This window comes from Diadema antillarum, unplaced genomic scaffold (assembly GCF_040938485.1).
Source record: "Diadema antillarum isolate AM-2024a unplaced genomic scaffold, OU_Dant_1.0 scf00000205, whole genome shotgun sequence".
Classification (NCBI taxonomy): Eukaryota; Metazoa; Echinodermata; class Echinoidea; order Diadematoida; family Diadematidae; genus Diadema; species Diadema antillarum.
This window is the reverse complement of record NW_027271094.1, coordinates 1-275758: the sequence shown is the minus strand read 5'-3', so window position 1 is coordinate 275758 and position 275758 is coordinate 1. Positions and strand designations below refer to the sequence as shown.

Below are 275758 nucleotides of genomic sequence, written 5' to 3'. Positions count from 1 at the left end.
AATGTCAGTGTTGAGCCCTGATATTATTCCCTGAAGAGTCTTGGGAATGAGTCTTGTGCTTAGTTTTAGGGACCAAGTGTAGAATTCACATCAGTGATGACTCACCGGTATAAGTTGGAATACATGTACTATTTCTGGCATACGTTGTATAAACATGTGTTGATTGAGTCACAGCCCCACTCTGATGGCCTCTATACACCTGTCACAAACATGTCTATTCTCATTCATGTGCTTGCCATGCAGGCTTGGTCTGCAACAACAGCTAATCTACAAGGCCAACCATCTCATGGTTCAATGTGTCTGATGAGGCCACCATTTCACTTGGTACAAATAATCTCTACAGACAGTACTGGTACTCATCAGCATGTGTAACACAAATGTCTGGGGAATATTGAGCAAAGTCATTGGATAAATTCCGATCAGCCACACACTTGCAAAAAAAAACAAAAAAAACAAAAAAAACAAAAAAAAAAACACCAACAAATAACCATCATAATAATAACAAACAAAGTGAATAATAAATTGTGAGAGGACAAAAGGAGCTCTCTAAAGTCATTTCCATCAATGGTAAGATGATTATTTCAGAAATGTAAGAAAATAGAGGTTTATTCAAAGGCACGGCGTGATTCCATCATCAGCCATATTTCAGAAAAATGCATGACATATACAACTAACGGGCAAAGAGTAAATGACACTATAAAAGGAATGAAGAAATGAGGGGCTTGTTTACCTGAAACACTCTGTACACAGACAGCATGCTGACTGAACTGACAGAGATAGTCTTTCTCATTTGGGCAGAAGACAAGAATTTTGAATTCAAGGACATGACACTGGAAGAACTTGAATTCACATTTATCTTTCACACTTGATGTGATATTCTATATTTACAGGTTTGATTTTTACTGGTGGCTTTCTTTGACAGAATGTCGGTCCAGTGTAGTCATCCCTATGACTATAATAGCACTCATAGAACATTGTCCAAGTAATGCAATTGTAGGAGGAGAGCATTTCAGAAGATGGCACAAGCACTGAAACAAAAAATAAATGATGAATGTTACATGGGTGATACATCACCTCTTTGTTATATATGGAAGTTTGTCTGTTTGAGCATGTTTTGTGGTGTGACATGTTTCATCTGACGCAGCAGGTGAAAAGCTTTGCTACAATTCTGAGCAATGTTATTACAATTCTGTACAATGCCACTTGAAAATCTGGGTTGCTCATTAAATGAAAAAAAACCCCAAAAACACACCAGGCTCATGAGCACTTTTTGTAAAGAAGGTCACAACTATTCACAAAAGAGTGAATGACAGATATGGCAGTTCAAGAATTAAAACTGTGCACATATGCAACGCAGCACACAGGTAAAAGCACATGAAAATATCACAGCAGTCATGCTAATAAATGCAGGTGTACCATAGAAAACATGCTATTATAGTCAATGGTGCTGGAATGGGTATGTGGAATGCATATACAAATATTTAAAGTCTTTGTATACAAAATAGATTGTCACAAATCAAATCATATTGGAGTGGATTGTCAGAAATAAAAATACTGCAGGGTTATAGGAATATTTTTATACACAAATCTCTTACACTTACATAAGTGAAAAAGTTCAGCCTGTTGATGCATTCTTTAAAATCAGTCTTTTGTCTTTCAGTCAGTTATTCACTTATTTAATTCATTATCTTCCTTATTCAGCCAAATCAAATTAGTTGGGAGTCTACTCAGCTTTAATGTCTGTGGCTTCCTCAGAGAAACGTATTAACAGATCACAAATATCCTGCTTATCATTACTACTGCATGAACAAATTAATATGAATCATTCATATCATAAAGATAACAACACTCTATACAAAAAACCCTTCAATTTTTTGTGCTACATTTTATACATAGGGTTTCTACTTGTACGGTGCAACAAACCATATTTTCTTTACACTAATCTAATTCTATTTACATTTCAATGATGATATGCAAATGAGGCATTACCAATCAAGAGAGTATGACATGATCTATGGCAGATAAAAACTACAACAAATGCATTAAAATGTCCACTGACCACTCCAACAAAGGCATTAAAATGTCCACTGACCACTACAACAAATGCATTAAAATGTCCACTGATCACTCCAGCAAATGAATATGCCACAGAAACGAGGTTGTAGAATTTACAAAGATCAAAACCTAACTCTTTATAGCATATGATCATAAAAGACATGAATGAAGCAATTCACACAAGGAAGACCATTCAGACAAGACTTGGATGTAAAGGTAAAAATTACAATTCCAACTTACGTATAGGATCATTAAAAACCTGTTAATGGAAAAACAATGTAACTTGGAATAGTGTGTGAACTCGCTATTATTGCCCCAAACCTAAACTGCCCGTATACAGTTTGGATGCTTTTACTATCAGTCAATTTGACAACAGGTAGGTTTGACTGTACAGTAAATCTTTTCAATCTGCCTCTACTCGCGTAGATCCTTTCAAGCTACTGTGTCTATTCTTATCAAATATCTTATCAAAGAAACCATTCCTCTCACACTGATCATCCTTCTGGCCACGCCCGCTCATCAATCCCGGAGGACTCTGTCCAGGAGGGCGGGGTCCTTCACTTCATGGGGGATGGTCACCTTCAGGTTTGGGTCCTCCTCCATGGCCCGACAGATGGTCTCTTTGGCCTTGGAGTTCCCTGCCCAGCTTCTGCGACTCACCTGGGGTTTAAAAAAAATAATCCAAAAATAAACAGTAACACCCACAATCGTGGTTTCTGCTTCTGGTAATATTGCCAGCCTTATGCCAGAAGGGCCTTAAAGAACTTCCCCTGCTATGCCAATGTTATAGTGTTAAGGGCCTTTTGGCATAACAATGGAAGAGGTTTAAGGCAATATAATTTTAAACAAACAAACAAACAAACAAACAGAATGAATCAACAAGAAGCTCTAATTGGGTAATAAGATCAGGGCACTGTTCATAATCATTCCCTCTTGCTCTATCTACAGTGAGCCATACAGAGGCATTATCAAAATCTTGTGACTTTTAAAACAGAGTGATGTTGACCACATCTATGCTTGCCTATAATCTAGGCGGAGGATGCAGCTATTGTCTTTGCTGTAACACTAAACGGCTGATGTGGAGAGACTATTGTCTTTGCTATGTGATACACCTGATGCGGCAAGACGACGAACAGGGGATGCATGTCAAGCGTCCACCACCTATATATACTCATCTTGCTGTAGTAGTTGTTTTCTTATCAACTCTGAATCTGTAGCAGATTGTCATATAAAAATTGCCACAGATTCAGAATCGATAATAACAAAACAACGAAAGCAAGACCATTGAATATAGGCAAGGGATGCTTCCACTGTTTGTAGTCCTGCCACATCAGACATATCGCTCAGCAAAGACAACAGCTGCATCTGTGCCAGAAGGTATCACTGGTATCAAAGGCTCCAATGGCAGTATGATATCCTATACATTCACTGCCACACTCATCTCCACTGATGTGCTTTCCCATGGCAAGGCAAACCTTCCCTGGGGACCAAAGTGTGTGGTAGTACACAGAGTTGTTGTATCCACTTTGTCGCTAAAAATCTCGACTGGATAATACCACACGTTTTCTGCGAGTGCAAAACATCATACTACTAATGCTATTTATTCACATTATCTAATTACAACATGGGTGAGTGACACTTTGCAGATACACTGTCTTGTAGCTACTGACACCTCTCAAACAGTATAGTGAGATCTATATAGATGAAAAGTTGCACCAAGAAATGGACTGATCTTCGAGCCACTCACAAACTTGCTAGACTCACCCCATTGGACACGTCCCAGGCCAGCATTTTCTTAGCCCTCTGGTCAGCCTCGTTGGTGCCGTCCAGCACCATACCAAAGCCCCCATTGATGACCTCGCCCCATCCGACCCCGCCCCCGTTGTGAATCGCGACCCAGGTGGCTCCCCGGAAGGAGTCCCCGATCACATTCTGGATGGCCATGTCTGGGGGAGGGGACACGGAAAAGAATGATGACATCAGGATTAGATGTGGAAGATGGAGGGGTACGGAGTGGGGAGCACAAGTTTATAAACTAAATATTGAATACACATAATTACGTATCTTTACATTTCAAGTGAATTAGAATATCCCACTAGTGAGGAGCATTCTCTGCATGAATAATACTGATGATTTTTTTCCTACAATTAACAAGTCCTTGACGATTATACTGCAAAGCATTACTGCTTAATAGCAACAATGCGTAATGCCATGCCTTGTGTCATCTGTCACACATTTTACAGAAAAAAAAAATCAGATGATATGAGCAAAGAAAGAAAGATAGCAAGGATATATCATACCATGACCTACTGAAAAATTTGCCATACAATCACACAGAATACACACAAAGCAAGCAAAAAAAAAACCCCAAAAAACAACCAAGAAATAAAACAAGCCATGTAATACAATTAAAATAGAGGCATGAATTCCCCTCACTCCTGTAGTGGGCTCTTGTGTGATTTCTATGATCATTGTTGTCCCACACAACACCCTGACAGTAAACTCACCTGCACAAAATGCCGATCCGTCGTAAATGTTGGACGTCTCGCGGTACGGACTGTCCGTCCCACTCACGTCATGGTGGTCACGGCTGATGATGACCGGTCCGCGCAGCTTGCCCTCACGCACAGCTTCATTGAATGCCAGTGCGATAGCAATACGTCCTCTCTGGTCAGAGTACAGTATGCGGGCCTGAGAGCCGACCACCTTGCAAAACAGAGGTGTTTAAAGTTTTGAGTGCAATATCAGCAAAGTGAAGAGTCACCTCACACATCCTCACACATCCCACTGGGCAATGCCAATAAGCCATGCATTTCTAAGACATAGAGACGTTCAAATCATCAAGTTTTATATATTTTGCATTTTAAAATCAGCATTAGATTGGTCCTCTTTATGTACCTCTGGACTAGAGGCTACTGTAAACGTCAATATTTTTGCGTGATTAATTTTTCGTGTTGAGCGGCTCAAAAACATATTTGCGGGTTCTTGAATTCGCACAGCACAATTGTCAACTCATTCAAAATTGGCAGAGAAAATTGTGAAGATGTTTTCGCGGGTTTTAAAATTTGCGCTAGCCAAAAGTAGCGTGAAATGCGCGAAAATTAATGTATCGCAAAAATGTGTGAGTTTAACACGTGTCGCTAGCTTCCTTCATCATGACAGACATTCCAATGCTACATTGAGAATCTCTAAACTTTGGTCATCAGTGTGCCACTTATGCCTACTGAGCAATGCTGTCACATGTTCCAACCTCCACCAAGAATGTATATTCTTAATGTGTTAACAGAACTCTTGAGCTACATGTTTTGACACCAGGTTTAACCCCTTGAGAGCTGGTTGACAGCAAGCCTACATCTGAACAAGTTTGAGATCTACAAATCACACTAGTGTCGGCAGTTGTTTGGCCCATTGTGGCATTTATAAATTTGAGAAATGTAAAACCCCTTTCCCTTTACCTGTTGGGCTCCTTGGCCACTACCTCCAACCCTTCCTTTACGTTTTCTTTGTTCTGTGTCCCCAGCCCTCCCATGACTGTTCTTGTTGTGTGTAGTCCTCATACATTATTTGTGATTGCTTTCTCTGCCTGTTTGTCAGTTTGCTTCTGACAAAGATTCTGCTAGGATCGAAAGCTCAGGCCCCTTTTGACTTCAAATGGAAAACTCTTCACAATGCTCAAACTGTGAAGTGACTCCAATACGGAAGTGACCTACCAATTTGTGGTTTCCTGCCTCCTTGATCCAGCGAATGTTGTCTTCATACTGCAGTTCTGTTGACTCCGGCACTGAAACATTGCAAAACCAAAGCCAGAAATGTCATCTAACAGCAAGAAGTGTCGTAAACACATAGTTCACGTTTTAAGAAATGGAAAAATCTGACACCATTTATGCGCACACTAGGAACCTTTCATTGTGTAACATACAGAAAAGCCCGACTGCACCATCATGTGTCAGTTCTAAAGTTAATTCCACACAATGCGGGTGAAAGAAAGTGAAAAGGAAGATGATTTACTAGAACTGCTTAGAAATGCTGGGTTCTAGATAATATACTAGTAGCCAAGATGAGGGAGCTGGAAAATAATGACACTCCAAAGTTGTCAACCTATAACCACCCTCAAAGTTGCACTAAATCTTGTGCGCATTGAGCTTCGGTCCCACTTTTACGTGTATGGCTATATTTGAATGCAGAGTATGTTCACACTGTTTCAACTTGTGTGTGGCAGAAAAATACAATAAACACATAAAATCCCATATCATTGTCATTGCTATCACTATCACAGAGGAGAACATATCATCACCTCCCGCATTGATGAAATCCTCAAGGACATTGGTAGCAATCTCGTCTGTCATGGAGAGGTCATTTGGGTCTCCGGAGGCACACACCCAGCGGAACGGACCAAAGCCAAGAGAGAAAATGTCCCTGGAAAAAAAAAAGAAAGTACAGAAAGGAACAATAATGATGGAAGATACATGTACCTAGGCTCCTGTGATGAAACCCTGCCTCGCTATGGCTGGCAAATCTTTAATCTTTACTATGTGCTTTCTTCACTGCTTGGCACACAAGCTGAAGTTCTTCCTTTGCACATTGGCTCAGGTGTCTGGAAACTAATTTTCAAAGAGTAGATATAACTTTATTTCCCAAATCCTTATTGTGTCACCGTGGCCTTCTTGTTGGACTGTGTTACAGTGCTACCTCTGAGTAGGCTTGCTGTCTTAGGACTAGGTCAAGTTTAGTGTGATTAAATGCAGATTTAAAAGCTTGGCAAGGGAAGCTATTATGTGCCTGAACACATAAAGGGATAAAGCATGGCATAGGCAACATGGGAAATATTGTTCGTGTCCCGTAATATCAACCACGGACTGATATTTGAAAAGGAATGCTTTGTCAATGTGAACTGGCTCGCGCTTGTTTGTTTACGTTTGGATCTCATGGGATCGCAGCATTTTTTAATTTGGCGTTCTACCTGGGCTTTCTCTCCCTGTGTTCGCAGGTGTGAAATCAACGACAAATTTCAACATACATCTCTTCAGTCTGTTCGTTCTTCTTTTTGCGTCATATTTTGCCTTCCTACTGTTGTAGTAATGTTGTTCATCTTTCGCTCGTATTTACCAATCACCGACCGTGCACTGTTAACAGAGGGTATAAAAACAAAATGCCGGTCGGGACGAGTTCTCGTATTAACCGTGGCTGCCGGATCAACATAGCCCGAACTGCTACGTGTAGTGGGAGAAGACGGACGAGGTAGACAAAATCGAAGCAGATTTTCACGACTGAGAAGATGAAGATGTAGATATGGAGAGTGTTGATGATGAGGATAAGGAGGATGAGGAGGACGAGTTCAAACAGCTGGAGAACATGAGCGAGAAAATTGAGAGAGACATTCATAAGGAGTATGACAGTGAGGATCTGGAGAAGGAGCGGAGCACTGTGAGGGAGTTCAGATGCAACCGAAAGCACAACTGCATGATGGACCACCTGGACTAGCAGGATGTTATGGAGTACAGGTACTCCATATTCGAACTTTCCCCGGATAGAGGACATAGTCATACTTGCACAACTGAAGATGGTGACAACATTGGGGGAAAAAACGAACTGTTCAAAGCGCAAGGAGCAAAAGGATCGCCAGCATGACAGATCATCTTACACCTACAATGGGCAGAGGATTTGCACCGACATGTTCCGATTTTTGAATTTGTACGTACATTGTATGTTAGATCTAGAGCAAAAAGATACAATCAAATAATAGACCACAATATGCATTAGAACCTGGTAGGCCTAAATCGTATGCACTGTATCACAGCCTTGCTATTTGTCAGGAGAGAAATTTATCTTTGATTTTTGGCCAGTGAAGTAAAATCGAATTTGTTTGAATTTGCAAAGATTTAGAGCTTTAAAGCTGTCCTAGAAAGCCACTAGGTCAAACTGCAAGAAACTGACTGTCTGGAAATTCATATTAAATGAGACAAAGTAAAAGTTAAAGAATAAACTGGCATAGCAACAGCATGTCTAGATCAGTTAAATTCAGACACGGCATTCGCATGAAATGAGACAAAGCGAAAGTTAAAGAAATAGCATGGCAACAGCATGCCTGGTTTGCAGTATTGTGTATTTACTCGGACTATAGAAATTGAGTCAATAGAGGTGTTATGTAATAGCTCCCATCCAGGTGGTGGCGAGGAATGCTATCTAGCTCAGTCAAGACTCAGCTAGGTCAGTGTCACTAGGGTGCTGGTTGTAGTTTATTGTCCATAAGTTCATGAGTAGAGATGTTATGTAACAGCAGTCTAGACGATGGCTAGACGTATTGTGTAGAGTTTCAATAGGGCTATATTTAAGCATGCTGATTGGATGACTTCTTTAGTGTAGGAAAGGCATGAAAAAGCAAGTGTATGGGAGGGTAAGGGACTTTAGTGTAAATGTCTATGGCTAGGGAAGCTAATAAAAAGCTGATGAATGTAGAGGATCGGGGAGAAACACTTTAATCAGACATCCAGCATAGATCTCCACTTAGGCAGCAGTCGTTCTTCTGGGGGTTTTCCACGTCGGTGAGATGCGAGCTCCAGCTGCTGATATAAACTGAACTTTGACAATTATTATCCGAACTTTGGTACGGAGCTCAATCTCCATTTGCCTGCTCGCCGTCGCTTGAGCTCGGGTCAAGGCAGGAGTCTGCGTGGTAGCAGGGACTAGTGAAGGCCGAGGAGCTGAGAGAACCGCCGATAGGGTAGCGTCTAGCTGAGTGGCCAAGTCAAGGGGTGCTTCCAAGAGACAAGCCAAGCGACTGTGCCGAGGTCGACGACGAGGGTATTGGGCATCGATGACGACTGAGCCAAGCTGAGGGGATCACCAGTTCAAGTCATCCAAGATAACCCAGTTATGTATTTGTAATTTGTTTCCGACTATCTTTTTATGCTCAATGTATTGTTATATGCTGTGAACGAGAAAGCTACAAAGATTAAACTCGAATATAACAGCATGCAAACAGTTTGAATTTCCATTCTTTCGGTGTCAGAGTAGCAGAGATAGAAAAAAAAGTCACTCACGTGACACCATTTGTTGTTGCTCTAAGAGCACTACAGTTCAGCAGTTCAGAATTCATGTGATCAGATTTCTTAGGATTAAAGATTGCTGTAATGTTGATTTCAAATTTTTATTTCATGCAATGCAATGTCTAAACGTACTGACCTAATTACATAATGTGTAACTCAGCACATTATGTTGCTGTGCAAGAGGCATGTGTTTAAGTGCTATTATTATGATTTTCTTTTATAATTATTATTTTTGGTTGGTGCATGCCACTCTCCACAATGTACAGCTGTACTTGGGCCCTATAGGATTTCTAAAAATAAGCTCAGTAAATTTTACTGACATACTGTTCTGTCAGATCAAAGCAGACCAGAGTTGATGCACTAAAGTGGCTCATAACACTGAATACTTTTGGTTGAGACGTTTGCTGTAATGTTGATTGGAAAATGCAAAATGTATGAATTTTTGATTTTTTTTTTTTTTTAGCAGTGTGTTTACAAGTTACTTAACATAGCACATTAATACTGTGAAAATATGAAGTTTAATTATCATATTAATTTATGTGTGAATGTCTGTCTCTCTCTATCTCTCTTTACTATTAGCATTTCCAAGGATAAGTTGACAAGGCCAAAGAAATGGCTTCGCCAACACGGAGTATGCTCTGTGACCCACAAGGCAGGAGGGAAGTGATTCAACACAAGGAGCTACTCGGCAGAAAACGTATAGGCTGTCGTCAGGTTCTTGATCAACTTCACAGAGGAAAATGCAGTGTTCCTGCCAGGACGAATTCCAGGTTACAAAAGTCTGGATGTTAAACTGCTGCCTTCATCCTTATCCCAGGCCAAGGTGTGGGGGGTGTACACTGGCATCATGGAGAAACGAGGTATGTTCATCACACAATTTTGCTGCTTGTTGTAATGATGGGCTTTATGTCATTTTTTATTTCAAAATTTGGATACAATTTGAATTCAATGAGACTGAAACATTGTAAAGCTGAATATGAATGATAAAAGTAGAATGAATCAAAAACTATTACATTCTTAATGCACCTGTGTTTTTAAGATTTTATTTTTTTTATGATCTATCTTTTAAGCAATCTTATATGTATCAACAAAAACTGGTTTCTTAAAAATCAGGACAAAACATGAAAGTGTCAAGATATGCATGTATTGTGAAGTATACTGGAAGAGTGTTTATAAAATTAAAACGCTAGTCCGAACCATAAGTCACACTACATGTATAAGACTATCTAAAATATTCATTGAACTTTGTGTGTTTGTCTTTTTTTATTAACAACTTTCTCTCCAGGGAAAAGAGTTCCTAAAGATGTGGAAACAGTTCACCCCCCCCCCCCCCCCCCCCCCCATCATCATCTGCCGCCCATGAGCGACTGTATGCTGGCAGTGCCATAAAAACAACCTGGCAGTGTACCAAATGCAAAGGGCCAACCTGACAGAGGAGGAAAAAGAGGCCCGGGCCAGGGAGCACCTGAATCACCTCAACTCTGCAAAACAGCAACGAGAGGTGCTACAATGGATGGTGGAGGCGAACCGCAGCAACGACGACCCCGCATCAAGGAAACGTGACCTGATATCCCCCCCCCCCCGATTGATTATGCACATACAGCAGGTTCACTTTCCATCCAACCCTTTACAGCCTGGCCCGATGTACTTTCTGACCCCCCGGAAGTGGTGTGGTGTGTTTGGAGGAAGCTGCAAAGGTGTTGGCCAGGTGAGATGTTAAGATTATCATAGCTCAAAATTACCGTAATAACCTCTCAGTGCAAAGATTGTAATACTCATGCTTTTGCTATCTTTATATTTTGTTATATTTTTTGTTCTTAGGTGAACTTCCTGATTGACAAGGCGATGTGTCTGTCCAAGGGATCGATCTCGGTCATTTCTTACCTGCATTTCTTCTTTTGGAAGTACGGCCTCAGAGAACATCACCTTGACCTGCACTGTGATAACTGTGCAGGTCAGAATAAGAACAAGTTCTTGCTATGGTACTTGTGTTGGCATACCATGAAAGGACTTCATCACACCATCACTCTCAACTTCCTCTTGGCTGGCCACACAAAGTTCTCACCCAACCTTGGCTTCAGCCTGTTCAAGAAGTACAGTAGGACAGCTGTCTCAACTCTTGATGACATCACCAACCATGTCCGCTGCAGCTCTAGCCCGGCCAAACTTCTCGAGGTGCTAGAAGAGTGGACTGCAGAGATAAATAACAGTCACTGTATTTACTGTATCTATTTAGACTACAGGAAAGCATTTGAAACTGTGTCCAACAAATGCCTGCTTTGCAAGATACAAGCCAATGGAATAACTGGTCATGTTCTCCACTGGATAGAGGCCTACTTGACGGGAAAGTCACAGAGAGTCATTGTGAATGGTAAACTGTCATCTCCACATTCAGTATCCAGTGGGATCCCTCAGGGCAGCGTGTTGGGACCAGTGCTCTTTCTCTGCTTCATTAACGATCTGCCGGAAGAGGTGACATCTGAAATTAAATTGTTTGCCGATGATACCAAGTTATACCATGTTGTTGAAAATCAAAGCGAAGCAGAACATTTGTAAAAAGGACATTCATGCTGTCTCAGCCTGGGCCGACAAATGGAAGTTGCAATTCAACATCACAAAATGCAAGGTTGTTAACTACGGGAAACAGAACCAGAAGAACGACTACACAATAACAACAACTAGTAGCCAAAGAAAGATCCCTGTGGCTGAACATGAGAAAGACCTTGGAGTGACCTTTGACTCTGCACTTTTGTTCTCTGAGCAAGTACGGGTTGTAGCTGAGATAACCAAAAGAGCCAATACCAAGCTTGGCATTCTGAATAGATCCTTTTTCTAGCCTGAATGAAAGAGGATGGCTTAAGCTCTACAAGTCTTATCGTCAGACCCACACAAGAATATCGCAACTCGGTATGGTGTCCTATGCTAAAAAAAGATGAGGATTTGTTAGAGAAAGTGCAGCAAAGAGCCACATGTCAACTTCCACATCTTTGCCACCTGGAATATCCAGACAGACTGAAAGCCCTGGGTTTGGAGACTCTTGCATACAGGAGACAAAGAGCAGAGGTTCTACAAATATATAAGATCATGAACGGGATTGACCACCTTGTGTACACAAATTTTTCAAATCGGTAGATAGCTCAAGAACCAGAGGCCACTGCATGAAAGTCAGAAAACCCAGATCCAAACATATGCTGCACCACAAGACCTTCTCTGTTCGCAGTTGTAACAACTGGAACTCCTTGGCAGACGCAGCTGTCAGAGCAACAAGTGTCAATCAATTTAAAACTATCCTTGAGAAACACTGGAACAGCCATCCCCTAAAGTACAGCCCATATCAGAGGGATAGCGAAACCTGGAGGGGCAAATCCAAGTAAACTCCAAGTAAAGTAAGTAAACACAACGTACCCCAACTTGTTGGCGACAATGCTGGAAACCAAATGGTTCCAGTCTACCACACAATGCGGTGTCTAGATACAATGTATGACCTAGACATTGCATTGCTATCAACATTGATATGATATGACATGTGATATGCATCCAGGGGGCATTTCATCAAGTGTTTTGCCAGTGAATTAGGAATTTCCCCTCAGCCAATCAGATGTGAGGATTTCAGTAGCATTAAACAGTTGTCAGTGACTAACAAGCTTCATGAAACACTGCCCTGTTGGCCCAATTCCCTTCAACTTACCCCATGATATCCTGGACGTAGGATGGATACTTGAAACGGTTTCCTGCACTGGCCCCGTCCGTCTCTGCTTGGATGTTGGCTCCTAGAAAGACGGAAAATGGGTACACACATCTTATATCTAGCTTCTTGTATCTTTTATTGTTACTATAATGTATCATCAGCACAGATGGTACACACAGAATCAAAGAGAAAAGCAACCTTACTTATTCCACTTAGGTGTTTCATCATCTCAGTGGCTTTTGCCTTGAGTAAAAAAAGAGGAAGAAGAAGAAAATAAGACTCTTCCTGTTGCAAATTATAGCAATTACATTTTTATCTTGAGCCAGATACATATAACATCTGTTATGCAGAAAGTGAAAATCTTGTCTTGAAAGAATTACTAGAAATGAACATGAGAATGAGAGCAGGCCTTGAAATAGGATTTTGGAGGGGCAAGGCCATTTAGAAAAGGGCACTTTTTCCAAGAGGCCAGCCATTAAAGGGCACTTAGGTCAGTCAGAGGGGCACCAAGGCCACATTGGAAAGGGCATGTTGGGTGTTTATATGTGATGTGAATGCCCCATAGAGCTGTATGCTATTGACCGTGCTGCTACACTCTAGCAGCGCACGCACGCATAAGATCTCTCCGCAGCAGACGACGTTAGGCAGTAGGCCATTCGCAATACAATGTAGGTTCTGTAATACAGTACGTTCTCAACGCATACGCCGGGCTCGCTTTGGAGCACTTGCGGCGCCATTTTGCTTTGAATGCAGAGCGAGAGAGATGGCAATGCTCGCAGCCGTCCGACAGGCCTGGCATTTTTTAGCATGGCTTGCGACCACTTGCTCCAGCCCGCCGCTGCCTAGCTAGTAACTCTATGGCCGCTGCGCTGCGGAGGCAGTCGGGACGGTAAAAGCCGGTCGGGCGTACATGTACGTACACGTCGTCTCGTATCTCGGAAAGATACTTTGAGTTTGAATCAGATATATTGGGACGCGAGTGAACTGAAGGTATGATATTTGAGATCAGGAAAGTTGTTCAAGCTTATTTAAGTGTAGACTTTGAGAAAGGGCATATTATACATCATAAATAATAACTTTCATTCTAAAAGGGCACCACGGCACGGCCACAAGAAAAAGGGCACATTTAAAAAAGGCATTGCGGCCAACGAAAGGGGCACCGACTGCCATGGCCGTCGGTGGCCGTCGGATAATTCGAGGCCTGGAGAACATTTTGTTTTCCTGCAATCTTGGAGGTAAAGTTTCTTAACACTGACCTGCTCGGCTAGCCTCCAGAAGGAAGGCGTTGCCGTAGTCAAAGAAGTAAATGCCCAGTGACGACAGTCTGTCGATTGCTGCAATCTGCCTCCGCAAGCTAGAGCAGACGGAGAGAAAGACAGATGAACACACAGTAGAGGGCAATCACATATAGATGACACTACAGCCAACCTTGCCTAAGATGAATCTATTTGAATCTATTTGGACTGAAGAAATGCTTCAACTTCGAGAAAATTTGAGTAATGAGAGAGTACAAGTAAAAGAATATAAAGAGAAGAGGACTTTAAAAGACCTTATACTTAGGCAATTATTTTACTTACGCGAGGTCGACTAAAGCAAGGTTGACTACAGATCCAACAATTATCTGTATATACATGGACAGACTTTTCCGGCAATATCACAATACTGACAAAACAGCTAGACTCAGACATGGTGTATTCTACCATACCTATGCTTTAAATTTAGACCATCAGTACTAACCAGCATGCACATACACCACATTACTCTCAGACCAAATCAACTTTCTTTGCATTATACACTAAAAACATTCACATGCTATTCACTGCCTGGTGCATATGAAAATGAAAATTCTATGTCCCATATTAGTTCGAGGAACACATACAGAGACCAATATACACAAATCCTAAATATATCCCCCCTCCCCTCAAAAAAAAAGAAGAAGAAAAAAAAAAAGAAGCAAAATGTCTTGACTAAACAACTTTCAATATGGGTTGACTAGCAAGTAGAAATCCACACCTCTCCTGCACCAGGTTCTTGAAACGCACAGGGTCAGTGACCATCATGTCATTGGCCTGGTCAAAGGTCAGCTGGACTGGGTAGTAGCCTCCGTTGAATGGGTTGTGGCAGGAGGTCTGGTCTGAGCCCAGATCTACCAGTAGCTCTCCAGTGGCCTCATACACAGACACAAGCTGTTCCCTGGAGGAAGACGCCAAGGATGTGGAGAAAGTTTAGACATACAATCGAACCTGCCTTAGCGGCCACCTGTCTATAACGGCCACTGAAAAATCCCCCCGAGAGAAAAGCCCTGTTTAAGACCCTGTGTATAGCGGCCACCTGTCTAACGCGGCCAGCGGCCACAACTTTTGTTTCCCGTGGGAGCTTTCAACCTGCCTATAGCGGCCAAAGAACCGATGGAGCCGTAGCCGAGTAGATAATTCAGCGTGTTTTGCTGCTTTGTAGTCCTGCCACTTATTCCTGGGCAACGTTCAGTGATCACCACCGCTTCAGTCATCACTCATTCAGTCATAGCAATGCACTAGTGTTAAGCTTTCTTCAGAATTATACACATGCTACTGTGCAACAATTTCATAATCACCATGCATTGTTCAATGCATGAAACACACGAGTGCATACATACACACATGCATGTACAATGTGCATGTACATGATTAGGCTATATGTACTTGGATAACCCAATTATAGCGGCCACCTGTCTATAACGGCCATTTTTTTTTCGTCTCCCTTGGGTGGCTATAGACAGGTTTGACTGTACTTCATTCACATACTTGTTTCATACACCAATCTAGACCCGGAATGTCACTCGTATCTTATGTCTGTAAAAGAAATATCAACAGTCACACCAAATACAGTACGCATTTAAGACATGCACGTAAATCATAATCCTCATGGTTATCAGATAGATAGGAAAAGTCACAGACATCTCTGAATAGAGCAGACTAATCATAAACATGATCATATTCAATAATGCTATATATCAACTAGAAAACGGACTCACCATACAGTCACCACGTTGCCATGGTAACCAATGCTGACAGCTTCTCTTGCCTGTCTTGCTTGTCTGCCGAATACAATGACAAGAAAAGGAATCAGGAGGGTAAAATAATTTATATTATCCTCAGGCATCACATCAGTCTTAATAAAATCCGACAGTGTAGATGATGCAGTGAGTTTAAAGCACTCATACCAAGGTAAATGAGTAAAGCATAGCAGAAATATATGACTGTCTTACCTGATTCTTTGTATGAGTGCATCTACATCATCTATGACCTCCATGACCCATCTGTGTGGATAATAGAGGACAATTCACATCAACAAATGACATAATGAATATTATCACGTTTTGTTTGAGAAGGAGCAAAGATTGTTTAACCAGCACAAGGGAAAAGTATTTCAAAAGTACCAAAATCCTGTTCTACTTTGAATAGACAGAAATATAAGAAAACTTGGGTTTTGAAGAATAAGGCATTGGTACAAATTTAATTTGGGTTTATTTTTCACGGCCATTATGGAAGCGCTGCAATGTCTACGAGCAAAATTACCTCTGGACCAACAGCTCTAAAGTTCTCTTTGAAGAACTAAGCAATGAGGATAAAGTGCCCTGCCTAATGGCACGACTGCTACAGCAAGGGGACTTGAACCAGGGAGCTCATGCTCGAGAGTCTAGATCCTACAAGTTGAGCTATAATGGCATATCCCAGGAGATCTCAACTGCCTTAGAAGATTGAGAGGTGTCATAACACTTGGAGGTAATAGTCAACATACATGCAGTGGATTAACCAAGATTCTTCCTAAAATTGCATCTTTGGTGTATAAATGTGCATCACTTGTATCACATCCACAAGATAATGGTAGGAAAGCGTGAAGGTGTTCAGCCATCTGAAGGTCACTACTAAAGTTTCTTTGCATTTAAAAGAGAGGAAACTAATATTTACACTTTTTTTTTTTAAAACCCAAACTGAAGTTTCTCCTGAAAGACAAGATTTTGCAACAAAAAGGACAAGAAAAAAGGAAGAGAAAAGGGAAACTGGAGACCTGCTGTGTGCAGCATCAGTTGCAAGAGGAGGAATGTACAGAGGGAATAGGGAAGAGGGAAGAAGAAGAGGGCTGGAAGGGTCAAGAGTCAAGGGTCAAGGGTCAATGGAATCCTCACCCCTGCTTGTGTCTCTTCATCAGTGCCTCCTTGCTGACCTCAGCCACCACACCCACACACCCACAGATCGCCGCTGCCTTGGCCTGGGCACCACTCATGCCCCCAAGGCCTGAGGTCAAAAAGACACGCCCCCTCAGGTCGCTGGTGCCAAGGTGGTTACGCCCCGCGTTGAGGACTGTCAGCTGCAAAAGGAAGTAAAAGGTCAGCACTAGCCCAGTTTCTTCAATAGTGCATTGATTAACATTATTTCACACTGGCAACATTGAAAACAAATCTTGAAGAGTTTGAAATACAATATTGTACTTCAGAGCAATAATTTACCCACTATACTATATTTGTACATAGTGAATGCAATCCAGCAAGGGATGATCTGAACACTTCAGTATAGGTTTTTAGCATTTGTGCATCAAATACCTATCTGCAGACTACATAATAAGAGCACAAAACCACTTATATCCTTTCATTACTTTAAAATGGCATCATAAAACATTGCTGTAATTGAACTAATTCAAGTTCCTGTAAAGGTAGGTTATAAAGGTTGAAGCTATTACAGAAAATCTTCATACATTGAATCAAGACATGAGTACCACTGCACTGAAGGCCAAAAAGATGGACATCACAGCACTTCCTGTCTGTAGCAGGATGCTGGCTACATATCTTACCGTTGTCCCATGAACGATCCCCTGGGGTCCAATATAACAATAGCTTCCTGCTGTCATCTGCCCATACCTTCACACAGTAGAGCAAAAGTAATGCAGAGAAGCATAATATTGTCAATACAATTGACAAATGACTGAGATTTCCAGAAAAATATAAATCTAAAAGTTGTTCAAAATAACAGCAGTTACACAAATCAATAGAATTATGACAATCTCCATAACATTAAGGAGATGATAAGTTATAACCTTCGAAATCAGAATATTATATTCCATTGAATTTCTTGCCTATTGTTTGTGAAGCCAATATGTACCTGGGTTAGTAAAACTGAAATGCTTGCGGTCAATTAATTGTCTCACTTAAATTTCATCATGTATACATCTATCAGTACCTTGTGGTTCAGCAAGATGAATGATTCAATAAATCTTAGCTGACGTGTACCAGGAAAAGAAAAAGCCTAATCACTTCGTGATAGACTTTAATATTTAATCAAATCACTTTCTTCTCTTATAATCATAGTAGCTAAACTCTTTTAATCAGTATCAGAACATTCACATCAACTTGAGTACAATCGACAGTTAATTTACTAACATGGAGACCCCCATGGCAAAGAGACGGTTGTAGTTTTCTCTTGTTGAGTAGTTTGGAACCATCTGTGAACATAGACACAAAAAACAACATCATTACTAGTTTGTTGCAGTATCTTTCAATCATCAATCAATTTTGGCTAAAATAGTTAGCTAAGTATTACACTAGCCTAAAACATAATCAATATCACATACCAATGGCACACAAATTACAAACTCAATTGCATTTTACAAAATATAACATGTAAAGTACTTTTATTCTTCCTATACCATAAGTATTTCAGAACAAAGGGTAATAATGATGACAATAATAATAATAATAATAATAATAATAATAATAATAATAATAATATTAACAATGATAATAATAATAGAGAGTATTTGTAATGCCCTTAACCACTCAGTCTGAGTGCTCACAGGGCATTAACAATCTCTCATACAGCATAAAAGAGAGGAAGAAATAGAGAAAAGAAAGAAAGAAGAAATTAAAGTCATTGACTAATCATAATATGCTATATGAAATAGATATTTCCAATTATTGCATACACAATGTAAGGATTAAAGACAAGCTAAAAACCTTTCTACAACATTGGCTAGAGTAATAAAGCAGCAGTTGCCTACAGAAATCAATACAAGAAAATCATCATGATGCCTGTCTGTACAATACCTACACCAGCCCACCCAAATCAAACACTTGGCAGAGCAAGAGGGCAACAGTATGATGTTACGAGAAAAGTGTCACACAAGTTTATAAACAAGAGGAGAGAGAGGGTTAATTAAGTCACTGGGTACCATGCCATTGGTGACGACCACACGGGGAGCCTCCCTGTGACTGGGGAAGAGGCCAGATGGATGACCAGAGTACATCACCAAGGTCTGTTCCTCACTCATCTGGGCCAGGTAGTACATCACAAGCCAGAACTATTCCAATCAAAGAAAGAGATAGGCTTTAAAGGCCATACTTTCTTATACTGTAAAAGTGGAAATTTTCGCGGTGTTTAATTTTCGCGCATTTCGCGCAACCAAAAACTAGCGCAAAAATAAAAGCACGCGAATATTTTTGCTTGCCATATGTTCCTGTGCGTGATGTCTTGATTCCGCGGAATTAAAAACACGTGAAACTCTTCTTACTGGGCCAAGCGCGAAAAATTAGTCGCGCGAAAATATCCACTTTTACAGTAGTATGTGCTGGAGAGAAACCTGTTGCATCAAACTGCAAAGAAAGTTTTTCCTAATACCCCGTTCCACGGAAATGTTTTTCTCACCAGTCATTCATTGGAAACAAAGTTTGTTGCTTTGGGCCACCAACTGAAGTGTTAGACACGTCGGGCGTGATCCAATGAGGCAAGACCATCCAATGAGGGTCGAGCACGACATGTCTGACACTGCCCTGATAGTCGACCAACACAAGCTGGATTCATCAGACTGCGATCCAATCCGCTTCAGTTGGTGGTCAGGAGCAACAAATTTTGCTTCCAATGAGTAAATGATGAGGGAAAAAAAAACTCTGCAGAATGGGGGTAAAATATAAAGTACTGTATGCCACCATGAATAGGACATCTGAACATTGTATGATCATCACACAGACAAGAGAACTTCTCTACAACTTGCACAGCAATAACAATTCAAATGCAAACATGCATACTTCTCTAAAATGTATAATACATTTATTTTCATCAAGAAAACATGTCAATATTTCACCTTGACTTTACATTCTATATACTTTGTTAGTGAGATGACTTTTGTGTTCATATTATTGAGAAGGCAACCATCTAGCTCAGTGTCACCAAGGCACAAAGTAAAAAAAGCAGGCCAAATGTAGGATTAAAGCACCACCTTTACCAGTTTCATATTTTGAGACAAAGTTTCAAATGTGAACATGTACTGCTCTCACAAAATTCTATTCCTGTGAAGCTCAACTTTTATTCCAGCTTTTTTTTTTTTTTTTTTTTTTTTGGGGGGGGGGGGGGGGTTGTCTTCTTAATTTTGCCTGTTCTATGATATCATCATTACGACCACTCACCTGGGCCCAGTTAGAGAAGACTTGTCCATTTCCGCCATAGGTGACAAGCTCATGGGGAAACTAGAAAGCATTTTTTAAAAAATTGCCATTATGATGATAACTAACAACTCTGTTTAGAAAATGACATACAGGTACACAACACAGTTTTCCCAAGCACATCAAACTACAGTATGTACTTTCAGTGTATTTCCTTTTGAAGAAATTAATGTAAATGTATACAACTGTACATGGTAAATGCATTGGAGGTACACGTACCGCTTTTCTGTTTCACCTTTTCAGGGAACAATACCATGATTACATCAAACATGATTTAAATCCATGAACATACAGTGTGTACACCAATTGCACAAGAGACTGTATTCAAGATCCTACTTGGCCACCAGTTCAGTATTCTACCAATGTCATTGCTTTGTTTCATGTGCAGGTATGGATTCACGTTCATCCTTCAGTGTCAGTCAGTGTACATATCCACGATCTCCTCTTTTACATAGAGCCAAAACATAAATACACTCACATATATTATAAGATGAGGCATTATTTTCTCATGCACATACAGACCATAAAATGTGGCCTGTGTCAATATTACTAAACAAATATGTGAACACAACCCATCAAATGCTGATAACAAATGTTTTTACAGTGTATATTGCTTTATATCTTAACTTAATTCCAGCACATGTACATGTAGGGCTCTGTGTAATTTTTTCACAAAGTGCCACTACATACAGTAGTACATGAATATACAACGAACAGATTGATTTGATTTAAACAACAATGAAGTTAACGCTAATGCTGAGTGTAAGTGCAGTGTGTCCAAAATAATGGAAGGCTGCCTGAAAGGGAATGACTATGAAGAGACATTATTAACCTGTGCCACACGAGGGTCCAGATTGTTCATGATCATGAGCATAATGGCTGCAGCCTGCCTGGAGTTGGCTGGGTATTCATCAATGGGATAGGCCCTGAAGGATGGAAATTGAAAGTGATATTAGATGCATATATGGTTAAGTTTGTGCCTGTATGGTTACAACAACATAATATCAATAATGATAATAATGAAGAAAATGACAGTGATGATGATAAGGATTTCAACATCATTATTACAATTATGTCATTATGATTATGATTATAATTATTACAATTATTACAATTTTCATCATTATCTTTTATCCTGTTAATAATAACAATGAAAATATAAATAATTATAATAAGAATAGTGAGAAGAATGAAATAATTGTGAGGCAGAGTGGTTTGTCTTTTTTTTAAACACACAAATGATACAGATTGCAATGACAATAATGATAACAACAATATCAATAATGATAGCAATAAATATTGTAGCACATACTGACTGAATTTGTGCCAATCTGCACACAACCTCAATCTTGTAGTACAACTTCAAATCACCTGATCAGATGTTTACAGCCTAAACCATGGGAGCTGAAAAGAGCTGATATATGTAGTTCAGTCTCTCAATAACAAAAGGTCAGGACTCTTTTAATAGGCAAACTATGTTTCAAAGTATTTTTGTGCTTCACTTTTTTTCACTTTCCATAATAAAATCAGATGAAAATACATCTTTCTTTTTCCTGCTAGTTTTCTTTTTCTGTACTTGATATAGTGTCACTGCAGCTTCCAGTACAATCTAAAATGGTTCGAGATTGTTGCCATTTACTACCATGCTCCATATTCTGTGTTTAATTTTTGTTGTGTACGAATTGCCATTGACATATTCTATAACTTTGGGCACTTACCGCATCTCCATCTGGGGTCTAAACCTGTACATGTAGACGTGACCATAGTTCCGAAGCTCTTCCGCAAACTCTGGTGCCAACTCCTCATGAAGGCTGGATGGGAAGTAGCGCAGGGCATTTTGTAGAGCCAGCTGCCGTAACAAGTTACAGAAAGAAAACATCTTTGGTGCACCTCACCTTGTATGCGAGTGTGTTACCACTTGACTTGTAACAGTAGGCAGGTTGTTAGATAATGGCATCTTTTCTAAGTTTCCTATGACTTCATTACTCGTACAATTTATTTAGTAATGAAGATGTGTACCATGTACTGAAATTGGTGAAAAGCTTTGCTTTGATTGATATTCTGTACTGGGCAGGTAGGCCTAACTGTTTACAGTTTCACCAGTGACAGCATTTTCGTGTTATTCATACATAATATGTAATTCAGTACATTGTATTTCCAAAGGCATTTGCATGATATTTCTTTTGAAATTTGCAAAAAGCAATAACTATCACACCACGCAAATTCATGTACATGTATATTAGTACTCTGCAGCTAACCATGGCACTAAGTCCATTATGTACACATTATGTTATACCAGTAAACATTATCAATTTTGCAGGATATCAGATCAAAGTCAACGGAGCAGTTGAGTAAAGCTCCCCCGCCCAGAAGACTGGATACTGTACATGTAAGATTTCCACATCTCAGTACCAAGCTTCAGGAATATAAATTTTGATATGAAATGATATGAATATCCTGAACTGTCTTTTCTGAATAGGACTATAGGTCCAATATTATGACATATCATCTAGTGAGGGTGGCACAATAAACGGACTGGCCAATATTCCTCATTATATAGGGCCTACTCGTTTCACTGAATTTCTGCACTCACTAAACCCATGCCATATATGCTATTGAATATATGGAATACTGTGCAAGTCTAAGTGGTGCCCTATAGTGCCCTGCCACACAATTTTGCCACTTTACATGCAGTGACCTACCAAGTCTCGTGCACAGGGCATGACACTCCTGCCTCAGAGGTTACATGTAGCTTACACGCATCTGATAAGCTTTTTTCACGCCATTTAAAAAAAAAACAAAAAACAAGAGAAATCAAACATGGACTACCACCAGTTCACCACCTTACATAGTAAAAAGTCACATCTTGAGTATAGAGACAATATTCAACAATCCAGAGGTTAATATTAGAGGCTGAATGCAGTTATGATCCGCATTTTTTTTTTATCTTTAAGTTTCCCCATCAATATGATAGGCTGCTTCTGAATGCAACATTACATGGGGTAGAATTTTACAATGCCTAGACAGAACTAGAAATTAGAATGCCTCTCTCAGTATTGTACGAGCAGAGTCTACAACAAAAGCTAGATACAGTTTACAATCGTGCAACTTGCAAAGAGTCTGAGGGTTAAAGTTAAAGACTACGCCTACACATTTAGCTGCATGGATGGCCAGGCATGTAATCACTTTTATTCCTCCAGGCTTTTTGACTGAATGAGTGCCGTAAGCGTGTAAGCGATTGTATGACTGCTATTGTAGGAATCATGACTGTTAAAAACTTAACTGGAAATCGAAGAATTTGCTCCTCTTTGGTCTACAGATAACTATGTATTTCACTTGTACAAAGTACCTCACTAGAATAAAGTAGACTCTAGGCCTGTTCATATTTGCCACGTACACGTGTTTCGGCTGGAGATAGGTCCGTGTTGCGCACTGGAGCATGGGCTACGCTTTCGTCACGGGGGCGCGGCCGGGGGAGTGGATCGAGGGGCAGCCCATCACAGAGCTCCTTCAAACTTCCCATTGTTTACTACACTGCTACGTAGTCGTATGCAGTGAAGGTCGACTCAGTCAGTAGTACGGCAGGCGAAGCGCGGCGACGAAAATGACTCGTGTATCAAGTGACTGGTTTCGCTCAGACGAGATTCGGCATTCGCATTCGGCATTCGTTCCGAAATCTGAGACTTCTGAAACTATTGTCTCTTGAGTTTCAAGTGTCGTTAACTTAGTCGCTCTTTACCGAAATCCACGCAAGCAGGCACGACCGACTTTACGTGTGGGACGTGAGTGCTATAAAGGTACTAGGTAACATGTTACAGGTTCGCAGGCAGGTAGCGCGCGCTATTATGTGCATAGTGGCCTCCGTATTTGCCGGGCACCAATCACCGAGCGCACCAAATCATCAACAATGGACCTTGAGCTGATCGATTTCGCGTGCTGGGGCACAGGGGTGCTGCAGCACCCCTGACGTTTGGGAGGGGACATAGACCCCTGTGAAAAATAAAATTGTTAAAGTGTAATGCAGTTTAAGTTGCATCATGTTTTGTTTTTGTTTCTGTGAAAGTGAATTCTGTGATATGAAATTGAACGAAATTCGAATGAAGAATAAAAAAAAAAAAATGTGCGTGTTTATGTGAGTGCAGTTTTATTGCGTGCACATTATTCCTGGTTTGCCTATAGTGTTATACCATGACTGGAGGTACAAAGGTCTTTGTACCCCCATGGTTATATTGGAGCAAGCCCTGGTTGGCCTTACATCCTACAGGCCCTTTATGCCTAATTCCAGCTGAAAGGAAAGTGAGACCTCACTTCCCTGCTAATTCCTAGCTATTTCAGAGAAAAAGTGTGCACTAGATCGCTGGATTTCAATTTCAGAAATGCAACAGTTCCCTCGGGGGGAGGGGGGGGGGGGGTTTACTCCCTCCCACATCCCCCAACACAAGGAATAGACATGCACAGAAAAGAGTTCAGATTCAAGTTTTCAACATATTCCACCTAAAGTATGCACTAGATCGTTGAATTTCTAATGTAAAAAGACAAAAGCTTCCTCTGTAGAAGGGAGTGGGGCACCCCATGTGTGTTTGTTTTTTTAATTCAAAATTTTCTAAATGTGCCTGCTAAAATGTGAACTCTATAGATCGCTGGATTTCAGTTCTAAAAATGCAAAAGTTCACTCGTGTCACTCGTGTCTGCGTGTGGGATAGGGATATCCCCTCTGGGACAACACCCTCCCCGTTCGGTACACCTTCATGGACTTAATTATTGCACAGTGAAAGACGCACTGAGAGATCAAGCAGTTACAGATTTAGCTATTAACGTTGTCCCGGGATCATTTTTATACTTTTGATGTGTCCAAAATTTCCAAAAGCAGTGTGCACCCCAGATCGTGAAACGTCACTAAAAAGGCTAGAAATATTCCCTCGTGTGCCGACTCAGGGGGCTTCCTCGCTTGACGGTATCACCCCGCCCCCCCCCCCCCCTGTTTATTGTCCGACAGCTTGAAAGATATTCCTTTGGAAGCAGAAAGCTTGTTGTGAACCTCTATCCGTGCTCACACTATTTGATGACTGCTATTATTCCAACTGGTTTCAACATAACTATGAGACCAAAATGCACAAGAGTTAAGGTACTGAACAAGACATATTTACATGAGTTCTGTTAGTTCACTCGCACCACCTCAAAAAAAGCATCCATAATTTTGAACACATCAGGATCACAAGATTCAAGATTCAAATTTATTTTCATTTCCATCAGATAAACAGAGATACAACGTGTAAGCAGAAGATATTTGCAGTAATTGCAAAAAGCGTCATTTAACAAACTAAATGTGAAAATGAGTAGGGCCTAACGAATGAAGAAAACACAATTGCATTTTCAATATATTATACACATGCATATGGTATTAAGGATGGGGATGGAAATGGAGGGTCCTACTAAGAAGCAAATTAGGTTGTACGATATGGGGACCCTCAGAAAATACATAAGACAGCGAATAATGAATTAAAATACAAACCGATGTAAAACAAAATAAAACGAACCAATGTCAACTGACGTGAAATCAAATTGGGAAGGAAAAAAAATCACGAATGTCTTCATTTAATTTACAAACGCAGTGGTTATGCGAGGTGGTTGGATATTATCATTATGCTAGTGAAGAAAAAACAAGCACCTTCATAACCAGAGCGACAATCAAATCTAATGGCTTCTACCACACATCGGTAATCGTGCTGTGAACGTTGGTTACAATTTGTAATTTCAAAAAGTCGTTATTCCGAGAGAGATTTAAGGTTTGTAACTCCGAAGGGTCATTGGTAACTACCTTTTTTTCCGTTTTCGGATTAACGAATCTTCAGAATAACGCAACTTAATGTTCAGATTAACGAACCATTTTTCATATTTTGCACCAACGAACATCTAGTTACAGGATATATGCGTGTTTCGGAATAACAAAGCTTCGGAATAATCAAACCTTATTTCATTTTCGGGTCAACGAACCTTCAGAATAATGAAAAACACCCTATAACATGTACGTTTGGTAATTCACTGGAGTATAAAACAAGACAAATAACAAACACTTCGAAATTTTAAAATGGGGACGCAGCAGGAAAGCCCTATAGCGAGGCATGAGGCATATACAATTTCTAGACCCTCATAGCATGTCGACGAGTGAATAAATGACATTGAAGTCAGACATTTTCACCCGCTGACACAGAATTACCGCAAAATACATTAAGTTTTCGTGAAGTCAGCCCATCATGATGTAGAAATTATTATGTCATTAAGATCGGGAGTTTTAATAACCGTGGCTCAAAGGACAAATCATATCCAGAGACAAAACAACACGATATGAATCTGTCGTGGATTATATTATCTATAAACGTTAATTCAATGCAACACTAAGGAAACGGCAAGTGGTATGAGGCATGGTATATAATAATAGTTATGATTAACGTTTGATAAGAGCACAGCGCATTTTCCACTTATTACATGGTTGAACGTTGGAGTCAATACAATATTGTATAAACCACCAGGCAGTGACTATATGTTAGTCCAATAAGTGAAAGGGCTTTAATTCAGATAGATAATCATGTCTTCCAATTGTGTTTGAATTGTTCGACTGATGGTGAAGATTTCAGATAACGTATTAAAAATAAATCAGAACATAACTATAAACAGCGTAGTGTATTAAAAAATCGTTTTTCAACTGATGGAACACTATTATTCTTTAAGGCATCTTGACAAACTGGAAGCAATTTTTTGAGGCGCAAATAAGTTTACACGAATACAAGGCAAAGCTACCATCTTGCAAATAAAGAATACGCACCCCAATAGCAAAAGACACCGACATTATTTTAAAACGAATAAGTAATCTTAAGAGAACGCGTTGACATCTGAATCCGTCCAGAGTTGTGTGTGTGCGGGTGTTGTTCAAGCAGTTGATATGCTGGCGATTGTTGAGAAGGAGCAGTCAGTGGTATTGAAAGTGTTGGACGTTGGAGAGGGGACCTCAATATCTTTGGACATCTTCGATTCGTAGTTTTCGATGAACGGTATGACAGTTTCCCATACCTGTCACAGGGAAAGTTAACACCTTTTAAAAAGATCTCATCAATCGTTTTCGCCTCCAGAAACACGTTAAAACAGAGAATAACAATAAGATCACAGTTAAAATCAAATATATTGTCCCTGATGTTCTTTGCAGGACAAGTGTGGCTATAAGCTCGCGCTTTTATACATCGTCATAACGCTGTGTTGCGATATGCAGTTTTAATTATCATTTGGCAATTCAGTCCCTTGTAATTGTTTTAAAATGATGCGAAATGTTTGTTTGTTTGTTTGTTTGTTTGTTTTTTATCAAAGGTGATTATTACTTACTTTGTTTTCCGTCAAAAGCTTGTTGATTACTTCAATATCTGGGGCGAGATTTCTGTCTCGCTCTAGAGAGCTGAGGAAAGAAAGGGGAAATTTAGGGAGCAATCGATATATCATGTATAATTATTCGTAGTGTTTGTAAGCAATCTTCAGTTGCAATGAACAACATCTGTGAAAACGATTTGGGACAATCATGTATTGTTTAATTCTGCTTTGTGTTGTCTTTTTTTTTAAGCAGAAAGCCCTTGCTTTGTGCATTAATACATTTATTGTTTATAATTGCTTATAATTGTTTTTGATAAAGAATGCTGCAACAAAGATATTGATTACAAATTGTTAACATATGATTAATCAAGGATACCTTGTCCGTTGGATTGAAACTAAACACGATAATAATTGAACTGAACTGAACTAAACTGAACTGATTGGTATAGAGCATGGCAGATAGATTAAAAACGTAAGTATATACATGTTCCGGGGTAGGGTGCAATTCGTCTGAACTTTTAACATGAGTTTTTAATACGACATAATTATTGTCTTTGCTGATGATTTTGATTTATCACGTACAATATTGACATACATTCTCCTATCATTTGCTCCCAGGACTCACCGCAATGGATCTTGGGATGTCTTTCTCTGAATTCACTCATCTCTCTTCGATATGTAATGCTGCATTAGTTACTAAATAAACAACTTGTATGTGAGGGGGGGGGGAGACAAAGAGAGAGAGAGAGAGAGAGAGAGAGAGAGAGAGAGAGGAGGGGACGGAGAGAGATTCAGAGGATGACACTTCTGTCAAAACTATTTCTTAACCACACTCTTTGCCAGTTGGTGGGGTAGTCAGCTATGCAGACGGACAATGTATACGCCAGATGTCGCTTTTTGCGTCCAGTCCAAGACGCCAAAACGGCATTTGGCGCACACCAAGTGGATAGGTTTTTTTTTTTATTCCTTACATCTCGGCTCAAGTTCTTTTCTATCTCCCTACATGTACCTCTGTTTGGTAAAAATAGACGTAAATATTCGTGTGTGTGTGTGTGTGTGTGTGTGTATGTATGTATGAGAAAGAAAAAAAAAGGACCAGGTGAGTGGAAGGCGTTGCTTTTCATGACTTACCCAACCACATTCCTGACCAGCTTGTGGACAGCTTCGAGAGGAGGGGTGCTGGTCAGAGGTCTAAGTAAGTCGATACCTTGACAAGCACACATCAGCTCAATGGCGAGTACTAATTAAAAGAAAGAACAAAGAGGAAGCTATAAGCTTAAATCCTGAGGAGATTCAACACGGATTGTAACGGCAATCAATAATAATTTATTAACAAAAAATGCCCATAAAGCTCGTGTTGATTTATCACACGAACTGCAATACTGTCATGTAACACTTCTGAGTTGGCTGTATCTGCAATGCCTAACGTTGGAATCAGTATGTGTGTGTGTGTGTGTGTGAGTGTGTATGTCGCGTGCAATTGTCCATAATATGTGTATGTGTGTATGTATGTCGATACTGTATAAAGTGTGCGAGCATGGTGTGATGTTTACCTTTTTTACAACATACCACATTTATTTTGATGCATCTTAGTGTGTGACTTTGTTTGTGTGTTATTGTGCATGTATATACGTGTGTTTGTGTGTATGTATGTTCATGGATGTTTTCATATCAGTAGACCTACCTTGCTCCACATGCTCTACCACTTCCAGACACTTCCTGGCGCTGAAGCCCCCCATGGAGACATGGTCCTCCTGGGCAGCACTGGTCGACAGAGAGTCCACAGAGCTGGGGTGGGTCAGTACCTTGTTCTCGGACACTGGTGGGAAGGGGGTGAGAGATGGACGAGGAAAGGAATTAACTAATTAATACGAAGAATTATGATAAACATCGTACGATGTTTTAATAGGAAAGGTTGAAATAGGCAGTGTAAAATTACAAGAAGATGTGTAAACGGTTCCCATTTCGTTCACATTGTCCAATATCGTCAGAGGAACAATGATTTAAATTTACTGACGCTTCATTTTTTTTTGCTCCTTAGCATTTTGTCCTCTCCCAGATATACACCTATCATTGTAATGTGATAGTACTATAGGTAATTCTCGTAAAAACGCTTACACGTATATGATTATTCCTTTCCCAGACACCTAGAATTACAAAGCATGTTAAGTGTGCTTTTTCTTTTATTCTCTTTACGTATTATTCAATGTACAAGTTATATGGCCAGATGGCAAACTTAATCGTCTAAAGAAATATAGAATATCGAAGACAACGACACCAGTATTTTCAAAATAAACATTAAATATTTCCAGACTGCTTCCGGTAACCACCTGGTTGAAAACTTTAGAAGATTACACACTGCAGAGTGATAAGTTACTAATAAAGTAGTTATTGAGTCAAAACATTTTAAGTCCAAGATGGTTCTCGTTTTTTTGTTTATGTTTTTTTTTTCTCGCTCTGACGTGCTTTGATTCTTATCATCCTCACCGAACTGGCATGATGTAAAATTAATCAGTATACATTGTAATATTCAATGGTGAAGACTGGTCGTCATTGCAATATACTTACCAAGAGCAGCGGCGGTACAGTGTGCGAGCATGAAACCCGAATTGAGACCTGGCTCTCTTGTGAGGAAAGCAGGAAGCTCACTCAATTCTGCCATGAAAACATAGGACAGATTTATTTGCTTTATCTGATCATTACAATGTCATGTAGATGCGAAATCTACAAGGACCATAAACAACGCATTCGCTGTAATAGCTTCCGATCACATACTCGTAATCAACAAATTGAGCCATACACCAGTCCCCCGCATAAAGGCTACAACTATAGTTAGAGCATGCACAAGTGCGATGATATCTTTATTTTTGTGCGTAAACATTATGGTACTACAATGTACACAAAATATTCAACGCTGTAACACAGAAATGAATAACAGAATGAAATGAAAAGAAACTAAACTAAATCGATTAAATAAAACAGTGCGTAAGATTTAATTGCTGCAAACAAGTTTCAAGTATATCTGTATATAGCACGGAAGTCTTTGTCTTACGGGGGTTGTTCAGTCGTTCAATGCGACGCTCGCTGATGTTTGCCAGCTCATGGATTCCGATCGCAAGATAATCTAATGCCTGGAAGAAATTCACACACAATGCGATCTTTTACATCAGAACTGTTATCCATTGTCAACGCCTGTTCACGAAATATATAATTCATGCTTATGACAAAGTCTGCGGTCTTGAAAGCGTACAATATATCTAAAAGGAAAAAATAGATATTCAGTACATGGGCAATGGGACCAGTTGTTTTGGATCTTAATTCAGGTTTGGTGGTTTTTATTATTATACTGTGTACAGTGTTGGTGACCTATAGCCACGGATGGAGTGTGATGCAAAGCACATGATGTTTACGTCTGTGAGAATGGTAAAAATGAGTAACTTTAAGGTATTTTGAAGGCATTGTATATTAATCAGATTTGAAGACTGCGTCATCATCTACATGTTTCAAGAAGTACTTCCCGGGTGATATCAGGAATAAAGGTATCATTGCACATAGCATAATCAGAATAAGTATAACATCCATTTTGTTTCAATTTCAATGTAGGTGTAAGCGTTTCGGCTAAGGTGTTGGCTTTGCAGTTACAGATACAAGGTGGGTTTTGTAGTAGTAGTTATTATTATTATTATTATTATTATTATTATTATTATTATTATTATTTATTCGACCAGGTAAAGAATATAGGATACATATCATAGACATTACAAACATACAAACATAGTAGTAGTTGTTGTTGTTAAAATAACGATTACCTCATGACAGAATTGTGATTGAACTCGATACAGCCACATACAGATGGCACATCAGGCCACGAAAAGATACTTTACCTTAGCCGGATATTCGCCATGGAAATTTCCAGCAGATTTGATCTCTCCCAGATCGGGGAAAACAAGCTGTAAAATGTCTGGCATTAAGGAAAGATTTCACTCTTTCAAATTAAAAAGTCCAGAGCCATACGTGTTTTTCATCTCTCTCTGTTTCTCAGTCTGCTTTATAAGTTCGTCGTTATTTTCAACTTTGATTCTTGCTTTTTCCTACCTTTTACTTAGGAACAGATCTAGCTATTCATATTCAATTCAATTCAATTCAATAGTTTATTTATTTCCATCATCAAAAAGAAAAGAAAAGAAAAAGTTGACATAATCCAAAGTGATACCATTTTTTTTCATTTCTCTTACACTCGTCTGATAAAGGATTTTTTAAAATACAATATAAAGTATATACACGAATGATGTCGTAAAAAAGAAACAATGCACTTTGCCATGGCAACCAAAATAGTAAATAATCACAATGATGGAAAACAGTTTTTCATAAATGACATTTTCGTTGTTTTGGACCATTGTTAGCCAGAGTGATTGAAATGAATAGAATAAGCCCAGATCAACTGTATATATGTATTATAAAGATACAATCCATGTTCATAACATTGACGTTGCATGATGAAAGGGACTCGATCGACAGAAAGTAATGTATTATGAAATTCCAAATAACCGGAAATGACGGAGAGCTTTTTACATCTTCTCACGCCTTCAGATCTGAAAAAAGGCCCTTGTATAAAGTTCTAATAAATCATAGGGGGCGTAGATGACTTTAGAAAGATAAACTTCCCTGCCATGATGTTGATGATTGATCTCAAACAAAAGGATACAGGGTTGTCCGTAGCACTGTTCATCTCGGTATACAGGATGCCGTGGACAAAGTCAATCGTATCCCATGCGACTCCATGGACCTAAACACCGCGAAATAATTGATCAGGAAATATTCTCTCATGTTCTTAAAGTTCTTTCAACACAATGCATAGATCAATGGAAAGTAAGTTATAGTGAATTGGATTATTACCCAAGCTGACCTATTTACTTCTCAGTAATAAACGTTCGACATGAGGCACCTTGCTCGACCAACACGGTTTCGGTTACAGTTCGTTATTCCGAAGATGAAGAATCCAAAAAATGAAATGCGTTTCGTTATTCCGAAGGTTCGTTCACCCCCGCCCACCCCCCCCCCCCAAAAAAAAAACAAAACCAAAACAAAACAAAACAAAACACCAAACAAACAAAACGAGGTTAGCTGTTAGCTATTCCGAAGGTTTGTAAGGGCACCTTCTTTTCGTTTTCGGATTAACAATCCTTCGGAAAAACGAACCTTTTCATTTCGGATAAATGAACCTTTAGAATGCGTGTGAAATAACTTTGTTTCATTTGCGTATGAAATAACAAACCTCATTTCATTTTCTGATCAACGAACCTTTGGAATAACAAACCTTATTCTATTTTCGGATCAATGAAGCTTTGGAATAAAGAATATCACGCGTTTTTTAGTAGATGGCGAAAACTTCATTATAATAATCATATGACTTTTATATCAGCCGACATGCGATTAAAGTTGCAATGTTACTGCTCATCACATCGCACAATGTGAAGCCAAATCAAAGTAACCATGCAGACAAACTACCCGGCCAAGCGGTGAGAGGTTTAAATTATGAAATTATGAAATTATGTAATAATTTTACCTGTGGACAGCACCTGAGTGTGTAGGAGTCCTGCACGCGGTCACAGAAGCGATGGCTGACTGAGATTTCAGAAGGATGGATCTCGGAGTGGAGAAGTGACTTGAAGCGTCTAGCCACGATTCCTTGACCCTTGTGGGGCCGAGTGCGATGGATACCTTAAGGTTAGATGAAGAAACTTATGAAATGCATGTTATCCAATACTCAAATTAATTCAAGATAAAGAGTAGTATCACAACGGAGTGTAATTTCTTGCATTTTTTTGAAATGTATGTTAGCCAAATTTGACAATAATTCAAGATAAACAGTGATAAAGAGTAGTATCACGGTGGAGTGTAATTTCTTACATAACAATCATGAATAGACGCTTGACAGGGTAAAAAGATACTAAGATGTTCTGTTCAGTTTCAAATAAGAAGTGATTTGCCCGTAATGTATAATGTATAATTTCATCCTCTCTTTTATCATCGTGATACGATTATGATTGTTCCACAAAATACCTTAAGTGATAGTCTCAACGCAGTGTATAATGATAAGGTGCTGCTAACACCAAACACACGACGACGCACAGCCAGTTTACATCATTGCTGTAAGTTGCCAAAGTCGGTTTTAAAGTTACACACAGTAAATTTGATTTCAATGTAACTGAATTAACATGTATATATATATATATATATATATATATATATATATATATTATATTGAGTAAGTTGTCCACGTGTTGGCGTGATAATATCATCAAAAACAAAACTGAAACAAAAATTCATACTGTATTCACCAACAGTTTATTTCGGCACACAAATTTTCGAGCGAAAGAAAGAGCGAATCGCTCGAAAATGTGTGTGCCGAAATAAACTGTTGGTGAATACTGAATGAACTTTCATTTTGTTGTTGATGATATTATATATATATATATATATATATATATATATATATATATCATCAACATATATAGTGTGGGTGTGTGTGTGTGTGTGAGTGTGAGTGAGTGTGTGTAAAAATGTCTTACAGCTGTCAAAAGCAGTCGTTGTTCCTTTCAGCACTTCCAGGGTGAGGGCGGCGACAACGTCTGCCTGGCGAGCGATATTGTATGCTCTCGTCACAGCTTGAGAAACAAAAAGCATAATTTAAAATGATTATTATACCACGTGAACGAATGATTACCACAAAATATCTGAAGTACATGTAATAGTATAAAGAATACGAGATTCAGCTAATGCTCTGACTGTTACTTTTCTTATTTTTTTAACATGAAGCCTATTATTGCCATTTGGCGGAATACGTTATAGTGACCTTCCTCTCTGTGTGTGTGTGTGTGTGTGTGTGTGCGTGTGTGTGTTTGTGAGAGCTCTCAACATTCTATCTAAAAAGAGTTGAGGGGGTGGTTAAGCGCCTTGTGTCATGTTTTTTTTTTCTTGACGCTTACCGGATTCAAACAAATTCTATACTAAAGCTGAAAAGAAGTAATTTGCTCTTTTTGTGCATTTTGTTATTGTTGCTATCATTTTATCTTTTTTATGGGATCATACCTTCTGCCCCAAGGGATGTGATCATCTGAGTACCGTTGATTAAAGCAACGCCCTGAGCAAAACAAAAACAAACAAAAAATGGTTGGCAATATTTCAGTTATAATCATCGACAAAACCCTAGAAAAAAAACCCCAGACAGCCTAATAATGTCAACAAGGCCAATCTATTTGTACGTATATGTTTAAAATAAAGAACCACGTGAATCCCCACATGAACCCCAGACTGCTCACCCAAGACAACACCACTTTAACACAAATCAGTAGGCCTAGGCTACTCGTTGATAACAACACCAAATAATGTTTTATGATTACCGATTAGTATACTGGCCCGAATATCTTGTCTATATGATTATGGTGGTACACATTTCCACCTCATATATTGACAATTTCATTGCAATAGCCCTGATTATTGATTGCGTGAGGTCAGTAAGGAAAGATTGCAAGCTAATCATTCGGATTGCTAAGTCCCTAACTTTCTTGATCCATCATAACACTCGATTATACATCAACTTTCAATGCGTAATTTGTTTCATATTTTCTTTAAATATAAAGACCTGAGCTGTCCTTGTGATGTAATCTAAAATTTCTCTGTTAAAATGGGAATTTCGCTTACTTCTTTAGGCCCAAGTTCAATCGCCGTCAGTCCATGAGCTTCAAGGACCTACGTAATTTATAATAGCAACGTACAAAGAGGAAATGGTTACATAGTTTAGATTATCATAATTTACAGAGTGAGTCCATAACTTGAATAAGTTTCTGTGTTATTTAAGTGGTTGGGTTTTTTTTTTCGAAAGGAAGAGAACAGAGCGCCCTGAGAAGAGAATTAAATATTTTCATCGCTAAATTAGCTAAACATAATTTTCAAACATTAAAGAACTACACACCCAGTCCTTCGTCAGATAGAACAAAGTAAAACATTTCTTTAACAATACCTTATTATTATACCTTTAACATAACAAGGAATGTTCTTGAAATTATGATGAAACAAAACCCACATATTCATTTTTGTTTGGTATTATTTTTCTCTGTTTTTTGGCAGCTTTAATCGCAAATAATAACCTCAACTTTAAAGGGACTGTACAGTACTGGTTATGGTGAGGATTCATGTTTTGAACATTCCTAAGTGAGATAATGAGAAAGCTCTTATGAAATATGAAAGAGCATGTAATTTTAAGAAGGATTCAACGTTTATTTGATGAAAATTGGTTTTCAAATGACTGAGATATCCAAAAAAAAAAGTGCTAATAATAAAAGGCGACATGCCACAACTTTATTAGGATCTCTTTGTTTTACCTTGTTTTTGGATATCTCAGCCATTTCAAAACCGATTTTCATCAAATAAACTTTTGATACCCCTTAGAACTACATGCTCTTTGACATCTCATAGAATGGTTTCTGAATATCTCGCAAAACTTTAAAAGCTAAATCCTCACCTCGACCAGAACTGTACACACCCTTTAAACATGGTTAGAGTTACGTCGTTTTGAGGTAAAACTCTTCAGTAGTTCTGAGAGATCCAGTTCGTTTCGGTATGCTCAACGCAACACACATCAACTCACATCTTTAGCCTCAGCGTATCCGCTCTTAGGACTCCACATTTTGCCTTCTCCCATGAGGCCGAGGGCGAGGTGCGACAAAGGAGCCAAGTCTCCGCTGGCCCCAACAGTTCCCTTACAAGGGATGACAGACAGACAGGAAGCTGGGGGGGGGGGGGGGGAGGGAGGGGGCAGATAAACAAACAAATAAATTGTAGAATTTCATTAGCCATCCACATCTCTCTTTTTCTCTTTCTCTGATTTCAGGCGAATAAACCATGGAGCTATACAGCACTGTAAGTCTATGTGTTAAGGGCCTTTTGGCATAAGACCGACGTGTTATTGTGTTGCAGCTCCATTAAAAGACCACTTCAGCGGCTTTAGAAGAGCTCTTACGGAGCAATTAATTCTGGAAATTCAACTGCACGTAGACTATAGACATTCATAACCGACAAATCACGTGATAGAGGAAAAAGTTCAGAAAAAAGCCAGTTATTTCACATGGGTGTGAGTGCGTCGACATAAATGGTGAAGAGCGATATCATGACAATATGGCAATGTTAATACCTCTGATAACAGCAACATAGATGATATACCAGTATACTTATAGGGCAATTACTTAAAATAATATTGGTAAATATACAGGCCTATAACTTTCAGCACAGGACTATAGTATTAAACAGGTTACTCAGCTGACGAGAACCTCGCAACCACATTCCTATCAGCAAGATCAGGAAGTTATACTCGAGAACTGAATCGCATCGCCATTCGTTCTTTCCGAGAACTGTAAGGAACTGGAATTCTCTGTCGTAAGAAATTGTTTCAGCGCCATCTGTGGGATCATTCCGAAACCGACTAACGGTTGATCACAGTGGCTAGTTATTTTCTTCAAATTTTCTATGCGCTTGTAAATATCTGTAAATAAACTGTATTATGATGTAAATAGCACAGTCTGCAAGAATCTTCAGCCTATTGAAGGAGGCAGACTTGATCAGAAGAAGAAGAAGAAGAAGAACTTACCAGGATCCTGATACAAAGAAAATAATTATGCATTACTGGGTATAAGATGGAATGGAATGAAAGTTACATAGCTAACCTTTCAAGTTAGAGTGTGTGAATTGACAGGTAATCTACCATTACTATAAGTCTGTTCCAGATTGTTGGGATATATGACAGTAACTGGAGCCCATATTCACTAACATGTATTGAAATGACAATTCACTCTATGCAAGCTACCGTGTCTTTGATAAACAGAGTAAAATAAAATCAGGCAATCGCCAATGAAAATGCTGTGAAATTCTTAATGTTTTTCACATTTGTCCGTTTGTTTTTTGTTTTTTGTTTTTTTTTCCCTGGAACAGCGGTACCATCAGTCACAGGCACAGACGTGTATTACATGACGTATAGGCCACTATAGATGTCGTGACAATGCACACAAATCTTCTGCAACGTTTCTAGTTTGCTTTTAACATGAAATCGAGAAGAAAAAATGACTATAGTCGTCACATGACATTTTTCTATAGTTTTTAACAACTAACCAATGATGACTCTATAAAGGGGGATGTTTATTGGTCCATAGTTTTTAACAGATGATATAAACTGGGCCTATATCATCTATCTCCAAACCTTTGACAAAATGTAATGTTTGAGAGGCTCGGGACGCTATATGACGTCATCGCCTTTATCGTTTTTATTCATCATCAACTGACTGTGACCAATAGATCTTTTGCACAAAACACGGTAATTACTTTAACACTGCATGGCATTTTGAATTAACATGTGATGAAAGACCTTGTTTGTTTGAGTTTATTCAATTAATGGAAGTGAACATGACTGTGAACATGTTGATTGTGAACATGAAGTGAAGTTCCCACTTGACACGAGACAGGGAGTGATGTATTCTCAGATGTACGATGGTTTGTATTCAGTCATAACACTCTACGACGCACGGTGTGTATAGTAATATTCGCAATAAACTTCTAGACTTTCACCATGCAATAACAATCCGTGGGGTAACGGAGGAGCATGTTTCCGCCACTGATTCAATGAACAAACGAGTTGTACGGTTGTGAACACGCAGAATTCTAGCTATGGCAACCCATAATAACCCTCATCAAAACAGGTTTGATGGACCAAAACGTAATACTCGAGTTGAAAAGGGAATTTTTGAACCTTTCACATAGCCTGAAGGACAGACATTTTCATTCACTGAAGAAGATGATAACTGAATGAGTGCATCATTTGAATAGAAATGAAATGAATTGAATTGAATCAAAATAGGATGGTGCCTAAACTCTGCACACAAACGAACATGCTCCCACATTGGCAGCTTACCGTTAAAATCAGTGTTGGACCTGAATAGTCACTTGCAAATAAAATGTCGCATTATTTTTAGTGTTCATCATTAGACTGGTAACCAGCCTGTTACAAACAAAATACTTTAAAAGTGGAAAATCTTCGCAGTGCTGAAGTTTTTGCCCATTTCGCGTAACCAGAAACCAGTGCGAAAAAAGCACACGATTTTTTTATTTCTTGCTATATGTTCCTGTTGTTCATGTCTTGATTCAGCGGAGTCAAAAACAAATGCCACACTCATCTTACCTTGCCAAGCGCGAAAAATTACTCACGTGAAAATATCCACTTTTACAGTAGTCAAAACAGCTCTCAAGCCTCAGAACACAGCTGTGTTACGTCATAAAATCAATACTTATTGGCAGTATAGATGTTTAAGGGTAGTAATGGCAAATTTAGTAGATGAAAGTCAGTATGAAGCAAATTAAGTCCAATTCAATGTAAATTCAATTTCAATGTATTTCATACTTCTCATATATCAATATTACAATATCAAAAGGTATAGTACAAGTTCTTTTACCTTTAAACTAGATATATCGCTACGGCTACTGATATGCCTCCGCCATAATGCATGGTTCTCCTAATAGGTCTATAGTACAATGTCTTGACAATGTGTGATGACAGTTTCACACAATTGGCAAAATATTAAAATGACAGGTTTGACACAAATGTGCTGAATGTTCACTTTCCTAGAACTAGGTTCAATTGGATGAATGATTAAAATGTCAGAGTGCAGGTATTTGGGGAACTGATGATTTTTACTTGACTTTTGACCCTTTTATAAGTTTATGCATTGAGTAATTTTCAAGGTATTGAGAAAAAGTATAATTTCAGTATCAAATGGGAAAATAGCATTATCTAAACCTGGCCTTTGACCTTTGACCTCACAGTTCCAAAGAGAATCACTGTTAGGTTGAACATGCATAAATATGTAAGTTTCATGATGATACCTTGAGTTACTTTCGAGATATGGAGGAAAAAGTGCAATTTAGCACTTTCACTTGACCTTTTACCGTTTGACCTTTGACCTTTTGGCAAGAGACTTCCCCAAAAATATATATAGGGTAATACATGCCATACATCAAGTTAAAAAAAAAAAAACCTTCAGGCATATTGCATTTTAAGGAAAGTAGTGATATTTTGAGGAGTTGACCTTGACCTTTGACCCCCTGACCTTTGACCCATGACCCCCAACTTCCCTAGATAATCACTGCCCATCGGTACAAGCATATATACTTGAAGATACCTTGAACCATTTGCGACATATGGAGAAAAACATGAAATTTCAAATTTTTTTTCAAAAAATAACCTGTGACCTTTGACCTTTGACCTTTGACCCTGTGACCCTAAAATCCACACAAAGTATTATCCCCCAAGGATATACCCTCATACCAAGTTTGATGTAAAACCACCACACGGTTCTTGAGATATCGACAAAAACAAAACGGGACGGACGGACGTACGGACGGACGGACGGACGTACGGACGGACGGACGGACGGACGGACGGACGACCCGAAAACATAATGCCTCCGGCCACTTCTTTGCGGAGGCATAAAAATGTATACATACATGATAATAACACAATAATTATTTTGGAAACAGAAATATGCCACAAACTAAATATTCCCTGCTTTAGAAATCAGTCTTGTAAGCGGATTCCCATATTCTGACTGAAAAGAAGGCATACAGGGATATTACTGATTCACAAGGCCGTTTTGTTAGATTTTTTCCCCCAAGCATTTGAAGAAGTTTTGCTTCCCCCTCCTTACCGTTAAAGGCATCGATCATTCGACGCAGGACTCGTAGAGAGATGCCGCTGTGACCCTTGGCCAAGACGTTGATCCGAAGAGCCAGGAGCGTTCGGGTGTGCTCGGGGGAGAGGGGCTGACCGACACCAGTACAGTGGGACCTTACAATATTCTCTTGTAGCTCTCTATGGAGAACAACCCAAGCAGTCATTAAACATGAGACAGGGTACGTTTGGATGATATCTATTATTCCAAAGATTCATTGTTCCGACGGTTCGTGATTCGGATAATGAAATAATGTCCGTTATTTCGAAGCTTCGTTAATCCAAAAATGAAATAAGGTTCGTTTTCAGATATAATGTTTCTTAAGGTGCTTAAAATAACTAAAATTCGGAAATACGAACTTCATTTCGTTTTTGGATAGACAAAACTTCGGAGTAACGGACCTTTTTTTTCTTTCTTTTTCGGATTAACAAATCTTCAGAATAACAAACCTTATTTCGTCTTCGGCTGAACAAACTTTCGGACTTCCAAACCACATTTCATTTTCGGAATTACGACCCTTGAATTCGGAATAACGAATGGTACTACGGCATAATATACCCTCACCCTCCAATGCTTAAATGCTCTCTAGTTATAATGTTAAATTGATCTGGATACAACTCATTGATACATTTGAAAACGATTCTGGCCATCAAATAAGTTTTGATGCACCGCCTTGGGCTTGGGGAGTGTTCCTGTAAGTATAGGCTGAAGCAATTTCTGTTTAAATTCTTGACTAGTCCCAACGCATTTCGTTCACAACTTGAAACAAATTTTCATGATATAAATTACACAAACTATATAGTTAACATGATGTATGGAAGATCTGAACATAATGTACATATTGTAGTTGTTATTTGATTTATTACCGTATTTAGTAAAAACTGAAGTTGAAATTCACTTTTGCGTCAGCCTGTTTGTGTGCATTTCTTTCTTTCTTTCTTTCTTTTGAAATAAGCATTTTCCCCACAGACTTACTTCAGTTGCTCTGGGGCGATCTTTACCCTTGCAAACTTGCCTATTCCTGTGTTGATGCCATAGCAAACTGCAGATAGTAACAGCAGAGAGAGAGAGAGGAAAAAAAAAGAAAGAGGGGGGAAGGAGAGAGGGAAAGAGAGGGAGAGATTGTGTGGAAAATTAAATCAAGCATTACACATTTCTATGTGTGTCACTGCACCACCTACATCATTATGCATTTGGCAACACGAGGCATTAGACACCAGTAGAGCGTGTATATTATAATGTATAACGTGTTTCTCATCAACTCTTTGCCCATGCAGTTCGCGCATTCAACTGATCAGTCAATATCATTACATATCAAAATAACTGGTCAGGTACTAGTAATAACAGTTAAAAAGATATGTGAGAATACATGGCAAGAGATACATCTCTCTTGTTGAAGTTCGATCAGCTATAATGTACACACACAGCGCTGTTGTTATACGGGAAAGATGATGAAAAGAACAGGCATCAGAACTACCGGCATTATTTTCGCTGGTGCACGATACAACGTATCTCACTTTACCGGGTTGTGATAAGTCGGAAATATTCTCCGGTGCAAAGTGTGTCGCAGACAAAACAACGCATTCTGATTTCCCCTGTCTTAAAGCCATTTTTTTTTTGCCATTTTCAGATAAAAAAACAAACACCAATGTAATAATAATAATAATGATAATGATAATAATAATAATAATAATAATAATGATAATAGAATATTAATGATAGTGATAATAATGATAATGATAATGATAATGAGCAATAATCAATATCAAGTATTCTGAAATACCGGTATAAAACATGTGAACAATAGTTTTACCAAAATTGTTTTAACAATAAACCGCCTACTTTTATGGTTTATTGAGAAATTTAGTGATATCTCCTCATATTTGTTGCTTTTGGGGGATTTTTTTTATACGGTAGGATACTTTGTGATACAACTGAGATATAAACATGTATCAAATGTGATAACTCGAAAATTTTTTATCACTGCTACCCATGGTAAAGCCCAAGGGGGGGGGGAGCACAATGCACCCCTTCCATATTTTTATTTGCCACTCCTACGGTCTTAATCAAATTTCAACCAAATTTGGTGACTTTACATCAAGTTTTATTGCGAACATTTTGATTATTTCTTTAAGCCATGTCCAACACTGCTGGTTGCCATGGCAACCATAAACTGACAAACACATTAGTGAGATTTTCGGGCATGTTTAAAAAATATATTTGAGTCAGGTCCCGGCCATAGCATCCCGGTTGCGCCGGCCCAGAACAGATTAATGTTGCATGTAGAGTACACCTCAAAGACCGTTGCGGCGTGTAGAGTTATCATTGCATGGGCGGAGACCATAACATTGCAGGTGTAGATTCAAGTATATGGAGTACGATAATGTTATTTACGAGTAAAACTTGCAGCTCATTCTGGATCAGTGAATCGGCATTGTGATCTGCACTAAAATGTATTCTGACAAAGAATTCCAAACATAATACCGAGAGAAAGATAGTCAGCAGAGGAACAAGTAACAGAAGAACAATATCTTTATAGGAGTGAAATCTGCAATGAATACCATAATGCCTAATAAGTTGAATATGATCAGTTATGAACCGAAAGAGCATAGATAGATATCCTCACCAACAGACACACACACACACACACGACAAATTCTGCATTAGGCATTACTCAGTTCACATCAGAAGACCTCTGTAGTGTGAATCTTCTTTGACGTCAATCCATTTGCCATCGTTGAGTACAGTTGAGGAAAAAAAAAGTGGTGGTTTCTACAACCACAATATCCCCCAAAATAAGCATAAAATTAAAAACGAAATAACGCCAGTAGTAGATTCAGCGTCTCTATTTAGCTTAGTGACATTCGGTGTGACGAGAAAAAAAAAAACGTTGGTGGTAGATTACATGATCCTTAATCCAGTCGTCGGTAGTCTAGATTGGCATGTTACAATTCCTGGCAGTGATGAAGTGATATATAATATGATTCCTGAGAATCTCAGGTTTTTTGCCGTACTTCTGTCGTTTGTTTGTTTTTAACTGGAAGCCTATATCTAACTTGAAATATTATACATTTCTGCATAATTATGTTTAACAACTATCCATCTAGTATTAACTCAGCAGTAATCATCAGATGTAAAGTGCAACACATGTGTACATGCATGGTTTGCATCTTTTGGGAAAGAAATTCACTGCCAAATTAGGCGAACCTATACCTTCTTGCTATAAAAAAAGGTGTATGTTTGCTTTTTTGCAATGTAATTGCAAAATTACATGATGTACATTGTACATGGGGTATTATGCTAATTCCTGCATAAGTGCATAATTATGTTGACGCTTTGTGTAACTCGCAACAATTTAAATTTATCTATCTTTATCTATTTAGGCACCTATCTATTTATCTATTTACCTATCTGTCTATCTATCTATCTATCTATCTATTTACCCATCTATCTATCTATCTATCCACGAATTCTATAACCGACAAACGATTGTTGTTGTTGTTGTTGTGTGTGTGTGTTTTTTTTTTTTTTTTTTTGGACAAAGAGAGCCAAACTATGATTATGCTAATCTTCTCACAATATCTACAGCATGCCGTTACCTTTGTTTTCACTCAGGATTCGATCAACCATGTCTCGAGCTTTTGCAACATTCTTCCATGCTGCTGGAGTCAGCTATGGTGTAAGAAAACGAAGACGTTACATTTCTTTTCGATACGGAAGGCCAACATGCTTACAGTTTTATAATAACAATACATGTCTAAATCTACTTAAATGTGCGCGGAGGAAGTGACATCTACTTGAACTAAATTCAAACGATAAATTGTTACAGACAGATAAAGATTTGAGAGGCACTTCTGTTATTGCCTTATCTAAATTATTATGTGCGTCTTTTTTATTTCTTTGTCATTCAAAGGTCATGATATTCATCATGCATAATTATAAATACACCAACCGCACTATCACGCATCCCAGGAAAATTGACTGCGATTTCCTGCGTACATGAAAGCACGCCTTTACCTGAAATCATTTAGATTTTAGCAGTTATATCACAAACCAGGAGGATGCCTAACAACATGAACAAAGTACACAAAGGTTGATGTCACAATGGGCCTAGCTGATTGAAAGGACGTTTAATACACTTAGTATATCAACGGTAGTCGGTGTATGAGCTATCCAATATCAGTATTGAATACCAGGCAAGAATTAAAGAGATTGACTTCAACTATGCCATGTATCTCGCTCATCATGTAATACAATTTTATTTTTTCTTCAGATTTGTAAGAAACAAAGCGAATGTTTGGCCCATACTTATACTCCACTGATGAGATGTATATAGGATTATGACTTACCTCAATGGTATGACCTCCACGACCCAGACGAACAAGCTCCTCTGGTTTGAGGCTGCAGCCATCCAGGTAAATAGTCTTGAATTATAATAGCACATACAAATAATCACACACATTTATATATGAAGAGTTTGTTTGCAAAAACCAATAAGTCCATTTTTTCAAGATTTTGAAGTACGGTCTCTGTCATAAAGTATAAAATAACACATTCTAAATGATATATTGGTCACTACATGTAAAGGTACATTTTTGAAGTTATGGTCAAAAGAAGCAAATATTTTCAAATTATTCTCTTTATTTTTCTTGGCCTTAATCGCAAATATCTCCATTTGGCAAATATGGACTTATCGGTTTTTGCGAACAAACTCTTCATTAGACTGCGAGAAGGGGTCTCGACCATTTATAGCACCAATAAACACGCACGTTGACCCTAGCTACGTCCACGATTGCTCTTCTTCTCGCACTATATATCATAATATAAAGGACTGTTGAATCGTTATATATGGATCTTTGTGTATAGGCCCCTATGTTCTTAATTCTTGTAAAAAATGTGGACCATTCTTTTGAAAATAGTGTACGTTGCGAAACATAAATTTTGTTAAAAAATATAACTACCTCCATTAACAATGGCGTTTATGTCCAAATCATTTACAGATTCTATATGTTACTGTCACATGAATCGATATAGATTTAGTTCATGAGAGAACTCATATAGTATTGACTATAGGATTACAGTACATTATCCTCAAACATTAATATCATCAATAAGTCATGCTCATGCCTTTCCGTTTTGAATTGAAAATTACACAAACAGTCAAACATTTTTAATATCACCAGTATTATACCGTTTACCTAGATGACGAGGGAACAATGATGATTGAGTCTTATACGGGATTTTTTACCGGTACACGTGTTTGAATATGATATCATGATGTGTTATTATAACATAATAATGATATAATGAGTATACTTTACTATACTATAATAGTAATATGATAGAATATCATTTTCATACCATATACGAAATATTTCCGTTGCCAGTATAAGTTTTGGCAGACGTAATAGAACATGAATGTGTGAGTAAAATTTGGCGAGGTTCGAGGCATGTATTGTGTAAGAAGCATGCATGCAATAATAATGACGTGTGACACTGTGGAATGACTGTGGAACAAAGACAAAGCAGAAATCACAAACTTACCGGCTTACTGCATACTCCATTTTCAAGCAATCTGGTAAAAATTGGTAAACATTATTAAGGTTTGAATTCTAATTCCACTGGTGTGCTGCAGACAGTTGTAGGAACGATACTTGTATTTATTTTAAGTGGCATCACGGGAATAAATAGTGTCCGATATTTTCAACGACGACAACAAAGAAATTAAATCCTATAACAATGAAGACTTATTCAATTATTCATTTTTTCCTGTGGACATTCAGAACTATTCAATTTACCTGCTATAAATAGAAGAAAGTGAATGCTTCAGTTTCTGCAAGGCGCTCTACAGTTAACAAACAAACAAACAAACAAAAAACAGGAGACATGAAATCTAGGACTTGTTTATGTATCAAGATCAAGGATACATAGCTTCTGTAATAGCAGAAGTGTAGTCAGCACCGAGACAATCCGACAATCCGACATCCAAACTCGTCTTATCAGTCTTCAGTACTGCAAGACAGAGTTATATACACACAGCACAGGTATAAAAGCAGTACAGAGACAATAATAGTTGCAGTGTAACCCATACAATGCTCTGTGTTGCACTTTTGAACACCATGGTGTGTGCAGTTTAAAAGGAATACATCATTGTGAATGAAATGTAGCTTTAATTGAAAGGTTATTTCCGTAGAAACATTATTCTAATCTTGCCGTTCCTGATATCTTTATCATGAATTATGTCATGACATAATTTATAATAAATGACTTGTATGACAGTATGATATAAATCTACTTATTGTATGTGTATGCAGATCATATTCAAATCTATAATCTTTATCTATCTATCTATCTAGCTATCTATGGATCTATGTATCTATATGAATGAAATTATTCACTCTTGAGCTAAGAGCTGCTTGGTTTGAATTCTGGTTGCATGAGATATCCTACCAGCACTACCACTCTTGATATAAGTCTGTTATACTGACATGGTTCCGTCAGTGCTGGGAGATAGCACCGTCATCTGCTTTTGCGAACACTGACACTGTAGCTACCCCTGATCGTTGTCTATGGTCATTATCATTCCTATTAACATGCAATGTCATTTTCATTATCATTAAAGTTATTGGTGTTCATTTTGCTCCTTTGCTTTGCTTATCATTACGATCGTTTATCGTCACACGTATTGTGGGAGCAGTCCATAATTATCGTGATTTAATTCTATCTGAGAGAATTTCAAACTAGAGCGAAACTTATTCTTACCAATGTGAACAAAGTCGATCTCTTCCAGGACGTCGGTCAGAAAGTCGTTGGCATACAGTAGGGATCTACATTGGGCCTTCCTGACTTCGACTACCTCATCCTCCACGACATAGTTCTTCATCGTACGGTACCGCGAAAGACTTTCCTTCCCCAACCAGTCCACCGTATTTTTGTTGCTCTTGCACGGGATAAGGATCCATTCTCCACGCAGTCTCGCTCTGACTTTCATAGCTGGTTGCCAAACGTTTATGGTATGTATAGCAGCTCAAGATCAAAGGTATCGTGGTTATGGGCCTTAATAATCTCGATGAACTGAACTTTTGTACTGCGCTCACTCCAAGAGATCACGCATCACTGTTGTCTGAGCTACAATAGGCGTATTGGACGGGACTGAACACATGCGTCCTCGCATTTACGGCTCAAATCACGGGTTTAGAAACGAATAAATGAATACGGTTAAAAAGCATTATGAAAAGGTCAGAATATGGATGACTGACCGTCACTCTCTACGCTAAACCAGAAAGACCTTTTCGAACTATAGATTGTTTCGTACGAATCAAGCACCGACTCACTGAAGGACTTAGGCAAAAAAAGGGGGGAGGGATATCATGCAAAAAGCATGATCACATTGCAACTCTTCCACGCTTGAACTTCCTCAAATTTGAGTAATATTCTCGATTTTTTTTTATTTGATTGCCTATCATTCTCACCGAAACTTATATCTCAGGACCGCACCCATAGCATTTTTACCCCATGATTGCACCGTTCGGTAGACCTATCCATCATGCACACTTGGAATGAGTGTTCCTGCATGGTTGACAAATATTAAAGGCAAGAGTGCGTTCATCATCAGGAATTCATTATCGCGTACCAGCGGGTGAAAAGAGATCTTTCCACCTCGCTACTGAGTGCGTAGGGCCTACGCACAAGGTTATTTGTATAGACTGGAATTTTTTAATATGAAATCTGTCTCTTGTTGCATTTGGAGATTAGGGACGAAGTTACGCCTTAATTTCTTACTCTTTTTTCAGGGGCGGGGTGGGGAGGAGGTTGTTCGCGAACCCCCTGAACACCCCCCCTCCTTTACCGGTCTGCCTACCACACTTTTCCTTTCCCACTTAAAAAAAGAAAAGAAAGGAAAGTCAATGAAGTTTTGTGTGAAGGTAATCAGGCCCTAACTTTGTTTGCTCATTGTGTACCTGATGCAGACTTACAGGTTGTTGTGTCTCTGTTCTTGCATTATTTCCTCATCTTGCTTACATGCTTTTTTTTTTCGGGGGGGGGGATTTTGAAAATGTCGTTGTAAAAAGTGACGTCATATTTCCAAATTGTATAGGACCTATCATGGATCAGAGTGTCAATTCATGCCAACAAAGTGAAATAGTCGAAGTTATATTTTGGATGAAAAAATTATTTTATTAGTGGATCTAGGGCAATTACCCCCTGGACAATTGCCTCGGACCCTTCCCCTGACAATAATCCTAATCCTAATCCTAATCCTGAACCTATATTATTATTATGTCGTTATCACAAAACAGTATGTAGCCGGGGTAATTGTTCGGGGTGGGGGTGATTACCCTGATACTCCTTTAGTAATTGGTTGAAAGAGCTTCATTTGATTATACAGAGATATTATATCAACTATTTCAGAATGTTGTCCTGTTTTACACCCCATAGTTTACTATTTGTGAAATCACAACGCAATGGTACATTTTACTTACAAATTGATTGTGACACCATATCGCACGCTGCTTTACGGCCACTTTATGAAATGGCACATAAAGGCAAATAATCGCGCCCTGCTTTGTAAGGTCACTCTGATTTCTTAATGCATCCACCACACGACTTCTTGCCTCATCTATTCCTTGTTTAGATTTTTGATCTCAAACTTCAAACAAATATAGGGGCCTACTCTGCCTAATTTCGAGTGTCTGGCAAAAACTTTTAGTTATAATCACGTGAAGCTCTTTCAACCAATCACGATTGATTTTTTCTAAACAGATTAATTATTTAACAAAAATAACGACAATAACAGGAAGCCCAAGACACCACGATGAAAATCGCAAGGTGTGTGTAGAGTTCTGTGGCGTGGGTGTACCGGGTAGTGCGTTTGTTTGTAGCGAGCGCCAACTTGCGATTGCTACATAGAGATTAGTATACATCTCTATGGATTGCTAGCATAGAAGAGCACGGAGTCGATGGAGCAGACGCCGCGCGCAACCCCGGCTGGCCATGCGCCACACGGGCCGCCGCGCCGGCGCCGTGGAAGCTTGCTTGCGGCCATTCCGCAGCTTGTGGGTATTCCGCAGCTTGTGGGTACCTGAGCGATGATTACTGACTTGGCTAGCAGCTTGGCACGATAATTTTAGATGCATAGTCTATAGATCAAAGTGAGCGACGAATGTTTGTTGAATGCACAGGCTTATGATGGATGAATGTGAAGACGACGTGTTATTGGAGGTGGGTAGAAACCAATCTTTAAATCATGAAGGAACTAGATCTATTACTCCTTTGATGGTAGTCCCATATGTGGTATACCGTGTATGGTGCATGCGTAATCGTGCTTGGTAATAGTATATAAAATATGAGTATGATCAACTGCATGGGCGCGCAAGATTAGACCAGCCAGGCCTACAGGCAAAGGTTACTAGTTTAGATAGAAACTGCTGTTAGATCAGAATATAGTAGCAACGTTACACTGAATGAGACAACAATATTTCAGTCACAGATAATGCACAGGTGTCAAAGTTGTGATGATATCAGGGGTCACACTGAACTTTTTTTTTTTAACTAGCCAGGTGGACTACAATAGTACAAAGGATCAATTTTGACACTGAAGCAATATTTTGGCTAGCCAGACGGACTAGTAACTTCAGAATTTTACGATTTTTAGCTAGTCCGACGTGATTTCGGGTGGCCATAATGGCCAGCGGACCATCGCCAATTTCGAACCCTGGATATACAGTATATGGGCTTATGGCTGTACAGTAATTACAGAATATCTTGGGGGTCGAACATCATTCAACATTCTTCTTCTTCTTCTTCTTCCTGGTGAGTGACCGCAATCAACATGCTGATTATTCTGTCACTTTGTCAGGTAGGCCGGTATTGCACGGTGCAGTAGATTTTGAGTTTAACAACAACATAATTAGATACGTTCGTTGAATAATAGATAATCCCAAGAAGTAAGAAAAGTTCATAATAAAGAATAGTAAGTAATAGTATACAGTAGTAAACATAAGTAATAGTAAACATTCAAACTTTTTTCCTTTTAGTTTATTATTAAAATCAAAAGCCATTTCAATTCATCACTTGCACTGTTACAGTTTGGAAAATTTGTAATGCATAGGTACTGTAACTCTTCAGGTAACAATACTAACATGTGGTTGTGCACCGATATGTCATTTACATGAGAGCAATAATAAAGAAGTGATTCCGTTTGATTTAATTTCCGTTTTTTCATACAGGGATCCCCTCTCTATCATTATTTACAAGAATCATGCCCAGACGAGGACTTTGATAGCTTTCAACCTGCAACCACTGCCTCTGATGCAGCGTCGGATAAAGCAAGTCAAGAAAAGCTCAGTGTTAAATCTGTAAAAGCCGTCAACAGGGTTTTGCACTCACTACAGGTATCAAAACACAGATCTCAATATATTTGATTGCATATTCTCAAGTTTTCTTTTCATGTAAAAAGTGTATTGTCAGCTTAGTTATGACTATCAACTTCTATGCTTGTGTGTGTGTGTGTCTTTCAATCTTTCGAGGGATGTCTGTATGGAACGATGGTTTATTTGTGTCAATTTGTAATCATTTTCATCACGATTGGACAGAATTTCACTTTTAGTGGCATTGCACTTTTTGTCACCATGTAGTAAAAATGAATTTGAGGAAAAAATCATGAGTCATATTAGTGTAGGTAGTTCAGTAGAGTGAAATATTGGTAGAATTAAAGGCTGCTGTGAATACCAAGTCATTTCTACATTTCATCTGTAGGTTGCTGATGGAAATGTGAGGTGGCCAAATACTGTTAGCAACTTGTGTTGTTTTTTTTTTAATTTGACTGAGAAAAAAAGGAGAAAATGTGATCTAGAGCAAATTTTTCTTTCGTACCGTGAAGCATTTCTACTTTTAAAAAAGCACACACACACACACACACAAAAAAAAAACTTGGACAGTGATTAAAATAACTTTTGTGGTTGTGTCAAAATATCCTCTTTCATGTAAAGTGCTTTTGAAATCATACCGTGTATACATAAGTCTGTAGCATCTCTCCATCTAATCAATCATGATGTTCTTTTCAGTGTGCCGGTAAACATGCGCTACTTGAGGTACTCCAGAATTTCTCACTACCAGTGGATCCTACCGATTTTGTTTCCTTCTTGGTGAGTCATCATCCATAATACTAAATTAGATGACACTACATCCAGTGGTCAAGAAAATCAATATTGTAGCCACTGTTATCTTATTTCTTTCCTTGTGTGACATACAATATGTAGGTTAATCACATAGAATGGTCCACACTCCCATGCGAGCAAATTATCTGTCCTTTTTATGCACTCGATGTAATCTTGCACATTGTTCTCAGAAGTTAAAACAAATTGTGAGCATTTGTTTGAAGTTACTCTTTTGCAAGATTGTAACTTATACCATCAAATAACATGACTTTGTAAACTGAAGTGTAACTTAGCAACATTCTTTACCCAATTTCTGTAGCTTTTCAAAGACTTTGCCACTCTTTAAAATCTCAAGGTTAAAAAATGGTTGCAGCTGTAAACCCTCTGCTCCAGTGAATGTAAAATGTGTATGTCATATTTTCAGAATAACAGAGTGCTTCCAAGGTGTCATTCTCTGGCCGTTGAGAGCAAGTGTTTGAATTCTGAGGATGCAGAAGTCTTGTCCTCGTACAACACAACATCTCCAGTCCATCCTCGGCTTTCGCGATTGAGGATCGTCACTGGGATCGTGATGTGAGTTTTCCTAGAATTGCCCAAATTTTGCTTGAGTATTGCTTAGTCAGTGTGGCCAAGTATAGGTAAGAATGTTTTGTCAACCATGGTGTTTGCAATGGACTAGTGAGACATTTCAATGCAAATTCCAAGGATCCTCAGTATTCACTGTTCATGAAATACAGCAAGTCTAAAATTAGCCTTTATTTCATGATTTCTCTGGTTCTATCTTATTATATACCTGGTGTCCAATTTAAAGGGACTGTACAGTACTGGTTGAGGTGAGGATTCAGGTTTATAACATTCCTAAGTGAGATAATGAGAAACTTCTTATGAAATGTTAAAAAACACGTAATTTTAAAAGGATTCAACGTTTATTTGATGAAAATTGGTTTTCAAATGGCTGAGATATCCAAAAAAGTAATAATAATAAAAGGCGACAGGCCATGCCTTTTATTAGGATCTCTTTGTTTCGCCTTGTTTTTGGATATCTCAGCCATTTCAAAACCGATTTTCATCAAATAAACTTATGATTCCCCTTAGAATTGCATGCTCTTTGACATCTCATTGAGTGGCTTCTGAATATCTCGCAAAATGTTAAAAGCTAAATCCTCACCTCAACCAGAATTGTACAGTCTCTCTAAGGGAGGAGAAAGAATTTACCATATATTACCATTCATTTGTCAAGTCACTAATACAGTGCTAACCACATAAATAATCAATTCCTTGATACAATCTTGTTGTGAGAAGTGTAAACACAACAACAAATCAACTTGCCTAAGGTGAGACTTTTGCTGTCATTATACTGTAGATCCTGTCCTCTGAAAATATTAGATTTGACTTTCATGACATCAAGCATTAAAGAAAGCAGTATTACAGAACTACTTGTAATCGGAGATGGGAACTGTAAATGTCAATACTTTCACAAAATTGATTTTTCGTGCTAAGTGGCTAAAAAAAAAACATTGTGGGTTCTGTTATTTACACTGCTCAATTGTCATCCCATTTAAAATATGCAGAGAAAATGATGTTTTTTGGGGGGTTTCAGAATTCACGCTAAACCAAAGTAGCCTCAAATATGCAAAAATTAATGTAATGCAAAATTGTCTGCATTTACAGTATCGGTATGTTGGATCATTATGAATGAGCTAATTGAACTCATTCTAGTTGGCTATTAAAAATAAGCGATTTTTTTTTGTATTCATAATACCTCTTTATGACACCTAGACGGACATACACACACACAAATAGAAAGGTATGGGAGACTTCTCTAAATGGTCTTTTTCTCTATTAAAACTGCATGATCATTCTCAGAAGGTTTGAGTGTTTTTATTTTACTTCAAGTCATACAGTATATTGTGTACATCTGTAGTATGTTCATTATCTAATTAAATGTTAGATACCACTCTGTGTAGAAATAGTAAAACACACTGATAAATTGTTTTACTTTGAGAAATCCCATATGTATAATACATAGCTATTTTCCTTTCCTCTCTCTCTCTTCTTTGTAGCTTTTTCTTCCTGATGTGCTTTCATTGCACCATCATTTACACAATTTGTCAGTCTGCAGTGCTTGCCAGTGTACTAAAAGGAGGTTGGAATTTCCACTGCTCACTTTACTGCAGTGTGCTAACTCTGTGTCTCTTGGCTCTTATATGGCAATGCAGTGTAACCTTTAAGGTAAGTTTGTTGAATTATTATTTCTGTTAAATCCATGTGATTCTTTTTAGAGCTGTGATTTAGACGCCTGTAAAGAATGGGTGGGTCTTTGGTGTCAAATAAGTGCTTGTAATGCAGAGAGGGGCAATTCCACGGTATATAGGACACAGGTGCCAAAAATTCCAAATGCTATTTGTTTCAAACACCATACATTTTCAGACAATACTTGAGTTGAAGTTTTAAGAATCATTATGTTTTTCAATAAAAGTGGCCATTTTGATTTTCAAAATGGCTGCCAAAATATGCCTATAACTCAATGGTGAAAAGAGTGGATTGTGGCATAACTTACTCTCTGTATATCCACTTTATTAGTACTCTAAACAACAATCTTTTATATGTATGCAGTTACCAGAGAAGTCTTTTACCACACGATAGCAAAAAAAGCTGGTTGCTTTAAAGAATTTGATAAAAACTTTTGATTACTTTGACAATGATGGATGTAACGTCAGTTACCAAAAACAAGGAATTTTTAACTTTATTCATCAAAGAAAGTGAGCTTTATGATGTAACTTGGGATTTCTAATGTATGCCCATATGCCTTCATTTCAATACCAGAAATAAGGATACTTGGCATACTGGAGAGTCAAAATGATCACTACAAAATGTGTAACGTCAGTTACCGAAACGTCATACACGAGTATGTAACGTCAGTTACCATGACAGTGATTATAACTGAGGCAAAATTTTTGACTCTTGGCCATTTCAATACATCTGGGAAGTCAACTATCAAACAAAGAGCAGCAATCCCTTTCATAGGGAATGATGTCATTACCATGGTATGTCCATGAATATATTCTTTTTCATTTTATTTTATTTCTAAATTTATTTATTCATTCATTTACCATGATTATCTTTTTTTTTTTGGGGGGGGGGGGGGGGCTTGAGCTTTCGATTTTTGATTCAGCACAAGTTTAAGGCTAAATCATCTGGAAGTTTAGTTTGCCACATGCAGTATATGCACTCAAATTAGTACATTCCCAGTCCTATGGGATGATAAAGCTACCAAAGTTTGTAGGCCCATTCAGTGACATGATTGTTTTTTATAGAAAAGGTGGTTAACATGCAAACTTGTGCACAGCTTTATACCAACAGCTACAATCTTCACCAATGTTTGCTTTTGCCAGCATTTTTCTTCTTTTTTTTTTCTGGAAACTTAGTGAAGTTTCTACCTTAAGGCAAATGCACAAACAGATATTTCTTCTCTTGCACTTAAATGTGTGGTGTAGTTAACATGGCGCATCTTGTATTATGGTTCGTAAGGCATGTACTCATTACTGTTTGAAACTTAACACTGATGTTGCTCAAAGTGAGAGGGGATTCTAGGGTTAAAAAAAATTGTTCATACATTGTGTTTTTGTTGATTACTTTATTCTATTCATGCAGGGACATTTTGTAATACAATGGTACATGATAATTATGAACAGGAAGATTTTTTTTTTAATATTGATCTTTATTTTCTTTCGTTGCAAAGTCCGATTTCTTGGTATCTGGAATGTATTTGCAAGCCGTGATATATCAGTGTAAAGGAAAAGAAAAACAGTTAAATTACTTCAAGCAAGGAATAAACCAATAATGCTCTTTTGACCAAGAAGCATTTATTTTTCTTCTTCACAGAGAAATATTAATAGTGCTACACTTTTCATTTAAATTGATTGATGATGGAGACCTTTTTTTTTATTCATGGCCCTAACAATGCCTTGGAGAAGGAGTAAAATAAAGAAAAGGAGAAGAAATATATCACAATGGATTTCATACATATTTATGCATATTTATGAGTTGATAAGTGTGTTTTCCCCATGACCTGAAATATATTTTGATATTTTGATTTTTTTTTTCAAGCAAAAAAATATCCATGTTTTGTGTAAAGGTATTATGGGTGGAGCACTCTAGATATAGAAACTTTCCTGTTCATTAAATAAAACAAACAAACAAACAAAACCCTTAGTCATGTCAATTATGCATGTATTTATACTTGGAACTGCTTAATCTATTAATGGCTCTGTGTAATCATAAATGTTGAATTAGAATTCAATCTTAAGACAAATGTCAAGAAATATCCTCTTGTGCATTTACTTTATTTTTGCCCATCTGTACTATGGCATGGGGGGGGGGGGGGGGTGGTTGCCCCCTAAGGACCCAACCCATTCGTGTCTTTAGATTTTGTTTTAATTTGTTGCTAAGTAGTTGCGTGGGATTGTTACTGGTACAAGTGTATATTGCAGCAGTATAATAACCTGTTAAATAAATTAGTTCTCTGTAAACCCCATGGCAAAGTATATGTAACGTCAGTTACGTAACGTCAGTTACTGACATGTTTACCTTTAAGTTTTCATAGAACACAAAGAAAATGGACTAATGTTTCATCTCATTTGTGTATTTATGACTGATGAACCAAGGTATGACTCCATATCAAACAAATCATTCTGAATGGTCAGAATTATGAAAAATCACAAAGCTATTCCCAATCATGATTTTGCATGTGTAAACCCTATGGCAAATGTAAGCGTAACGTCAGTTACCGTCATGCCTTCACTGAAACTGGCATGGTGCTAAAAGGAGACAACTAAAGTGCACATTATTTTGCACACCTGTTCCTAAGAACCTAAGTGTATTGCCATATTAAACACATAAAGGTTAAAAGTCAGGGACATGAGATATTTCCATTTAAATCTACACCATAATTTCCCATGTCCTTTTTCCGTAACGTCAGTTACCGACACATTTTCACTTGCTATGTGATAAGAAATGCAGTTTGAGAGAAAAACTTTCCACCTATTTCTTCATTCTCATGAACTTATTCATCAATGCTAATTGGAAGCCCCAGGTGCTTTCATTCACAAAACTACAAGGTAAACAATTTCATGAAAATCCTTACGCGTAACGTCAGTTACCGTGGAATTGCCCAGAGGAATTTTGAAGTAACTGTCAATGCTGTTGAAATACGTGGCAGAATGGTCATTCTTTGCTCTCTTTTTATATCTTCTGGTGTTTATTTTTGGCATGAGATTTTCTTTGTCATTTTGTGTAACTAATGTAACATGGCAAGGAACATGAATAAAACTTTCAGTTGCCTGAGGATTTTATTTAAACTTTTATACAAAGTATAAAACATGTCCTTTTATATAAATATATTTCTCAGATGGACAGTGCTAGAAGTTGACTCTATTCTACTCATGGAGGATCAGTCCCATTATATTTTCACAGTGTACACATGCTTTGATTTTAACTATATAATTTAGTCAGTGGAGCATACATGAATGTGAAGCAGACATACTTTCAAAGCATATTTGCACGGAACCATCACTTTAGATGAATTGTATCAAATTAGTGTGATTAGATTGAATAAGTGACGGAGATAGTATCTTGTGAGATGTTAGATTGTGAAGTCGGCAAGAATCTGAGCATGTTCTCACATGTATTCTCTTTTAACTTTTTTTGTAGATTGTTAACTTTAATTTTGTTCTGTGTTACAGCCTCGTTTATCTGTGTTTTCTTATATTTAGTATGCAAAGCTGTGGAGACAGTACAGATTAATGGGGGAGAGTTTCTCTCAGTTCATCGCTGTTCACACAGTGTTTGGGGATGTACTCAAGAAGGCCATTCTCTACATCCAGGAAGTAGAGGTCATTTCTAGGGGTTACACTATGTAAGTGCTTGAAAAGTTTAGCTCTATGGTAGCTCCAAGAAGATAACTTTTTTTAAAATTTTACGATTGCCTATTTCATGTAATCTGTTTTGAAAAACACTCATTGTGATGTCATGAAATATAGACATTAATGTTGGGTCATGCTCATTGCTATTTTTAAAGGGGAAGGCTAGTAACTGATCAGTGGGAATCAGTGGAAATGCTTGGAGATGATTGTTCCAATCCTTGTGGGATTCATTCAAGAGTTCATTGTATATCTATTGTTGTGTGAAAATGATTTGCTTCAGAACGATCTCATATTCAAGTAATGTGCAGATTAATGCTCCGTCACTGACCAGGGACGCTAACCTGGAAGCATTGAACTGCACATTACTTGAATATGAGACCATTCTGAAGCAAATCATTTTCACACCACAATAGATATACAATGAACTCTTGAATGAATCCCATAAGGATTGGAACAATCATCTCTCAGCATTTCCACTGATTCCCACTGATCAGTTACTGGCCTTCCCCTTTAAGGCTTTGTGATATTGCTGTACATGTCAATGCCTGGCTAACTCCTCGTGTGCCACGTTTGCATTAGGGACTCAATCGACGGCTTCCCATCTTTGCATATTTTGCTCAAATGTTCAACCATGTACAAACCGATTGCTATTAAATTGCAATACACCACAGTGCATCGGAAGTGTCTTATCCATAGCTTTATCATAAAATTCACATTACAGCAAAGCTTGCAATTTTCTCTTCAACATTGTTGTACAACATTTCAAGCATAAACTCTTGTATAGAGCATGACATGGCTATGAAAAACAGAATGTTTTTCAAAAGTGCTCATGTGTGGCAGGCTCAGAATAATGCGGCACACATAGGATTTACACTGTGGCATACAAAGAATTTTCAGATAAAACAACCTTGCTGCTGCTGCAGAGGATTTTTCAGTGTTGATTTCGACAAAAGATTAATAATAGGTGTAATTTTTGTTGATTGATGTCAAATTATTGTCCCCGCCGAACGAGTTCGAGCAGGGGACTATGAAACGGGCTCCGTACGTGTGTGTGTCCGTGTGTCCGTCCGTCCGTCCGTCCGTCCGTCCGTGTGTCCGTGTGTCCGTGTGTGCGTCCGTGTGTGATCAAAATCTTCAATTTGCTACTTCTCTGTCATTTATGAGCCAATTTTGATTCTGTTTGCTTTATATGATAGCACTACATGGGAGCTTTGAAACTTCTACACAGAATTTCAGTCGTGACCTTTGACCTTGACCTTTGACCTATATTGTACATTTTGCTACAAAATGCTACTCCTTCGCCATTTCTAACCCGATTTCGATTCCGTTTGCTTTATATGATGGCACTAGGTGAGGGCTTCAAAACTTCTACACAGAATTTTGACCTTTGACTTCTTTGACCTTTGACCTTGATTTTTTACCTATATTGTACATTTTGCTACAAAATGCTACTCCTTCGCCATTTCTAACCCGATTTCGATTCCGTTTGCTTTATGTGATGGCACTAGGTGAGGGCTTCAAAACTTCTACACAGAATTTTGACCTTTGCCTTCTTTGACCTTTGACCTTGATTTTTGACCTATATTGTACATTTCGCTACAAAATGCTACTCCTTCGCCATTTCTAACCCGATTTCGATTCCGTTTGCTTTATGTGATGGCACTAGGTGAGGGCTTCAAAACTTCTACACAGAATTTTGACCTTTGCCTTCTTTGACCTTTGACCTTGATTTTTGACCTATATTGTACATTTTGCTACAAAATGCTACTCCTTCGCCATTTCTAACTCGATTTCGATTCCGTTTGCTTTATGTGATGGCACTAGGTGAGGGCTTCAAAACTTCTACACAGAATTTTGACCTTTGCCTTCTTTGACCTTTGACCTTGATTTTGACCTGTATTGTACATTGGCTACAAAATGCTACTCCTTCACCATTTCTAACCCGATTTCGATTCCGTTTGCTTTATGTGATGGCACTAGGTGAGGGCTTCAAAACTTTACACAGAATTTTGACCTTTGACTTTTTTGACCTTTGACCTTGATTTTTGACCTGTATTGTACACTTGTACATTGGCTATAAAATGCTACTCCTTCACCATTTCTAACCCGATTTCGATTCCGTTTGCTTTATGTGATGGCACTAGGTGAGGGCTTCAAAACTTTTACACAGAATTTTGACCTTTGACTTCTTTGACCTTTGACCTTGATTTTTTACCTATATTGCACATTTTGCTACAAAATGCTACTTCCGGCGGGGACATATATTACGCACCGCGTAATTTCTACTTTTCCTTGTTTATGTAATATCTATCACAAGGTGGGCTTTTGTCGTTGAAATGGGAATTTCTCGTTCAATTCTTCTTTTGTTCTCCCTTTGTCCCTCCAGGATGACACCGTACACCCCCATATCCCACTTGGAAAGGTCTGGCCACACCCAGTTACAGTGCCCCGCCCTAAGGCAAGCAGTCTTCCAGTCAGCCAGGAAGCAGTTTCTCTCTCTCCGACGGGCAATGCTGGCTACTCTTGCCCACTGCCCACTCAGGGAGGAGGGAGGTCCTCGGGACGTGGATGAACTCTACCTAGCCACTACTGACCTGGCCATTCTAGATGGACAGTCGTCCATTCTTACAGCTGTGAGTCTGAACATCGTGTGATCAAATCATAAGTTTATCAATACAGCACCTTTGAATATTGATTTTCTGTGCCGTTTGCATGAAGGCTACGTACCTGTTTAACCATAAAAATGCATTCAATACACTTGTGATAGCCTTTGATGGATGCCTCTTCTGTAAAATGTGGTCTCTGCCACAAAGTGGCTTATTAGTGAGAAAAAATATATATCTTTATTAATATCATGTTTGTAACAGTGATCATATTGTTATGTAGTAAATTCATGGTAAGATTTCAAATGTTTCTGTAATTAATTGGGATACAAGTCCATGAAAACTAATTCGTGTTTTCAAGCTCTAAACATAATGATGATCTGTGACCGATATTATCAGCTTTATATCAATTTGTTATTATACATTCCTAGCTCTTGTAGTTTGGTGATTTGTAGGAGAGAAAAAGAAAAGACAGAGGGGATGTGGAAATTATGCTTGAGGGAAAACAATCTTTGATACCTTTTCTGCTCATCTTTTTTTATTTTTTGGTCAATTTTATGCTTTCAAAGAAGAGTTCAAGTTTCTAATAAAGAGAAGATGAGGCAATTTAATTCTTGTACGAGTGGAACAGCAGTAGCTACTCTGATTCCATGGATGAATAACAATATCCCATCCAGTGTGCAAAGCAGTAAGACCTACAACAATTACTTACTTACTTGATACACAGGAATCGTGTGGACCATGCCAGACCTCTCAACTCAAGGTAAATGATTTGTTTTGTTTAGTTCCACATTGCCCTCGATAGATCCACTGTAGATACAGCATCAAGTTTTCATGTACTGCCGAGAAAATAGGTTTTTTCAGAGCTTCAAATATGTCAGTAGTGCTGTCAAGATCATCAGTAAAAACATAGGACCTGCCTAACATATCTTCCTTTCTCATCATTACTTGGAAGATGATTAATACTTTTGTCATAGCTATTATGGAAGTATCAAAATGGTATGATCTCAGTATCTGAACTAGAAAATTGTGTCCATTGTCATCATAAGCTGAGTATTCAAGTATATATTTTTTTTCACAGTTTTTGTCCATGCAACATGATCTTAAAGGATTCCTGCGAAAAACTAACAGTGACAGTAAAAATTTAAGCAAATACTTATTGATTCATAAACATGAAACATAAGAGCATTTTATTAGGCAATAGTCTGCGACAATTTGTTACATAAACAGTCTAGCAATATATTATCCTACGGAACAAGCAGACATATGTCACATTTGCAGTTTGGGGAATGTGTTTGTAGCAGTAGATCTTGGAGTCATTGCTGACAGTGGCAGCGGTAGAACCATAAACGTACAACATAACTTGAAATAGAAACACAACTATGGGAACAGCATGTAGAAGACTTGCAAGCTGATTGACTGTTGCTATGGCAACACTGCCCACTGGCACTGGTCTGATGGTCCCTGGCCAGTAATAATCACTGTCTGTCGGGCCAGTAACTTTTAGGAGTAGACCAATAAAGAACGGAAAAACTGGGTACATACTGGTCTGAGAGACAGGTTGGACCAGTAGAAAAAATGGGTTAGTGTTCAGCCCTGGCTATGGAATCTTGCCATGTTGAAACTAATGTGCTTTGTTGGTGGGGTCTCATACTTGCAGGCCCTTACCAACCTGTACAGTGACCAGCTGTCTGAGTTCATCAGGAGACACCTCATGGGCCGATGGCCTGACCTTGTAGCAGATCCTTCCAGACATGCAGGTGTGTATTCTGTCTTTATTATCTTCATTTGATTGATTTGATTTGTTTTGCTTTTGAAGTAAATCATGTAAGATATCAAATATGACATAGTCACACACACACACACACACACACACACACACACACACACACACACACACACACAAATAACTGATAGCAAGGATCGAGAAAAGAACAAGGCAAGACTCCATATGAAATGCTGTAGCAGGAATTGTTGATTGCAGATATTGACATGTACTCTTTTCCAGTCCACTAATTCTACTTTAGATGCTTATCTCAATGCAAGCTCCAATTATCCTCATCATTAGATTTTCACATTCTTGTTTGTTCCCTGTAATCTGCTTCTGGTTTGCAATGTAGTGTGAAAGGCATAGATATCTATTTCATGTAATCTACCAACACTGGAGTCATAGATCCTTGGTCAATGATTCACATTCATTGAGATTAATCAAAAAGAGTCATCTTCAGGTGTCTGAAAGATGTACCAATTTAACCTTGGAGCTCTAGTTAGAATTTCCTTTTGCAATTGATGAAACCAAGAAAGAGATGCAACCTATGAGTAAATGCAAATATGGTTGAGGGTTACTTCTTGTGAATGTTTGATACGAGACCAGAAATCTAAATAGAATAAATCAACTCTTATTGTACACACCTTCTGTCACTTTGTCACTCTTGTCAAACCACAGAAGAACCATCAGAATGGTACATCATCCTGGATGAAGCCAGCCAATCTGCAAAGAGGGAGCTCAGCTACCTCAACAGTTCCTTGAAACTCCACCAACCTACGCTGACCCCGTGCAGCAGTGATGAGCCAGCTGAAGAGGTCAGGGAAATCTGGGGTCCGAACGATGTCCTTCCTTCGGCAAGCAGAGCTCTGATTCTTCATCTCAATATTGCTGTCAATAGGTTTGTATTTGTTTATTTAGAAAGAAGTGACATGCACCCTTTTGCATCTGAGCCATCTGTGGTTGCCCCTTCTTGAACGAATCATTGCCTTCAGTGAATGCTGAAAAAATAGTAAAACGTGTTGTCTAGAGAGAGTTTGAAAACAAAAAAAGAGTTTGACTTTGGTTAATTCCATGTGCTGCCCCCACTACATAAACCCATTGAGGAAGGACTGATTTTGCTACAACACGCATTTCTCATAGACACCTGCCCGAGTATACTGGGGACTCGTCCTCAACGGGTTAAGCTCTACAACTGTGTGTGATGTCAAACCAGGACAAGAGTATTGAGAGTAAACCTGGCTGTGGCAGAATGCATGAAGAAAAATTACCACGGTAGCCTCAACAATTCTTGGTCACCAGTCAAGAAAAATGTGTACTTTTTATGAAAAGTTTACTTGTAGAATGTACATTTAGAGTGGGCAGCATGTGGGATTTTTCAAAATGTTTAAAAAGAATCAAAACTCTTGAATGGGTTGTCCACTGTACTTAAAGGGATGGTGCAGTATTGGTGGAGATGAGAATTGGGCTTTTAACTTTTTGCGAGATACCAAGAAAACACTTATGAAATAGTACAGACCATAACATTTTAAGAGGAATTCAAAGTTTATTTGATGAAAATTGGATTTGAAATGACTGAAACATCCAAAAACAAAGTAAAACAAAGCGATCGTAATAAAAGATGGGTCCCACACTTTATTAGAATCGCTCTGTTTTGGATATCTCAGCCATTTCAAAACCAATTTTCATCAAATAAACGTTGAATTCCTCATGGAATTACATGCTCTTTCATATTTCATAAGAGGTTTCTCATTATCTCACCAAAAAATGTTGGAAACCTGAAATTAGATCTCAACCAAAACTATACGATCCCTTTAAATTTTCACAGATGTGTTTCTCTGTTCATTTTGAATTCTCTGAACTTGCACTGATGTCTTTGGAAAAATTATCCTTCAATTATGTGAGATTCAAACCCCTATCCTAAACTCAAAGTATGAGGTTTTTGTATGTCATCTGACATTGAGGATCACTCATCACCATTTTGATATTTCTTGCCGTTTTGCCAAGGTAGAATCGAATGTACTGTGGAGTAACCTTAACCCGTTGAAGACGAGTCCCAAGAATACTCAGGCAGGTGTCTATGGGAAATTCGTGTTGTAGCAAAATCAGCAAGTCCTCACTGGGTTAATAACACAAATGTGATATTGACTGTTGTCTTTGAAATCACAGTGCCCAGAAACTCGTCAAATCTTCCAAGATAGAATGCAACAATGGCAAGCTTGTTGAAAGCGAGGTTGCTGAACTTGAGGAGCTTCTTGCAGAGGTCAAAGGTCACCTGGATGCATGCCAAACTTGCCTGAGGGAAGCTGGAGTTTCTGTGGCTAAACTGTCTGGCCACAAAGAACATCCAAAAAGCCTTCACCCTGGTAAGATCATTATATTCCTTGCTGTAGATTTTTACCATAATACTTCAAACTAGAGACATTCTCCACTTTCTTCATTGCAATACTTTATATCATACCGGTAATTCAGTTCTTTGATGTTGATACTGTTACTGTATAAGGTGAATACACTGCATGTTGCATGTAATCTTGGGAGCAGATAGTATTTGAAGTCCTCAAGTTGACAAGTTATTCAGCATATAATGTGGGTCTCAAAATCTCTGTAATCTGATTGACAATTAAAATTACCATGTAAGAGTGTATTTCGTAACTAGGTGCCCAGATTCCATCAACTTTGCAACATGGCTGCACTTTGTAGGTTTAAAATATTAAGTACAAGGTTAACTTGTGCATCATATGGGTATAACTCCCCTACTCTTGCCCTTGGGTAATGTCTTTGGTCATGTGTTCTTTAACATTTGCAGTGTCTCCGAATGAAGACAGTGCCTCCAAACCAACTGAACCGTCCCCAGAACCAATCAATCTTATGGACCTTGAGGAACCTGAGATTGATTTCATTGAGGAGGAGGTAAAAACTTGACTCTTTCTATCTCTTCTCTCTTTTTTATTTTACACTAGACTGGTTGTTTAAAAGCGTTATTTACCATTTGCAGATGAAACAAAACCCAGCTTCAATGCTTCAAAATAGTTCTAAAATGTGAGTCAGGGATAGAAACAACCAATGTAGAAATGTTAGTCAGTATATATGAAGGTTAAGTATTGTTTAATATAGAAAATGTGAAAAACAGTTATGATAAAATTGTTTCTTGAATAAACCATCTACATTTATGATTTATTGAGAAAAATAGTGATATCTCCTTATATTTTAGGCTGTATTGCACATTTTTTTGTGTGGTAGGATGTTTTGTGATACAGCTGACCTACACATATGCATCAAATGTGATATCTCAAAAAAATTTTAAACCACTGCTCCCAATGGTAAAGAATAGCTTTAAAACGTATAACAATGAAGCACTATACAGGCAGCTTTTGTTATAGCAAAGTCCTCCGGACCTGACGTTTTCTTTCGTGATATTAAAATTTTATCGTAGTGGAACAATGAAGTATGTAAAGATATAGAGATGATAATCTTGGAACTGGAATATTTGCTTTGCTGTAACAAGATTTTTATTCTAACCATGTCCATTATTAGAGAAATGCAGTGTAGACATATTTTCTACAAGTACTAGAAATATGAGCAAACAAAAAGAATATGTGTCAGGAGACACATTGGACTGAAGGACACTACCACGAGAGAATCGTTCAAACATAGAGCCTGATATTTCAGATAGATAGTCATTTGATGAAGCTGAGCCCAAAAGTATAGGGTATAAGGTTCAAGTGCATGACAAATGTTATGTAACTCATGACAACATCATAGACTCTGATAGTGAAATGTATTTTTAAAGCATTCCATGTCTTATTCTAAAAAGAAAAACCTATAAGCATTTGCAGAATAGGAACCAAAGAATACTGAATTGCTAATGTGTTTGTTCTATCCAGAGTAGACTCACCTTTGACAGCTTTGATTTCCCTGAAATTTAGTTTGGTTTCTGTTTTAATCAAAAATCTTCTCCTTTTTTTTTTCCTTTTTTTTTCTATACGTTTGTTACATTGTTTTCATCACAGGTGTTTGAAGCCTATATTGATGCTGAGAAAGATGACACCATACCTGACTATGATATGGTAGATTTTATTGCTGAAAAGGTACTGATTGTGTGCAAGTTTGTGAAAGTGCCATTCACACCCTATCTCCATTATGCTAAAAAATGTCCATGCCGTCCCTGTAGGTGATTTAAGGCAAATTTACCTAAACAGGTATGTGTATCCCGTTAAAAAATGATGAAATTTCTCAAATTTTTGTTAAATCCTAGTGCCCTCGTACTGGATAAGTTGGCAATAACAGTATTATGATATCACAGTAGTGGAACAATTCTAAGAGAAAATTCTCAAGTTTTGAATGGACTTTCTGTTTTTCGTCGTACTTAAAATGATGTGTAATGATATTTCTGCTTTCACTGAATATACTATGTTTTGGATAAGTCTAGCCATGAATACCTAAATACTGTAAGACCAGAAACTTTCACATGCATAAAACTTTCATGAAGTTCACGAGGAGCTAAGATTTGTAAAACTAAAATGCATGCCAAAGATTTGTCTACACAATGCATTGAATGCCAGTGGCAATTCGCAAAAGTTTCAGGGCGTGATAAAGGCCGTTGGCTCCAATTCACAAAAGTTACACACTGCAAATGTGTCTGGTTTTGCAGTATGGCAGTAAGTGTTTGACACCCATGGCTATGTGTAAACTACCCGATATGAGTGCATGTGCGTGCGTGTGTGTGTGTGTGTTTGCATGTGTGCCTGATTTATATTCTGTTATGTATATTTGAATTCAAAGAAAGCCCATATACTTTTGTCTAATTGTGCACTGTAAGTTGGATGAAATATAACAAAAATAATTTGAAAATTTAAAAAGTGTGTGTGTGTGTGTGTGTGTGTGTTTGTGTGTGTGAGATATCTGAGTGTATGTGCAGGTCTCTTCTCATGCAGCTTCTGTGTGTTTGAGCCATGGTGACAAATAATGTGAATTAATGGCAATCCACAATGCCCGGGGCAAGCCAAAGTTGATACTTCCGGGGAGTTATGACTTGGAATTAGATGGATTGATGCGAGGATATACTGTATTTGACACAGTCCCTTTAATGAATTAGGAGACTGATGCCTTAGACGATTCCATGATATTTGCTCCTGTGACAATTGCTCCCACAAAAATTCTGCACACTAAGCCAAACATAGATTCTACCCACAAACATAACCTTAACTCTAATTCCTAATCCTCACATCAAACTGGATCTAAAACCCTAAACACAACCCTAACCCTAAGTCCTTGGAGAAAATAAGACCGGAGCAGTTGTCGCAGGAGCAAATTTTGTGTCACCTAATAGACATAATTGTGCACACACACTGTCAATCTAACATTCCCCCCCCCCCCCCCCCCCCCCCCCGTTTTCTACCTCCAGAAGAGGCGTAAGCAAGAATCCGAGGATGCCAAGCACCTTCTCTTAGAACTTCACACTGTGCTCTCGAAGAGAGAGGAGGAAAAGCAGAGAATGCGAGAGGAAAGGAAACGACTGAAGGAGGGCGGAGAATGTGGACTCCTGGAAGAGGGCGATACCACCACAGGTACGGACTCAATGAGGACAGTGTCTGGACAGAGGACTGGTGATGCTGTTCAAAGCAGCCAGGAGGATGGAGGATTGGATGAATGCAATCATAAATGTGTTACAGGTGGTGGTAGTGATGCCACTGGGATGAGAACCAGTATGTGGAAAGTGTGCAATTTGGAAGATGAATTGGCAACAGAATCAGGAGAAATGCCAAGACCTACAAGATGTGATGTGCAATACCCTAATCCTGGTGGCGTGAGTAACTCTTCACATGTCATTCGGTCGGGAGAGGATGGGGAAGGAAGCCCAGCTGACGACCCGACGATTTGCAACAAATTGGGAGTCGGGGAAAACATTGCCACTCGCATTCAAAAGCCTATCCCAAAACCCAGGAGAAACATACCACTTAGATATGCTGACAGCAGTTCTTCCAGTTCAATCGAGCGAGGTACACTACTGCCATCAGAAGTGGAGACAAGATGTAGCAAATCTTCAGATCAAGCAGCAAAAGAGATGATGATTGATAGAGACTTGCAACATGAAAGATTTCTGATGGACACTAATTTGGAGACTCACAGACAAGGAGACTCCTGCGTCATGGACAGTGTCGTCATGGCAACCCTTGGCCAGCAACACATGGCCATCCCATTCATGCAGGGCCTGGCAGCCGAGGCGGTCAAGATGTCCCGAGAGAGACATTTGGCCGAGGAGACCTTTGGAGCGGAAGAGGATTCAAACAGCAATGAGGAAATATGAATATCGCCTTCGAGTCGAAGTGCATGGGCGTCGTGTTTCATGTCACCATGGATGTGAATAGCATGCCAGTGTAATTCAGTGAAAGTAGACAAATGTCCCTTTTAGATTTCAGTACTGTACATTTTTGCGGAAGATATTGATGTGGTCATGGCATATTGTTGTTAACATGCTTCCCTGCATGTGGCAGATTGTCGCTATTTTGTGGAAATGTGCATAGGGGTGAACATTCTGCCATGCTCAGGGAAGCAGGTCAACAACATTCTGCCATACGCATGATGATATAGGGTCTGACTTTTTGCCCCCCCCCCCCCCCCCCCACTTTTTTGCAGAAAAAGTCTGGTCTTACTTTTTTGGGAATTGCCGGGAAAGACTATGAAGACTTTTATTTTTTTCTTTGTCAGCCGATTTTTTTAGACAAAATGAGAATGAATCAACATCCCCCTCAGCCCCCTCACTTTGAAATTGTAGCGCCACCCATGATTATTGACACTTTCTCCAAATCCGAGTAACAGTCCACATCAAAGTCTGATTTTCATCCCAAATAAGGGTAGAACAATATCGTGCAAAAAATAAGAAATATATCCAAAGCTAGGCTTAGAATTTTTGTAAACATCACTCATGCTTACTGTCAATGGTAACTGCGATATATCAATTCATCTTGATAAATGAGGAAGTGAGGGAAAAAAATAAGAATGCTGGAAATCTGATATTTATCATATCTACGTTTGGAGATGGATCATAATAGTGACCGCTCAGCTCAAAACCCACAAAAAGTCACAGATTATGATTCTCTGTAAATGGACCAAAATAGTTATGTAGGTTGACTAACTCAAATTTTTAAAGTTTGTCTTCCCTGGGAGAGTAATCTTTTTTCTACCTACTGACAAAATTTAAACAGCTTAAAGCAAAACTAAAATTGAGATATTAGCAGTTTTGTTTTTGTGGGTTTTTTTTTTATGCCTCCGCAACGAAGTGGCCGGAGGCATTATTTTTTCGGGTCGTCCGTCCGTCCGTCCGTCCGTCCGTACGTCCGTACGTCCGTACGTCCGTACGTCTGTACGTCCGTCCGTCCCGTTTTGTTTTTGTCGATATCTCAAGAACCGTGTGGTGGTTTTACATCAAACTTGGTATGAGGGTATATCCTTGGGGGATAATACTTTGTGTGGATTTTAGGGTCACAGGGTCAAAGGTCAAAGGTCACAGGTTATTTTGTGAAAAAAAAATTGAAATTTCATGTTTTTCTCTGATATCTCGCAAATGGTTCAAGGTATCTTCATGGAACTTAGTATATATGCTTGTACCGATGGGCAGTGATTATCTAGGGAAGTTGGGGGTCATGGGTCAAGGGGTCAAAGGTCAAGGTCAACTCCTCAAAATATCACTACTTTCCTTATATTTATGCAATGAATGAAGGTTGTTTTTTTTTTTAACTTGATGTATACATGTATTACCCAATATATATTCTGTGGGAAGTTTCTTGCCAAAAGGTCAAAGGTCAAGTGAAAGTGCTGAATTGCACTTTTTCCTCCATATCTCAAAAGTAACTCAAGGTATCGTCATGAAACGTACATATTTATGCATGTTCAACCTAACAGTGATTCTCTTTGGAACTGTGAGGTCAAAGGTCAAAGGCCAGGTTTAGATAATGCTACTTTCCCATTTGATTCTGAAATTATACTTTTTCTCAATACCTTGAAAAATTACTCAATGCATAAACTTATAAAAGGGTCAAAAGTCAAATAAAAATCATCAGTTCCCCAAATACCTGCACTCTGACATTTTAATCATTCATCCAATTGAACCTAGTTCTAGGAAAGTGAACATTCAGCACATTTGTGTCAAACCTGTCATTTTAATATTTTGCCAATTGTGTGAAACTGTCATCACACATTGTCAAGACATTGTACTATAGACCTATTAGGAGAACCATGCATTATGGCGGAGGCATATCAGTCGCCGTAGCGATATATCTAGTTTTAACCATACATTTTTAGACTGGTGCTGCTTTTACAAGGAAATGAAACTTGTTTTCATTGATATTTTACCACAGCATGATTGAATGACCCCAATCTTGAAATCCTAATTTCTCCCTTTTCTATGGAACTGAACCTCTTAACTGTCTCTTATTTCATTCACTTTTTGAATGGGTTAGGATGGTCCAATTGTAACCATATATATATTTCACTGGAGTAAGCTTTAAGCTTTAAAATTATATCGATTTAAAGCTTAGAGCTTACTCTTTTGAACTACTGTATGCAGAAAAGTGGAAATTCATTTTGGCCTTAAGGAATTAGGGAGAATGGAAAAAAAAAACCCTGAAAAAAAACAAAAAAACAAAGGCATGATCTCCAGATAAAGGACAGAACTGACTCTGAATTACAACATATGGTAGGTGTTTTGAAATGCATTGCATGTACAGTGTAGTGCATGAAATATGTCTGTTCAATAGTATGTTTATTGATGTATGTAATGAATCGAGGTTAGACAAAGGCCAAAAGCTGCAAAAGGAGAGAGAGAGAGAGAGAGCGCACAAAGCAAAGGCCGTGACTCTCTTATCCTTGCCTGTGTAACAATCTGTAATGTGAGATTGTAGCCACAGAGTTGCAGGCACCAGGATTAGCAGTGTCTTCTTGTAATGTACAGTGCAGTCACCTTATGGACATTTCTCAAAAGTGCTGTTACTGTTAAAGGGACTGTACAGTACTGGTTGAGGTGAGGATTTAGCTTTTAATGTTTTGCGAGATATTGAGAAACCACTCTGTGAGATGCCAAAGAGCATGCAATTCTAAGGGGTATCAAAAGTTTATTTGATGAAAATCGGTTTTGAAATGACTGAGATATATCTAAAAACAAGGTGAAACAAAGAGATCCTAACAAAAGTCATGGCCTGTCACATTTTATTATTATCCCCTTTTGGATATCTATTTGAAAACCAATTTCATCAAATGTTGAATCCTACTTGAAATTACATGCTCTTTCATATTTCATAAGAGGTTTCTCATATTATCTCTCCAAAAAATTTTATAAACCTGAATCCTCACCTCAACCAGTACTGTAAATAAGCACATCAATGCAATAATGTCTGTTTACACACTAATTTTTTCTTGTGATTTGGTGCTACATTATTGATATTATTATTATTATTATTATTATTATTATTAATTATTATTATTATTGTATTATTAAGTGTTATTATCATAATATATGCTCTTTATTGTAATTGAATCTTTCATAACATTTTGAGCCTCTTGTTTGCGTGTATATCTTTGTTTTGGTTTGATGAATATTCAGTAGCTTCTGAATATGCTGAGTTTATGATTATTTCTGAAATTGGCATATTTATGTGTGTGAATGAATTTAGCCAGTCCCATCAAATCTTTCACCAATAAATGAAATGGAGTGAAATTCAGAGTTGCTAATTAAAAAATTACAAAAATGGTTATATCTGCAGAAAAAAAAAATGACTTGACAGGTTAAAAGGATGGTATAGTTTTGGTTGAGATGAGTTTTCAGCTCTCAACTTTTTGCAAGATAATTTCATAATCTCATATGAAATATTAAAGATCATACAATTATAAGAGGAATTCAAAGTTTATTTGATGAAAATCTGTTTTGAAGTGTCTGAGATGTCAAAAGAGAAAAAAAGCTAAAGAAAAACAAAGCAATCCTAATAAAAGGTGGCTCCTACCTTTTAATAGAATTGCTTTGTTTTGTATATCTCAGCCATTTCAAAACCAATTTTCATCGAATAGACTTTGAATCCCTCTTAGAATTGTATATGCTCTTTCATATGCATTAATAGATGTTTCTCCTCATCTCACAAAAAAAAGTTGGAAACCTAGCGCTGGCCATCCCAACCAAAACTATACCATCCCTTTAAAGGAGAGAGTTCACTGGAGTGGCTAATGGCATTAAATCCTTTGAATATCATTGATTGTTATCTATACTTTTCACATGACTCATTTTCTCCGGTAGCAGATTGAAGGAAAAGAAAAGAAAAGAAGAAAATCTTGTGCCATAAACAAATGCTTCTGTATGTGCCATGGAAGAATGTTTGCAAACCTGCAAGCACGGCATGCAGTCATTTTTACCTCTCTCTCTTACATTTACATTTTACCTCTTCTCTTTTTGTTTAGCTCTTCCCTTTCAAACTTTGCAAAATCTCAATAAATATAAAGCTGCCATGATTATGTTGATATATAAATTTTGTTAACAAATCAACAAGAGGGATGCAACTACCAAAGCACACAAATGAAAATGTGTAGCCTATACATCTGATGTGTTGTAAAGTGCGAGCATGTTTTTGTGTGTCTGTCAAATTCTTGCCCAAAATTACGCTTTAGCTGAATAGTAGCACATTTCGGAAAGGATGTAGTCTCGATTTTCACATTGTCATGGAGTCAGTACCATTCAGTTCTTGGTTACATGTTTTGGTACACATGTACATGTACATACTTTTTGTAAATTGCATATTATGAAAAGTGACCCCAATAAATTATTCAGTCATACAAAATACGAAATGATACTGCTTACAACTTTTCTTGAGTTAAATATTATTATTGAATCACAATTACAAGACAGAATTAAAATTGATCGGATGTAAGTTTGCATATACATATATATATATATGTATATATATATATATATATATATATATATATATATATATATGTATATATATATATATATATATGTATATATATATATATATATGTGTATATATATATATATATATATATATATATATATATATACACACATACATGTATGTTCGTGTAAGTGCATGTGTGTGTGTGTGTGTGGATGTGTGTCACCTAATAAACTTGACCTGGGGTCTGTTTCATGAAAGCCCGATGAAAGACTTTCCGCTCATAAGACACATTTAATCCGAGACTTTATGAAATGGATATTACTTCACAGAAGATCTCTCACTACGTAATCTTTGAGCAGCTTTGGCCATTCTGAGATATATGTAAAGACTTTTATGTGATGACTTCACGAAACGGACTCCTGGCTGGAGAAATTCACTAGCTCCCAGAATTATGGAAAATTCAATCTTACACGTGTAGGTCTATTACTATCATACATGCTATAGATGCAAGTAGACATGTGTAAGCATTTCCATTATAGCTCGTTGTTATACTTTTTAAAGTGTATTTGACAATTTTGGGATATTTTCACGTCTTTACGCATATACAGACGCACCAAAAAAACAAAAACAAAAACAAAAACAAAACTAAGAGCAATCGAAAAAAAAAAACCAAGACCAAATATCGACAGTGTCACTATAAGTTATTTAAAAATATGTATATATCATGCTCTCTTCATCATGAAGAAAAGAAATATTTGATGTTTATCGGTACGTCGAATGGCAATTCGTGTAGGCTTACACACCATTCCCCCCCCCCCCCCCCCTTTTTTTTTCCCCGGAAGTGAAAGCATTATGAACACGAAAGCCTTTATTTGGCTTTAATAAGCCACGGCCGGATTGGCCCCAGATCCTAAGAGTGTATTTTTCCAAGCGACATGTTCTCAATGAGCACATAGTATTATAAAAAAAGTGGGGGGGGGGGGGGGATGGGGTGGGGGTGAACAGAAGAAACTTTTGAAATTATTTGAGAAAGAGCAAATTTGTGGTTTACAGTCGTCATTGTTGAAATGATTGGCTAAACATTACATTCGTCTGAGGCGCCTCGTATATTTGACGGATATCTCGTGGGACAGTTTTCAGTCGTCGGAGTCGGCCCTTCATATTTGCACGTCTTAAAAGTCGGCCACAGCGCGAGACCTCTCACACTGTGAGCAATAAAAGAAGTATAGAGTTGTTTTTCCTTGTCCTTCTTATGACCGGTAGAAAAACTTTACCCACGTAAATACCACTCCTGATCAGGGCTCGACAATCGACATTAGCGGTGGCCCGATAGCTCGGGGCAAGGAAAAGTTGACGACGGGCCACAAAATTTCAACGAAGTTATCAACTTTAAATGGTGGCCCGATCGGACAATTAGAATTCTAAATGGATTGTTAGGCTATGTCTTCTTTTACTTTTGGCTACCAAAATGCAAAATTTTAGGATTTTAGTCGCCCGAACGTTCCACAGTACCAGAAAGAAAAGTACATGTCGAACCTTTTCTGTACCCTAAGTTTAATAGTCGTATCTACCACCGGAGTTGCTCGATTCCTCCATATATAGATAAATAAATAAATAAATGCAAAATGAAAATTTATATTCAAAAAAGCTTCCCTAAATCTATGTGGATATATACCCTGTTTACGCAAATTAATTTTTTGTTTGAACATGAATTTCATAAAGTATCACTTTGGGCAAGCTTGATGCATATCATTATGTCGCAAAACGAATGAAGTGCTTAACAAACTGACTATCCAAGAGGAAGGCCGTTGGTGCAAATCTGCACAAAAGAGCTAATTACGACCTGGCTTATTGGTTGTGGTGTTGCCACCAAACGCTTGTAGCAAAAGTTTGTCACTCAGACATGCGTAAGTAACAAATTTGAACAGAACCCCCAAACACCTTGCCTCTCTCCGGTTTTTGCCTCTAGCTGGTACCTGACTTAATGAGTCGGCGTGTAACAACTCTCTAGGCATACAGTGTAAACTTGTGCTCCTTGCAATAACACCAGCGGAACCAGCGAGGCCTCACCAGGAGACCTCAGCCAAAGCTAGCCAAGGTACAGTGCGAGTGTTTAAGGGCTTTTTACACTTGCAAATTTTTGCTTAGTCCCGTACCAACGGTGGGGCTAAGAGGGGGGGGGGGGGGGGGGGGCCTTGGGGCCTTAGCCTCACCGTTGGTACCGGACTTTCCTTAGCCCACTTTCTGTTTACACTTGTTTTTGCCAAAGTGGGCTAGCCCACCGATAGTCCCGTACTATCTGGCCCTGCAAAATAGCAGGGTTGGCACCGCAATTGCGGTGCCAAGCAAGCGAGTGTAAACAGAACGAAAAAATAATCCGGGGCTAAGTAACGGGACGAAGTCCGACCTCCCACTGACCAATCAGAAACGAGGTAATCAAGTGCTGCCGGTGCGTGCGTGTATATATGTGTACAGTGCACAGCGTAATCATGAATATTTATGTGGTTTGGAAAGTACGGGGCTAAGAAATACGAGTGTAAAAAGGTCAATTTTTTCCTTAGCCCCGGACAAGAGCTTAGTACGGGACTTATTGGCGAGTGTAAAAAGCTGAAAAAATTGGTACGGGACTAACGATAGTCCTGGGTCAGAGAAAGTCCGGGGTTAAGAAACACAAGTGTAAAAAGGGTTAGGTCCAACTGGCTCTTCCCGTCTCACCTCGAATAAGTCACCTCGTTATGAATGAATCACCAAATAACATGCCATTATGATTGACATTTGTTAACCTTTAAAGCCTATATACCTTTAGGCGTTCTTTTCACCAGCAAGAACTTGAAAGGGTCACGATATGCACTCTACTGAACAATTGCTGGATCCTGCACAGGTCAACAAACTCACAATATGCTCACGTCGTTACTGTAAACATGGAGCTACTAGCTTAATGCTATTATGAAAATGTATTTGCGTGAAAACGTACAATTTGTAAGAAATGTTCAGACTTTCCGTCTCCGCCTCTGATAGTCCTGTTAAAAAACGAGTTTCTTGAGTTCATCTGTTGTGGATGGTAATAAACCTGAGAGTGCAATTCCACACCAATTTTAAATTGACTGTAACGTGTATGATAATATCAGAAGGACAAAATTAGAATTCATCAAATTAAGAATAAAACATAAGGGAGACAGGAAAGTTTCACACATATTCATCGCAGAGTGTGTGTGTGCGCAGCAGCATATACTAGAGTGGAGGAGACGATGTCATTACCTTACGACTCTCCCTCTTGAACAAAAACAAAACAATGTTTTCAGTTCATGTTTTAATGACTGCTGACACTTTAAATATCAAAGCTTTCCCCTGCAATCGTGATTGTGACTTATATCATTGTTTCGATAAATCTTGCGGAATCTTGAAATTCCTTCACTTTTTTTGTGTACACAATGCCATTTAATTCAATTTGAATGAAACCTTTTCGATTCTGTTTCTCGCACTTCTCCTTAGCATGGTCTAAAAGCCAACTTGAAAATGGTCTGAATTTTCAATGAACTATCATAGTTTTCTGTTTCGTTTGTTCAGTGTTTTGTATACGTACATGATTGCAATACAGAATCCACATGTAAAATATATTTATATAAGAATGTTTGTGTGTGGATGTATGCAGTCTATGTATCGTAATCCTCAACATACAGCAGCCATGATGAGGCGAAAGATGTAACACCTTTGTTTCACCTTAATGAGCCGCTGACCCGAATTTTGCTTTTTTATACATATCAGTAAGTTATGGTAGTTATACCTCACACACACACACACACACGCACACACACGCATCATGTACAGACAGACACACAAATTTTCATTATCATGTATATTCATAATCAGATTTGCTTATAAACAATTTATGCAAACATGTAATTCCTAAAGTGCAACATTGTAGGTAACCCAGCCCAACAGCGTGGAGAGTTGTTTAAAAAATATGTTTATTAAATCCGTAATAATCGTATTGTTCATGTTTCCTTGATTGACAAAGTTTTTACTGATTCCAGTTGAAATTGAGGATACAAGTTGTTCTCGTAGAGAAAATGAAATGAATTTCTATGTTTGCTTGGTTTAATAGACCTAAGATATTAAAATTTGTAACAACTATAAACCCGGTTTTGGTTACCAATTTTTGTATTGTATTGTGTGAATAGTCTTTTTTTTTTACAGTTTGTAACTTTTTCTTCTTGGTTACCCAACAACAACCTCACAAAAAAACATATTTATACAAATCACCACTGTGTAATAGATACAAACCTTTGGAAATCTCGTCTTCTTGTGCTTTACAGCAAGCAATAACGTACAGATTCACAATTTACTATAATAAAAGAAAGAAAAAAAATTGAGCTTCTCTTACAGCGATGAATATAAAAGCGAGTACACAAAAAGAAAGCAAAAGTTATACAAAGATAGTTATGATGGTTTTTGCTACACCCAAGTAATCTTTGGAAAGATGACAATATACTCGTCTCTTAAGTTTTGTGCTCAAATACTATACTAAACATTTTTTTTCACAAAGCGATAATAACTGCACACTCAACAGCAAAACGTTAACAACAAAAATGTTCAATGAAATTCCTTGCTACTGCCATTTTAAATTGGTTAAATTGTCATATCATAGGCTTATATCTATATTGCTTTAATTTCTTTAACTCACATGCCCCAACGGAGCGATATTCTGTTAATGACTTTAAAACCGACACGTAACTTGAAATCTCAGACACAGAGGTCTTTGGTTATAACGAGGCGCTTTAGTGTGAGCAAAATATTTTTGCTAAGTGGGGCAAATACAGAGTGAGTCAGAAAAATAACGCTCCATTATTTTGAAGTTGTCTTGTTTGATGTGTGAACATTTCAATCGTGGGTTTCACGTTATGATTTGGTGGGGTTATTCTACCAGCATTTTGGGTACCCTTTTCATTTGGATTTTTGCATGCACGACTGAATAACAGACAATCGTTATTAGAAGACGCATTACTCAGCAGGTCGGGCGCCTGCTCTGTCTTTGCATGGCATAGAACAGGGACCACGCGGGGTAAAGCCCCCGTTCCACTTTCACGATCTGGACCCCGATCTGTCCCGATCTAGCAGATCGGGAGAGAGCGGCAAAAGCGTTCGGGGATCTGAAGCATCGTAGCAGCAGCGTGTGGAGGTCGGGGTTGGAGCAGACATTTTTTTCAGAGCGGAAAGAAATTTTGAACCTGTTCAAAAAATTTTCCCGATTTCCCCGATGAAAATTGACCTATTTTTAATCGTACGGCAAGCGGGGAGAGCGTAGTGACAGCGTAAACGCAGCGGGATGAGCGTAACAAGGTCTTTCTGAGCGTAGTAACATCGGCACAAGAACGGGAAGAAAACTTACACAAAAATGTCTGCCAGAAGAAGATCAAGGAGATCGAGAGGCAGAACTGTTGAGGAGGAGGAGGGCATTGTCGCTACACCTGTCAGGGCAGAACATGAAGAAGAAGGAGCTCAAATTTCCGAAGGAGAAGAGAATGGATGAAGAAAAAGAAGAGAAGAAAGCAGCAAAGCAGCTACCCAAAAGGCGAAGAAAGAGAGACTGCACGTGACAAAAGAGGAGGAAGAGGACATAGCAGAATTTTGAAGAATATGAAATCATCTACAACTGGAGGAAGACGGACTATAAAAGCAAGGACATCAAAAAAAAAAGCTTTGGAAAAATCAGCACGTCTTTGTTTATAACGATGCATTGCTGCAAAAGAACTGTGCGTTGAGGAGCCTCTTCGAGGTTCACAGTATATTTCTTCGTCGGTTCTGCATGCTAATAAGTTGACTGACTGCAGATCGACAGTCGAATCGGGCCCACATCGGGGCACATCGGGCACTTTTCAGCTCTCTGAACGGGGTGGCAGCGTGATAAGATCGTATAGATCGCATTGTGCATCGATCGGATAACATCGGCAACATCGAAATGACAGCGTAGCTACATCGTTCTCAAGCGTAGCTGCAGCGGCAGAGATCGTAATGCCTCATTCCCGATCATCAGAGTAAGAGCGTAGCAAGCACGTGGTAGTCGTAACTAAATGACCTATTACCCCATGGGTAATAGGTCATTTTCATTTTCCTTCTCGTATGGGGGTAGTCTTTGCTTTATTAAAAAAAAAAGATAGTTAACACATTACCAATCCACCCAACTCCCACACCCCTCCCCCCACATCACAGCGCATATTGTTGTAGAGAAAGTCACCACTTCGAAAAAAAAAAACCAGATAAAGGACCATAAGTATAGTAACGCCCGTGTAATCGAAAAACAGAGATCTCACTTTCGTCGTTTACTATTAATGTACAAAATGTCTCACAGTCAACTGAACCAGTCTTCAAATTCGTGAATGAGATCAACCCTGAATCTTTGTCAGGCCATGGATGGAGCATGGAGGTACATTTTACCTCCATGGATGGAGCCACTAAACAGCACAGTGTGGTATAGCACGCTTGGATTGTCACAAGAATGTACTAGTACCCGGCTTCAGAGGCGCACATAGACACCCACATATACATTTTGTAATGGTATAGGCACCGGCGCGGTGAATAGAGGGGCTTACACTATATCACACACAGCTCTACCGGGCAGCTACACTACCAGCTCTGAACTGTATCACTTGCACTCAATGGGCCCTAATGCACGTACTTCCTAATTTCTACATCTAGAAAGTGAACATGGCAGATGATACAAGCTTCAAATTTTCGAGACTCGATGGAGGTGGCGATCACGGAGGTGATCACGGAGGGAGTCGTGAGGCTTTTGCAAACGACCCCGAGATCCAGACGACAGACATTGTAGTGACGAGCGGTGATGGTCGCGTCCGCGGGAACGTCGGGGAGAGGGGGGCTGATCGAGTTCGGCAGACGACCCTGCTGCTCATGGCGCTCGTTGGAGTGATATGCCTCTTATCCATCGTGGTTTCTGCCCTAGCATTATCGAGAGTGATGTCTCTAGCACCAGAAGGTAAGCCGCCGTAGCAGTAACAGAAGAATTGGTAAGGGCCCATGATGATCTCATATTATTTTCATGTTTGAGGTACAGCCCTTTCGTTTCTTGATGGGGGAAACAAAACCAGATCTGTTGTTTACACACACGGGTAACTTCCATTGACGTCATGGTTCAATTCTCACAATCAATAACCCGCGGAGTCATTGCACCTGCTTCCAGCCAGTGACGGTTTTTTTTTTTTTTTTAAATCTATCTATTTTTATTTTACCAGCGAGCTCTGTAGTGGCATTGTGTTACTGACTGCTGGAAGTGATGATGAACTGATGATTAGTATGCTTTCTGCATTATATAGGAAGGAACAACCAATACAAGAATATTAAAAGTTTTATATTAGGTGTCACATATCTTCTTTAATTATCCTCGAGCGATTCTGATTGATGACATAGTGGGCAATTGCCTTCAATAGTTCTTAGTACTGAACTGCGCCATGCAACAAAACCGTCCTCTTTAGGATTGTATGGGTTTGTAACATGTATTGCAAGCACTAGTTAATTAGTGTCTTCTACAGAGCGAGCCAAGACCCTTTTGCAATGCTATCGCAATGCAACACGTCTATGAAAGATACATTTTATGTGGCAGTTCAGACCATACAATTTATTTGTAATAATATAATATGATATAGCTATAATACTTATAATACAATATAATTTGATATGACACATTTATATGAATTGGCACGGAAGATCGCGATCGATTTTTTAAAAGTTACTTTCTATTTGGTATTAATAGGCTTATATGAAACCGATGTGGACTGCTTATATATTATTTTAGGGCATTGTTGCTATTGCTCAGGCCGCGAATCTGATCAACTCCATGCTACGATACATTCGGGACCAGCTCCTCCAGTTGTTGTTGCATTTAGTTGAGGTACTCTTTGGCAATAATTATGATATCAATAATATCAAAGACAGACCTACCTACAGGCCTAATTCGAAGTGCGACTTTATTACGTCGCGTTAGAGCTCTGATACAGTGAAGTAATCACGGTCAACCTCCCACATCATAACGACATAGCGACGATACTCGTCATTTAAGAATTATCGCTCTTCCATGCTACAACACAGGATACATGTATTATGAAAGTAAACCTGCAAGAGAGGGAGAGACCAAAAAAAAAAAAAAAAAAACCCCGAGAAAAACGACGAAGGATCGGGGGAATACCACCTTCTCTAGATCTGTTAGTCTTGGTGTTAAATTGCCGTATTACTGATTATTTCCGCGTTGTATTCTATTCATAAAAGAATCATGTGCAGCCAAATTCATGATGCAAACTTACAGACCCCTATAGCTTGTTAAGTGTCAATTATCATGTATCTAATTACTGCAGTCACTGTCGTAACCAACACAGTTAATATTATGGTATCAATAGCAACGTTATACATATACAACCGAGAGACGGGCATTGAGGGTCGTATAATGAGAAGAGGCCCAAAAGAGGTATCTCATATAATGTTAAATAGAAATAGTGACTGGTATACATCCTCTATGTTGATACAGTTATTCTCCTTACCTCTGTATTACAAACATGTATTATCCCGATAGTTCTACATAGGCCCTAAATTTTGCCAATATGTGAGACGAGACTGGTTAACATTACTGGCAAATAATCACTAAATATTATTATAAAAATATTTCATTATTATACACGTCAATTTACAAGACAATACTTTCAGCTATACTTTCAAAATATGGAAAAGAAAATTGTGAAATTTTTAGCATTTGTATTTAATACTTAATCTTTGCCTTTATGGTGCAATCGTTTCCTTCACAATTATTGTCCACACAGTAATGCATAGGGCCTACGCTACGTTAACGTACATATTAATGTATGTAAGTGTGATTAAGTGTATACTTTGAGTCGTTTGCAAGATAATGGTATGATTTAACCAGTCTTAACCTCATGACCCACAACTTCCCTAGAGAATTATCGCCAGGAAATAGGAGAAAACAAAAGGAAAAAACCCTCGAGCCATTTTCGGGATAAGGAGAAATGAAATCTTAGCATTTTCACTTGACCGTTGACCTTCGACCCCATGACTTCATAACCTCAAAATTTATTCTTATCTTGCAGCACATGGAAACTCTGAGTAAGAAAACAACTGCAGGTATTGCCGAGATATTGGAGAAAGTGTAATGGCTGGATGTGACCTTGACATGACTGTGACCTTTGACCTTGAGTGTGTGCCCTCACAAGTTAAAAGGCGCAGCGTGGTTTCTAATTATCTCACACAAAAAAAAAAAGTTAAAACCTGAATTCCCTCATCTAAGGCAAATCAGATCTATGCCATCCCTTTAAGCACGTTGGTGAAAGTACAATTCGCTTATACTCGAGAAAATGAGTTTGCCAGTCCATTTCGATCACGTGTCATGGGATTCGCCAGAAAAAGTCCACATAACAGTATATCCCGCGCTACATACTTCTGTTTCGCGTATGTTTTCCTTGCTTATGTGTTTGTTTTCATAGCAAATTATACGAGTGGAAATCACGGTCACTCCTTGTAGTATTGACTGGAGTTGCTTTGCAAACGCCGGGCGTACCATGCGTCCACGCCATTTCTCTCCCTTTTTTTGTGTTATAAGCCTCTTGTTTAGTTTCATTAATTTAGCGTTTATTTCGCTTTCGAGAAATTATTGGTCGTACAATAGTGAACATCAAAGTCAATGTAACTGAAAGATTATTGGCCACTTTGGCTCAAGACTTAGCATGGTAGTATAGTTATGTGACTAAAGGGTGAAACGACGACCTTTGATAAATTTGTTTGTAGTGTAAAATGTACTTGACATGAAGCGGACCCATAGCTGTCCATACAGTGCTTAACATAAAGAATAAGATCTGCATTTCTCCTTGTCCGGTCGCCTCTCATTACATGTAGAAAGCGAAGAGATGAAATGTGATTTGTCTTGTCGTGTTAGTACTGGTACATTGGGCTTGTAATGACGCGCAAGAAAGCATAGAGTCGTATATCATTTTGTGTCATTCTTGGCTTCAAAAGCGAGGGATGATACCAGATCTGCTCTCTTTAACGGATTTATAGAAGCGGAGTTGATATTGCTGTCAAACATTGGTGTGTGTGTGTGTGTGTGTGTGTATGTGATATCTACCACACTGCTCGGGTATTCTTGCGGTCGGCTACACGTCACTTCCGGTCGACTGGAGTGAAAACAAACAGCTTGCAAGCGCTAAGCCTGCATAATGCGCATACTGCATGCTGTGCATGTGCGACGCGTATAATCTATGTGCAACTCTACGCAGCTCAGACATGGGGACTGTTTTTCATTATTCATTTTGTCATTTGTGCCATCATTCATGAATTATACATGAATCATGTCTTGCCAGCAACATTCTAAAAATCTGGATCCTGTCGATCGATCGGTCCCGGTATTTTGCGAAGTTTAAGGCGGCCGGACTGGACCTGTGCCCGTATGAAATCGCGGCAGGACTCTGGATCAACGACCCGACAAAATGGCCAGATGTGCAATAGAACCTCTTTGAGTAGGCCCTACCCCGATATCTACGCTTACTTATACCTCATGGAATCTGTACTTCAGGTAGGTCTAACGTTAGTACTGTAGTACTTAGGGTAGGGCTTAATTTAGAGTAGGCCTAGGGCCTAATCCTGCCGCCCGCACAGCTACAGTACCAGCTTGCCTTAGCGCTATGCTCGCGGGGCGCCCCGGCAGAAAACACGTACAGCGTTCACTCCAGGCTCACGCGAGTGGTTTGTTTTCACTCCAACGCTATCCATGATGACCCCGTGACACGCAAAATACCCGGATGTCCGACCATGAGAATAGTAATAATTATGACAGGTCCCCTAGAGAAGGCCATCTTGGGTAAATTCGACCATAATTTTATCATAAAATGTCATATCATGTACATCATAACCTAAAGCCCCCGTTCCACTATGCCGTTCTCGCTACGATTTGACAATTTTCTCAGGTCGGGAAGGATCGGGTAAAACCTGAGCCGATCTGGACACAGTACGATGTTAGAACGCTCTAAGTACGCTGCAGTTACGACTACCAAGTGCTTGCTACGCTCTTACTACGATGATCGGGAATTAGACATTGCGATCTCTGCCGCTGCCGGTACGTTTTAGAACGATGTAGCTACGCTGTTAGTGCGATGTTGCCGATGTAATCCGATCAATGCACGCTGTATCTACGCTCTGAACGATCTATACGATCTTATCACGCTGTTACCCCGTTCCGAGAGCTGAAAAGTGCCCGATGTGCCCCGATGTATACCCCGATTCGACTGTGGGTCAGCAGTGAGTCAACTTATTAGCATGCAGAAACGAAGAAATATACTGTGGACCTCGAAGATTCATTCTTCTTTTTTTACTTTTGATTTTCAAAGTTGTTGTTGCTTCGTTATTCTCACTACTCTTTCTTCATCAGCGAGCCCGTGCTTCTGTGCCTCCAGTGCCCTGGTTATTACCCACCATTTCCCTCTCCTCTCCCCTCCTCCCCCCCCCCCCCCCCGGTCCACCTCGGACTTACTACCTTCTTCACTACTATATCCTTCTATCCTCTCATCAATTTTTTCCTTACAAGAGAGCCGCCATGTGTTTAATGTGCGTCCGTATGTGTGCATGTATGTGTGTATTACTCTGTCTGTCTTTTTTTTTTGCTACCGCTTAGGGAAATTTGTTGTTGTTGTTTTTTGCAATTATATATTTTTCTCTATGAGGGGACTGCATTCTAATACTACAAGCTCTGCTTGTTAGCAGTCCCCTCCATTTCCAGCAATATTTTGTATGCGTTTACCACAGTGACGTAACTGTTAATTGTATCTCTGTTGATAATTTGCCTGCATCTCTTTTACAATGTTGTTCTGTTCATCGCATTGTGGTAGGCCTACTGATTTCATGACGTCTGTGTATATGAGCGTTTCTTTGTATTTTTGTATTATTTGTTTATTGGAAGTGAAATAAATCAACTTGAACTTGAACTTTAAGAGCCTCCTCAACTCACGGTTCTTTTGCAGCAATGCATTGTATAAACAAAGACGGGCTGATTTTTCAAAGGATTTTTCTTGATGTCCTTGCTTTTATAGTCCGTCTTCCTCCAGTTGTAGATGATTTCATATTCTTCAAAATTCTGCTGTGTCCTCTTCCTCCTCTTTCAGCATCACGTGCAGTCTCTCTTTCTTCGCCTTTTGGGTGGCTGCTTTGCTGCTTTCTTCTCTTCTTTTTCTTCATCTTCTTCTTCTTCGAAAATTACAGCTAAAATTACTTCCCGTTCTTGTGCCGATGTTACTACGCTCAGAAAGACCTTGTTACGCTCATCCCGCTGCGTTTACGCCGTCATTACGCTCTCCCCGCTGCGTTTCTATTACGCTGTCACTACGCTCTCCCCGCTTGCCGTACGATTAAAAATATGTCAATTTTGATCGGGGAGATCGGGAAGAAATTTTGAACCGGTTCAAAATTTCTTCCCGATCTGAAAAACTGCCCGCTCCAACCCCGACCTCCACACGCTGCTGCTACGATGCTTCCGATCCCCGTACGCTTTTGCCGCTCTATCCCGATCTGCTAGATCGGGACAGATCGGGGTCCAAATCGTGATAGTGGAACGGGGGCTTTACGTATCAAACCTATCAAACCCGTTTGCTTTCGAAACAGAATGCAAACAAGACTAAATTTCCTTGCACAAGATTAAGGTAGAAAGGGATTGCTATTTATGATTTATTGTGAAATGACTCGTGTTTATTACTACTCGAGTCTTATACTTTCACTTCGATTGAGAATGTTTCCGCCTTTCTCTTTTCGTATTCCTACAGAGAAAGTGTGGACATTTGCTGTTGGCAGTACGTATCTGAATTTTCACTATATGTAAGTATCATCAAGGACCAACAGACGTTCTCTTTATGCTGAGAAATGCGTAAATGAATTCAATATCCGGCAGTCGGGTACTGATGCTTCATTTACATGCATTAGATGCTATAGAATTGTCCGAGATGAAGAGTGGGAAATAAGTTTGTTTATATTTATAGCGGAATGTATCAAAAACAGTTATAAAAAAGGATTAGCCTTTGGTCAATGGCTTTTACTAATAACAATGATAATTAAAAAAAAGGACATTTATTTTTGCTAATCATAATAATACTAATAATAATCAAGGTCATAATCCACACATCTGCTTTTTTGTGTTGTCAGACGAGATATCATTTAACCTTATTTCCATGTATTTTTTGTGTATATGCTTCACATTGTGTTTTAGATATGTTTTTGACGTCAGTATAATATGTGATCTATAATGCTGTATATTTTTGTTTATGCTGTATTTTTTTTTTTTACAGATGTGTAATAAATTTAAATTGACTTGAATTGAATCAGTGGTTAATTCTCGTGTAATGCCAACCCGTTTATGTCTTTATTTTCTCGCAGCGATGATATTTGGGATGATGAAGTGAGTGGCTTTGACGTAGACATGGTCAAAACAAGTAAGTGAGTTCTTGCAAAGTGATATTTGTATATTAGTCTCGATTGTTTAAGATAAGATTAGATTCTATATCAAAAGTCAGATCCTTTGAATCTTTTATTTAAATGTAGGTACTTCTTGTCTGTGTCACATGTCAAATATACTTCAGTCACTTAGGGAAAGACAAAACTCCATGAGTTCATGTACTCTATACTGTATAGAAGTACATTTATGAATATGATTATTATCATTATCATTATTATGTTTTATTTATACAGCATATTTATCTGCAAACAGATCAAACGAAACGAAACCAAAGCATCTACTTATTTCAAGAAAAAAAGATCCCGTATTATACCTGAACTTTACTTAAATAAAGTCGAGTAAATCAAGTTTAATCAATCAACGTTTGAGTAAATCAAACAGAATGATCAAATTTCAAATATAATGTACGAAGTAGGATAAGAAAGGTTATAGTTTATATGATGTTTTTATCACCAACGTAGCACTAACCATTTGCTGCAACCACATAGTCCAATCAAATGAGAGGTTGATTTTCATCAACTCCTTACTTTTCAATCATGCAGTGTCTGTGTTGAAAAAAATCCAAGGATCTTGTTTTTCGTTGAAGCTACAAGCTCTTTCCCCCGAAATCGAAAGTTATCTTTGTTAGGTATTGCAACGTCACACGTGACAAAAAGTTGACGCCAAGAATACTATTGCTTTGATACTGTGTCAAAAAAGCGATATTTTGTTCCAATCGATTGTATACAGGGATATGAAATGCTATAATAATAATCATGTGAGACCGTGACATCATCACTCTCGTGATGTATCGCTCTACTAGTATCGCTGTTTTCTGAAAACATGCAATTTGAAATTCTATGGACTTCAGTGGCCATTAAAGCTCCAATTCTTAAAAAAAACAACTACCATTCTGTTTGCTTAATTTACCCTTTATTTGTCAAATTGAACTTAAGTTGAGCGGCTGATAAATCGAGCTACTGCATGGAGAACTTTCTGGGCTCAGTTGTGTGGATTCTTGTGAGTGAAACATTGATTTTAAAAAAAAGAAGAAGATAGATCTGTATTATGATTTCGATGATCTCTTATTTATAGTGAAGGATTGCTTCTACTGTAATCTGTGTAGAAATTGCCTGTGAATTGCCGTTTACATCCAAATGCCTCAATGTTCGACTCCACCACCTAGTGTATCGTCTGTTCTCTTCGTAGTGTGCAGTATCGCGAATAAGAAGTGTCGGATCGTGATGGACGTGGACTCTAACTGCTGGCTGTCCCAGAAGGGCGAAGAGGCGCGCGGCGGTAACGGACTGATGGGGGGCTGGTATGACGCATGCGTGGGTTAGTTGAGAATGTAGGCTGTGGACGACTGTAATTGAGACTACGTATAAACATGCTTAAAAAAGACTAAAAGTTAACTAAATTTTCATCAGTCGACCTTTTGTTAGGGAAAGACTTGCCATGGAAGCATTAGATTAACTGTATCGATGATTCCATAGATGAGAATATTATTTAATATTTGTGTATAGTTTCTGTGTGGCAAGTGTACAGTAGTAGCCAGATTGCCTGCGATATCATGAAAATATGCTTGTGAAATATATTCTTAAAATTATACCTTCCGAAAATCTTGTATCTGCGGATCTTGTGAAAAGCTGTTTCATTCATGCATCTGCACGTATTTTATCCATTTCCATTCTTGGAATTAACTCCTATCATCTGTCGTCTTCTCAACAATATTGATGTGAATTAATCTTTTGCTTGTTATTTTTCGTAAGTATTGTTAAAAAAAATACATGTCTTTCTAACCGAAATGGTTTTAGGATGGGCACAAACACACGAACGAAGGAGAACATTCGCATTTACAGAGCCCTATACGAAGCCGATTCCCAGTGTTTTCTTCGTCAACACCGCGCAGAAGAATTCTTTTGATCCACAAGATATGGCGGGAAAACGCATCGGCTTTTTAGAAGGTTACGCAGACGACGAGCATTGCCTCAACAGGCAATCTTCTGCCGACATCCGGGTATGAGGTGTTTTGCTGATCTCACACAATGTATTAAAAACTTTGACAGCGGTTGTTTCGTTCAAATAGTTTGGATGTGCTATTATAATAATGGTGTCTGATAAGAGCTGCATTAGTTTTTTTTTCCCTGTGAGTTTTCGAGATGAAAGAAGGAAAGCTTTAAACGCTTGTAGGACAAAAGCTGCTTCTAGGCGGCAGGTAAATTTTTAAGGAATGGAACAGACTTCAACCGCGCCGTTCAAGACAGACCATGTCAGAGGAACACTTCATGAAGTGCTTTGTCAGATACACACACACACACACACACACACACACACACATATATATATATATATATATATATATACATATATATATATATATATATATATACACACACACACATATATATATATATATATATATATATATATATATATATACATATATATGTTTGTATGTATTCTTTTTTTGACAAATCAGATGCCAGCCAGTCCGATGCAAGCATTTTTTTTTTGTAGCTTACAACAGTTTGTCAGAAAAAAAAATCGGACAAAACATTTCATGAAATGCCCCCCTGACCTGCTGGATTTTCCCAGTGCATATATTTGAAATGTTTCATCTTTAAAGATACCCATTTATTTTTGCCAACAGCGCAGAAAATATTGATTGCTCTGTTACCCGTATGTTAAATATACATAGGCTATGCATTAGGATTGTTCATCCAGACAACAAAAAATGATGCATACGCGGATGTGATCGGGCAAGAAACATCGGTGATGAAGTGGCACTGTATCCCCGGTATAGGATTACAAAGTCAGTGTTTCGTAAATTCTCAAAGCTCCAAAGAAGCTGTTATACACCCATTTCATTTTGATTTCATTTTGATGGCACTTCGAGATCGTACACTGTCCACATCACAATAATGTAGAGCAGTCATAAGTGGTATCGTGTGTAAGTGAAATCAAATCACAACTACTTTATGCATAATTCATTTGTCGACTCCTAATGAGACTCCGATAATGTCTTCTTAACGTGCTGATAGCCGTATACATTCAGTATACATGTTTGTGAGCTCGGAGACAAAAGCCTTATGAATATTTCAACATGGCGCATGGGAATGCTAATTGCAGATTGATTCTGGTGATATCTGTAAGAAGAGGAATGCACGTTTATGAGTGTTCTCTGTCGCCTCACTGATAAGCTGTTGCTATAATAATAATATGATACTATACAAGTGATGTGGATTTTATTTTAATGCAGAATCTGCCTCTAAAGTTGGCTCAGATCAGCCATTTCTCCTCGCTCGATGATGCTGCAGCGGCACTGAAAAATAATACGGTATACAGAATCATCCAATTTTTATATCCAATTTTTTTATGATGTAAATATTCTTGCGATATTTTGACTTTCATCAACCCCCTTGAACTGAAACATTTATTTCACGAGGTATGTAACATTTATGTGACGTCACACCTGTAAAATAATATTACCTTCTGAAAAAAAATGAATATAATGGTAAGATTACAATTTTTGTGAAAAACAGGAATATTAATTAGTATCTCTCCCTCTTGATAACTTGTCACTAGTTTCTTTCATTGATGCAAGAGAATTCCCCAACCCCGTTTTTGTTTTTCAATGAGAAGTACGCGTTCTTTCCATTTATGTTACTCGCATGCGTAAAAAAAAATATATATTATTCCCCTTACCTTGAGAAAGAGGCTGTTTTCCTACTATGTATGACATCACGAATGTACGTAGTCTTCGTATCCAGCGATGTCAGCTTAAGAATTCAACCAAAGCTTTTAAATTTCACATGTTTTGCTAGGATTGGCGTATTTCCCTCAAACCTGATTGTCATAATTAATACTGCAGGTTTGTGCTGGTGTCATTTGTCTCCATTCACGGATTTTACTATTGGTATACTGGCGGTAAATTTGTTCGTTTTTTAGCCATTGATGGAGCTACCCTACTTAAACAAAACCAATATCATGTAATGTGTAGCAGTTTTTGTTGGAATTCATCGGAAGAGTGGTGAGATTCATTTTTCAGGAGGGTACAGTTAAGCACTTCCAAAACATACAGGTGTGATTCACACTTTTATGCATGTTTCTGGTTGACTTTTGTTTTGTATGTTTGATATCAGTATATAAGTGAAATTTCAATTTATATAACGAACAAAAAAAGAAAAAGAAAAAGCAAGATATACCCAACATCATAGGGATGCAATCGGGAGGATCCACCTGACTTTGCATCATTAATACGAGGCACTCTAGTTAGCAGTACAAGAAGTTCACCTGAAGCAAGCAGCACTATGTATACAGTTGTACTGTAATTGCATCTTACTGTATGCACCGAGAGGCTATTTGCGCTCATAGTTAATTTGATCGAATCAAACCCGATCATCACAGGCACAAAATATTACTGCACTTGTGGAATTTTCTGTGTATCTCTAACAGTTTGAATTATCATCAGCTGATTATAGCCAGTTGGACCTCCGGCTTTTGCACCTCCTTGGTCGGAACAGAAATGGAAGTGTTTTGATTGATTTCAGTGCTTATTCTTTTATTACATGTTACCCATGTATTTGTTCTTGAAAGGACGTGTAAGTTGACCACTTCATTCAAAATCTTTGTAACCATCGTAAGATATGAATATGTCTAGCTAGTTGACGTGAAGTATGATGCGTGTTTTATTTTCATCGTCTCCGAAATTCAAGGTTGATGCCATATATACCACTCAGTACACCGTCGTTTCGGACGGCGTTGTCGAGGCGGCAAGCTCAGGGTCTTACAACTGCTCCACACGTGGTCGGTCAGTGATGACCAGAAAGGACTCAGGGCTGGAGGAATGGTGGAACGAAGCGTGGACACACACATGGGAGACCAAGTACTACAACCTCATGTGCCAGTCGCTACGAATTAGACATGGTCAGTTCTTCGACTGAAATCATGGATTCCTCAGTTTCGTATCCGTGGTTTTATATTCTCGTCATAATACAATCGTTGAGGGCGGTATAACCACTTCTGTAAGGGAGAGCCGGATCCAAAATGAGCGACAGATTTTAAGAGCAGCGCCTTGGCTTTGAAACTATGGAAAAGTGTAACTGTATTCAGTGTAATGCATATATATATATATATATATATATATATATATATATATATATGTATGTATATATATATATATATGTATATATTAGATAATGTATATACCTTACGATCCTCATTGTTTTTTTCAGTCTTGTTCATTCTAGAGTTAGTGGGGGTGAACGAATCTGTTGGAAGGTAGGCCTCGGGACGTGTTAATGTGGCAAGATATTATTATCGTTATGTAACAAACTACACACCAAACACACTCTCATCATACAGCCATATTCCAACGTCTTGAGTTATGACTCCACTCGACTTACCAAATTACTTACTAGCCTAATTGTAATAACGGGCGTTGACAACAATATTTAAGGTTCAATAGTATACACGCTTTATTGTCGTGTACATCATTATATCACACGCAGGTGATAATTACAGGGTATTTCCCCCAGAATTATGAATTGATCAGTGTATTGGTTATACGACTCTCCATGAGCAATCACACCAAATTATATTTGGTCAAAACGTTTAAAAGGAGGTCTTAAAATTGAGGGGACATAATACATGTGGTTATATTAGGAGCGGTAATACAAATAAAAGGGTGCATAAGGTACGAACCACCGCGACAGTCCGAACAGAGTCCCTAGTCGCTTCCAGGGTGAAATAGTGGCCACGTCACTCTCCAAGGGGACCTCGATCGCGATCGCGAACTGCAGTGCGCACTGCCACGATGAGCTCCGGGTCGACATGCTGACGTGTACACGCACTGTCTGGAACGGGACCGGTGTTCGCCGCCTCGTCGTCGCCCGGCACTCACATCAATAGCGTTGACATCGATTGTTAAGGATGCGATCCCAACTTGGAGATTCACAATAAATTTACGCTAATTCGTCGTGAGCTGGAAATGGATGAAGTTCATCCTCAGTCATTGACGACGGGGTTGACGATGAGAGGAGATGCGAGATGATGAGCTCTGATGCAAGCCTCATGCAGCGTCCGCAAATATGACAGGAAGGCAACTCCTCTTCCGTAATAATTGTTCCACAACTATTTAGAATTAATGTTGCTGGAAACATGCACCTCACCGATGTGGTGTAAAAGAGACATGTATGAACTCCAAGAATTATAGTACAATGTAAAACCGCCTCAATAAGGAATGGACTTGACTCTGGAAAGTAATATTGCATCTCCCTTTTGTATTGGACGCAGGAGAGCGATGGTCTATGTCCATCTCCTTTGGAGGTTGAGGAGCCAGAGTGAGAGCAAAAGCTATGTCCACGGTTAATGTTAGGGAAAGGGGGCTACGTGGCAAGTATTATGGGATAAGCCTACGTGTACATTTTTACATAACCGTGGTCAAAGGACTGGTCAGCAAAAATTAGTTCTTTTGTTTCTTTTTGCCATCGGGGAGCGTCCGGAGAGAGTAACATGATTATACCGATAAAAATAGCTCCCTCTCTCGGCCGGTGACTTATTGTCAAACTAACGGGGTACGTGCTGCTACAAATCTTTTGTTGAAATATGAATGTTGGCGTCTTGATCTTTCAACCTCGTAAATCATTCCGTCCTTTTTTTTCTAATGTGCTAATCCTCATACATCAATGAACATGAATACCATTGATATTGACGTTCAGTTGTTCAAGTGGAGTTGTTACAAATTACATTGTATACCCAGTTAATGTGATTCTTTTTTAAGCAGTTTTCTTCTCCCAAGCAAATGTTACTGTTCTGTTTGTTTATGTTTTTTTAAACTCTCTTCCTGTTTTTATCTCTTCCCAGGAGGTGTGGATGGGCTGCCTCCTGACAAAGTATGTCTTCACATGTGAGCCAAGGTGATCGTAATCCTATGCAGTGCCTCATCAATAGCCTTACTTCAGTAGAATTGTCCTTTCGTATGCATTTCATATGCATACATGCATACAGACATACAAGGTACATACACGCAAGTGCACACACACACATTCACACTTGCACTCATAGGCGACACGTTTGATGGTATGTATGTGCGTCTGTAAGTGGAATGGGGGGGGGGTGGTAAGGGGTCAAGGGGTAATTGGAAGAATCATGGGGGGACCTGCGGGAAGTTATAGCGTTTTTCTTTTCTTCATTTTCTTCGATACTAGACTGTAGTGTTTAAATCTGCAAAGTCTTCCAACTCGAAATGATATTTATAGTGTTCACAAGGTTCTCGATCTGGTCCATTTTCACTGTTGCACGCAAATTTAATGATTTTTGTCTCATAGTATTCATGACGTCATGTCGCTTCTGGATGACCACACTTTGGCTGCCTCATATAGGAAAATGAATTATTTTGACACCTAACCCCAACATACTAATATTGACTGAGATAGAACTACAAATTACTTTGCCTTTAATGAAAGATTCTAAAATAAGTGTTCTTCTTTCTTGATATGCCAAAGTCAAACTTGGTCAACTTAGGTTATATCAGTAAAAAGCACAATTTTAAACTGATAATGATCAGATGTATTTATTCATTTTGAGACACTTTTTTCCCTTTGCTCTCGTGCATGCTTCATAATAACCTAGACATGGTGCCATATCAATATTTTGTCTTGATTTCTTGGTAATTCAACAATTCTTACAGATAATGTTTTCACAGCAAATAGCGCTTTACATTGATGTAAATACGATATTTTATCGTATTCAAGTATTCGGTAGATATTAGTGATCCCATCTCCGGTATAATTTGACGGCAGGGTGCATTATGCCTTTCGTTTCACGTCTAATGCAATACATGTATTTGCTGAAGTATCCATGTATTTCAGGGGTGACAATTATTACTGGATAAATGAATACAATCGATGCCTTAATAGGGGACTGTTTAGTTAGTTTCATGTAACCACTGTATTTGCTACATACACATTCGGGTGTGTTTGCATGTTTGTGTTGGTGAGTAATTGAGAAATTCATTTATTTCATCCAGTCACTTGGATATTCTTTGACCTGCACATTACAAGCACTGCTTTTCAGTGGCCCCCTCCATTTTTCGCTGAACATGTTTTAAACTTACTATTTATTACAATGGCAAGCATTTTTTTTTTCAAAAGAGTGATAATATATTGTCATCTCATCTGCATACCTTGTGAATTTGTATTCTTCAAAATGTGAAATTGATATTGAATTGAAAGTATGAGGTGATGTCATGTAGGAGCTTTTGATTTTTTAAATATTTTTATGTGGATAAAGAAACTCACCTCCGGGTCAGAAGATTACTATTTTGTAGAGTTCTCTTTTCTCTCATTTTGTACAGTATGTCCCAAAAAAAAAAATTACAACGGGGCCCTCCGCAATGATTTTTTGAAAATAGTGAATCAATCTAAATACAAATTCAGGGTATGAAACTACAACTCATTGCCCACATCTTACAGAAAACCCCATTCGATTTGCTTCAGTGGTCAAAGAGAAATAAGGAATTTTGTAGAGGATGTCGGGAATCTCTTCTGTCCAAGTTCTGTCTATTATTCACACACAAGAGCATTGAATTGCTAAATTTGGAAGAATAAGACTCATGACATGCTTTACAACAATCCACATTTCTCTGTGACCGCTTAACCAAATTGAATGGGATTTTCTGCAAAATAGAGCTAAGATGTTATATCTTAAGACCCCGAAGTAGCACTTAGACAGGTTGATCATATGGGGTGCTATCAATTCGAAAATCTGATTGTAATTTTGAGGGCGACTTACTGCAGTATGTCCCCCTAAAAATTACAATCAGATTTTCGCATTGATAACGCCCGATATGATTAAATTTCTTAAATGCTACTTCAGGGTCTTAAAAAATAACATTTTAGCTCTACTTTAGAGAAAACTCCATTCAATTTGGTTAAGCGGTCACAGAGCAATGTGGATTGTTGTAAAGCATGTCATGAATTGGATTCTTCCGAGTTTAGCATTTCGATGATCTTGTGTGTGAATAATAGACAGAACTTGGACAGAAGAGATTCCCGACATCCTCTACAAAATTCCGTATTTCTCTTTAACCACTGAAGCAAACCGAGTAGAGTTTTCTGTAAGATGTGGGCAATGAGTTTTAGTTTCATACCCTGAATTTTAGATTGATTCACTATTTTTAAAGATATCATTGCGGAGGGCCCCGTTGTAATTTTTTTTGGGGGGGACATACTGTATTGCGTATTTCTGTACATGTTTTGTGTTTGGTTTGTGATTGAGAAATACACCTCGTGTATACACATATACAGGGATATTAACGTTCAACGTATATTATATCTTCTTTTTTTTTCACATGACATGGGATTTGAATTTTCTTTTCGTACGTACGTACGTGTTCTGTATGATTTCACTTTCCTATAATAGCATTACCTAGGATTAATGGGAATCAGTAATTGCAGACTCTTCTTAATCCTGTGGGCATACTTGTGAGAATTAATGTGTAATTTTGGGTTTTGGACTGAGAGTCCCTATGTTTAATCATATAGTAAATGTGTAATTATGCAAACCCATACGCTTACATTCTGAGTACAACGCAGCGCTTCTCTGTCTTAACGCTGCTCAGTCTAAACGTGTTTATATATATATATATATATATATATATATATATATATATATGTGTGTGTGTGTGTGTCTGAAAGGAAATTCTTCAGTCGCGAGCTTGTGGGTTCACACTGAGTTAACATCAATTATAGCAGAACTAAAATTAATGAAGTTGAATTATCAGTTAATCATGTCTTATGGTAATTGGTATTTACAGTATTGTTCGAAATTTCATAGAGATTTTACGTATACACCGAGACTTGTTTATGATTTCGTCAAGAAAAACAGCGTGAATAATATTTGTTCAGAATATCAAGGTGACATGATTTCCGACTGTCATGTGTTATGGAATATTGTGCATACGAATTGGACTATATTATTTATGAAATAATTGCTCAGAAGAAAATGACTAAGTGAGGCTTTGTCAATAAGAAAGTGTTGTGTTCAGGTGTGTTGACGCGTTTTCACTTTGATCCGTTCCCTCGAGCCGTTTTTAGCTAGGTTTCACAGCGTTATAGATACAGTTTAGTTATTATTATGTTTGGGGGATTTAAGTAAATATTGTATACCAGGCTTCTTGGCAGTACTATTCAAGTCTGTGGAAATGAAGTTTGTGCGTGTGTATTTAATTAGTACCGTGTAATAATAAACTGGAAATGAAGAGTTTGTTCGCAAAAACCGATAAGTCCATTTTTGAAGATTTTGAAATAAGGTCTCTGTCATAAAGTACCTTTTAAATGATATATTGGTCACTACATAATATAAAGGTACATTTTTGAAGTTATGGTCAAAAGAAGCAAAAATTTTCTTATTATTTTCTTTATTTTTCTTGAACTTTAATCACAAATATCTCCATTTGGCAAATATGGACTTATTGGTTTTTGCGAACAAACTCTTCAAATATTTCCTCCCATTTGAAAACAAAAAGAAAGATTGGTAATACTTACTTCATGATTATAATATGCGTGTGTTACTGTTGTATTGTGTTTGGTTTGAAACCAAGCGGTAGCTGCTTTTCTCTTTACTGCACACAAGCGAATGTCTTGATACATAATATAGTTTTATACATACAATGATTTTTATCTCAAATTTATTGGAATGTCATTTGATCCCAATTCTTAACATAGTGTAACAATAATCTTTTTTTTAGACTTATATGTTACAACACTGTAATGCCTACTCACATAGAGGGCTCACTCTATGGAATAAATACTCTCCACACTTCATGATAAACAGCCAGTGTCGTGTCCACTCTGTTGTGTAATGTCAGACCCCAAATAGTAGGATAAAGGCTTTTTACATAGTGGCAGCGACGTACGGGTATTTACATTATACATACATGCAACGTTTCAACTATTCATACTAAAAACTATATCATTCTTATGAGCGTACGATAATCATGTTTATTTCATTTTTGTAAAATCTAATTGATATTCGACATAGTGCTCAAGTTCGTGTGTACGTAGAGTAAATTACTAGCACGCACACCGCGACATGAAGATGAACATTAAAATTATGAAAGTTACACATAAGTGTGCAGCCCGATTACACAGAATGTTGTTAATATTCATCAATATAGAATAATTTGGAGTAGCGTCGATAAGATAATCAGTCAACACTCGTTTATACTTTAGTTTGAGTTTCCCTTTTTCTTATGAAGTGTCTGTAGCTCGAGTATAGCTCATAATACAGCATCCTAACGTGAATGAGATCATTTACGTCACACACATACACACACACACACACACATATATGTGTGTGTGTGTGTGTGTAAGCTTCCTGAAAGAGCGTAAATCTTATTGCAATGGCTCTCCAGCTTGTGACGAGTTCTACGTCCATCTGACTCCTCACACTAATTTTGTCCCGGTGCTCTAAAACTCATGAAGATTACTTAATTTTCATCGATATCGACAAACTTGATAGGCCTATAAGAGATGATCTGAGGTGATACTAAGTGTGAATGCATACATTAAATGTATCCGTTAGTTATTTCTCTTCACATTGGTCGTACAGACGAAATGTTTTCTTTACTAGGTGGTGGTTATTTCATGTGTTTGAGCCTTACAAATCCAATGCTCTGCAGTTTTGTCTAAATTCCTATAGGCTCTGAACAAGTCAAGCATTATGACCATTATATCCAGTTTCTCCTTTATACGTAATTGCCCATATTTTGATCTTTGTTTCTCTCTCCTTTTGTTAATGTTGATTATACTCCTCTCCCCTTCCCTCCCTTCTCTATATAGATATATATTATATAACTCTGTGTCCAATTTTATAGAGAGAGACATTTCATTTCAATTTATTTATATATTTTTTTATTCATGTTCCATATTCCACATTTCATACAAGTTTTATATTTCATTTGATTTTGAAAAAGAAATGTTTTTAACACAATGGTCCGTTTGAACCAAAATTGCACAAATGTATAAGGACGTATAATTGACGTGTAATATGAGGAACCCACTAAAAAGCAAAGCTTGTAGGATGTGGGTTCCAAAAATATAATATAGGCTTTTAGTACAGTACATGTATATCAATGTCAAAAGTGACGTAACATGCAAAAATACAAGATATCGAGAATATTACAAAGTTTACGTATGTACGAAGTATTGTATGATGTTTATGTTTTATGTTTATATTTCTCACATATATCACAATACAGTATATACATGCGAAATTATACAGGACATAATTTAAAATGGAACTTTACCGGAATGTTCAAAAGTTTGTCTTGGTATAAACACAAGGTCTGTATATACAGTACATGCGGGTTAAGGTCATGATGCGAAAAAATATGATGAGCCTGCGTAAAAGCAAGCTTGTAGATCCGCCCGTGATAAATCAGATTAGGGGAAGTAGTGTATACAGATATATATTTTTAGACCATACTATAACTGGGGGTACCGATAAAAAATGGGGAACAAGAGTCAAATCAAATAAGTGTTACTAAACAAAATACATCACGTAGGTAAAAAGCAACGTTAGCAGTAAAGTATTCTATTGAACGGGGTATGATAGTTGAAACGTTAAGACACACATTGTGTCTCTATAGTGGTATTCATAAAGTAATTAATGGCGTGATGACTTCTTAATGTTGTTGGATCCATTGTTGTTTATTGATATATGTGTATTATAGGCCTATATATACATATATATATATATATATATATATATATATATAGCGAAAACTTTGAGCAAAGAAAATGGGTTTTCATCGGGATTCGAACCCGAGACCTCCGGATTACTAGACCGGTGCTCTACCGACTGAGCTATTGAAAGCCCTAGATCGGTGTTCGTCCCAAACCCTTAACTCTCTTTGCTCGTGTGGTCAGAAGCTATAGTGTGTGTATGTGTGACACACACACACACACACACACATTAACCTGACATAGACCCAAAGGACGTAAATCAACTTTGGAATAAATGCGAGGGATCACCGAAGCGATGCAGCTTTTTATTTTTTTGTAATATATATTGAAACAAGAAAGGGAAAACTGACCAGAAACAAATAATAAATGGCGAAAACTTCTTTGCTCAAAGTTTTCGCCATTTATTATTTGTTTCTGGTCAGTTTTCCCTTTCTTGTTTCAATATATATATATATATATATATATATATATATATATATATATATATATATATATATACATATACATATATATATATATATATATATATCATGAACTCTAGAAAATGAAATGGTAAATCACCATTTTAAATGTTGTCATGCCTCAAACATTTTGAGTGTTAGATTTAACATTTAGGCTCCATAAAAGTTGCAGGAGTGACAACATTTCTTGACTGACCATTTCATATTATTCAGTTTATTCCATGTTGATCACACAAGCCATGAAACAGCCATACCCCATCACGGGTTCGCGTTTGGTAACCAATAAATGGCGCCCTCACTACAGTTTCCCCGTCCTTCTCCGTCATGTATGGAAGAGATTCCCCGTGACGAAACATGCTAAGCTGTCCCGTATCCAGGGTTACGCGATATCGTCTGAAGCTGTTGACGCTCAGAAACTCCCCATCCTTTTTGTAAAATGTTTCGCAAGTGGGATCGCATCGGCGGAAAGCTGTTTGCGTATCACCGTGACCTCCGATAACTGGCATGCATACAACGCCCGAAACGGAGAGGAAAGCAAGAGGGAAAAATTACCGACAATCTGTAACGCAGCGTAGCATCAATTGTTTTGTGCTGCAGTGTATAGCTGAGAAGGAAAGGCATCAACAAAATTAGATCCCGTAAGTGCTCTTGAGTGATTAAAAAGCGCATCACAGATTGATTGATAGGAATGATCCTTGAAAGCAGAGGGATGGAAAGCTCTTGCAGTCGAGTCAAGTGAACTATTGAACGCACCACTTACATGGTAGGCTATACTATGGCAGTGTCAGCCAAAATATAAGATGATACAAAATGGAGCTCGGAAGATGAGCTAGAGCTTTCGGTTTTGGGAACCACATGTCATAGCAATCTGCTTTCGTATCGGTATGTATGAGGCAAAAAATATTTTGGGAATCAAAGAAGAAGCATTTCTGTTTTTAAAGTGACACAATTATTTTTGTGTCGAGACTTCATCTTAATGTTATTCCCTTTATGTCTTGCGCTTGATCAGAAAATCTCCCGACCTTGGAATGTTCACAGCTGCCACTCACCCTAACTTGAACACAGTTGCATCAATACTGAAAGAAAATTAAAGGATGTCTGATAGAACGAAATGCCTCATGTTAAACACAATTTCCCTGGTCTTTGAAATCGACCAAATATCTTTATGCATGTTGTAGATGCAGAAGTAACGCAAGATCCCTGTCAGAATTCAAATAAGAGTCTCTGGTTCGAAAGACCTCTTTACACCGGTTCTCCGTCTATACTGAGGAGACAGGAGAGGTTAAGAATTTTCCTCTTACCTATTTCATATACGACGTTACCTGGAGGTCCCTGTATCGTCGAAAGAACAATGACTGCCGCTGCTTTCACCTTGACGGAAAAGTCAACATTAGTGATGTTGTTATTTCCGAATGGTGGAAGACCCCATGAATAATTCGCGCCAGTCAAAGTGTGAAGTTCCGTGCAGTTATTGTCCTGAGGAAGTGTGCCTGAAAACAATAACATACGAAATAGAATAAAAGACAAAGGAATGTGATATAATTGTGAGTCTACGCTGATTTATACAATTTCAATAGAAACAAAATGCAATAAACTGAGATGAGCTATATATAGAATCGTTATTCCGATTCAAAGGGTTCAAAACGAATTATTAAATCAGCTACAGTCAAATACAAAACAACGGTTCGAAGCGTGCATTCGAATTGGCTCGAAGAGTTTCTAGTAAGATTGACTTTAGCCTTTGTCCGTCTCCTCTTTTTATTTCAAAGATACTGATTCCAAAAAGTAATTGCATGCACACAGTCTATATACTCAGTATTTAGCTACATCAAGCCCGTTTCTTCTTGGCAATTTGGCGATGTGGACATGAATACTACAAAATGGAAGGCGCAATCGCAAATGACAGCCACTCACCGGCATCGCCGACAGTTGGAACAGTGACGCTGATGTGTTGACATTCGCAACGGAACCCGTCTGGAGTTTCATGGCACGCACATCCAGGTTTACATGGGTTAGAATAGCAAGCTGAGAAGGTGAAATCAAATATCAAGATTTTTTTTTTCATCAAACATATATTGCATACACATACAAGCATATATGTATATATATCATGGCTATATTACATTATGATTATAAAAAATTACGCACACACATATTATCATATTATGTGTGTGTGCATAAATCTTTTATATTGTAATATAGTCATGATAGTAGTAATAGTAAAGATGTCAACTGGTTTCAGCTTTGTATAGGCCTACTAGAAGATTACCTGGTTGATTGTCACACACGAACACACACACACACACACACACACACACACACACACACACACACACACACACTTTATAAATCATACAAACCAGTACACACAATGTAGTTGTAGAGTGTAATTCACAATACAATGTGGCAGGATTTAGCTCTGTGTTATAACGTGAGTACCACGGCGAAGAAATGAACATTAATATCAGGATCGTTTGCTTCTTCTTCATCTTCTTTGCTGTCAAATCAAAAAGATGCATAAATTTGATATTCCTCGCGACAGTCATGTCTAATAGATTTGATAAATAAGGTATACAATTTCAAACAAAATAAATATAGTCTTCTACCTAGTCTCTCTCCGCTCCTCCTCTTCTGCCAGACCCCTCCGTTCATCTTCCTCTCTCCAATTACTTCATGGCCCACGTACAAAAACCCGTTATGGTGACCGAGCCTTCTCTTCCATTGCTCCCACTCTTTGGAATAAACTCCCTCTGTATATTCAGAATGCCTCATCTGTCGAATCATTTAAAATTCTTCTTAAAACTCACCTGTTTAATCAGTTGTAATTTTTTTTTCTCCTGGAGGCGCACACAGTTATCAATTATTGTACCATTGTATCACATGTATTTTTCTTTTCTTTTCTTTTCTTTCTTCTTCTTTTGGACTGTTAATGCTGATTTTGTTAATGTTATTGTGTTTTCTAACCTATTTGTATGAGTAGCAAAGTGCGCTTAGAAACGTCAGTATGAAGCGCCATATAAATGCAATTATTATTATTATATTCAAGATATATATACATATAAGTATTATACATTGAGATCTTTGAGCACAGAAAACGGGCTTCCATCGGTTTCGTTTTCTTTTCTCATTTTCTTTGCTCAAAGTTTTCACTATTTATCAATTGTTTCTGGTCAGTTTTACCTTTCTTTGTTTCAATATATATATATATATATATATATATATATATATATACATGCTTAAATACGGCCACCATCCTATTCCAAGGTGCCGAATCAGGGTGCAATGGCAAAGAGGGTAATAAACACGCCTAATCTTATTTTGTCTTCGTTTTTCCTTCTGACGAGATAGCTGGATAGCCGGTATGCAATTAGCTGGTCAGTTGTATGTACTTGGGGTGGACCACTTTACCGGTTTGTGCACCTTGAGTTTTCCGAAAGTGGAATGCCGATTCGGGATCTTTTCATGTGTCTGGGTTTGTGATTCTTTCACACAAGGGGCTTCCACTTGATTTGCAAAGTGTTGTGCCTCTACTTGAGGGGACGGTATGACAACACACACACCATTGCTCAGCTAGACCCGAGATAAGTGAGATTCGAACCCGCGCCGGAACACAAGTCTTTAGACCGCAAGCCATACGCTACCGACTTAGCCACCTCGTCACCTTTCATCGTCAATTATATAACTTTTCAGCTGGCAGGCGATATGATTCTCCGCCTACTGAAATTGGTGTATGCCTGCTCTCCCTTGACAAGACAGCGTCTGCTTCTTCAGTGAAGGAAGCAATGGCCGAAGCTTCCAGGGATGGTGATGGCACCACTCAAATCTCAAATTATGATTGGGGGAGCGTAGCGGCTTCCTGAAAATTTAGATTGAAAAACAAAGAACTGCCCTCATTTATCAGCGCACAGATATCAAAAAATAAATGGGTCTGACAACTCATCCTGAGCATCTGATTCGAGACGGAAATATCCAACAGGAATTGTGATCGCACAACCTTTCAGCTTTCCAACAACTTAGATGCGAACTACGCAAAGATATCCTTACGAAGGATGACACAATGTTTTCTGAAAGCATTTTCTGAAAACAGTATACAATCGCACGGATGAGCATAACATCAAATTTTCGGTAGTGTGCTTTTTTTGATCCCTTTGATCTGAGGGAGTTACGGGTGGGTCGTGGTGTTGAAAAGATAAAGGCCTTTTCAGCTCTTTCCTGTACAGCATACCTCTCTTCCAGAGCCCAACATCAGGCACTGACAGGGTACGACATTACTTCAGACTTTGCAAAATGCCTAAGTAGTATGGGTCAGCAAACCAGAGCTCACTGATACATTAACTACTTTGATAATCGTGCTCATGTCCAGCAAAGACTGATGAGCAACAAGGTTTATGGGCAGCCAGCCTCAACGAGGGTAGGCATCATCTCGTCGTAACGTGGGAGCAAATCATCAGAAACCACCCTATCTGCTCAAGCGGCGCTGCATCAACATTTCGAAGATGAGTGTTGCTGCAAGTGAGTTTCTACTGGAATCATGACAGCATGGGTCATGATGTGATCCCTGACTTCAGGGAGTGGAGTTGGAGGAATTAAAGATGGCACTAGAGGTAAATGGAAATTACTAGTAATATCAGTCACTCTCCGCAATGCTTCAGTACCAAACTTCATTCTTCTGCACCAAAGCTGTTTCAAGACATGCATTGGGAGGTGGAAAACATGGAAATGAAAAAAAAAGTAATGAAATGAATGAATGAATGAATGAATGTATGAATGAACGAATGAATAAATGATGCACAATGTAGAGCAGGTGTCAGACGAGCCATGGTCAGTATAACATAGTTTGATATTGCTGCAATATTAAAGTGGGGGGGGGGGGGGAGGAGATTGAGGGCCTATCTGACGGGAGGAGACATTGTCGCAATGCCAGCGTCTCGAAGAAATTATTTTCGCTGTCACAACTAACACGATTTCCAGGGCGATGTCCAAGACGTCTTCGAACAAAGGGAAAACTTATTTGCTTGGAAGTCACGGGGATATTGGCACGGCTTTTGCAGTCGCATGGACTTATCAGAGACGTCTTTTCTCTGCGATTTCTCCCTTTCGTCGCCATTGTAATTACGGTCTCCACAAGATACGCGGGACGCGATTTTTTTTTCCGTAACCCTAACGCGTCGAAATTGCCCATTGTGTCACTTGAGCAAAGACTACCAGTGTACAAGTTGGTTTTTGTACGCATGTGCGTGGACTTCGCAGTTAGGCGTTGAGTTCGTACTGTTACACAGTATACAGAGTACCATTAATTGGCATGGTCGTCTGCTAACCATTGAGTTCGTGCTGTTACACAGTTATACAGAGTACCACTGGCATGGTCGTCTGCTAACCATTGAATTCGTACTGTTACTTACACAGCATACAGAGTACCATTGGCATGGTCTTCTGCTAACCATTGAGTTCGTACTGTTACACAGTATACAGAGTACCATTGGCATGGTCGTCTGCTAACCATTGAGTTCGTACTGTTACACAGTATACAGAGTACCATTGGCATGGTCGTCTGCTAACCATTGAGTTCGTACTGTTACACAGTATACAGAGTACCATTGGCACGGTCGTCTGCTAACCACAGAATCAGATTACAATTTGAGAATGGGACGCCGCACTTCAAGCAGAAACATAACAACGGGTGTGTGTGTATGGGTATGTGTATGCGCGTGTGTGAGTGTTTGTGTGTGTGTGTGTGTGTGTGTGTTTCCACTTCACATGTCATCGCCAGGTCGCGTTCGGCTTTGCCTTATAGTCTGGGTGCCAAAGCCACTTTTTGGGCCTAACCTTGTTTTACCGTCCACCAAATATGTTTTTGGGGGTTTTTACCCTATTTCGAGGGTGGTGAAAACGAATCTGGATGATGCAACTCTTGCATCCTTGAGGGTTTTGAGATATTCAAGATGGCCGCCAAAATGGCCGCCCAAACCGGAAATTCCCATCTATTTCCTTCTAAATGGCGAGAAATTGAAAACGATTCATGTTTTTACCCTATTTCGATGGTGCTGAATCCGAATCTGGATGATGCAACTCTTGCATCCTTGAGGGTTTTGAGATATTCAAGATGGCCGCCAAAGTGGCCGCCGCCGAAATGACCGCCAATTAAAACTAGAAATTCTGATGTATTTCCTTCTAAATGGTGAGAAATTGAAAACAATTGATGGTTTTACCCTGTTTGAAGGGTGCTGAATCCGAATCTGGATGATGTAACTCCTTCATCCTTGAGGTTTCTGGGATATTCAAGATGGCCGCAAAAATGGCCGCCCAAACCGGAAATTCTCATGTATTTCATCTCAATGGTAAGAAATTGAAAACACTTCATGGTTGTACCCTATATCGATGGTGCTGAATCCGAATCTAGATGATGCAACTCTTGCATCCTTAAGGATTTTGAGATATTCAAGATGGCCGCCAAAATGGCCGCCCAAACCGGAAATTCCCATGTATTTCCTTTTAAATGGTGAGAAATTGAAAACAATTGGTGGTTTTACCCTATTTCGATAGTGCTGAATTCGAATCTGGATGATGCAACTCTTGCATCCTTGACGGCTTTTGAGATATTCAAGATGGCCGCCAAAGTGACCACCGAAATAACCGCCAATTAAAACCCAAAATTCCAATGTATTTCCTTCTAAATGGTGAGAAATTGAAAACAATTGATGGTTTTACCCTGTTTGGAGGGTACTGAATCCGAATCTGGATGATGCAACTCCTGCATCCTTGAGGATTTTGAGATATTCACGATGGCCGCCAAAATGGCCACCAAAACCGGAAATTCTCACGTATTTCATTCTCAATTTTTCAAAATTGAGAACAATAATGATGGTTCTATCCTATTCCGATTTCAAAATGGCCGCCAAAACCGGAAATTTCCACGTAATTCAACTTTAATGTTTCGCAAATGAGAACAATTTTATTGATGATTCTACCCTATTTCGATCACTGTGCTAAATGCGAATCTGGACGAAACCACCCTTGCATCACTGAAAGTTTGGAGATATTCAAGATAGCCGCCAAAATGCTCGCCAGAATGGTGAGAATTGATAACAATTGATGTTTTTTACCCTATTTCAGGTTATCGTCAATGGCAAAATCTAAACCCAACCATACTCTGCTGATAAACGAACGCATATTGTCCATCCTAGTTTGAACTTGCTGTACGGTGAAACCAGCTTTACCGGATATCTTGAGTTTGTAAGATACAGCTGTGCCAGGAATGAATCCTGCAAGACTACAGATGCGGTTGAATATTTGAAAGATTACACTGTTTCATCTACATATCATGGATATGTTTTAAACACTAACAATCAGTGGACAAGACATACCCATCTCGATCATATTGTGATAGTGATGAAGAGAAGTTTACTGAGATTCCCAATGTTACCTGTTTTATTCCATGAACAGTTTTAATCGTTTCATCCATGTACACTCACGTTAGTTGGACATTTTTATAGTTCTGCTTCAAATTTTTCTTCAATATGATGTAATATCAATATATATATATATATATATATATATATAATATGTATATATACATATATGGGGCGACAAACCTCGTATCTACAAAATGTCACAGGAGAGAAAAACAAAAACAAAAAGCGAACAAAAATGGCAGCCAAAGCACTATTAATGAGAGAACCTTTCCTTTGACATGCCATGGTAGCTTCATTTTTGGGGTAAGACAGCTAAGGTTTGGACAGGACATCATTAACTTTTTCCTTCAATGCGCATAGAGACATTAATCTATTTTGTGATATGCGCCATATAAATATGGTTTATTATTATTATTATTATTAACTGATTATCGTTTATTCCAAAAAGTCACTTTCACTAAAATTTCAGATACAGGGTCTTGTCCCCCAAGCGACGATATCATACACACGAGGGGATGGAAAAATCACAGGTAACGCGCAGTAAAAAAACCAAACAAACAAACAATCCTAACAAACAAGCAAACAACAACATGTAAGGTAATAGTTGATAGTCCAGTACTTACGAATATCATAATCACGCAGAGTGCTTTTGAAATTACCCTTATATTGATATCTACTATAGTGGTCATGGATGCAACCATTTCTAGTGACGTAATCAGAATATGCCACAAGTTTCATAAGAGTACGCGGCGAGACTCATAAGAATACAAGACAAATTTCAACACCAAATACCAGCAGGCCATAATTTAATATTACTCATATAGCCAAAAAATATTAACTTCACATCAGTCTGCGGAGCCCTTATTGGCTACCACAGGCATTACTTTATAACAATGATTGTGCATAAAGACATTTTCAGTCTTATCTATGTGTTTGTACGTTTCAGTATGATGTCATGATTATCATTTTTCTTTCCATTACGTGTTAAAGTTCCGTTTGAGACATATCGGAATATCTCAGTATATTACAATACCGTTGTGACAGTCATTTTGAATGCCATTTGTTGGCTGATTTGACAAATTTGCTCAGCCGAGTTGAATTCAAGAATACGGATTATTGCTTTCAATCACCCGCTTCACGTTATAGCACAATATTTCACAATTTATAAGAAAATATCAAGGAATATCCGTGTATACAGGACATTTGTAAATATCTCAAAACCTTCAGCACCCTCGAAATGGGGAGAGACCATCAATTTATTTTCAAACTTTCACCATTTAGAAAAAAAATATTAACATTGGAATTTCAATTTCTGCCAATTATTTTGGCGGTCATCTTGGACATCTGAAAATGGCAACAACAAAATGTCGAGGGTGCTGAATAGGATCTCAAAAATTTCAATGTTGACAGTTATTTTGGCGGTCATCTTGGAATTCTCAACCCTCCCCCCCCCCCCAAAAAAAAAAAAAAGAGTTGCATCAACCAGGATGCAGCACCCTCAAAATAGGGTAAAACCACCAATTGTTTTCAATTTTACACCATTTAGAACGAATTAGGGGCCTACATGGGAATTTCCGTTTTTGATGGCCATTTGGGGGCCATTTTGGCGGCCATCTTTATCATCTCAAAACCATTAAGGATGCAAGAGCTGTATCCTGCAGCTTCAAATTCAGCAAACTCAAAATATGGTAAAACCATCAATTTATTTTAAATTTTACACCATTTAGAAGGAAAAAAGGGGTCTACATGTGAGTTTCCATTTTTGGCGGTCATTTTGGTGGCCATCTTCATTATCTGAAAACCCTTAAGGGGATACAAGAGTTTTATCAAGATTCTGATTCAGCACCCTCGAACTAGGATAAAACCATCAATAGTTTTTCAATTGCTCACCATTTAGAAGGAAATACGGGGGAATTTCCGGTTTTGACGGCCATTTTGGCGGCCATCTTGAATATCTCAGAACCCTTAACGATGCAAGAGTTGCATCATCCTGATTCGGATTCATCCCCGTCGAAATAGCTTCGAACTATCAATTGTTTTCAAATTACTCACCACTAAGAAGGAAATACATAGGAATTTCCGGTTTGGGAGGACATTTTGACGGCCAATTTGGCGGCCATCTTGAATATCTCAAAATCCTCAATGATGCAACACTCGCGTCAGCCAGATTCGGATTCAGCATCCTCGAAATAGCTTAGAACCATAAATTGTTCTGAGCTTCTCACCATTTAGAAGGAAATACATAGGAATTTCCGGGTAATTTGGCTGCCATTTTGGCTTCCATCTTGAATATCTCAATATCCTCATGGATGCAAGAGTCGCATCAGCCAGATTCGGATTCAGCACCCTCGAAATAGCTTAGAACCATCGTTTTCAATTTCTCACCATTTAGAAGGAAATACATAGGACTTTCCGATTTTGGCGGCCATTTTGGCGGCCATCTTGAATATCTCAAAATCCTCAAGGATGCAAGAGTTGCATCATCCAGATTCGCATTCAGCACCCTCGAAATAGGGTAAAACCATGAATTGTTTTCAATTTCTCACCATTTAGAAGGAAATACATGGGCATTTCCGGTTTGGGCGGCCATTTTGGCGGCCATCTTGAGTATCTCAAAACCCTCAAGGATGCAAGAGTTGCATCATGCGGATTCGGATTCAGCACCCCCGAAATAGGGTAAAACCATCAAAAAACATTGGGTGGACGGTAAAACAAGGTTCAGCCTTTGGCACCCAGATTATTAGGTGGTATTTCTGTAGTTTTGTTCACCGTCTGCGGACACTTCTCCTGTGTCTCGCGAGACTTGCTTTAGGATGCATGCAAACTCGATGTCGTCATCAATATCTTGCAAAAAGTAAATTGGAAATCTAATTGAAGCTTGGAATAAATCATAAAGTATTATAAATACGTATCATAGCGACACGTAGCGGTATATAGGTTAGTGAAGCAACCTTCTTTGTCAAATTTGTAATCTGCTATTTACATGTAGATTAACGTCTGTATATCTTTTCATTTTACTCATGTTTGTATTCCCATATACACTATAATCTTGTATAATATCTTTTGTGTCATGTGTAATCTTTGAGTATTGTATTCACTGGTTTGTTATATTGTTATTTATACTCTTGCTACTCTCATACCCCGAGAGGAGGTCGAAAGAGTCAGTAGAATCCACAAAATTCACAAATATTTAGGTCTGCAGCGATTGCTATTGTTAACATTGAAATGATGTTTATCAAGCCCCACAAAATCAGATTCGAAGAGGGCATTTGGTCTTGGGTAACATGGATGAACTCCTGGGTTAATTTGGGTTTATCCTCCAACTTCACAATGATTCAGAAATGCGTAGTATAGGCTCCTTTTTAGTTCAGGTTCATATATATCAACGTATATGATTACATTCTCATGCAATAACATCCATGGTGAAGATGGGGGAGGGAAGAGAAACTGCGGGAGGGGGGGGGGGGAGCTAGTAATCATCGATTTTGATCAATGAAATCTCTCTATAAATAATTTAATTTAATCAGCTTTAAAAAGGCATTTTGGATGGGCATTTACAAATCAAAAGATGTGCTATTTCCATCAAACTCAATTCATTTTCCTAGTCAATACATGTGCAAATTGCTCTAGTATCACGGTTTGAATTGCTCTATCAATAATTTTTTGATGTTCACTTTACCATTGCCAACCCTATAGTCCTTCTCATCACTTACCATCGTCACCTCTACCATCACGACCATCATTGAAGGAAACCAAAACCCCCAAAGAAATGTGGATTGAGTGAAAGTAGCAACATTAGTAGAACACATCAGTGAAAGTTTAAGGAAAATCGGGAAATCGATGCAAAAGTTAGGAATTTTTTAAGTTTTGATGTTGGAACCACTGGATGCATGACATTACGTGTGGGCAACAACATAAAGAAAACCAAAGAAAACAAATATGTTTTTACTTTTCTTGAGTAATGGAAGAGCATTTGATTAACCACTTTCAGAAAGTATAGGGGGAATGATTACTACCCTTAACATAAATTATGTCAGTATCAATTAAGTTGATGGAATGTATAATTTTATCGATTTTTTGGGGGGTGGAATTCTCTTCATATTTTCTTTACATTGTTGCCCATCATGGTCTCTAGTAGTCTCTTTATTCAGTGATTACAACACAAAAAATATATAAATGAAAAACTCTGCATCGATTGTCCGATTTTTCCTCAACTTTCGCTGATATATAATGCTAATGTTGCTGCGTTCACTCAATCCATATTAGTCATTGGGTTTTGGTTTCCTATAATATCAACCAATCATCACTACCATCATTGCTTTTATTAGATTACCATACACGACCATAAACATCATTACTATCATTTATTTTCACAACTGGATATCATCTTATCACCACGATTATCACTCGTATTACCATCGTATACATATAACCACAAGCAATATATCTTCCACCACTATCAATACTTTTTTCCATGTCATCAATCCATCAACAACAACTTCACGAAATCTCTTTCAAAGTTTTCAGCATCATCATCATTATCATAAGTCTAGATAAGCATTGCGACTGGCAATATATTCATACTCGATCCCTCCCTTCAATGCGCACATGGCCTAGCACCCGTAATTGATTTTTTTTTGTTTTTCCATAATCTTTTATTGATTCCATATTCAATACAATTTCATGATAAATCGAATCATATGTATTACAGAATTCACGATTTAACAAAACACAATTATAATGAAATCAAACCAAGCTGTACTTTCAGCAGGAACAGTGCATTAGCAAAGAAAATACAATTCACCGAGAAAAAAACAACATACACTACTTACTTGCTTTCATTAAAATCAAATGGAGCTGTCCTTTTAACATGACAGCGCATTCATAAAAAAAAAGAATATTTATATTAAATGGAGCTGTACTTTCAGCGTAACGGGGCTTCATACAAAGAAATATTTAACACATCAATATGCACCCAAATAAAATCGATATACAACCAAATGGAATCGATATTCCCGTTAATCACCCCCTCCCCCTCCCCCTCCCTCTCCCCTTCCCCTCCCTTCCCCCCTTCCCCGTGGACATCTGGCTCCGGGTCCTTCCATACTTATTTTCAAATTTTCCCATTTACTAAAATGAATGGTTAAAGTTCCCTTCATTGATGCTAATTTCTTTTCCTCAAATCTATCCTCTAAAATATTATTTTTTATTTCACGATATGTAGGCGGCTTTCCATATTCTCTACTTTTAAAAATCAAATATTTAACCAAGATTAAAATGTGATTTAACAACTGATGTTTTCCCCTATTATCCTCCTTCCACCCAAACAGAATTTCTTTCCAAGTACAATTTTTAAATTCAACATCCTCTATCATTTCTTCACATGATTCCCAGAGTAATTTCACATGCTCACAAATGTAAAATAAGTGTTTGTATTTTTCTTCTTCTTTTTCACAAAAAGAGCATAAGTTACTTGCAGTAAAAGCAAACCTGAAAAGATGGTGATTTGTATAAACAATACCATGCATCAGTTTAAACTGAAACTCTCTTAATCGGCTATTTAATGTACATTGTCTTGGACTTAAAAATATATTTTGTATCTCCTTGACAAAAAACCCATAATTTTGATTAATTCTATCAAAAATCAATACTGCACTTTCTTTTTCCTTAAGAAATTGCAAATACATTTGTTTTGATCTTAAATTGCTAATGGCAATTGTTTTCCCTCCTATAATAAAATCAGTTTCCAAAATATCTTTTTCTTTTTCTTTCACATTTCTCCTCCAACCCAAGTACAATTTTTAAATTCAACATCCTCTATCATTTCTTCACATGATTCCCAGAGTAATTTCACATGCTCACAAATGTAAAATAAGTGTTTGTATGTTTCTTCTTCTTTTTCACAAAAAGAGCATAAGTTACTTGCAGTAAAACCAAACCTGAAAAGATGGTGATTTGTATAAACAATACCATGCATCAGTTTAAACTGAAACTCTCTTAATCGGCTATTTAATGTACATTGTCTTGGCCTTAAAAATATATGTTGTATCTCCTTGACAGAAAACCCATAATTTTGATTAATTCTATCAAAAATCAATACTGCACTTTCTTTTTCCTTAAGAAATTGCAAATACATTTGTTTTGATCTTAAATTGCTAATGGCAATTGTTTTCCCTCCTATAATAAAATCAGTTTCCAAAATATCTTTTTCTTTTTCTTTCATATTTCTCCTCCAACCCATCGGTATATTTTCATAAATACATCTTAGCAAAAAAATATCTTTAACTCCTAAACCTAAATCTCTAAAATATCTATCACATTTCAATTCACCATTATTTCCTAATATATGTTTTAATCTATAAACTCCCTTCTTATACATATTTTCATCATATATACAACTTCTATTCAATCGTATATATTTATTATTAAATATTATAACATTACCACTATACAAACTACTACTAGCATTACTTCTCATTTGTTTCGTTTTTACCCACACTTCTAATAAATCCCTATAAAATAATGGAGCTCTCACATTCAACAGCGCTGGTAAATAATCACACAAAAATATAAATTTTCCTCCTATGTCTCTCGTAACAAAATTAAAATATTGCTTCCATTTCATATTTTCTTCTTTATTAAGAAGTTTCTTAACCCACATAACTCGCTGTGCTTTAACTAAATCAACAAAATTCATCATTTTAACCCACCTTTTCTATAATCTAAAAACAATATATCTTTTTTAATTTTATCTTTTTTAATTTTATGAAATGATGAAGAGAAACGATTGAATATTAAAACACTGATTTGTTGGATTGTTTGTTTGTTTGTTTGTAAGAACACTAGCCGCATTCACACGTACAAAATAGCTGGTTACCGAGCGCGCTCCAAAACTCGAGAGTTCTTGTTATACTCGCAATTTTTTTTTCTTGTTATACTCGCAACTTTTTATAAACTTCATGATCGATATATTATTGAAACAAACACCAGGCTTTAACTGGTATCAGATTCCCAGGTGGGTTCATGACTTTAAATGTGCATAAACCATTTGTTGTCGACTGACACCCAAAAAGGGAAGCCATGCGTGATTTGTTGTCTCGAAGTCGTGCAGTATCGTACACATAGAGCTGTAATAGAAGTTTACCAGTATATGGAGTTTATCAATATCAGCATAGCCATATGTTTACTATGTGAGAGAGAGAGAAAAAAATCAAACCCGCATCTCCGATTCTCAAGTAAACACATTTGTAGAAGAGATTTGAAACGATCGTTTTATAATGTGTTATTTGGCACAAAATAATTTAAAAGAGATGCTTGGTGGTACAAAACTTCAAAATTGCGTTAAACAAATACATACTGCTACTGAACGTTTTCGACGTGCATTCTTCGGAGTAGAAATTTCTGCCGCACGTATGAAACAGGAAGCGCGAACATAACAATATACAGTACTAGTAAGCAAAACGAGCAAACCATTCAAGCGAAACAGTGCGTACGCTGATTGGCTATTTAAAGTAAACATGATCGAGTATCAAGAGAGTGCCAATGTGCGTACAGACTCCTTTTGCCTGCATAGAATAGGACTGGTCAACTGAATGAATGTAGCCTCAAGCATACGCAGGTGAGCGTCGCTCCGGGCTCTACTGACTACTTCAGTATGCGAAACTGCGACGAGGTGAAATGCTCAGCGCATGCGCGACTAGTCAGTAAGTGCTGAGCGATAGCAGATGAAGGGTTACCAGCTGTGACTGCACTGTCAGCGGAGCGTTTACACTGGCACGAGGGCTGTGCGCGATCAACTAGCTGCTTGTTACGTAATGTGTGCTGGCACATGTTGTTTGATGCGGTCCGCAAGTCGCTGTGATGTGCGCCCTATGTACCGTGCTTCACAACGGCACTTAAATTCATAAACAACGTTATTCATTTGTGTGATAGGGATAGCATCCTTGCGTACTGCGGAGAGCATGCGTCGAGTTGTAAAGACCACTCGTGGTTCAACAGCATAGTAAGTTGAACAAACCGCCTGCTTGAGTTGCTGCTCAAACTTTTGAGAGAGTTTACCTTTCCACGGAAGTTTAAGGTACACAGGACGTTTGTGGGGTCCAAATTGCTTGGGCGGAGCGTTGAGCTTGCGCAATATGTTTATAACTTACTATGCGAACCCTATTTTATTTTCGGATTAGCGAACCTTCGGAATAACGAACCCTATTTCATTTTCGAATAAACGAGCCTTCAGAAAGCGAACCCTTTTTTTTTCGGATAAACGAAACAATTTCACGTCAGTCAACTGTCAAAAATAAGATTCTTTTTTGCTCAAATGGAAGACATAGAGAGACGTCATTATCTATAGACTTTAGAAAGGCGTAATAACTGTCGTTTGTTTGCGGTAAATCAGCAAAGAAAAAAGAAGCTATTTAGACGTCTCAAACTGACGCCAATAAGTCGTATTCTTGTTTGAAGATATCTAAAAGACGTCATATTTGTGACGTCTTTCTGACGCCTGGTTGGTTATACGAAGACGTTGTAAAGACGTGTAAATTACTAATTTAAAGTCTTATAGACGAAAATAAACGCAGATACTTGACATCATATAAACGTTTCAAACTGACGTGAATGTCGTATTTTTCAAACTGACGTCGATATGTCGTATTTTTGTTCAAATGGAAGTTGTCCCAAAGATGTCATTGGTGGTCATTAGATTCGTCTAAATGACGTGTAAATCACAATTATAAAGACAAGATTTACGTTAGAATAACGTCATGAGCACGTCATCTACACGTTAATTCATGCCTTTTTGATGTGTATTGGAAAAGAAAAAAAAGGAAGACGTCTGAAAGACGCCATTTTCACGAAAACTATGTAAACAAGGAAAATGGACGTGATTTTGACGTCATATTTAGATCGTGGGCGGTCAAGGTCTAATAAAGCGTACGTGAGTACCTCAAAGCACAACCATGATACAAATCTGGGTCCTAGCTGACATTTGGACGTTTCTAAACGTTCTTGAAACGTTCCAAGTTCGTTATTTGGACATTTTGTCAAAACGTTTTCAGAACATTAAATTTTTCTGGAAGGTTTTCGACGTATTCAAAACGTTTCAATTGGACGTTATAAAAACGTTTTTTAAACGTTAAAATAACAAGAAACCTTTCTAATCTTTTAAGGACCGACAGAAAAACGTTTGGACGTTATAGACATCCAGATAACTTTTGAACAAAAAAGTCTTATGACCCATTCCAGAACCCTGTTTGATTTTTGGATTACCGAACCTTCGGAATAACGAACCCTATTTCATTTTCGAATAAACGAGCCTTTGGAATAAAAACCCTATTTCATTTTCGGACTAACGAACCTTCGGAATAACGTCACAAATTAATGTTCGGATTAACGAACCTTTCTTGAATTTAGGGTTAACAAACCTCCAAGTATAGGGAATTTGTGTGTTTCGGATATTCGTTATTCCGAAGGTTCGTTAATCCGAAAATCAAAAAGGGTATGTTAATCCGAACATTTGTGGCGTTATTCCGCAGGTTAGTTATTCCGAAGATTCGTTATCCGAAAAAATAGGGTTCGCTTTCTGAAGGCTCGTTTATTCGAAAATGAAATAGGGTTTGTTATTCCGAAGGTTCGCCAATCCGAAAACAAAATAGGGTTCGTTATTCCGAAGGTTCATTGATCCGACAATTAAATCGGGTCCATAACGATCCTTCGGAATAACGAATCTTTGGAAAACCAAACTTCGGAATAACGAACCTTCGGAATAACTAACGTTCGGAATAAAGAACCTTCTGAATAACGAACCTTCTGAATAACGAAATGTAACCATGATATTTTGGGTGCTATCATCGTTCAAACTTATAGTTATCAGTTTCCTATATGAATGTATTTCATAAAAACTCGAAAGTAGCCTCTGTGTCTCTGAACTAATGCTCGTAGCTCCAACTTAATGAAAAGATCTTAAATTTGGCTACTATCGAGCAAATTGATTTTCATTTGGTTATCGATTAATATTAAAGATATCGATTTTATTTGGGTGTATATTGATGTGTTAAATATTCTTGTTTTTTTTCTTATGAAGCACTGTTATGCTGAAAGTACAGCTCCATTTAATATAAATATTCTTTTTTTATGAATGCACTGTCATGCTAAAAGGACAGCTCCATTTGATTTCAATGAAAGTAAGTAAGCAGTGTATGTTTTGTTTTTATTTTTGTTTTTCGATGCATTGTATATTCTTTACGAATGCACTGTTTCTGCTGAAAGTAGAGCTTGGTTTGATTTCATTATAATTGTGTTTTGTTGAATCGTGGATTCTGTAATACATGTGATTCGATTTATTATGAAATTGTATTGAATATGGAATCAATAAAAGATTATGGAAAAAATAAGTGAAATTATTTTGTGCCAAATAACACATTATAAAACGATCGTTTCAAATCTCTTCTATACAAATGTGTTTTACTTGAGAATCAGAGCTGTGGGTTAGATCTTTTTTTTTCTCTCTCTCTCACACATAGTAAACATATGGCTATGCTGATATTGATAAACTTCATATTATACTGTGGTAAACTTCTATCACAGCTCTAATATCTCATCACTTTTTATGTGTACGAAACTGCACGACTTCGAGACAACAAATCACGCATGGCTTCCCTTTTTGGGTGTCAGTCGACAACAAATGGTTTATACACATTTAAAGTCATGAACCAACATGGGAATCTGATACCAGTTAAAGCCAGGTGTTTGTTTCTATAATATATTGATCATGAAGTTAAAGTTGCGAGTACACTGTATAACAAGAACTCTCGAGTTTTGGAGCGCGCTCGGTAACCAGCTATTTTGTACGTGTGAATGCGGCTGGTGTTCTTACAAACAAACAAGCAAACAAACAAACAAACAAACAAACAAACATACATACAAATCAGTGTTTTAATATTCAATCGTTTCTCTTCATCATTTCAACTACAGGTGCTAGGCCATGTGCGCACTGGAGGGAGGGATCGAGTATGAATATATTGCCAGTCGCAATGCTTATTTAGACTGATGATAATGATGATGATGCTGAAAACTTTGAAAGAGATTTCGTGAAGTTGTTGTTGATGGATTGATGGAAAAGTATTGATAGTGGTGGCAGATATATTGCTTGTGGTGATATACGATGGTAATATGAGTGATAATCGTGGTGATAAGATGATATCCAGTTGTGAAATGATACAAGTAGTAATGATGTTTATAGTCGTGCATGGTAATCTAATAAAAGCAATGATGGTAGTGATGATTGGTTGATATTAAAGGAAACCAAAACCCAAAGATCAATATGGAGTGAGTGAACGCAGCAACATTAGCATTATACATCAGTGAAAGTTGAGGAAAAATCGGGCAATCGATGCAAAGCTTTTCGTTTTTATATTATTTGTGTTGTAATCACTGAATAAAGAGACTACATAGAGACCATGATGGGCAACAATGTAAAGAAGATATGAAGAGAATTCCACCCCCCCCAAAAAAAAAATCGATGAAATTATACATTCCATCAACTTAATTGATACTGACATAATTTATGTGAAGTGTAGTAATCATTCCCCCTACTTTCTGAAAGTGGTTAATCAAATGATCTTCCATTACTCAAGAAAAGTGAAAACATGTTTGTTCTCTTTATATTTTCTTTATGTTGTTGCCCACACATGTCATACATCAAGTGGTTCCAACATCCAAACTTAAAAAATTCATAACTTTTGCATCGATTGCCCAGTTTTCCTTAAACTTTCACTGATGTGTTCTACTAATGTTGCTGCTTTCACTCAATCCACATTTCTTTTTGGGTTTTGGTTTCCTTCAATGATGGTCGTGATGGTAGAGGTGACGATGGTAAGTGATGAGACGGACTATAGGGTTGGCAATGATAAAGTGAACATCAAAAACTTATTGATAGAGCAATTCAAACCGTGATACTAGAGCAATTTTGCACATTATGTATGGACTGGGAAAATGAATTGATTATGATGGAAATAGCACATCTTTTGATTTTTAAATGCCGATCCAAAATGCCTTTTTAAAGCTGATTAAATTAAAATTGCTATGAGAGCAACTGCTATAGTGTGCAGCATGTGGTTACTTGTTCTCATTTATCACACACATAATAAATGCATGTGAGAAGAATCTTCTGAGCCCCGAGTAATAGTCATTCTCTTTTGTTTATCATTACTTTTGGTCTAAGTACCCGTGCTCCTCATCCTGTTCCCCTTACTAGGCTTTTGTTGGGACCTACACTCAACAAGCTTTGCTTTTTAGTAGGTTCCATCGTATTTCTCTTCGCATCCTTTACTTTGATTGAAAATGACACATCGACCGTTATGTATTACTTTTGTATTCCTATTTCTTCATGTATATATCCAAGCTGGACATTCTGTATTTTATTTTGTTATATACCATGTATTTTCCATCGAGAAATACGAAAATAAATTGAAATTGAAATTGAAAAAAAAATATGTAAAGAGAGATTTCATCGATCAAAATCGATGATTACTAGCTCCCCCCTCCCGCAGTTTCTCTTCCCTCCCCCATCTTCATCATGGATGTTATTGCATGAGAATGTAATCATATACGTTGATATAATTATATGAACCTGAATCAAAAAGGAGCCTACACTACGCATTTCTGAATTATTGTGAAGTTGGAGGATAAACCCAAATTAACCCAGGAGTTCATCCATGTTACCCAAGACCAAATGCCCTCTTCGAATCTGATTTTGTGGGGCTTAATAAACATGATCAATGTTAACAATATAGCAATCGCTGCAGACCTAAATATTTGTGAATTTTGTGAATTTTATTGACTCTTTCGACCTCCTCTCGGGGTATGAGAGTAGCAAACAAAGAGTACAAATAACAATATAACAAACCAGTGAGTACAATACTCAAAGATTACACATGACACAAAAGATATACAAGATTATAGTGTATATGGGAATACAAACATGAGTAAAATGAAAAGATATACAGACGTTAATCTACATGTAAATAGCAGATTACAAATTTGACAAAGAAGGTTGCTTCACTAACCTATACACGTATAATAGGTACCGCTACGTGTCGCTACGTATATATGATACTTTGATTATGATTTATTACAAGCTTCAATTAGATTTCCAATTTACTTTTTCAAGATATTGATGACGACGTCGAGTTTGCATGCATCCTAGTAACGCAAGTCTCGCGAGACACAGGAAAAGTGTCAGCAGGCGGCAGGATGGGGGATGACAGGAGTCATATCTTAGATAAGAGTGGAGTCAGTCGGCTTGTAGTGCACATCTGTGGCGAGACCATCCTCGTGAATACTGACTGAGACGTCCAGAAATGTAACACATTCGTCAGAGATCTTTCAATTTATTTATCACGCCTCCTATTTTGCTGATTACCGACGGTACCTGTGTTAATATTTCTTCACTTTCTTTGACATTGTGCTTACATGTTATTATTTTGAGATGGAGACAACTAAAATAGGAGGCATTATCTGTAAGCACTACTCCTCCGATTTGCATTATTTGTATTTGTGGGATCCCCTCCATGGATGGCTGCAATTGCAGATATGTACTTTCTTATAGATATTATGGCTAGATTCTTGTCATACAGATGAAGAAGAAAGTCTGCGATCTTTCCTCTACAAGTTGAGGTTGGATCTGTTTCGTTGCCACACCATTTGAAGAAGTACTGCATGTACTCCTTGTTGATGATCTGAGGTATTCTGCAGACATTTCTGCAGCCCTGCTTGAAAGGCCTGCCTGCAATGCTCTTGCCCTGAAATGATCTAAAACGTCAATCTTAAGTTGTTGTCCCTGGCTGGCGTAAAAGGTCCTTCCTGTCTGGAAATATTAGTGGACCTTGAATGAGGAAATTCATCAGTGTTGAAGACCACGGCCTTTTGGGCCACCGAGGTGCTTCCAGTATAACCTTTTGTAATACTTTAGTGATCATTACAAATGGAGGGAATGCATACCCTAGAATGTTCTTCCATGACATTGAGAAAGCATCCATTGCCATGGCTGTGGCTATTGTGTCTTGCGCAGTACTTGGGCAGCTGCTTGTTAGAACTGATGCAAATGGATTAACTTGTGGTTGACCGTACATATCGAACATAAATTTGGCAATGGCTGGGTCCAACTGCCACTCTGACTGGAGATATCTCCCACTGGAGAGAAAATCTGTGATGTAGTTGTCCTTTCTGGGGATGTGTGAATCCCTTAATTGTATTCTTATATTGAAAGTCTTGCACCACTCTTTGTCCAAGGTCAAGTTGTGCATACTTTTTTTACCTTGTACCCACAGATTTCTTGACCTTGTAACCCCTTGTTTATGTATGATACAACGGTAAAGTTGTCTGTCATCAATTGATTGACCTTGAACTTTGTCCTTGAAGTCATACAGGGCATATTGTACTGCACGCATCTCTAGTAAGCCTATATCGATGTGTAGATTCTGTTCTTTTTCTTTCAAGAGGCCTTGGGTTTATTTGTGTTTAATTCCGACCCCAGCTCTACTTTGAAGCATCTGTAAATGTGAGGAATGCTGTTGGCAGCACAAATGCCTTCCCCACATGTAGAAATTGACAGTTGAGCCATATATGAAGAGCTTGTGCGACTGTTCTTGTGAGACTGATGTCTTTTGTTATGGGCTCCCCGTGGGGACGATATCATCTTCGGAGATCTATATGAATTTCCTCATTCTCCATCTGCATCCTGGGACTGTGTCTATAAGGCATGCTAGAAGACCTTGAGCCAATGTTGGGCTGATGTCTTTTCTTTGGATAAAATGGAGAGTCCCTCCTGTCTTACTCTTTCCATTCTGTGTGGGAGTGGTCATGCTTTTTGGTGCTGCAGATCTAATTCTGCTCCTAAAAACTCTGGATTTTGTACAATTTGTATTGGATGAAGTGGAGATTTTTAGTAATTGGTGAAGAAACCGAGCCTAGTGACATGATCTAATGTTAGCTGTATGTGTTGGCGGAGTTTGTTTGTGGAGTCTGCTACCAGTAACCAGTTGTCTAAACAAACAAAACTCTTGATGCCCTTTTTGCACAGAAATGCGGTGATAGCCTGGACTATGCAGGTGAAAATTGGATGGGCTGAATGGTAAAGTACAGTACAATGCACTCCCGTTATAACAAAATGCTCGGGACCGGCAGTTTTCTTTCGTTATAACAAAATTTTGTTATAACCGAACAAATACAATATATAACAAAAACAAGGAAACAAGGAAACCACGTATATATATCATATTCTGTTTGCAGAATACTCATAATACACTAGAAAGCTATGTGAAATGTGATGGGATAACTGGATCTACAATAATAAACGCAAGTTCCCCTCAGAAACTGTGCGTGACACAAGGAGCGAACACACAGTGGTGAGAAGCGTTCACCCATGGAGAGACGCTATCCTTGTTCCGCTACGTATTTTCGAAAGCAATTCGCATTTCGTTATAACGGAGCACATTTCTTTTGTTTTTCTTTGTCTGTGGCGCTCGGAAAAGACTTCGTTGTATCGGAAATTTCGCTATAACCGTGTTCGCTATAAGCGAATTTTGTACCATAGACTTTAATGGTGATAATTTTGGGACCAGAAGATTTACTTCGTTATAACGAAATTTCGTTATAACCGTGTTCGTTGTAACGGGAGTGCACTGCATTCATAAAACGTGTTTTCAACAGCAAAGCAAAACAGGTATCAAGCTAAGTGAACAATATGGACATGCAGGTAAGCATGATAGAGCATGGTATTAATTAATTTAAACTTGTTTTTTACTGCAAATCTGAATGGGTATTGAGCTGAACAGGCGATAGGGACATGCAGGTAAGCATCTGTTAGGTTTATGGATGCTGCCCATTTGTTTGATTTTAAAAGTGGAAGGATCTCCGCAAGACTCTCCATTTTGAATGCAGAGTTTACTACATGTATATGTTCCTTCAGTCTTTTTAGGTTTGGTACATGTACCAAGCAATATATAAATAGAAGTCTGAAATACTGGGGAAACCACAAACTTTTGTGTTTTGTGCTCTTTGGGTATTCTTTTTATGGCCATTTTGCAGATTAATGTTTATATCTCCTGAAGTAAGTTTTTGTGGATCTTTTAATAGTTTTGTTTTTCTGATTATGCTCGAGTGAATGTGTGACTTTCTTACTTTTAGGGCATACCCTTTCCGGACTATGGACAAAATCAATTTGTCTGATGTTATTTGGGGTCCTATGTTCGGCAAATTTTTGCAGTCTTCCCCCTACCTCAGGTTGCCCTGTTTGTGTATTTTGATTGTCACAATTTGTAGGAATGGCCCTGTGTATGATGGTTGGTCTTTAGTGGGGCTGAGTCCTGGCCCTATGGAGATCTGAGCAAATAACAAGAGAGAGAGAGAGAGAGAGAAACAAGGAAAAGTAGAAATTACGCGGTGCGTAAAATATGTCCCCGCCGGAAGTAGCATTTAGTAGCAAAATGTACAATATCGGTAAAAAAATCAAGGTCAAAGGTCAAAGAAGTCAAAGGTCAAAATTCTGTGTAGAAGTTTCGAAGCCCTCACCTAGTGCCATCACAAAAAGCAAACGGAATCGAAATCGGGTTAGAAATGGCAAAGGAGTAGCATTTTGTAGCCAATGCACAATATAGGTCAAAAATCAAGGTCAAAGGTCAAAGAAGTCAACGGTCAAAATTCTGTGTAGAAGTTTTGAAGCCCTCACCTAGTGCCATCACATAAAGAAAACGGAATCGAAATCGGGTTAGAAATGGCAAAGGAGGAGCATTTTGTAGCCAATGTACAACATAGGTCAAAAATCAAGGTCAAAGGTCAAAGAAGTCAAAGGTCAAAATTCTGTGTAGAAGTTTTGAAGCCCTCACCTACAGACTGTAGTGCCATCACATAAAGCAAACGGAAATGAAATTGGGTTAGAAATGGCAAAGGAGTAGCATTTTGTAGCAAAATGTACAATGCAGGTCAAAAATCAAGGTCAAAGGTCAAAGAAGTCAAAGGTCAAAATTCTGTGTAGAAGTTTTGAAGCCCTCACCTAGTGCCATCACATAAAGCAAACGGAATCGAAATCGGGTTAGAAATGGCGAAGGAGTAGCATTTTGTAGCCAATGTACAATAAAGGTAAAAAATCAAGGTCAAAGGTCAAAGAAGTCAAAGGTCAAAATTCTGTGTAGAAGTTTTGAAGCCCTCACCTAGTGCCATCACATAAAGCAAACGGAATCGAAATCGGGTTAGAAATGGCGAAGGAGTAGCATTTTGAAGCAAAATGTACAATATAGGTCAAAGGTCACGGTCAAAGGTCACAACTGAAATTCTGTGTAGAAGTTTCAAAGCTCCCATGTAGTGCTATCATATAAAGCAAACAGAATCAAAATTGGCTCATAAATGACAGAGAAGTAGCAAATTGAACATTTTGATCACACACGGACGCACAGACAGACAGACGGACGGACACACGGACACACACACGTACGGAGCCCGTTTCATAGTCCCCTGCTCGAACTCGTTCGGCGGGGACAAAAAAAAAAAAGCCCAGAAATTGGACAATGAGAAACCTCATGTGAAGTCTCAAAATGATACTTCAGTTGCATACAGAACTTGGCACATGAGAGGGTAAACAACAATCGCAACTATTGTGCAATACATGCAGAGATACATGTACTTGTTTATACTAAGCATACTGCACATGCCACCAATGTAATTGTGCTGTCTGAATTTGAAGAGGCCATGCACCATCTTAATCTGGGGGAAAAAAAAGCTTTGATCAGACTCACTATTCTCAATACACGTACCTTAGTGTTAGCTCATAGGGTCTCTTCATTGTCGGTGCATTTTTTTTTCTTATCAAAGATAAACAACATAATCAGTGGTAAGACAAAATTCATAACATGAACAAGACAACACTTTGAATCTCAAAAAAGACATATGAAGTTAATGTATTTAAACAGTCATTTATTATGCCGATGTTTTACTTTGTATGTACTGCGTGTAAAAGAGCACAGAGAGAAATATAAAGGAAACCTATGAAAAGCTAAAGCTTGTTGGATTTACAAAAACTGGATAAAACCAATATCAATAAAAACAAGAGACATGGGGGTCTGGCACTCACCCGAGTATAGCAAGTTCACCTTTTATGCATTCTTGCAGACTCTTATCTGAGATGAAGTGGTGGGGGGGGGGGGGCAGCTTTGAGAGCTGGGGACATGGTGACCATTTGAATATTCCATCACTCTTGTAAAAATACCTGCCAAGTACACTGTACTTACAAAGTTGGACTATGCAGGTTGTTAAAAAAAAACAGAGACCCGGGGGTCACGCGCTCACCTGAGTATAGCAAGTTCACCTTCCATGCATTCTCGCAGACTCTTACCTGAGAAAGTTGGAAACTTATGGTGGGGGTAGCTTTGAGAATGGGGGCACGGTGTCCATTCACACATTCCATCACACTGGTAAAAATACCTGCCAAGTAAACTGTACTTTATAGAACATTGGATTATGCAGCTTGGGAAAAAAAGACTTAAAGCCCTATCACTTTTGATTAGAACTAGAGAAAAATATTATTTTGTTTATTCATTAATTTAGGAGGTTTGGACCCCCTGGGGCCCCCAAGGAAAGCATGTTGCTCATTCAAACACTTTGAGATCTTATCCCTATGGGAATGCTACTTGACAAGTTTGGTGGAAATCCATTGTTGTTTTCAGCAAGAAGATGAAAATTTAGGCCTGCATTTTGACCCCCCATCCCATCCCGCTTCCTTGGGTCCCAAGGGGGTGGGGGGGGGGGAGGGCACCCCTGATTCTCCCATGAACAAACTTGAAACAACAGTCATCAATATACTGACTCATTGTATTAACTTAGCTCAATTACTTCCAGTTCTAGAGAAAATCTGTAAAGATTCCTTACAGGAGGGGAGGGGGGGGGGGTGTGGGTCCCCTGGGGCCCCCCAGGTGGGGCATGGTGCCCATTTGATGGAATTGAGATTCTATCCCCCTAGGGATGCTACCTGCCAAGTTTGGTGAAAATTAGTGATAGGGTTTTCAAGAAAAAGATGAAAATTTACAATTTCAATCCAAATTTAGGCCCTCTGGGGCCCCCCAGGTGGTGCATGGTGCCTTTTTGATGGGAATGAGATTCTTTCCCCCTAGGGATGCTACCTGCCAACTTTGGTGAAAATTCATTGTGGCATTTTCAAGAAATAGATGAAAATGTACAAATTGGGCCCCATTAGGACCCCTCCCCACCCCCTCCCCTGGGTCCCAAGGGGGGCACCCCCTGATTCCACCATGAACAAACTTGAAACTACAGTCATCAATGTACTAATTCATAGTATTAACTTAAGTCTATCACTTCTGGTTCTAGAGAAGAAGATTTTTTAAGATTCCTTAATTTTGGGGGGTTTGGGTCCTTCTGGGGGCCCCCCAGGTGGGGTATGGTGCCCACTTGAATAAATTGAGATCCTATTCCCCTAGGGATGCTACCTGCCAAGTTTGGTGAAAATCGGTCAAGGGGTTCTCAAGAAGAAGATGAAAATGTAAAAGTTTACGCACGACGGACAACAGATGACGCATGCCGGACGCCGGATGAAGAGCGATCGCAATAGCTCACTTGAGCCTTTGGCTCAGGTGAGCTAAAAAAGACTTAAAGCTCTATCAGATCTGATTCCAGAGAAGAATGTGATTGAATATTCCTTAATTTTGCAGGAGGTTTGGGGTCCCTAGGACCCCCAGGGGAGCATGGTGCCCATTCGAACACAATGAGATCATATCCTCCTAGGAATGCTATTTGCCAAATTTGGTGAAAATCCATAATGTTGTTTTCAAGAAGAAGACGAAAATGTAATTTATGCCAGCATTTGGACCCCCCCAAGATTCAAAGTGGGGGGGGGGGGGGGGGGGGGGGTGGCACCCCTGGATCCACCATGAACAAACTTGGAACTACAGTCATCAATGTACTAACTCATGGTATTATCAAATTTCACTTTATTACTTCTGGTTCTGGAGAAAAAGATTTGTAAATATTCCTTAATGGGGGGTGGTTTGGGCCCCCTTGGGGCCCCCGACGTGAGCATGGTGCCCAGATAAACAAATTGAGATTCTAACCCCCTAGGCAAACAACCTGCCAAGTTTGGTGAAAATTCATTGAGGGGTTTTCAAGAAGAATATGAACATGTACAATTTAAGTCCCCATGAGGACCCATCCCAACCCTCCCCTTTGTCCCAAGTGAGGCACCCCTGATTCCACCGTGAACAAACTTGAAACTACAGTCATCAACACGCTAAGTCATTGTATTAACTCAGCTCTATCACTTCTGGTTCTAGAGAAGATCTTTAAAGATTTCTTTATGGGAATTTGCATGGTGCCCATTTGAAGAAATTGCACACAAAAATTCAACATTTAGCATTGTGAAGCAAAATGTAACCAGTGGGAGCAAAGGAGGTAAGAAGATGACCTGGCAGAGAAACTGCAGCAATATTAGGAAAATGCCATTTGAACAATTTTGACAAGTTGATTGCCATGGTCATCTCCTTGAGATAGTTCTTGCTCTGCAAAGCAGCCATTAAAGTTTGTGAATACATCATAAAGATATGCCTGTGTTTGACAAAGCTCAAAATGTTAGTCTGGATTTGTTTGATTGTGGATACTGCATTGTATGGAAGTTTTCATCAGGCCTGTAGTAGTTGAAAGCATTTGCCTGCAAAAGGTCTAAAGAAATGCACTTGATTTTCCTCCAGAAGTCATGACAGAAGCATTTTGGGAGACCACTGAAATTTTCTAAATTCTTTCAGTTGTACTATAAAATGGTTGGGCTCCTGACATTGTTGTATTATTACCGGTACTAACATCATGATTATTTTTGTTTTGTGCGTTCAGCAAATATACAGTAAAGAATGAAGAAAGAATAGGTTAAGTAGGCTGATCAGTACACATTAAAAATCATACAACTCATTAACATTAGTCAAATATGTCTTTATCACATGAAGTATTTCCCTTGATTAGTTTATGGGTAGGTCTGTATGTTGATTTATATTCACAAGGTGCATGTAAACTGGCATTACAAGTTTTCTTTATTGCCTCCTCAACATTTAAAACATATTTTTAAAATGTGAATGTGTCAGTATCACAAAGAAATAAGTATGTTCCATTTTTCATGGTCTCAAAACCTCAGAAATTGAATGGTTCAATTTTTTAACAAAAAAGAATCCTGCACAACTACACATTATAGCAATCACATGTGTCAAAATTTCAACCTTTTTGCTCTAAAATTAGAGAGTAATTTGATCAACAACATTCGGTACAATTTTTATGAACATTTCCCATTACTATGGCAATGCATATACTCATTACTGTTGAAAAAGATGTCTTGCACATCTACCTACGATAGTGGTCACACATGCCAAATTTTAGGTCAATTGCTAAAAAAACAAGGGAGATTTCACGAGATTTTGCAACAAATAGACCGACCGTACGGCAACCGACCTCAGAGTAATTCCTTGTACCCCCATACACACTATATGTGTTGGTGGGGGTATACAATTGATGAAGGAAATGTGTTTGAACATCTACTTTTAGGCAACATTTAACTTAAATGTGACTTTGACTTATGCAAGGTTGACTGCATTTTCTTGCACCAACCTCTGACAATCTTAGCCATTTTCTGGTAATTTGGGTTGTTTAATCTTTATAAAGTTATAACAAGATACAGGGGAATCTCAATGTAACAATGTTGGTTGTAGTTACATACCTGATGACAAAAAGGGATTTTTTTTTTTTTTTTTTTTGCAGGTCCCATTCCTTTCAGATTCTTTTGTTTCATCCCTGAAACAATGAGATACCTGATACAACAAGGAAAATTTCAGGGGTCTGAAAGCAACATGTTGTAACAAGGTTCCCCTGTTTCTAACTAGAATTATCACTGAAGGTGATTAATACCCCCGCCCCTACTGTTGATTTATAGTATGTGATGTCATGAGGGCAATGACATTAATACCAAGTTTGTGCATTTGTTGAATTGGAAACAGAATAATTCTAGTTTACTGTACAATTACAGAGTTGACACTGAGTATAAAACTTACAGCAAATGGAAACATGCTTTCCCCCAGCATCACTACACTTAAAGACCATCATACACACCAAATTTGACCTTCATAGCTTGAATGGCTTATTTTGATACAAAAATGAGTGGTTACCATGGCAACACATTTTTCTTAAACTAACACATTGGTGTCTTGCAAAACTACACTTCTAGATCATGACACATACTAAATTTGACTTTAATTGCTTGAATGATGGAAAAGTTATTCGATCTGCAAAGTTTTGGTAAAATTGTGGTTACCATGGCAACAGTTTGTGTGACAAACACAAAAATTATGTGTTCCACATCTATACCTCAGGGCCATAATGCCTACCAAATTTGGTTTCAATTGCTTGAAAACTGTGGAAGAAGTTCACTCTACAGGATTTAAAAAAAAAACATGCGGTTACCATGGCAATGCACTGTCTGATACAAACACAAAGGACATTTTGCAAAACTACTCTTAAAGAGCATCATACACACCAAATTTCACCTTCATAGATTAAATGGTTCAATTTGATAAAAAAATGAGTGGTTACCACTCATGGCAACCCATTTTTCTTATATCAAGACATTGGTGTCTTGCATAACTACACCTCCCGATCATCTTACATACTAAATTTGACCTTAATAGCTTGAATGATGTGGAAGTTATTCAATCCACAAGGTTCTGGTATAATTCGTCGGGTGCCCGTGCATTGGCCGCTAACGCAATACAATTTGTATTGCGTTAGCGGCCAATGCACGGGCACCCGACGAATTATGGTTACCATGGCAATGCTTTGTCAGACAAACACAAAAATTATGTGTTTGACATCTATGCCTCAAGGCCATAATGCCTACCAAATTTGATTTCAATTGCTTCAAAACTGTGGAAGTTGTTCACTCCACAAGATTTTGAAGAAAACATGCAGTTACCATGGCAACGCTTTGTCAAGTACAAACACAAAGAGTGTCTTGCATAGCTACACTTATAGATCATCATAGATACCAATTTTGAAATTGATTGCTTAAATACTATGGAAGTTATCCAATCCACAAAGGTTGGGTAAAATTATGGTTACCATGGAAATGCATTGTCCGACAAACACAAAAAACATGTCTTGCACATCTATACCTCAATATCATCATTTACCCTAAGTTTCACTTAAATTGCTTCAAAACTGTAGGAGTTCGCGACGCAAGATTTTGCAACAGACCGACCGACCGCCCGCCCGACCAACATCACGGTGATTCCTATATACCCCCTTCACACTATGTGTGGCGGGGGTATAAATATTCACTCTTTAAAGAGTGAATACAAAAAAGAGTGAATTTAGAGTGAAATTGGAGTAGATTTTGATTGAAAAATGTTCATTTTCACTAATTTTGGAGTGACCTCAGGGATCACTCGAAGATTTTGGAGTGATCCCTGAGGTCACTCTAAAATGAGTGACAATAAACATTTTCACTCAAAATTCATTCCAATTTCACTGTAAATTCACTCTTTTTTGTATTCACTCTTTTAAAGGACAAGTTCACCTTCATAAACATAAGGATTGAGAGAATGCAGCAATATTAGTAGAACACATCAGTGAAAGTTTGAGGAAAATTGGACAATCAATGCAAAAGTTATGAATTTTTAAAATTTTTGTGTTGGAACCGCTGGATGAGGAGACTACTACAGCTTGTGGTTTCATATGTGTACAACAGTATAAAGAAAATGTAAAGAAAATTCAACATATTTTCACTTTTTTCGCATAATAAAAGAACACTTGACTTGCCTCTTTCTAAAGGCAGGGGGAATAATATTACCCATAACATATGTCGGTAACGAGTCAAGGGAATATGTACTTTTTCAAAAGATGAAATTTTGTGAAATTCTCTTTATATTTTCCTTATATTGTTGTACGCATGTGACATCTAAGTTATTCATACACTGCAGTAGTCTTCTCATCCAGCGGTTACTGCACAAAAACTTCAAAAATTCATTACTTTTGAACGGATTGTCCGATTTTCCTCAAACTTTCAATGATGTGTTCTACTAATATTGCCACATTCTCTCAATCCTTATGTTTATGAAGGTGAACTTGTCCTTTAAGATTGAATATTTTCACTAATTTTGTTTTAGAGAGTAGCGTAAAGCCGTAAAAGCCAATCTGCAGTTGGCATTTCACACACATGATTGTAATTCCTGTTGATCTTTGAAATTGCCCAAAACACTATCTGGGATTAATGAGTGACATATTTATTACGAGAAGGCTACTATCTGAGTTTCGTACAATGTAAGACATTACACAGTCATATCACAAACTACTGTAAAAGTGGTTTCTTTCGCGGTGGTTTTATTTTCGTGCTTTGAGGTTGAACCGCGAATTTAACATCACGCGAAAATGTTTTTAACTCGTCGCTTGTTACAACGCTATCATTACCGACCGCGAATTTAAACACACGCGAAAAAGTCGGCACCGATGGAAACCGCGAAAGTTTCTATACGCGAAAGAAACCACTTTTACAGTACATTAAAGAGTCCATAGGGATGACTGTGAAGAGCTTATTCCAAGATGCAAGTGTCTCATTGTAGATGCATACATGTACACTTGAGCATCAGCAATTATGTCTTCATGTCTGGTCATTCCTGCAGGTCAGAGATCACAACAAGGGTGATGAAAAGAATGAGATGTGCATAGGTCCTGCTTGGAACAGCTGTGGATAATATGTATGCATCCTTGGTAAAGTAAAAGAAAAAAAAATGACTACTTCAACAGCTCTACCCACTTCATAACTTTGCTCATTCTGGCAGATTTGTGATTGATTGAGGAGCATGTGCATAGAACACACACCTATCTAGCTATTCTGACAAATGAAATTTAAAGATAATAAAAAGTTTTGGTACCTCAAAAATTTCCCTGAATTTTCGTATTTGACAGATTTAGTATCGCGGGTAAATATCAACTTAAAATCCAAAAAATTCTTCAATTTGAAGACTTACCAATTAAGTTGAAGTATTGAAAACAGGCTTCGGGCAACGTTTGGTTCTGCCAATAGTTCCTTTCTGTTCGAATTGATGACTGAATGTGACTCGGTCGAGAGGACCTTGGGAGAGCTACATACACTGATTACTACGGCCAGCGCATGCGCACACATCACATGCGAACAAATTTCAAATCCATGAACGGATAAGATGTTTTTGTGTGCATGCGCTGGCCGTCAATTCAGTGTAGCTCTCCCAAGGTCCTCTCGACCGAGTCACATTTAGTCATCAATTCGAACAGAAAGGGACTATTGGCAAAACCAAACGTTGCCCGAAGCCTGTTTTCAATACTTCAACTTAACTGGTAAGTCTTCAAATTGAAGAAAGTTTTGGATTTTAAGTTGATATTTACCCGCGATACTAAATCTGTCATGATCCTGAATGTTACAATGCGAAGCCCCATTTAGCTATGCGTATGAGGCTGCTGGTTGCAGTTAGCTATGCGTATGGGGCTGCACGCTGCTGGTCGCAGTTACCATGCAATAATGGTTTTGTACAATATGTGTACTACCTCGCCGCCGTACGGCGGCGGCTCTGGTACGAAACCATTATTGCATGATTACTAAGACATAAGAGCACTTTGGGGCGAGTAAGTCTCACAGTGTTAGTTATATGAAAGGTACTTTAACCTGAAACACAAACTAAGACAAGGAAAATCAGGGAAACTTTTGAGGTACCAAAACTTTATATTATATTTAACTACTTGCAAGAAAAGATAGAGCAATGGCATCACATGCTAAGACCAGGCAAGTCTTCTGCAACGGAATTGTGTTTTGACTTTTTCATTTCAGCAGCCCTTGAGAATATGCTAGAAGAAGAGCCAAGCTGCTTGCTCATTGCTGATATGTCTCCAGATTTTATACACATCACAGCTTTCACCAATGAAGCAACTGCAGATCATAGAGTTTCGTCATGGGTCCATGGGGGTGAAGGTAGTTGACACCATTCCTTGGTGTGGGTGTCTCAGTGTAGCTGCATACATAAATACCCGGGAATCGATGATCACACTCGTATCTTTGGCCATTTCTGGAGCACATATTGAGGAGAGAAGTGATTATAAACAATTAGTGATACTATAATCTAAATGTACAATAAAAATAAGACACGTAGTGATGAATGATGAATAAAAAAAAATCATCTTACATACAAGAAATATTGTTTGACAAACATAGACTTTTGCCCCACATATGAGGATTAAGATAATATCATGATGGACCAGCATACAAGATTATCCCCCAAAGTTGAAAATTGTGGCCAGTAAAGCGTTTTTCAAGCCAGCAACCTAAACATAATCTGAGGGTAGCAGCACCTTAAAGATGAGTCTACATTTGACCATCATATACCCCAAAGAACAAAATTTCAATATCCATCAGGAAACAGCATCTGTATGGAGCACCCAAAACACCAATTAAAATATGACCTTTGACTCTATGAAAGGCAAACACTTGGAGCAGCATTACCGAGAAATGATGCTGGGTGACTGGCTTGCCTCTGTCACATCACATCGTACTCTCAACAGGAATAAAGAAGATCACATCTCATCAAGAGAGGTGTGTGTGATTGCGTGACATGACGTGTAACTTGTTGCAGGAATTACGCCTTCTGCCGGTTATGATACTCTACTCTGTGTCAGTGACATACTGTGATATATATTCGATATGCATGTCTGACTTTTCTGACTCAATCACCATGCCATAAGACTTGATATTTCTATGAACAACTAGAAATATCACTGAAGGTGATTAATAACCCCGCCCCGTGACGACAGTCTTACCCAAGGAATGATCTTTTCTTGAACTTCTGTCATTTAAATGCCATTACCATGGCAACGCAGCTTCCGACACGTCCGAAAAATATGTCTTGCACATCTTCCCACCAAGACTATTGTGTGTGCCACATTTCATAAGCTTTTGTCAAAAACTGAGGAAGTAGTTCAATCCACAAGATCTTTCCTTGATCTTCCGCCATTAATATGCCGTTACCATGGCAACGCAGCTTCCGACACGTCCAAAAAATATGTCTTGCACATCTTCCCGCCAAGACCAATGTGTGTGCCACATTTCATGAGCTTCAGTCGAATACAGAGGAAGTAGTTCAATCCGCAAGATCTTTCCTTGATCTTCTGCCATTTATATGCCGTTACCATGGCAATGCAGCTTCTGACACGTCCGAAAAATATGTCTTCCACATCTTCCCACCAAGATCAAGGTGTGTGCCACATTTCATAAGCTTTGGTCAAAAAACTGAGGAAGTAGTTAAATCCGCAAGATCTTTCCTTGATCTTCTGCCATTAATATGCCATTACCATGGCAACGTACTTTCGGGTACTGTCAAAAAATGCGTCTTGCACATCTACAACCAAAGGCACACATCTGTACCAAGTTTCATGGAAATTGGGCAAACACTGAGGAAGTAGTTTGCAACACAAAATTTTCCATCATTTTGGCTCATAATATGTGAGCTGTTACCATGGCAACATACTTTTTGTCACTGTCAAGAAATGTATCATGCTGACCTATATCCTAAGACAAACATTCAATATGAATTCCATGAGAATTGGAAGAACACTGATGAAGCAGTTTTGCCATGAAGCATTATGCCCTATATTACCAATAACATGCCGTTACCATGGCAACGCACTTTTTGCCACTGCGGAAATATGTGCCTTGCACATTAACATATTCAGATGAACATCTGTACCTAATTTCATAAAAATTGATCAAAAACTGTGGGAGGAGTTCGCAACGCAAGATTTGTACCCATTTTTGCCCATAATATGCCGTTACCATGGCAACGTACTTTTGGGTACTGTCAAAAAATACGTCTTGCACATCTACAACCCAAGGCACACATCTGTGCCAAGTTTTATGGGAATCGGTTGAAAACTGAGGAAGTAGTTCGCGACGCAAGATTTGCAGCGGACCGACCGCCCGACCGACCGCCCGGCCGACCGCCCGACCGTCCGCTGATTCCTATATACCCCCTTCAAACTTCGTTTGGCGGGGGTATAATTATAGTCAGTTGTAACTCCATCTCTCGAACCTCCTTGGAAAGATAGAAACAGGAAAGGAGGTGAAGTTGCAATCTATGTGAAAAATGATGTGATTTATAAGATAAGAGTGACACTGAATTGGCATATGATAATTTCACAAATAAAATTTGCAAAATTTTGGATGAGCATGCACCACTGAGATTGAGGTGTGTTAAGCAAAATAATGATATTCCATGGTTGAACAAAGAGGTTAAAGATATGATGAAGCAAAGAGATATTTTAAAGAAGAAAGCCAAGGTTTATAATAATCCAAGTGATTGGGAAAGTTACCATACGCAACAAAATCAAGTAACAAGTAAGCTTCATAAGCTAAGAACTTAATATATTCAGAGTAGCACTGAACGCGATTCTGGTGACAGCGAAAAGACGTGGAAAACATTACGCTGTGTGATTCCTAAGAAACGTAATCCCAGTGTATACTCTGTTCAAGCTGATGGTGATGTAATTGAAGATAATCGTGAGGTTGCTGAGTTATTCAATGAATATTTTACTAAGATGGTTGGGAGACTAAAGATTCAATGTAAATTTGGGGATGATTTTTTTAAACATTTTAGTGAATCTGTGAAATCGAAATTTGAACTTAATCCAGTAACAGAGAGGAACTTTCACATGGGCTCTCGATGAATAAATCTACTGGTCTGGACAATATACCGGCAAAGGTCATTAAAGTTGCAGCCTTGCTTATTGTGTCACCTCTAACGCATGTGATCCAATCTGTCATTAAAATACGGCATTGTTCCGACTGAATGGAAGACCGCTAAAGTCATTCCTTTACCCAAGTGTAACAGTGCTTTTGAAATGTCCAACTATCATCCAATTTCTGTACTGCCGGTATTGTCAAAAGTTTTAGAGAGAGTGGTCCAGCGACAAGTAACTAAATACTCAAACGAGAATTTAATTCTCTCTTGTAAACAATCAGTTTTTCTTGAAAACCACTCAACCAATACTTCTCTGTTAAATGCTGTTGAAGATTTACAGGACAAAGGTCTTATTACGTGCCTTCTTACTTGAGATCTTAAGAAGGCATTCAACATGGTGGATCATGTTATTCTGCTAGAGAAGCTGAAGCATTATGGTTTTGATGAGGGAAGTGTGTCCTGGTTCCAAAGCTACTTAAAGGTATTGTATAGGTTTGGTTGAGACCTAAGTTCAGGTTTCTGACATTTTTTGGTGAGATAATGAGAAACCTCTTATAAAATATGAAAGAGCATGTAACTCCATGAGGAATTCAACTTTTATTAGATGAAAATTGGTTTTGAAATGGCTGAGATATCCAAAACAGAGTGATTCAATAAAGTGTGGGACCCACATTTTATTACGATCGCTTTGTTTTACTTTGTTTTTGGATGTTTCAGCCATTCCAAACATGATTTTCATCAAATAAACTTTGAATTCCTCTTAAAATGGTATGCACTGTACTATTTCATAAGTGTTTTCTTGGTATCTCACAAAAAGTTAAAAGCCCAATTCTCATCTCCACCAATACTGTACTATCCCTTTAACTGGTAGACTTCAGGCCACTATGGTGCATGGATATACTTCATCGCACAGGAGAGTTGAGTTCGGTGTACCTCAAGGATCTATACTTGGCCCACTGCTGGTTTTGTTGTCTATTAATGATATCCCAAATGTAATACAGCACTGTCAACTATCACTGTATGCTGATGACACATGTCTCTATTTTTCATCTAGTGATCCTCATGTTATGTCTGCCTAAATTGATGAAAATTTACAAAGTATTTCGTCTTGGCTCACGGATACCAAATTGATTTTGAATGCAGCAAAGTCTGAATACATGGCTCTTATTGGTTCCCAAAGGCGACTGAGTAGATTTAATGATTTGATTAAACTTGCTGTAGGTGGGGAAATTTTGCACCGTGTTTCAAAATGTGAATATCTGGGAGTGATTTTTTATTCTACTTTAAATTGGAAATATCATATTGATTATATTCGTAGAAAGGTTGTTAAAGAGTTTTCTTCTCTGTGAAGCAAAATCATTTTTGAATTCTCATATTGCAAAAATGTTATATCACACAATCATTCAATCTCATTTTGATTATTGTTCTTCTGTATGGACCAATGCTAATAAGTCCCATCTGAATATGCTTTTCATTCTACAGAAAAGAGCCTTGAGAATTATTCTATATTCTGATATGTTTGCACGAAGTGATGAATTATACAACCAGTCAGGAATCGAACCTCTTCAAAGGAGATGGAAAAGAATGAATCTTATTCTTCTGTTCAAATGTGTCCATCACACTGCGCCTGAATACCTTGCCAATCGAATACTGTAAAACATGATATATTCGCGGCATGAAATTTTCGCGAATTGGAGCCGACAGCCTTTTTCGTGGCATGAAATTTTCGCGAATTGCTACTGGCATTCAATGCATATAGTGTAGACAAAAGCTTTCGTGTGCATTTTAATTTCGCGAATTTTGGCGCTCGCGAAATTCGCGAAATTAAAATGCACGCGAAAATTCCTCGTTTTACAGTATGCATACAAACTCAACAATACTGTAAAAGTGGAAATTTTTGCGCAACCAGAAACTAGTGCGAAAATAAAAGCATGTGAATATTTTTGCTTGCCATATGTTCCAGTGTGGGATGTCTTGATTCTGCTGAATTAAAAACACGCGAAACTCTTCTCATGCAGCCAAGCGTGAAAAATTAGTCGCGCGAAAATATCCACTCTTACAGTATTCTCTTCGAAATACTCTATGTAAAATATTTTTGCCAAAACCAAAACCAAATTTTAAACGGAACAGTTTTTTATGTTCTAGTGCTGCTTCAATATTATCTAATAATTTATTGTATGATCTTCGATCGAGTTATAAAATCTGTACCTTTTTAAACGGAATATTAGAAGACATGATTTGTTTTGAGGCTACATCTTAAATGTACATAGCTTCTGTTGTTATTACATATACACACTGATTAATATTCATATCATGAATGATTATTTGCAGAGAATTCAATTTATCTAGGGACACTTTCCATGCTTTTGAAGTGAACAAGTATACTAGTATTTATTGTTGTCTGAGTGCTTTTATTTTTGTTTGTTTTGTTATGTTTGAAAATCAGTCTTGTGCTGAAATAGATATCCACCCTGTGAATGGAAATGAGTAAATAAATAAATAAAATAGGTCTACATTACATCTTGCCAATGTGAAAAGATGATGTCACACGATTGGCAAAAAACTGTAATTACATGTCTGAAAGTTTGGCAAAACCCCAAATTTATCATGGCTTGCATTCCTTGAAAAAGGGTTAAGACGGCTAAATTGTTTCAGAAAGCACATTTCAGAATTTGAAAATGTTTACTCAACTTTTGATAATCACTAACTGGTAATGTCCAACGTTCACAATACTTTGAGCTATTTTCAAAATGTGGGAAAAAAGTCACATAATCTCAAAACACATGGAACCTCATCCACTGCATTATTTGCTACATATTTTTGAGCAGATATAGATTAGGAATTTCATCACTTGGTTTACAAGAAGAACTTGAGATGTTTCTATGGCCACTGGTATGCCTCCACCTTCTCACATTATTCTTTCAATAGGTCTATAGTACGTCATGACCAGATGACTTACAGTTTCACATGATTGGTAAAATATTGAAATTATATGTTTCGAAGTTGATGACACACTTCCAAATATGCTGAGCATATATTCATTCCTTGAAACAGGTTACATTTAGATGGCTATACCCGGTGTCACAAAAAAAGCGGAACGGTGGATTTTCAGTACCCGCCGTCAATGCGAGGCCGAGTTATCCGCGAGTCCGAGTTTAGCCTGATCCCGTTCGGGTAAGTTCTGAGACTGAACCTTTTTGGTTAATATTTCACATTTTCATTGTTACCCATCGAATATCTTGTTATTACAGCGTTATTCCGCACATTTCCTAGGCATATGTTCACATTTGGGAGCGAAATTTGACAACTTTTGCAGGTGTACCAGAACTTTGTTTGGGCTTTAAATCAAATTTTCATTATAACCAACCAAACAAACAGTAGAAAACATAGAGTGGATGATGTTGCGGCTTGAATTTTCACGGTTGTAACCGGAATTTCATTATAACCATGTTAGTTTTAACGGGAGCGCACTGTACAACAGAATTACCTTATCACAGTCTCATCTAAATCTGCTTTTTATGGTTTTTACCAAAATTTCTAAAAATACTGTCTTGTGATTCTTCTCATGATGTAAAATTTAGAGGGCTTTTCTCTCTGTGGACATACATGTGGACATACATGTGATGCAGCATGATGAAATAAAACTTTGCACAGGTTAGTTGTGGAACTCCACAAAAATGGTTATGAAGTTTTATATCCAGTTTTCTGCAGCTTCGCCTTCCTTGATAATTTGTTACTAATTTTGAAAATAAGAAACTGCAATATCAATCCCGGGTAACAAAAATTTAGATTCAAAATGGTTTGCAAAATTTCATAGCGTCAATCTACATGCGTAGAGCAGACAGTATTAGCAATCACCATTGTAGATATCAACTTCAAACACAGGTGGTAGTATGACATGACATTTTTCAACAGGTTAGTTGTGGCAAAACTCAATAAAGGGTAAAGAAATAATTACTATAAAATGCTAAAAACTGGTATGCACTCTTTAGATATAAAGTGATATACTAGGCAAGTGCAGAAATGTGCCTCGCCCACAAATGTACAACACATTTGTAACAAGAGACCCGCGGGTCTAGCGCTCACCTGAGTATCGCAAGTTCACCTTTCACGCAGTCACTAATCTAAATTATTCACAGCTCTACCAAAATTTGACGAGGCATTCTCAAGTGGAAGATGAAAATGTACAATAAGGGCCCAATTTTTTCAAGATTCCTTAATTTGGGGGAATTGGGGCCCCCTGGGGCCCTCTGGGTGGGGCATGGTGCCCAGTTTGATAAATTGAGATCCTGACCACCTAGGGATGCTACCTGCCAAGTTTGACAAAAATCCATCATGAGATTTTCAGGAAGAAGATGAAAATGTACAATTCAGGCCCCCATTTGGACCCTTCCAACCACCCCCCTCCCCCCTACCCCCAAGAGGGGCACCCCTGGATCTCCTATGAACAAACTTGAAACTACAGTCATTAATGTACTCACTCATAGTATTATCTCAGCTCTATAACTTCTGATTCTAGAGAAGACTTTTAAAGATTCCTTCATTTGGGGGGTTTGGGCCCCCTGGGGGCCCCCTGGGCGGGGCATGGTGCCCATTTTAACAAATTGAGATCCTAACCCCCTAGGAATGCTACCTGCCAAGTTTGGTGAAAATGGGTAATGGGGTTCTCAAGAAGAAGATAAAAATGTACAATTTAGGCCCCATTAGGACCCCTCCTCACCCCCCCCCCCCCCCCCGGGTCCCAAGGGGGGCACCCCTGATTCTGCCATGAACAAACTTGAAACTACAGTCATCAATGTGCTAACTCATAGTATTAACCTAGCTCTATCACTTCTGGTTCTAGAGAAGAAGGTTTTTGCGGATTCCTTAATTTTGGGGGGTTTGGGCCCCCTGGGGGCCCCCTGGGTGGGTCATGGTGCCCATTTTAACAAATGGAGTTCCTAACCCCCTAGGGATGCTACCTGCCAAGTTTGGTGAAAATGGGTCATGGAGTTCTCAAGAAGAAGATGAAAATGTACAATTTAGGCCCCATTAGAACTCTTCCCCACCCCCCTCCCCTGAGTCCCAAGGGGGGCACCCCTGATTCTGCCATGAACAAACTTGAAACTACAGTCATCAATGTACTAACTCATAGTATTAACTTCGCTCTATCACTTCTGGTTCTAGAGAAGAAGATTTTTACAGATTCCTTAATTTTGGGGGGTTTGGGCCCCCCTGGGGGCCCCCTGGGTGGGGCATGGTGCCCATTTTAACAAATTGAGTTCCTAACCCCCTAGGGATGCTACCTGCCAAGTTTGATGAAAATCGGTCATGGGGTTTTCAAGAAGAAGATGAAAATGTAAAAAGTTTACGCACGACGCACGACGGACGACGCACGACGGACGACGGACGACGGACGACGGACGACGCACGACGCACGACGGACGCCGGACGAAGGGCGATCGCAATAGCTCACTTGAGCCTTTGGCTCAGGTGAGCTAAAAATCTAACTTTAATTGTTATACAGTGAAATCAAGGCAAAGTGTGAGTACAATAAGAGCTTTGCAACTTAACATTGGCCCCTAAAAGTTTGTTGACCCCTGTTTGTGACCTTTGACCTTGTGGTGATCTTCAACTCCCCAAGAGACATCTACCACCAAAGTTTGGTGGCAAACAGTCCTACTGAGCAAGAGATAAAAGCCATAATCGAAACGCGCCATAAAAACGTAACATTGGCCCCTTAAAGTTTGTTGACCCCTGTTTGTGACCTTTGACCTTGTGGTGACCTTCAACTCCTCAAGGGACACCTACCATCCAAGTTTTGTCACAAATGGACATACCAATCAAAAGTTACATGCCATAATCAAAGTGGGCCGTAAAAACTTAACAGTGGCCCCTTAACCCTAAAAAGGCCAGGGGGGGGGGGTTTGAATCAACCCCCTCAACATTTTTCGCGACTACTCTGCCGCGCAAAATTTTCTGCCCGCGCCGTTCGCTGACTTATTACTTTCAAGTCTTGCGCATCTTTTGACACCATTTTCGCGAAAATCGCGCATACCATAACGACGCTGCATAACGTTTTATACATGCTTGTCACACCGAAAATGGCTCAAAAATGTGATTTTGTGTATAAAGTCTATGCAAATGGAGTTTTCTCTTTCTATTCATAAAGATATGATTATTTTCACTTTCATAGGCTGAAACTAATTAATTTTAGCATAATTATGCTTGTAATAGGTTCTGTCATAAATTTTGTAGAAAAAAATGATAAAACACAAGGTCGAAAAAACACAGAAATACATAAGAAATTCATAAAACAATAAAATACATAAGAAATTGATATTGATACCAATTTTTTTTTCAAATACATTGTTAGGAATGCTACAAAGAATGTTTTCACCAAAAATTAGGATTCTAGGAGCTTTAATTTCTGATTTAGAGCAAAATGTATGATTTTATGCATATACAGTACTCTCCGCGTAATCGGGTATCGCTTAAACGGGTACTCCGTTTAATTGGGTAGTAATGTCAAAATCAGTTCCAATGCACATTAAAATTACCTGATAATCGGGTTGCCTCTCCGCATAAATGGGTAAATAATTTTCTTCTAATCTAATTTCTACCCACATTTTATCTCAGCTATGACGCTTTAAGAAATCATGAATGGCAAAGTTCATTTGGGGAGGGATTAAAAATGAAAACGAATATAATTACACATGTAGCTGGCACTCACAATTGCACAGACAGACAGGAGTTGAACACACTTCACTTGCGCTCCGAATGTGCCTTACAAGCACGTGTGTTAAGCATACAGTGTAGGTGTTTGGTGCAGTGTACAGTGCATGTACACACACATTGTGTGTGTCCAATGTGAATGAGATGTGTTCTTCTGTTAATCGGGTAAGAAATGCTCTGCCAGAGTCTACCCGATTATGCGGAGAGGTAATGCACGTGCCAAATTTCATGGTGATTGCGCGTTCGACGGCCGAGATCTCGGGGGGGGGGGGGGGGGGGGGGGGGGTGTTGAATCAACCCCTGCCAATAACCTTTGACCTTAAGGTGACCTTCCTGTTTGGTAACATGTGTAACTCTGCATAAACACTCTTCACTCCAAGTTTGATTGACTTTGAAGCACTCAGTACAAATTCAAGTTTTTGTAGCGTTACGGATGGACGGATGGACGACGGACGGACAGATGCCGAAGGCCATCCCTCAGTCTCCCCTCTCCTTTTTTCTTGAGTGTAAATATTCCAGATCTAATACAGTAAAAGTTGATATTTTCGTGTGAGTAAATTTTCGTGCTGGGTAGTATGAGTTTCGCATTTTTAATTCCGCTGAATCGAGACACAAACTACTGGTACGTATAGGAAGCAAAAATATTTGCATGCATTTGTTCTCGTGCTGGTTTCTGGTTGCATAAAATGCACAAAACTTTGAACACCACAAAAATGTCTGATTATTCAGTATTTTGTTTATTGAAAGAAATACACATGTATAGTAGTGAAATAATTTTGAATACAATGCATATATCTATATATACATGATATCAAATTACAAATATATGGTTTAAGCGCATTATTCATTCAATGAATGAAGTCATCAACTATACAAAACAAACAACTAAGGATCACATCATATAGTTGCTGGTAGTAGCTCCTTGATCACACGATTGCTGGTCTACTTTAATGTTTGTGTGATGGATTGTACATGATGCACATGCACCTAGCCTGAAGTAAGGTAGTTGTTGATCTTGCGAACATGCTGCAGATGGTGTCACTGTGTGTAGGCACATCTTATCTGTCATTACACTCTTCCATTAGGGGTTAGCGAGGATATGCAGAATCAGAACTGATTCTTTTATCTATGAAGTGAAAACCATCTGTATGCTTCCCATAAATTATGCTAACATCCTACGTGTACATGCTGCAACTGAGCCTAATGCATCACACAAACTTCTCACAAGGTCCCTCCCTCTCCCCCGCTAGCCCACAAACAAGCCTACACACGCCGCTTGCACGTCCTCTATCTACCACACAGTGGGGAGTGAAGTGCGGAGAGGGAAAAGCAGGAGGAAACCAAAAGCAGATGGATGGTTTTTACCTCACTGATAAAAGAATTAGTTATGATTCTGCTGACCTACATCAGTAAACAACCATCTGTCCCTTCCCACAAATACTGTAAAACACGATATATTCGCGGCATGAAAATTTCGCGAATTGGAGCCGACGGCCTTTCTTGCAGCATGAAATTTTCGAGACTTACCACTGGCATCCAATGCATATTGTGTAGGCAAGAACTTTTGCGTGCATTTCAATTTCGTGAATGTTGACGCTCGCTTGCGAAAATTAAAATGCATGCGAACATTCCTCGTCTTAGAGTAATACTAAACCAACATACATTTGTACATGTAGAAGGGTGGAGCAAACACTGCCTATTAGGCAATGCCTGACCTCTTAGTCACCGCCACCAGAACGGAGATTATGTGGTGGTTGGTGAAGATGAAGAGTATTTTGAAGGTAGACAGGGACAAATTTGCGCAATGTACGGTAAACAAGAAGAAGAATCATTGCATAGATATGGGGGAAATAGTGAAATTCTAAGCATTTGACCTTGACCTTTGACCTTGAGCATGTGCACTCTAAAGTTGATAGGCACAACTTCACCCCCTAATACACATACATGCCAAATTTCATTAGGATACCGGAAAAGGTTTTTTAGTTACGCTGTCCACAAAAATCATTACGGATGGACGGGAGGACGGACGGACGGAAGGACGGACAGACAATCCAAAAACATAATGCCTCCGGCACCACTTCGTGGCTGAGGCATAAAAAAGTCAAACCTGATATTGATTCTGATCACTTCATGTGAAAATGACTAATGGACAAAAATAAAACTTCAAACTAACTAATGAATTTTAGCAGTCATTGTGTGCATTCTCTTTTGTGTCATTTCGTATCTGAAAAGAGTTTTGAGTTTGGGGTATTTTTATGAAAATAAGTCACTGTGTCAAAATGTTTGGTCAATTTCGACAACTTAGGTGCCAAAATGTTCTGCATTAAATGCTATAAGATTAGCTTAAAAATTTGTCAATTCAAATGAGCTTGTTTAAACATTTTGTCTGAAAACAAAGATATGAACTTAACTTGACAGCCAGAAATCAATTCCAGGCATGCTACTTACCAAGTACTGGGGGAGCACCCCTGATTCCGCAATGAACAAATTTGAAACAATGTTCAGTCATCAATGTACTAACTCATAGTATTAACTTAGCTCTATCACTTCTGGTTATAGAGAAGAAGACTTTTTAAGTTTCTTTGATTTTGGGGATTTGAACCCCCTGGGGCTCTGAGGTGGGGCAGGGTGCCCATTTGAAGGAATTTAGATTCTATGCTCCTAGAGATGCTACCTGCCAAGTTCGGAGAAAATTCATCATGGGGTTTTCAAGAAGATGCAATTTAGGCTCCCATTAGGACTCTCCCACCCTCTTCCCTGGATCCTAAGGGGGGCAACCCTTAATTCCGCCAATCTTGAAACTACAGTCATCAATGTACTAACTCATCTGGTTGTAGAGAAGAATATCTTTAAAGATTCCTTAATCTTGGAGGAATTGGGCCCCCCTTGGCCCCCCTCCCAAAAAAAAGGTGGGGCATGGTACCCATTGGAACAAATTGAGATCCTATCCCCCTAGGGATGCTACCTGCCAAGTTTGGTACCAAGGCAAGTGCCAAAATGTATCTCGCCCATTCGCGTAGAAGAAATCAATGTTTTTCTAAATCTCCGAAGTTCATTGACTCCGCCTATGACCTTTGTCCTTGTGATGTTCAACTCCGCAAGGGACATTTACCAGCCAAATTTGGTCACAAATGGACATATGGATCAAAAGTTATAAGCCATAATCAAAACGCACCATAAATACTTAACATTGGGCCCTAAGAGTTTGTTGACCCCTGTCTGTGACCTCTGACCTTGTGATGAACTTTATCTCCCCAAGGGACATCTACCATCGAAGTTTGGTCACAAACGGACATAGGGATCAAAAGTTATGAGCTATGATCGAAATGCACCGTAAAAACTTAACATTGGGCCCTAAAAGTTTGTTGACCCCTGTCTGTGACATTTGACCTGGTGATGACCTTCAACTCCCAAAGGGACATCTAAAATTTACATTCCAAGTTTGGTCACAAATGGACATATGGATCAAAAATTTTGAGCCATAATCGAAACGCGCCCTAAAAACTTAACATTGGGCCCTTTAAGTTTGTTGACCCCTGTCTGAGACAGTTGACCTTGTGATGAACTTTATCTCTCCAAGAGACATCTACCATCGAAGTTTGGTCACAAACGGACATAGGGATCAAAAGTTATGAGCCATAATCGAAATGCGCCGTAAAAAATTAACATTGGGCCCTAAAAGTTTGTTGACCCCTGTCTGTGACCTTTGACATGGTGATGACCTTCAACTCCCCAAGGGACATCTACATTCCAAGTTTGGTCACAAAGGGACATATGGATCAAAAGTTTAGAGCCCTAATCGAAATGCGCCCTAAAAACTTAACATTGGGCGCTAAAAGTTTGTTGACCATGTCTGTGACCTTTGACCTTGTGGTGACCTTATACTCTTTAAGGGACATCTACCATCCAAGTTTGATCTAAAATGGACATATACATCAAAAATTATGAGCCATGATCGAAATGCGCCATAAAAACTTAATGTTGGGCCCTAAAGTTCATTGACCCCTGATTGTGACCTTTGACCTTGGGGTGACCTTCATGTTTGGTAAAATGTGTAACTTTGTATAACCATTCTTCCCTCCAAGCTTGATCGAAATGAAAGTCCTCAGTAGAGAGTTATTCAAGTTTTTGTAGCGTTATGGACGGACGGACGAACAGACGTCGCAGGCGATCCCCTAGTCTCCCCGCACCTTCGGTGGGCTCAAGAAAAACCAGTCATGAGGTTTTTCAAGAAAACGAAACTGTAAAAGGTTTATGCATGACGGACGCCATACAACGTATGACAGATGATGCATGCTGGACGCCAAATGAAGAGTGATCGCAAAAGCTCATTTAAACCTTTGGCTCAGATAAGCTAAAAATGCATGAAAACAGAAAGCTAGGGATTTTCACAAACAACAATTTGAGCAAGATTTGGGATTTTTGCACACAGCATGCTGTCAAGTGGTGCACTCTCAAGACAGCTAAGGACTTGGTTGGTACCTTCTTGCACGTATAAGCAGTTTTGTCTCATCCCCAAACTTTGATCACATTCTTCTCCATCAGGTAATAATTTGGGAAAGTTAAATCTACAGTTTCAACTGCTTTGTATGGGCATTTCCCTACTGAAAATACAGTCATATCATACATCACCCTTGAAGCTTTTGAATCAATCTTTGATTCATGCAAAACTAGAAATGTCGCTATGGCGACTGTTGCCTCCGCCATAATGCATGATTCTCCCAATAGGCGTATAGTACAATGTCTTCACAATGTGTGATCCATGACAGTTTCACATAACTGGCAAAATATTGAAATGACAGGTTTGTCAGAAATGTCTTGAACTGGGTTTGCTATAATTTTCTAAGAGTGCAGGTACACATATTTGGGGAATTGAGAATTTTTACTTGAATTCTGATGGACCTTTTTATAAAATTATGCATTGAGTAATTTCTAAGGCATGAAGAAAGAGTGTAATGACGGTACAAAATAGATTTTTTTTTTTTTGGGGGGGGGGAGAGCATTGAAACCTGGCCTTTGACCCTTAACCTCTGACCTTTGACCTTCTGGCTGGAAATTTCCAGGAGAATCTCCATTAGGTAATGCATGTATTAAGTTTTGAAACTAATAATCCACTGCAAGCATTATATACTAGTATATGAGGGAAATAGTAAAATTTTGAGGAGTCGACCTTGACCTTTGACCCCTGACTATTGACTCATGACCCCTGAATTCCCTAGATAATCTCTGCCAGTCAGTACATGCATATGTACCAAGTTCCACCAAGATACATTGAACCATTTGCGAGAAAAGTGATATTGCAACATTTTCACCTAACCTTTGACCTTTAACCTTATGACATGAAACTCTCATTGGAGAATCTTTATGCAGTAGTACATGTCCACACCAAGTTTCAAGAAAATACCTTTGGGTATTGCATAGATATGGGGGAAATTGCAACATTTGTAGCATTTGACCTTGACCTTTGACCTCTTGCCAATGTCACTAAAATCTACTCAACTAATTGTCCCATCATACATCATCCTTGGACCAAGTTTGGTGAAAGCTGCTTCATCCAGTTTTGAGTTATCACGTAAACAGATAAATTTTAGGATTTGACCTTGATCTTTGACCTTTGACCCCTGTTCGATTTCACTGAAAAACTAATCAATTGTCCCATCATACATCATCTTCCAACAAAGTTTGGTGAAATTTGCTCCACCCAGTCTTGAGTTATCGCGTAAACGGATACAATTTCATGATTTGACCTTGACCTTTAACCAATTTCACCCAAAATCCAACCAAATAATTCCCCCATCATACTTCATACTTGGACCAAGTTTGGTAATATTCCAGTAAATATTACTCAAGTTATCGCATAAACGAAAGCGGACGGACGTACGGACGGACAACCCGAAAACATAATGCCTCCGGCACCACTTCGTGGCGGAGGCATAAAAATGTTATTCTAAACTACTGCACCAGGACCCCATTACTGTAAAAAGGAATTTTCGCGTGCATTTTAATTTCGCGAATTTCGCAAGCGCCAAAATTCGCGAAATTAAAAGAGCACGCGAAAGTTTTTTTCTACACTACATGCATTGAACGCCAGAGGCAATTCGCGAAAATTTCATGCCACGAAAGAGGCTGTCGGCTCCAATTAGCGAAAATTTCATGCCGCGAATGAATGTTTTACAGTACTAGAAACTTGACTTGTGATTAAACGCAACTTCACATCAAATGCAAGTATCGCCCGCAAAGTGGGTTTGATCCTTGCATTTTGTTGCTAGAAGAGACTTGTGTTTGATTGCTAAATGTGTATAATTCTTGTCAAATATTCAGATTTAAATAATTGTGGATGGTCTGAAATTAGCCAAAATAAATACCTGCAAATAGCATCGTCTGTACATTGCAGCAAGCAATGGCAGTAAGTATTGAAAAGTACGCTAAAATACGAAAATGTGTGTAAAATCCTTGAGTAATGAAGTTTTTACAGAACACAACATAAAGATTGAAATTGCTCAGATACCTCAATATGTGCATAATTTTCTGTCACAAAAAAATAAACTCACGTTCTTGCTGACTTTAGTCCCTGAAAAAACACATTCTGTGATATGGTATTGAAATCAATAAGTTGGATCACATTATAAGCTGTTGCAAGTTTGTTTGCAAGAAGTTTTTATGATTGCATTTATCGCAGCACCACTTCTTAATGAAACTTGAATTTACCTTGTAATCTTTGCAGGATTTCAGTCACAGGCACCAGAAGAACCTCAATAAACTCACTCTCATCTGTAGACAAGATATGAATGCAAATGAATAACTCTCTGAATGCAAATATTTCCAGCCCTAATTATCATGACTCAATGAAGATGGGATTTCATTGACTGAAGCAAAGTTGGTATAGAATCATGCAAAATCACTCATAGGAACCCAGTTTATAAGGGATAACATTTATATTTCACACTGCTACTCGTACAATTAAATATCACAAGTGATACGAGGCGTATCAGGTCAAATATAAGCAGTAAAAGTGCAAGTACATAATGGTAAAATTGCTTTGGAGGTAAAATGCCGTACAAAAAAAGAGACCCAAGGGTTTTTTGCACTGACATGAGTTCTATCACAAGTTCACCTTCCACACATTCTTGCATACTATTACCCAAGAAGAACATTGCAAACTTGGGGAACTTTAGGGGACCTTCAGGAGGGCATGGTGTTGTTACGACCAAAATCACACTGAGAATGATCGCACAAAGAACCAATTCACTAATGTTCAGGTGGTGTATTAACAGTAAAATTTTGGGTACAGACAGTAATCAATAAACAATCTGAATGCAGCCCCAAGTCCTCTTCAAGCCACAAGCACATTTCTAAAACATCTGTCATTTGAAACTAATCTACATGCATATGCAGCCAAATGCTGCAACAAATTCTGCTGCTATCCCCATGTGTTTTCATGGTGATCGTAAGTCTTTTTTTAATTGATGGCCTGAAGAAAGGCTAGGGTCTCAGTGGAGTTAGTTTATTCTTTGTTCATCTCACAAGCTAGCCACAAAGAAGTTCTGTGACTAGCCATAGCTCATAGGCACATGTATCGTGATTTTATAGTAGTGTGTCACTGTGTGTGTGTGTGTGGTGGTGGTGTGCTTCGTACACTACATGCATAACTGCGTCCACTATGTGCCAGTGATCAGTCGCAGGCGGACGACTATAATTAACTCCCCTGAAACCCACGAAACGTTTTGAATTTTCAACCGTCATCAAGGCAGTGCGAATCGGGCGTTCTCATTTTCACCAAAATTTCACCTTCTCATATCTCCGCTATACATTGACCAAAATCGCTCAAACTTTCAGTATCAATGCAAAATCATGATTTCTATCTACACACAAAATATCACGAGAAACGATTGAGAACTTTTAAAGTTATTCAACATTTCATGTTTCGCTGTCTCGGAAAACTACCCTCCGATTATTTCCAGACACATCTGGTCGCACCATTTAATATTCATGAAACTTGACATATTGATTATCAATCATGTCATGTCAACATCGTGGCACTTGCATTACTCCGTCAAAGACAGCCCGTAATGTAGGTGTCATATTTCATCAGGAAATGTCATTTCGAAGTCATGTAACTCATATTCAGCGGAATGTTCGATATCAGTGGCGTAATTGAAGTTACATAAGGAAATATTTGTCTAAATCTGCCACTGAGATACTTATTCATGCCTTGATTTCTTCTTGGTTGGATTTTCAAATTCATTGTTATGTAATCTTAAAAAAAAAAGTCACAAAACTTCAACGGTTGCAAAATTCTGCTGCCCGATTGTTAACTTTTACTAATAAGTTTGATTCCATATCACCAGTTCTCCATTCCTTGCATTGGGTTACCTGTAGAAAAAAGGATTATTTTCAAGATTCTGTTATTAGTACATCATTCAGTTCATTGTTTCTCCCCCGTAAACATAACTAATTCTGTTCAAAAATACAATCCGATACGAAGGCTACGTTCATCATCAGATACATTCATACTCCAAACACCCAGAGTAAAACATGGGTATGGTGATCATGCTTTTTCCGTCATGGGACCAAAATTGTGGAATCAGTTGCCTCTTCAGTTAAGGGAACTGTCATCTACAGAGTCATTCAAATCCAACCTTAAAACTTATCAGTTCCTTTCATACTGAGGACTGTAATTGTTGTATGTCATTAATGTTGGATCAATACTGTATTTTTAATTGGTATATGTTGTATTCTTTATTTGGTATATATTGTTTTTGTTTACCATTTTCTTCTTTGTTGAAATGTTTGAATATGTATATGCATGTAAATATCTGCTTCATTTCTGAAGCGCCATGAGCACTGAAAAGTGGACCTGTGCGCTATACAAGTAGCCACTATTATTATTATCATTTATCATATTCATTAGACATGGGCAGACGTTAGCAGGGTGGTGTTCGCTTTGCCGAAGACCTATTTTTGAAGTTACAAGTGAAAATAAATGAGGTATCTTGTCAGAAATCTCAAATTGTACGGGAGCAACAAACGAGAATGATGACGTCATATTCTAAGAAAAACTGATTTGCGCTTGCGCAATGAATGGACTTTCCCATGCTGCTTCGATCCAGCGAGCTGATTGGTCGATGCAATGTAGCGTACTGTCACTGCGCGAGATGCGAGGTGGCTGCATGCTGCGGATGCCTAGTACACTGCAAATGCATGCTACGCTATGAGAGTGGGCTGCGGGCGATAGGTGTCGATAAGTACAATGTAGCAGTGTGCTGCAGGGGACTTCGCCACCTCAAAAACAAGCACTTACGTTATCAGAACTGGCCTATTAAAAAGAAATAGCAAAAATGTGAAGATCTATCAGCTATGATACCAGTTGCAAATTCATGACATTGAATTATTTGGACTTTACACAGATTTTACTGCACTAGTAAGTAACATTACAACTACAAATTCCCAGTACGAGTTTACGATCAGAGTACAGCAGTGGCGTATGGCACTGAAGTACAGGTGACGTGAGAGCAACAAAGATGTGGGTACGTGGGACTGTACCCTGTCTTCCCGCATGCGAATGACTATGAATTTCGTGCTTGGAACGAAGGTACAAAGTGCACCTGTTTCGATTATTTCCAGACATATCCGGACGCAATGACTTCTGGAATGTGATATCTTAGAGTTCCGTAAAGAAATACACACTTAGTAATATACTTGAAAGTTTTTTGTTGTTCACGAACTCAAAATGTGAAATTTTAGCAACGATTTCTGACAATTGTTTTCCATTTTGAGAGTGAAGTTATGCTCCATTTTGGAATATTTTATCATTATTTAAAAAAAGGTAACATAATGGCAGGTTTAAAATGAGGGTTTTACTTTCATAACTGTTTGGATTATCAAAAAATATGAATAAATAGTAAAGTTACAGCAGTTTTGCTGCGACACTTTCCTAGCGGTTTCCGTGCGAAACGTGTTCATTCAAGAGGAAAGCGATGTCAGGCCAAAATGAAAACAGTGATTTAATTGCACCCATCCGCTGTGACTGTGATGCAGTGAATTGGTTGTACTTGCAAACTGAACTTGTTTAAAACATCAACCAAAGCTCTCTACTGACTTTCAGCACCACACAGTTTATTCATAATTTATATTTGCACAAATTCTAAAGGCATTCTGGGGGAAACTACGGAAAAAGATCAGGTAAAACAGGAAAACTCCTACCCGTTTTTGCACAATTCTTACCCTATTATCCAGTAAATATAAACTGCATTACCGATTCCACCTCACTTGCCAGCACCTGTGTGTGCACAGTGAGTGTCGTATTATACCACGTTCACCGAGATTCTGCTGCGCAAAATTTACGTGCGCTTCTCTCCGATCACTTAAGAGTTAATTGCCACTGTTACTGTATGAGTGCAATCCCCGGAGGAGCAGATCGCAGAGTGAGCCATGTGCGAGTGATCCAGTAATGCAAAGCTGCCATCCTTTGGAAGCACAATTAGTAGGCCTACTCAGCAGCTCTCAACATTCATATTATTTTTCATCAGAATTTGAATTTTCAACTTTTCTTTTTGCTATTTCAAAATAAACTTGCCGAGCCACGAGGCCTAGAGGCTCTTAAAAACAAAAACAAAAACAAACAAACCACACACACAAAAAAATCCCCATTACAGCACATGCCGAAGTATCGAGATTGATTCAGGTCAGGTCAGGTCACACCCGTAGCATTTCTGCGGTTGGGGCACTGAGAATGTCCTTCTCCAGGTTTCCTTATCATGCGCCATTCTCATACAGATTTCCACCGGTTTCTCACGCCCATCTCCTCACATCATATACCCAATTCCTCCTTGGTCTTCCTTGAGCTCGTCGCCCATCCACCCGACCATGCATTACCGTATGCGTTAGTGTGCCTGGCCGTTGAGTGGCATGTCCGAACCATTGCATCTTCCTTCTCTTCATTATGTCCAGCAGTGGTTCATAATCCCCAACTTTCCCCCTGATCTCTTCCAGCACTGATGCATTGGTGCGGCGATCATGCCAATGTATTCTGAGTAATCGACGGAAACATCTCATCTCGAAAGCGGCTATTTTCTTCTCTAGATTTTTGCTTAGCGTCCATGACTCGCACCCATATAAGGGCTATCGAGGTCACCAGTGCCTTCATCAGCTCAATCTTTGTTTTCTCTCTCACCTCTCTGCTTCTCCAGACATGGTTCAACTTGGCCAACTGAGCAGTCGCCATGGCCATTTGTGTCTTTATTTCTGTTGTTGAAGTGGCCTCCTCATTCATCATGGCAACCAAGTATTTGAATTGGTGGACTTCCTCTAGCGCGTGCCCGTCCACCCATATCTCCTGTGCTTCGTCATCTTGTTTATTCTGTCCTGAAGTCGTCATTATCTTACTTTTCTTGTGACTAATTTCCATGCCGTATCGGCGAGCAGCAGTGTCTAGCCGGGTAGTCAGCTCTGCTAGCTCTTCCCTATTTCCAGCAACAAGGTCAATGTCATCAGCAAATCTCAGATTGCTGATTGGCCTATCCCGCGATTGTGACTGTGCCATCAAAATCTTCGAGTGCTTCCATCATGATCTGTTCCAGAAAGAGGTTGAAGAGGGTTGGCGAGAGAATGCATCCCTGCCTGACTCCAATGTTGGTTTGGAACCATTCCAGAGTCCTGCTGTCATACATTACTGCATTAGTGGCATTTTCATTATAGCGACTCACAAAGTTGGATCAGTTTTGGACTAATGTTATGTTTCCGCATTGTGTACCATAGTGCCTTCCTCCATACCCTGTCGAAGGCTTTCTTGAAGTCGACAAAGTTATGGTGTATTTCTTGCTGATGGTCTCTGAACTTTTCGCACAGAATGCAGCAGCTGCAGATCTGTTCCACAGTGCTCCTTCCAGCCCGGAAGCCAGCTTGCTCTTCTGCGAGTACAGCTTCTATCTGTGGTTTCATCCGGTTTGCCAGGATCTTCAGCAACACTTTACTGGGATGGCTGATCAAGCTTATTGTTCTGTAGTTGCTACACTTCTTCAGATCGCCTTTCTTCGGAAGTGGCACTATAAGTGATTGTGTCCACTGTTTGGGCCATTCTCCAGTTCTCCAGATCAGGTTGCACAGTTTATGCAGCATATCCACAGTTTCTTCTTCTTTTAACAGCTCTGCGGGTATGTTACCTGCTCCCGGGGCTTTGCCACTCTTCAGTGATGCAACAGCACTGAAGACCTCACTCCTCAAGATTTCGAGCTCTTCATCTTCCACAATGCCCGGACCACCAGCCTCCAGCTCTTTGAGGACACTCTCATCCGTTTGGATTGGGTGGTTGTATAGTTGTTTGACATATTCTGTCCAACGTTCTTGGACCCTGTTTTCATCCATCAGCAGTGACCCATTAGCAGCTTCTATGGCAGGTGTCTTGATGGCCTGTTGACACTTCTCCCTCAAGAAGTTATCTGTGGCGGTGCGAATCTCCTTAACTTTTGCGTTGGCTTTCTGGTATTTCACTTTGCTGTTCTCATCCTGAAATTTTGTCCCTTTCAGTTTCCTTCTCTCATCACATGCTTCCAGGATCTCCCTTGTCATCCAGGGTTGTTTCATGACCCGGCGTCTTCCCAGCACTTCTAGTGCTGTTTCATTTGTGACTTCAGTGAACTGATCCGCCATTTCTTGGACATCTTCGAGCTCCATGAGGGGGGCAAATCTATTGCTGATCTTCACAGCATATTCGTTCCTCTTTTCGGAGTCTGTCTTTCGCAGGTCAAGATTGTACTTCACACGCACCGCTCTTAGCTTCATTATCATCCTCAGCTTCACCTTCATTGTCATCACCAAATTGTGGTCGCTGCCTATGTCACATCCAGGGAAAGCTCTGGTCTTGTTTGGTCTGATGCAGGTTTTGCATTTACTCTCCACCAAGATGTAATCTATCTGGTTCCTTGTTCTACCATCTGGGGATGTCCATGTGATTCTTCTCGAATTCTTGTGATCCCCAAGTGTGTTGGCCACTGTCAGATTATTCAATTTACAGAACTCTAGTAGCCTCTCACCTCTATCATTCATCATTCCGTGAGCAAAATTTTTTCCACAGTACCGTGCCAGTCCTCACAGGAGTCAGTCCCTATCTTGGCATTCCAATCTCCTTGGACGATTTTTATGTCTTTCTTAGGGATTTTTCTGAGCGTGCTGCCCAGAGTATCGTTGAAAGCATCAATTTCTTCATCTTTGCAATCGGAGGTTGGTGCATAGACTTGAATAATGGCTACATTTCTGGGAGAGGCTGCGATTTGTATTCTAATCATTCGGCTTGAAATGGGCTCACATTCCACAACCGCTTTCACTGTGTCTTTGCGGACAAGGAATCCCACTCCTTCCTCATGTTTCTTCTCCTTTCCGCTAAACCAAACTTTGTGTCCTTCTTCTGTGAGCATCTCGCCGCTTCCAGTCCACCTCATTTCAGCGATGCCCAGGACATTCCACTTATATTTGTGACTGTGCACCTCAAAACGAACATAAAGTCCGCACACTGATTTTGCGTGAGACTGAAAATAAGTGAAATGGGTCAACCTAGCCGAACTTGACTTTTTCATATTTTCTGAAAGAGCAGGTCTTCTTTTACATTATGCTAAAATTTGGTATCATAAAACGGGCAGGAAAGTGTGTTTTTTTAGCATTTTATCTCGAACATTTTTTGGTCGGATAGTGTGATTAGGTGTGTCTTTAGAATCCCTTTTTCATTTCTCAAAAACCTTGTCCACACTCTTCACTTTCAACTCTAATAACTTTTGAAGGGACAGAGCTACTGCTTTGAAAGTTGGCATTAATTATGGACAGAATGTGTTAATGAGGCATGCTTAATTTCAGTTTAATCTGATAATCTCTTCATTGTTGTTACTCTGGTGGTCCTGTTTTTGTCCCATTCATCGCACAGCCAGCACGGTTTGGTAAAGATCAAGCGCTTGAATAGACACTGTACTTCAGAGCCTCTTTTCTCAGTTCACACTTTTCCTGAGTTTGTGCTTTCTTTCCAATATTTAGGTAGGTTAGGAGAGTCCATTTGATTTGAGTTATACATCATTTTAAAGCTTAAAGTCTGCTCTTTCAGAATATGGTCTTAACTAAAAATTCATGTCTGGCGACTTTTTGTTTGTTTTGAGGTGCAGAGTCACATTTGGTCATTTCATACTCCAGTTGCTCCAGTTTCCCATCTCCATTGAGAGTTCTGACGTTCCACGTCCCACATGTGAACTCCTCTTTCTGTAGCTTCAGCTTTGTTTCTTCACCAGTAGCATACTTTCCACCTCCACCCTGGCCCGTGCGAGGTGCGGTCGTTGGTATCCCGGGCCCCGACCAATCTGGTATTGATCTGTTTCTCAACTTCATCATCATCTCAGTGTTTCTCGAGCAGGGGATCCTGGTGGTGCTCATCTCTCCAGGTGTGAATGGTCAGTGACTCGCATGGGTATGACCTTTGACAGGTTTTGTTTTTAATCCTGCAGGGTGTCCACACACCCTCCTCACCCGGTTACCTTGTACCCGAGTAGGGGGACCAGTTTAGTTGCTGGCAGTCCGACCCGCGGCAGGCTGTACTGGGTTACGTGGTACCAGTAGCAGGGTCACTGACTCACTGACTCGAGTGAGTGTGACGCCTGGCCTGACCTGAGATTGATTACTTAGGCTAAAAAAAAAATATGTAGGCACTAGTACTTGTACCTCCAAAAGCTTGCTGCGGTTATGATGTAAACTTCCACTGCCTTACATTAGAGGAGAAATACTTCCATTTCCCAAGAGAGCTTTTGTGTGAGCAAAGGCATAACTTTGGTGGGTGTTTTCAATTATTGTTTACTATAAAACAAAGTCATGAATTGTTTTCAGGCATTTTCATTTTCATTAGATTTTAAACATCATTTTTCTCAGTACTCCAGTTTCTTTTCCCCTGACTGAAATCAGAAAGTCTGCCATAACAATGATCGCTAAATGCCACGCTGTGTGTGGAATGTGCCGATGTGTAAAACATGTCGTTTCACTTTCCATGTGCTCCTGATCCTGCCTTGTTTGAGGCTACTGCAAGTTCGATGAATCAAACGCCCCGCAGCTGCACTTACTGGCTTGATTACGGTTAACAATTTACATTTGATACGAAAAAAGTCTTCATGTCTTTTGATGATGAGCAAAAAGAAAAAAAAAACCCATTGAAATAAAAAACAAACAAACAGACAAATCATAAAACAAAAAACGAACAAAGGTTGATAGCTAAATCATAATCGTATCTAGTGGAACGTCACAGATACTTCATAGGTGAAATTCCTTCAAACTTTGAAAAGTAATATGCAGTTTTAATAAGCATAAGCATTGTCATGATTTTGTTGTCTAACGGGGTAGTGGCTGCATCACAAACTCGTAGTGAATTTGTGTCGACAAACGAGACCTTTCATATCTTTCTGTGATTCCATAAATTGAGTGATTAATCAATCTCTTTTCATAGTTCAGGGAAGATCTAAAATACTCAATCAAGTATACACTATAATCCCGGACTGAAATCGACTGTTTGATGTTTCTACTATGGGCCAAAAGAAAGGCTATAGACTATAGACAAGAGCTACTTCTTTGATCGATATTCCCACGCTATTTACACTCTGTTTATTAATAGAATTCCAGTGCGCGCATTCTTTCGTCTGGCACCTGGGTCTGGCACCTGCTTTTGTGGAAATTTCCGCAAGGGGTGGGGTGGGGGTGTCAAGTTTCTTTGTTCCGAAGGGACTGCAATGCCATACAATCTCTTCGCTTCTATCTATTGTCATGTTTTTCCCCCTTATGCTTTGCTGGCAATGAACATTTAGATTTACCTTTACGAAGGTTGCTAGCACGTGGTTCTTTTTGTTGCGAGGCATATGTAATTTTTATTTTATCATTCGTGGGAGGGGAAAAAAAGAGTAAAAGAGTAAAAGAGGGAAACATGAAAGTCACTCAAGATAAACACCTAAGCAAACAAAGCACAAAGTACAAACAACCTCCCCAACAACAACACAAACACTAAACTAGAAATGTCGCAAAGGTGAATGTAGTCTAGCGGGCGACATATTTTTAGCCTAAATCAGTCCTTGATTGCCAGTCAATAGAGGGCGCGACGGTGAGGAAGTCAAGTCGACTAAAAATATGTCTAGCAAGAAACCGAATAGAGGCGTGGAACCGGGTGTGGCAATACAGTTGCCAGTCTCCAATATCGAAGTTTCATTGGCTGAGCACCAATGTCAATCAGAACACATTGCAGAGCCCAAAGGAATTTTAGTCTACTCTCCTAAGTATAATACAGATTGTCTTTCAGTAGAAATAGAATTTCACAGTCTCTTTCACATTATAGTATTTTGTCATTCTTTCCCATTCATTTTGAGGTGTATAACATCTTACCTTACTTCAAAAGAGAATGATAGCAGTCAATGCAACTACATACATTTGAAAATATTCACGAATTCATGAATTTTCCCATTGGTATTTTTTTCACTTTGAAATACTCTATATTTTCAAACTAAATCTATTAAGATATTTGCTAAACATTCATAAAATCTGCCGTCAAGATAACAATCTCTATTGCCAAGCACCATCTACATTAAACAAGCATTTCGTGGGTGATCACACTGTCATAGGAAAACCCGTCCGTGGAACATTTCCTGTGAAAGGGGAAAGAGAGCATCTGCAACACAAAAGGATTCCTGAAAAGCCAAAGTGCCAGGGGAATATGACTATTGCATTCTTTGCAATCACGAAATTACGAGACGCCAGTCTCACAGAAGGCTCAATTATAAAGGTACAGATTAACATTTTCAACTCAAATGTAGATAAGGACATCTCTTCTGGCCATTCAAAATGCATGCCTAACATTAACGAGCTAACCTATATGGATGGTGCACACACACACACACACACAAAATGAACCAAAACAAGACATGTTACGAAACTACAGCACAACGCACAAAATCTATGACCCCGTCAAAAGCGCCGGAAAAGACCCATGTGGCTAAAATGAAGCGTCTGGTACCATTTTCACGAGAAACATCTCGTTTCGAGGAAAGCCATGAATTATTGATTACGTATATATATATATACAAATTTGTTTAGATCTGTTAGAGATAAACACTGTCTTTCTTTTATGACAAGATTCCATAAGAATTGTGTCACTTCGTGTCCTTCCTGAAGATGTTGAAAAGAATCGTTAATCCAAAGATGAAATAGGGTTCGTAATTCCGAAGATGAAGTAAACTAAACTGTCTTTAGTGATAAAATATGGTGATGTAACAGAGAAGCAGGATATTAAGCAATGAGAATTGAACAAAAACACGCACAATTTCCCCAAAAAAACATACATACACATACACACACACACACACACGTATTTAAAAACACACAAACACTACTGATACACACACTCACTGGCGAACCGAAATACAATCGCAGTTTGTAAATTGTCTTATAAATTTTAAAAAATGGTATTTTTTTACCCTCTCCTCTGTATACCCCCATACTCACCTGTAGCATCATCAGGATGAGCCATATTATTCATGACTTAGAAACAATCATTGCAGGCACTAAGAGGCTACATAAAGAAAAAAAAACCACACACATAACATATAGAAATGCCGCTATGGCGACTGGTATGTCTCCGCCATAATGCATGGTTCTCCTTTTAGGTTTATAGTACAATGTCTTGACGTGTGATGAAAGTTTCACATAATACCTATCGGAAAAAAACATTAAAATGACAGGTTTGTCACAAATGTGTTGAATGTTCATTTTCGTTGAACTAGGTTTAATTGGATGAATGGCTATATTGTCGAAGACATTGAAAGCGATAAACCATAATTCCATCATGAAAATTATAGTCAAACTCTTTCCCTGTAGGAAATAATTCAACTATACCACAATATTTGTCACATGCGTGTATTTTACTGTTAACGGTCAACCACCAACTCTACATTGTCGCCTGCTCTCCAGTGCTCTCAGAAGTCTGAAGTTGCAATTTCTTTACCCATCTGCAATGCCTATTCAGCATGTTAATCAAAGAATTTGTCAAATGGAGGTTATCTCTTGGTATTGCGAATAAAGAGTCGTATAGCCATGAAGCTACAACAACATTTCAATGCTTCGGCTTTGCTTCAGAACAGAAACATAAATCTCATGCCAGCTGGAGGTTATTTGTTAATTTTCGCACATTGCGATTGGCGCAATTCTGACAAAGGTGTATTATAGCAATATTCTGAATGAAACTGATTTCGTCACCCTTATGCGACGGATTTGAGTTCAAACAGGGTTATGTGTGTATTACACAAAGAGCAGACCCTTTCAATATTCCGAAAATGAAATAAGTCTCAAAATTCCTAAAGTTTGTTGATCTAAAAAGGTGTGATGGCCTGAAAATGAAATTGCTTTCATTTTCCCGAAGGTTCGTTAATCCGAAAATGAAACAAGGTCCGGTTTTCCAGTGATTCATTAATCCAAAAATGTGATAAGCTTTGTTAATCCCAGCATAAATTAAGCCCCGTCAATAACACAATGAAGGTTCGTTAATCTGAACATAATCATATCCATTTGTGGAGAAATCGGGACTATTGAAAAGGGGGGGGGGGGAATCATCGTTTCTGTAGATTACTTATAGTAGATGAGGGTGAGAAGGGGCTGATAATAATCAAGGGTGTACACAGTAGTCTTTCAGAGGGTATCATCAGGGCCCCGTTGCAAGAAAGTTGCAATCAATTGCAAATAATGGCTAATTTTGAAGCAACCATTCTGATTGGCTCAGGGTCTGCCCTATTAAGAAGACATGCATGCAACAATGATTTTGATTGGCCAGTGACAATCAGTTGCAAGTTGCGTTTAAACGCAAAGTTTCTAGCAACGGGGCCCAGTACACGCATGCGTGATATTTTTATTTTATTTTATTTATTTATTTTTTTTTTTTGGGGGGGGAAGCCCTTAGGTGGCCTCTTGTAATAATTGTTTCCATTTATATGTCACGCATGGCTCACCATAATGATGTCATAGATGACTATTTGAGCATACAGCGGAGAGGAAGAAATTGTTTATGTTTCCATTAACAATGCAATAATATTTGCAAATTGTACAATTGCATTTCAGTTCGCCAGTGAGTGTATGGGGTGTTTGTATAACTCACACCTCTCTGTCTCTCTCTTTCTTTGGTGTATATGCCTGTTTTCGTTCATTTTTTACTGTGTAATATCATATCTTTTGTTATCAATATTCAATTCAATTCAAATTTTATTCCATTTTTTGAAAAGAACACACATTTCATTTTTTGGTAAGAGAGAATAAGGTTGCATGATATTAAAACTAAGTAAATAGAGAAATATGTAATTGTGGAACCTTTGGAGTAACAACAAATCACTTAAGTCTTCGGTTTCTAAAAGAAGTTCATTTCATTTTCGGAATTTGAACTTTATTTCGTTTTCGGACTAACGACCTTTCGAATACCTTCTACAAAGAAAATGAAAGAACACAGTATTAATAAAATCATGTCAAGAAAGATGGGAAGAGTTTATTTCTGACAAAACTAAACAAATAAGTATCTACGTAATCAACAATAGCTTTCCTCTAAAAAAGATATTTCTAGTGAAAACGGTGCCAGACGCTTCAGTTTAGCCACACGGACCTTGACTGGCGCTTTGGACTCGGTCATAAATTTTGCGTGTTGCGCCTCACCAGGGAGGTGCTAGAGAAGGAGAGGCAACTAAAGCTCTCCTTTGAAGTCATGCGCGGCACCGCCGAGAAGTTATGCGTTCAACTACAGGTGTTACCCATGTGCTTTGACATAAGAGAGCATCAATAATCGGGACTAGCGCTCTCACATCTAAAAATATTTGCTCCTACTGCAATTCGCTCTCTCTTTCAATGTGATGGCAACAATGAATTTGTGTATCTTGAATTGGAGCAGTGAATCAAAATGCAGTGTAAAACTCACAATTGTAACAGCAAATACAGTAAACCTCGCATGAGTCGAAGCTCTCGGGACTGACGAAAATGCGTCGACTTAAGTGAAATTCGACTCTCGCGAGAGTCGATTTTTTTTCGACTCACAGTTATGTACATGTATTATAGTACATTTGCATGCATACGTGTGTGTGTGTGTGTGTGTGTGTGTGTGTGCGTGCGTGCGTATGTGTGTTTGCATTCAAATTTGTCTGTTCTTGAAGATAATGTTTTTTTTTTGTTCTAAATTGAACATGGAATTTGTATCAATACTAGTAGTTAAACGTAGTTCTGAGAATGTCTGCGCTGTAATGTGGCAATGTGCCGATGTGCTATGTCTATGGTGCAACATCTCTGTCAACCTACCCTGAGACAGACACTCTCCCAGGCCCATCCCACCTCCATTGAACAAAACTATACAGCCAGCCGGGCGGGCACGCACAAACAAGCTCCGCCCACTTGGCCTGTCACTAAAATATTAAAGCAGCGATTGGTTGACCAAGGAGTTCTGGCTTGACATGGATAAAGTATATGGATCGATGTGCTGTGTGTAAACATGTACTAGTATACATGTGTATGTATTCGACATGCGTGCAGAGCGGTACGGTGAGTGTGCATGCTTACCTGCAGCAGGCCAGGGACGGGGTTCTGCGACATGCCGATTTTTTTGTTCTCCTCTAAATGTAATGAGAATGCCAGACAAATCTTCTTCGGCTCAAGTGATGTAAACTACGTGTATTTTGTACAAAAGGGACTGAATGTTTTACTTCGACACAGCCGAAATTCGACTCTCGTACTTCGGCTTATCCAAATATTTCTTAGAGAAAATACATAGGGAAAAATCGGGACTTTTTATTTTGCTTCGAGTTAAGTGATTTTCGACTCACTCGACGTCGACTTATCCGAGGTTTACTGTAGTTTAAAAACACGCTGGAACACGCTTTGATGGAGTACTTTATTTGAAAGATCGAAATATCCCTTATTAAAAGATAGAAAAATTAACATGCGGAAATGTGGGCATTATAGAAAAAATTAGGTTTTTAAGAGGGCCTAATTTTCATTTCCTTTCGATTTGCGAATTACGAAGAAACTAGAAATACATGTTAATAATATCCAATTCTTTCCAAAACTATTCTAAATCAATTCAAGTATTTCATTTAAAATTTTGCGGTGAAATAAAGCTTGTAATTCAACGAAAGGTGAAATGCGTTCTTCGTCTCCGAACTTCGTCTTGCAACTAGAGCGGTGCCGAGCATGACTTCAAAGCGTAATGGAATGCTAGACATCCCATTGTAACGCCTTGAACCCAAACATGTGTTTGCATGAATTATGAAGAGTTGCCACTCCATCTCTGTAACACCTCCCTGGCCTCACTTTCCTATCATGTCGTTTTTGTGCATCATCCACATACTGGTTGGTGTTATTCAATTTAGCTTCATATTTTTTCTGCATATAGGCATGCATTCCGAATGGACAGATTGAAGAGATGTCCTCATCTACATAATTATTTGTGTAGAAAATGTTAATCAGCATCGACTTTCCTTTACTAGTATACCTGTACCGCCATCCTCAAGCCTTCTGTAAGTTGGTAAGACTGGCGTCTCGTAATTTCGTGATTGCAAAGAATGCACCATATTTCCCCTGGGCCTTTGGCTTTGCAGGAATCCTTTTGTGTCGCAGATCCTCTCTTTCCCCTTTCACAGGAAATGTACCACGGACGGGTTTTCCTGTGACAGTGTGATCACCAACGAAATGCCTGTTTAATGTAGATGGTGCTTGACAATAGAGATTGTTATCTTGACGGCAGATTTTATTAATGTTTAGCAAATATCTTGCTAAATCTAATATGAAAATATAGAGTATTTCAAAGTGGAAAAAATTACCAATGGGAAAATTCATAAATTACACTTTCAAAACCGACAATCACAGTGAATATCTCGTAGACTTTACAACAACAGTGAGAGGTTTGCATTCGGCAGTAATTTTAGAGTAGTTTCCACGTGCAGAACCCTCACGAATATTTTCAAATGCATGTAGTTGCATTGACTGCTATCATTCTCATATTTTGAAGTAGGCCTAAGGTAAGATGTTATACACCTCAAAATGAATGGGAAAGAATGGCAAAATACTATAATAATGTGAAAGAGACAGGGAAATTCTATTATTACTGAAACTGACAATCTGTATTATACCTAAGAGAGTAGACCAGAATTCATTTGGGCTCTGCAATGTGTTTTGATTGACATTGGTGCTCAGCCAATGAAACTTCGATATTCGAGACTGGCAACTGTATTACCACGCCCGGTTCCACGCCTCTATTCGGATGTTTCTTACTAGACGTATTTTTAGTCGACTTGACTTCCTCACCGTCGCGCCCTCTATTGACTGGCAATCAAGTACTGATTTGGGCTAAAAATACGTCGCCCGCTAGACTAAGGCGAATGGTATGCCTCCGCCATAATGCATGATTCTCCTAATAGGTCTTTAGTACATGTGGACCATGTGTGATTACATTTTCACAAAACTGGCAAAATATTAGAATGACAAGTTTGTCACAAATGTGTTGAATGTTCACCATCCTTGACCTAGGTTTAATTGGATAAATAGGAGAGCATGTATTTGGGGATTGAAGGACTTTCACTTGACTTTGACCCATTCATAAGTTTATGCATTGAGTAATTTTCAAGGTATGGAGAAAAAGTGCAATTTCTGCATTGAAAAGTACATTGGTACCATTTTCATCTGGCCTTTGACCCTAAAATTCATAGGATAATCACTGTCAGGCAGAACATGCATTTATGTAGAAAGAGTCAAGATAACTTGAGCCACTTCCAAGATATGGAGGAAAAAGTTAATTCAGCACTTTCCCTTGATCTTTGACCTTTTGACCTTTGAGGCAAAAAAGAAGAAGAAAAAAAAGAAAGTTTCCAGCGAATCTCTATTAGATTATACATGCATACACCAAGTATAAAACAAAAATAATCCTGCCGGCATTGCATAAATGAGGGAAATAGTAAAATTTTGAAGCATTGCCCTTGACCTTTGACCCCTAAATTCTCTAGATAATCACTGCCAGTCAGTACATGTATATATAGTATGTTCCATGAAGATACCTTAAACAATTTCCAAGTTATGGAGAAAAAAGTGAAGTTTTAATATTTTCACTTGACCTTTTGACCTTTGACCTCATGACCCCAAACTTTTACCAGAGAATCTTAATTTTATAATACATGTATACATTAAGTTTCAATAAAATATCTTCAGGCATTGCATAGATATGGTTGAAATAATGAAATTTTACATATTTGACCTTGACCTTTTGACCTTGAGCATGTGCACCAAAAAGTTGATAGGCACAACTTCACCCCCTAATACACATACATGCCAAGTTTCATTCGGATACCTCAAAAGGTTTTTTAGTTACGCTGTCCACAAAGTTCATTACGGAAGGACGGACGGACAGGATGGACGGACGGACAACCCGAAAACACAATGCCTCCGGCACCACTTCGTGGCGGAGGCATAAAAAGATAACACATGTCATAGCACATCAAAGGATCAAACTTCCTTCAAAAATACTACAGCAAAGCGGTGAAATCAGCATTACGAAAATGCATGTGCAGTGCGAGACAGTTGAAAGAATTACTTTTAAATACTTATGAAACAAAAAGGGAGGAATAAAGTGATATTATTTGAAAGAAATCGTACCAAATGAGAGGTATGAGAAACAATGAAAATAAAGCACTAAGTACACCCTAGCTGAAATTGCAGCACAGAACGCCACACGAAAATAAATACAGTGGGAACTCGGTATGATAATAAAGATCCTTGGGACCAAGACAATTTGTTCTCTTAATCAGTAATCAATAAACGATGCAAAATAAAGGAAATGAATCCAGAGAAAATAGTTTATGTCACTTATTTTTAAATATCAGATCACCTCAGGCCAAGATCTAGACTGTCTATATTGAGTTTCCATGATACACGGGGAAACAAAGTTAAAATGCCTATCACCTGCAGTGCACATCAACATGAAAACATAAATCCCGCAACAATCACAGACTTCCTTCATTTTTGCAGCGATGTAGCTTCTTACTTATTTGATTGAATATTTTCCGAATGTTCTACTCAAAATATGCACCCGCTCATTGATTAATTTCTACTTCACAGCGATGCATATGAAGCATTGATAGTTGCGGATACTGCTTCGTTACAGTTGCACTATTTTTTTTTTCATGTACCTCTTCTTTCTTTTCTTTCCGTGTTCTTCTAAATTGCATAATCTTTGAAGTATATCAGGAAAAAATAGACGAAAGGATAGAATGAGATGCAAGGCTACACTTATTATGTGATAAGTATCAACAATTATAAACGAAATGATAATTTTGGGCACTTATGACACATTTTTAGCGACACAAAGCATTGATAGTATGATGCCGCTGACTCTGCGCTCAATTTGTTTCATTAATACTTTCTTCTTGTCAATTATTGTCTTGCTTTTTCTATTTTTTTAAATTGCACAATTCTTGATTTAAAAAAGAATGCAAAGACTCTAAGTCACATTTTCAGCGACGCAAAGTTAAGCTAAACACAGCTTTGATATAGCGGGATGCCGCTTCGTTGTAGTTGCACCAATATTTTCCTCTTTTTTTTTCTTCAAATCAGTGCAATCCTTGACTCAAAAAAAAAAGGAAAAGAAAGTATAAAAGCGATGCAAACCCTCACTTCATGAACAATCATGTCATTAAAAAAAAGATAATTTTGGACACTTAAAGTCACTTCACAGAGACGTTCAGTTAAACTAAATGTAGCGTTGATAGAGCATGGATGCTGCTTCGTTACGACAATTGCACTATTATTTTCTTCCACTTCACTTTGCACAGGGGTCAACTGATGTGTATGGGAGTGTGTGGGTAACACCCAGACAATTGGTCCTGAACAATGGCCAGGGACTGAATGTTCTATTACATATTCATGAGAAATTCAACTATCACACCCAGTCTTCACTCATCCTGAAATGTAGTGTTTGCAATCACATGAAAATATGTGCTTACTTTTTTCGTGTGCATGCATTTTACCCTTTACCACGAATTCAGACTAGCAGTGCCCAGGGCAATCCATCATGAACTATTAATAAAGCATTCATGTACTTTGGAGCAAGACCAGGGGCGGCCGCACGGAAATGTTGTTAGCGGTAACAGCGCACTAAAAGCGCTGTTAGCCTAATATTGCGAGGTCGCACAGAAGCTAACAACAGTGGTGCTGTTTTAACAATTCACTTACAGTGCCGGGGCACCGATAGTGACAATGTTAGTGAATAATTTCTTCTGTATCTTCAGTTGTCTCCTGTTTTATACCATGTATACATACTTCAAAATAGATCGACCTAGACCTAATTACGAATGTGGCTGGTAATGTGCGACTTAGATTTTGCTGATGATGACACGAGGAGACCAAGATACGATTGTTTTTACTATTATAAAGCATTTAACCCTAAATAACATACATTAGTGACAAATCGAGGAAATGCGCACTTCTTGTTTAAAAAAAAAATACATTTCATGAAATTCTCTTTATATTTTCCTCATAACGTTCTATGCATATCATACACTGTAGCAGTCTTCTCATCCAGCAGTGACTTCAAAAACTTAAAAAATTCATAACTTTTAAACCGATTTTCTGATTTACCCCAAACTTTCACTGATCATACCAATGTGTACTGCTAAAATTGCTGCATTCACTCAGTCCACATTTGTAGGTGGACTTGTCCTTTAATAGTGAAATACAATGTAGGCTACATACCGATTAAAACCAATGATGATGAACTCATTATTACAACTATTGTATACATATCATCGCTGGGGCGACAAGACCTCATATCTACAAAATGTCAAATGTTCAGGAGAGCAAAAAAACATGATGGCCAAAGCACTGGAGCGAATGGAAAAGCCTTTCCTTTGACATGCCGTGGTGGCTTCATTTTTGGAGTAAGACAGTTGGGATTCGGACAGGACTTACTGAACCTATCATTTGACCATTAATCCAAAAAAGTCATTTTCACCAAAATTTCAGATACAAGGTTTTGTCACCCCAGCGACAATATGTAACTATAGAAATGCCGCTATGGTGACTGGTTGCCTCTGCCATTATGCATGGTTCTCCCAACATATTGTAGCGAACAACGGGGCCTTGGCACTTATGCAGACCGAGCAGACCGTCCGTTTGATCGAAATATACGATCACTCTATGAAGAGGATAAAACCTTAAGTTTCCCACCACTTGTACGTCACCAGTCTACACCTTGCACTTCACACCATCTGATTCAAAGGCACATTCTCACTTCTCACATCTAATTCACCCAACACACTGACAAGTGAATTTTCACTCTCACTCCCGAAGTCGTTTCTAGAGTACGTCGTCCTCCGACGTTCGCCCTGTAAGTACGTCGTTTGAACTTTTCATTTCCAAAGTTCTGAACTTCGTTCTCCGACGTCAGTTCTGGAAGTACGTTGGACGTACTTGTTCCTTTCAAAGTTCTGAACTTCGTTCTCCGACGTCAGTTCTGGAAGTACGTCGGACGTACTTGTTCCCTCCAAAGTACTGAACTTCGTTCTCCGACGTCAGTTCTAGAAGTACGTCGGACGTACTTGTTCCCTCCAAAGTACTGAACTTCGTTCTCCGACGTCCGTCCAGATACTCAGTTATCCCACGGTGCAGCAAAGCCCGCTCGAGAATGCTCGCAAAGGCTGCTGGACGAGATGTCTTCTACTGCAGAACCACCGGTTGCCATCCTAGTCCCACCAGCATTCATTCCAACCAGTACTTATGTTATACTGAACACAAATGCATCACAACTTCAGAGGCGATGTACCGTAACACCAACTTGTTTATTTACAGGTATAGTGTGTACATACTCACGTTCACAACTCGTACCGAGCACAAGACAGAAAGACAATGCTATCCTGAGGATCAGCCTCTCTTCTTCACTGCCTAGCACTGAGAATATGGGCAGAGTAGCATGCAAGTATACTACCAGCTCACAAGGGAGCTACATGTTGTTGTTGTTGTTTTAGATTGTGGAGCTCTCTGCCGGGTGGGCAATTTACTCCAAAAAATATAGTTATTCAGATATGCCTGAAATTTAATTATAAAAACCTAAAATACTTTAAATTATTTACAAAACACCAAATTACATTTATTTTTATATTTACAATGATATATATACATCGGAAGGAAGGGGACAGGGTTCCGGAAATGATGTCATCTGCCTACTCCTGCATCGAGAGAAATGCAGGGTTACGCCGTTCCCGTCGGCAAAGCAGGTATAGGACCCGCCCGCCGACGCCGGTGATGTCTTGGCCTTTCCCGGGGTCAGGCGCCTCTAGTTGTCTTATCGGCCTAGGTGTTAATTATTATTAGCCTAGTAGGCAGAGACATCGTGGAAGAGAAGTGTTGATAGAAGAATAGCGGAAAGGGTGAAGACAGAACGAGAAGACAGACAGCTAGGGGGGTGGAGGGTGCTGAGCTCCTCTCTCTGACATAGGGTCAGCCCGTTACCAAGATTACATGCATGGGATATAAAAATGGATCACAATTGAAAGAAGCGTTACCGTCCGACGGTCACGAGCCATTGATAATGCTAACCTTAGAGAAAAATGCAGATAAGTGTAGAAGAAGAGAAAGAATAGAGATATAGAACTAAGGATGGCGTTGAATATGACGGTGGTATCGGAATAGAACAAAGGCGTATTCAGTACATCGATGGTACATGTATGCGTGTGGAGTTCTCCCTTGCAGTCGTTTGTGACCTCTACAAACATCATACCTTGGTATAATTAATGTAGGTAGTGGCATAGGGATAAAAGGGAAGAGATATCAAATTGTGAAATACTGGTTTGTGTCCTTTACATATTGAAGCAGGTGGTCCATGGACTGCTGGTTGGAGAAAAGATCAGACAGCTGCAGGGTAGATTTATGTAATCTTTGTGCTAATGCTGTACGTTGTTTTAGGAATCGTGTGCAGTATAGCAGGTAGTGTCCTACAGTTTCCGGGGAGTTGCAGGTGTGACAAAGGCCATTAGGGTGTTTGTGAATTAAGTGTAAGAAAGCAGGGAGTCGAGCACGACCCATTCTGAGTCTGTGAATGATAATTTCGTCTCGGCGGCAAGTACAATCGATGGAGAAAAGCTGTTTGACATTACTATGAATGAAGTATAGATGACGACCATGGGTGGATGTGCGCCAGGTCTCGTTCCAGGCGTCCAGACATTTTGTCGAGATTAAATGTCTAATCTCAGAAACGGTAGGAGGGATCATGATGGTTATGTAATCTTTTTTTAGACTTTTCTTCGCGAGAGAGTCTGCACAATCATTACCTTTTAGACCACAATGTGAGGGGATCCAGACTAGAGAAAGAGAAAATCCATTAGATAATAAATTTGAACATTTCAATAAAATATCGCAAGTTAGGTCGTGTTTATTTGAGGAATAGTTTTCTAATAAAGACAGAGCGCTGAGGGAGTCTGAAAATATTGCAGCTTTCTGTGGAGAAGAAGTTTCTAGCCAGGTTAGAGCTTCTAAAATTGCAGTGAGTTCAGCACGGCATATGGAAATGCGGGAGATTCTTTCGTAGATTTTTATTTCGTGGCGGGGAATATAAATCCCAATACCAACCCTGTTGCTGGTGGGGTCGTGAGAGCCGTCTGTGTAGAGATGAAGGTGTTTAGCATAGGTAGTGTTGATTATCTGGAGAGCAGTTTGTCTTTGCATTTCAGGGTGGGACGTCTTTGTGCAGTGGTCATGAATGGAGAGATCGATTGTAGGAAATAATATTGACCAAGGCGGACACGGGCAGTCAGATAGCGGGATGAGTTTGCTGAAAGTGGGAAATAAATGTGAAGTGCGGAGGGCAAACGGTTTTTTGTGTTCAGGCCATTTGACAGTGGCAAACTGCCAGCAGTCCGAGATGGCGGCCCGGGCTTGGTGAGTGGTGGAGAGAGAAAACAGATAAGCACAGTAGTTGAAAGCGGCCCTCTCACGGCGTATATCTAAGGGAGCTTCATGGCATTCCACTTGGAGAGAGTGTAGTGGGGTGGAGGGGAGAGCACCAGTGGCTATACGTAGGGCGTGGCCTTGAACTGAGTCCAGCTTCTTGGCAAGTGTTGGGGAAATGGAATTGTAGATTTCACATGAATAATCAAGGTGGGGGCGAACTAATAAACGATATAATAATAACAAGGTTTTAGTATCAGCGCCCCAGGACGTGCCGGATACAGACCGAAGAAGGTTAAGGCGTCTATTACATTTATTCAGTATATAATTTACATGAGATGACCACGATAGCGAGGAGTCAAAAATGACGCCGAGGTATTTGTAATTTTGCACAATTTCTAAAGGAGTATCAGATACATGTATATTGAAATTACTGGCGGCAACTGATCGTGGATAAAAAATCATTACTTTGGATTTATTGCTTGATAAGGAAAGGCCCCATTGTTTCAGCCAAGAGGCGATGTTGTCGATGTCCACCTGTAATTTGAAATTGATGTATCGTAGGTTGGTGGAAGTGCGCCAAATCGCTATATCATCTGCGTAAAGAGATATATTGGATCTGCTGCAGTAAGAGATGTCGTTGATGAAAAGAGTAAAGAGAACTGGACTAATAACGCTTCCTTGAGGAAGACCGATATTTTGGTGATAAGTGTCGGACAGAAAGGAATCAATGCGTACTTGTATAGTCCGCGAGTCTAAAAAGTTTCGAATCCACTCAAGAAATCTACCTTGTAGTCCGATGGATTGGAGTTTGGCAATGAGAGCGTTGTGGTCGACGGTGTCGAATGCTTGGCTGAGATCTAGAAAAATAGCTGCGGTGTAATGTTTAGTGATTAAGGATTTACGGACATCTGATTCAAGAAGAAGAAGGTTGTTGGTTATTCTGCGATGAGGTAAGAAAGCGGATTGAGTGTGAGATACCAGATGGTGTTTGTTTATGACATAGGTTAACCTGCTGGATATCATTCGTTCCATGATCTTGCACAGGAATGGAGTCAGAGAGATGGGACGATAAGAACGTATGTCGTGCTTATCCTTGCCGGGTTTCAGAATGGGTATAACGATAGAGTGTTTCCATTGGGGTGGTAGGGTGGAAGTGTCCCATATGTGATTTATTATTCGTAACAGCGAATGAATCATGCTATCAGTCAGGTGGGATATGAGAGCTTTGTTGATCCCGTCAGCTCCAGGTGAGGAGTTTTTGGCTATGCGGATGGCTCTTTTTAGTTCCCTAAGTGTAAAGGGGGAATTTAATGGGGTGTTGTTATCATGAATGATGTTCGGTGTGGCCGTAGTGGGTAGTTCACGTGTTGAGAAATGTGAAGAGGCGGACTTCTCACAGAATGAGGCTGCTAAAGCGTTGGCTATAGTTAGAGGGTCAGAAGAAAGAGAACCATTGATATGGAGAGGAGGAAAAGTCGTGCCATGCTGGCGGTTATTGGAAAGTATTTTAATCTTACGCTATATGGTAGAGAGAGGAGTAAAACGGTTTAATGTATTACAGAACTGTTCAAAATGAGCACGTTTGGCAGATTTAATCGTTTTCCTCGCCAGAGCGGAGGCTTTGAGATAATCACAGAGATCAGAATATGGGCAATTCCACGGTAACTCGCGTTACAAATAATGGGTACATTTTTGGGATAATGTGCCAATATCTTTGTAATTGGTGGGATCTACAAGTTACTTTTTTCATGATGGGTTAAGTAGACATACACCAACTAAATGAATCCAAGAAGAAAAATAAAGGACAAACATGTTGGGATTCTTTGATCATTTAATTTCGGTAACTCGCGTTACACAAAAAGGACATGGTCAATTCTGTGAAGACCTATTTTTGGAAAGTCTCCTCATACTAGACAATCTTGATAAAAGTTTTCCTACCTTGATTTGATAGTAGGTTAGGACTCATAAATCAACAATATCAAAGTTGAGTAACAATGACCTGGAAAAATATAGGGAGCCTTTATGTCGGTAACTCGCGTTACGGTAACTCGCGTTACATTATGTCCACTAACACAGGGTGACACAAATTGATAACATACAATTGTTCTGATGGCACTGAATCTTGTGTTGAATATTCTGAGAGATGCTTATTTGTGTAGATAGTAAAATGAATAAATGTTACACAAATATTTCACTAATAAACCCTGTAGAAGAGTGCGTTTAAGACTAATAAGAGCTTCACTCCTCGTAGAGACCTTGAATATGTTTGAATATACATATATACTAGATGATTTAGGTGTATTAAGTGCATTGTAAGATTCAGAGTGTAAAGATGAAAAATGTTGAAAGTCTTTTTTAAACAAAACATAAAAGTATCAAACCCTATATACAAGTTTACAAAACAGCTTACAATCTTTCAAAAATTCAAATTCTGTCTTTGTGAGCAGTGAAAACTAGTACATTTCTTTGCAACTGATTGACAAAAAGACCAGTTCGTAATTCCACTTTGTGCATGAACAAAAAAAAGGTCATTTGTACCAACAGGCATTTTGGTTTGTAAATTCACTGAGATAAGCATCTGTGATGCGATGATTATTCATGCGATCCTTGTCTAAATGATGCTTGCCAGCACATCCACCTGACAGCAAGAATGGTATTTTGCAATATAAAATGAAATAAGCTGTTACTGCATTCAATACAAAACAGTGTAATGGATGCCTGCTAAATTATAAACTGATGGGAGTATTCTGATCCCCTGATCTAAAAGCAAATTCATTCTTTTTTTGAACAGAAGTTCCATAAATTGTTATGTCATACAAGCTTAAAATGCATTATGCTGCTTTGAAAACAAGTGAAGTGCCGAACCAACTGAGAAAAAAGAAAGGTCATTTGTACCAAAGTGTACATGAGCTACAGTGTAATTACGAACTGGCTTATTACCCAACATCGACGTAAATAACCACTGAATTGATCAGTGTTTTAGTAGTAGCCATGATAAAAAAGTCATGGGCGTACATACTCAAGCAGTATTCAAACTTACGACCTCCTGATCACAGGACAGGCGTCATCTCCACTAGACCACCGTGCTTTCACCCGACAACAAGTGCTGGTTCCAATCCTTATAGCATGCAGTGGGTACTGCGTAATTATTCAAATTCTTGAAATTCTTCCGTTGAGATGTTTTCATTGCAACTGATTGACAAATTGCCCTACATCAACGTTAATAAGCTCACTGAATTGATCAGTGTTTTATTAGTAGCCATGATAAAAAATCATGGGCATGTACATACTCGAGCAGGATTCGAACCCACAACCTCCTGATCTCCGGACAGGTGCCATCTTCAGTAGACCACCGAACAAGGATTAGAACCAACACTTGCTGTGCTTTATAGCATTCTGTAAAAAAAAATCTGTAATACTGATGCAGTAAATTCAAACGATAAATTTAATGGTCTCATTCACTGCTGGATACAAGTACACATGCAGTGATTTAGCCAGGCTAGACTCTTCAATGTGGCATGTGATCAGTGGCCTTGATGCTAATCACAGTTTATTAGGCTGCCCTCCTTTGTTTCAGTCCAGCATAGTGTGTATAACACTGCATTTGATTGTTTTCACCACAATCTAGCTCAATTAAGTGCTAAAATTTGCTTATGCTGAGCGAAACTTGTGTTTATAGTTGGTAACTCGCGTTACATGCCGGTAACTCGCGTTACAAAGTAACTCGCGTTACACTTTTCGTTGACATTTTTTAATGTGATAACAGTGTTTATTCAAGTCAACATCCTGTGTACAGTATAAGGGTTTGATGAATTTAGAAAATTATGATTCCCAACAAATTACCTCCACTGCTTCTTTCAGAATAAAAAATATTTCTTGTTTCGGTAACTCGCGTTACATGGCTCAAGGGCTGAACTTTCATGTGGTGATTAGAATTTTTTGAAGGTGGCATAAAAATTTCCTCATGGGAGACTAAAGTAGAACTAATTTGCTTCTTTAAAATAAATAAATTGAAGTGCTAGCAGAATTTTTCTATTTAAAAAATTATATTAAGTTAAGCATGCATTTTAGCAATTTGGATGACGGAAAAATTGTCTTCAACATTTGTAGCTGTTTCTCGGGAAATATTTGACCGATTGATATAATTCCTTGAGTTTCTTTAACTTCAATATATGGGTAATACATAATGAGTAATTCTTTTGCAATATGATAAAGTTGAAATTTTAGTGCCATGTCCACATTCCCATGGAATTGCCCATATAAATATGAGCTTTCCAATCTTCTTTTAGCTCTGTGTTTAGCCTTGATAACCTGGGTGCATGTTGAATTCCACCATGGATTAGGAGGAAGTTTTTTAATTTTATTAGTTGGAATGGCGGTTTCCGCTGCTTTCTGGATGCACAGAATAAAAAAGTTGTAGAAATCATAAATGTTTTCAATGTCAACATTTTTCATCTTGTAAGTATTGTGTAATTCCTTTTCAAACAGCTCCCAGTTGGCCCTGTGGAAGGATAGGGATGGTTTAGGTAATCTGAAATCAGTGGGAGTGATGTTGGGTACAGGTGTATTAAGTGCTATATCACATTTGATCAGGAAGTGATCACTTCCCATAGTGGTAGTAGAGACAGACCAGTTGCATCGTGCGGCTAGAGAGGGACTTGAGAGAGTTAAATCTATGGAAGACGATGTCCCGCCTGAAATATCGATTCGTGTAGGGGAGGAATCATTCAATATAGATATGTTGTTGGATAATATATAATCAGCTATCAGTCTCCCGTTATGATCTTCCGTGGTTCCGCCCCACATAGGATGGTGAGCGTTAAAATCACCTGCTAATATAAAATTTGGGAGGCAATTGGAGGTTAATGCTTTGAGATTATCTAACGTAAGTTTTTTTAATGGATTATAAAAATTAACAACAGACAATTTAACGGTGCCTAACAAAACATTAACTTGTTGCGCCTCGAGCGAGGGGGCGCAGTTAATGATGTCGTGTGCGATACCGGAGCGTAAGAAAATGGCGCATCCTCCTCTACGGGAGTTGGGACGGTGACGCCAGATGGATACATAATGAGGAATAGAAAAATCAGTGTGTATATGACCCCAAGTCTCTTGAATCAAAATGATGTGTGGGGGATCGTTTGAGGTGTTAATGTGGTAAACTAATTCGTGTCCGTTGGACGATATTCCACGGGCGTTCCACTGCCAGAGCGTGAACTGCATACTGAACAAGGGAAGGGAAAACAGTATGCAGAGCAGCTGTATATCCATTATTGAGAAATGGATGTTAACAGCTCATGAATTTTTTCAGGAGGTATTATTGTGCCTAACAGGTGTTGGCGGCCTGTACTGTTAGCTTTATTCTGTTGCTCTTCGAGTTGGCAGTCTCTAGGTTGTTGATAACAAAAACAAGGAAGGTGACCAGGTTTTCGACTGTAAGTGGAGAACCAGGAGAGCATTGCGAAGACTGGTTGATCTTGTCTACCTGTGTTGAAGCGTCTGAAGTCGAAGGTCTTGTGGGGGGAAGATTAGGGGTTGGGAGGACTTGAGATGAGTGTTTGGCTGTAGCGGGAGGATGTTGATAATGAGGGGTGGCAGGCGATGTAACAGTAAGGGATGGGTTCGTATGGGAAGAAGAGGGTTGGTTAATCGGCTTGGGGAGAGCGACGGGGTCTGAGATGACTTGAGAAGCTGTTGGGTTTTCGGGCGGAGAGTTATGGGCAGGTTGTGTTGAGTTCCGTACTTGCTGGACTGCATCTGCATAAGATAACTTGTTTAGTACTTTAACTGACTGTATTTTCCTTGCCTGTTTGTATTCAGGGCAACCTGCATAAGCGGCACTGTGGGGCCCTCCACATCGCAAGCATCGAGGGGTACCTTTGATGGGACACTGGTCAAGTTGGTGGGGCTCACCACACCTGACACATCGCAGCTTGAACCGGCAGGTGTCGATGCCATGCCCAAATCGTTGGCATCTGAAGCGTCGCGTGATAGGGGGAATGTACGTCGATACTTCGAAACGTTCATACCCTAATGATACAGCTGAAGGAAGAGATTTGTGATTGAAAGTGACAATGACAACAGATGTGGCAGAGCGAGTATTATTGATCTTTTTGTAAATACGGCGTACATCGGTGACTCCCTGATCCCGTAGTTCTTGATGAATTGAGTCGTCTGATAAATCAACTGGAACGCGCTTTATTACTCCCTTTGTTAAGGTGAGGGGGGTATTGGTGTTGGTCACGGAGACTGAAGTGTTGCAGAAGTTGGTTGTCGCTAAGAAAGAATGTACTTGTTTTGAATTGGCGCATTTAATCACGAACGATTTGGGGTGGCGTTGTACTTGTAGGACGTGTCCTGCTATGCGGTTGATTTCCCTTGCTACTTGGATAGGGTTGGATTGAGTTATGTTTTTGTCAACTCCGGTTATTGTAACAAAAAGTGAGATTGACGGTCGTGAGGGGGTGTGGAATTCATCTTCGTTGTCTTCGAGTGATATGGTGTCTTTTCGGGATCGTTTGTTTCTTTTGACAGGAGTGAACATAGTGTCATTGGGGTCTGGGTCAGGTTCCGTTTCAGTGTCCTCCATATTTGATGGATTTGATTGAGCTGAGCCTATGTTTTGTAGTGATTGTATGGGAGTGCTGAAAAACACAAAGAAAATGAGAGAAAGAGGACTGTGACAGGTGCACAGGAGACGACCTATATACTGCTACCACGGGCACAGATTGGACCTAATTCACAGATGAAGGGATTAGGGAAATGCGAGGAAGAGAGTGTGCTGAAAAACGGATTGTTATTGCTAAGGGAAGAAAAGAAATTCCTGGAGAGTTTCAGAGGAGCTTGCAGTGAGTATCTGGGCTAATCTCCGTGCTTAGGAAAGTCCACTGTTCGGTGAATGAAAGACAGAGTATACAGCTATGGAGTGAAGCGAAACTGTACAGATCTTAGTGCGCTTAACAGTGACCTATGGGTATGTAATGACAACTATGTGGGAAAGGATAAGAAGCATTGTAGTTATACCGCTCTCAAATGGAAACTAGAAAAGTTGATAATAGGTTGAAAGTTGAAACTAGAAATAGTTGATAATACAAAAAAAAAAGGAAAAAGAAAAACAATGCGAGATGTGATGGAAACTTCCCCACCTTAGTCTGCGAGACCAAGATTGGTGTAATAAGCACAGTGATGTGTATGCAGATAATCGATACAAACAAAGTTTTGAGGAAAAGATCGTGTATGGATTTGTATATAGATATAGTCGATACAAATAAAGGTATGAGGAATAAATCGTGTATAAGTATGGTAATCAATACAAACTGAAGATATGAGGAACAAATCGTATACAGGATATGAGGAACAAATCGTATATGAGGAATAAATCGTGTATGAGTATACAGGTAATCAATACAAACTGGAGATATGGGGAACAAATCGTATACAGGCAGAGTGTTCTATTACAAAGTATATACAGTATACAGCAGAAGCAAATTGACGAGATGTATCACTCTGAAACCGATGAGTAAATAAAGTAGAACCGTGAGTATCACGGAAAGCACAAGTGAAGAGTAGGGAGAGGGGGAGAGAAAAAAGAAAACAGCATAAGCAGACAATGGTATATACGGTATTCAGAGAGGAGCTACTGTAAATCATACAAATTTAATTTATTTATAAATTATCTTGGTATTTATTAAACTAACATTATCTACTAGTTATCTAAAGTGGTACTCATCAAAACCCGGCTCAGCCTTCACCCGTATCGCTCGCGAGAGAGGTCCACGTGAGGAGAGAGGCGGAGGGAGCTAGAGGCGGAGAGGTGAAGAAGTACGTCCACCACCGATGACAGCCACATAAGCACGTGAGCTACATGGAAAGGAGCTACATGAAAAATGAGGTAGCTAATAGTACCTGTGCTGAATTATTATATGCATGGTTATCAATTTCTCCTAAAATTTCCTTTATTCTTTCTTTATTTTTACACAGAGTTAAGCTATCCCTTTAAACTCTTCACAGTTTGATTGAAATCATTTAAATCAAACATCAACACCATTTTCAGTCCCATAACTGATCGTGTTTACTAATTAATCAATGTTAATTGTCTAAAATGTGTCATATGGCCAACCTGTATACACATGTGTATACACACACAATGCTAAATGTATGTGTCAAACCTCTGTAACACAACTTTGAACTAACTATAGGAATTATCGCTGCACTTATCATCCATACTTTTTATCACTATCTGAAAATCCACAAAAACCACTAATTGACAAATAATCATCAATACAGAAGACTGGCTTAAAGGAACAATTCAAACACTCTTTTAGAATGCATAGCTTGTTACATATATAAATCAGCACCAAGTAACCACGACTACATTGTGTTACTGAATTGCTATGAACAAATTTCACTCAAACAGTGGTTTCGTGCATATAAATCAGCACCAAGTAACCACGACTACATTGTGTTACTGAATTGCTATGAACAAATTTCACTCTAACAATGGTTTTGCACGAATTCCAAATGAAATGCACTACACACTACTCAAAATAAATATCATTTTGTTACAATATATTGGTCTAGAGTACGTCTTGACAAAGTAAGTTGTTATGATATTGAGACATTCTTGTATTGATTTGTCTGTTATACTCTCCTTTTTTTTTGCATACTGTTCATTACTTTGTTTTCATTTGTTATTGCATCTAGAGAAAGGAAATGCAGAAATAAAACCAAACCACACCAAACCAAATCAAACTCTCTTCGCTTTATTGTGTCATTATGATCAATTCAAATATAGCTCTGCAGGGCCAGTCAAAACTGCATAGGAGTAGGGCCGACATTGGGTGTCACCACTTTGGGCCCCGGCCACCCCGAAGTGGTGCTAGGAAAAACTAGAATTATCACTGAAGGTGATTAATACCCCCGCCCCTAGTTTTGCTTAATATATGTGATGTCATGAGGGCAATGACGTTAATACCAAGTTTGCACACTTGTTGAATTGGAAACAGAATAATTTTAGTTTACTGTACAATTACAGAGTTGACACTGAGTATAAAACTTACAGCAAATGGAAACACGCTTTCCCCCAGCATCACTACACTTAAAGACCATCATACACACCAAATCTGACCTTCATAGCTTGAATGGTTTATTTTGATACATAAATGAGTGGTTACCATGGCAACACATTTTCCTTATACTAACACATTGGTGTCTTGCAAAACTACACTTCTAGATCACGATACATACTAAATTTGACTTTGGAATGATGGAAAAGTTATCTGATCTGCAAGGTTTTGGTAAAATTGTGGTTACCATGGCAACGGTTTGTGTGGCAAACACAAAAATCATGTGTTCCACATCTATACCTCAGGGCCATAATGCCTACCAAATTTGTTTTCAATTGCTTGAAAACTGTGGAAGAAGTTAACACCACATGATAAAAAAAAAACATGCGGTTACCATGGCAACGCATTGTCAGATACAAATACAAAGGACATTTTGCAAAACTACACTTAAAGAGCATCATACACACCAAATTTCACCTTCATAGATTAAATGGTTCAATTTGATACAAAAATGAGTGGTTACCATGGCAACACATTTTTTTAATATTAACACATTGGTGTCTTGCATAACTACACCTCCCGATCATCATACATACTAAATTTGACCTTAATTGCTTGAATGATGTAGAAGTTATTCAATCCACAAGGTTTTGGTAAAATTATGGTTACCATGGCAACGCTTTGTCCGACAAACACAAAAATTATGTGTTCTACATCTATGCCTCAAGGCCATAATGCCTAACAAATTTGATTTCAATTGCTTCAAAACTGTGGAAGTTGTTCACTCCACAGGATTTCGAAGAAACACGTGGTTACCATGGCAACGCTTTGTCAAGTACAAACACAAAGAGTGTCTTGCATAACTACACCTATAGATCATCATAGATACCAATTTTGAAATTGACTGCTTAAATACTATGGAAGTTATTCAATCCACAAGGTTTTAGTAAAATCATAGTTACCATGGCAACGCATTATCCGACAAACACAAAAAACATGTCTTGCACATCTATACCTCAATATCATCATTTACACTAAGTTTCATTTAAACTGTAGAACTGTAGAAGAAGTTCGTGACGCAAGATTTTGCAACAGACAAACATTCAATATGAATTCCATGAGAATTGGAAGAACACTGATGAAGCAGTTTTGCCATGAAGCATTTTGCCCTATATTTTACCAATAACATGCCGTTACCATGGCAACACACTTTTTGCCACTGCGGAAATATGTGTCTTGCACATTAACATATTCAGATGAACATCTGTACCTAATTTCATAAAAATTGATCAAAAACTGTGGGAGGAGTTCGCGACGCAAGATTTGTACCCATTTTTGCCCATAATATGCCGTTACCATGGCAACATACTTTTGGGTACTGTCAAAAAATACGTCTTGCACATCTACAACCCAAGGCACACATCTGTGCCAAGTTTTATGGGAATCGGTTGAAAACTGAGGAAGTAGTTCGCGACGCAAGATTTGCAACGGACCGACCCGCCCGACCGCCCGACCGTCCGCTGATTCCTATATACCTCCTTCAAACTTCGTTTGGCGGGGTATAAAAAGAAACGCAAGACTTTACAAAGCCACATTTTCAGCGACGCAAAGTTAATGTAAATGCAGCTTTGATAGTGGGATGACGCTTCATTACAGTTGCACCAATGTTTTTTTTCCTTTTTCTTTTATTCTTCAAATCAGTGCAATCCCTAAAATAAACTAGTAATGTCGCTGTGGCGACTGGTATGCCTCTGCCATAATGCATGGTTCACCTAATAGGTGTACATGTATAGTACAATATCTTCACAATGTGTGATGACAGTTTCACATAACTGGCAAAATACTGAAATGAAAGTTTGTCACAAATGTGTTGAATGTTCACTTTCCTTAAACTAAGTTTGCTATATTGTCTACGAGTGCAGGATTATGTATTTGGGGATTTGAGAATTTTTTTAAAACCTTTTTATAAGTTTATGCATTGAGTAGTTTTCAAGGTATGAAGAAAAAGTGTGATTTCAGTATAAAATAGAAACATTTTTTGCATTTTAGCCTCCTCCCCCCCTTAGCCCCACCGTTGGTACGGGACTAGGCAAAAATTTGCAAGTGTAAAAAGCCCTTAAATTCCCTAGATAATCCATGCCAGTCATTACATGCATATGTACCAAGTTCCATGAAGATACCTTGAATCATTTGCGAGATATGGAAGCAAAGGGGAATCTTAACATTTTTACCTGACCTTTGACCTCATGACTCTCTGGGGAATCTTTATTCAGAAGTACATGTCTAAACTAAGTTTCAAGAAAATACCCTCAGACATTGCATAGATATGGGGGAAATAGCAAAATTTTTAGCATTTGACCTTGACCTCTTGCTGATTTCACTCAAAAACTACTTACTTAATTAAATAATAATAATAATAATAGTGAGACTCTTATGAAGCGCACATTTCTACATAAAAAAAGATACTCAAGGCGCTATAGAACAGAGTAAATATTGTGTCACATTACAACAGTATCACAGAAAATAATAAGACAATAAACCAACAAACGATAGGCCTATATACGTACACATACTATTCCATAGTTTTGGGCCCATTTTATATATGAAAAAGCCTGATCCCCCAATTATGCTTGATTCGAGGTACCTGTAATTTTAGCGAGTTTGATGAACGGAGATTACGTGGTGGTTGGTGAAGATGAAAGAGTATTTTGAAAGTAGACAGAGGCAAATTTGTGCAATAAATGGTAAACAAGAAGAAGAATCTTGAAGTTAATACGTTTTTCTACAGGAAGCCAGTGTAGGGACCGAAGTATTGGGGTAGTAGGCACAGTTTTCTTCTTGAAAATAAGTAATCTAGCAGCACAATTCTGAAGACGTTGCAGTTTACTGAGTTCTTTTTGTGGAAGGCTGCAAAACAGAGAATTGCAGAAATCTAGACGAGACGAAATAAGAGCATGCATCAGTTTTTCTGCTGCTGATCTAGTTAAATATCTCCGAATTGAGCCCAGGTTACGCAAATGAAATCTTACAGATTGGATACATATGAAATGTGGTCTTTGAATGTCAGATTTGCATCATAAACAACACCAAGATTACGAACTTTGTTAGAAGGCTTGATATTACTATTGCTATTTCTAACATAACATGTATCAGAATTCACTTTAGACAACATCAGTTTGGATCCTATCAGAATAAATTCTGACTTACTGTTATTAAATTTGACACCATTTCTTTCCATCCATGCCTTAACATCATCAATACATAATTCCAATTGTTTTACAGCTTCAGAGAGTTCAGTCCTGGTTGGGGAAAAGATACAAATATTTGTATATCATCTGCATAACAGTGATACTGAATGTCGTGTATCATACATCATCCTTGGAACAAGTTTGGTGAAAGTTGCTTTATACAGTCTTGAGTTATTGCGTAAACAGTTCAATTTTAGGATTTGACCTTGATCTTTGACCTTTGACCTCTGACTGATTTCACTCAAAAACTAATCAAGTAATTGCCCCATCGTATGTCATCCTCGGACAAAGTTTGGTGAAATTTGCTTGATCCAGTCTTGAGTTATCGCATAAAAGGATACAATTTCATGATTTGACATTGACCTTTGACCTTTGGTCAATTTCACCCAAAATCTATTCAGGTAATTGGCCAATGATACTTTACACTTGAACCAAGTTTGGTAAAATTCCACTCAGTATTACTCAAGTTATCGCGTAAACGAACGGGGACGGATGTACGGACAACCTGATTTCAAACATAATGCCTCCGGCACCACTTTAAAATAAAATTTTACAGGCCACTTTGCAACAAGACCTTATTCTTTGAGAAAGAGTCTGCGCACGCTAAGACTACTACACGTATCACTAGTGCTGCTACGGGCGCCAATGCCAGTGGTGCGTGTAGTAGTCTTAGCGCATAGAGACTTTTTCTGCGACAAACAAGGGTTTTTGCCTGCAAACTAACTTTTCATGCCAAGCTGGGGTCGGTGTAGTGTAGTTTCTAGACGTTTTTATTTCGTCTTTATTTCTCCGAGTTGAAGCAAGCCGAGTGAGAGCACATACCCAGTGATTGCGACGCCCGAGCCGTTTTTTGTCGCAATCACTGGGTATGCACCCTCACTCTGCTTAGTGCAATACAGCGGGCTTCTGCACAATACACAAGCTGCAACTCAGAGAAATAAAGACGAAATAAAAACGGCTAGAAATTAAGACTAGAGTCGGTGACGCTTGTCGCTATTGGGGCACTGAAAATGACAAAATTATCACAATTTTTGCATTTATTTCACGAAGAATTCATCAAAACGCCTTAAAACTATATATGTACATGTTGCTAGAGATGTCAGCAATACAGTGGGATACATTGTAAGGTATAATATTGTGCATGGTTACCATGGTAACCGCATGCCTACAGGTGATTGGTAACCCCCAAAAATATCTGGAATGTAGACAGGTTTATTTTGCCTGTAAAACTAGAAATATCACTGAAGGTGATTAATACCCCTGCCCCGTGACGACAGTCTTACCCAAGGAACGATCTTTCCTTGATCTTCTGCCATTAATATGCCGTTACCATGGCAACGCAGCTTCCGACACGTCTGAAAAATATGTCTTGCACATCTTCCCACCAAGACTATTGTGTGTGCCACATTTCATAAGCTTTTGTCAAAAACTGAGGAAGTAGTTCAATCCACAAGATCTTTCCTTGATCTTCCGCCATTAATATGCCGTTACCATGGCAACGCAGCTTCTGACACGTCCAAAAAATGTCTTGCACATCTTCCCACCAAGACCAATGTGAGTGCCACATTTCATGAGCTTCAGTCGAATACAGAGGAAGTAGTTCAATCCGCAAGATCTTTCCTTGATCTTCTGCCATTTATATGCCGTTACCATGGCAACGCAGCTTCCGACACGTCAGAAAAATATGTCTTCCACATCTTCCCACCAAGATCAAGGTGTGTGCCACATTTCATAAGCTTTGGTCAAAAAACTGAGGAAGTAGTTTAATCCGCAAGATCTTTCCTTGATCTTCTGCCATTAATATGCCGTTACCATAGCAACGTACTTTCGGGTACTGTCAAAAAATGCGTCTTGCACATCTACAACCAAAGGCACACATCTGTACCAAGTTTCATGGAAATTGGGCAAAAACTGAGGAAGTAGTTTGCAACACAAAATTTTCCATCATTTTGGCTCATAATATGTGAGCTGTTACCATGGCAACATACTTTTTGTCACTGTCAAGAAATGTGTCATGCTGACCTATATCCTAAGACAAACATTCAATATGAATTCCATGAGAATTGGAAGAACACTGATGAAGCAGTTTTGCCATGAAGCATTTTGCCCTATATTTTACCAATAACATGCCGTTACCATGGCAACGCACTTTTTGCCACTGCGGAAATATGTGTCTTGCACATTAACATATTCAGATGAACATCTGTACCTAATTTCATAAAAATTGATCAAAAACTGTGGGAGAAATTCGCGACGCAAGATTTGTACTCATTTTTGCCCATAATATGCCGTTACCATGGCAACGTACTTTTGGGTACTGTCAAAAAATACGTCTTGCACATCTACAACCCAAGGCACACATCTGTGCCAAGTTTTATGGGAATCGGTTGAAAACTGAGGAAGTAGTTCGCGACGCAAGATTTGCAACGGACCGACCGCCCGACCGCCCGACCGACCGCCCGACCGTCCGCTAATTCCTATATACCCCCTTCAAACTTCGTTTGGCGGGGGTATAATTAGCCTGAATAAAAGGGAAAAGACGCCCAAGATTTTTCCCTCATTCTCTCCTTAGCATTAATTCATTACTGCACGTTTTGATACAAATTTACATATCATGATTTTTCATTTTATTCTATAACTTTTTTTTTTTACAATAGCTAACGAAAAAAGTTAACAAAAGTACGCTTAATTCTTTGATGGATAATCCAGCGCACATGTATATTCCTTCTTTAGAAAGGAATTTATCTACATTCTTGAATAAACTTCCTTTAAGAACATGAACAACCAATTGCTTTCCTCTGCTCTTTTCCAGGATTGTTTTGAATAACCATCTCTCTGTAAATAATCAAAAGAGCTAACATTAGAATATAATTGGCTTTGCTCTCTGTATTCACCTATATTTTTAAGGGAAATTTGTGTCCATACATTACTAATAACTACATTTGCCTATAATTTGAAGTCAAATTTGTGTTGAAAGTACGACCGATGCAACTTTTTCATGCATTTTACTAATAGAAAATGATATCTTTCTTGCAATGGTCGTTTATTATGCCTTTATTTACAAATTTTGCTGTAACTTGAGAATGCTTCAATATACTCTTCACATATGTGGTACACTTATGCAGAAGGAAGGACATGCTTATTGAGCTTTTTGAAATTATGGGCTTTAGTTTTTGAGTTATTGACAGCTGAATCCTGATTGGATAATACTGGTTGCCATGGCAACAGGAGAAAACTTTTTTTAAAACGATAATCAAAAAAAAAATTTTTTAATTGCTTCTATAAAATAAAAAAAAAATAAAAGTTTGCAGCAGTAAGAGGCATTTTGGGGGTTACTAGTACCAATCACCTGTAGGCATCCGGTTACCATGGTAACCATGCACAATATTATAACTTACAATGAATCCCACTGTATTGCTGACATCTCTAGCAACATGAACATATGTAGTTTTATGCAGTTTTGATGAATTCTTCATGAAATAAATGCAATAACTGTGATAAGTTTGTCATTTTCAGTGCCCCAATACACTACCAACACTATTCGCGATGCTTTGACACTGAAAACGCCGTCCTTTACTAGTGGTTTCGTTGTGAGTTAGTCGTGCAAAAGTCGTGCTTTTGCACTTACATATTGTCCCCGTGGTTTTGCCGTGATTGCACTGTGATTAGGTGGTGAACGAGTTGTGAAAAGGTGCTGGAATCAATGTGAAATTACCGTGGATTAGTAGTTGTTACATCGTAAAAAAGTCGTGCTTTTCGGGCAGAACAGTCACCGACATCCTGCCTTGCCCCCTCGCCGCCTAGAGTGACTCTTTTGTTATGCAGCGAGAAAATCGAACAAAAGACACATGCTATTCATGGTGATAATCCGCCGATTGTTACATCGGCTTTTGTCCGCAGCTCTTGGGCTCCAAAACCACGACTTTTTCACTACTAGTTCACGGCCGAAGAACGATCAAATCATGCTGTTTTAGTGCTTCTGTAGCGTTGCAAAGTTTGATAATCCGCCGATAATCTTGGTTCCAGCACCTTGTTTATCCATTTCGATACAACAAACAAAGCTCTACTTGCATTGTTCATGTGGTTTGTAACAGCATAGTATGGTTTCGTCGATCGACGCAAGCACCTAGAATAGCATGAAAAGACATGCAACGAAGCATGTGTGTTTGTCTTCGTAAATCCCTGCGTACGCTACCACATTAATTATGACAAATCGCATGCATGTTTATGTACATTACTATCACGGCAGGCGCGTACCATGTGTCGTGTTTACCAAGACCATAAATTTAAGAAGTGCAAGATGCCTGAGCGTGATGTGAGACATGTCGTTTAATATTCATTCAGCTTCTAATTTCATCGTATCGTCCTTGTTTCTACATCGGTATTGAAAGCCTAAAACAAACAAAATTGTAAAAGCAATCATCCAATTTTACTAGTATTTTAGCAACTTACGGAGCCGAATGTTGCCGTTAATCATTTTCAAATGTAAAAGCAAACAACCGACATTCATTTTAGCATCTTACGGAGCTGAATATTATCCTTAGGCCCTATTCATTTCCGAACGTGAGAGTAAACATCCGCTATTTATTTTAGCACCTAACTGAGCCGATAAATACCGTTAATCATTTCCAAATGTAAAAGCAACAATGTGTTATTCATTTTAGCATCGTATGGAGCAGAATATTACCGTTATTCATTTCCAGATTTAAGAGCAAACATCCAACATTTATTTCATTATCGCATGGAGCCGAATGCTACTGCTGTCCACTTCCGAAAGTGAAATGAATAATCTGACAATTGTTTAGCATCGTATATATGGAGCTGAATGTTACTGTTTTCATTTTTGAACGTCAAAGCAGACATCAGACATTATTTTCCCACGCAACGCAACTGAATGTTACTGTTATTCATTTCGAAATGCTATAGCAAAATATCTGACATTTATTTTAGCATCGTATGTTGCAGAATGTTACTGCTATTCACTTCCAAACGAATGTACCGGTAGGTCTAAAAGCAAACATCTGATATTTATTTTGGCATCTTCCGGAGCCGAATGTTATTGCTCTTTACTTTCGAAAGTAAAAGCAAACACCCGACATTCATTTAATCATTGTACGGAGTTGAATATCATTGGTATGCATTTCCGAACGTTAAAGGGATCATTCGATATTTATTTTAGCATCTTCCGGAGCCGAATGTTATGAACGTACAAGCAAGCATCCGGCATTTATTTAATAATCATACTGTGTTGAATATTATTGTTATTCATTTCCGAACGTCATGCAAACATTCGACATTTATTTTAGCATCTTCCGGAGCTGAATGTTATTGCTATTTACATTACAACAGAAAAGCAAACATCAGACATTTATTTTATCATCATACGGAGTTGAATATTATTGTTATTCACTTCTGAATGTCAAAGGGATCCTTCGACATTTACTTTAGCATCTTCCGGAGCTGAATGTTATTGCTATTTACTTTTGCCCACATTTTTCAAATGGTCACACACATGCTTTGCATTCACAGCACTGGCGCATCTTCCATGTTGTAGTATCCTATACAATAAATGCACTATATAGTCTACACTTGTATTGCTTACTTCTCGTCTCACTGCTCACATGTTGTTGGGGTGTAATGTTTCCTAAACAGATATACATATACACATTTTTTTGTGTGTGAATAAATTATATTGGAGAATATCAACTGCACTGGATCTGCAGCTGTTGATTTTCAATTGGTGACAGATCACAGAAGTAGTGAAGGGCATTTCATTTTTGGACAGCAAAATAATGCAGAATGCCAGTGGAATGCCGTTATGTAGCCTACATGGTTCTTCTAATTTGAGACGTTGCATCTCCCGAAACATTCGGCCACTTTCTCCTTCCCAACGCTCAGTGACATGTATGCAATGGTGCTATGTTGGTTTTCTTTGTCTGATGTTAATTTGTTGGTGGAATCATTGTGAACATTTGAATAAACAAGTCCACCCTTTTCCCTATAAATTGAAATGAAACTCATTGCTTTGTGTCTTCCTTTACACCTTCTCTTCAAGTCTTTGAACCAGTTATAGGGCAAATTTTATGCATGTTTGGAATTATACTGGTATTAAGCTATTGAGTGGACACATTTTTGGTCTGTCACATTGCATTCAAGGTATTGTTTACCATTGAGAGCAGTGATGTAGAAAATGTTCAAGTTATCACATTTAATGCATATGTGTAGGTCAGTTGTATCACAAAACATCCCATATTACATTTTGCAGCAAAGCCTAAAGATATGAGGTAACACTATATTTCTCATTGAACCATAACTGTAAATGGTTTATTCTAGACACAATTTCATTGTAACTATTGTTTACATTTTATACATTTGACAATACTTAACACTGATTACAGGCCTCCTGAATAACATTCTTACAATGGCTATTTATATCCCTATCTTACATTTTAGAACTATTTTGAAGCACTAAAGCTAGGATTTTGTTTCATCTGCAAATGGAAAATAATGCCTTTGATAAATCTTTGTTCATCATCAACATCTGATTCACAATGAGCCCTCAAAATTAAATCATAGATATACATTTTTAGGAATCCTTTTAGGATCCTCAAAGTTGCATGCAAATGATAAGAGTCATGTTGTACAAACCCCTATTAAAATCCAATATCTGATGGATCCACATGTTTGTGTTGATTCTTAAAGTTTTATATACTTATGACCTGTTTTCCAGGTCAAGTAGAAAAAACATATCTTCACATGACTGTAAAGATATCAATATCATATACTTACCCATGTTGCTCTGAGGGTGTAAATTAGCTGGATCATTCCCATCAATCTACAAAGGAGATGCCAGAAAATACATTTGGTCAAGGATTCACAAGAAGCATGTTTCAAGACATTATGTTTATATATATGCTTCTTTTTTCAGTCACATATTCTGAAACTTCAGTAACATAAGTGGATCATTGTACCACAGAAAACATGAATGGGAACCACTAGAACGCTACAGAGAAGACTTTGTATGCAGGTAATGCCTTAACACTGAACCCATCCAGCTGTGCAGACTGACACTATATCTTCATACTCCTTTTTCAGTTGTTGTTGCGTGCGCCAACAGCAATAAACATGGACAAAGCATCCATGCTCAGTTTATCCAAGGAGGTTCAAGAGATGGAGTAACAACAGTCTTATTCCCTTTGATCCGATGTTTAATGCCACCACTCAGAAATATTTGAAGTATGTGCTAAACTGGAGCTGTCCCACAGATAGGAAGACAATTGATTCATGTGGCATTGCATCATGACTAGTCACTCTCTAAGGAAGATATGTCTTTATGATGGTAATTACTTTTCGCCATCCCTTCTTATAAAACATGAGCGGTACGTACAGGCACAGACACGGGGACGTGCGAATAAAAATTGTGCAAATATTGATGAAATAAAGATCAAAATTACTCGACTTTACATAATTTTTCACTAATCTAACATACACTCAGCAAAAAAAGTAAGTTCCCCCCTAACATTTTTGGATATATCTCAAAAAGTATTTTACGGATGTTCATAATTCGAACGGGAATGGATAGGGAATTTCATTACTCATAACATGAATGGCATATCATTGCCACCAGATATCACTATTGGTGTAAAAAATCACATTTTATGTCAAAATGCATAGGAAAAAAAGTTGCACTTTAGGCCATAGAGAGCATATTGTATACATTTCCTATGTAAGTTATCAAATGATCTTTTTAAATTGTGTAATTCTCAGGAATTTCTTCAGGTACAATGTGCTTCCCTATTAAACAGATGTTATGCATACTTTTTGAACAATAGGCCTTCTCAATATGAAAATATTGAGAGAAGCCATGTGATTTGTAATTCCAATTCAGGTTGATCACATTAATGTGCCTGTGGGCATTTTGCATCATGCCCTCAAGTTGTAGATCAGTTTGCTGAGGGAAATGGCATCGAACATATGGAGTGGCCTGCAAGATCCCCTGACTGTAATCCAGTAGAGAATCTTTGGGATATCATTAAGTGGAAAGCGAGCAAGAAGTTGAAAGATGACACTTAACTGCAAGAATTTCAGCGCATCTTGCAGAGAGCATAGACCAACATTGAGCAGCGCCAAGTACAAACTTTAGTTAACAGTTTGAGGAGGATATGGCGGCTGGTCATTGTGGGTGGTGGACATATCAATTATCAAATACCTCACTATATGCTCATGAAAAGAAAGAGATAGAGAAATATGCAATAACCCATGCTTAAATGTTCAGAATCATGAGTGATTGTTTGATTATTTGTGTAAAAGTCATTGCAAATCACTAAAGTGCAACTTTTGTTTCCATGCATTTTGACATAAAATGCATTTTTTCACACCAATAATGATATCTGGTGGCAATGATTTTCCACTCATGTTATGAGTAATAAAATTCTTTATCCATTTCCGTTTGAATTATGAAAATCGGTTGAATACTTTTTGAGATATATCCACAAATGCTAGGAGGGAACTTACTTTTTTTGCTGAGTGTATAACTGAATAAAGAACTATATTTGAAGATTATACCATATCACTTTCATTTGTCAGAAGTGATCGGAAAGATGATAAAATCGGCATTGCAGTGAGGGAACAGTTTTGAATATTTTTATGACATACTGCTTAGATTTACACTTCTAATGCACATATTTCTGGACGGGATTTGTTTTTGTGTCATATGCCTTATCATTAAGTGAAATTTCATTTCATTCAATAAATAAACGAATAAAATATAGCCGACGCTGTGTTTGCATTCAAAATGAATCTTCAGATTGCTCAGAAAGACGGCCACATCGAACCCCGATCATCAAAGGCACAAATGCACCTGTGGAATTCTTTTGTGCCTCCCTCAATAGAAAAATGACAGCTGTTTAAATAAATACAGCCAGTTGGAACTCCATCTCTTAAACCTCCTTGGTTTATCATACAATTCCTTACACATCATTCAAACTTGTAACTCAGGTGCCCAGTTGGATGACAAATAACTACATGCAGTATGACTGCTGTTTTGCAAATGTATTCACTTTCGTTGAAGGAACAGGCAGACAATTTGGAAATATAATGCTTCTAAATACACTGATTTCCCAAAGCAAAGTAAATTCTACTTATTTGATGCACCACTCACTTGTATGTGAACAAAGTTGACAGTAGATGCTGATATGCCAGTATCTAATGCTGTGGCTAAAAATATCAATGGAAAAATAAAACCAATAAGTATGACAATAACATCTAGAACATAAAAGTTATAGCCACAAGATATGATAAGAACAAGAAATGTCACTATGGAGACTGGTATGCCTCTGCCATAATGCATGGTTCTCCTAATAGGCCTATAGTACAAAGTCTAGACAATGTGTGATGACAGTTACACATAATTGGCAAAATATTAAAATGACAGGTTTGTCACAAATGTGTTGAATGTTCACTTTTCCTTAAACTAGAATTAACTAGAATTATCACTGAAGGTGATTAATACCCCCGCCCCTAGTGTAGCTTTATAGTATGTGATGTCATGAGGGCAATGACGTTAATACCAAGTTTGTGCACTTGTCGAATTGCAAACAGAATAATTTTAGTTTACTGTACAATTACAGAGTTGACACTGAGTTCCACAAGGTTTGGGTGGTTACCATGGCAATGCATTTTCTGATACAAACACAAGGGACACTTTGCATAACTACACTTAAAGACTATCATACACACCAAATTTGGCCTTCATAGCTTAAATGGTTTATTTTAATACAAAAAAGAGTGGTTACCATGGCAACACATTTTCCATATACTAACACATTGGTGTCTTGCAAAACTACTCTTCCAGATCATGATACATACTAAATTTTACTTAAATTGCTTGAATGATGGAAAAGTTATTTGAACTGCAAGGTTTTGGTAAAATTGTGGTTACCATGGCAACGGTTTGTGTGACAAACACAAAAATTACGTGTTCCACATCTATACTTCAGGGCCATAATGCCTACCAAATTTGGTTTGAATTGCTTGAAAACTGTGGAAGAGGTTCACTCCACAGGATTAAAAAAAAAAATGCGGTTACCATCATGGCAACGCATTGTCCGATACAAATACAAAGGACATTTTGCAAAACTACACTTAAAGAGCATCATACACACCAAATTTCACCTTCACAGATTAAATGATTCAATTTGATACAAAAATGAGTGGTTACCATGGCAACACATTTTTCTTATATTAACACATTGGTGTCTTGCATAATTACACCTTCCGATCATCACACATACTAAATTTGACCTTAAAGGACAAGTTCACCTTCTTATACACGTGGATTGAGTGAATGCAACAGTACTTGTAGAACACATCAGCGAAAGTTTGGGGAAAATCTGACAATCCATTCAAAAGTTATGAATTTTTAAAGTATCTACGCAATCACTGCTGGAGGAGAAGACTATTACAGTGTATGATGTCACAGGTGACACGACATGCTCCTGCGACAAATGCTCCGACGACAATTACTCAGAAAAATGTGACAAATACTCCGCGACATTTGCTCCGCGACAAATACTTAGGCGATATTTGCTCCGGCGACATTAGCTCCGCCAACAAATGCTTCGGCGACATTTGCTCCGCCGACAAATGCTCCGGCAATATTTGCTCAGGCGACAATTGCTCCTGTGACGATTGCTCCTAGGACAATTGCTCTGGCGTCAAATACTCCGGCGACATTTGCTCTGGCGATAGTTGCTCCTACGACAATTGCTCCAGGGACATTTGCTCTGGCGACAATTGCTCTGGCGTCAAATGCTCCGGTGACATTTGCTCTGGCGATAACTGCTCGTACGACAATTGCTCCGGGGACATTTGCTCCGGGGACATTTGCTCCAGCGACAATTACTACTACCGCAAATGCTCCGACGTCATATAGGCCTAATGCAAAAGTCTGAAGGTACATCTGTACCTTCATACAGGTACGACATTTGCTCCGGTGACAATTGCTCCTACGACATTTGCTCCGACGTCATATGATGCAAAAGTCTGAAGGTAAAGACAGGTACGACATTTGCTCTGGCGACATTTACTCCAGCGACAATTGCTCCTACGAAAACTTCTTGTACCACCTTTGCTATACAAAGGTAAGACATTTGCTCCGGCGACGAATGCTCCAGAGACATTTGCTCGGACGGTCCTCCAACGGCAATTCGTTCCAACGGTTCGATAATTGATCTGGTGAATTATATCAGACGTAATTTGTTTAGAAGATGAGACAATTTCAAGGGTGAAAAATGCCCTCCTCACAATTTCTCTGGCGGAAAAAAAAATCTTACTGGTCTTCTCCTAAGAATTATACATTAGTTGGGTACCTAAGGGGGGGTCATCGTGCACCCCCCCCCAGACTCCTCGAAACTTACATTTTCAGGATCCTCATGACATATCAAAACATAATCAAGATGTTAACAGGAACGAAAAGTGGCTGTTCTCAGTGAAATTTAATGTATTCTATTGTTTTTCATAATTTCTTATGTATTTCTTTGTTTTTCAACCTTTTCAACTTTTGTTTTTTCTTTGTTTTTCTATTGGAAATTGTCACTGACCACTTTTCTACCATAATTAGCACAAAACTAATCAATGAAAGTGATTAATTGTAAAAATAATCAGGTTTTCATGACCTTCATGACAGAGCACCTGTTTTCCATAGGAAATGTACACAAAATCACAAAATTGTGCCCGTTTTGGGGGGACATTCCGTTACAATAATGGGCGTGACTTCGCAAGTATACGCGGATGTTGCAAATTTGGTCTCAAAAGTTGCGCGAGACTTGAACAAACAAAGTCAAGAAGCCTCGTGACAGATTTATAGCATGAAACTTCGAGGGGGGGGGGGGGCGGATCCCCCCCCCCGTCCTTAAAGGGTTAATATTGCATGAAAAAAAAAATCAATTTTTACATAATCTCATTTTTAAGGAGGTGGTATTCTTTACTAAGTATTTATCCATATCTTTCTTTTTGATAAACCGAAAGTCACTCAACTTCGTGGGTGCGTTCGACATAAATGTATTTCTTCTGTTTCCACGACAACAGGGTGTGCTATATATATATGTATGTATGTAATATATATGTGCTTACATGTAGGGCCTACATAGTAGGGTACCTAAGGGGGGGGGGGTCACCGTGCACCCCCCCCCCCCCCCCCCCGGACTCGAAACTTACTTGACTTTGTTTTGTTCAAGTCTCACGCAACTTTCGAGACCAAATTTGCAACTTCCCCGCATACTTGTGCAAAGTCACGCCCATTTTTGTAACAGAATGTCGTCCCAAAACGGGCACAATTTTGTGCTTTTGTGTACATTTCCTATGGAAAACAGTGCTCTGTCATGAAAGTCATGAAAACCTGATTATTTTTACAATTAATCACTTTCATTGATTAGTTTTTGTGCTAATTATGGTAGAAAAGTGGTCAGTGACAATTTCCAATGGAAAAACAAAGAAAAAACAAAAGTTGAAAAAGTTGAAAAACAAAGAAATACACAAGAAATTATGAAAAACAAAGAAATACACAAGAAATTATGAAAAACAATAGAATACATTAAATTTCACTTAGAACAGCCACTTTTCGTTCCTGTTAACATCTTGATTGTGTTTTGGTATGTCATGAGGATCCTGAAAATGTAAGTTTTGAGGAGTCCTGGGGGGTGCACGGTGACCCCCCCTTAGGTACCCAACTACATGTTTTTTGTTTCTTTGTTTGTTTTACTCATAGTTATTGCATATTGACTCTTTTTAAATTACTTTTGGAAGATCAAATGGAGAATCCTTAATAAAGATAACGAACGAATGAAACGAAATAACAAAAATACACAATTAAACAAGGAAACCCATATTTTCTTCTTCTCAAAATAACATTAACTCAAATTACGCTTTTACATACCGATCCAAGTCTCTGGAACTTTCCTGAAAGTGACACAATAGATTGAAGGTCAATGTTTCAAGAAAAATGTTAGATCATATTTTCTTGATATTAATAATTGGTATAACAGGAATGTAATCTTCGTATTTTGTATACTCCTTTACTCATAATCATGTATATTGCATTGTTATTTTATACAAATGATGCACAGGATAGAGTGCGTTAGTGGAGGCGTATAGCGACATGCACTCGGCTTCGCCTCGTGCATGTTTCACAATTGTAAATACCCGAGAGTGAGCTACGCCTCCACTAACGCCACGAAATAATCCTGCGCATCATTTGTTTTATAAAATGGGTCGAAAATTCGAAAACTAACAGCATTTTTCAGCGTTTTTCGCGTACCTTTGTGGGTCAAGACGTCCGAAGATGTTCGTCCCAAACATTTACGCACGTCGCACTCGGAAATCCCGCACATACAGTATAAGTATGATGGGGGGTTGGGTTTCCGGACACTTAAGTTCCCGCATGAAAACTAACTTATTTTACATAGAATATGCACCCTTTACCTTAAAGACACCCAGTCGCGAGGATACATGGACATATTTCAGCCGCGGGCGGCAGCACGTAAACTCGCTTCCGAAGTTGCTACGAAGCGAAATGTGTGTGTGCGCAAGACATCCCTAAAGCAATGTATCGCGCTATAGTATCTCGATTGCTCGCGATCGCTTGCTGAGCGCGGGACAACAGTACGTTTTGTGTAATGTGAGTGATGTTCGCATGAGCTAGTAGCTAGCTGCGTATACTTCGTACGACTACGCATTCTCTTCATCGCATCGTCGATCGTCGTCACTCGTCAACTATACTGTAATCATCAGATCAGATCAGATTAGTGAGTGCAGACCACATTATAATAGATAGGGTGGCCATCATGGACGATGACACATCGTCATGGGTAGCGGATATTACCGCCGAGTTGTCTATTCTGAACGCGGACGATTGGGTCGGAGACCCTGCCTGTATCATGTACTTGCCCTGGCGTGTGTACATAAATTCAGGACGGGGAAGCGACTGTGCCTGTGCAGGGCCAACGGCCAACGGCCACAGTTGCACTGCACATTTATGCAGTATTTTTGCACTCTTCATTGTTTTACTAACTAATATGAAGAAGGTGAGCGTTGTATCACCTGCCTGGAATATACTATATGTAAGAAGCAATGCCGAAACCCTTTCATTTGACTAGGTAAACTCACAGTTATAGTTCTGTCAGCTTAGCCTGGTGTGAATAATCTTAAAAAAAAAGACACACACACACACAAAGTGAACATTAAAACTCATAGATAAGTACATGACAAATAAGATGTAATGCCTTCTTCAGACAGGAGCATAAAGAAATTATTGTCTATCTCCCTCTTACACAAACAAACAGAACACTATTGTCTCAACAATACAGTGTGAAGGATAACCATTATAAATAAACCTATCACAGGTATCAGTATTTGAGGTTATGTGTGAAAAATGCCCTACAAATTAATGAAAATTGCGGACAGTAGACCTTTGTCCATAGTCAACTCAGTGTAACATCGCAAAGCCATTGCAATGGGTTAGCTTTCTACCAAACACTGATTAAAATACCAATCAGAGGCGTACCTTTGATCAATAAATAAGGGCTGTGCCACGGATACCAATTAATCGTACTTGATGAAGCTCATACCTGTACATATTAGCATGTTACAAACTGATAGGTTCATATTGCCCCTTGACCTATGACCAATATCTGTATTAGAATTAAAACAATGGATTCTTATGAACTGTTGTTCATCAACAACTTCCACACCAATCAACATCCCTATTAGACACTCCTATATGAAGATGTGAAGGTAAATAAAACTGTAACTTTCACGTACAAGGGTATTGTACGTACACTACTGTAACTCTGTAGTTACTACTACCTGACACTGTCGGTGTAACCAAACTTTAACGAATTTCAACTGTAAAGGATCAATTTTTTTTCCTTCAGAATTTACATTTCAACATACTTGTAGAAATTCACATGAAAAGATGTACACTTCACTGGATCACTTGAATTTGGTTTCAAATTATTGGACCAAATGCATTGGAAGTTTGACTATAAATGCAACATAGATGCTTGAAACTTTTGCCAAGCTTATGAAAATTACAATCTTTATCAAAATTCCTTAACCAAACTTAAAATGTAGGGCCCTAAATATGATGAAAGAGGAGACTTTGCTATACAGTTAAATCAATGGGGACAAACAGTATTTGAATCGCAGCCATGAAATCTGGCTATGCAAATTTAACCTGGATTGTTGACGCTAGCTGCTCAGGAAAGTGACCTCTCTGTATCTATCTAGATTCTACATTTGCACATGAAATACTTTAAATTCTCAATACTGTGATGACAAAAAACTTACATCTGTACCACTACTTGCGATTCCCTGACTAATGACATTTGCTGCCTACTGCTGGGTCAGTTTTTAAGAAGCGATAAACTGACCCAGCAAATGTCATTTCGATTACGGCGTTATCATAATTTGACATAAATGAGAACTTAGAGAAGTTTTTCGCGGAATTATACATAGAAAAATAGGCCTACTTGTCGATGAAACGCAAAGGCCCTAGCAGTTAAAGATAGATTAGAAAAAGTCATTCCACTTCAATCATTGATTCATGTAATAGACTTCTAACGTTACTTACACATCATTTGGATCTGGATTCCTTGAAGTTGTTGACTTGGTCAGCTGGGGTTGTTGATTGGCGTAAGCCGTGGCATTACAATTCCACCGTGCATGCCGTAACACGAAATTTGCACATTCTAAATTCCTGCAAAACTGTTCATGCAACTCCAGCAAGTGGAAAGCAAATTTTTCATCGGCACGCTGAAGCTTCCCCTCTGCCACTGGTCTCTTACTTGTCCTAAGCAGGGAGGTGAGAGGAACCTCCCTGTCCTAAGCATGCTAAGAACACGTCTCTCTGCGTTCTCCACTCGTCGATAGCGTCAAACAAGTAGATACGTTTTACTCGAGTTTGGACGGCTGTTTTGATCTCCATTGCGAGGTTTCATTACTAAACCAAAGCCAAGGCTAATCCGAAACAGTACACGCATACCACACACATTGATATTGACATACCGGTTCCGACGACTTTATACCAACTTTGTTATGTTCCGATCCGGCCCAACATACTGTAACACAGCTGACGCAGCAGACAATTGCCAATGAGATCAAAACAACCCGCCATATGGCCATGAGCATTGCAACTTGCTATACATGAAGTTTAGAGTTTTAATATTTCTTCATCAAAGCATATTTATAAATACCAAATATTAAACAACGTAATATATGAATGATTTAAAATATTGTTATATAATATTTTCAGACATTTTAAAATATTATTGCTTAGATTGCTGAAATTGGCACCATAGTGCAAATAGAACAGAGACTGCAGCCAGATACGTACGTACGTACACCACACAGCTCTACTGTTGTGTCGCGACGGGGACCCGTAGGAGAGATTTTCATGCACATGGCTGTTGTGCGGTTTTGGTGCGTGCACCCATTCGGCCCCATTCGGTAGGTATTCGGGCGTCCATGTTGAAATTACAGTGGACGGCTCGCACGGCTCTCGTGCCCCATCTGGTTTTCGCTGGTGCGCTGCGTAGCCTCGTGTTCGGCATTCGGTACGTACGGGGGTACAATAACGGAGAGGAGCAGCTTGTCGTGCTTTTCTACTGAGCTGCGAATCGCCTGCGACGACCGATTGCCTTTAAAGACTTGATATAGACTTCTCATATAGGCCTACTAGACAACATACTCCGAAAACAGCGTGAGAATTAACCTGCTAAATCGTTGGTTGCCCTTCAAAGTGACTCCATGTACGCATTCGGTCCCACAACGCTTGGTCTACTGTACTGTACAAAGTGTACATAAGAGTATACGTACGCCACACATGTTATGCACAAGGGAAGAAAGGCCGGCCGGCCGGCAGCCCGAACTAGAAGTTGTTTACAGGATTGACAGCGCGTACTGTATGCATGCCATTCAAAGGAGCCGTCGCGCGCACAGACGATCGGCGATAGGATTTAACACGCAGTGCGATGGGACTAGAATAACCAAAGCACACGTGACTCATTTCAGCGCTTCCTATTGGCTACATTCTTGAACCCATTTTATAAAAGCTGCGTAACATGATAATTCAATCTTGTCACATTTCCCCCATTATTGTTCTTCGTTGGATATTCAAACTGTGTGCTTGTCAAGCTTTTGTTTCAGGACATTATTCGTAATGGTTTGGAAAAGACTATACGATATATAGCACACATATATAGAAATTATTGTAGATAATCCCCCTCCTTGACACACACCCACACCCCCACACACCCGCACCCCCCCAAACACAAAACAAATTTGTTTTGCACGATGATGTACCGCAACGCATAACACGTAATTCACATCAACTCAAACTTGAGCCTCCCAGATGTATAATGCTGAATTTTACAAGCAATCATTATTATGCTCAGCAATATCCGATTAGAATAATCTGCCCATGGAGACACGCTGTTCCCCTAATTTAGAATTGTTTAAAAGTAAATTATGCTATACATATATGTTTTTCATACCAGGAGGACCCCTTCTCAATAGTCAATACCCACACAGGATAAATTATACCAGAGGTTTAATTTGTGTAATAAATGTTATTGTTCATTTTTCCCCTATTAATTTTCACAATTCAACTTTAAAAAATCTTCCCAGTAATAAATGACCAAATGCAAGATTTCCTTTTTTTTTTCCTACAAGAAAACAATAATACTACTTGAAGTTGTTATATTGACATCAATTATGTCACATGTTGCAAAGTCCATTTTATCCATATCTGTTTCTATTAATTATGATTTGTTTAACCCATGTACTTATGCCATTTTTATAAACGGTTTATTATGAAATATGAGTATGTATATTATTATATATGATTTTATATGCAATATCTGAAGTTACCATGGTAGACTGGATTGTTGTAAGCATATGTCTTTCAATTCTTAAAACCTTTTCTCATTGTATCAACTGAATTTATTCGGGGTACCAATTTAAATGTAATTTTGATGTATGTTTTTTTCCCCTTCGTTTAACCTAGGAATCTTCTTTCTTCATTTATTTTTTACTTTCTTTCTTTATTTCTTTCGTTTGTTCTTAGATTCTTTCTTTCTTCTTCCTTTCTTTCTTTTCTCTGAATTCCTTCTTTCTTTCTTTTTTTTTCTTTATTTTCTTTTATTTCTTTCTTGCTGGTATTTTTCTTTTATTCAGACTCACTTTCTCTGCATCTTTCTACAGAAAGAACTTTTTTTCAGACTTACGGTGTGCCCTCTTGATAAACAAAATAAGGAGAAATCTGTAGTTTCTTAATGACTATAATTTTCGCGTACATAAATTTTCGCGAATTGCCGATGTCACACATTTTCGCGAGTGGTTAAATTCGCGATTGGGGGACCAGAGAAAATGTGAAGTGGCAAAGAAAGTGTGAATTTTCAACTTACTAGCATATAAGAATGATACTAGTTATACACTGCATGAAAAAGACTTGCCAAACTCTGCGAACTAGTAAGTTAGAATTCAACATTTTTGAAGTGGTTAAGTCCATCGCGCTAGATTTCTGACGAGTGGTCCCCTTGCGATAATGGATTGGCTCTCTACAGTATTCGTAAGTAGACGTGGACGTGCGTAAACAAGCTTAGCCAGTATGGTCTGTTCGGTAAGCCGTGACATGGTATTCTAGTACTGAAATGTTCGTATCATCAAGGCAAGGGATTCATTTTGGAAGGTAATATTTTCGCGTGTTGTTAATTTCGCGAATAGCTCCCGACTCGCAAAATTCGCGAAAATAAAACCCCCCGCGAAATATATAGCGTATACAGTAATCATTATTTGAAGACGTCTCATACTTTCATTTCCTATATATGTTATTCTGTTTCCTGAATTGTTCTTCATCTTGACCGAACTTGTGCAGTTTTATTCTACAGACTTTTTGCTTTCGATCATACCTAGTTACCATGTGGCGTCACAGCGAGGAGGGGGCAGGGGCTAGATTGCCCCTCATGAATTTAGAAAATTCACAAGGGAAAATAAAAGGAGAGGAAAGAAGAAAGGAAGGGGAAGGGAAAAGGGAAAAGAAAGAAGAGGAAAACTGAAGGACGAAATGAGAAAGAAGAGAGGGAACATATTTTTTTTTCAAGGGAAATGTAATATAAAAGGAAAGAGAAAAGAAAAAAAAGCTAGAGTCCTTTTTTAATCGTCCATCAGGGTTGCCGCACGCTGGGTGTCCATGACTGGCTATGGCTCCATTGCAATTGCTACTCCTTCGCTTCTTTGCCATAAATACTCTTTTTCGGAATGAAGCGTGTTGTTAAACAAATTACTAAAAATGCGTTCACCAGAAGCAAAAAACATATGTGAGAAACACAGTCTAAAGAATGCAAAGCAAAAGTTCTCCTCAAATTGGGATGTTGTTTGACTGTTTGTTAGTTACAAGACCATTTCAAAATTTCTTTCAGGATCCGAAGTTGATTTAAATCAGAGACAACACAAAACATGTCGATAAAAAATTGTTCTGGTCAACGATCCAGCAAATAAAAGAGATCACTTAATAACCTCATTGAGCTAACCCTAAAAAACGACAACCCTTTGTGATATCTCTCTTTCATGCTAAGAGAAGGAGTACATTGAAAAAAAAATAGCCAGCGACAAGGGTATTTGTTTAAAGCGTGCACGCAATCCAAAAAACATTCCTAACAGGCTTTTTGTTTTGTTTGTTTACTGGCTTGTTTTTTTTATTTATGTATGGATGCAGGGTGGTGCCAAGGCGCCCCCTATGATTTTTGCTTAAAAAAAAGAAAGAAAGAGAAAGAAAAAAAAAACTAAACAAACAAAAAGAAAAGGGAAAGGAGAAGAGAAAGAGCGAGGATTTAAAAAAAAAAAAGATTGCCCCCGATTATAAACCTATATGTGGGTCTAAAATAGAAATAGAATACGTGGATAATGGATTTGTTATTGGGTTTCTTGGGGGGGGGGGGTGTGAAAACATGGCCAGAAGAAATCTACGGTTTTATTTCGGTAGTTAATCATCATGATACCCCACTTCTTATTACTTTGATAACACTATAATTGATTTGGCAATGTTACAGTTTTGCTGAATTATGTTAATGGTAATGTTTCATAGATACATATTTTCTGATTTTTGCTATTCATGTATTCGTTATTTTGTCAATTCTAAAAGTCATATTAGTTAGTATTTTGAAAATTGTGAAAATCATATTATTACGTCATTTCCTCAATTGTGAAAGTCATATACTATTTGTCAAAAAATTTATTGTCATCCATTTTGTTTGGATCAGATCGATAAACTCAATTGAATTGAATTGATTTGAATTGAACACATGGGCGCCGGAGCGGGAGACAAAGTGGGCCCTTGCCCTCCTCTCCCCCCCCCCCAAGAAATTTTTCTTCGGGGGGGGGGGGGGGGGGAACGAATGTGCCCCCGGAAGGTTAAGAAATAATTAATAAATCAATTAATTAAAGACAAAATTAAACAATAGGGCACTTTTCTTGTCTAAAACTTGTCAATGATATAACTGAAAATTGCGAAATTTTTCGCTCCTGCTGGATGGGGCGCTTAAAGTGAATGTATTTCAATTTTAATTTAATTTTTTTATTCCAACACTGACTGTGTCGTGTTTGATGTTCTTAACTTTCATTTGTCGCTGGAGCAACTGTCGCCGGAGCATTTGTCTCCGGAGCAAATGTCGGAGGAGCAAATTAATGTCGTACCTGGCTGTACCTTCAGACCTTTGCATCAAATATCCTTCGAGCAATTGTCAACGGAGCAAATGTCGCCGGAGCAAATGTCGCTGGAGCAAATGTCGTCGGAACATTTGTCATGGGAGCAAATGTCGGAAGAGCAAAGGTCGTACCTGTATCTTCAGACCTTTGCAGCATATGACGTCGGAGCAAATGTCGGAGGAGCAATTGTCACCGGAGCAATTGTCGCCGCAGCAAATGTCGTACCTGTGCGTACTTTCAGACCTTTGCATCATATGACGTCGGAGCAAATGTCGTAGGAGCAAATATCGCCGGAGCAAATGTCACCGGAGCAATTGTCGCACCTTAGGAGCATTTTGTCGTAGGAGCAGATGTCACCGGAGCAAACATCGCTATCAGCGTAGTCTTTTCATCCAGCCGTGACTGAGCAGAAACTTCAAAAATTCATAACTGTTGAACGGATTGTCCGATTTTCCTCAAACTCTCATTGATGTGTTCTACTAATATTGCTACATTCACTCAACCCACATGTCTATGAAGGTGAACTTGTCCTTTAATTGCTTCAATGATGTGGAAGTTGTTCAATCCATAAGGTTTTTTGGTAAAATTATGGTTACCACAGCAATGCTTTGTCTGACAAACACAAAAAATTATGTGTTTCCACATCTATGCCTCAAGGCCATAATGCCTACCAAATTTGATTTTCAATTGCTTCAAAACTGTGGAAGTTGTTCACTCCACAAGATTTTGAAGAAAAAACATGCGGTTACCATGGCAACGCTTTGTCAAGTACAAACACAAAGAGTGTCTTGCATAACTACACCTATAGATCATCATAGATACCAATTTTGAAATTGATTGCTTAAATACTATGGAAGTTATTCAATCCACAAATTTGGTAAAATTATGGTTACCATGGCAATGCATTGTCTGACAAACACAAAAAAAACATGTCTCACACATCTATACCTCAATATCACCATTACCCTCAGTTTCATTTATATTGCTTCAAAACTGCAGGAGTTCGCGACGCAAGATTTTGCAACAGACCGACCGACCGACCGCCCGACCAACACCATGGTGATTCCTATATACCCCCTTCACACTACTTGTGGCGGGGGTATAATTAGATAAATGGCTATATTGACTAAGATAGCAGGTATTTGGAGATTTAAGAATTTTTACTTGACTTTTGACCCTTTTATAAGTCTATGATTTTCAAGGGATGGGGAAAAAGTGTAATTTCAGTAAGCAAATAATCAACGTTGGTGAAGGTGATGGGACAAGCTATCACTTCCGAGGCGATCTGGATGTAGAGCTATCTTTCCGAAGCGGAGCTGAGGAAAGATAGTGTACACATTCAGATCGCCGAGGAAGTGATAGTTTGTCTCATTGCATGAAACTAGAAGTTGATTATTTGCTTTATATTCCACATCTAGGGTCCTAGAAATTCCCATTTTATTCCACATCTGAAACCGTTTTAGCTGTCTTTAGGTATCCTTAGGGTTTAGGTCACGTGTGGGCGTAGATGACAAAACAATAAATTTGCTGCGCGCACCGCGCCACACGGGAAGTGAAAGTGCGTTGCACTGTGTACTATCAAGTGATCTAGGTCACATGATAGTCCACAGTGCAACGCACTTTTATTTCGCGCGTACTCATCTTGCGTTAGGACTGTGTGGACTGTGTGGAGATCAGCGAAACAAAAGGGACTATCCACATAGAGTGTAACAAACTTTTCTTCTCAGGAGATGTGATGGGAAAAAAACTATGCTTCATCACGTGATCAGTTCTGGAACAATCCTATTGCAACATTCTTAGTATGTGGAATATAATATTAAATAGTAAAATTTTAGCATTTTAACCCGAGGCTGGCCTTTGACCCTGGACCTTTGATCCTATGACCCTAAAATTCCGAAGAGAATCACTGTTAAGATGGAACATGCATAAGTTTTATGATACCTCAAGTCACTTTCGAGGTATGGAGGACTTTAGACCTTTTGACTTTTGACCTTTGGCAAGAAATTTTTCCAGAGAATCTCTATTGGGTAATACATGTATATTTTTAAGAAAAAATCCTGCAGGTATTGCATAAATATGAGGGAAATAGTGAAATTACGAGGAGTTGACCTTGACCTTTGCCCCATGACACCCACATTCCTACATAATCACTACCAATCAGTACATGAATATGAACTAAGTTCCTTGAAGATACCTTGAACCATTTCCAAGATATGGAGAAAAAAAAGTGAAATTTTAACAATTTCACTCGACCTTTGACCTCATGGCCTGAAAAACTCTCTCTGAGGAATCTTTATTTGTGACCGACTTTATGTTCGTTTTGAGGTGCACCTCAAAACGAACATAAAGTCGCACACACTGATTTTGCGTGAGGACTGAAAATAAGTGAAATGGGTCAACCTAGCCGAACTTGACTTTTTCATATTTTCTGAAAGAGCAGGTCTTCTTTTACATTATGCTAAAATTTGGTATCATAAAACAGGCAGGAAAGTGTTTTTTCTTTTTTTTTAGCAGTTTATCTCGAACATTTTTGGTAGAATAGTGTGCATTAGGTGTGTATTTAGAATCCCTTTTTCATTTCTGAAAAACCTTGTCCACACTCTTCACTTTCAACTCTTAATAACTTTTGAAAGGATAGTGCTACTGCTTTGAAAGTTGGCATTAAGTATGGACAGAATGTGTTAATGAGGCATCTTTAATTTCAGTTTAATCTGATAATCCCTTCATTGTTGTTACTCTGGTGGTTTACTTCCTGTTTTTTGTCCCATTCATCACACAGCCAGCACGATTTGGTAAAGATTAAGCGCTTGAATAGACACTACTTCAGAGCCTCTTTTCTCAGTTCACACTTTTCCTGAGTTTGGGCTTTCTTTCCAATATTTAGATAGGTTAGGAGAGTCCATTTGATTTGAGTTATACATCATTTTAAAGCTTAAAGTCTGCTCTTTCAAAATATGGTCTTAACTAAGAATTCATGTCTGGCAACTTTTTGTTTGTTTTGAGGTGCAGGGTCACATTTGGTAGCACATGTATACATCAAGTTTCAAGAAAAAGCCTTCAGGCATTGCATAGATATGGGGTAAGTAGTGAAATTTTGAGCATTTGACCTTGACCTTTGGCCTTGAGCATGTGCACCCAACAGCCGATAGGCACAACTTCGCCCACTCATACATATATACATGCCAAGTTCCATTAGGATACCTCAAATGTTTTTTTAGTTACGCTGTCCACAAAATTGATTGCAAATGGAAAGATGGACGGATGGACAACCCGAAAACATAATGCCTCTAGCGACACTTCAAGGCAAAGGCATAAAAATAATGCAACAAATGGATGAGATAAACTACAGGTGTTATAGTGTCATTTCACAGGGCTGCACACTGGCGCCGGTCCGACGGTCAAAGACCGGCAAGAGTCACTGTCGGACCGGTAACTTTTCAGGAAATCCACAAGTTACCGGTCCCGACATGACCAGTAAAAAAAAAAAAAAGCATTGGCGGGGTCAGTAGAAAGAAAAAGATCAGCCCCGATCAGGGAGAAACAGAATGCAAGATATTGCACTGTTCAACAAGTTTTACGCAAGTTTTCGTTTATGTCTACCGTTACAATTTGTAAAGTAAACATATATTAGTTTTGAGCACTAGCGGTCGACCAGTTATTCGCACTCGCTTGCGCATTGGCGCTGCTCGAGCACTGCCATGCCATGCAATACATGCAAAGGATGTACGGTACAATGTAACTGTTGAAATGCATGGATTGTAATTCCCCGATCCCCGTTTCTTTGTTCGTTTGCTTGCGATCGGCGGTCATGCCAGACAAAAAGCATTGATAGAAGCGCAAGAATTTCTGGGTCATTTTACTCATGATTTTTTTTAACGCAAGATCCATCCGATCCTGGCTTCGCAGCTGCGTGGCAGTTGACATGTTAGAACAATTGTGGCCCGCTACGACAAAATGATCCTAAAGTCGGGGGAGGTCGATTATTTGAAAAATGCATGATATTATACCCTAATCTTTCTGCTTTAAATTGATATATAACACATTTTATAAAAATAATCGGCTGCAGAGATATCGATGTTTCAAAGAGAGCATGTCGAGACGTCTGGAAAATCACTGTTTCGAGAAAAGCGCCCTAAAAGTCTTCCTTTCGACGCAATCGCGATCAAGGGACACGCAAGTCAGTTTTAACCTCTGGACAATAGAAGGTAAGCCCTAGCAACCCCCGAAGAGTTCATTCAAGCACATCAGCGTCGGCGGTCTCCTCACCAACCAATCAGTGACCAGGATGTGAGAAGCGGCTGAGCATAGCGCACCCCGCCCGCACGCACCAGTCGACTGGGCAGTGTGCGAGCTTCACGCTTCGGTTAGCAGCAAGTAGCAAACTGACCAATGAGATCACTCTGGTCGTTGTTAGGGGCGGAACCTATCTGTGGCGCTAAATCCAAATTTTCGAACCAGTTTCTGCTTCGTTGAAACGCCAAAAAACATGGCTCAGAAAAATGTTATTTTTTGGTCTTTCTTTTGATCATTTTGCTTCCAAATTTCGACAGATGATAGAAGACATGTTAGACTCCAATAGATATATCAAAATCAGAAAATCGTAAGTTTTGACCAATTTTAATGCTCTGACTTCGAACTCGATTTTCACGGCTTCGACCGTGCGCGACTTTCGGACCTTTTTGTTGTAGCGGGTCACAATTTACTTGTGCCGATTTTTAGAAAAAGTAAAAACATATTCTATATTCAGCGATACAGTAAATGAATATTTTCATTCGTTCAGAATGGTCTCATAATGAAGATAGGCGCGAAACGGATCATGAAATCGGCCCTTACAAAATGTGAAGAGATAATACAAGGGAGAAAAAAAAAATCATGAAATCATTGCAGTCCCGCTTTCATATTTGAGGTAGAAATCGTCCCAAAAAAGGATCATGAATTCGGCCGCGTCGTACACCTTTCAAAAGTTCATGTACGAAATTCGAAGAGATTATAGAGGAGAAAACAAAAATAAGGACACATTAATTTGGTGCGTGCATCATAAAAGATCAAAGCCGAATAACAATTCATGAAATCAATGCAATCCCATTGAAATTTGAGGAAATAAATAGGCGCAAAAAAGATCTTGAATTCAGTCCTGCATGCCGTGTTGGTTATCAAAAACGCATGCACAAATGCAACGAGATTATCGGGAGAAAAATAAAGAACGCATTTTCAACCATTCTAGCTGGTGCGTGCATCACAAAAGATTACAGCCAAAGTTATTCATGAAATCGCCACAATTCCGCTGATATTTGAGGTAGAAATAGGCGCAAAAAGTATCATGAATTCGGCGGTGTGGAACATTTTTAAAGAACGCACTTACGAAATTCGAAGAGTTTATCGGGAAAAATAAAGGACACATTTTCAACCCCTTTTGGCGCATGAATCATAAAAGATTACAGCCGAAGTAATTCATGAAATTGTCACAATCCCGCTGATATTTGAGGTAGAAATAGGCGCAAAAAGTATCATGAATTCGGCCGTGTGGTACATCTTTTAAGAATGCACTTAAGAAATTCGAAGAGTTTATCGGGAAAAAACAAAGGACACATTTTCAACCCCTTTTGGCGCGTTCATCATGAAAGAATACAGCCGAAGTAATTCATGAAATCATCGCAATCCCGCTGATATTTGAGGTAGAAATAGGCGCAAAAAGGATCGTGAATTCGGACGTGTCGTTTTCCCTTTATGTACGGAATGGGAAGAGATTATGGGGAGAAAAATAAAGAACGCATTTTCAACCATTTTAGCTGGTGCGTGCATCACAAAAGATTACACCCGAAGTAATTCATGAAATCGCCACAATTCCGCTGATATTTGAGGTAGAAATAAGCCCAAAAAGTATCATGAATTCGGCGGTGCTGATATTTGAGGTAGAAATAGGCGCAAAAAGGATCATGAATTCGGCCGTGTCGTATACCTTTATGTATGGAATGCGAAGAGATTATGGGGAGAAAAATAAAGAACGCATTTTCAACCATTCTAGCTGGTGCGTGCATCACAAAAGATTACAGCCAAAGTAATTCATGAAATCGCCACAATTCCGCTGATATTTGAGGTAGAAATAGGCGCAAAAAGTATCATGAATTCGGCGGTGTGGAACATTTTTAAAGAACCGACTTTACGAAATTCGAAGAGTTTATCGGGAAAAAATAAAGGACACATTTTCAACCCCTTTTGGAGCATGAATCATAAAAGATTACAGCCGAAGAAATTCATGAAATTGTCACAATCCCGCTGATATTTGAGGTAGAAATAGGCGCAAAAAGTATCATGAATTCGGCCGTGTGGTACATCTTTTAAGAATGCACTTAAGAAATTCGAAGAGTTTATCGGGAAAAAACAAAGGACACATTTTCAACCCCTTTTGGCGCATTCATCATGAAAGAATACAGCCGAAGTAATTCATGAAATCATCGCAATCCCGCTGATATTTGAGGTAGAAATAGGCGCAAAAAGGATCGTGAATTCGGACGTGTCATTTTCCCTTTATGTACGGAATGCGAAGAGATTATGGGGAGAAAAATAAAGAACGCATTTTCAACCATTTTAGCTGGTGCGTGCATCACAAAAGATTACACCCGAAGTAATTCATGAAATCGCCACAATTCCGCTGATATTTGAGGTAGAAATAGGCGCAAAAAGTATCATGAATTCGGCGGTGTGGAACATTTTTAAAGAACCGACTTTACGAAATTCGAAGAGTTTATCGGGAAAAAATAAAGGACACATTTTCAACCCCTTTTGGCGTGCGAATCATGAAAAATTACAGCCAAAGTAATTCATGAAATCATGGCAATCCCGCTGATATTTGAGGTAGAAATAGGCGCAAAAAGGATCATGAATTCGGCCGTGTCGTATACCTTTATGTATGGAATGCGAAGAGATTATGGGGAGAAAAATAAAGAACGCATTTTCAACCATTCTAGCTGGTGCGTGCATCACAAAAGATTACAGCCAAAGTAATTCATGAAATCGCCACAATTCCGCTGATATTTGAGGTAGAAATAGGCGCAAAAAGTATCATGAATTCGGCGGTGTGGAACATTTTTAAAGAACCGACTTTACGAAATTCGAAGAGTTTATCGGGAAAAAATAAAGGACACATTTTCAACCCCTTTTGGAGCATGAATCATAAAAGATTACAGCCGAAGAAATTCATGAAATTGTCACAATCCCGCTGATATTTGAGGTAGAAATAGGCGCAAAAAGTATCATGAATTCGGCCGTGTGGTACATCTTTTAAGAATGCACTTAAGAAATTCGAAGAGTTTATCGGGAAAAAACAAAGGACACATTTTCAACCCCTTTTGGCGCATTCATCATGAAAGAATACAGCCGAAGTAATTCATGAAATCATCGCAATCCCGCTGATATTTGAGGTAGAAATAGGCGCAAAAAGGATCGTGAATTCGGACGTGTCATTTTCCCTTTATGTACGGAATGCGAAGAGATTATGGGGAGAAAAATAAAGAACGCATTTTCAACCATTTTAGCTGGTGCGTGCATCACAAAAGATTACACCCGAAGTAATTCATGAAATCGCCACAATTCCGCTGATATTTGAGGTAGAAATAGGCCCAAAAAGTATCATGAATTCGGCGGTGTGGAACATTTTAAAGAACGCACTTACGAAATTCGAAGAGTTTATCGGGAAAAAATAAAGGACACATTTTCAACCCCTTTTGGCGCATGAATCATAAAAGATTACAGCCGAAGTAATTCATGAAATCGTCACAATCCCGCTGATATTTGAGGTAAAAACAGGCGCAAAAAGTATCATGAATTCGGCCGTGTGGTACATCGTTTAAGAACGCACTTAAGAAATTCGAAGAGTTTATATCGAGGAAAAAATAAAGGACACACTTTCAACCCCTTTTGGCGTGCGAATCATGAAAAATTACAGCCAAAGTAATTCATGAAATCGTCACAATCCCGCTCATATTTGGGGTAGAAATAGGCGCAAAAAGTATCATGAATTCGGCCTTGTGGTACATCTTTTAAGAACGCACTTACGAAATTCGAAGAGTTTATAGGGAAAAAATAAAGGACACATTATCAACCCCTTTTGGCGCGTGCATCATAAAATGTTACAGCCGGAGTAATTCATGAAATCGTCACAATCCCGCTGATATTTGAGGTAGAAATGGGCGCAAAAAGGCTTGGGAATTCGGCCCTGCATGTCGTGTACCTTTCAGAATGCATGCACAAAGGCGAAGAGAGTGTCGAGAGAAAAATAAAGAACCCCTTGTATCGCATGCATCAGAAAATATCACAGCTAAAATAATTCATTAAATCATCGCAATCCAACTGAGCACCAAGAGCAGGTTATGCAGCAAGTTCGTGCGCCAATGTTTAGAAAAAGTCACAAACGCATGATACGATCTGATTTTTGTTCATTATCATTTTACACTGTAATTCACGAACAAACATTCTATTTTTTTCTCATTTTTTGTAGTTTCTTATGCAATAAATAATTCAAGTTAAAAAAAATGTACATGGGGGGGGGGGGGCGGGGTACGTCCATAAAAACAAGAAAATAAGTTTGCAAGTAATTTAATGGGGTTTTTTAGGTTGCCGTTGTTGACCGGTAAGTTTTCTGTTCGGACAAGTAAAAAAAGGTAAAACGGGGCATCTACCGGTCCGACAGAAACATGTCGGACCGGCAGAAAGAATGGGTTAGTGTGCAGCCCTGCATTTCACATGGCAGCAATTATAATAAGACAGTAATTCTGGAGCTGTTTCACTTTTTATGCCTCCGCCACAAAGCTTGTAACAACTGACTGACACACGTGACTCATTTCAGCACTTCTAATTGGCTACATTCTTGAACCCATTTTATAAATCAAAATGCAAACCTAATAAGCTCTCAATCTCCTCTCCAACACTTAACATTTAAAAAAAAATCTATATTCACAGCCATTTGTCTGATTGTAAGAAGACTACTGTACTATCAAGAAAGGAAGTAGGCATTATGCAGGACTTGCTCATGTTATCACAAAAGCAGTCACTATGGCAAAAAAACAAGCTGCTATGCAAATGTTGGTATAACCAAGCAGCTAAACTTGAGTGTAAATATTGTGACTCTATTAAAATACAAACACACAACTCCATGTTTAACTTACCAGGTGAGACTGCTAGGACAGATCCTACATAGCCAGTCTCCTCCTTGAGTTCCCGAAGAGCTGCTTCTTCAATGTTCTCCATGGGATCTATCAAACCTGATACATTACAAAGAACACACATAAATACAGTATGCTAGAATGATCTAAGGTAACTCCATGCAATACAAGATGTAACAATCACATACACACACATACACACAAAATCTGCAATTTCATCTTCATTCCCCATCAAATACCCTGTACTATACAGAAGGCAATAAAACGTACCGTACCTCCTTTCATTCCCTGTATTTAGTCATATCTTATCATCTAAAGGGGCACTCCAGATGATTTTCATAATTTCACATCATATAGGCCATAAATCGACAGCTCCATGTATAGATTTGTGGAATTCATTGTGGTCCGTAAGACTAGGCATCCACTAGGGCAGGGACAAGATGCGGAAAGAAAATTTAGTAATTCTGCACTCATTCAGCAACCTCTCCGCACGTACTTCAAAGAGTCCGTTCACTGTCCTATACATGTCCGGGCATTTCCACACCTTCGGGGGAGAGAAAAATTTCTGCGTCCAAATTTTGAGTGAGACCAAGATTTGGATGTGGAAATGAATCTTCTGACACCTTTGGTAACTCTTGTGAGGACATCATCAGGACATCCTGTCTTTCCGTAACACTTCCGTCCCTTCCGCAAAGGCTCCTAAAAGGATCCTGCAATGCTGGCAGCTTCGCAAATGAAAACGGAAGACACCCGGCATGTGCTGTGCTGATGCGGATTGAGTGCTTTATTGACCTGGATTTTGTTTCAAAGTTGTACCATTCTGAAGAACTAATCTCATAGATTCTACAGGATGAATTACAGGACATATCTGCATTTAGTGGAAGAGAACTTTGAAGAACTTTATTTGTGGACTGCCTCAGTTTCTTTGAGTTTGTGCCAGAGCCATGTTCAGCTGCAGAAACTGCAACAGCTACCTGGTCATGCATTGTTTGGACCTACAACCCCCCAGCACCTGTGGAATAAATGCATCAGTCTAATCTTTCCGACAATGAGTCCTATTTATCCTGTTGTTGTTACTGCCCTTGGCATTTTAGCCTGCCTGAAAGTGGGAGGGGAATGTGCTAATCTCCCATCCTTACATCACAATGAGCGTGTTTCTCCTGAGCAATGAAAATTCGAGGTGATGCGAGGTGATGCGAGGTGATTCGCAGTGATACGTGGCGATGCACGGTGACACCTCGAATTTTTCCCCAGTAGAAACAGATCGGGTAGTGGCCAGTGTGTGGTGATGCGAGGTGCTCCGTCGTCCACCTTTTGAGGTGGTCAATGCGCGGTGATGCGAGGGACGATTTTCAGTAGAAACACATCGAATTATTGGGAGCTTTCGCCCCGCGCTTTTCAATCGGTTCATCGCACACTCACTTGTGTACACAGCAACTGTAGTTTCGCACACATCATGCCTTGTACCAACTCCTACTAAATACATCAGGTGGTACATGTGAATTGCGAGCATTCATCGTCTATTGTTTGCATGCCCAACAGCCTATCATACTATAATTATACTCGTCTCGAAGTTGTAGATTCCCTAATTCGTTTTCGCTGGAATACTAACGTATGTCGGAGCCCTGGGAGAGCATTAACTGGACCCTTGACCGCAACGATTCCTAATAACCAAGTGGCAGGAAATGTTGGTGAGGGGCATTTTGGACGAAAAGACTAAACGAAATTCAGTGGCCTACCACAAAATAGCAGAGGCAGCTCAACCCGATCTGTGACCAGAAAATACGCGACTTTCGGATTCACCGCATTTAGCATGTCACCTCGCATCACCGCATATTTTATTGCTCAGTAGAAACACTCGAGTGGTCGTAAAATACGAGCTGATGTGGGAGACAAAATTCACGGTGATGTGAGGTGATGCGAGGTGCTCTCTGTAGAAACACGCTCATTGCGCAGCAGCCATTCATAAGGAAACAGTTTCTTCAAAGAAGAATTGCCTACTGTGCGAATGGGTCAGCGACTCTGCAATGTCAGCTGCTGAGAGATGGTGATGTACACCCTAACCCAGGTCCTGATGAGCATGAATTCAACAGGGAATCAACATGCAAATCATTATGTCAACCAAAATATACTTCACAAGATTTACTGGAGCTGCAACATGGAAGTAATCATCTCTTGCCCAAACATGTGTATGCTATCTTCAAGCAGTAGCACTGCTTAGACATTGCATATCCTGCTGCTTAACTTACGTGTGATCCTCCCAAAGATACTCCAATCTCTGTTATCACTTCACCAAGTTGTTGTGTAAAGCATCTTAGAAGAAATGGGCAGTTCAGCAATCTCACTTATCCTTCAGTCTTCTCTTGCAATTTTTTCCAAGCTACGTTTTTACGCTCCCTGCGCAATAAGTCAATTGCAGTGTGTGACTATGCATGCAATAGTAAGGCAGATTTGTATGCTTTCACAGAAACTTGGCTCACTGATAAAGATTTGGCTGTCATTGGTGATATTGTTCCTACCAGATACAAAATCAGTTATAGGCCTAGAACAGGCCGTCGGGAGGTGGTACAGCATTGATGTATAGAGACAATTTGCAAGTTAAGAAAGTAGATGAGGGCAAAGAAACCTTATTCTGAACTACACCAAATTTCATTTAAAGTTTTGTTTGTTTGTTTGTGTTTTTTTTTTGCATGAGTTCAGTGAGTTTCTACAACCTCATCTCTTGTAAAATCCCTCTCATAAAATAGTAACAGGTGATTTCAATGTTCATTTTGATGTGATCGATAATTTGGATGCAATAGCTCTCCGAGAATTGCTTGAGTCTCTTAGTCGTTCACAGCATGTAGATGTCAGTGTTCATACTCATGGTCACACTTTATCTTATCCTCAGTAGAAGTTCAGATGACATGGTTGTTGGAAAGTCTTGGGCTGATTCACTGGTTGCCGATTATATGTCAGTCATTGCTTCATTCGTGCGACGATAGAGGGAGATGGCGGAAACATACTGCATCAGTGATCGCCAACGGGCAGTGACGTCCATGGCAGAACAGAGAGAGATGTGTTATTTGAGAACACAAAAACAACCAGTAGAAGTAAAGAAAGTTGTGTGTATCATACCCCTTTCATAAACTCAATAATGCGGATAACATCCGCATCATTTGGTTGTAAAATCGGAGCGGGGGAAGAATAATCCGCTTTTTTTCGACCCTTCTATTATCCGCATAATAGCAGCATCGGGACCAGATTTGGAGTTTATGAACGCAAACCCAAATAATGCGGATAATTGCCGGGGTGCGGTCAAATATCACCTGTCTTTCCCGCAGGAGGGACGTGTGCAGTCACCATGACGATTATCCCCCTTTTTCAGGATGGGCGCTCGTAAAAATAATGCAGATAATTTTCAGAGTTTGTGAACGCATTTGTTATTGAAATGTCCGCATTATTCTTAGGCGGATAATTGGAGGGTGAGTTTATGAAAGGGGTATTAGAATGATGATTATAGGAGTATACAGAATATGACTTTGTCTGTAATGAATCATGCCCAACAAGATAATGAATGTATAACTGAGAATGCTGCTGATCAGAAAAAGTTGTTTCATATTGCAAAATCTTTGTTAAATATGAAGAAGTCCATATTTGATTTACCACTACACATCAATAATGAAAACTTTTCAACAGAGCTAAGTGTGTATTTTGAGCAGAAAGTAGTGAAAATGTGTGACGACATTCACTTGAAAAGAGCAGCTAGAATCCCTACCAATCTTCTCATACAGTAGTTCAAAATAAGTTGTCACAGTTTTCCCCGTTACGTGCATATGATGTGCAAAAGTTGGTCCGGAAGTTAAACAAGAAGATATGTACATTGGATCCAATACCCACAAAGCTGGTTATAAGGAGCACTGACATTCTATTACCAGTGACAAGTGAACACTTTCAGAGGAATTGGAAATTGGCTATAGTTAGACCAAATTATTGAAAAAGCCCGGTGCAGATTTAAAGTTTACAAATTGCAGACCCGTTAGTAATTTGCAATATGTGTCCAAATTGGTTGAAGCAGCAGTAGCAGCTCAAATTCAGCAACATCTTGGAAATAATGATTTACTACCATCAGTGCAGTCAGTATATAGCCAAAACCACAGCACAGAAACAACCTGTTAAAGGTGACAAATTATTTGCTGTTTGCCATTTGAATAAGCAACAGGTGGTATTTTTGGTTCTATTGTATACTGGACATGAGTGTAGCTTTTGATTTAATCAGACACGACATCCTTGTGAACATTCTCCAAACACATTTTGGAATAACTGACAAGGCACTGTTGTGGTCTAAGTCTTATTTGAATAATAGGAGACAGAGGGTTCAGGTCGATTCCAGTATGTCCATGGAGTTTGATGTACCCTGGGGTGTACTCCAAGGCACCCCTCTAGGTCCCCTTCTCTTTACTTTGTATGCTAGTAGGTTGTTCCATGAAATCCAACACAATTTCCCAAAAGTAATGTGTCATACCTATGTGAATTACACAGCTGTACATATCCTTTTCACCTATTGCAGCAGATGAGAATTATTCTGTGTCCATTATAGAGCGATGTATTATGCATCTTTACAAATGGTTGTTATCCAATAATCTTCTACTCAATGATAAGAAAACTGAATTCGTAACATGTGGCACTCAACAGCAAGTTTCAAAATCATGCACTGAAAGCCTAAAAGTGATTGATGTTGATATTTTTCCTGTTGATTCTGCACAAAATCTGGGAGTGTGGTTTGATTCACGCCTAGCTTTTGACAGACATATCCCTGAACTATATAAGAATTCATTTTATCATGTTTTTAATATTGCACATATTCTCAAAAGCATTCGACACAGGAAAGCACAGAAAACAAAAATCATCCATGCATTTGTCACAAATACAGTGTAGATTGCATTATTGTAACAACTTTACCCGCCAATCAGTTAGGTAAACTACAGTTGTACAAAGGGTGCGAAATGCATGTGCCAGATTAGTTTGCAATTCTCCCTGTTTTTCTCATTGTAGTCCACTATTACGTGCGTTACATTGGGTTGCTTGTAAAGAAGAGATTTAAAACTCTGTTGATCATATAGAGCTATTCATGGTACAGCACCAGTGCACACACAGGAACTTGAAGAGTTAAAATCATCATTTCAAATACTCTACCATCTCCAAAGTTCATGGGATCAAACACTGTTGAAATATATCACAGAAATCAAAAGCTACTCTTGGTGACAGGGCATTCTTGTATGCTGTGCACACAAAAATTACGGAATTATCTCCCTCTGATTGTAAGGCAAGCAGCTATGCCTACAGTTAATGAGTTTAAGATCAGGTTAAAAACTCATCTTTTGAACAATGCATTCTATGATTGAATTATGTATGTCGTGATTAATACTTTGTAATGCACAGTACAGTATATTTCATTTCATTTTATTTCATTCTCCTTTTTCCAACAAAACACAACACAGTATGAATTAGGTTATTATCACAATCGTATACACACAACTTACAAATGATATCAAATGATACAATAATAAAGTAACATTTTATGTATACGCAAAATAATACAAGTCTTTGTTTCAGTTGAAAAAAAGGAGAACTGAGAGGTCCACTAAAAAGCAAGCTTGTAGATTGTGAACCACTCAAGAAACTCTAACTAAATACTTATTTGTACATGCTGGACACAAGTATGATTTGCACAAGACGGAAACAAACGGGAGACACACAATAACATGACACGACTAGACAGAAAGGTGGAAAATGAAATGAAGGAAGGAAGACAGACAGAGAATGCCTACACGCTGATCAAAGAAACGAAAGAGAGAATTGAAGAGGGAATTGAAGAAATTCTTTAAACAGCCGGTGGTTGCATACAGCTGTGTAGAAATTATAATGGCTATTTCATAAATTAACGAATTCAGAAATCAATTGATTGATGGTTGGATGATAAACCCTGTGGTTGTTGGAACTTGATTAACAAAAACGAACATCAGAGAGGGTTTAACAGAAAGGATTTCAACTTACGCTTAAAGGAATACAAAGAAGGAGAATTTTTTATTTCGCTACTTAATGAATTCCAGAATCTAGGGCCTGTGTATATAAATGTATTCTGAGCCAATAATGTTCTCAGAAGAGGTAGATGAAACTCAGAAGATTGTCTGGTGGGATAATTATGGAAAAATTGATTCCTTGCAAACATTGAATCGAATATACAGGGAAGTGCATTTGTGTTGAAATTAAACATAAACTGTCCAAGTTGAAAAAAATACAAATCTTTGATTTTTAAAATCTTATATTTAGTGAATAATGGATCTGTATGGGAACGTGGCGGGACGCCACAAATAACATGAAGTGCCTTTTTTTGTAATACCAGTAATCTATCTAGTAAAGTTTGATGAGCGTTACCCCATGCTAAAAGACCGTAGTTAAGATAAGGTAAAATTAAAGAGAAATATAACGTCAGCAAAGAAGACAATGGAATATGAAACTTAAGTCTATTAATGATTCCAATATTACGTGATATTATTGTACTTTATGTTAATAATATGTGGCCTCCATGAAAATTTATCGTCTACTGTAATCCCCAGGAATTTTATATGAGATACGCGTTCTATTTGAATGTCATCAAAAATAATCTCTTTACGTAAAACTTCTGTAGAGTTACTAAATAACATATACTTAGTTTTCAAAAGATTAAGAGATAATTTGTTAGCTCTTATCCATTGGGTCACTTTTTTTAATTCGGAATTAACTATGTGCACGAGTTCATCTGGATTTTGATGTGAAAAGAAAACATTTGACTCATCAGCAAAAAGTATAAATGACAACACGTCGGATGATCTGCAAAAATCATTGATATAAATGATAAAAAGTAAAGGACCTAATAAGCTACCTTGTGGGACGCCACATTTAATGAATTCGAGACTTGAAACGTTCTCGTTCAGAGATACGTATTGTTTGCGGTTTTGCAGGTAGCTCCTGAACCACTCCAAGGCCTTCCCCCTTATCCCATAATGAGACAACTTGTAAAATAAGATTTCATGATTTATTGTGTCAAAGGCCTTGGAGAAGTCCAGGAATATACCAATAAGATGAGAATGATTATCAATAGTATGCGCTGCGTGGTCGATAAACTTCAAAAGGGCATGAATGGTACTGTGTTTTTGACGAAACCCAAATTGAGAATTTGTAAAAACGTTATGAAAAGTTCAAAAATTAATTGTTCTTTTAAATATCAATTTTTCCAAAACTTTAGATAAAGATGAAAGGAAATGGGCCTGTCATTACTCATATCAGAACTATCGCCTTTTTTGAATAAAGGGAAAACCTTAGCTATTTTCATAAAATCAGGAAAAACACCACATGATATAGATCTATTAAAAATATGTGAAAGTGGGTCAGCGATTGAAAATATAATTCCCTTTAAAATAAAATTACTTATGTCATCGTAACCAGCACTTCGCTTGTCATTCATTGCAGTAACAATATCAATAACTTCATATTTCGTAGTTGGAACAAAAAAGATAGAACTTGGGTTTGGTTGACCTAAAAATGTTGAAAATGCGTATTTGACTGTGGTACCCTTCTAGCCAAATTCTCCCCAATCATTGAAAAATAAGAGTTAAAAATATCAGCTATGTCACTTGGATCTTCATATATTTTGTTGCCATATCTTATTGTTGTAATATTTGATTTCTTTTTTGATATATTCATGGCCTGGTTCAAAACCTTCCATGTATTCTTCATATCATGTTTATATTTTTCTAACTGAAACATATAATATTTCCTCTTTTCTAACCGTATAATCTTAGTTAAAGTATTTCTATAGGAAGTATATTTTTCTTTTGACTTCTCAGTTTTTTCCATTTTGAATTTATAACATAGCCTATTTTTCCTATTGATTGAACGAAGAAGAGATTTTGATATCCACGGAAATCTGGGGGATGTTTTATAATTAACTAACTTATCTTTTGATTTAGGTATATACTCATCTAAACAATTACTAATTATCCCTGAAAAATTGTTAAATGATATATTAACGTCATCACTATCGTAAACACTAGACCAATCAGCCCTTTCTAGGCTAGCACCAAGGCTAGCCAAATTTTCTGGTGTAGCTCTACGTCTGGTTGGAGAAAAACCAAATTTATTTACCGAATACCCGAGATCAAAACACGCTATAATAGGGAAATGATCAGTCATATCAGATAAAATAATAGAAGAGTTTAAAATTTGCAATACATTAGTGAAAACATTATCAAGAAGGGTGGCGGAATGATTTGTAACACGTGTGGGTTTCGAAATTAATGGCAAATATGAGGCTGACAAAAATATTTCAAAAAATTCTTGTGACGTATTATCATAATTTTTAATCAAATCAATATTAAAATCACCCATTATAAAAATATTTTTATTTACCAACAGGGGATTTTTTAATAAATTTACAATACAACTCAAAAAATCTTTAGGATTAGAACTTGGGGGTCTATAAACAATACCAACAATAATGTTTTTATTTTGCGGAATGGAAATTTCCACAAACAAGGACTCTATAGTATCATTCATAATTTGTAATTCCTCACAAACAGTAAACTCAAATTTCTGTGATAAATAAAACGCAACACCCCCACCCGTCCTATTCACTCTATTATTGACAATTAACTCATAACCATTTAATGCGTATGGTAAATTAATATCAGAAGATAACCATGTTTCCGTTAAACCTATTACAGAAATTTGTTTTTTCATTTGATTACCTAATAATATCTGTAAATCATCAAAATGCTTATTTATACTCCTGATATTCAGATGTAACATTGAAAATGTACTTTCTGAAAAACTTTTGACAAGATCTGTGAATTGATCAACTGTAACATACTTTGAAGAAATATGGGAGGAATCATATTCACAATCGTAATCATCATATAAATCTTTCGAAGATAAATTAACATTATTGGCAATGAGGTTATCAAAAGTAGCAGAAGAACGTGAATTTATCCGACTTAATTCTGTAGGGGAGCATCTAAACAAATCATAGAGTTCATCATCATTAAGGGAATCAAACGCTGAATTGAGTTGACTAGCCATAAGGAGGAGCATAAAATCCAAAATGAAAGCATATCAACTGCCGGGGTTGAGGTATAAGATATTTTGACATACATGTAGGTGAAGCACAAACAATTCTGGTTTCGCGAATCGTACAGCAAGTAGGCAAATACACATAAACAGAGAATTCTGAAAAAGAAGATAGGTGAGAGAGGACAAACACAAGGAAGATGACAGAGAAAGAAGGACAGAAAGACAACATACATACATACGCAAATCGTGTCGTAACATGAGAATTGAACATTGCTAGTCTCAAATCAGATAAATTTTCAAAGTAGGGGACAAAAAGGACAACTAAACACGGTTAACGGTTTTTTTTTTTAGTAAACAGTAGCAAACACGGAAAAGGTAGTCATGTACATACGAAAAAAAGGGAAGAAATCAAATATATCAAACTATATTCCTTGATTATTGTGAGGTAATCAGAATCATATATAGTGGGAATAAAACTTAACTGGATAACTTAATGGGACAGTCATGCATACATGTAACACATGACTGTTCACATTATAAACAAAGGGTTCTTTATCCCAATGTAGTAGGCTGCATACCGGGACACAGGGTAAGTGACCACGACTCCATTAATGTGAACAGCATACAAACAGAACCTACCCACACGTAAGCTCAAACAAATGAAAAGTAGCCGTGAACATTCTTGGGGTCGATGAACGAATCACTATTGAGAAAGAAAAAAGCTACAAAGCCAGAAGTTTTAGGAGAGTGTTTACAGACTTAGAACATAACTGGAAAAAATTTCCCGGTGTCTGACAACCGTACACAGATCTCTGTTATATAACATTTTAACACAACTGCAATCTGTTCAAATTAGCATTATAACAGAACTGCATAACTATGAGATGCGTGTGTGTGTGTGGCAGGTTGACATTGTGATGCAAACTTATAAGGATAATAGTAATGAGGAAAAAAAATCAGATCGTTTGATTATATTACAGTAGCTGCGCAATATAAATTTATCCTTCATCATTATTACAGAAATGCAAGTGCATGAAGCCGCTACGGACATTTGTGGTAAGGAAATGAAAGAGTCAACAGATTCCTACAACCAGAACGATTTTGAAAGTGAAAAATCAATACAGCATTATGCCTATGAAACATAGAAACACAAAGAAGGGGGAGGGGTGAGGTCCCCATCCTAGCCCCGCAGCCGAACCTCTCTTCCTCTGATGAGGAACAGGCATAATGTCAGCATTTCCTGGTTCCCAATGAAGAAGGCACAGCTAAAGGCAGTGGAAACTCTGTCAACAATAACTAGGAAGAAGAGGAGGCAGCCCCCTCTGCTCCAAGTAAACCGTTTTTTGTTTTGTTTCGTTCTTTCCAGAAATCATTTTCATTTGAGGGATTTTTAATAGTTGCCATTACATAGTACATTGTTTGTACTATGGTGGAACTAGGTCAAAATCTTTTTTTTTTCAATTATTTTTATACTTGTGTCAAAGTACTAAGTTTGCTACAGCTACTGGCCATTCGAGCATTGAGAATTACGGATTTCTGGGATGAACACTGTCCTAGGGCCTTCTATAGCTCAGTCGGCAGGGCACCAAGCTAGCAATCCAGAGGTCTCTCGTTCGAAGCTGGACAGAATCCCATTTTCTTTGCTCATTTTTCCACTAATAAGTTATATTCATTTTCTGGTCAGTTTCCTTCAGTTTGCCTTTGTTAAGTACTAAGTTCTAAGCTTGAAAAACTTGCTAAAATTGGACCATCCTAACCCATTCAAAGGGGGTCGTGACCAGGACCAGTGCTATCTTGCATCTCTCACAGCTTGTATTTAAAGCAATAAGGCAAAGTCATACTTGCCAACTCTACCGCATTTGGTGGTAGACTACCGCTTTTAAAAGATTTCATTAGCATTCAAGCTAGCGCTGCTCGCATAGGCATCCTGGATTCTACTGCTTTCTCAAATGAAAATGTTGGCAAGTATGCAAAGTGAATTTCAGCTGGTGTGACCTCCATGTGCTCATGACGGCTATAGCAGTCAAATGAGAAAAATTGAAAGTCGCCTCCAAATTTACAACTTTGCCCTATTTCCTTATACTGTCCGCATTATAACTTATCGTTATCAGCAACTCATCCTAATTGTTCTTGTTCATAATTGTACCACTCCTGGTGTAATCCTATATGTTAATGCTGTCCGACTATGATTAGTATATTCCGGGGTATTTCACACTGTCCCTGAGTGATTCCGAGAACACTCCTAGGAATGTCTGCAGTCAGTCCACAGAGATTACTAGGAATGTCCCAGGACAAGCCGATTCGCACACTTTTAAGCGTCTGATGCAGACAGGATGCCAAAATGACAGAATTTGCTAGCCTGCAACCTAGTGGACATTAGCCCTAAGCAGAGAAACCAATACTCTGAAAAACCTAAACAAATACACTGAACAATGTAAATGTAGTTTTAGGCTCATATGTTTCAGAAATGCAGCAGTATAATTCCATTACAATACCGCTTCAGGGCTGCCAACTCTCACACATTGATCATGAGAATCGAACACGTTTTGACCAAATCTCACACTTTCACGCTGATCTAACATCATCTCACGCACAGACAAAAAACAAAACAAAACAAAAACTAGAAATGTCGCTACAGCGACTGGTTATACCCCCGCCAAACAACATTTCATAAGCTTTGGTCAAAAAACTGAGGAAGTAGTTAAATTCACAAGATCTTTCCTTGATCTTCTGCCATTAATATGCCGTTACCATGGCAACGTACTTTCGGGTACTGTCGAAAAATGCGTCTTGCACATCTACAACCAAAGGCACACATCTGTACCAAATTTCATGGAAATTGGGCAAAAACTGAGGAAGTAGTTTGCAACACAAAATTTTCCATCATTTTGGCTCATAATATGTGAGCTGTTACCATGGCAACATACTTTTTGTCACTGTCAAGAAATGTGTCATGCTGACCTATATCCTAAGACAAACATTCAATATGAATTCCATGAGAATTGGAAGAACACTGATGAAGCAGTTTTGCCATGAAGCATTTTGCCCTATATTTTACCAATAACATGCCGTTACCACGGCAACGCACTTTTTGCCACTGCGGAAATATGTGTCTTGCACATTAACATATTCAGATGAACATCTGTACCTAATTTCATAAAAATTGATCAAAAACTGTGGGAGGAGTTCGCGACGCAAGATTTGTACCCATTTTTGCCCATAATATGCCGTTACCATGGCAACGTACTTTTGGGTACTGTCAAAAAATACGTCTTGCACATCTACAACCCAAGGCACACATCTGTGCCAAGTTTTATGGGAATCGGTTGAAAACTGAGGAAGTAGTTCGCGACGCAAGATTTGCAATGGACCGACCGCCCGACCGACCGTCCGCTGATTCCTATATACCCCCTTCAAACTTCGTTTGGCGGGGGTATAATCATCAACGTTTTGATAAACCCGTGCATGCAAAACCCCATCTCCATAATGATCTTCAACGCAGTCAAGTTCATTTTCCCCCGTATCAATATCATATACAGTTGAACCTCTCGTATCCGGACAAGTCGGGACCGAGGCTCATCCGGATAAGGGATTTGGCCGGATACGGGAGACTCAATGCTTTATACATGTACTGATATACATACACATGTACTGATGTAGCCCATTGTAGTACCACATGTAGTAATGTGTATACTGCAACCTTTTCATTGTTACACTCAGTAACAGACCCCAAAATAGAGGTTCGTGTTTGCAAGAATGAAATCATTTTCTTTTATAAATTCTTGGGATGATTTAGCTAAATAATTATTAAGAAATGTATCAAGCAGATCTTGAAAATAAATAGTACGAGTCGAAGAAACTACACTTCAAAATTCGATCATCACAGCTCGGCAAAGTCGACTGTAGGTCGCCATTGTTAGATGGTCTCCCTCTTTCTCTTTGTGTGTATACTGTGTGTGAACAATTTTTGAGTGTTCAATATCATTCGTTGCTCAGCCAATGACTCGAAACAATGCATGTCTATCTAGTCATATCGACGGCTGTGTATGGACCTACGGTGGCAATGCGATATGAGAGGACTTGAGCGCATAATCTGTCCATGTTTTTGCGATGATTTGGGGGTGTTTGGAGATGGTAAAATGTCTGAAGGTAAGCAATTTGGAAGAAAATTTGATGTAATGTATGTTAATCATGTTGGAAGTAATATGTAATTCATGTGTGTTTGTGTAGGAGTTCTCAAGGAGTTGGGAATCCTCCTTTCCTCCCGTAATTATTTCTAAAAAAAATCACGGCGAGATTGCATCCGTATAATAGAGAGATCCGGATAAAGGGAGGCTTGATAAGAGAGGTTCAACTGTATCAGTACTTTAGTTTTAGGCTGGTTTACCGCGCAATCAAAGACCAAACAATGTGATTGGCGGTCATGATATGGTCGTACCTGAGAAACATGCGCTCGCTCTCCCAAGTCCGACCATCATCCCAACCTGTGAATGTTGTGCTGCGTACATACTTTACATAATACAGACATGCTATGCACGCCATGTCTTTTGTCAGTCACATTGATATTACAGAAACATCCAAGTTATGCTGAGTCGAGGGGAAGTTGCAATCCAATGTCTTTTGTTAAACATATCAATGCTTTAGCAAAGATTGACAGATGAGGTCATAACGAGAATCTTGGTTTGAAAGTTTTTTTTTTTAATTGTGGGCATGTCCAAGTAATCTAAAAAAAAAAAATAGAAAAAAAAATGATTAAAAAACTAACAGCACCAGTGGAAATCCATGGGTCTGAGGGCCTTATATCTTTTTCATATTCAATTTTTCACATTTTTATTGATTAAATAATTAAATAAATAAATTTTTTCATTCATATTTATTTTCCAACGCTATGAGAGAAAAAATTAGAATATTTTCACCTTTGTTTCCTAACTCCTTTTGCTTGTTTTTAATACACAAGTTTGTTTGATGGATCATAGAACCACCCGTTTATCTGCTTTAGATGGTCTTTCATTATTATTATTATTATTATTGTTATTATTATTATTATCATTATTATTATTTTGGGGGAATGAGAGATCATAGCCATTAGGTTTTTGGACGCATTACTATACGGATGAATCAAGTCGTCAAGGACTGTGAATATGTTTTTGTTTTTTTCCATCAGGTGAAAGTTACTCTACGCTTGATAAAAGGTTCAAACAGACATCATCAATTATATTTATTTTCAAACATAAAAAAACACCCATTTGTGTCTCTTCCCCCCACTCTTTTTTGATGGATCATAGAACCCCCCCCCCCATTCATCTGCTTCAGACTGTTTTATTGTCATTATTATTATTACTACTACTACATGATCTTGTGCTGAGTAGACATACTTCATGAAATTCTAGCATTTTTGTTGCTGTTGTTGTTGTGCTTTTCCCCTTAAGCTCACTATTCCACTGCACAGTTCTACCAATGATGAGATAGAGAGGGAGAGATAACGGGGAAGGGAGATATCCTAGGCAAATTTCCAGAGAGTTATTGTCTTGAAATTTTTGTACAGTTTCAAGACTATCACTTTCATTCATTGTAGCGTAGCATTACACAACTGACATGTATTAACTATTTCCCCAACCCCTATGCTGTAGGTTGTAGGGATCTACTGCAGTCAATGCAAGCGAGTCATTGAGTCAACTCTCGCGAGTCTCATAACATGTACACACAGTAACTGTAAAGTGTAATGGCCAACACGATTCTAGGACATGCTCGTCACCTTGGCCCGAATTCACAAAGTTGGTACAATTGAAACCATAGTTTAAACCATGTACAATTTGTATTGAGCGCCAAGTGTTACATGGCCTATTTCATTACGAAATCAGTCATTTCGCCGACGAAATTTTCATTTAGTCAACAAAATGTTGTCATTTCGTTGACGAAATGACTGATTTCACTACAAAATAGGCCATGCGACACTTGGCGCTCAATACAAATTGTCCACGGTTTAAACCGTGGTTTCAATTGTACCACCTTTGTGAATTCAGGCCTTTGAGTTAACATTACAACATCCTAAATACGGTTAGGAATCCTGTGCATTTGTTGAAGTTTGATACAATAGGCCTACAGTGTATCACTACATATAGTGAAGGGATACAGCGATAATCTGACAGGCTGCCCCAGGTTGCTCGTTCTGCATGCGCAGCAGTAAGCGAATGGTCTTGTGTGGTAACGACTGGCACGGCCATGTCCCAGTAAAGTGGATATTTAGCCATCCTAAACAGTCTGAGTACAATGATACCCGATTTTAGAGTAAACTCAATGACTTACCCGAGGTGCACAGAATCCTGTAGTTGTGCAAAAGCAGGAAAGTACAATAAAATACAGCATTCATAGCTTTCAATTGGGCTCGCCCATAGCGAAATATGCAAGCTCCCGTGTATTACCGTGGTGCACGCACAACACAGGCACAATAGAATACATTATTTGTTATACATCATGCAGGCCACTCTGCGATACCCGTTTGTGCATGTACACTGTCTCTGCGAGCAATCAGCTAGGCGATCAAAAAAGAGTCCAGTGCCATTGCTGAAGTGTACATGTGACTGCGCACGATGGCCGAAAGAGTCCAGTACACAGGGAGTGCATCCAATGTCCTGTGCATTGTCTGCGACGCAGGCACAATACACACACAGCTGTAGCCCACACACTGCGATACCCACAATACATCGTGCGTGTGTGTCCATCAAAGATGACAGAGCTTTTGCTGCCTATCATCTTTAGTGTCCCGCTGTCTCTGCAAGCGAATAGCTGGACGATCGACAAAGTAGGAGTCCAGCGCAATCGATAAATATATATGCAGGATCAAAGTTTGCGCACGATAGCTAAAGAGTCCAGTTATGCAGAATTCGGTGAATATAAAAACGTTCGGCTCTTTCGTCACGCACATCATGCATTATGCATCTATCTAATCAATTTTTCTTTGCCGCCCTCGACATTGAAACAGAGGCGGAGCTCGGACGAAACCCGGCCTCCGTAGAAGAAGAGGCCCTCCTGTGGCCAGCGGCACCAGTCACGGGGGCCCAGAGCCTACAACTTCGGAGGAGAGAGCCACACCAAATTGCCCAGAAGAAAACGGAGAATACATAAGGCAGACCCCCCCGCGTCCCCTTACGCTATTACTATATGAATGTATGGAATGTTTCTAGATATTCGGTTCACGGCAAAAGTGATGTTGAGGGTATCATGAATCAACACAAATCAATATGCATTTGTATGTCATAAAACCTTTAAGAGCACTGATGATCTTCATCTTAGTATGAAACATTTGTCTTCCACTATGTAATTATGAAGAAATAATAGTAGTTTCAGAGAGTGCTTCTTGCCAAAATCGAAAAACTGCTCTCGATCTAATCTATGCTAATGATATGCAGAGACGTCATTACTACAGGAAACAGCACCGCTGGCCTGCATCGACCAAGCTAAATGTGAATACACGTTCCATGCAAATCGCACATGAAAGGTGTTACTGGGAGGATTTTTTTTTTTGGGCAAATTACAGCAGTTTTAGTATGATATGTTGCGATTTCTAAAGTGCGTTTAGGAAATTATAGTCTTTGAAAGGGACCACAATACCAGTTTCATAAAATTATTTGATGTTATAAACTAGGAACAAGGAAGAAAATTTCAGACGTGTTTTGGCGTGCTTTTTTCCAAATTGACAGTGCAACCCAATGAGCATGGCCGTGTTCGTGTCAAGCGGAATGCCAAAGATTCAAAGATGAATGTGTTGATTAATCTGTGGCCATGAAGAGGCGATGGGTTTCTCTTGGCAATTGAAGTTAAAACTATTTTCAGTTACAGTTACAAGTACATGTACAACAATCAACGAATTAAAGCACAAACAATCCCACGTTCTACGCAATGAACTCTTTTCATTGCTGAGCCCGCTATTAGTGTTGGTCAGTTTCACAGTAAAGGGTGTAACTTTGATGTGGCAAGGGTCAAAAATTAAAGTTGTGTTTCCATTTCTATCTTTGCTTTTATTTTATATAGGAATGTCTATATTTTCAATATTTTGTCATTCCAGAGCTTAATTCTTTGGCTAAATATGAAAAATGAAGTGACTATTATGGAATTTTAGATAAATTTAGGTAAAAACAACAAGAATGTTTTGGTCACCCACAGCAACCAAATGAAGATAAATGGTGGATGTAATGCAACTTTTCATTTGCTGTGAACATGTATTTGAAATATCAAAACACTTTTCCCCCAACAGATATTCACTCTTGCAATTATTTGGATGTGAACTTCAAATTCTACGGTAAAAATGGTACCTGACAAATTATTTTTAAGTTAAAAGAATGTTCTAGAAGCAAGAGCCACTCTAAACATAGCCCTAAATTATCTCTTGGTAACAAACATTTATCAACCAAAATCCCAAAGAAATTCTATTATTTTTGACAAAGTTGAAATTTTCAGACTTGTGAGTTTCGGAGGCTTCAGTTAACAAACTAGTGTGTTTCAGAGGCTTCAAAACTGCTAACACAAAGTTCTAGTCTTGTATTCACTTAAAATAATAAAACTACAGTAAGCAACTATCACTACATGCTAGAATAACGACAGGGCATCAATAAAATGTGAATAACAGTATACAAATGTACAGAGTACATTTTATGGCAGTGCATAATGTTTACCCTTCATACTTATTATTATAAGGAAATTGGCTTCCACAAAAGTGAATAACAAACTGTGTACACTTTGAGCAATGCTAAGTTCAAATTTATGACATTACAAGAGGCAATATGATTCTAAAGGGAACTGCAACAGTAGCAATAAAAGTACACTGATTAGAAACATCTTTTTTCTTTTTTTGTGGCTTAAAGTTGGCAGCAATGCATGTTTCGGAGGCTTCATCATAACTGTTAACATGCAAAAATGGTCCATTTTAAGGTGATATGAAATACATTAATGCAGCTGATTGTTTCCAAATACACAACTAACAATGTTGTAACATGTAAAATAGTGTTTATTTGTATGCAGAAAAAAGGCTTTCCAACATGTATGTTAAGAGACAAAGAAAAATATCTTAAATCTTTATGCTCAGTTGTATACATACAATGTACACTGTATTTGCCTATGCATGACTTTGGCAATGCAGAACATGATTAGGCTACACACGTACAGCTGTATGCATTTGTCAAACTTTTCATCATAATGCAGTGAGAATTACTTTCAATGAGTTTGAACTGTAGCTCGACTTAATGCAAAGATTATGCTTGCTTGCTTTATAAGTGCAGTTTGTGGGATGTATATTGACATACATTGTAAACCACCCATCATAATTGTTTTTATGTGAAATCAATTTCAACTGTTGATGAGAAAGGGATAGAAAATAGACTATGTGATGGCATGACGGTTAGATTACAACATAGCATTGTAAAATATAGAAAGGGGAAAAAAGGCTTGTAAACATTCTTTTGCATATGGACCATGCCTGATATCCCCTACTATAGCTATCAAATGCAGTGATCATGGTCATAGAACAGCCATTCCATGTAAGGGTCATCATCAAACTGTCATCATCAAAATGGAGTTGGAATAATCAATATATTGGTGATATTATCATGGAGCTCAATAGAAATTGAAATGGTCAAGATCCCATTCATCTTTTTGAATCGCCTGTTGAAAAGATAAATGTACATACCCTACCCATGACTGTGTATGAATTTGAATTAAAAAAAAATGTTGACCAAATGTATAGTTCCTTATAGTATATGACAGTTAGAATTTTACTTTCTTTTTATGTGGTATACAAGTCACCCCTGTTTCATATAATTTAATTTTTAATTTACTAATTCTTCAAAGGCTTCTTTTTTTATAGTTATTTCATAAAATTCCAATTTGTGTGACTCCTGTGACAGCTACAACCTGTTTTTGAAGGTACACATTGAGAAATTGCTAACAGAACTTTTACTGTTTCTAAAAATGACAACCTTTTTAGCAAAAAATTAAAAAGCAGCAAATGTGTTTAAATATCTAAGTTTGTTAGAAACCTACAAGTTTGTTTTAAATAGTATATAAACCCACAGACTACAGTTTTAACCCTTTGAATTTCAAAATAGTTAGGGGCTTGTAACTTTTTCCAGAAAAGCCAGGACTAAACAGATTATAAAGATTTCAATCATTTCAACATTGTTCTTCATGAACATAATTTCTCCAGTCACCCACCCATGTAAACTACATGTACATGTACCCCATGACAACAGGCTATTTATAAGTAGAGGTCTATATGTCATTTATAAACAATCCTATCCCAACCATTACTGTCCATTTACTGCACTGAGAACTACATCCGCAAACATGTCATAGAGTCTCACACGTGTATGCAAAGAGATGTTTCGTAACACAAGTTACATTTTGTTTAATCAAAAATAGTCAAGTGGTCCATGCCAGCATAATAAAGTATGGAAAATAGGGTACAGTATCAAGATTGTGTTGCACCTAGCATGCATTAGATCTGACATACAGACTGACATAAGAAAACCTGTCTGAATGAAGTAATCAAATGTCAAAATTCCAAAACAGTACCCTGTGATCCAAGTCACACCACAGAAATGATAATCTGCAAGACGTTAGCTATTTTCAAATCCACTCACAAATTTATTGATTAATTACTTTCCTCCAAATAAGTATTGGAAATGAAAGCCAAAGAACTTGTTAAGAAATGGAAAGCTAAAAAAGTCAAGATTTTAGTATGGCAAAAACAAATGCCATGTGAGTAACAATGGAATGGATTTGTCAATGGGTTATAAAGGGACATGTAAAAGATTGTGTTTTGAAACTATTACACTCAAATGATAGTGAGTCGAAAGTGTAAAAATCCAAAAAATATTTTCCACCATTTGCTCTTGATCATGCATAAAAGATAGAACCTTAAATTCAAAAGTAATATATTTCTTAGTTAAGTGTATGCTTCCCTCTTGAATAACCATCTATTAAAGTCCTTGAATCTTCAGGACAGGAATAGTGTTCAGTTCTTTTTAAAAAAAGTGTATTTAACACTAAATAATCAAGTAATTGTTTGGTCTTCATTATCAAAGTGTAACCAGTCAAAAGAGTGATACAAATATGGTCACAACACTTCAACTTCTCTCAAGAGTAAAAATGAGTTATCCAACTTATAAAGAACATTGATGTATCCACAACTACTTGCTTTGTTGCACTACTGTTGCCAGATGTGGGCATGCACGCAAGCTGGAAGTCACTTTCATTGCTCACAATATCTAGCCTGTTCCATTGTTTCAAAAGGAAACCTACAAAATAAATGCTTTTCATACATTTAAACAACTATCTACACCTTGCTTGAGGAATCATTACGTCTCATTCGGTCCAAACAGTTATTTGATAGACTTAGAATTACACAATTGTAATCAAAACATTTCATTTACATGCTGTTAACATAAAATGAAGCCTCCGAAACATCTGGAAAATCGATTTGGTATGCCTTATGCTTTTATGAAAATCATGTGTGTTATGTAGAAAGTGATGGATAAATTGTGTCTTTTTTGGTTGATATACACTGTTTAAACATATTTGTAGGGCAACATCCTCATCTGCTCATATTTTATTGCTGAATGAAAAGGTGAGTTATGTGTGACACGTCTGCACTGTTTAAGAAAAATAGGTAAATCGTATAGATATATAAATAGATATAATCACAAAAATGCAGTGTTAACATCCGTTTGAAGCCTCCGAAACCACTTTTTCTCTATAAAGTGTATTGGCTCAAAAAATTATTGCAGTATCATAATGTTTTTATCATTTTTGTTGTCTGTCCATGTCTGTTGATGATTTCATGGCATAATTTGGGGCAGACACTCAAAGAATTTATCAGAAATGTCAAATTAGATGTTTTTGTTGTTTCGGAGGCTTCAATGAGTCTCGGAGGCTTCACGTGTTAACAGAAAATTTGTATTGTCTCCTATTTTCAGAGAGTTTGGCGGATCTTAACTATTTTTGGTCTATTAGGTTAGGGCCCCATATCCTACATTTTGACATATAGATTAGGTCGCTTCTCTTATCTATATTCATATTATTTGACTAAACACTTTGTTTCGGAGGCTTCAAAATTGCTAACGGAAATTTCACTTGATGGAATCAAATTATCACAAAATTTCAAATAGCCCTAGAATCAAGTGAACTTTGATGTAAGTCTAAAGTTTAGATGTACCTTACTATTTTCAGCATAAAAGAAAGTAACCAAAACACACCCACTGATCATTACTGTCCATCAAAGTTTGTAAACAATTGTTAACGGAAAATGAAGCCTCCGAAACCTCAAATTTGAAGTCATAGCATTCTAAAATAAAGGGCCAGATGCAAACCAAACTAATTTGGTCATTTCAATTGACCAAACAACTATGCTTTTAACATAAAAAATTAGATCTCTGCAGTTGCTGTAGAAAATTATTAACATTTCAAAAATGTTATATAAATTTCAATGCAACAAAATAGTCATTTTTAGGGTACATATGTGACTGTCAAAACAAAATGCATCAATACCTGGACCTGATTATGCTACCCAAGGTGGCTACTCATAAGGTGACTCACATGGGAAAAAATCTTTGAGATCTGTAAATCTATGTGTTCAGGGTGGGCCAAAAGGCTAAAAATTGAAAGTTACACCCTTTACCGTGAAACTGACCTGTGGGGTGTAGTGCTGCAGTACGCCCTGGTAATAGCGTCATGCTCAACTGCAGCTGAGCTTGACGAGGCTGACTCTTCAACAAGAACGTAAGTTCCAGTTTTTTCAGAGGAGCATATATCTCAAAAGAGAAAAAAGCAAGGGCATGTAGGCCTATACACCAATGGTAGCTGTCTCTTCTCGTTGGGTTTCAAATCTAAGGCTGGAATTGTAGAAACATGGCCAGCCCAGGATAGTATAGAGACAAATCCTCTCATATCACTTGAGCACTACAATTCTATAGTATGATCCACTACATATCACAGCGGTCCCAGTAAATTTTCAGCTAAAAATGCCCTGAAAAGAGCATTTCAGCCTTACTGAATCAGCTCTCGGGGAAGATCTTGGCCTAATCTATTCATGCATGATGTTTGGCTTACCGACTTTATGAATTAATTAAAAAAAAAAATGATGACATCATCAAATTGAAAACAATGGCACTGGCTCAAAAGACAATCGTTTATAAGGTATTGGTATAGCATATATCCAAATTTGGGAGAATAGTGAGCAAAAATGACAGAGATACGCGCAAATGAATGCCAGAAACATTACTTCATGAAATTACATTTCACTTTATTGATTTCAGATGATATGACATCATGTGATGTTGATTGAAATATACATACTGCTCACTTCTCTAATGGGATATAATATGACACAGTAAGGCATAGTTTTAAATCTAACAACAGAATGTGGTCCACTATCTATATATATAATACGCTAAGTTGTTGTTGTTGTCGCAGCCTTATGTATTCCCTGTTTTTTTTCTGGCGTCGATGGATTGCCTATCTCCACTGAAGCGGTTGGCTCTGGGCCACTGCGACCGGTGCCGTCGGCCGCGGGAGAGTATCCTGCATCGAACAGCGCGGGTTTAGTCCGCGCTCCACCTCCGTGTTGACATCGAGGACAACAAAGAAAAATTAATCAGATAGATGCATAAGGCATGATTGTGCGTGACGAAAGAGCCACGCGTGTTAATATTCTCCAAATTCTGCGCTGGACTCCTGCTTTCTCGATCGTCCATCTTTCAGCTTGCAGAGACAGTGGGATACTAAAGATAATGGGGTGCAGCGAAATCCATGTAATCTTTGGCGGACACACACGCACACACACAATGTACTCACGGGTATGCCAGTGTGTAGCCTGTGTATGTATGGACGATACACGGAACACTCTCTGCGTGCATGTGATATGGACTCTCATACGGTAATACAAGGCGCAGTTATACAGGGCATTTACGTACAGTTCGCCATTGGAGTGCCCAAATGAAAACAATGAATGTTGTTATTTTATTGTATTTTTGCACAACTACAGGATACTATGCAGCTCAGGTACGTAATTGAGTTTACTCTCGAGTTGGGTATCATTGTACTCAGACTGTTTAGGACAGCTATATATCCACTTAACTAGGACATGACCGTGCCAGTTGTGCCCTTCCATTAGAGATAACATGCGCCGCTGTCCATTCGTTTACTGCAGCTGCTGTAAACATATTCATAAGACATGCGCGGACGTTGGTGTAGTCTGTTCGCTTTGCCGACGACCTATTTTTGAAGCACAGTGAAAAAAAAAACGGAGTGGTTCTATGATCCATCAAACCAAGTTTGGTGATAAAAATAAAAGGGAGGGAGAAAATGAAGACAAAATATTCTATTCTTTCTCTCATAACGTGGGAAAAGAAATATTAAAGAAAAAAAAAAAAACGGGGCCCTGAGACCCATGGATTCCCACGGGTGCCTAAAACCTAATGACTATGATCTCCCCCTCCCCAAATAATAATGATAATAATAATGATAATATAATAATAATAATGATAATATTATACAGTCTGAAGCAGATAAACGAGTGGTTCTATGATCTATAAACCAAGTTTGGGTGATAAAAACGAAAAGGAGGGAGCAAATGAAGACTAAAATATTTTTTTTTTTCTCCGCACAACAGCAACAAAACACTGGGGGTCTATGAAGTAGTCCTACTCAGCACAAGATTACGTATGTTAGTGCAGTAAAGCAGTTTTGGACAGTTTGCGCAGGATTTTCTTCAGAAAAGCCTGTTATCAAGAGCAGAAAAATGGGGGAAACAGATTTTTACAATTCTTAACAAATTAACATTTTCGCCTCCCTTGATTCATCCCTATATTATGAATCTACTCTCTCCCCCTAATAATAATAATAATAATAATAATAATAATAATAATAATAATTACAACATCAATAACAATGACACACTGAAATCAGACAATAGGTCAATGCAAATGAATGGGGGGGGGGGGGTGCTATGATCCATAACGAAGAGTGGACGGAAGAGACACAAACAGGTACTGCATGGATTGTTTTAATGTTAAAATGAAATATTAATGATAATGAAGCTATTTGAATCATTCATCAAGCGTAGAGTAACCTTGCACATGACGGAAAAAAAGATATTCACTATCCTTGACCTATAAACTTTTTTCCTTAATTCCCTTGAGTCATCCCTATGTCGATGAATTATATAGAATTATAATAAAACCGAATGACTATGATCTCCTCTCCACCCAAATAATAATAATAATAATAATGATAATAACAATGATAATTAACAGTCTCAAAGAGATAAACGGGTGGTTCTACGATCCATCCAACCAAGTTTTTGTGATAAAAAACAGAAATGAGGGAGCAAATGAAGACAAAAATATTCCATGTGTATTTCTTCTCTTATAACGTGGGTAAAGAAATATCAAAGAAAAAATACGAAGCCCTGAGACCCGTGGATTGCCACGGGTGTGAAAATAATGGCCATGATCTCCCTATCTCCCCCTCCCCAAATAATAATAATAATAATGATAACAATATGATAATATTAATAATGATGATGTACAGTCTGAAGCAGATAAACGGATGGTTCTATGACCTATCAAATGAAGTTTTGGTGATAAAAACTAAAAGGAGGTAGTAAATGAAGAAGAAAATATTTTATTTTACTCTCATAACGTGGGAAAAGAAATATGAATAAAAAAATATGACGCCCTGAGACCAGCCATGGATTCCCACGGGTTCCTGTATGGAGGCAAGAGCAGGGGGTAATCAATATCAAAGTCAAAGGGTCAAGGGTATCTCCCTGTTTCAATGGGAAGAATCTGTGGGCAGAACTTTCAGGGAATCTCATAAGCATTTTTAGTAATTTTTCCCCGAATGTTTGTTTTTGTTTTTGTTTTTTGTTCTGTGGGGGTGGAAATGTGTATGTGTGTGGGGGTGGGTGAGGGACAACAAGACAATCGTTGGACTTCAACGGGTGCAGATTACCCCTCGGAACTCAAGTTCTATAATAAAAGCAAGTGGCGGGAAGATCCCAACCAATGGACCAGATCGCCGCGCAGGTACTGCTTTTAATGTAATATTAAATTTCTGGGAAGGGTGGTCATGGGTAGAAGAGAGCACAATTTAACGAAGGATTGAGAAAACTTTTTTTTTCCTTCAAATTTCAATAAAAATGTGCAAAATCGTATATGAAAAGAAAAGTAAAGGCCCTCAGACCCGTGGATTTCCACGGGTGTTGCTAGTAAAACAAATAATTATGTTGTTAAGGGTGAAATTTTACCTGCAGGAAATTCAATGGTGTACAGCTTGAGGGGTGGTCTGAACTGCTTGACCAAGACTAGGCAGTCATAGTGTAACAGCCTGTTGAGAATGGCAATCATAGCCACAGCTAAACAAAGACAAATAAGAAAATACAGTGTTAGCGAAATGTCACATCCTTGAGCAATCTACTAGGTTGCATGCAGAAGACAATATTCTAGTGGCTTGCAATGAACAGTCACATTTCAGGTGTCATGCAGCATGTTCACATTTTGCACTTTTGGTAAACGAGGTGATTCTAATTCAGTGTTAAGGCCTACATTTCATTGTTTTCCACATACATAAAACATAAAAAGTCATGATGCCAGTGTTCAAGCAAGACTTTAGAAACTACGAGCACTTGGCAACTGAGACTACTTATGACTTCACCACTGCTTCCCATAGCAGCCACTTAAAACGCTGCACAAAGTACTCTATGATGGATGCGAATTTGATGCGACTACTTATGACTTTACCACTGCTTCCCATAGCAGCCACTTAAAACACTGCACAAAGTACTCTATGATGGATGCAAATTTGATGCAACTACTTATGACTTTACCACTGCTTCCCATAGCAGCCACTTAACCCTAATCAGGCTGGGGGGGGGGGGGGGGGGGCGGAATCCGCCCTCCCCTCGACGTTTCGCGCAATATCTTCGCAGCGCAGTAAGCTCCCGCCGCGATGTTTCATGACTTTTTTCTTTCAAGTATCGCGCAACTTTTGAGACCAAAATTGTTGCACCCGCGCGTACGGTTTTGACGTGACACCCGTTCGAAAAAAATTTGTCAACCCCAAAATTGCTCCAAAACGTGATTTTGTGTACAAATCCAATGCAAATTGTGTTTTTTCAATTAATTCACATAAAAATTCATATCTTGACTTAGAATGGACGAAATTAATTCATTTTAGCATAATAAAGCTTCAAAAAATGTCTGTGACAAATTTTGGCCAAAAAACAAACAAAAACAAAAGGTTGAAAAACAAAGAAATACATAAGAAATTCAAAAAAACAATCAAATACATAAGAAATTAATTTCGATACAGATTTTTTTTTAACCTATGTCTCAGGAGAATGATACAAGAAACATATTAAAAAAGAAATTAGCTTAATTAGAGCATTAATAAGTGATTTAGAGCCCAAAACTGATTTTATGCATAAATTACAATAATTAATTAATATAAAATATGAGAACAATTTTTCGGAGAAAGCAACCACACATTTTGATAGTATACGTCGCGGGTACCGCGTGTGCCGATTTTCGGTGCGATCACGCGTTCCATAGGCGAGATCTGAAGGGGGGGCGGAATCCGCCCCCCCGATATAGCATAGCCAAAAAAGCCCAGCCTGATTAGGGTTAAAACGCTGCACAAAGTACTCTATGATGGATGTAAATTTGATGCGACTACTTATGACTTTACCACTGCTTCCCATAGCAGCCACTTAAAACGCTGCACAAAGTACTCTATGATGGATGCAAATTTGATGCGACTACTTATGACTTTACCACTGCTTCCCATAGCAGCCACTTAAAACGCTGCACAAAGTACTCTACGATGGATGCGAATTTGAATTTTGTCGATTTTGTCCATGATACTGGTTTATAGCAATACATGCTATTCAGACTAGTAAATGAATGTCTTTGATGGAACAACAATGCAGAACTTATGGTTGCATGAATACAAAATTGTTTGTCATTACTGCTTCCAGCCATGTCACTTTCACTCTGATACAGCATAAGACTACGCTGCTGAATCTCGAGGGGAGCTCGACTGATTGAGGTTGGTGAATATGATGTGACTATCTTATGGTCATAAACATATCATCTGAAAGCTGAATATATTCTCTATAACATTTGTGAGACCTTTTTGTGATATAAGAGCATGTTGTGTGAAAAAAATGAGGTGGTAACATGTAGAAGTAAGTCTGCAAATGATAATTATGTGACATACGAGGGTAAGGGTGCCCTCACTCAGATTATTACACAATATGAAAGTTTAGACCAAAAGCTTTGAAATGACGTATAACATGACACATTAATGTCAATAATAACATTCAGAAATGGCCATCAACAATCTTGTGTCTGCAAACTACAAAATGTCTGAGCAGTCTGGCTTCACCTTGTGTGACAGAAATAGGGTTAATGAACATGTTTAAAAAAGGAACCTCGGGACTCGAACCTGCCATCCACTGCTTTCCAGGCAGTGACACTACCGCCAGTCTATCCCTAGTTGCTAGCAGGCTTTGTCCGCTGTCATCTTCTCAAGTACTTTTGGGATCATGGAAAAGGTGGGAATGCGTACTCCAGTATTCCTCTCCATGGCATTGAGGGTATGTCCATTGCATGAGCTTGTGGGTTGTGATGCTTCATGCAGTACATGGGGAGTTGTTTGTCTAGAGAAGATGTAAACATGTTGATTTCAGGATGTGTCATATAGAGTACCCACCAGACAAAAATCTATCACATAGTTCTCCTTTCCCAGTATATGGCATGCTTTTAGTGAAATGTTACGCTTCAGGCACTATTTTAGAGTCTCCCGTCACAGAAAGGGGTTAGAGATCTTGTGCCCCCTTGCCTGTTTATGTTAGACACTACCATCATGTTGTTTGACTTTATTAGTATGCACAGTTTGTTTAGTACTTGTCTTTGAAATTCCCTTCGTGCTTGTTGGACTGCTTTCACATCCAGCATGTTTGCATGCCATTTTGCATATTCTTGCCCCCAACATCCTAAACCTTTCTGTCTGTGATGTGGGATCCCCAACCCTGCAGGGATGCATTGTCATTGCGGTCAAGGTGGGGGAAGGGTTCCTTGTTGGTTTCCCCTTGCACGAAAACGTCTGTGGGATTAATTTGTCGGGGGGGGGTTCTTGGTTGGTGAATTCTTGGCTGGTGAAGTTGGGGTAGCTTTGGAATTTGGAACCCCCCTGACTGTTTTGGGGCAATTAGTTGTGAGAGATGTTTTCCTCTGAACCATTCAAGTTCCCTCAGATTGGTATTTGACTGGAATTCTGGAGTACATCCCACTCTAAATAGTCAGAATTGTGGCCTAGGATCTCACATGCCCCTCCCATCCTTGTGAAGGGTCTTTGAGAACAGGGTATAAGATCGTGTGTCACCAGTGATTCCTCACCATGGGTTAGCCTTTTGACCACGAAGATTCTCACAAGTACTAGTGGTAGGCAGATCTGGTGGTAGGTGTACTCTGTCTGCCTGTGAATGGGACATCATACTGATACTGATAGCTGTAAGGATGAGCTTATCTTGGCTCGGAAAGTGGACCTGTTGCCTATCACTGAAGGATCTAGGCTTGCACACTGTATGTAGATCTAGACAGTTTGTAGATCGTCTTATCAGCTGTAGTGCTTGTGCTCTTCTACACCACATCTTTCTGCTTCTAAAAGGCAGTAGCGAGGTAGCCTTGATATACAGCGAGTCGCATTGAGGCTCTAGTTGAGGCATTGATGGCTGATATGTGCCAGTTTCTGTTTTGGAAGTTTCACAAACGGAGGTTGTTTGATTGCCCTGCTTTCTCATGCTCATGTTGCCAATGCGAAAAGCTATGTCTTGGACTGACAGAGTGGTAAGATACTTGTTCACAGTCCTCTTCAGCGATTCAGAAGTTTTGGTTTACTTCTTTTACACATGATTTCAATTGTGCACGTTGTTGGTCTAAATTTTTCGAAGTCCTTAGCAGTCCTCAGAAGGCATGACCATCATGACCATGCTTTTCTTCACATTTTGTGGACATCTGAGCGGAGAGTTTATGCCAAAGATTGACTTCCCAGTTTCTCTCGCCTGTTCGTTGCTGTAGCGTAGTGTGCTGTATTGTCATTTCTCATGGATTCGGAGAGTGAACTTACAGAAGTCCTTCCAGTTTTTTGAAGCAGCTCGTCACATGTGGATGATGACAAGAGACCCGGGGTCTTTTGGTCACCTGAGTATTGCAAGTTCACCTTCCCAGTATTCTTGCAGACTCTTACCTGACAACATTGAAAACTTGTGGAGCAGGGTGCAGCTGTGAGAGGTGGGTGCACGGTGTCCATTTGCATATTTCCTTACCCTGGTAAAAATACCAGCCAGGTACACTATACTTAGAAAGTTTGACTAAATATGCAGTTTGAAAAGAAAAAACAAAGAGTTAAAAGGACTGTACAGTACTGGTTGAGGTGAGGATTCAGGTTTATAACATTCCTAAGTGAGATAATGAGAAACCTCTTATGAAATATAAAAGAGATTTTTTTTTTTTTGTGATGAAAATGGGTTTTCAAATGGCTGAGATATCTAAAAAAGTGATAATAATAAAAGGTAACAGGCCATGACATGACTTGTTTTTGGATATCGCTGCCATTTAACGATTTTCATCAAATAAACTTTTGATTCCCCTCAGAATTGCACACTCTCTGACATCTCATAGAGTGGTTTCTGAATATCTCGCAAAAAGTTAAAGCTAAATCCTCACCTCAACCAGAACTGTACAGTCTCCTTATAAGCTCGATCACTTCTGATTATACAAAGAATAATTTTGAATATTTCTTAATTTGGGAGGTTTATAGCTCCCTAGGGGCCCCCAAGGGGAGCACGGTGCCCATTCCAACAAATTGAGATCCTATCCCCTAGGTGTGCTACCTGCCAAGTTTGGTGAAAATGCATTATGCTGTTTTCAAGAAGAAGATGAAAATGTAGAATTTAGGTCCAAATTTTGACCATCCCCCCCCCCCCCCCCCCAGCGCCAAGAGGGGCACCCTCTAATATTCTGCCATGAACAAAGTGTAAATAACAGTTATCAATGTACTAACTTAGCTCTATCACTTCTGGTTCTGGAGAAGAAAATTTGTAAAAATTCCTTAATTCAATATTTTGAACAAATTTATATCCTAACCCCCTAGGCATGCAACTTGCCAAGTTTGGTGAAAATCCATCTGGTGGTTTTCAAGAAGAAGATGAACATGTACAATTTAGGTCCCTAACTGGACCCCTCCCCCACCTTCCCCCTCCCCTCCGGAGACAGGGGGGGGGGGGGGGCACCCTGATTCTGCCATGAACAAACTTGAAACTACAGTCATCAGGGCACCCAAGTGGGGCATGGTGCCCATTCGAACAAACCGAGATCCTCTCCCCCAAGCATGCTACTTTCAAAGTTTGGTGAAAATCCAACAAATGGTTTTCAAAAAGATGAAAATGTAAAAAATTTAGCATGACGCACGATGCATAATGCATGACGGACACTGGACTAAGAATGATTGCAATAGCTCACCTGAGCCTTTGGCTCAATCTAAGTCTAATCTAAGTCCAAGTCGAACTCTCTGGCGAAAGATATCTCTTCATCTCTGTCCCTTTCTCGATCTAGACTAGGGCTCTGTAAACGAGAGACACGACAATGTCTCTGTGTTTTGATGTGTATGGTGGCGAGGTTTAGAGGGTCTTGCTTGGTTTGTACTCCCTCACAGGTCTGAAAATTCAAAATCTCCCACGTGTGGTAGGGGGATATCCCCTCCCACACCCTCCTCCTTTAGATCACCTTCCATGGACTTATACAAAGTGAAGACCCACACACACTTCTCTGATAAAAATTTAGGGATGTTCCACCAAGAGTGTGCATCAGATCATTGTACAGTGCCGACCGCGGGAAACGTCACGCTTTTCCGAGATCTGGACGAGGCCACTGACGCGTATCCCCGCGGGTACCCGCGGGTATACGCGTTCAGTGGACGAGTCCATCCGCCCGCACGGATAATCCATCCTCGGGAATTTGCGTCTCGATTGACGCGGGTTGGACGAGGGTGGACGAGGGTGGACGAGGGTATTCAAGGGCACATTCCCGTTAAGCTTTATTTTTGACCGCTCAATCAAAATACATTTCATGGAGTTCCGACTTTGCCCATTTTCATCAAATTCCGATTTCAGGGGCTTCTTTTCGATTTAATCACACTCTGATGTCCACTGCCTTGATTGTTCGCTACTTTCTAAAGAAGTACACCTGCGGAAGTTGTGCACATGCGTTCATCACTCAAGTATCAATAATTATTAGAACATATCGACATCGGTTACGATCATCTCGCTATTCACGACTTTTAACGACCTGCGCCACCAAAATTTCATTGCTGAAAATTCGGTGGCCCAATCGGGCTACAAAAAAAAGTCGGATGTTTGCCTTTACTTTTGAAAATGAACAGCGGTAACAGTCGGCTCCGTAAGACGCAAAAATGAATGTCGCATGTTTACTTTTGATTTTAGAAATGAATCACGGTGACATTTGACTCCGTATGATACTGGAATAAATACCGAATGTTTGCTTTGGCGTTCGGAAGTGAATGATAATATTCAACTCCGTAAGACGATAAGATAAATGCCGGATGTTTGCTCTTACGTTCGAAAGTAAATAGCAATAACATTCAGCTCCGGAAGATGCTTGAGTAGGCTATATGTCGAATGATCCCTTTGACGTTCGGAAATGAATAACAAAAATATTCAACTCCGTACGATGATAAAATAAAAGACGGATATTTGCTTTTACTTTCGAAAATAAATAGCAATAACATTCGGCTTCGGAAAATGCTAACATAAATGTCAGATGATTGCTTTTACGTTCGGAAGTGAATAGCAGTAATATTCTGCTCCACACGATGCTAAAATAACTGTTGGATGTTTGCTTTTAGATTTCGAAATGAATAACAGTAACATTCAGGTGCGTTCGGTGGTAAAATTAATGTTCAATGATTGCTTTGATGTTCGGAAATGAATAACAATGACATTCAACTCCGTATATACGTTTATAAAATATACAATGTATATCTGATGTTTGCTTTTACGTTCGGAAGTAAATAGCAATAACACTCAGCTCCCGAAGATGCTAAAGTAAATGTCGAATGATCCCTTTGACGTTCGGAAATAAATAACAAAAATATTCAACTTCTTACGATAATAAAATGAATGACGGATGATTGCCTGTACTTTCGAAAGTAAATAGCAATAGCATTCGGCTCCGGAAGATGACAAAATAGATGTCAGATGATTGCTTTTACGTTCGGAAGTGAATAGCAGTAATATTCTGCTCCATACGATGCTAAAATAACTGTCGGATGTTCGCTTTTAAATTTCGAAATGAATAACAGTAACATTCACCTGCGTTCGATGGTTCGGAAATGAACACAATAATATTCAACTCCGTGTATACGATGATAACATAAATGTCTGATGTTTGCCTTTATGTTCAAGAGTAAATGGCAATAACATTCAGCTCCGGAAGATGCTAAAATAAATGTCGAATGTTTGCTGTGACGTTCGGAAATTAATAACAAAAATATTCAACTCCGTATATACGATTTTGCGTTCGGAAGTGAATAGCAGTAATGTTCTGCTCCATACGATGCTAAAATAACTGTCGGATGTTCGCTTTTAAATTTCGAAATGAATAACAGTATACATTCAGCTGCGTTCGATGGTTCGGAAATGAACACAATGATATTCAACTCCGTGTATATGATAACATAAATGTCTGATGTTTGTTTTTATGTTCAAGAGTAAATAGCAATAACATTCAGCTCCGGAAGATGCTAAAATAAATAACGCATGTTTGTTGTGACGTTCGGAAATGAATAACCAAAATAACTCCGTATATACGATGATAAAATAAATGTCTGATATTCGGTTTTACGTTCGAAATATAACAATAACAATCAGCTCCCTTCGACTTTCGGAAATGAATGATAATAATATTCAACTCCGTACGATGTTTAAATAAATGTCGGATGCTTGCTTATAATTTATATTGCTATGTACTTTCGCAAATAAATAGCAATAACATTCGGCTCCGGAAGATGCCAAAATGATTAATGTCACATGATTGCTTTTACGTTTGGAAGTGAATAGCAGTTACATTCTGTTCCGTACTATGCTAAAATAAATGTCGGATATTTGCTACATGTGTATTACATTTCGAAATGAATAGTAACATTTGGCTGCGTTTGATGGTAAAAAACAAAACAAAAACAAAACAAAACACACACACACACACACAAAACTGTCTGATGTCTGCCTTGACGTTCAAAATTCGGCCCCGTACGATATGATGAAATAATTGTCAGATGACTCATTTCACTTTCGCAAGTGGACAACAGTGACATTCGGCTCCGTACGATGATAAAATAGATGTCGGATGTTTGCTTTTATATTTGGAAATGACTAACTGTTAAATTCTGCTCCGTATACGACAGAGCTGCTAACCTTTCGAAGCACAAATTAGTACTCAGCAGCTCCAAAATTCGTATTTTCCACCAGAATTCGTATTTTTTTCAATCTCCCTCTTTTTGCTATGAGGCCTACAGGCTCTAAACATAACGTTATGACACATGCCGAAGCATCCAGCTGGTCACCAGCACGATAAAGATTCTAAACTACGCAATGTTCAGCGTTGATTGATTGCTTTCTCGCAATGTGTACAAGTGCAAGTTTGTACCTCCAAAATCTTTCTGGGCTGATTATGGAAGCTTCCATTTTCTAGCAGGGGACGGGGAATGCTTGATCTTCTCAAGAGAGCTTCTGTGTGAGCGGATGCAAAACTCTGTTCTGTGTTTCCAATTATGTACTATCAAAACATAATCATGCGTTGTTTTCAGGCTTTTTTCATTTTATTGGATTTTAAACATCAGTATTTTTCGAAGTATTCCAATTCCTTTTCCCCTGACTGGAATCGGAAAGTCTGCTATAACGATGATCGCAAAATGCCGCGCTGTGTGTGGAAGCGCCGATGTGGTGCAAACACGTGGCTTCATTTTCAAGTTTAAATGAATGCGCCATGTGCTCCTGCCTATAAGAGGTTACTGCAAGTTCGATGGATCGAATGCGCCATAGCTGAGCTGAGCTGAATGGCTTGTTTACGGTAAACATGCAATTTACGTTCGATATGAAGAAATCATTACGTCTTTCACGAGGGAAAAACACACAAAACAACAAACAAACAAACAAAATACACCCACGAACGAATGTTGATAGCCAAAACTTTGAAAAGTAATAAGCAGTTTTGATGCGCGTGAACTGAAATTAATTGTCATTACACGTTGTATTTTGCTGTCTAACCAGGTGATGACTGTATCTCATTGGACCTTCTCGTAGTGAATTTGTCTGGGCATACGAGACCTTTCATGTATTTCTGTGATTGCATTTTTAATTGACTAAATAATCAATCCTTTTGTTATTGTTCAGGGAACATTAGATATTCGATCAAGTACACTATAATCGACTCTTCGATGTTCCCTACTATGCGCCAAAAGAAAGGCTATAGACATAGAACCATGATATCTTTGGAATTTTTCCTTTAATTCAACTAATGAGCTGGTTCTTCGATCGATATTTCCAGGATACTTACACGCTGTTTATTCCAATGCGCGCATTCTTTCGTCTGGCACGCACCTGGGTGTGGCACCTGCTTTTGTGGAAATTTCCACAAGGGAGAGGGGTGGGGTGTCAAGTTTCTTCGAGCCGAAGAGACTGCATACACAATCTCTTCGCTTTTATTTATTGTCATTCGTGTTTTCGCCTTATTCTTTGCTGATATTGAACATTTAGATTTAACTTTACGAAAGTTGCTATAGCACATGGTTCGTTTTGTTGTGAGGTGTACGTAATTTCTTTTTTTTTAATCATTCTTGAGAGGGGAAAGAAGAGTAAGGGGGAAAGAAGACTAGAGGGAAAGGGAAATAAAACAAACGTCACGTACGCTGAGCATTCACAGGAAGCCGTCTTTTTACACCAGTCACCAGCATAGTTATCATCACTATCAGACATCACTCAAGATCATTTTAGCCTTTTCCTATGATCAACATTAAGAAACACGCATAATCCCTCGAGATAAATACCTAGGAAACTCAATAATAAATACAAAGTATCAACACCTCCCAACAACACAAACATTTAGAAAAGACAGCAAATAGCACATCGAAGCGACTGGGATCAAACTCCGTCGCTTCGATTGCAGCGAAGCGGAGAAATTGCCGTTACGAAAATAACAGTGCGAGACACTAAGAGAATTACGTTTAAATACTTCAAAGTATAAAGGGAACAGATAAAGTGATATAAAATGTAAGAAATCGTACTAAACGAGGTGTGAGAAACGACGGAAATAAAACGAAGTTTAGTAGTAAGCTTAGGCCCTAGCAAAAGTTTTGCAGCACCGAAAGCTACGCGAAAATAAACACACATATAAAACTCGGTATTGCGACGAGATCCTATGGGATCAAGTCAATAAACGATACAAAACAAAGGAAATTGATTCATTTTGACGGGAAAATAGTTTGTTATAAGTATTCTGTTATATGAGATCTCCTTTAATAGGCCTAGAAATAATCGAGTTTCCACGATACTCTGGAAAGAAAGTTCGAACGCTTTTCACCTGCACATATACTGCAGAGGGCAGTGCACATCAGTCATCAATACACGAACAGAAACTCACCTCTACAACTTCCTCGCAGAAAATGATGCAATAGCGTTATAAAAAAAAACAGACAACACTCTAAAAATCATTTCGTACTTGGGAGGCAAGGGACAAGAGGATGAAAAGAAGAGAAAAAGAAGCAGACATTGCACAACGGGACGCTTTCACCCCGCCTCATACGGTACTGTAGTGGCAGCTGGCTAATTGGGATACCACGGCGATCCATGTAAACATCCAGGGTCCGTAGGCGACAGGGATTCACGCGCGCGAAGTTCTGTTCGGTGTACACAGTACGCAAGCAGCGATATGCGTGTGCGCACATTTTTCTATTCAGCGCTTTCCACATACGGTGCGTACGCGTTGCATCGATATCCCAGCTGAATACAGATAACATGGCACATGCGACGTGCGTTTGCTATATTTTTACCCACACCGATGAAAATCGGCAGGGGGTTATGTAAAGGGTTCCGTATGTTTGTTTGTTTGTTTGTTTGTTTGTTTGTTTGTTTGTGTACAAGATAACAAGAGAACGGGTTAACGGATTTGCACGAAATGTTCAGAGGATGTTTGGATAATGGCAGGAAAGAATCGATTAGATTTTGGTGATAATCGGTTGACCCTTGCAAATTCTGTGTGACCTTGAAGTTTTGACCCCATGGTATACTAGTATAGTGACCACTCCGAAAATTTCCTGTTTCTCACTTTGCGATTTTCCGCCACCATACGAAAACATAAACTCCCAAACGATCCGACTTCGCTGCTCAAATGTTCGTAAGAATTCCGAAATTTACGTTTAGGCCTATTTGAGGGACTATGTCCTTCTAGATTTATGAAAGTTCGTTCTCCGTCGTCACAAACTGGCCCGTATTTTGATGATTTTTCAAATTAACATTGATTGTTTTTTTCGTTGGAGGAGCATTTGCTCGGCCGCAGTCACACTGCACGATATGCGCGCTCAATGTCAATGCATGTGCAAGGCCGCTGAAACTGCATCGCGCTCTACACTGTTGGTGCAAAATTGCATCGGGGACGTTGCGGCGCTCGTTGGTGACCGAATACTGGTGCAGTAGACATTTGCATTCAACCCTTGCATTGAATAATTCCCGTAGACACTAATCATAGGGGTAATTGCCGAGGGGATACGTAAATTTTGTTTTTCTTTTGCGCTTTTGTGGATACCATCAAAGATCGTACACTCATACGACCTTTGATATCATCACACTCTCGGCTTGCTATAATCAAAATATCCCGCAAGAAAACGGCGTATTTCTCGATTTTTAGCGCTTTTTCGGCGACCCGTCGCGTAGACAATACTCATAAAACTGGACTTAATTCGCGCGCGCTTGGAAAAGTTCCGATTCTGCACTTTTGACGGTGGAATTTGGGATTTTCGATGGATTTTTGGAGGAGACTAAAGGACTTTCCTGTTGTGAATGAGTGTTACCGTATGTGAAATGATGTGATTTGCGTGTGATGTGACTGTAGAACCAAAGATCGTACACTTCAGTGTACGATCTTTGGTAGAACTCACTGGCTCGTGAAAGCACACTGGCAATTAAGTGACCGAATTCTGGTAGATGACCGAATGCACATTATTTTTACCCCGACTTTGTACTCAAGGCGTGGGTCTGCCGCCTTTGACGGCCCTTCTCTAGTTACCCATTATTTTGCCCCACTGTGAATTCGTACTTTCTAAGGACGTTTTCATATTGTCGTATTCCCTTCGATTTTTCGTATACGAATTTTTCGGAACGGTTGGCAGCTCTGGTACAATGCTAACATAAATAACAGATTGTTGCTTTCACATTTGAAAATGATTAATGGTATATATAGGCTCAGTATGATGCTTAAATAAATAGAGGATGTTTGCTTCACATTCGGAAATCAATAAGGGTAACATTCAGCTCCATAAGATGCTAAAATGAATGTCGGTTGTTTGCTTTTATACAGTGTATTTGAAAATGATTAACGGTAATATTCGGCTCCGTAAGGTTCTAACATACTATAGTAAATGTTGGATGATTGCTTTTACAATCAGAAATGAATAGCGGTAACTTTCGGCTCTTTACAATGCTAAAACAAACAATCTGGAAATGCTCCCACTTTCTCATCCCAAAAGTAAGCTATGACCACCTAATAGCATAGGCATCAACTTTTATAATTATCTATAAGCCTATTTGCTAAATATTAGAATTCAGAATAATGGTGATTGAGATGATCTACTTTTGTATTCATTTATTTTAGACATGGGTACCTGTCACGTCAGTAATGCTTAATAATTGTTTTTAGTAGGACCGATTTAGTTTTTCCTATGTTTTTCTTGATTTTTTTGGCCACCAAAAAAAAAAAATAGAAATCAATGATTTTGGTGGTCAAAAATAAAAATTAGTTTGGAGCCCTGCGATATCATTGGGCTCATCATTACTTAATCTTTCCCATGATACGCTAATATTTATATCATCAATCTGCCGACGTCATCCGACAATTCATGATTCAAACCTTTTTTTTTTTCATCGTCCGTAACCCAACTTTGAACACAGACAGGGTATTCTTTCTCATTCTAGAGTAATGAAGGAGCGCACTTTCGGCTGTGATCTAAGTCCTATTATCATCATGAGTTCATGTCGCCGTTTAGTGATCTAAACTTCAGCTTTGCTGAACTGTTCAATGTCTTGAGCAGGAAGCGAAAACAATGGCTGGACTAAGGAACCTTCGTTTTTAAAAGGGGGAAATAAACAACACTGAAACCGAACAAGCCGGCCGAGCATTGTTTAGGTTAACCACGCGTGGTGATAATCGCGCCCATTGATCGCTCTGTCCAGCTGGCTTAACCCTATTCTAACTGGGAGGAGTTTTTACTGGGGGTGACCCCCCCCCCCCTTCAGATCTCGGCCACCGATCGCGCGATCGCTGCGAAATTTTTCCTGAAGATAGAGCTGGATGTCAACTACAAGATTACATGGTCATACAATAGAAAAATATTGCCTTTCTATTTTTAATAAATTGATTATGCAAAGTTGTGCATGAAATCATATTTTCACCTATAACTCCATAAAAAAGACTGAAGTATTGCTAAATTTTTGTGTCAAAATTCCTCAAGACATATAAACCAATTTTCATTTAAAAATAAAGCACAGTCAAAACCAATTTCTTTTGTTTTTTATTGTTTTGTTAATTTCTTATGTATTTTATTGATTGTTCGACCTTGTGTTTTCTGTTGCTTTTCAAAATTTGTTGCAGGCACTTTTTTTAGGCTTATCTACACTATATAGAATTGATTAATTTCAATGGTTCAAAGATGAAATACTATAATTTATATCAATTTAACCCCAAAAACACAATTTACATTCAATTTGCACACGATATCATGAATTTGAGCTGTTTTCCGGTTGACATGCATTTGCATAACATTACGTAACTTCAGAACGGTGTACTCAGACGTCGCAAATTTGGTCTCAAAATATGCGGAAGACTTCAATGAAAAAAGTTGTGAAACGACGTGGCAAAATCTTTGCGCGTTGCAGAATCGTGACGCGAAACGTGGGGGGGGGGTCAGTTTGACCCATTTGACCCCCCCCCCCCCACCCAGTTAGAATAGGGTTAAGAGTATGCATATTGACCAAAAATAGTCAGAGGGATGCTAATTTACTCTTACAAGCTATCGCTACTATTTAAGTTGAAAACTGGAACTTTCTGAAAGGTTAAAGATGATCGTAAAATCAGTTCTGGCTACAGGATTTTATAATAATTATAATAGCATACAACATGTACCAAGTTTTCATCGTTTACCTGTCTTATCACTCCAAAGCAGTTCAGCTTAACTGTTGGCTTATAGAAGTGATCATCAATCGGTAAGGATTAGTCAGATGAATTCATGAATTCACTTTATGCATCACGGCTAATCGAACTATTCAACATCGTTGAAGTAACCATACTTTTTTATTTTCATAGTTCAAACTATTTCTTAACATTTATATGCAAAACGAAAGTACTCTACACGTTTTTCAAAATGCTCAGATGGGTAATGAGTCAATTCCACAAAGATTGCATTACAGCAACCTTTACTGACCTAAACAATTTTCTATAGAGCTATCAGTTCTATTATAATGGCATTCTGATAACTTCGACTGCGTTTTGAACTCGTACCGAGCACAGCATTCAAAACAACGGGTTCCTCAGGTCCTCTTTAGGTACTGGTATACTTGCTAAAAGCATTCTCTTTAGCTTCCATTGACAACAACATGCCATGGGAGGAGAATGGAAGCGATCAACTTTCTCGGTAAATGAGGCTTTTCGTATATAGCACACATTGCGTGCCTCTTTCTTTTTTTCTGTTTCTGTTGTTTCAAACTACACTGCAGCCGACACACAACACAAACACACCAAAGTTTACATTCAGGCAACCGTATTTTGGTATTGGTTAGAATCGAATTATATCTGTCTTGTGATTGGCTAATTATCTGTAGCAAAAACAAAACAAAACAAAACAAAACAAAAACAAAACAAACAAACAAACACAAAAATGCTGAAAACTGCTTATCGAATATCAGTGGCGTGCCAAAGGAGTAAAATGGAGTCTATACTCTAAAGGGGCCTGAGCTTTTGATTCCAGAAGAATCTTCGTCAGAGGCAAAATGATAATCAGGCAGGGAAAGCAATCACATTATAAAGAAGTTCACACAACACGAACAGTCAGGGACAGGCTAGGGACACGGAACAAAGAAAACAAAAGGAGAGGATGGGAGGTCATGGGCAAGGAGGCCAACAGGTGAAGGGAGGGGGATTAAAGCAGGAGGGTGGATAGACAAAAGGCATAGGAGGGTCAGTGATAATCCTGAGTGCCATGGGGGTGCATCCATTTAAGAATGAATTTTCTCACACACCCAAGCTGTCGCCATTTATGTGTGTGCGATGAAGCGTTAACGCCGTCGCTAAGCAGGACTGTTGCATCATGGGGGGGGGGGGGGGGAACGGGTTGTGAGCTTGAACATAACCTGAACTTAAAGGGCGATTTTCTTTTTTTTTTTTTCTTTTATGACTTCTAGGGATGCGGAAAGGGGTTGTTTTATATATTATTGTAAAGATAAAACTATACAATGTATGTAGAATTCAAGTATTTATATATACATGTGTAGACATGCCTAAAATTTCGTTTACTGCGACATACGCATTTCGACCGAGCGCATCACGACCTGTATGGACTACGCACATCTTGCGCTCTGCTTTTGTGGGAATTTCTTCAAGCATAGGTGTCAGGTTTTCCTACGTTACGTCTGCGGTCATTAATTCCATATATGTTAGTTTGTCTGCTTTCTTATTCTGTGTTTTATGCATTTTACTTGAACTTAAAGGTCTAGACATTTCGTTTGCTAAATGCACGCGAGTCACGTTGCATTGTATGATGTATTTTGTTTCGTTGACCATTCATGAGAAGCGTTTCTTTGAGCAAACTCTCTTTTCACACCAAAATCACTTATAGAAGGTAGTCATCCACATTGGTTATCAAAATAATAATTCCGTCATTTTCCTTTCGTTCAGAAACAAAAATCTGTTATTCTCAACACGTTATTACAAAAATTACATCTCACAGCGATAATAGGGCCTACTAGAACCAACTCATCGCAGCAAAATGACACATTACGGTTACGAGGACATACACAATGCTTGAACAAATTACTTTGCTTCAAAATGTAGAAACAGATGAAGTGACATAACAAGAGAAAGGGCGCACCGAAAGAGGTACACTGTATCAAGATCAACTAAGATAAACTCTAACACAAAAGAAGAAGAAGGAGGAAACTATTCCCCCCCCCCACACACACGCACACACATACACACAAACGAGTAGATACACAAAGGTCATATGTTTACCTTTGGGAGCAGTGATTTAAAAGATGTTTTAGATATCACATGTGATGCATAATAGGTCCGTTGTGCAAAGCATCCTACATAATTTTTTGTAATAAAGCCTAGAATATAAGGAGATATCAGTATTTCTCTTATAGATTGTAAAGAACCTTCGGAATTAGGACCTTTGTTTCATTTTCGGATTAACGAACCTTCGGCATAACGAACCTTATTTCATTTTTTGATAAATGAACCTTTGGAATAACAAGTTACAAACCTCATATTTTCGGATTAACGAACCTTCGGAATAGCAAACTGTAACCGTTCACATAGTGTACTGTATTTTCGATCATACGGATTCAATTTTTTTTTTTCCAGCGGTTGTTTCTATCCCTATAACTCACATTTCAGAACTATGGGGGTTTTGTTTCATGTACGTGGTGAATTAATACGCCTTTAACGCAAGAGCAAAAACATGGGAAAGTTTGAATGCTTTTCACGTGCACATCGTCACATAAAGAGAATCAGGTGCTGACGGTCCATAGAAGTGTCTCAAAATCAATACTGCCATGCAGCTTGCACCAAAATCACAATTCTGATAGGTATTATCCCGTAACAGGGGCAGATCCAGGAATTCCGTAAAGTGGGGGCGCGTTTACAAAATTAAAGGGGGGCGCACGCACCCCTCCCCCATTTTTTTTTTTTTTTTACATTTCTTTTGTTTCAACAACAACAACAAAAAAAAATAAAGGGGGGGGGGCGGGCGCCGGTTGCGGTCCTCCCTGGATCCGCCCCTGCGTAACCAAGTAAGTTTGAGAGAGAAAAGTTTGAGCCAAAAACACAGCGTTGACAAGTACTACCACAAATTGCATTTTAAATATGGTATATAGTACACAGTACGAGAAAGTATACAGCACGAGATCTCTAGTTTGATTTTCATTTCGCTTCGAATAGTAGACGAGCAGTGACAATCCGTCAAAGTGCAAACTACAGCTAGGGCCTAGCGGCACAGTTTACAGGTCTACCTTCTGTTCACTGCATGGTACACATAAACAAGAACAAAAGCGTTTTCTTCTTTTGCATGTTAGCATGGGGACGATAGTGAATTAAGTTCACCAAGATTCAATGTTTGTAAACAAGAAAGCAGCGCGTAGCAAAGACCTCAGATCGTTGTTATAGCACACGTGCATCTATTGTGGTAACATTTTAATCAACGCACTAACACCATCTGAACATACTGAACGATCATGCCACACAATCACTGTGAAGGGGAAATGTTCAGCAACAACAAGAGCACGAGTATGTAGCCTACCATATACTGTACGCGCATTCATTCCGTGAGTGCCAAATACAAGCTAGAAACACACGCAATAAAGAAACATTGCAAGTTCATGAACTGAGGGACCTTTTTTTTTTGTCTTATATCTTAACAAGATAAAGACGTTGTGATTTCGGGTGCTGTTCGTTATTCCGAAGGTTCGTTATTCCGAAGGTTCGTTTATCTGAAACACATAAATTCCCTAAACCATAGAGGTTCGTTAATCCGAAAACGAAAAAAGGTTCGTTAATTCGAACATTTGCGGCGTTATTTCGAAGGTTCGTTAATCCAAAAATGACATAGGGTTCGTCATTCCGAAGGTTCGTTAATCCGAAAATGAAATAGGGTTCGTTATCTCGAAGGTTCGTTGATCCGAAATGATATAGGATCCGAAATGATATAGGGTCCGTAACGAACCTTCGAAGTAAGTCGAGCTTTGTTTCATTTTCGGATTAACGAACCTTCGGAATAACGAACCTTATTTCATTTTCGGATTAACAAACCTTCGGACTAAAGAACCTTACTAACGAACCTTCGGAATAACGAGCTGTAACCGTGATTTCATATCCAATTTGTTTAATTGGACCTTTTAAAAGCTATGATTGTATCGAATCATTGAAATGAAATTTAACGGCCTTCTGTCCGCCGTATCAAAAGTGTGATGATAAAGGGGATGTGCGCATTGTCATTCGAAATACATGTAACTACATGTAACTCTACATTTAAGTAATTAGTAGTCTTATTATATAGCAACTGATTTTGGGATTGATAGTCACTACTGACAGTTTTTATTCTCGTAAACGGCACCTGTCAATCTCACAGGCGTCAAGTCGAAGCACTCACACGTCATGAATTGACCATAACGTAAAAACGACAGAACTCTACACACAAGAGTTCTGTGATAAAAACACGCTGGGCACACAAGATGAGTATGTTGGAACCACATGGCGCACTCACTGCTGGCAGGGCAAGCACGTGCTTTGCTCATCGAACTGATCGTTTTTATAGCGATCATAATATCGCTGCACAGCAGAGATTCGTATTCCATTGCACAGTAGGCCTACTCTCTCTCTCTCTCTCTCTTTCTCTAAAAAAAAAAAAAATGAAAACATTCACACTTGAAGGGGTGGATACATTTAAAACGGAGTCAATTTAGAGTGAAATTGGAGTGAATTTTGAGTGAAAATGTTCATTTTCACTCGGAGTGACCTCCGGGATCACTCGAAGATTTTGGAGTGCTATTGATGTAGCGCGATTCCGCTGCTTAAATGCATTCAGTTTTGCTCATAATCATTAATTTCATCCTTCTTTTTTTTTCTTGGAAAGCAAGCACTCCTTAAAGAGGGAAAACCCCGATTGGACAAATTGCGACGTAAACATGCATTGACATAGTTATGTGATACGTATAAACAATTTATCATGAAAGGAGAGAAGGGTACCTACAGTACATGTATCCAAGATAAACATTATGCATGCACGTGTAGTACCACTTCTCGGGGACTCGAGTGAAGTTAAACGCAGCTTTGTTGATTACATAATGCCACTCTGGTGGTTTCGCCATACCCTTCTCTCTCTCCTACGTTTTCTTTGTTTTCTCCCTCTCTTTGTCTTTTTTTCCCCCTACAAATCGTGTACTTTAAGAATAGACAGACGGTGTTAAACTTCAACTCAAGTGGCTTCTTAAGATCTGCGCCTCTTTCATCCATCTTAGGGACCGTGACACTATTGTGAATGACACAATTAAAAGCATCACACAAGGACTTTCACGCCTCGTTAGACCTTTAAGACTCAGATCTTTTTCTTTCTTTTTATGTGTGTGTGTGTAGACGTGGACGCCATTGGGAAATATCAAGCTCGAGACAATAAGTGGCCACTTACAATATAATGACCGACCGATGTTGAAGGTATAGATTAAATCAGTAACTAAGTCAGAAATTGGGGAACCAGTAAATAAATAGGCAGCGATCGACACTTCGACGGTTTGCCAATCTAATGTGCAGCGATCGACGTCGAAAGTGTCAATCAAATACGTTATTTACGGTCGACGTCGAAGGTTGATAAAATCAGTAAGCAGCGATCGATGTCGAAGGTTGATAATCGGATGGGTGCTGTTCGTAATATTCCGAAGGTTCGTAATTCCGAAGGGTCGTTAAATTCGAAACACACAAATTCCCTAAACCTACAGGTTCGTTAATTCGAACGTTTGTGGCGTTATTCCGAAGGTTCGTTATTCTGAAGATTCATGAATCCGAAAATGAAATTAACGGAACAATATACCTTCTGAATAACGAATCTTCGGACTAGAGAGCCTTCGGAATAACGAACATCGGAATAATAGGTACCGATGTGTAAGGTTGATGAAATTATTAAATAGCGACCAATGTCCAAAGTTGATTAGGTCATACCGTCCGACGTTAGTGATCGAGAAAACTATAAAGTAGCGGCTGATGTCGAAAGTTGATAAAATAAGGACAATTAAATCAAATAGGTATAGCGTCCATAATGTCGAGATCAAATAAAATTGAGCAGCAACGAAGTGTCGAAGGTTTATGCAATCAACTTGGTATCGCACGACGTCGAATGTTAAGCAAAATTATCTGATTTATCCGACATTTGTTTTAGCATTGTAAAGAGGCTAAAGTTACCGTTATTCATTTCTGATCGCAAAAGCAATCATCCAACATTTACTAGTATTTCGACACCTTACGGAGCCGAATGTTACCGTTAATCATTTTCAAATGTTAAAGCAAACAACCGACATTCATTTTAGCATCTTACGGAGCTGAATGTTATCCTTTTTCATTTCCAAACGTGAAAGCAAACATCCACTATTTATTTTAGCATCTAACTGAGCCGATTGATACCGTTAATCAGTTCCAAATGTAAAAGCAACAATCTGTTATTTATTTTAGCATCGTTCGGAGCAGAACATTACCGTTATTCATTTCCAAATTTAAAAGCAAACATCCGACAATCATTTTAGCATCGTACGGAGCCGAATGTTACTGTTTTTTCATTTTGAACGTCAAGGCAGACATCAGACATTTACTTTACCATCAAACGCAGCTGAATGTTACTGTTCTTCATTTCGAAATGTAATAGCAAATATCCGACATTTATTTTATTATATGGAGCAGACTGTTACTGCTATTCACCTCCAAACGTAAAAAGCAATCATCTGCCATTTTCTGGGCATCTTCCGGAGCCAAATGTTATTGCTATTTACTTTCGAAAGTAAAAGCAAACACCCGACATCTGTTTAATCATCATACGGAGTTGAATATTAGTGTTATTAATTTCCGAACATCAAAGGGATCATTCGACATTTATTTTAGCATCTTCCGGAGCTGAATGTTATTGTTATTTACTTTTGAACGTAAAAGCAAACATCCGGCATTTAGTTTTATCATCGTACAGAGTTGAATATTATTGTTATTCATTTCCGAACGTCAAAGCAAAGATCCGACATTTATTTTAGCATCTTCCGGAGCTGAATGTTATTGTTATTTACTTTTGAACGTATAAAAGCAAACATCCGGCATTTATTTTTATCATCGTACAGAGTTGAATTGTTATTCATTTCCGAACGTCAAAGCAAAGATCCGACATTTATTTTAGCATCTTCCGGAGCTGAATGTTATTGTTATTTACTTTTGAACGTAAAAGCAAACATCCGGCATTTATTTTTATCATCGTACAGAGTTGAATATTATTGTTATTCATTTCCGAACGTCAAAGCAAAGATCCGACATTTATTTTAGCATCTTCCGGAGCTGAATGTTATTGTTATTCACTTTTGAACGTAAAAGCAAACATCCAGCATTTATTTTTATCATCGTACAGAGTTGAATATTATTGTTATTCATTTCCGAACGTCAAAGCAAAGATCCGACATTTATTTTAGCATCTTCCGGAGATGAATGTTATTGCTATTTACTTCCGAAAGTAAAAGCAAACATCCGACATTTATTTAATCATCGTACGGAGTATTATTGTTATTCATTTCCAAACGTCAAAGGGATCATTCGACATTTGCTTTAGCATATTCGGGAGCTGAATGTTATGGTTATTATTTTACTTTCGAACGTAAAAGCAAACATCCGGCAAATTACTGATACTTTTCAAAAGATTTTCGCGGATCGATTTCAGCTAATTTCCTTCATGTAGCCGATGGTTGACGGGAGAGTTTGATTTTCATATCATTAATTCCGCGCTGGAGCGCTCGGGCAAATGCGGGTGTTTAGACGAGCGTGAAAGTGCGGGCGACTTCCCTCGTCTGTACGCGTCCAAACGCCCGCGTATTACCTAGTACGCCCGGACGAAAGGGCTTCCCGCATTTGCCCTAGGGGTTTTTGTGACGTTTCCCGCGGTCGGCACTGTATTTTAATTCTGAAAATGCAAAAGCGTTGTAGTGTGGGAGGGGGATATATCCCTCCCATCCCCACCTCATCAGCTCCCATACATTTATTGCACAGTGACGACGCACACGTGGAACAAGAGCTGCTTATATCCCAATTTATTGGTCATTCACGTTTCTGTGAATATTTATTTTTCATACTTTAAAAAAAAATTCATCAAAAGTGTGTACCAGATGGCTGAATTTCAAGTCTGACTAGAAATGTCGCTATGGTGACTGGTATGCCTCCGCCATAATGCATGATTCTCCTAATGGGTCTATAGTACATGTGGACAATGTGTGATTACATTTTCAAAATGACATGTTTGTCACAAATGTATTGAATGTTTACCTTCCTTGACCTACACGTGTATGTTTAATTGGATGAATTGGAGGAGAGCATGTATTTGGGGATTTAAGAACTTTAACTTGACTTTGACCCTCTCATAAGTTTATGCACCGAGTAATTTTCAAGGTATGGAGAAAAAGTGCAATTTCTGTATTGAACAGTAAATTGTTATCATTTTCATCTGGCCTTTGATTTATAAGAGAATCACTGTCAGGCAGAACATACATAAATATGTACTAAGTTTCAAGATAACTTGAGCCACTTCCGAGATATGGAGAAAGAAGTAAGTTCAGCACTTTCACTTTGACCTTTTGACCTTTGACCTTCTTGGCAAAAAAAAATCCCAGATAATTTCTATTGGGTTATACATGCATACATCAAGTTAAACAAAATAATCCTGCTGGCAAAGCATAAATATAAGGAAAATAGTAAAATTTTGAAGTATTGCCTTGACCTTTGACCCCTGACCTTTGACCCAATGAACCCTGAATTCCCTAGATAACCACTGCCAGTCAGTACATGCATATATACTATGTTTCATGAAGATACCTTGAACAATTTCCAAGATACAGAGAAAAAAGTAAAATTTCAACACTTTACTTGACCTTTTGACCTTTGACCTTTTGACCTCATGACCCCAAGCTATCACCAGAGAATCTTAATTGGGTAATACATGTATACACTAAGTTTCAAGAAAATATCTCTAGGCATTGCATAGATATGGGGGAAATAGTGAAATTTTAATCATTTGACCTTGACCTTTTGACCTTTGACCTTGAGCATGTGCACCCAAAAGTTGATAGGCACAACTTCACCCCCTAATACACATACATGCCAAGTTTCATTAGGATACCTCAAAAGGTTTTGGTAGTTACCCTGTCCACAAAATTCATTACGGACGGACGGAAGGACGGACGGACGGACGGACGGACGGACGGACAACCCGAAAACATAATGCCTCCGGCACCACTTCGTGGCGGAGGCATAAAAAATCCAAAATCTCCCTCGTGTGGGAGGGGGATACCCCCTCCCACACACAAAGCAAGAGATTATTGTATACGCCGAATATTTTGCGAGGATTTATTTTTCGCGAATTTTGCGAGTCAGCTGCTATTCCCGAAATTAAAAACATGCAAAAATATTGACTCTAATGCCGACATGAATGTGACGTACGCGTATACGTTTCTCCCTTCGGTACAGGACTCCACGATCGCGAATGTAACCACTCGTGAAATTGTCTGGAAAACCCGATTCGCGAAAATGTAGACTCCCAAAATATATGGCGTATACAGTAACACATACCACTTTCAATAACATTTCATCCATGAACATATTCCATGAGCATTCACTTTTCTTTCTGTTTGAAGATTTTCCAAATTTACCACATAAAGTGTGCACAAGATTGTAGAATTTCACTAAAAATGCAGTTTCCTTGTGTGGCAGAGGGCTTTCTCACCCTCGCTTCAATGTCCCCATCCCCTCCCTTCACCTCTGACCCTCCCCCCCCCCAAAAAAAAAATGTTGACAGTGCTTGTATGGCCTATGCACCCCCCCCCCACCATACACTGAAACGCTGATAATATGGTCTGGCAACCGAACGGGTGGGTCAGGGGTTCAGCACCCCTGTGAAAAAAGTTGCTCCCAGGGGCCTGCCTATGCTGGTAGTTGCCATTTTTTTTTTTTTGGTGGGAGTTCCTTCATTTGTTGGACAAGTAGGTAGTTTTCTTTTCTTCTCTTTGGCCCTGTGAGAAGCTTTGGATGTCACACTGGCTGTAGTAAGTAGGGTTTCCCACTCTAGGCGGCCAGTAGGAGGTTGATAAGGCAGGGCAGGTTCTCCTGTACATGGCCTGTATCGAGCTCTGTACAGTTATTACTCTCCAACGGCTTTACCTTCGTCGTGAGGTTTTGAGTTGTGGTTTCAACTTTTCCTTCCTCGAGGATAGTTGTGTTCAGCTTTACTTTTGCCAAATCTTTCTGTTTTTCTGATATCTCTGGTGAGTGGAGAAGTAGCGAATACTTTGATTGTATTTCATAACTCGCGTTAAGATTCACAAGAAGATTATTCTCTACCGGTGCTCACTTAATGAATGCATGATAATGAAAGAGGAAGGAGGCAACGAAAGAGCCACTAATACAGGCTCCTGGGGGGTTTCCCGACTTGTAAGACAGGGGCTTAAAAGAAAAATGTATATTTAATGGTGGCTATTCACACTGAGGGTAATGAATAGAAATGTTAAAACTAGGATGGGTAAGTATGGTGAAGCGCTGTAAATTATGGTTAAAATTTCACTCGTGTATACTGGACACTGCCCTGAATGCTAGAACTTAGCAGCGTAAATGCTCACCATCTGCAGCAACCTCAACTGGTCGTTTGCCGGTCCGTTCAACCATCTCCCATGTCCGCTCTCTGCCCACAGGATCCCTGTATGTCACACGCTCAAGGGACAACCATTTTCCTCTGTGGATTGTCTTCATTGAAATCAAATTGAGACAAGAGATAAGAAACATAAGTGGCGTGTGCTCTCAAACATACCTTGGGGGAATCTGGTGTTTGTCACAAGATGTGGAGATTGATAATAATAATAACAAGGAAAAGTAGAAATTACGCGGTGCGTAATATATGTCCCCGCCGGAAGTAGCATTTAGTAGCAAAATGTACAATATAGGTAAAAAATCAAGGTCAAAGGTCAAAATTCTGTGTAGAAGTTTTGAAGCCCTCACCTAGTGCCATCACATAAAGTAAACAGAATCAAAATCGGGTTAGAAATGGCGAAGGAGTAGCATTTTGTAGCCAATGTACAATATAGGTGAAAAATCAAGGTCAAAGGTCAAAGATGTCAAAGGTCAAAATTCTGTGCAGAAGTTTTGAAGCCCTCACCTAGTGCCATCACATGAAGCAAACAGAAGTGAAATCGGGTTAGAAATGGCGAAGGAGTAGCATTTTGTAGCAAAATGCACAATACAGGTCAAAAATCAAGGTCAAAGGTCAAAGAAGTCAAGGTCAAAATTCTGTGTAGTAGTTTTGAAGCCCTCATCTAGTGCTATCACATAAAGCAAACGGAATCGAAATCGGGTTAGAAATGGCGAAAGAGTAGCATTTTGTAGCAAAATGTACAATATAGGTCAAAAATCAAGGTCAAAGGTCAAGAAGTCAAACATCAAAATTCTGTGCTGAAGTTTTGAAGTCCTCACCTAGTGCCATCACATAAAGCAAACGGAATCGAAATCGGGTTAGAAATGGCGAAGGAGTAGCATTTTGTAGCCAATGTACAATATAGGTAAAAAATCAAGGTCAAAGGTCAAAGAAATCAAATATCAAAATTCTGTGTACAAGTTTTGAAGCCCTCACCTAGTGCCGTCACATAAAGCAAACGGAACCAAAATTGGGTTAGAAATGGCGAAGGAGTAGCATTTTGAAGCAAAATGTACAATATAGGTCAAAGGTCAAGGTCACAACTGAAATTCTGTGTACAAGTTTCACAGCTCCCATGTAGTGCTATCATGTAAAGCAAACAGAATCAAAATTGGCTCACAAATGACAGAGAAGCAGCAAATTGAACATTTTGATCACACACGGACGTACACACAGACGGACGGACGGACACATGGACACACACACGTAAGGAGCCCGTTTCATAGTCCCCTGCTCGAACTTGTGCGGCACGGACAATAGCTAGAAATTTCCATTGCCGCACAATGCAACTGCATCCCCCGGCTCTAGAGAGGGCACACAAACCATCCACCAACAATATGACCTTTGACCCTAGTAAAGATGGAACACTGGGACAGCACTTCCAAAATCAATAGCCTTGTAGATTATATCATGGTAGAGCTTCATACCGAATTTGAACAAAATCTGTCAAGAAATGTAGCCTATTATAGAGTGCACACAAACCATCCATCAGTAATATGACCTTTGACCCTATAAAAGATGGAACACTGGGGGCAGCACATCCAAAATCTATAGGCTTGTAGATCACATCATGATAAATCTTAATAACAAACTTGACCAAAATCTGTTGAGAAATGTAGCCTATAGAGCGCACACAATCCATCCACCAACAATATGACCTTTGACCCTACAAAAGACGGAACACTGGGGGCAGCAGATCCAAAATCTATTGGCTTGTAGACTACAGTCAACCTCGCATACCTCGAATTAGTCGAGTCCGAAGAAAATGGTTTGACGTATGTGAATTTCGAGGTCCGCGTACGTCAAATTTTCTTCGACTTATCCTACGTTTATTGATGTTCAACATGGTATCTGTTATAGTGCCTACCGATTGTTTGCATGCTTGTCAATTGGAATTGAATTGACTTTTATATGAATGAATTGAATGAAAATCGAAATTGAAATCAAAATTTCAGAAATAAAGATTTTGGTGGCCCGATTGGGCCACCAAAAAAAGTCGGATGTTTGCCTTTACTTTTGACAATGAACAGCGGTAACAATCGGCTCCATTAGATGCTAAAATAAATGTCAGATGTTTGCTCTTAATTTTGGAAATGAATAGCGGTAATATTCGACTCGGTATGATACTAAAATAAATGTCGGATATTTGCTTATACTTTTGGAAATGAATAACGGTAAGATTCAGCTCCGTATGGTGCTAAAATCAATGTCAGATATTTGATTTTGCATTCGGAAATGAATAAGGATAACATTCGGCTCCGGAAGATGCTGAAATAAATGTCGGATATTTGCTTTGACGTTCTGAAATGAAAAACAATTATATTCAACTCCTTATGATGATTAAACAAATGTCGGATGATTGCGGAAGTGAATAGCAATAACATACGGCTCCATACGACGCTAAAATAACTGTCGGATGTTTGCTTTTAAATTTCGAAATGAATAACACTAACATTCAGCTGTGTTCGATGGTAAAATTAATGTTTGATGTTTGCTTTGATGTTCAGAATTGAGTAACAATAATATTCAACTCGGAATGATGATAAAATAAATGTCTGATGTTTGCTTTATATGTTCGAAAGTAAATAGTAATAACATTTGGCTCCGGAAGATGCTAAAATAAATGTTGAATGTTTGCTTTGACGTTCGGAAATGAATAACAATAATATTCAACTCCATACGATGATAAAATAGATGCCGGATGTTTGCTTTTACGTTCGAAAGTAAATAGCAATAACATTCAGCCCCGGAAGATGCTAAAATACATGTCGAATGATTGCTTTACATTTGGCATGTTTGGAAGCGAATAGCAGTAACATTCTGCCCCATACAATGCTAAAATAAATATCGGGTACTTGCTATTACATTTTGAAACGAATAACAGTAACATTCAGCTGCGTTTAGTGGTAAAATAAATGTCTGATGTCTGCCTTGACGTTCAGAAATGAAAAACAGTAACATTCGGCTCTGTACGATGATAAAACAATTGACTGATGATTCATTTCACTTTCGGAAGTGGGCAGCAGTAATATTCGGCTCCGTAAGATAATATAACAAATGTCGAATGTTTGCTTTTAAATTTGGAAATGAATAACGGTAATATTCTGCTCCGTACGATGCTTAAATAAATGGCGGATGTTTGCTTTCACGTTCGGAAATAAGGATAACATTCAGCTCCATAAGATGCTAAATTGAATATCGGTTGTTTGCTTTTATATTTGAAAATGATTAACGGTAATATTCAGCTCCGTAAGGTGCTAAAAAATACTTGTAAATATTGGATGATTGCTTTTACATTAAGAAATGAATAACGGTAACTTTCGGCTCTTTACAATGCTAAAACAAATGTCGGATGTTTACAAATGTCTACAAATGCTCCTACTTTCTCATTTCAAGCGTAAGTTTTGACCACCTAAACAGGCATCAACTTTTATAATAATCTCTAAGCCTATTTGCTAAATCTTAGAACTCAGGAATAACAGTGAAATGATTGAATTTTCTATTCATTTGTTTTAGACATGGGTATCCGTATCACTTCAATAATGCTTAATATTAATTTTTCCATGTATGTTTAATAGGACCGATTTAGTTTTTCTTATGTATTTCTTGATTTTTTTTTCGGGCAACCAGATTTTACTCTCGACCACCAAAAAATAAAAATCAATGATTGGGCCACCAAAAATAAAAGTTAGTGTGGAGCCCTGTCTATTCTATTCTTTATGCTAGGCCTATACTTCCAGATCATATACCACATTTTATATAACTCCTGAAGCGATCCTTGTCATTTGATTGGTTGTTTGACATTGATCATTCGGCCCATTTCACTATCATCATCTGTGCAATTGTGGCTCCATTTACTGTGCAATTTTGGATCCATACGATTTGGTCCATTGCACGCTTGCGGAGGCAGCCAGGCACACTACGCGTGTAAACGCTTGCGTTTGCAGTGTACACGTAACAGCGCAGTAACGTGAAGCGCTCAGTGAGCACCAAAGATATGCATCTTTTTTGGTGAGCACTCTCTCCATCTCAGATCCGATCCCGCACATTCTCTTTTGTTTCTAAATTCATAAAATATCAAATGACAAGGATCTATGTTAGGCATGATATAAAACAAATAAAAAATGTCTTTTATTTGTGTAATAGACAGAATATTTCATTCGGTGAAAGATGAACTTATTGATCCATTCAACTCGGCTGGGCCTTGTTGAATGGATCAATTCATCTTTCACCTCATGAAATATTCTGTCCATTGCACTCACAAACATTCATTATTTGTATACTATTTTCATAATCGCATTGCTGAAAAAAAAAAAGTATTCAATGCTTGCATTCTCGGGGGAGAATTAATGAAACAAACTTTGTGAAAGGAAAAAAGTTTTAAAAAGCACTAAGCAGGAGATTGATGTTTGGACAGTGGACCGTGATTAATGCCAAAGATATAACTGTCAACACCCAAGCAGGTGCGCCACGACGGTTAAGAAATCTACGCGCATGACATGACTATCACGATCGCAAATCAGAACACAGTGGTTAAAGAAAAGAAGATGATGGGACAGAGCATTGTGCTATCGTAAGCACTCCATTGGCACGGGTGCTATGTGCACACCGTGTACGTGTGTAGGTAGGTGTTGGGGATTTTTCTTGTCAGCTGTGTACCGGGTATTTCTTTGGGCGCACGATCGTTCTGGTCTCAGAATACTTACAATTGAGTGTGAAAAGATTTGTGACATGTCTTCGCTGTCCACGCGTGCTTAATCGGAAATGCTGAGTGATGTTTGCAATTTCGATTCGAGCAACATGCTGGGAAAAACAGTAAGTTAATTAAGATCAGGCCATTAGATTTCCCTCGAGGTAACCAAACTTCGAGTTAGTTTTTTCGAGCTACGCGAGTTTTAATGCACGGAAACTCCATAGGAACAATCGGGACTTTCATTTTGCTCCCGAGGTAAGTGATATTTGGCTAATCCGACGTCGAGGTAAGCGAGGTTGACTGTATATCACGGTAGACCTTCATACCAAATTCGAACAAAATCCGTCAAGAAATGTAGCCTATAGAGTGCACACAAACCATCCATCAACAATATGACCTTTGACCAGGTCTATAAAAGATGTAACACTGGGGCCAGTACATCCAAAATCTTTCAACTTGTAGCTCATATCATGGTAGACCTCCACACCAAATTTGAACAAAATCCGTCAAGAAATGTAGCCTATAGCGCGCACACAAACCAGCCATCAACAATGCCCTTTGACCCTATAACAGATAGAACACTGGGGGCAGCATATTTCCAAAATCTATAGGCTTGTAGATTATATCCTGGTAGACCTTAATACCAAATTTGAACAAAATCCGTCAAGAAATGAAGCCTTTAGAGTGGACACAAACCATCCACTAACAACATGATCTTTGACCCTATAAAAGATGGAACAGTGGGGGCAGCAAATACATAATCTACAGGGCAGCATTAACCAAAGTTATAGGTGTGGAGATATTAGCAATATGAAGCCTCCATACAAATTTCAAAGAAATCAATCACGGTTTGTGGCCGCTAGAGTGCGCACAAGAATGTGACGCAGCGGCGGGAGACAGCGGCAAAATGCTGCTGAATCCAAAGAATCCTCTGGCAAAAATGCCCGGGGATACAATAATAATATGCCGATAGCGTATCACCTAATAATTGCATTTATATGGCACTTTATACTAGTGTTTCTAAGCGCACTGGTGCTATTCATACCAAAAAAACCCTAGAAAACACAATAACATTAGGACAATGCAAAACCACAGATTAACAAAAAACAAAACAAAACAAAATAAAACAATACAAACAAACACACACACGAAACAAAACCACGCAAATAATCAACGAAGGTGAAGGTGATGGGACAAACAATCACCTCTGAGGTGATCTGGGTGTAGCTATTTTTCCGAAGCGCAGCCGAGGAAAGATTGTGTACACATTCAGATCGCCGAGGAAGGGATAGTTTGTCTCATTGCATGAAACTAAAAGTTGATTATTTGCTTCATATTCCACATCTAGGGTCCTATATATTCCCATTTTATTCCACATCTGAAGCCGTTTCAGCTGTCTTTAGGTATCATTAGGGCTTACGTTACGTAGTTTACTTTAGATGTACGCGCGTAGATGACAAAACAACAAATTTGCTCCGTGCACTGCGGAACCAAAATAACAGTGCATTGCACTGTGGACTATCATTTGACATAGTCAAGTGATAGTCCACAGTGAAACGCACTTTTATTTTGCGCATACTCATTTCGCATTATGACTGTATGGACTGAAGAGATTAGCGAAACAAAAGGGACTATCAACATAGAGTATATTAAAGGAACTTTTCTTCTCAGTTGATGTGATGGGCCAAACTACGCTTTATCACGTGATCAGCTCTTGACCAATCCTATAGCAAGATTCTCACATGTGGAATATAAATATTATATCCATACAGCTGAGACCAGGCGTCCACTAGGGCGCGGACAAGACGCGGACAAGCCCGGAATGCAAATTTGGTATTCCGCACTCCTTCGGAAACCTGTCCGCACGTTCCTGAACATGTCCGCTTACTGTCCTAAACATGTCCGGGCGTTTCCGCACCTTCGGGAGAGAGAACAATTTCCGCGTCCGAATTTTAATCGAGACCAAAATTTGGACGCGGAAATGAACTTCCTGACACCTTCGGCGACTTGTCCTGACGATGTCCTGAGGATGTCCCGCTTGTCCGGAACCCTTCCGCTCCTTCCGCATACGCTCCAGAAAGAATCCCGCGGTGTAGGGAAGCTTCCCCGAATGAAAGCGGAAGACACCAGGAATGTTTTAGGACAGCGCGGAGCCGATGCGGATCTATACATGCAAGTGTCCGGAACCGATGCGGAAATTTTGTGATCCCAGACACGAAAATGTCAACACTTTTGCGAGCGTCATGCTAATGACATGCAAAATGAGCAAGAAGGGAGGCGAGGCCCCCCATGCAAATATCCCCATCACAGGCACACTTTTCGTCTAGTGATGAAGAACAGGTAAATCTAAGGAATTTCCAGTCCCAGAAGGCAAAGAAGAAGGTAGTAGAGACTGTGCCAAAAGCAACCAGAAAGAAAGTGAAATCAGCATCCTAACTTCCTCGTTAGTTTGTTTTGATTTGATCTTTTCAGAAATTATTTTTCATCTGAGTGACTTTCCTGGTTCCTATTATTTACTGTAGTACATTTTCCTTTATGTTGTTTTCGTATTTTATTTGCAAACAAACTAGGTTGTCCTATGTGACAGCCCAGCTGAAAAATCACAAAAGTAGGTGGAAGTACACTCAGAAAAAAAAAAAGCATAGAATTTTTGGCTAAATGTTAATGTATTATATAAACATGAACAAGTTGTTATTCATACGTAAATGCTTTCTAATGATACAACATATTAGAACAAAAGACAAATTCATCACACTAAAAAGCATGAATCAATTGCAAAGATATACCTGTGGTCTCATTACAATGTAATATCTTTGAAGCCCAAAATAACAATGAAAGCTAAAGATGATGGAGGGAAATGAAGAATTTTCTGTCACTTCAAAATTCAAGTGAAATGAGAGAAAAAGCAATAAATCATGAACTCGGAAAAAAATGTTAAATTTCTGTCTTTCTTTTGTTTTGTTTTTTTGCTGAGTGTATATATTTAAGTACACATTAAGCATCACAAATCATTTAAGTAATATTCTTTACCTGAATGATTTTTGTAGTTGTTATTACCTTATAATTTTTTCTTCTCTTTTTGTTTTAATTGCAAATAAACTCGACTGTCCAATTTGACAGCCCACCTGAACCCCCCCCCCAAAAAAGAGTAAATTAAAGTAGGCTAAAAATATTTCCCCATTTTTCTCGGACTTGAAAATGTTCAAAAGTGATCAAAATAAGAGAGGGTTAGAGATGCACAAGGGTAAAAATGAGACAAAGAAAAACAAATTTATGATCAGGATCATTTTGGCATGCTCTACAGAAGTATCAAACAAAACATGTATGCTTCACGATGGATAAAGCACAGGTCTAAAAAAAGGGAATAAAGAATATATATATATATATATATATAAGTAACAAAACTGCAACAAAGTTCATGCTGTATTCATCAACGGTTTATTTCTTGTGAAGAAATATACCGTTGGTGAAACAGCATGAACTTTACAAAGTTCATGCTGTATTCACCAACGGTTTATTTCTTGTGAAGAAATGAATCGTTGGTGAATACAGCATGAACTTTGTTGCAGTTTTGTTACTTATCTTTCTATCTTGCCCACACGTGGACTACCTTATCAACATTATATACACATATATATATGTACATTTACATTTTTATGTATATTATATATATATATGGTTCAAAAAGTTTGCAAATATCATCCATGTGACTGTAGGCAGAGAAAAAAATTGTTCTCCAGATGAGACAAATAAAAAAAAAACCAAGGCAATCGCCAAATTGTGTCTCGCCCATTCGCGTACAAGGAATTAATACTTTTTATAACTCCCCAGAAGTTAACTGACCTGCTTATGACCTTTGACCTTGTGGTGACCTCAACACCCTAAGGGACATTTACCATCCAAGTTTGGTCACAAACGGACAAAGGGATCAAAAGTAATGAGCCATAATCGAAACGCGCCATAAAAACTTAACATTGGGCCCTAAAAATTTGTTGACCCCTTTCTGTGACCTTTGACCTTGTGATGACCTTTAAATCCCAAGGGACATCTACCATCCAAGTTTGGTCACAAACGGACATAGGGATCAAAAGTTATGAGCACAATCAAAACGTGCCCTAAAAACATAACATTGGGCCCTAAGTTTGTTGACCCCTGTCTGTGACCTTTGACCTTGTGACGACCTTCACCTCCCCAAGGGACATCTTCCATCCAAGTTTGGTCACAAACGGACAAAGGGATCAAAAGTTATGAGCCATAAACGAAATGCGCCCTAAAAACTTAACATTGGGCCCTAAAAGTTTGTTGACCCGTCTGTAACCTTTGACCTTGTGGTTACCTTCAACTTCCCAAGAGACATCTACCATCACCCAAGTTTGATTGCCATTGTAGCAACATGTGCTGAGTTAAGTGTGATAAGAGTCTTGCAAGTAAACTTTAACGTATGACCTCAAATGACCTTTGACCTTATCATGTGACCTCTTACGGCACCATAACATGAAGGTACCCCCAGTGCATCCATCACCCAAGTTTGATTGCCATTGTAGCAACATGTGTCGAGTTACATGTGATAAGAGAGTCTTGCAAGTAAACTTAACGTATGACCTCAAATGACCTTTGACCTTATCCTGTGACCTCCAACGGCACCATAACATGAAGGTACCCCCAGTGCATCTATGACCCAAGTTAGGTTGTAATCCAAGCAACTTATGTGAAGTTATTTGTCAAAAGAGAGTCTTGCAGGTAAACTTTAACATAGAAAAGAGAGTCTTGCACATACTCTTTAATATATGACCTCAAATGACCTTTGACATCATCACATGACCTCTGACAACACCATAACATGAAGATACCCCTAGTGCTTCTATCACCCAAGTGTGGCTGCCATTGCTGTAACAGCTGCCAAGTTATGCATCATAAGAGAGTCTTGCAGGTAAACTTTAACATTTGTGACGGACGACGGACAGACGACGGACGACGGACGGACGACGGACCGGACGCCATTTGGATCCCTTAGTCTCGCCTTCACCTTCGGTGGGCGAGACAAAAATGAGTCGTCAGCCGACATGCAGACAATTCTATTCTTTGACTTTTGGTGGTCACATTTATCAAATAATATTGACCAATCATATTAATATGATATCAGCCGCTACTGCGGAAGCACAACAAGAAGCATCAATGACAGCTAGCAGTCAAATGAGGAAAAGTCAAAGTCAGCGCCAAATTTATACCTTTCCATTTTCCTGGTATTGTCCGCAGTTTGTCCGCATGCCTAACTTGTGTTGTCCGGAAGGTATCCTGATTGTCCGCGTTCATTCCTGGTGTAATCCTAGATGTTTCCGCGCTGCCCGGCTACGATTAGCATATTCCGAGGTATTTCGCGCTCTTCCGGAGTGATTCCTAGGAATGTCCGCAGTCAGTCCGCGGACAGGATGCCGAAATAACAAATTTGCTTCCGCAACCCTTCCGGGGCTTGTCCGCGCCCAAGTGGACGTCCGCCCTGAGCAGGCAAAAAAGGTGCTTTCCCACTCTCTCAACAGAAATTGTCAAACATCATTCCAAGCACGTGAAAAAGGACTCTACAACGCGAGTTTTTTGTCTTGAAGGAAATGGGTTATGTTCATTACTTCTTATTGATTATGGTTACCAAACAATACACTATAAAACAGCAAGTGCCAGTACACAGGCACTATTTGTGGTAACATTCATATTCCCAACGTCAATTCCAAAGTAGATACAGCCTTCACCCACTGGTTGTGGTAAGGAATGCATGTCTCATGACCTAAGACATATGCTTCCTATATACAGGGTGGCCCAGAAAGAATGGAACACCTAAGATCTTTAATTTCAGCAATATTGTCGCAAATATTCATTATTTTTCATACTATTGGAAAGGCCATTCTGTTTCCAAGAGAGTGACACCAAGTTCTTTTACTTTGGTTATTGTGTTATGATTTTAGGACCATTTTTGTGAACCCTTGCAATTTTCAAAATTTGATCATTTTCTGAGATACCGAAACCAGCGAGAATTCGGCTTGCCATAGAACCAGTAGCATTCACAATGTGTGGAATGTGGACAGTATTCCGCAACGTTGTGCTCCTAGCTCTTTGCTGCAAATGGAAGAGAGAGTGGGAAGGGCGGATGCTGTGATTGTCATTGTCTGTTATCATTGTGAATGAGACGACCTGTTGGGCTCATTGAGATGCTAAATTTAGCAAGAAAATAGCGAGGTTACTCCAAGGCATGATTGGCAGTGACGTGAGTTTATGAGTGGTTTAGGATAAAGCCCGCACTTTTAATCAAGTACAGTACTCTCCGCGTAATCCCGTATCGCTTAAGCGGGTACTCCGTTTAATTGGGTAGTATTGTCAGAGTCAGTTCCAATGCACATAAAAATTTTTCTGATAATTGGGTGGCCTCTCCGCATAAACGGGTAAAAATTTTTCTTCTAATCTAATTTCTACCCACATTTTATCGGTGGTTGTATAACACTTTAAGAAATCATGCATGTCAAATTTTTCACCGCTAATCACATTTTCTGCTTAATTTGCAAAGAAGACCAATCATTTTGGGAGTAATTAAGCATGCAAACACTTGTACACATACCGACTTGCCACACGAAAACATTACAAATGTAACTGGCACTCACAACTGCATAGGCAGACGTGAGTTGAACACATTTGCGCTCCTGCCTTGCTCCGCAACAACATTCACAATACGAGAAGCTTGCAACGAAAATCAGGCCATGCACCATCTGGCCAGCTCCATTTAATTTTGCTGTTCCTCAGTCACTTCTCGAAAAGTAACCCGACGTTCAACGTGACTTGTGCACGCAAAGAGACGTGTTCATTTCGGAAAACGTCTGCGTGTTAGCGAGGAGTCTATAGTCAAACGACGAAGTGTTCTGAAGCAAGTGTAAGGTATTTATAACGTGCCATGCAAGCACGGGTGTTAAGCATATCTAATAGTGTGTTTGGTGCAGTATACAATGCATGTAAATACACATTCTGTGTGTGTCAATTGTGAATGAAAAGGATTCTTCTGTTAATCGGGTACTCCGCTTAATCGGGTAAGAAATGCTCTGACCGAGCCTACCCGATTATGCAGAGAGTACTGTAATTACAGTGAGAACTGAGAATATTGCTGTGTTGGTTTATGAAAGAGTTAAGGGGTATCTCACCGGGCTTGATACTAGTTGGAGACTGCAAAATTTGCTAGTTGCAGAGGTGTCTCCACTAGCCTATGACTCTGAGACGTTTATTAACTGTGAAATTACGGTGTCTCTAAGTAGTCACCAAAAATTTAGAGACGATTTAACAATGTGGCTGATGGATCTTCAAAATTCTAAATCTGAGCTGTCTGACCTG

At 38.7% G+C, this 275758-nt stretch overlaps 5 protein-coding genes across 5 annotated transcripts; 2 read left to right on the top strand and 3 right to left on the bottom strand.

The window, feature by feature from the left end:
• Positions 1-1870: 1870 nt before the first annotated feature.
• Positions 1871-23783, bottom strand: LOC139723987 (urocanate hydratase-like). Its single transcript, XM_071635184.1, has 18 exons — positions 23658-23783; positions 21979-22109; positions 21093-21186; positions 20225-20284; positions 18994-19122; positions 18206-18267; positions 17620-17686; positions 16958-17139; positions 16037-16087; positions 15803-15865; positions 14803-14982; positions 14046-14143; positions 12790-12871; positions 6350-6471; positions 5766-5836; positions 4563-4761; positions 3820-4001; positions 1871-2715 (listed from the first exon to the last, which is right to left on the bottom strand). Exons 1-18 carry the CDS (start codon positions 23781-23783, stop codon positions 2575-2577), a joined length of 2040 nt encoding a protein of 679 aa, XP_071491285.1. The 3' UTR covers positions 1871-2574.
• Positions 23784-27187: 3404 nt separating this feature from the next.
• Positions 27188-47380, bottom strand: LOC139724023 (histidine ammonia-lyase-like). The gene is made up of 20 exons (XM_071635222.1): positions 47152-47380; positions 46317-46401; positions 45934-45964; positions 44739-44813; positions 43989-44061; positions 41365-41431; positions 40366-40529; positions 36267-36406; positions 35321-35368; positions 34709-34760; positions 34189-34284; positions 33183-33337; positions 32322-32402; positions 31501-31566; positions 30669-30747; positions 30185-30271; positions 29301-29435; positions 28748-28856; positions 27635-27704; positions 27188-27328 (listed from the first exon to the last, which is right to left on the bottom strand). Exons 1-20 carry the CDS (start codon positions 47378-47380, stop codon positions 27188-27190), a joined length of 1983 nt encoding a protein of 660 aa, XP_071491323.1.
• Positions 47381-49349: 1969 nt separating this feature from the next.
• Positions 49350-68147, top strand: LOC139724022 (vezatin-like). The gene is made up of 12 exons (XM_071635221.1): positions 49350-49463; positions 51973-52121; positions 53726-53780; positions 57323-57465; positions 59859-60105; positions 60803-60838; positions 61736-61835; positions 62522-62741; positions 64010-64206; positions 64647-64750; positions 65851-65928; positions 67314-68147. The coding sequence occupies exons 1-12, from the start codon at positions 49350-49352 to the stop codon at positions 68145-68147; spliced, it is 2277 nt and encodes a 758-aa protein (XP_071491322.1).
• Positions 68148-79350: 11203 nt separating this feature from the next.
• Positions 79351-93141, top strand: LOC139724021 (uncharacterized). Its single transcript, XM_071635220.1, has 8 exons — positions 79351-79732; positions 85563-85614; positions 86170-86225; positions 87437-87565; positions 88045-88247; positions 89490-89567; positions 90946-91156; positions 93095-93141. Exons 1-8 carry the CDS (start codon positions 79444-79446, stop codon positions 93139-93141), a joined length of 1065 nt encoding a protein of 354 aa, XP_071491321.1. The 5' UTR covers positions 79351-79443.
• Positions 93142-132601: 39460 nt separating this feature from the next.
• LOC139724020 (ADP-sugar pyrophosphatase-like) lies at positions 132602-263756 on the bottom strand (the record flags this gene model as incomplete). The annotated part of the gene is made up of 7 exons (XM_071635218.1): positions 132602-132972; positions 149059-149121; positions 190406-190451; positions 192777-192832; positions 213541-213636; positions 238928-239035; positions 263633-263756. Coding segments are annotated over 7 exons (609 nt in total), but the record flags the coding sequence as incomplete, so codon positions are not given.
• Between the last annotated feature and the right edge of the window lie 12002 nt (positions 263757-275758).

Excerpts from the sequence above, each read along its gene's own strand:
- LOC139723987 (XM_071635184.1), bottom strand. The coding sequence starts at position 23,783 with ATGGGAAGTTTGAAGGAGCTCTGTGATGGGCTGCCCCTCGATCCACTC. Across the intron at positions 6,472-12,789 it reads TACGTCCAGGATATCATGGG|GGACATTTTCTCTCTTGGCT; the intron begins GTAAGTTGAAGG and ends TTTTTTTTCCAG. Across the intron at positions 2,716-3,819 it reads CCTGGGACGTGTCCAATGGG|GTGAGTCGCAGAAGCTGGGC; the intron begins GTGAGTCTAGCA and ends TTTAAACCCCAG.
- LOC139724023 (XM_071635222.1), bottom strand. The coding sequence starts at position 47,380 with ATGAAAGTCAGAGCGAGACTGCGTGGAGAATGGATCCTTATCCCGTGC. Across the intron at positions 35,369-36,266 it reads GATACGCTGAGGCTAAAGAT|GTCCTTGAAGCTCATGGACT; the intron begins GTGAGTTGATGT and ends TAAATTACGTAG. Across the intron at positions 34,285-34,708 it reads CACATCCCTTGGGGCAGAAG|CTGTGACGAGAGCATACAAT; the intron begins GTATGATCCCAT and ends TTGTTTCTCAAG.
- LOC139724022 (XM_071635221.1), top strand. The coding sequence starts at position 49,350 with ATGGAGCAGACGCCGCGCGCAACCCCGGCTGGCCATGCGCCACACGGG. Across the intron at positions 60,839-61,735 it reads GCCAGACCTCTCAACTCAAG|GCCCTTACCAACCTGTACAG; the intron begins GTAAATGATTTG and ends TCATACTTGCAG. Across the intron at positions 64,207-64,646 it reads TCCAAAAAGCCTTCACCCTG|TGTCTCCGAATGAAGACAGT; the intron begins GTAAGATCATTA and ends TAACATTTGCAG.
- LOC139724021 (XM_071635220.1), top strand. The coding sequence starts at position 79,444 with ATGGCAGATGATACAAGCTTCAAATTTTCGAGACTCGATGGAGGTGGC. Across the intron at positions 87,566-88,044 it reads CTGGTATGACGCATGCGTGG|GATGGGCACAAACACACGAA; the intron begins GTTAGTTGAGAA and ends AAATGGTTTTAG. Across the intron at positions 91,157-93,094 it reads GTCGCTACGAATTAGACATG|GAGGTGTGGATGGGCTGCCT; the intron begins GTCAGTTCTTCG and ends ATCTCTTCCCAG.